At 37.8% G+C, this 282259-nt stretch overlaps 3 protein-coding genes across 12 annotated transcripts; 2 read left to right on the top strand and 1 right to left on the bottom strand.

Moving 5' to 3' along the window:
• The first annotated feature begins 52487 nt into the window (after positions 1-52487).
• On the top strand, positions 52488-155996 carry LOC124151988 (homeobox protein Hox-B6a-like). 5 transcript variants are annotated; one of them, XM_048381833.1, is made up of 4 exons: positions 78324-78536; positions 85461-85493; positions 149735-150365; positions 152804-155996. In XM_048381833.1, exons 3-4 carry the CDS (start codon positions 149828-149830, stop codon positions 153043-153045), a joined length of 780 nt encoding a protein of 259 aa, XP_048237790.1. In that variant the 5' UTR covers positions 78324-78536; positions 85461-85493; positions 149735-149827; the 3' UTR covers positions 153046-155996. The 5 variants fall into 5 exon arrangements, with proteins under 5 accessions (XP_046380671.1, XP_048237790.1, XP_046380658.1 ...); XM_046524715.2 differs by lacking the exons at positions 78324-78536; positions 85461-85493 and adding an exon at positions 52488-52576; XM_046524702.2 differs by lacking the exon at positions 85461-85493.
• Positions 123162-249204, bottom strand: LOC124152011. Of its 6 annotated transcripts, none has more exons than XR_006863457.2 (8): positions 249050-249187; positions 233881-233967; positions 182620-182661; positions 160760-160862; positions 154046-154108; positions 149037-149194; positions 142838-142865; positions 123162-124151 (listed from the first exon to the last, which is right to left on the bottom strand). XR_006863457.2 is itself a non-coding variant. In XM_048381836.1 (5 exons), the coding sequence occupies exons 1-5, from the start codon at positions 249128-249130 to the stop codon at positions 142853-142855; spliced, it is 402 nt and encodes a 133-aa protein (XP_048237793.1). In that variant the 5' UTR covers positions 249131-249204; the 3' UTR covers positions 142794-142852. The 6 variants fall into 6 exon arrangements, 1 of the variants encoding a protein (XP_048237793.1); XR_006863452.2 differs by lacking the exons at positions 123162-124151; positions 182620-182661 and adding exons at positions 144083-144222; positions 144564-144625 and having other exon boundaries at positions 142794-142865; positions 249050-249185; XR_007218066.1 differs by lacking the exons at positions 123162-124151; positions 233881-233967; positions 249050-249187 and adding exons at positions 144083-144222; positions 144564-144625; positions 193166-193211 and having other exon boundaries at positions 142794-142865.
• Positions 249205-249244: 40 nt separating this feature from the next.
• Positions 249245-262640, top strand: LOC124151977 (homeobox protein Hox-A7-like). Its single transcript, XM_046524694.2, has 2 exons — positions 249245-249865; positions 260923-262640. The coding sequence occupies exons 1-2, from the start codon at positions 249349-249351 to the stop codon at positions 261237-261239; spliced, it is 834 nt and encodes a 277-aa protein (XP_046380650.1). The 5' UTR covers positions 249245-249348; the 3' UTR covers positions 261240-262640.
• Positions 262641-282259: the final 19619 nt, after the last annotated feature.

Below are 282259 nucleotides of genomic sequence, written 5' to 3'. Positions count from 1 at the left end.
AAAAACGCATGTTCTCCTTAAAAATCTCAATTGATATATGTAACAAAAGCAGTTAAAAATAAAATAATATTTACAAAGATAAGTATTTATTCGCTGTATGCATTGAACCATGTTGCCCGTGGAAGGACGATGTTAACTGATTGTTTACATTACAGAAGTGTTTACTTTTGTAAAAATGCTTCAATAACGTCAGATGAAAAAGTGGAAACGAAAGGTGGGAAACTTGAACAGTAATACCAAGTGTGATTTTAGATTGTATAAATGTTCGCCTGTTTGTCTCCCAAACAATGACCATACACAACTTAATACATCATAATACCGTGCGTTTTTATGTACTTCTACGAGATATGAAGGTATATATGAAGGTGTTCCCTTGCACAATAATGCAGGTAACGCAGCTGCAGTGAGACACACCAATCTGGGTACCTGCTCAACGGAATACTCACCACCTTTTATCGAAACATATTTCATTCAAACGTTGTGGTTATGTTAGCGTAAGGGTAGACTTCTATCGTTTTTCCCCTAACACAAATCCCCCTGTGCCAAGTTCCTTCAGAGGAAAAAAATACTGATCACGAGAAACCAGAATATACATTCTTGGACAATCCTGTTGGTTTTATTAAGACGTACGAATATGTCAAGAGAATTCTGGATTCGTTTATTTTTGAAGAGACTATGCAATCGTTTTAGAAAAGCAAGTAGCACCCATTGGTTTGTTTCTTTGGACAAAAACAACATAACGTAAAGTTTAGGAAGGATTTTGTTATGACAATTGCAAAGTATGTTAAAAGGGTTATGACCAGTATAACTAAAAGTCTATGACGTAACACGATAAATGTTGATATAATTTAGAAAGCAAAACTTTAATATATCGAATACAGTATTCCTTGAGACTTTTGCTTGAGAATATTAATGACATACAAATAAACTTAGAAGCAGTCTGAGCTATTTACAACTGCCTTAAATACTTTCATGATTATGTGCAATCGTTGATAAGAAAATGATCAGATTTTCATGAAAATTTAAAGATGTCTTAATTGACCGTCTTTCCTTGAAAAGGAGTACTTGATGAACAATAGATGCGTTTTGATGTTAAGGTTTTTGTCCAATACAAATATTCTGTGTCATAAATGTTGAAATATAATTCCATAGAACAGAAACAATGTTGAGAAAATATTCTAGTTTAAAAATATTAATTGAATAAGTCTTTTGTGTTTCTGTCGCACGATAACTTAAATGAGGATATCTATCCTAGTTTTGTCTAATAGCTGCTCATATAAGAAATTGATAATTCGATAATTGTTTTATGAATGTTACATTATTAATCATTATCAAAATCCTTACCAGTTTTTAAATTACTAAAAAGTCGGAACACAATTAATGAAATGAAGGATTCTAGTCAGCAAAGTATGTGAAAACTTTTCTCACTGTTAAATGAAAACGATTGTGTGTTCATGTCATTATAATATCAATTTCAATGGTAAATTACAATTAATCATCGGCGCACCAAATGTTCTTCATATGGACACGTGTAAACTGGATTTTAATATGGTATATCATATTTAATGAGGCGTCGGTCACCCTCACGATCTATACATGAATATCCATATCAAAGAAAGCGTCAAATCCTCCTTCAAACTGTCATAAACGAAACAGATAGATTTGTGGTATCATATGCATGTAGCATTCTGAAGGAGAAGAAGATCGATCATATATTTTCCTCTTGCATCCTTCATCCTTTTCACATGTCAATTAAACCTGTTGCTTTTGAGACAGATATACATTGTTAATGTACACTTAATGGTATGACCATTAGAATCAATGGTCAACTTGGCTTGACCCTGTTTACCATATGTGACTCGGCTAATGGATGGCAATGCATGGGCCCAATTGCTTTGGAGCATCTATGAAAATATGATGCTCGATTTCTCGTCAATACAAGCGTGATGGACGTTTAACATGGCAGTCATTGGTTTACATGCCAAGGAAGTGGCATAGTAAGATCTTATATTCATGTTAAGAGATCGGTCGTACTGAAATATTGGATTATCCTTCGTATTACACGATTGCGACTGTTGGTAACGAGATATGGAAAAATAGAATGAATTATAACGCACTGTATGACTATTTGCCTAATTGTTTAAGAAGCGAAACACAGGAAGGTGAGAGGAACTCATAGAAGCGGTGCATGTCTTCTGCCTTACGCAGGGTTCGTACATATTGCTGGCATCACCATTTGATAATAGTAGCACTCTGTAGTAGGACTCTGAGGGAAACATGTAATCAGCAAAATACACCAAGCAGGACAGATCTACCCTTATCGTGAACACCTGGTGTCATCACTGATTTTCAGTGACTCATTAATACAATTTTCACAATTATTTGCCTTTTACGCCCAATTAAATGAAGAAAATTGAGACTGGTTATTCTCTGGACGTTTTATATTTAGAATCATGGAAAACGTGGTGTCGCTAATCAACGCCGTTACTATGAGGCACTATCTATTACGCTAGGATGGATGCAATTAAACAGCTATCTCTGCTTTGTCATATTCTTTCGTAACAGTACAGCTGACGAGTGTGGTTTAAACAGCTTTGAGTGAGTAGGGTTTGACGTCGCTGTAAACTCTGTTACAGTTATGTCACGGCATGTGGGAGGAAAGCCGGAAGTGATGCACGACTCTGGCGTTTAACACTTGTTGGAACTCATGTGTACGGTTATGGTGCTGACAAACCAAGAAACATAATCGGGAGGAACAGGGTTCGAACCCATGGTCACAGGGATATATAGCTTGATATTTGGAGGACAATTACTATTTTGATGACACTGAGTTGTGGTGCAGTGGTACTAATCCAAGGATAATAATTGAGTTCAAAGTGTGGATACCATTGCGAGATGCAGCCTCTTTAACAAATGGACTTCATAGCCAACTACTAATTAGTGACCAGCCACTTAATATTCGGGGGGTGGAAGGGGGTGGATCTTTGTGAGAGGTAGGATATGTGTCACGACGCCTTCTCAAAGATGGAACCGACACCTTTTTTCAGGACATCAAGCAGTCTGTCTAATTTTGTAAAACCTGAGCGAAATACATTTGTCAGAATCTCCTGAAATACCCCCCCCCCACCAATAAAAATTAAAAATAAATAAATAATCCCACCCAAAGTCCGAAGCCCCTCCAGAATACCCAGTGGTCGGTCTCTTACAAAACTATACCTATTTTACCAAGCACAATAGCAGGAAAATCCAAGCGACTGTATATTGTTAATCTGTTATCATTCAAAAGGTCAACGTCCGAGAATAATCCGTCTGGAACATTTGAGGAAACAGACAAAAGGCAAATTGTAACATTGTACCAAGTGACATAATGTGTATTAGATTTCAAAAATTAAATTGGATTAAATATCATTGTAACCTTTTATACGATCGCCTTCAGACTTGAAAGTTAACAACTGGACATTTGACCAGCACGTATAAAATTTCAATTACTGTCTCGCCATGTGAGACCAAATGTCCAATACTAGACTCTGATTGCAATGGCTTTAACGATACCTTAGGGTAAGGTTTTACAACCCCCTATCCCAGTTAGGATGCCATCATGATCTATTGTCCTTGTATTTCGTTCCGGACAGCAGATTCTAATACACTGAACACCATTAAAGGGTCAAATTGTCCACTCCAAAGGCAAGCCTGTTATTACCATTGTGATCAAATTAACCAGATGCCAAATTTAAGTGGTGTTGGCAGCGGTTCGCCTTCCGCTTAACTACCACCCTAGGAGATTATGAACTGAAAACGATACATCGGCTAACCAGTGGCCCTAATAACCGCACCCCAGTACGCACCACCCCCTCGGAGCTGAGGTGGGTAAGGTTGTAGTTTATTTGACTTGTACGTTTGCAAGATTCAACCAGTCAAATAGGATTAATTTACGAAGCGTGTGTTGTGACGATGGACGTTATACTGGGTGCGTTATTTTGTACCAATGTATTATTCTCCTGAAGGATTTATTGATTAGGAATCATTCTTTCTGTAAAAGCTTCGAAGAGGAGAGGCAGTTTGCATTGACGTATCCTGTAAAATTATTTTAGTTGTTCTATTTAGGGTATTTTAAATGTTACCTGTAATTGTTAATTGAGATGGAAAGATGTTGAGAATGTCAAAAGAATGGAATTATTTGGGGGATTCCGTGTGTTTATATCGATATTTGTACGCTGTCTCGTTTTATCATAACCAAATAGGCTATTGTGCTTGTTGTGTCGATTAGAATATGTACACAAATGGGACGAATTAACGTCACAGCAGGATGCTGGAGTCTCTACCCCTGATCGAGGAAACCCTTCAATTTCCGACACCAATAATCAAATTTTATTGTTTTGATTTGGGGAAATCGTTAGACATTGTAACTAATAATGTCCGTCCCTGCATGTGATATTTAGCTAACAAGCAATATAAAGACAAATGTATAATTACAATTATCTCTGGTTTTATTGACCTATAACATGCAAGAATTGCCCAACTGACTCAATGCAGAGTTATTTTAGTCCTTCCCTTGACTGTTGGGTAGTAGTCAGTGGCCATTTTCTAGAGTGGGTTTTGGATCGAACGTGGTGGGAAATAAAAGGGGAGGGGGAGGTATTTTGGTTTCGGGGTGTTGTTTGGTTTTGATATGTTTTGTTTTGTTGTTGTTTTGTTGTTGTTTATTTTTGTTATGTTTTGTTTTGTTGGTTTTTGTTTTGTTTTGTTGTTTGCTTTTTGGGTTGTTTTTGTTGTGGTTTTTTTTGGGTTTTTTTTTTGGGGGGGGGGGGGGGGGGGGGAAGAGAACGACGACAGATGTTTTACAATAGGCGTTATTGTTATTCGATTTATATTTTTCCATATCCTGAATATCAGAAATGTGTTTCTGCGTTTATAAGCTTCATGACGAAACCAATTGATGTGCGTACCATATCACTGAAAGAAAAAGTCAGTCGCCTAAATCCTACCAAAACTGTTTTCTTTCTTAAAAACTAAAAATCATTTTTTCGTCATAAATTGTGTTATTAATATTATTAACTAATCCATTGTGGATGTGGTGATTTAGTTTCACCTACAGGACAACATATTATCACAAACACTGCCCTGTGATCTTGGTGAACATATATCGCCTTACAGTCTTCAAGGAACGGAAATCTATGTCTGCACTAGTAATAACCAATTAACACGTTAGTATCAGCAAGAATGGCTTCAGCTTGGAGTTTTAACTAATTGCATCTATGTCCTTATGTAAGGAAGAAATGCAAGAACGCTAGTTTACATGTCAGGGATATTCTTAGATAATGATAATTTAGCTTAACTGAAATTAATGCTCAAAATAAGTGTAAATATTTCTTGTTTATAATCATATATTTTTACGTCAAGATGCATATGTATATAAACGATTGTTTAATTTGTTTCAAGTATGTTCTTCCTAAACATAACAGACTCACAATGATGCATTGTTCACGATGGAAAGACTGGTGATTCTGTTGAAGAGGAAATTCATAATTATTGTTTAATTTCAAATAATGAGTACATTGGACAAATAATTTACTAGCATAGCGTACATTTTTGCTGCGCTATAAATCAAACGACCATTGTGATGCACTATAACACAATCATTATTTTAAATTGAATTTAGAGAAAATTTATTTTCATTTTTAATTCAATTTAAATGTCGTATCTGTAGCATTGCGATTTCAATCAAACGGAATGTAATATCCCGTTTAATTTAGAATATATTTATGGCGTTAACGGTATACACTAAATATTAATGACCGTGAAACAATATTTTCAGTTGTTAGAATCAGTTCTGTAAAACAAATTGCACTATTATCTTAAGCAATAATTATAAAATTAATCTTAACTTACAGTGCAGAAAATATCAAATGACATGCTTTCTTTTTCATTTTTAGCAATGTTAAAAACTTTATAAATATCGTGAATAAAAAACATTCAAATATCATAGGTTATATTCTTGTTGTTGTTTGGTTACAATATAAGCTTCAAAATTAGATGTATCCAGGGTTTATTTCATAAACACCATCTCTGTTAAAAAACGTTGACATATTGATATATGAATTATAAGAAGGTTTTTCCTGCTCAATAACACATTCCTCTAATCGTGAACGACCGGTGTATGAAACCAAAATCCCTATGAAATATACCATATTTTTTGATGTTGAAACGTTGAAATGTTGATATGTGACTTACAAAGACATTTTTCATACTGAAAAAAAGCATCCTTTGAATGTGAAGGCCGAAAGAGGATTCGAATCTCAGCTAAACGTCCAGCAGTGGCTCGAAGTTTAATACTGTAATAATATTGAGTGGTATAAAATTGTCCTTTGCCTTTGCGTGTGTTTGTGACGGGGACCACTGGTGGGGCAGGACACGTTCACATTTTGGCGACCAACCTGGTATCATCACGATTTGATAGTGATTCATGTGCACACGCTCATGATATAGTCTTATGAATATGGAAATAATTTTGTCAAATGTGTGGTTTTATATCTCCTATTATTGATTGGTAGTGTTTCTGTATGTGTGGTTTGTCAAATGACTGAACGAAATTAACACTACATATATTGGCTTTAAAATATTTGATTTATAAGCATTTATGATTAAACAAATGTACCACATGACATTTTACTGGTAAATATTGCGTTACTCGGTGTCTGGGATTTCCATTATACAAAGTAGGTTAATGTGTACAATGTGTTAAACGGAGAGGTCATCGTACGGGATGTTTCCTACATTTTTGCTGCGTGGAACGGGAGACTGTTACATGCCACAGACGATGCATGATGTAGATATGTTTAACCATATTTTAAATTGCTATGAAATGAATATTCTAAATATATATTAGACCTTAGTCTTAGTTATTCAGAAGCAAATATCAATATCACTACCATTGGATTTCCAAGAACATATTCTAAAACAGACACTTCAATGTTCAAAATCTGATTTTGAATTATTTTAGAAACTGAAATTTAGGAAATAAAATATGACAGAGAAGAAAATGGACGAGTGAATTTTACTTTTTACAGCAGATGACTATCCAATATCATAACATAATATTCCCCTAGACACTTATGACATCTAATAGCATTCAGCTGCATCTGTCTGTCAGACATACCCGTTCAATATTTTAAATGAGTTTCATATTTTTATTTTAATCAGAATTTTAAAGAATGTAAAATATTGTTAAACTAAAAAAAATGATCATATCGTTTTTCGGATAATGAATAATTTCGAAAATGAAGACATTTTCTATTCTATTGGTTAAAGCTGGACGCGGGCCTCAATCGCTATATAAAGCTGTCAATTCGGCCGCTATTTGATTCAATAACGCTACAAACACCCATACGAGCAGGGATTAGTACAGCGGGTGGCCTGATATGTCTTCAAGTATGGTACACGTCAGCACAATGATCGCTCAGTAAAAGCATTAGTAAGCCCGCCCCACCCTCTCCTGGCCCTTACTTGTCGCTTACCGCGTAACATCCCTCTTGTCGACCCTGCTCCATAACACCAGGTGCCATCGCCGCAATGCCATGGAGAAGGCTAAATAGTACGATCATATTTCATCTGACATATCCTTTGATGTGATTTCATCTAATGTTCGGTCTCTAATCGCTGCTCAAAGATGCTCTAAATCGATGCCTTACTCTACTCCCTCTTTCGTTGGTTTCTTTCACAGTTCTTCAACCAGCCCCCGCTCCAGCCCTTTGAAGCCATTGTGAGGCCAATCAATTACGGCAATCGATGGTGAGATTTGCCCCAACGATGGTAGGCAGAATGTATTCAAAACTCAGAAAATAGATCGAGATAGGAAGATTGCAGGGGAAGAGCGGAAGAAAATCCTTTAAGTATTATGCCACGGCTCGTGCCTTTAAGACGTCGAGGGGACGGGACACCCACATTCCCTTCCGCGAATTAAAGGGTTGATGAAGAGTTCGATAGTAGCTTTAACTTGTACGCTGCTGTCGGAAAAGGTATCGTATAGTGTCACAAGCTCTCGACGTGATAATAACATTGGGACAATATACCCGCTGTTTGAATAAGAGAAAGGGATTATATGTTGTGTATTATCTTTGAGCCGTCCCATACGAGTCGAGTCTAATCTTGCCTCATTATTCGCTTAACTTGCCGTGCTGTAGGTTCAAGCATATGCTATCCCAAACGTGATCATTAACTGCAAACATTAAGTTTGAATACTTTTTAAGGAAGTAATGCTTTTAGAGATTTTAAGTGTTGACCGACATTCTGTTCTATGGCTAGATAATGTTTGTGGGTAATCGGTGGAAATTAATTTTAGGTTTAGCGAAGGATTGAAAAAACGTATTGGACGTTCATATTGTTATGAACAATGTCATTTTAATTGTGTGTTATATAATACTCATTGTAATCATAAAGCAATGACATGCATACTTGGATAATACAATAACAATGACATGATAGAAATTCTTTTTCTCGATAACAACTGAATCAAATGATGCGATGTTTATCTATCAAGTTCTCTCTGCGTTTCTGTAGCCGAAATATGCGGTGTCAAACAATAAACAACAACAACCTTCTCCTTTCTTTGAATACCATCATTTTTTTGCTCTATTCGATCATAATTTTTTCTGTCCAAGAGCAAGAACATTTTGTTCATTTTGAACCATGAGTTTCCTCACGTAACAGGTATGAGGTGTCATTTCAGCTGATAGAAAAGTTTAGAAGAATTGATAGAGTTCTTAGTTGGCGGCATGGCACATTTGCATACCGAAACTCTGTAACTTCAGACGGTGCTGGTCTAAGTAAAAATGTCCTGATTATCGAATTTCAAGATTAAGGAATATGATATATGATCCTAAATGACCCCAATAAATGGCTGTTGCTTCTCGGCAAAATGGGTCTCATTGTACAGCGAGGGTTTCCCCTGACCGTATATCGAAGGAGAAATACATACTAGTTTGTAGTAATGAATTTCTGGCACACGTACCCATTTCAGTGTATCCAATTCTACCGTTATATATTTAAATATCGGCTTGTCGGCAATTGGTATCAAATAAGGTGATAAAGATACTTTAAAATTTGAGGTTGTCTAACCTGATATTAAATCCCTCTTACTTTCTTTTGAAGATGTGGCTATGGCTCAAATTTCAAATGTTTCAGGTAAAAGGTTTCAAGGCCGAAGGTTTTTAAATGTATAAATGATGTATTTTATTGGTGGCCAGTTGAGACAATGACTTTGCTTATGACTGTATCCCCGGCAAGGAAATTATTGATGTAGAATCACCCCTTTCGCAACACTGCCCGGTTGACATATTAAATACTGATCGTACTTCATAAACTTTGCCATGTAACTTCTCGAGGTTACTAGACTATTTAAAGCAAGTGTAACAACATACCTCAAGCGGAAAACACACCGAACAACGACTTAGAGAGTGTATTATTAATTCAGAACATCAACACTGCTTGACATTTTGTGCTACTCCGTCACGTGTCTGTGACGTCATGTCTTACACGTCACAGTGTTTGGACACATCATGACGTCATAATAGTGACTTTTACGTTGCAGGGATTTGATATTGATAGCCAGCCATTCATGCTTACCGTAAAAAGGCTACTATGCTTGTCGTAAGAGGCGACTAACGGGATCGGGTGGTCAGGCTCACTGACTTGGTTGATGCATGTCATCGTGTCCCAATTGCGTGGATCGATGCTCATGATGCCGATCACTGGATTGTCTGGTTCAGACTCGATACTCGATTATTTACATTCCGCCGTCATATAGCTGGAATATTCGCTTGAGTGCAGCGTTAATCAACCAACAAACAAACGTGCCAAGTGTATATTTAAATAGGACTAATCTGATGTGTAATTCTATCACAATTTGACTAGTGTATGTTAACAACTTGGCAACCTAAAATTAGAATAATCAATTTTCGAAATGGCCAATGGAGTAGGCTGCTTTGAGTGAGTGGATCTGTTACAAATGTTTTCCATGGGTATGGCAATGAGTGCAGCGTTAAACAACAAACCAACAACAACAACACCTTGTAGGATATCCGCGTGATATGATTCTATTGTGTCTTACTGATTAAGCTTTAGTCAACGCGATTTCGAATAAAATTTCCAGGATTTGAATTTAGGTTCGCTAGTACAATATATCAACATAATTTCTAAACTGATTGATCGACTTTACGTCACAGAGAACGGGCGTGCGTTAATGTTTTCGCGAGAAAATAGGTCTTGAAAATGAAATATCGTAAACAGAATAACTGAGGACTGATCACATTAATTGAGGTAGTCTGTCCCTTCTGAATAACATATCCACTTGATTAAGCAATGATCGACAGACTGGCGACACTGCCGTACGACGTTGTATAAGCCCCACAGAGTTTAGCGTCGATGCAAGAGCGTCTGTCGTAGTAGATGTGCCCTTCATAAACCGGCTTCCCTGTATTCCGACAACCCTCTCTCCACACCAGTGATAGTTTAAGTTAAAGACATTAAAAAAAGTAAACATAAAATTCCAGGGACGTGTGGGAAGTAAGAAATCATTGTTTTGTCAATGCGTACAGACCTTTAAGGAGAAAGGGATGCTTGCGGACAATAGGAGGATGCAGTGAAGTGATACAGAACTTGCGAGAAGATGGCTAAACGGAAGAGTTAAAGTTGATGTATTGTAAGACCAGTGACAAGATGAACTAACACTTGAGATTAATCACGAAAAGGAGGAATATCATAAGTGGTAACCATCGGAAATGTCATCAAATTCATAATTGATGGAAAACTTTGAAACAATAGGTGAAAAGTATCAGATATGTTCAAATGGCTAACATTATCAAATACGTAATTATAACCAAAAGAGTGAAAAATACTGATATGGATGAATTGCTTACCATATATTCTACACATCTTAAGAAAATCAGCTTCGAAGCCATGTTCAAATAAACTGCCGGGCATAGATATATGTCTTAAACCTAATGTTCGCAGTGTTTTCAGCATTGTAACATTTTGAGAACGTTTGTAATGTTTTGGTCAAATCCAATTTTAAAGTGAATACTTTCTTTCGCCAGGCAGTTTACTAGAAACACGCTTCCTGACATTGTCTTTTGAATATGAAAATGTGATGACTTCTTTTTGTATGTTTAGTAGCTGGTGTAGATAGTGGTCTCGCCTTTTGAATAGACTGTGAAACTTTGCTATCACGAAATTCATTAACGCTATTCTCCGTTAACGTCGAATGGCTGCACACGACCAACGAGAATAGTCTAGGTAATGAGATCTGTCTGATTACAGTGTACTAAATGCTTCGTTTTACTCGAACCCCTTTAACTCGTTATATCATTTAAGTCGACGTGCGTTTGTGCACTCGATATAATCCATTTTGGGACTTTGCAAATAGTTTACGGGCGTAGCTAAAATGGACAATGGTGACGGATTACTCCATATAGTGTATCTGGTCCCCGGAACTTCGAGATAAAAAGACAAATAAAATCAATCAGGAGTCTCAGTGTCACTAGACTAGGATACCACAACATTGAACGTACGACACACAGCTGTTTCAGGAGCTGGTGCCAGATCTACGTACCTGGTCATATTTCAATCTGTCCACACTCATCATGCGCCAGTGCCTATTCAAGATGACACTGGAATGTCAGAAGGATAATATGTCTAAAACCATTGATTAAATTTTCAGCGACAGAGCGATTTTTCGCAATCCTAACAACATAGAGATTAAGACTCCAGAGCAAGTTATACCATTGCTAGAAAACGGTATGCCTGGGGTTCCAAGATGTCCGTCTGTCCGTCCGTATTTCGTTTCCGGAGCTTTACATGAAAACAGTCAAAGATTTTTTCATCCAAACTTGGTACATGTATTAACCAGGGGCTAAAGTGGTGCCTTTTACTGTTGTGGGTGCCGGGGAGATTTGTCATCTTCTGATGACTCTTGTTATGTTCTGTAATGTCAACCACATTTGTTAAATAGTAAATCCCCAAGTAATACATGTATATACCCAAATTACGAGACGTGTGGCAACTTTGATACAAAAACAAATCTAGTCAATGCTAGATTCATTATTGGAATTGTAGTTTCTTCCGCCAAAGTCTCTTTCAGTGGTCGATTGAGTGAGTACGCTTTTAGCAATACTCCAGTAATATCTCGGCGAGGGACACCGGCAATAGGCTTCACACAAGTGGGGAATCGAATGGCGTGACGGCATGACGAGCAAACGCTTTAACCACTCGACTACCCCACCATTCCCGTCCTCCAGCCATATCCCTCTGTCGTGACGAAGGTGTTTTATTCTTATGAAATACACATACATATTGACAAACGGTGCAAACTAGTCGATCATATGCAAATATAAAAGACCTGTGTCGATCCGGGTTCGAATAGGTCTTCAGCAACCCCGACATGGGTACAATGTGTGAACCCTTTTTCTGGCGTCCCCCGCCGTGATATTGCTAGAATATTGCTAAAAGCGGCGTAAAACCATACTCTTTCACTCACTCACTCACTCACTTCAGCAACCCATGCTTGTCGTAAGGCGACTAACGGGATCGGGTGGTCAGGCTAGCTGACTTGGTTGATGGATACCATCGTATCCCAATTGCGCAGAACGATGTTCATTATATCAATCACTGGATTGTCTGAACCGCACTGGAATATTTACATATAGCTGGAATATGAAGCAAATATGAAACGTCAACGCCAGAGACACACCAGTCGAAACAGATTCCATTGGGCGTAAAAGTCAAAATGTAAATTGTATGAATGGATCACTCAAATTCAGCGATTACACCAGGTCAGGGAACGGCATGGCCTGCCCGACCTTTATCATGATCAGTTACATGCAAAGATGAATAGCAGATAAAGAATGATCGTTCTGCTCTGCGTATACCAGATTTACGAATTATAGTTTTCTTTGCGTATACCAGATGGACGAATTATAGTTCTGGTCTGCGTATAACGGATGGGCAAATTATAGTTCGTCACTGCGGATACCAGTTGGACGAATTATAGTTCTTGTCTGCGTATATCGGATGGACCAATTATAGTTCTTCTGTGCATGATACCTGTTGGACGAATTTAAGTTCTTGTCTGCGTATATCGGATGGGCAAATTATAATTCTTCTCTGCGTATACCAGTTGGACGAATTTTAGTTCGTGTCTGCGTATATCGGATGGGCAAATTATAATTCTTCTCTGCGTATACCAGTTGGACGAATTTAAGTTCTTGTCTGCGTATTCCTGATGCACGAATTATAGTTTAGCCCTGCAAATACCAGTTGGACGAGTAATAGTTGTGGTCTGTTCTGGCTAAATAATGTAAACGTCGATTCCCCAACACCAAATATATTTCATGTAATTTTCCTGTCAATCCCAGATTAAACAGCATTCATTAAATGTGTTAGAAATATTGGAAAAAGACGGATTTAACAATTTTGTGCAAAAACATCTTTCCTATCAGATATTCGGCATATGAGGCCCGGATTAGCAGTTCCATAATAATGAAGTCAATTTACCTCAATTATTGACAACAAGAAGATTTATTAATGGATCTAAATGAATATTGGTCATTGTAAATGGCTTTCGTTTGTTATTCGATACATAAAAAAGGCCCACCTTCCTGATAAAATAGTTTTTTTCGAAGCAAATATTATATTGCTGCAACAGTCATCAGATTTGGTCGATATTCTGAACTCGCTATGACGATCAACAAATCATTACTCGTTCAAGTACATTCAAGATTGATATTTATTAACATTTGCCCACATATACCCGTTTGTGCTCAAGGGCAGAGCAGTGGGATAGTTTTGTATTTGTTTGTTTGTTTGTTGTTTTACGCCGCACTCAGCAATATTCCAGCTGTATGACAGCGGTCTGTAAATAATCGAGTCTGGACCAGACAATGCAGTGATTGACATCATGAGCATCGATCCACGCAATTGGGATACGATGACATGGAACAAACAAGTCAGCGAGCCTGACCACCCAATCCCGTTAGTCGCCTTTTACGACAAGCATAGTTGCCTTTTACGGCAAGCATGGGTTGCTGAAGAACGCAGTGGGTTAAGGCGATTATTTGTCAAGCTGTTCGACTCTCATCATGTTGCATGCTGTTGGAATACAATGCAACCGTTTCATCAGGACAAGTTGCTTCAAAACGTAATAGACAATTATAAACAAATTCTAATTTTGTTTCAAACTGCAAGGGTTACGGTGCTGATTGATAAGATTGCTCTGTAAAACAATAGTTAATGTCCGATACAATTCCCTATTGTGACTTGTACCATATATCCCCGTGTCTTTTCAGGTGAACAATTGATTTAGCGTTAAGTTTGTGACGGATGCCAACGATAGAGCAGGATACGCTCACCTTTTCGCGAACATCTAGTATCATCATCATTTGACAATGATTCATAAACACATGCTTACGATGTAGTAGGAGTTGTACAATGGACTTTTAATAGCGATTTCTTTTGAGTACGGAAATGTCACCTGATTCTAAAGGATCGGCAGTAACGCATTATCCGGTTTAGCAAGGTCTCTCTATACAATGAGGACAGTATTAACAAGGCGTATCGATGTGTACAAAAATACTGTGATCCAGTGTCATCTATAACGAGGGCTCCGACTAAAAACAATAGCCGGTTTAAAAAGGTTCCTATATAAATTGAGGGTTTATGCATAAAAGTTCATCTGTAAAACAAATAAATCGAAAGTACATGTATCTCAGTAAGTCTGAAACAAAGCAATTTACAATGACAAGCATTGAAATCAATCTTTGCACGCTATAACACCTGATTGGATATCGATCAATATGTAATTAATCACCAGCGATCGTATACATACGTGTATTAATTAAACATTTGTTTTTAAAAATGCAGATTGTAAAAAAAAACTGTATTTCAAATGTCCGTGGTTGAACTCCAACAAAAAAATGTTATTTGAGAAACTAATTTATCTCTGTCTCAATAACAGACGTAACAGCTATTAATTATTCAAATTATCCCCCATAATTGACCAAAATACAAAAAGAACACTTAATTGAAAACCGATTTTTCACGCATTATCTAGAGAGGTTGTTTACCCAGTATGACGAGTCTCATTATAACATGATACCTTCTACATTACATAGTGTTGAACATGTGTGCCCTCGTCAAATTCTTTCATCACAGAACGCACGAATCACAGCGAGAAACGCGCCACCTAGAGAGAGGACACATCAGCGGTGAGGGCAGTCACGAAGGGCGATAACTCCCGCAGACTCGAACAAAGACTCGTAAATTTTATCGGAAAGGAAAAAAAAACCTTTGTTGAGTTATGTTCAGGAATATTGGCCTTTGGTCGAAGCTGAGGGCGTGGATCACACGTAGTCTCTCTCGTACCATGCCGAGAAAAATGATTACAATGTTTGATATGATTTATGTCTATCGACAAGCATATTCAATTTCATGTCATCGAGAAATCGGCTGGAACCAGATTTTCGGAATCATGAGACACGTATGACTCAATCGGTGGACTGGTCGAGGGTGCCGTTATGGTAGAAATAGCATTTTCACTTCCAAACATGCTGAAGCTAGTTCTGAAGACGATTTCAAAGATGGTTAATTACGTTTTCAAAATGTTTTGTAATAAGTGCAAGCAAGACCCTGTGATGGTGTTAAGTGATATATAACTCAGTAAGACCTCCTCTTGTATCTCCTCTCAAAAATATATATAGTTAAAAGGATTAAGCATTCAAATATAACTTTTGGAGGGGGATTACGGGCGCAAGTCTTTCCTATAACTCAGCACACTTTGTATTTCGTTGAAATAGATGAATGACATTGAATTTTCCTCGTTTTTTTTTTTACTTTTGACTACACTATAATTCGTCGATACGGCCGAAAGCTCTCATTCCAACTTTCAGCATTAACTTCCAACCTATGAGAAATGTTTGCATCCCACAAGAAAACGCTCGACAGCTTCGATATTAATATCTTTAAAAATTATTGCCGGGCTAATAAAAGTATACATTAATGTTTCATGGAGTCCAAACAAATGAAACACACAAGAAATGGTCCTTCGATGGTGATGTAATTGCTATGGTTATCAGAGTGAGTGAGTGAGTGAGTGATAACGCTGCTTTTAGATATACGCAAACCAAATAACGACGGAGGACACCAACAATGACGGCCTACAACGTTACCTAATCTCACATTAAATTACGATACACTTACTCTAAAGGTACTGATGAACAATTGATTATTTAAAACATCGATAATTTTAAAACACTCAAACATTTTATCCTTTAATGAATCGATGAACCGTGGAATCTAAATCTAAAATGCCAACGCTTCAGCAAATTATTCTTAGAAATATTGCATGAATGCACCTCGATGCAATGAGACACAACAGCTGAGACGTTAGAATTTAAACTTTATTTCAACGAAGGAAGACAAAGTTTAATGTCCTTTTTTTAAAATTTTCAGTGAAGAAAATGGTGCCCGAGGCGGTCCCTATTTTGACTTGTGTCTTATTTTGTAGGTGAACAATTGGCTGGCCTTTGCCTGTGTTTGTGACGGTCGCTACTTGTGGAGCATAATACTCTTACCATTTCGCGAACATCTGGTATCATTTTTATTTGATGGTGATACTTATGATGTAGTCGGAATCGTACAGTGGACTGAAAGCAGATATTTCTTATGATTGTGAGTGAGTGAGTGAGTTGGGTTTAACGCCGCTTTTAACAGTATTCCAGTTATATCACGGCCGTGTCAGCTTAATGTGGGAGGAAAGCCCGAAGTGATGCAGGTCTCAGAAATTTACCACTTCGGTGAAACCCACGAGCACGGGTATATGTGCTGACAAACCTGGAAACATAATCGGGGCGAACCGGGATTCGAACCCACAATCATAGGTTTCTGGCGTGCTCAAGGGACGCAACTGTGCACAGCGAATGGCGGCGCCATAGACGACTGGGCCATCCGTGGCCCCTCTCATGATTGTGGAAATAGTAAATGTCGCTTTTTATATATAGCTAAACAAGTGTTATTCAAGGAACATAATGTCCCACAGAAACCCACGAGCATGGTGCTGACAAACCAATGATACCAACTGCGAATTGAAGGCTCGAACCATGATCACATCAGCTTTGTGCCGCTAAGGGAGGCAACTCATATCTAATTGTTACGCGTCAGACTTGTCAGTCAATGTTTCCACTGAAATTAATAATACATAGTTCACTAAGTCTGGTTGAAATAAACATTGATGTAATTGGAATACATGTCAAGTTGACATATACTCGTTTATTGGATACAATATTAAACCTGTGTACATTTGGGTCGTAGTTCATGCTATGTAATAGTCGTTTTATTACAAAGCAGGGTTGTTGATACTCAGTTTGGGACGGATTCCGTACATACATAATTACAGTCCCGTGGAATATGTGTACCTTGTCTCTCAGACTGACCCAAGAGTAAATATTTCAAACAATAATAACAAATTCCATTCTCATTACATTCTCACCTCTAACAACCTGTACTCTCGTCCCATTCTCACCCCTAGCAGCCTACACTCTCATCCCATTCTCACCTCTAGCAGCCTATATTCTCATCCAATTCTCACCTCTAGCAGTCTATATTCTCAACCCATTCTCACCTCCAGCTGCCTACACTCTCATCCCATTCTCACCTCTAGCAGCCTACACTCTCATCCCATTCTCATCTCTAGCGGTCTCTACACTCTCTTCCCATTCTCTCCTCTAGCAGCCTACACTCTCATCCCATTCTCACCTCTAGCAGCCTATATTCTCAACCCATTCTCACCTCTAGCAGCCTACACTCTCAGCCCATTCTCACCTCTAGCGGCCTACACTCTCAACCCATTCTCACATCTAGCAGCCTACACTCTCAGCCCATTCTCACCTCTAGCGGCCTACACTCTCAACCCATTCTCACCTCTAGCAGCCTATATTCTCATCCCATTTTCACCTTTTGGGTGATCCTGGCACAGTCAGGCTGCTTAGGCTCATCATCAGCTAAGGGCCCTTGTCCCCTCTACACGCAGCCCAGCAAGCGCTGTATTGTCAAACCCACCCAGAACTTCTTGAGAACGTGGGGAGTCCCTGCAACTGCAGCCTTCTGCATTACCCAGATTGTCAGAAGGGCTGTATTCCTGGCAGCAAACCCGGATACATTCCTAATGTCAGTCAACAGATTGGGAGGTACCAAGCCTAAGGCACCGATAACAATGAGGAGTCGGACCACTTGATACTTGGGGTGCAAGCGGGACTTTTCGTTAGCGAGGTCCGCGTTTTTGCTATGTTTTTTTCCGAATCTTGTCAATCACATTTGTGTCAAAACTGACATTTCAATGATATATATGATTTCATTAAATTTATGAAAAAGAACAAGATCCGGTTTGTTGGCCTGGATAGCACGGGGGCTGTGTACGGGCCTTTTCCACAGAATTTTGTATTTATCATTTTCCATGACGCCCTCTACCTATTCTGGGTCGTACATGGATGGACCTCTGTTTCAAAACCCCAAGCATGGCAAAGGCGTTAATAAAATGATCGAGCCACTCCATCATGTGTTTGTGCCAAAACTGGGCATCCAGTGACAATGTGTTGGACAGTCTTCTACTCCTTATTTTTATTAGTAGTAGTGTCGTTGTTTTAGATTAGTAGTAGTAGTAGTAGTAGTAGTAGTAGTAGTAGCAGCAGCAGCAGCAGCAGTAGCAGTAGCAGTAGCAGTAGTAGTAGTAGTAGTAGTATGTATGTATGTATTGCAGTATTATTTTCATCACTAGTAAGGATTTGTATTTTCATTATTTAAAGGTCGATAATCCACCATACTAATCGAACATTTCAAGCTGTTCGAAACTGTTTCAACTTTATCTTTACGTCTAACGCCAACTCAACTCTAAGTGTTGAACGAGTTGCCATATCTGTCAGCTGTGACGTACACAGAAGTTGAGCAAACAACTACCGACAGCCAAACAAAAGAAGTCAATTGCGACTATTGGGTAAACACGAACATGTCATGCGTCCAGCTGCAGCAAAGTGACACGTTTACGTTCTGCCAATGTCCCGATCCCTATCATCAGAATAGCCATACTAACATGCTGACATTCTCCCCACAAGAACCCCACTCACCCCCATCCATATCCCCTCCCCAGCGTCGTTACGCCCCCACATGACTATTATGCTCTGGCACACGTGCTCATCATTGGCTCAGCGTTCTAAGATGGCGACCAAGGACACAGAGCGCCATATTGTTCGCGAACGGCAATAAAACTCAAGTTGTTACTTTGCTTTTGTAGTGCAACCATCTGTCCACAATCGTTATGCAACTCCGATGTAAAACTGATATCCACAAAGTCAGCGAGTGTTTTGTGTCTAAATGGAAATGACCCGTGGAAGACCGCTTGAGTGACCATCATAACAATCACAGACATATGAGCGGGCAATTAGTAGTCACTGACCATCGGCTCTTCCAACTGGTCATTCAAGAGAAACGGACCATCACATGACGGGCTTGTAAATTATTGCCATACGTCGTTGGCTTAAAAAAATCAAAGAGCCGAGGTTTCCTTCGCGTGAGTCTCTTTAAGACTTGACCATCCAATGCATTATGTAGTCTTTCTAGGTAATCGGCGATTGTTTGTCACGGGGTTCTGTGACCCATTAGGGGTAATTTGACGAAACACAAGCCTTGGTGTGTCACATGAAACGAAACATCAGATGCAAGAAAGAAATTTATGACAAAACTAAGCCTTCATATGTTAGCAACGGTCGTCGGTGAAAAGGAAAGAGTTGTTACCAGGTTTACCTGTTCTCACATTGAGACGGGTAATATGAAGACGCCGTTGACAGGAACGATCTCAGACCCATGTGGGTATCTGTCTTTGAAGTTGAGAATTAAAATCCCTACTATATGACAGGGACAATAAAGTGGTGCTTAAACCGAACAATTATCGATGATAATTGCTATGTGTGGGTAATTACCAACATCATTACAAGTGTAGATCGAAATCTTCATGTGTCTTCCCCCTTTTTGTTCATCAATTTTAATGTGATTTTTTAAATATAATTTTTGAAAAATACTTTCATCAAATAGTCTTTGATATGATTATATTATTAGAGTACGTACGAGAAAAGTATATAGGTTATGATGTCCAAAGTGACAACGAAATATCACGACGTATCTAAAGGTACAATGTATGTACATATAACACCATATAGTGGTAGACATGAGGCATAGTTGCTAGTTGAATTGTCAAAAGGGCTAGTAGATGTATAGATCTAGCCTGACAAGGCCAGTTTCACAGGAAAATGTTTTGAAACATAAGACTTTCTGGACTGGTTTTCCTCAATCATTCATCAAGTCAGTTTTGACTCACCTATCTGTGGAAACAGTCTGTCACCTGCCTTTATAGCTTTCAGCACTTTAACCTATTGTATGGGTACTGATTTCTAAAATCTTTTTTAACACCATCGAATACATTGGTTGGCATTAAGGCATTATTTAACAGTATTCCTGTTATGCAACTACCCAGTATTGTCACATTACAGTAAACTACGGTTATAACGAACACGCTTATAACGAACTAACGGATAATACGAACTAACTTTTTAGTCCCGACTATATGCTGTAGTTATGCTGTATATATGCTAATAACGAATTACGGTTATAACGAATTAAAATTAGTAGTCCCTTTGAGTTCGTTATAACCGTAGTTTACTGTAGTATTAGTTGAGGAACCTTTCAATTATATTTTTGGCCATCATTCAAGCATATGAATCTTGTTATATTAGTGAATGCTGACGGTGAGTTTTACCTGTGACAATGTTTGGATAAAATATTGCTCGTGGTATTGTTTTGTGAACAATTGACTTGTGTTTGCATGTGTTTGTGGCGTGTGCGACTGGAGGGCAGGATACGCTTAACTTTTCGTGAACACATGGTGTCGTCACTGATAGAGTCGGAATCGTACATTGGGCTCTGCTTTTAGCAGAGACTTCTCATGAATATGGAAAGGTTTTTGTCGCTTTTGTTGTTCCTGAGAACATATATTATGAAACAATGTTATTCTTATGTCCTGGGGACAATTACAATACATTGATATATCAGAAGTTCGAGGTGAGGTGAAGTGAAATGGGGCTTAACGTCGCGTTCAAGATTATTGCACCAATACAGCGACGTGCATGCATGTGTGTGTGGTGTGTGTGACTACCTGTACTAGTACGGACTAATGTCGCTTTTATAGTGTTAACCGTGTGAGATAGCATGTTGCAGTTTAACATAGATAGCGCACTCATACACAGTATACTGACTCCGAGCCGACCAGTCCTTGTTTGATTCCCTTAATATCGAGGCAGGGTGACAACAAGCCCATCTTTTAACGTCTTTTGGTATAACGTGGCCGGGGATCAAACCACCGACCTTCTGTTGTCCGGGCAGACGCTCTATCCACTAGACCATGGAGGTGACCAGTAGTACGAGACGAGTGTCAATATTAGGCCTGAATTAAAACCAGGATTCTGCCAGGGCGGAACCTTCCATCGTGGTGAATGATATATAGAGTTAGGGATTCGAATGAACGAAACGTTCCGTTCACCGTAAGCAGACATAGAAATCTTACGGTTTGTACTATTCGTGTCGTTCGTGTGCTCCCGTATGTAGACAACTCAATCTAAACACTCGTAAGCATAACGATATCTCGAACTCATGGCTTCGTAGAACGTGGCTATTTCACATCATGAACATATTTCTTATATTTCGAGCGCCTGGAATCATCACACATTTTCAGTGATAATCATAATCATGGTTACAGCTATTTTGCCCTTTACGCCAAATGGAATCTGTTTCGGCGGATAATCTAGACTGGTTATTCTCTTGCATTGACAATAAATATTTAACTATGAGTGGGGGTGAAATCTCATTATTCTGGAAAATCCACCTTATGGGCGATGAGGTTCCGAAAACCCCAGTAAAAACTGACTTCAAAAGTTTGTGTGTACAAATAAAAAGTAAAAAAATAATAACTCAATAGATTTCGTATTTAAGTAGCAACACAAAAGACTGCAGACAACGATACGCAACCGGTGACATCGCTTAGCACAATAGTAATGCAACACAAGCCCCGTCCACTCTATTGTAAGCCAAAAAGGAAACTGTCCGATTGGGGCCCAAAACATTTTTTGAAAAAAGTTGGTTTGTTAGCCAATGAAATGCCTTGGAATCGTTTGCAATTTATTTATTAAAATGTTGCCCAAGGGCAATACTTTGTACCCATGATATAGAAATTGGTTTTGCTTGACGTGCTAGGCGACTAAATTGATTTACAATAAGGGTTACTTTATCGATTTGCTTCATTAGCCCAGGGGCGTGGGACGTGGCTCATAATATCACCACTGGCTTGGCTGTTCCCGATTCGACAAAGTGCTTGGTGCGGCGTAAAACAACATTCATTCGCCAACCAACCTGCAGTCTTGCTAGCGGAGTCAGGACTGTAATATGGGATGTAGTCCAGTTTACAAGGACCACCATGTGACGATACAATTAATTTGTTCCGAACTAATGCTGTATTTTATGACCATTGCCAATCAGATCGATGCGATCTTCAAGAATGTTGATTGTAATGTGCTCGGGGTGTTATCTCTGCGTTCTTTGCTACTTCACCTTGTGTGGTAAGGATTCATTGATTGCGTATGCCTTCATGCTTGTCAGATCACGAGACCCGAGAGGACTTCCGGGCCCGTTTCCGAGATATCGTGTTCTCCCGCTGGTCCTTAACTGTGATCATCATGTTATGTAAATCATCTTTTCGAAAAGTTTTATAAAAAATGTAATTTTAATTTTTTTTTAGAAAGTAACCCATGTGTTTGATGTTAAAATATAGAAGCTGTCCGATCTACCCCATTTCGGGTAGAAAGAAATCCTTTTGTGGAGAACCTGTGACTATCATTGGTACTGTCGAATCATCGAGTTATCGAGTGAGTTCGGTTTAACAGTATTTCAGTTGGGGGCGGTGGGATCGCCTCGTGAATAAAACGATCCTCGTCATGCCGAAGGCCCGGATTCGATTCCCGACATGGGTACAATGTGTGAAGTCCATTTCTGGTGTCCCCCGCCGTGCCTTTTCTAGAATATTGCTAAAAAGCGGCTTAAAACCATACTCGCTCAATCAGTATATCGGTTACATTATGGCGTTTATAATAATGCTACCTCTTCACCAGCACCCTGCATCAGTGTACCACTATCTCTTGGCACAATTGTTTGGCCAGAGATTTTAACTCTCTTTGTCTATTAAGTATTCAGGGCAGTCACTCCTTCAGTGAGAAGTGCGAATAACTATCCTTTATTCTTTGAAACTCTAGAAATATAATCGATAAAACGCTTTCCATAATCATAAGAAATCTTTTATAAAAGCGTCTATTGTACGTGTCCGACTATATCATAAACATGCGTTTATGAATCACTATCAGGTAGTGATGGTGCCAGGTGTTCCCTCAGGATAACCCAGGATCAAACAACTTTGTATGAAAGTCGTAAAACGCTCTTTGAAATCTTCGTAGAAAGAGCATGCTCAATTGTACCTCAAGAGGCTGTAGCTGCTGGATTATCTCACGACACAAAGGGAATGTTGACTATTAGAAAGTTAAGTCAACCGTTTTGTTCCAAAGTCTTTGCCAGATTCCTTCCTCCTTGAACCGACCGCATCCGTGGTCTAGTGGTAGAGCGTCCGTCCGGAGTGCGGAAGGTCCGGGGTTCGATCCCCGGCCGCGTTAACCAAAAGACGGTACTTGTTGTTACCCTGTTACCCTGCTAAAACAAGTCGCTATAAAAGTGCAATAATCTTGGACGTGACGTTAAACCCAATTTCACCTCACCTCACCTCCTCCTTGAACGCGTCACTTTCTGTTCTCCAACTGCCTTCTTAAGGCTTACTGCATTGTACATGTCCCAAATAGCATCAATTCGTGTGTAGTTCCAATGCTGCAGTCCAGGGTCAGAACAGGAACCATACAAAACTGACGCATCAAGACGCATCACCTTTTTTTATTGGCAGGGTGATGTACATCGGCGGATCCTTCAGTTAAGCTCATTGCAACTATCGCCGTTGTCCGCACGCAGCACAGCGGATATACTTGCCAAATGTATATTGGAAGCTGGACGAATGACTGGACGTCGGGAAAGGAGACAAGCGGAACGCATCCCGTTTCTTATGATCATGAGAACGTATCACTGGTACAGTCTCCTCATGCCACTCTCCGTGTCGCAACCTGATCCTAACTACAGTAAACTACGGTTATAACGAACACGCTTATAACGAACTGACGGATATAACGAACTTACTTTTTTGGTCCCGACTATCTGCTGTAGTTATGCTGTATACATGCTTATAACGAACTACGGTTATAACGAACTAAAATTAGTAGTCCCTTTGAGTTCGTTATAACCGTACTGTACTGTATCACCGTTTGGAACATCCGAATATATCTGGCACGATGTCAATATTTAGAAATTGACAAAATGATTTGAAGTGTCCATTGTAATCTTTCAATGGGGTTGAAATCGATGTGTCCTTAAAACTAGCGCGATTTGCTTGATTTTATCCTTGTTGCAATATTGTTCATAATGACTTACACATTCATCGCCATGTGATTTTTAGATGAGTGTCAAAATAGTGTGATATCATCCAAGGCAAATGACAGTTCCAATATGCCTCTATTCATCCAACAGGGAACGGGTACACACTACGTGAGGTGGATGTAAAAAAACCCTCTTTCGCCCGTCGGCAGCTTGGGTTGTATACTTCCCAGGGAGATGAGGATGATAACTGGAGTGCATACGGATCCACTGGTCTGGGAATGATAAACCGCTTTATAGCAGATACTTGTGTATGGATAAATGCGGCATATAAATGTATAAATGTCAAAATACATGTATACTAACACCGGTCACAGATATGTACAATATGTCACAGATATGTACAATGGAAGCAGCGGCCCTGTTCACAATTATCATTATATATATATATATATATATATATATATATATATATATATACAGCGGCCCTGTTCACAATTATCATTATATATATATATATATAATGATAATTGTGAACAGGGCCGCTGCTTCCATTGTACATATCTGTGACCTATTGTACATATCTGTGACCTTGATTGACCTTGATATATAATGATAATTGTGAACAGGGCCGCTGCTTCCATTGTACATATCTGTGACCTATTGTACATATCTGTGACCTGAGTTAGTATACATGTATATACATGTATATATATATATATATAGAGAGAGAGAGAGAGAGAGCCAAAGTGTATGTATATATATATATATATATATATATATGTGTGTGTATATATATATATATATATATATATATATATATATATATACACGCTTTGGTTCTCTCTCTCTCTATATATATATTATATAATGATTCCATTGAACATATCTGTGACCTATTGTACATACTGTGACCTGAGTTAGTAGACATGTACTTTGACATCGAAGTGAGGTGCATCGAAATAATGTCTTTAGACAGTCCAGAAAATTGTATTGAGACAAAGAAGGCGGCAAAACAACTCAAGTCAAGTTATCTCACCTCGTGTTAAAAGATGTCGGTCATTGAAAACACATACTGACAATATCGATCTTCATACTTTGAACGTCGTGAGGTGAACTTGATGAAAATCGAAACCGGTACAAGAAATGTGTGTGTATAATGTCTACAGAAGCTGTAACAATGCTTAGGATAAAAACAATAAGATGATGGCCATGAAGTCGGGCACAGAAGAAAACCCAACTGAAAATCTTCTCATCCCAAAGCGCAATAATACACTAATGACTTGTTGCTCGGTATCTTGATTTGTCGATGACCGCCTCTTTGTTCTGGTGGTAGAGCTTCTGCCTGGAGAGCGGAAGGTCCGGGGTTCGATGCCTGTCCGCGTCATATCAAAAGACGTTAAAAATGGTACTTGTTCTTACCCTTGCTGGCGCTCGACATAAAGGGGCAAAAACAAGGACTGGTCGGCTCGGAGTTAGTATACTGTGTCTGAGTGGGGTATCCATGTTAAACTGCGGCTTGGTATCTCAGTGGGCAAGCACCATAAATCGGCATCAGTCCGGACTAGTACAAGCAGTCACACACATGTGCATACACGTCGCTATATACGTGCAATAATCTTGGACACGGCGTTAAACCCCATTTCACCTCAGCTGATTTTTTGACTAGTTAACCCTCCAGTTATGGATTATATACATGTAGATAATCTGGGTTTAAAACGGAATACTTAATGAGGTTATAATGAAGAAGTACGTCAATATGGGTTTACAACGAATCCAGCAACATTCTTACAGGGCACCCGAAATGGGCCTCACAAGTAGTACCCATGTCGGGACTCAAACCCGGATATTCGGCGTGACGAGCAAACTCTTCAACGACTAGTCTTCCCAACAGCCCCAAAGGAAGGTTAGAGAGTATGTGTGCAGACTACGACGAACGCTATCGTGTCAATGGATTGTCTGGTCCAACACTGGATTGTTTGATCCATCACAGGATTGTCTGGTCCATCGCTTGTTTTTTATGCAAGTTGTTTAAAGGGGAAGTGTACACGCAAAAATCACTTTCTTTCTTTTTCTAAACAAAACGCAATTTTAGAATTAGTTAGTATCTGTGTTTGAAAACTCATTTTTTTTACAGTGAAAGTAGGGAGCTCACAATAGTGTGAAAATGCTATGCCGTTATGAGGCCTTCGTTTTTCGAGCTAAACAGGCCAGAGTTATCCCCCTTAGATTATGACGTAATTGGTGCCAATTCAACTGGGTCCCTGTCTATTCTCAACGCAAATGATATCAAGTACCAGTTTGCGGTAAAACAACATGGCCTACGACACACTCCGGCGCAGTGGTGACTCAGCATTACACTATGCTGGCTGGCATCTGAGACGCTAGAATCACACACCTGTACCTACACCACGTGAAGCGGCTCTAACAAAGCATGATGACGTCATAATGTTTATCAATTGGCACCAATGACGTCATATTGCAAGGGGCATAAGCCATGGTGTTTTTGTTCTGGAAATAGAACACTTGGTAAATGTGAAAAATATAAATCGTTTTAATGCAAAAAATATGTTAATTAATTGTGTATTTTTATATTTTTGTCCATGACACTACTAGGTTAACACTTTTAATGTGGAAAAAGTGCACGAAAAATAGGTTCATTTCCTTGTGAACTTGCCCTTTAAGGGACCGACCATTTGATATTCGAGGAGGGGACTTGGGTGCTGGGATTTTGTCTGGAGATAAGATATTTTTCAGCTGCAGCTGCAAAACCAGATATGTTTGTTCATTAAAACTATGAAGCCTGAATATTGCTTTTAGAAATACACTTTGCAACAATATAATTTTTGAAACAATCTTAAGCATACTCAAAATATACCTGTTTGGAATAGCTCTTAATCTCATAAAGGAGAAAATAAATTCCGCTTCAGAATTCGAGTATGTAATATCCCTGTATGGCTCCATTAGCCTGTTTCAAGAAACAATTGTCAAAATAGGTGTAGGTTTGATATTCAGGTAAACTATTTGTATAAAACACAACATGGGGTAAGTCACACGCGTAATTTGACATTTGTTCTTTTGTTGTTTCGGCTTCTAACGAAATCTGTTTGTTCAATGAGATATATGATTTTTGACATTTAAATTACCAGCGCTGACACAAAAAACCAAACATGTGGGATCGGGTGTACTTTTTCCCTCCTATTTTGATGTCTTCCATCAAACACCATGGCGTTAATGATGAGCCATAGGGCAAATATAACTACGACGTAGATTAATTGTCAACCGCCTAAATGTCACGACAACATCACTGGACACCGGTATTGTCACTCGCGAGTGATCCTTGACTTGCAATGCCTGTAACATAATTCTTGAATGTGAAGGCACACGACCAAACCAAGACGTAGCGGCGTTCGATTTCCCATCTTGGTATCCGTCCTCCAGACGTCCTTCAAGAACGTTGTCTGATTCAAGAACCAAAGCTTGAGAAACAAGAAATTCAAGTTCTTAATGTTATTTTCATTATATCTCTATAGCGATTCTGATTCTATTGTCAAATGTTTAGCAATTACAATTAAAATACTTTAAAGCTACATTGTGTATTTCGTTGAGCAAGCGGTTGTGGTGTTGTATTAATTATACACCGAGTGCCCATTTAATGTGCAAAGAAGGCTCACAGTGACTGGGTGTTCGGACATCTACCATTTTGGTGCAACCCTTGAGCAGGGTCCACGGGTTTTCCTGAGCCTGTTTTTAAGTCCAGATGATCCAGTTGTACATTTTGGGTGACATTGGCATGTCCAGAGGGGCCAGGGAATTATCTGATGTCATATCATACTCAGAAGCATTTTGAATCTACCAGAATCTGAAATTTCGTTTGAAGAAAATCAAATATTGACTCTCAACACTTACCAGATTAGACATAACAGTGATCTGTAACATGCATTCTTCAGTTTTGGTAACTATAAATATAAATTAAATATTCATATACCATACCTATTTTATGTCCCACAGGGACTGAAGAGTAAATTAGTTGCGCCGATTCCCAATTTGAAAGTGTATAGGACACATCATTTTGTCAAACCAAACATGATGATTAGAGCGAATCCTGGATTCGAATCCATGACCATTGCATCATGAATCACAAATCATGAATCATGACCACGTGTAAAGTGGCGACAACCCGATGATCACCCTACGCCACGTGTATGGTGACGATAACCCGATGATCACCCTACGGGCAGATCTGAGACTCGTACCCACAAACTGTTTTGTACATGATGATCGGTGATGAAGGCAAATGGGTGACGGTTAGTGAGAGAATAATGTGGCTCAATTGGGCTAAAATATAGTATACAAAACTGGTGTGTGGTCATCCATGATGCAGTCCATGCATACCGTCTATCATCACTTAGCAAAAGGGGGCCACAGGTGACCTAGTGGTGTAAAGCATGACAGAAACCTATGATCATAGGTTCGACACCCGGTTCTCCCCGATTATGGTAAAAATCTAAGATTTGCATCACTTCAGTCTATCCTCCTTCATCAAGCTGACACGTCGTTATATAACAGAAATATTGTTCCGAGCGTTAAACCCAACTCACTCACACTTCCCAAAAGGCAAATTGGGTACAATGGTCACACCCGTTCAAAGACGATTTCAAAGATTGTTATTGGATCAAATGTTTCTCTGAATTATGTTCAGGGAAATGAGGACGGACGAGAAGAACATAATGCTAGAAGATGGGTTAGAAATCAAGACAGAAGATTATGTTACAAGAAGCATATGATGAAACCGATAGAGGAAGGACAGAGAATGAATTGTGAAAAAGATGGAATGAGATGGTCGACGCAGAAGCAGGGTAGGTGTCCATTCTAAAATGAAACAATTAAATATTGTTAGTCTTCAAACTCTACTGGATCGTCGAACGACAGCTGCTCCCAGCACGAATGGTCGACTATGGTTCCAATTTGAATCTCTTACAGCATTCAAATATCCATGTGAGTTTGAACACAATGAACATGACCATTTTATGGAAGGCAATTGAAATAATGCCAAAGGTCCCAACGATCGATTTCAAAATGTATAATGGTGGTATGTGGACATGTGCACATGTGCACATGGCACAAACCACAAATCAGGTTAAATCGAAGTGAAGCAAAGATGGTGGCGGTGAGCAGCGGGATGGGTGACCGTGGTTAGCAACTTTAACTCCGAAGGAATACTAGGGCTTCGGGCCTGGACAACACTGAAGCACGTGTGGTGTCTCCTTAGGCAAGCGCCTTTTTATGAATTGCGTCATTGTCCACACATCAATGAATGGGTATCAGGAAGGATGATAAGGTGACTATTAGCTTGTACTTCAAAGGCACCTTGGGCTGTATTATCCCCAATGTCATGAGAATGACATTCAAGCGCACATTGATCCATTAAGAGCCTGTTATTATATATAATAACGAAAATACGTTTCTGAGATGAAGGTATTCAATATCAATTCACATACCTGTAGATTCTGCAGATGATGACGAGTGCACAACGGGGATCTATATCCAATGAGATATCGTACATTTGATCACATTCTGTACTTTTACAATGCAATTATTATATTGTTCTGCACGTGCATTATATGCAACAAGTGCGATGTGGCTGTCATCAAGAAAGATAGGGACCTCATATGGGACATCGTCGAGATGTAACTCAATTCGAATTGTTTTCTACGATGGATGGATGGATGGATGGATGGATGGATGGATGGATGGATGGATGGATGAATAGATAAAAACAACCCCTGAAAAATGCCCAATCTAGTTCAGCGTCAGATATATGTATTTTATTGACGACAAACAGACATTGTTATGATATGTAAAATTCGTATTACTATCATACAAAGGGTAAACATCAACTAGGTAATTATTCTTTAGATTTACGTCCGTTAGTAACTTGATATTATTTGATATTTACGAAAACAAACATATAGGAAAGCGGCTTTCATTGGCAATCGGCCATGAGATCGGCTTGATTAAAAATGATCATTAAGAAGATTTATGATTGAAACGAGGCGCTGATTCTGATTACCTTTTCGAATTGGATGAAGTGTGTCTTGGCTGTCTATTAGCCTACTTGTAAATATCACATTGTACAGCAGTGTATAAACATTAGGTTCATAAGCCAGAGGATGCCAATGAGAGCCATAGGTATCTGGTTTATGTATACGACTTTTCGCCAACAGGGAACAAAAGGTAAAATCCAATCCAAAAACTTTCAAAGCAACACCTGTTATTAAAAACGTAATATAAAGACATAAAGGATGTGATTTGTCATGCGATAAAAAAGAGGTGTCAGTTTCGTTCTTGTAAAATCGAGAATAAAAACAAGAGCCTCGAAATGTCAGAACAGTTGACTTTGCTGTAGAAACCTGTGACAATCTGATATCGAGTACCATTTTTTCTTTATGATTAAACAATCCATCAGTGATGTGTAAAACCCTGTTGTGTTTCCAGCCAACTTGAAGAATATAACCGAGTAACCTGCGTTTTCCTAGTCGGATATCGATTGTTCCCACAGAAACCATTCTTATATGATGACTATACCAGCGCCTTGTCATTAGACCGATTCTTAGGAGCATCTCTGTGGTAGTTATAACGTCTGTGGAGAATGGTAACATGGGAATCACGACAATCGTTCTGATGACTGATGCTTGTGTTACATGTTGATGTATTGTAATGGATTAATCACTCAATTATATGAATAAAAGTGACAGTTAGTTGATTTTTTTCATTATTTATTAAAAGGGTTTGATGACAATGCACAAAGGTGTGAACGCTCATATATGTAAATTTCAACAATAGGTTGTGATATGCATCGGTAATGTGGTACCATGTGGAATGCAAATACGTTTCACTATCTCGAACATGTGTCAGCTTTCTGAACCTTGTGACGCTTGAGGAAATGCCCAGAAAAATACAAATGAATTGTTGTCAAACTGATTAAGATTAAAATAAAATACCTTGATGAAGCTGCATGGTTAGAGAAATGATGTGAGTAAGTTATGGACAACAACCACGGTGCCACCGCCACCGCTACCACAACCGCAAACGCAAACGCCACCGTCATCGTCGCCGTCGCCGACACCACTGCCACCACCACCGACACCGACAACAAAAGCAAACTAAAAAGAATCACAATGTATGACGTGGCTGATGGTGTGCCTTCGAACCCCGACGGCGTATGTGTTGATCATGCTATCAACCACTTGTTTTTCAAGCCCCAAATCAAGTATTAACACACACCATAGTTACACTGCGGCGTTAAACGTTATGCATTCACTGTTTTATATATGTTATACATACTAATCTGAGATAATATGTACAAGAGGCATGCTTAAATTGTTTTATGGTTCAAACGTATCCACGTTACTTCTAACATGTGACATCATTACCAAACAAACGTTCTCCACGACTGATCCGTATTTTTTTATTTTGTAAAGCCCCATACAAATATCAAATAAATCAAACAAAATTTCATTTGAACCTAATCAGAGGTATTGGATACAGCGCAACCTCGTAAATCCGAACGGTACTGTTCCGAATAAAATACCGGACTAAATCATTTCAGAATTTTAACAAAATGATACCAAGTACTTTTCCTCAGGATATATATACCCTCTTCCAAACAAGATCGCAAGATAAATGTGCTCCGGATTATGGAGATGTCATGATATATTCGAACTTCCGGCAAAAACGTCGCAACCAGCGTGTCGCAGGTGCAAACACGCCCCGTCGAGTTGTCCTGTCCTACAGACAAGCACTTATAACTACGCATGGAATAATCGCCCATATCCACCAGTTGAACCCTATCTCTTCTCAAGCCAATCAGAATAATCACCAACCGGTCCACCGCCTAATAGTTGATCGAAATCAAACAGTGTTATCCGTGCAGGGATTCCAAAATGGCAATTTGTTTCCCTGGTCCTACCACACCTTGACAGTTCAAAGGCACCGCCGCAGGTACGCTATCGCAAACTTCAAAGCGGACTTGTCGCTTCGGACCAATAGAAAATACGTTAAATATCCATACTTTACCCGGCGTGTCAAAAAGCAAGAAAATGATAGAATTTGTCTAGATTACATATCTTTCAGGTAGTTTATGCACTCTGTCGAATGGAGGGTTGGATTCTTCAACATCTCCAGGAACCAAGGAGTCTAGCTCAGTAGGTATGCCAGGTAAGGTTTATAAATGACTGCATAATCGAAAAATGACATGTTATCAAAACATGCATATATCATCTAAATTAAAGTGCAATTGGGTTTTGAAATTAGATTTCAAGGGTTTTGAGTGCTGAATATGCACACGCAATGTTTGGTTTTTAGTAAGAATCTTTTTTTATCTTAATCATTTTTTTACAGCACGGTTTGGCTGTGGGCTGTCATATAAAATGTTCGAACATCAAATGTATCCTATCTATATTGTCAAAATATAAAATACGAAAGTATACTCCGTGCTTGATGGTTGCTCAATTGAAACAAACAAGTAAATGATTTTCGGTGTTGATGTATTTAATACGGGTATCAAGTTTTGGACCTAAGCGACAGTTTTTAGCTAAGAAACCTTTTGGCAAAGCTTGTAATTTGTTGGTCAAACCCAATGTCTTCCTTTGTCCGGCGGTTTAAGCCATTTATAATTAACATAACAAAGGTTCAGGAGCGGCGAAAAATATACTCATGTTATTTGACATGGATATTCTATTAATGATGTCTGTTCTCAGTCTGAAAATGTTCTGGAAGTTCTTGCATAATATCAATATATTTCAAGACAAAAATAATATTTCATCATCAAATATCATACATATAGGTATATATATATATATATTCACATATTCATATCATAACTGACCAGTTTGGGTTATCATGAACCACAACATAACATATAACACGTCAGCGCCAGAGCATGACAAGGCTCGATTATCTGACGAAATAGTTCGGTTTAGGCGTAACATGTGAATAGCGATGAAAATTATATGAATGGATCACTGAAATTCAGTGATGACACTAGCAGTTCTGTAGTTACTGAAATGAAATCTTGGTAACTAGAAGTAGGGGACCCATCGAAAACATGTTGATATATGCGAAGTTCAAGACAAAAATACGAGATCATGTTCCTGAAAAGCACCCAGTGAAACGTGCTATGGCGGACAAGTGGAGGATATTTCCAAATGTGACTCATCAGTGACACAAATGATGTTCGATGCCATTCCCAATTTTCAATTATATATTACCATATGCTCCCGTGTGTTTTTTTCAGGCGAAAACTTGACTGGTCTTTGCATGTGTTTGTGACGGGTGTCACCGGTGGAGCAGGACAGGCTTACCTTTTCGCGAACACCTGGTATCATCACTATGTGATAGTGATTCATAAACACATGCTCATGATATAGTCGGAATCGTACTATGGAATTTTATCAGAGATTTCTTATGATTAAAGAAAGAATTGTGAAAGAATTTTACTTCGAGTGAACTTCGTTTCACAGGATATACATGAACAAACATGTATAACTATCCTGTTGTCTTGGACGCGTTGCTTGACACGTTTTAAATAAACATATCAAATGTAATTCCATTTAAGCTTTAGATAAGAGAATATTGTTTGCAGGATATGTACAAAAGCATACTTATGTAACTCTCTCTTACGGCACTGTTAACGGATTACCTGGGATTACGTTAAGTTGTTTTGTTTTTTCACCCAACTCAAAATACCCAGCTACAAACACACAAAACGTAATACTCTACGTATAGCCGGCAACGTCCAAAACACAAAAAGGTAAGTTATAACACATGAGCTTTTTAAAAACAATCGTCATTTGCTATCTAGATATTTTGAATCACATTAATGTTCACACTAGATCCAAGCCTTAAACTGTCACTTAGTGGACAATGTGTTGATTCAACGTTTAAGGTAACGCACTTGTATGCCCATGGGCGAATATTCAGTCGTTGATATAGAAACGACATCAAAGAGAAATTAGACTTGTGAGGGACAATCTTCATTTTATTAATTTCCCATATTTAAGTGCATGAAATTAAGTCGTCGAGACAGGATCGTGATGTAGACTTTAGACAACCTGTGATGTTTGCGATCATGCTTAGGCATCTGTAAATGCCTTTACGATTACATCACCAAATGCTTTCTTGTTTACGCAGCTAATGTCTTATATCTCTCAGTGGTTGAATGCTCTATCGCCAGGGTCCTGGACTGATACAACCTTCACCGGGTTTTACATTCTTCTACGCAGGGTAATGTTCGTAAATGGGTATCGGGTGGACAGAATGGCAGTTGTTGATGTGACATAGATCCGCTGCAAATGTGTCAGGTACCTGGTGTATTTATGATATCAGAATTCAAACGTGCCAAGATTACCATAATGTCAATAATATGGCATCACTTAAAATGAGGTATCATGGTTTGGCTTTTTGGTTTGTGTTGTATTGTTGTTGTTTTGTTTTTGTTTTTTTGTTATTTGTTTTGTTTGTTTGTTGTTGTTTTTTCTGTTGTTTTTTTGTTTTGTTTTTTGAGGTGGGTGGGTGGGGGTGGGTGGGGATGGTGGTGGTGGTGGTGGTGGTAGCCGTGTCATGTAAAGTATGTATGTAAAAAAGTGGTTAAAGCGTCTGCTCGTCACGCCGAAGGCCTGGTTTTAATCCAGTTCTCGCGTCCCCATCATGACTTATCTGGAATGGTGTTGAAAGAGGCTCTCTTCTTAAGTTCAGTTTTCCAAACTGAATGATCTATGCTCACACTGCCAGGTACATCTGAATTGGTTTGTCTGGGCCAGACTCGACCACATAACCTTTTGCTGTGAGGTAACTGTAATTGTGTGGGAACATCCCACAATTTGTTTCTACTTTTAAAATGTTATCACCATCATTCAGTTTTTATTCATGATGGTGTATCTTCAAGCCATTTATTTTCGCAGGGTGAGTGTGTGATTTTGGTTCCGAGCCACTTTGAGAAGTCTTTCAGTTTAATAACGGAATACGCCTAAGGCCCGGGTTCAATTCCCCACACGGGTTTAAGATGTACAGATAATTTCTAGGATACACCGCCGTTTTATTATTGGTATTTTGCTAAACGCGTCGTAAAACCCAATCCACTCACTCCCTTATTGCGGCGTATCAGTTCAATGTGAAATCCAGAAATGGCACAAAAAATATAATATTAGGGCCAGTTGTTTCCGAGACAGGTTTCCTTTTCGTCTGTTTGCTAACAAATACAGTCAACTATCGATGTGTCGAACTTCTGGATGTATCGAAATAAAATGTTGATATTTGCGTATCCCTTATTTATTTAGTAATTTCGGTTGTGTCGAACCTTGGATAAATCGAAGTATTTACGTAGGTCCCTTACGTAGGTCGACACAACGGTGTTTGACTGGAATCAGAATATGTACAGTTGCTGCAAGTTGCTGCAAGTGCATATGGTAAGACAAATGGACACAATCATGCAATATCATGAAATTATTCAAAAGAACTATTTCATTTGTGTAGCGAAAGTAAGTGATTGTTTTACGGCACAGTCGACAATATTCAAGCTATATGAAGGCGGCCCTTGAATAATCTGGACCAAGTACACCAGTGAATGAAAACAAAATCAACCGTCCACGCCACCATGACTTGCTATTAGCTGACCACCCTATTCAGGTCGCCTCTAACAACCACCCACCGGTGTTGGTGACCTATTCCAGCCAAGGATGGTGCACCAACAATGTGTGTGAGTCACGTCAAAAACGTCACGTGAAGTCACGCGTAACTCAGTGATAGGCGTGACCACTTAACCCACCGCAACGTCATGCCATGGAAGCCATGTTCAGAAGCTTACAACATCCGTCAAATTGAGTCAAGGACTGAGGATGGTCATCTCAAAATATAAAACGTCAACGCCAGAAAATAACCAGTCTCGATTATCTGACGAAACCGATTTCATTTAGCATAAAAGGCAAAACAGGGGTGAATACCATGATAATGGATCACTGAAAATCAATGACACGAGGTGTTCGAAAAGGGTGACCAGATCCAACACAGGTCTTCAGCCAAAACCAAATTCAAGAGACGACCGCAGCACCATCACCAATATCCTTCACAGTTGATGACACCTGGGCCCTATATCAAAGTTGGTTGTTGCTAGAAGACCATGTCGAGCTGGTCCTGGAGCAAGGGGTCACAATCCCAGTCTGGATGGTGCGGACTGTCGAACATCAGAGCTCTCAGTGCCCATAGTTCTGATTGTAGTCATCTCGTAAACTCGATGCTCCACATACCAGTCATATGCTCCTGAAGTGTCTAGGGCGACCACACTAGTGGTGACCTTGCGCTGTGGTCTGCAAACATTCCACAGCTGCGAACAGCTGAACAGCTGTCTGGGACACCTGTGGCGTTCTTCCTAGTTTCCCCGGTGATACACCTTCCTGGGCAGTCCCACATCATGACTCTGGAATATGGAATATGGAATATGAGTATTTTATGGAACCAAAACCAGATTGTGAAAAAGCTTATCTAGCCATCTCTATTCATCAGCATCAGGAAAAATAGTTTATTCATCTGCATCAGAAAATACAGTCAAGAAAAGAGAAGTGCATTGTGTAATAAAAACATTCACAGACTTCCTTCCTTGTTTCAACCACAGATATACATGGAATCTGAGCATTTGCGTATCAATTTATCCGTCTTAGCCAATAATGTGAGTGTTGGCCACTTACCATAGAGTGTCTGAAGTCTGCCGGCGGTAGTGAGTTTTACGACGCCTTCAGCAATACTTCTGCTGTGATACAACGAGCTTCACACATTTACACATAGGGATAATCGAGTCCAAGGCTTTTTCGCGAAATTATGAAGGAACTACCGTCTTTCGACTTGAGCATAGAACGGTACTGTTGGCTTGAGCAAACCTTTTGGAACCTTTAAAATCAATTCTCACTAGTAATCAGTGAAGCAGAATTGTTGCTGAATATGAATTGCCTTTCGGTCCTTTAACCATACATTCAATCACACAGCACTGGATATTTATGAATTGGTATATTTTATACTTTTTATCTCTACAGTGTTAAAGGATAAGATGAACAGCGCATGGTCAATGCTCGACCGTTGATCCTAAGACAGATACATATACAGTTACAAGCCCAACCATCCTTAAAAAAACATCATCCCAAGAAACCTATACAGGCTTTCGTTTGCGCATATTAATTCATTAAAAAAATCTGTTTCTCACAAAAAATCATCAAAAGACAATCAAGAATATATTTTTGAACCAATGCTGTCATTCTCATCTTACCACAGGTTCCAAACAGTAGATTCTCAACTTTTACAGAACATGTTGATCCAGTTTGTTTATTTTCACAACTATATACCATACTCACAACAGACATGTTACGTTAGACATTGTATTTGTCTGATAACAAATTTCAGTTTCCTTCGACGTGTTCAAACGCTTCAATGTGTGTGGTTTACACAGTGCGGGCAATAAATCAGTACACACTGGAGACTCTATAGCTTTGCCATCTGTCTCATTCTAACGATGCCAACTGGCCAGAACCGAACAAATATAACGATCAAAGAAGATTTCTTTTCCCTGACCAGCTAAAATGATATATTTGACAACGTGAAACCGATCCAACGCACAAAGTGAGAAAACGGCACCGGCATATGATGTTGGGTTAACAACTGATGGCGGATGACCATCGTTGGTGTGGCAATATTGACATTTTTCTCAAACTGTTGTCAAGAGATGTGATACCACGATGCTGTCTTCACGTATAGCTGTTGTACAAAGGAAGGGTATTTGGTTTTCGTATCAGTTGTTGAAAACAAATATTGCGAGCGGTAATCGCTTGTTCCAATGTTTGTGTATGCATATGTGTATACAAATACACCTCGGCAATCCGGAAAGTGCCATTTACTGAACATTGTTCAGATTAATAAAACCAGAATTAACGATTTGTTTTTCAAAAAGTAATCTCATGGATAATAACAATTGATTGCATTTTGTGGGCTAATTAATTAACTTAAAAACTTGTAATTATTAATCACGTACAATCAGTGACTTACTGAGCAACCATGTCAAACTAACCTAGATAGTATTTTCTCAAATGACAATTAGAACTTTTATTTTCTGGTAAACTGAATAAATTACGCGGGGACATTCAAACCAACCATACAGACAACAATGAAATACTTGTACATTATTTATGCCAGTCCACCTATATGACGGCGGTCTGTAAATAATCCAATGATTGATATCATGAACATTGAATTACACAATTGGGATACGATGACATGCATCAACCACCCGATCCCGTTTGATGCTTCTTACGACAAGCATAGTCGCCTCTGACGGCAAGCCTGGGTTGCTGAAGACCTATTCTACCCCGGATCTTCACGGGACGGAATACAACTTGAACTCTCGTGTAAGTGAGTGAGTTAATTTTGGTCTAACGCCGCTTTGAACAGCATTTTAGTTTAATCAGGACCTGTGTATCTTAAAGTTGGAGCGAACAATGGCATGGTGCCGACAGACCAAGGGTCATAATCAGAGCGAATCTGAGATTCGAACCCTCGATGATAGATTCTGACATGCCAACGTGACGCGACTCTACACAGAGACTGGACCACTCGTACCCTATAATTCAAGTGTCTTTTACAAATCTGCCAGGCAAACGAAAGCATACACTACCAAATTGTATAAGACCACTAAGGTACAAACTCCACCAAAACGTGATCAGCCCGAAAACAGTCGCCGAAACACTGCAAACTCAACTGATACGCGTATCAAATACAACACCACAGAACAACGATTTCTTGTTTGTTTTATTTAAACCAGCATTAAACATGAGTGTGCATTTCTTATGCACGGCAGTTTAATTAAGTATATTTTTAAATGAACTTCCTCATCGCTTTAACCGGTTTCTTGTAACGAATATTTGGCTGCAACAAATGGATTCCTTCTTTGAAAACATGAATTTCAGATATGACTATCAAAGAGTCCAATTTATGAGTATAATAGTCACATCCAGAAAGAAATGAAGGTTTTAATTGCCTTGTACTCGTTTTTTCAAATAACAGTATTTCCAGAATCTATATTTTAGATAACGTCGTTAACGGTCATTAAGTATAACAGAGGGTTTATCTCTCATCAATAATGCAATACGTCTTGACTGCAACCGACCTTAACAAGCTTGACAACGTCCATGTCCGCTTTTATAGCCAAAGTATTGGTTATGTATATCAATTTAGCCCAACCATGACTAAGAAGCCATAACTGTGGCTATACACTAGCAATAACTGAAGGGATTGAGATACCTGCGTCGCTGATTAGGCTGTGTAAATGTGCTCCGGGACATGAACACGTACATAAATAGTTCATGTTTTTTCGGCCGCATATCTGTCTAAAATTAAAAGCAAGCAAAACTGGAAACCGATTGGTAAAGGCTATTCAATTACAGTAAACTACGTTTATAACGAACACGTTTGTAACGAATATAATGTACATGTGAGCATGCTGAGTGGTATCCGTGGGTGGGGAGCGCTTAAACCTGCAGCCTCTTGGTTTTAAGGGTTTTTTACCGTCTATCTGGTCTAGCGGTAAAGCGTCTGCTCGAAGAGCGGAACGTCCGGGGTCCGATCCCCGGCCACGTCATACCATGCGACGTTAAAAGATGGTACTTGTTGTTACCTTGCTAAAACAAGTCCATGGTCGGCTCGGAGTCATTTTATTGTGTCTGAGTGGGGTATTCATGGTAAACAGCGGTATTGGAGCTTGCACTATTGGCAGTCCAGACTAGAACAAGCAGCCACCCACCCCTCCCCTTCCTCTCGTTGAATTGACTCAATAGATGCATATCCACTATATTTGACTATCATTAGGAGTCTGGATATTTTAAATTAATAATGATTTTAAAAATGAACATAATAGAAGTAGAGTAGTAGTAGTAGTAGCAGCAGTAGTAGTAGCAGAAGCAGTAGAAGCAGCAGCAGTAGTAGTAGTGGTAATAGTAGTAGTAGCAGCAGCAGTAGTAGTGGTAGCAGCAGCAGCAGTAGTAGTAGCAGTAACAGCAGCAGTAGTAGTAGTAGTAGCAGCAGTAATACTAATAATACAAATACAAATAATATATAGTTTAACCAAGTTAATAATAATTAAGAATCAACCCAAGAAATCAGAAGAGTTTTATCAGAAGCTTCGGTGAAATGCTATAACTTGTCAACATTTGATGACAAGGATGTTGTATTCAGCATGACGTATAAAATGTCCAAGTTGAAACTACGCTGTCACAGATTCCAAACAGGATTATTTATCGCGGAAGTCCAAAAGCCTGGTCTCCATTTGTCCGACAGAGCTTAAAAATTCTCATGCTCAATTCCGGAGTAGCTCGACTGTGTTAGTGCCCAGCGGTAGAAATCAAAGTTGCGCAAATCCTTTAAGTCGAAAGTCTTCCTGACCAAGTAGACTCGGGCCTTATTTACTGTTTTGCCGCACGCTAAACTCGGGACAATTTTCTCTCGTGGTCAAATGTCATCTCGTTATAACATAGGGAGTTGTGGCCCCAGTCTTAATAACGCGATGACATCGAGGCGGACGTTATTAACCTACTTTCTCTGATAACGAATGCGAGAATTGCGTCATGTATTTGAAAATAACATATGTTTTCACATTCTCTGGAGACAGCTCTTAACTGTAATTATCGTTTATTGCAAAGGTGATTTGTGCTGTGGTTTGTGCAAACAGATGGCGAGGAAAATTGTGACAATGGAAACTGGTGGTGAAGAATGGTAGCGTTCCTTCGGTATAATGAAGCTGAACCAAATCTTGGAGGAGGATATATATGTTGGCGATTGTTGGGGATGAGGATGCGGGATGGTTGTTGCATTCGTGTAGTTAGGGATTGTCGTGGGGTATATTAAACTCTACGTAAGTTATTTACGCAGCCTCATAAATATACCTATTACATATACCAGTCCAGGAATAGCTGAAATATTCGATTTAACCGTAGTTCGAGACAAACGAGTACTGATGCTTGACCGTAGTGCCGATACGGATTCTGACGGCATTTCAAAGTTTCATCCTCACAAAGTCATTTCGAGGTAACCGAGTATGAGGCAACCGAAGTTACTCATGGTTGCAGGAAAATAGTGAACCATATTTGTTTATGTCATTTTCCAAACATATTCCTATACCCATATATGGATGTTCATGGAGGATTCGCTGCATGGCTTCTTATATCTCAATTCGTTATACTCGAATTTGATTTAAATACTTTTTTATAGAACCGTTTTTTTGTTTTTTTGTATATATATGTAATCCGTTGCCAAGTTTCATGCTTACATTTGACACTGATGCCAATTAAAATATCAATATTCGGGACATGTAACGATTTTAATTAAAATTTGTTGAAAATTATTAGTAATAAGTGTAAATATTACTGTAAAAAGTGTTGACTCGATGTTTAGTAGACTATCGAAAATATCGCGTTACATTTAGTGGGTAAAGCGACGAGCCGCGGTAAGACAATAGCTAAATGTGTCTACAGCGATAATACAATGTCATTTATCACGTCTTAAACGAAATATCGAGTAAGGGGGAATTCGAGTAAACAGTTCTTTACTATTTATGTGTGGGACCCGACATAAAATATGCTCATGTGCCAAGGATGCAAGTCAGTAATACCTACAAGGGTACTAAAGGAGTATATATCACATCACAGCGTCCTGAAGACATATTCAACCGAAGTTCGTACCTCTGCCAATATCTCTGTAAAACGTGATATAACATACTGGCGTGGACATTCTCTCGTCGATAAGGATTCTTCACGTGTTAATATCATACAGTCATCAGAAACAAACATGCACATATGTATAGAGATAACCACCCATCTATCGTGTATACACGGGGAGATTAGCCGTGATATATTGAGTATTACATTGCCCGGGGTGTGAGGTGAGACTCGAGGGGAAATATCAAACAGTTATCACGCCATTATGGCATTTGGCATTGAACGTTTGCAGGAACCGCTGGGTATTGTCAGGAGCTGATGGAAGCGCGAACTAAGGGGTGTTTTTCTTGTCAGAAGGGTGACAGATCGCTTTGCTTCTGGAAGTACATGAACATTCCTATGACTTTGAGTGATCAGAATTTAATGCTGGCTTTCCAGTGTTGGGAGTTTCAGGATTGCGTGATGTATTTATTCGGAACTTGGTACAAAGGTATATATCATGTTTAATATCATAATGAAGTTGTTACATTTGGGGGAATCGAAACTTGCAAGTGAAATACTCTTTTTTGACTTCAATGGCAGTTGGTTTCAAAATCCAGAAACTGACTGTTTCGTTTAATCCCCATAATGATAAAGCCAGTGTCGATATGGTAGTAGTAGTGGTATATACATGAAACTATTACAGAGGTCTTTGAAAGGCATTTAGAAGTGAAACACCTCATCACCTGATGAAGGAGAGTGAGTGAGAGAGTTGGGTTTAACGCCGCTTTTAACAGTATTCCAGTTATATCGCGGCGTGTCAGCTTAATGTGGGAGGAAAGGCCGAAGTGATGCAGGTCTCAGACATTTACCACTTCGATGAAACCCACGAGCACGGGTATATGTGCTGACAAACCTGGAAACATAATCGGGGCGAACCGGGATTCGAACCCACAATCATAGGTTTCTGGCGTGCTCAAGGGACGCAACTGTGCACAGCGAATGGCGGCGCCATAGACGACTGGGCCATCCGTGGCCCCTCTCATGATTGTGGAAATAGTACATGTCGCTTTTTATATATAGCTAAACAAGTGTTATTCAAGGAACATAATGTCCCACCGAAACCCACGAGCATGGTGCTGACAAACCAATGATACCAACTACCAACCTAGAAACATAATCGGGGCGAACCGAGATTCGAACCCACAATCAAAGGTTTCTGGTGTGCCCTAGGGACGCAACTCTGCACAGCGAATCGCGGCACCTTGGACGACTGGGCCACCCGTGAAGGAGAAACATTATACTCCGAAACGTTGTGTTCCTCATAATAAAGCAGTTAACATCCATGTATTCTCTTCCTTGTTACAGAGGTCTCCAACATTCATCCCGAAAGATTGATTTTCCGTATAAACAGGGTCCGTACTAAAGAGAGTTCACTGTATATGGCAACCCTAAGTACTACATGCTGGTAGAGTTTCATTTGAGTTTTAACCCATTATGATTCCGGGTAAGAATATAAGTCCTTTGCAACCTAAGCTTGTCGTAAGAGTCAACTAAGTGGATCGTTGGTCCTACTTCGTGACTTGGTTGATGCATGCCTTCTTATCCCTATTTCGTAGATCAATGTTCATAACGTCAATCACTGGGTCCGGACTCGATTATTTACAGACCGCCGTCATAAACTCGAATATTGCCTTTTGCGCCGTTTAACTAAAAACAAACGAACAAACAAACAATAAATCATTTGAACATTCCTTATCCAAAATATATTTAATTGGTATTGTTAAAATTACTGAATCCGTCAACAAACTTAATATTTTCAGTTCACTTGGGTATTTGGAACTCAAAGGTAACCTCAATTCCAATTTCGTTAAATCAAATAGACTTAATTCATATGAATGATACCGCTATTGCAGAGGTGAATATAGACCTGTTTTAACATATGCTTCGCCATATCCGACTTCCCATCTATATGCATCTATAAGGCAACGAATCTGATATCACGGGCCATTGTCACTGAATACGGCAACCAAATATTCCATCCAAAATAGATCTAAAATGCCTCGTGGATCTGCCCATAAAACGTTCAAAAACACGAGCCATGTGAAAACGAGTACAAGGGGGACAACTCCTGATTGCTCTTTTGCAATTATCGATTGGGTAAAACACAAACGTCTTTGTCTAAGCATTCCACCTCCTTGGTGTCGAGAGAGAAACGGCAGAAACGATAAAATACATGAAGGTCCTACGAGCGATAAATCGGGTCTGATGGCACTACTATACATTAAAGCTAAGATCATTTTTGTAGATTGTTTTATCTACAATTTAGATAGATACATGAGACAAGAAAACGACCTCGAACAACTGGGAATAATAGTTTCACAATTGAATAAGGATTTAATCATTTTCAATTCCATCACAAAAAAACATTTTCTATACCTCTTTAACATGAAACGTCATTACTCAGAATGGGGCCAAGCAATTAAAATGACAACAAAAAACATCAGGTTAAACATACTATTTATTGCAGTTGCAGTTTCATTGTATAAATAAATAGTACAACGTATGTACAAGAAAAAAAACTTGTCAGTGCCTTCAGCATCAAGTGCCAGGTGTTCTGGAATGTAACACAAAGCTATGAAAGTAAGTACAAATATCGAGAACGCTCTGTTCTTCGAATTACGTTCATTTAATGAACTCTCACCAAAGTTTTAATTTTCTCCAGAAGTAGCGCCCTGAACCATCGATAGCACATTTATGAAAGTGGCTTCACAATGAAGTGCTAGTAAATAAATGTTCTTTAAACGACAGTTATCGGGTTCCTATCATCTTTAAAATCATTCTTCTCCCATCTTGGTGCCATTTGGAAATCGAATTTACGGGTAAGAATTCACTCGAGAAATTCGTCAAACGCTTGTGGGGTATAAAACTGGCCGCTTCCAATGGCCATTTGGTGGCCATAGATCACCACAGCTAAATAAAATGATTGTTTTCCAAACTCATTCAATGACAGGCCATAAACCTTAGTCTGAGTTTGACTGGGTCACGTTCTATGGCATGCGCACCCTATACACATCGCTACAACGCTTGCTTGAAGGATTTATGTGTCGTCTGCTCCACAGAACGGACCGCCGCCATTTTGAATTTCACGAAAACTCTATTCCCGTCGCGCTTTAAAGCTTATAATCCGCAGCGTTTAGCCTTTTCGGTTTGAAGATCAAAGCCACGTCAGAAAAGCTCGTCTTTGTAGCTTACCCTAATGAGGTCTTTGGTTCAAGTGTTTGTCCCTTGCATTCTGGAAGCGGTTGCTGTCCTTTCACAGATTCCCTCCTCAAAACCCGTCGCCCGTCGAGCGACAAAAAGACTACCTGAATAGCCCCTCCTTCATTCAATGGATAAGCTCGTATTGAGTTGATTTAGGACCTGTTTAACAAAACGATGGACAATCTGTATTTCTTTGCCGCATTTGAGAAACCCTGACACGCCTGATTTGAAGGAATGAGGGGACGATCTTGGATACTAGTCGTGGATATTGAGGAGTTTGTACAAACTCACGCTTCGAAAACCAGGTCTCCAATATCAGAGAAGCCACACGAAGGGAGATATACACGTCTGAATGATTCTGTAATAATCTCTGTGTGACTTTAAGGATTTAATGTGACAATAATGTATATATATTCTAAACATTTCAACTCTTTGATGTTTTGACGCACACGCATGATATGACAAACCGAATGCGAAGCATAAAAAGTCGCGCCTAAAGCCGAACCTGTGCATAAAATGAATTTTATGACCTGTAAAAGCTGGTAAATGAGCACAACTAGCAAGCTAGATCGTTAAAGAATACAGACAGCACTACTAAAGTGATAATTAAATTCATCTAAAGTTAAAAAAGATCACAAGTTTAAGTGGTAATGCCAATAAATACATAACATATATATTGTTTTTTATTTCTTGTTCAGCACAGCCCTGTAAAATTAAAAGCCGTGTAACGATGGTCTCACATACAGCCGGCATGTTCGCTAGGTAATAAAAGAAAAGAAGCGCCCGTTACACGGATATAAATAAATAATTATTTCGTCTAATAACAAAACGACTCTGATTGTCTGCAAATTAAAAACAAAATGGGTTTTATTTTACATTTAACAGTACAACTGACATTTTTTGTGTACACATTTCGTTTGTAATTGGATCAATGGTATCAGGGTAATGACAATACATCTGTTTTCTCCTTTGCTTGAAGGAACGTCATAATAAATCACTTTTGCGAAGCCGAAATTGTGAATGGCACATCCTGTACATTGATGTTTAGTTAAAATGGCATAGAGTTAATACGTTATGCGACTTTGTTACTGTGATTCTTAAAAAAAAATATATCCTTGATTAAATACTTCGGTTTCAAGTCACGTTTTGTGTCTAACGACTACATCGTCTCTCCAAGTGAGTTATCTCCCCTTTACGACTTCCGCCATTTTGTTCTTAGCTCATATCTAGCAGTATCACGTCTCATACAAACAAATTTCCAATCGCAAGTTAGTCATGTAGAAAGCTTGACTACTACCAGACATCGTCTGATACCAAAACGAAAGCTCTCGGTGGTCAATACCGCCATAGAAGTCTAAAATCGATTAAAAGTAATCATTGACCGAACATTTGTATGACCTTTTTAGCCAAGGTCTACTAATCCGACGATGCTGCTGGGTTTTATGGCTACACATCTGAGGCAATCTGCTAGAATGTTGGCAAAAATCAATCGGAGAAAGGTTAGAATTACCTGGACGTTCATTCGATAGTTAGGACCCAGTCAAATGAAAATAGGAACACACCTCATAAAGGCTAACACAAGCTACTCGAGTGTTTCTCATAGCCTTGTTAATGGACGGTAATTCTAGTCGTAATTAAAATCCGTTCTACCGAAATAGCACCAGGCGTTAAAAATAATGAATTAAATCCTATCTAGGTTTGACATGACTTCTAAAAAAAAGAACGACAGCATGAAAGCAGTCGAGTGTGCCATGTTGCTAATATCAGTTACATATATTATTGTATTTAATGGAGACATGTTAACAACGTTTATATCAAAACATACAAGGCACTTTTGATGAATTTAATTATTTTCTAAACATTCTATGTCCTTGTATGTTAGATCGCGTGTTAAGAGTACATTTGTAATTAAGTTAAATAAACTAGTTGATATTTATTTGCTATATCCTACAAAGTATGAAGCTTTAAAGAAATAAATAACTCAAGCTTGAGAATCAAGACATGTATGTCAGTAATATCATATCACTTATGATCAAAGAAACTGCTCAACTGATGAAATACACAACTGACGCCAAGATATTCCTTCAATACTTCAAAGATAGTTTGACGTCATTAACTGGACTCGTGAATATACCTAACGTATACTCTCTCTTATTGGTCTAAGACATCCCTTTTATTATCTTTGATATTCTGTTTGATACATATTGCATAACGACTTAAGTCTAGAGACAATCGAACCGTACAGCCTTCAGACGGATCGATCCAAAACAACAAACGAGTTGAAGATCTGACTTTTCTTCAGAAGCGTTGTTTTGAAGTTTATGTAAGACCACGGAAAGGCACTTGTTGACATCCTCATCAGCAGTGAACGAGCTAAGGGCTTCCCAGACGCAGTCGAAGTAGTGTCTACCTCCATCTTGATGTTTTCGCAGTGTACTTGTGCATTGTAAATGCCTACTAAAAGTATAGATAATTATATTTTTACTTATCAGAGACAACCAATTAAGAAATGGATAAATGAAGGATAAACGCCTCCTTGCAAGCATCATTGTTTCAACCCCTGCAAGCATCATTGTTTTAACCCCTGCAAGCATCATTGTTTCAACGAAGTAACTAAACAATTACCGAGATCGATATAATTTGCACAAATACTCGTTTGTTTGTTTGTTCCCTTACACCGCTATCAGCAATATTCCAGCTGTATGATGGCGGTCTGTACATATTTGTGTCTGAACCAGACAATCCAGTGACTGACAACACGAGCATCGTCATGTACATTGGGGATACGATGACATTGCATCAGCCAAGGCAATACTAATATTATATGTGTATGAATCTAACGTTACGTTTTGTACTTGCTAAATATTGTCAGTGTGATTCTCTAATAGACATCAGAGACAAAGAATATAATTCTGTTCAAGACGTGATCAGACATTATTCCAATACAAAGTAAGTGGGTTTGGTTTAACGCCGCTTTGAATAGTATGTTAGTTATAAAACGTCGTTTGACGTTTTAGCTTAATGGGTGAGAAACGGATCCATAGATAAAGCTATAAGTATTGCTAGTCAAAGTGTCCTATTTATAGGTGATTTTGAAAAACGCACAATTTGTTTATATATTGTTTTTAACAAAACTGATATTAGTGCATTCTGTTGATATGGATATTTTATCCAGGGAAAGGTATTTTAGAAGGATGTTTTTTTAGAATTTGTCATATAGGATTAAGTGTTGAATGAACATCGTTGGATGCCACAAACGCACTTCTCACTCCACTGGCCTGATTCGTTTTAGGCATTACTTCTTTCGCGAATCCATGTTTTAGGCAAACGAATCCAGCTCTTAGCAACCTCTTTAATCCCGAACTCATGCACAGTTCCACAGATAGGCAGTTCGTAAGCGCTGCTGTTTATTACGCAACTCGCGTCATAGTAATAGGTTTATTTACATCAAGTCATTCGAAAATGAGATAAAATAAGCATAAAGGCAAGCGAGGCAACCTTTTACTAGCAGGAGTAAATTAAGAAGCAGTTGGATGGATTTTATAGGTGTGTTAACAAGCAATTCTGATTTGTATTGACCTTTTTTACAATAACTTCAGGAATGTGCTTGCTACTTCACCTGTATTTGACTTCTGTTGCTTTCATTACCAATAATTGGTTTATGATTTCGAGGATCTGTCTCATGACAGTTTTAGTATCGATTCTACTCTACATAGTTAGTTGATATTGATGTGATATTGATGTGTGCAATGCACATTATCATTTTTTATTTGATACGTTTTTCGATAATATGAATAAAAGGAAAAACATTCGTGGTGGGGTGAAAGGTCTCCTCGAAACCTGGAAATGTCAAATAAAATTTGGGATATAGTATCGGTATTTTTTGCTGACATTACTCATCACTGAATATATCAGTTGTTTTGCCTGGTTATATATTGTGTCAGGTATATAAATTTCAAAATATCGTTTCTTAATTTGGCAATGCCACGAAAATTTCTGTATAACATATTTTCAACATCCCATTCAACACCCCATATGAAGTTATACCATCACAGCAGTGTGTAGATGAAAGTACATGTGTTAATGACGAAAACAATACTGGAATCCTTATAATATTTTCATGCTCAATCAATCATGAGTTGTGGTGATTATGACCATGTTGAGATAATTTCATGAAAGAAATCGGCGTGATCTATATTTGTTCCCAGTGAGTGTCAGGTTTGTTTGTGTTTAATATAAATTCACGTCACATCCACAGAAACGAAAATGACATACACAGGCTTCGTCAACATTTATACATGTTCAGTGATGAGTGCAATACTCGTCACACACACCCTCCTTCTCACGGGCAATGAGAGATAAAGACACTTAAGAGTGAGTGAGTGAATTTGGTTTAACGACACTTATAGCAACATTTCACCCATACCACGACACGAACACATGAACGAGCTGTAAACACTGTACCTATGATGGGAATCGAACCCAAATCTTCGACGTTACTACGTTATCATCGCTTGCAAGAACAGGGAAAGCAAGGCGTGGCTACCAGGGGTCAAACTACCCGTCACGCTGACATGACGTATTGCCTTATATCTATATATGTAATTAAACATTCAGTTAGCTATAAAAAAACATAAACCTAATATCCTTAATGCTTCAACTCTTTGTGTATAATCACGTTTCGCTTGCCCCAGTGTCCACTTTAATATGTGAATGACTTATACTTAAATATCAAAGGAGTTCATATATTCTATAACCCCACAGATATTAATTCCAATCCTCTTATTGTGTTACATTTTCTAAGCGGATTAACATAAACACTAGCGTTTAATCTTTCCCTCATATTGCAGTCAAATATATATGAAAATGGGGATTCGATCAAGTCGGCTATTGTGTTGTATTAATATTTAAATATCCATCTATCCAGTGATGGATGCACAATGGCGTCAAACAGGGCTGTCTATTATGTCGGGTTCGTTCAGGCGAAGTTGCTTAATGTCTTAATGCTTTGTCTATACCTAAAGCGCCGTGAAGGCTGTATCTGTGGACCAGTCAGCACACAGATAGTAATGATGCTTAATGAGTGACGGTGTTTTAATTAACGTAATGCCTCTTGAACACAACAATTTTATTGATCGGATTACACTCAACAAGTAATTTATTTCACTGAGGAATCTATTGTACATGACATTTGTTTGCAGAAGCATGAAAAGTCGAGGCTGTTATTCTTCACAGGGTTACTGATTCGATATCGTTATAAACTGCCGGATAATAGCAAGAATAATCTTGAAAATTTGATTTGACCAAAACATTCGAAACGTAATCAAAACGTTACCGTGATGAAAACAGTCGCCGAAACACTGCAAGCATAAGTTCAAAACACAACTATGATATTTGTATCAAATATCACCGTCGAATAACCTTTTCTTGTTTGTTTCATTTTAGTCACTATCAAGACTGGGTGTACACGTTTATGTGTACATAGTAAAACATAAAACCAAATGAAATAATTATATCATTTTGTATGAAAGGCATGTTTGTTAGAAAGTCTAAATGAATTCATGATTTGTGCTTCCCTTCATGCATGAAATGAAATTGTACTACTCTCATAACAAATAATTACACAACCTGACTTTGAATTTAATATTTGGTAAAGGGAAGCAACTTGTGTTTGATTGTATAGATGGCTAGTCGCTTTAAAAAAACACGCACTTTTTTTTCGTCGTTAGTTAATGCGATGTGTCATTTGAAATTAATTATTGAAACAATTGGTTGGCAGGACAAACAAATAAGTCCATTGACCTTCTGTGCGTAAGCAGTGAACATTACCTGTAAAACTTGTCACTAATTGAACGTAAATATGTCAAGACAAATTACATATTTGACACATAAACAACGCTTATCAGGAACGATATACACACAAGCGGCGACGAGGAACGATACTACTCGTGTCGGTGAATTAGGTGTAAAGTTTATACCTGTTAACACCATAAGACAATAGAGAATGGAAAGACAAACGATTCGAGAATTTATTACTGATAACCTTTCAGCCACGCGATCGTCACAAACATATAAACATGAAAAGAGCACTGAGTTATCGTTCTTATCTATAGCAATATAACACGAACGTGGCTATGATCTCTTGTGACAAACCCGTATGAAATTTATCTGAATATTGGTTTGTTGCTTTGCCAGCTTTCATCCTCAAAGTCTTATATCGTGCTTAAAGAAGTGGCAGTGAGATCAAATGTGTCTTGTCTCAACCTGAAAGTTTTACAATAAAACAGAATTGATTGTAGTCAAAGCTTGATGGTCTTAACTTCGTGACTGAGAGCAATCCCTTTGCAAGTTCCCCGCCGACTTCAACACGCGTTTTGTTGTGGACGGATCTGAGACCGACCTGTCGATTTTTATCTGTCGAAATTGGATTTAGTCTAAAGGGCTCAGTTTGTGTCATGTTATGTATCTATTAGACGTTAAACACTGCCTGGATTCATTGAGCTAAACAATCCTATCCATATCTGATCTCGCAACGACTTCCTTCGCGAGAACACTGAGCAGGAGTTATGCCCCTTAGACTGATAGTCCCCTCTTGCTGAATCTTCCCACATGCTCCTGGGGCGTCAAATGATGATGTTATCATCCTTTGTAAACGGACATCCGTCACTACACTTTGTTTAAATGGACGACCTAGCCTTGACTTACAGAACAATAGACTGAAACAATATGTCTTTCATTGCCGTATATCCGACCTACTGCTAGAAACTCAACAAAAGGATTTCACATAAAAATACCAGTCCGTCTCAGTGTACATTTGATTTGTTAGCTTCTCAAATTTCTGACAAAGACATATAAACTCAACTCAGAATTTGTCTTCTTTCATAACCACTTGTCGCGGTACACATTGCTTTACAATTTACTCCTCAGAAGGGATTAACTAAGCTTCCTGAAGCTGGGCCTTGGATGCTTAAAACGTTAATAACGTAAGTTCTGTAGTTCCATACCGTGAATAACTGCACGTATTCTTGATGTTGCGTGTTATAATTTCTGAATGTTGACATCTAGTATATTATGGAAATAACTAGCCTTCTTTACGGGCTGTATTTTGATATTATATAACGGTTATACGAGTGTGAGCGCCGCTTTGTCATTCTGTTAGATACGCTATCGCTTTAATGCGCAAACTGTATCTATGAATACATTATTAATAACATTATCTCAACAGATAATGCATAGAATGTGGTTATATTTTATTTCATGATCTATCTGATAATTAAACGACTTATTGATAGGGATTCATAAACGTATGCTTGTAATATAGTCGGAATCGCACATCTATCTATCTATCTATCTATCTATCTATCTATCTATCTATCTATCTATCTATGGGGTGTGTGTGTGGTGTGTGTGTGGTGTGTGTGGTGTGTGTGGTGGGGGTACCTCGATGTTAAAGCTTTATATACTGCAACGTTCGACACTGTGTTTTTCTTGTGGTATATTTTGCCAGTGGATAACATTTATTATAAGTGTGAATTGTGAGATTTATCAATATTGTACATAATGCAATATTGTAATAAGCCACAATGCAATAATAAACGCGTCTTTATGTCATGGCAAATATTATAATCTATTCTAGTTGTTTAACTTGTCATCTTCGTTTCGTTTGTATCCGGTATCAGAAGAACGTATTATCAATCATTTTTCAATAATGTCGAACTAAACTATTTTCTCATCTTTAGAAGTTTTGAAGATTTATAGCAGGAGGATGTAGACTGTGTGTACCTAATTCATCCTCCTATTAGAATATATTATAATTACCCATATGACGCCTTTGTAGATACTGGCTAATTTACATATTATTTAGATAAATATACACGCTGTAAACATAGTTAAAATTTTATGGAAGAAATCTCATGCCGATTATTCAAATTTAGCTCTTATTCAATGTGGTTCTTTGCAAATGTGAAATGCTTTTACTCAAGAGAAGATAATCCGGGTCTTTTGTCAACTTTAAGACCCAATTCGTCTATTGTGTCCGTTTGACAAATTCTCATAATCTCCATATTTGACGGAGTAGAGCAGACCTTTTCGTTATGACTCTGTTCTTGTCTGTAAGCCTTAATCATAATACATTATTATTGTCACACAAGCGATGTCTCCGATACTATGAGACATCCCTTTGATGTTTTGTGAAAGTGTATTGGTCAAGCACCCAACAGTGCAAGGGAAAATTAATCGTTGTTGGAGCTTTCTTCAAACTGCAGACGCCAAGCGGTGCACGAGACAAAATGGCCGCCACAGTCGGCCTCTTGATACATTGAAGATCATCGAATCGACGGGAGATGGTGACTTTGGGCTCATTTGGAAGAAGGTTTCTGTCCCCAGATCACATATGAGAAACGACGGATCATATTCAATGACGTGTTTCTTTAAGATAAGTTAGGTTTACACGTGGCCCCTAGCGGGAGCCATGTTGCCCATTCAGAGTGGCCACCCAGCGGAACAAAACGCCCTCTACCGTTGCATCCCCCAAACCAGGCAACTGTAAACACTTGTCCTATTCAGTCGCAGTCAGCAACACGACACACCGATATTAGGCCCCGTTGTTGCCATACAACTCTTAAAAGAGACCGCCTTGTCCCTTTCTAATGGGTCTGTTCCTTTGTGCCCCCATTTCCATGCCGGGTCAGGGTGTTGTGTATGGGGGGCTTTGTTGGTCAAATTATGGACTCCACAATTACTTGTGGTTAAGATAGCCTCTCCATACACAAGAAGAGGAACCCCGCTACGACGTTTAAGATGAGACAGCAATTGAAACGTGAAAAGTACCAGAGCGTCTTTCGGAGTTCAACACTATATTCCTTTAAACTTATCATTTAACAGAAGAGCATGTTAAGTAGACACTATTCTTGTTTGTGGATACTGTTTGTTAGTTTGTCCTTTAATGCCGCTGTATTCAAGCTGTATATCGACGGCTTGTACAATATAAATCTTCACGGGTATATCGAGTAACTTCCCACGCCGTCGGGGTATGACGTCACTCAGTCTGTCACCCGATTCGTGATCTCTCATGACAAGCAACAGAGTGTTAAGGAGCTATTCTAATCCAGGTCCTCACCGGGTAACGGATAAGGTGTGTGTGTGTTTGCCACAGCATAATTTAGTTGAGGTATCCTTTAAACAATATATATCATATCATAACGTCCAAATCAACGTTGAAGGAAGACGCTCTGTTCAATGTTGCTTTACAATCATATATGTTGTTGTTAAGTTTGTTACAATTCAGTTTAAGGTACATGCTCCACTAAGCGTGCATATTACACAGTCGAAACAAAGAAACTACATTTCTTCCTTGGTAGCTCTGTTTTGGCCTATTGAGTTTGACTAACTTCACAGACGAACAGATATAAAGTGGCTACATCATAAATGTATCCCATCCCATGTCAAAACAGTAAACAGTCAATGCTAAATATATTAAATTCTGTAAATATTAAAAATGTTTGAATGTTGCCAAGTCTCTACAGAACGTTTCGGTTGTACCACACTTAACCAACATTAGACAAGCATCTAGAAATGAACATATCTTACAGAAAAAACGGTTGTTAGATTACCTTAATGAAAAATATAATTAAAAGGTGCGCAGAGACTCTCTTCATTTTCATGATGCTGCAGTAATCTTAACTTACCAAACATTTCAGACTTTCATGGGCTGTATTGGATATATTTGTATCAGGGTCTGTATGACAGACTAGCCTACCATGTAGGTCTTAACTTCACGTGCGTGAGCGTATATTATCAATCCATTGTACTTTAGACCATTAAGCCATTATACTGAATAAACATATATGTATCGTACAGATGCTATTTTGAAAAAAATAATTTATGATAAATGATGAACCCCTTGAGCTGTACAACATATACTTTTCATTCTAATTTTAAGACAGTAAAACAGTAATACACAGGTACACTTTTGTACGTGTTTCACATTAAGTATCAAAATGATATATCTAATTGGGAGAATTTTTTTTAAAATGTTCTTAGTAATTATTTTAAACATCTAAGTCTTAATTTTGAAAATCCAGTACAATTATATCTTTTGAGTTTCACATATGCTAGGGCATTTTATAAAGTAGTAAAGAAAGTACATTTGTATTGATCACAACTTCTTTTTTTTTCTATCAGAATAAACACTTTGTCATCTCTAAACAACTATCGTCTTTAGTGGTTACTTTCCAACTTCTAAATTGCCAATCATTTGAAGAAATAATAATAACGACACGTATCTGTGCTACAGAGGCTGACCACTTTGTTTTGTTAATGAAAAACTCAAAGAGAAAATATTAACAATAATACAAACTCGATGAAACAGGAATCAACTCATTTGGTACCATATCCATACACAGGTATTGTCAGTCCTTGTTTCCGCCATTGTTCACTCGATCTAAGTGAGCTAAACTTAATGAAGAAATAAGCCATTATTTAAAAAAATAATATCCTTTTCAAGAAATCTTTCCTGTGAGAGATAAATAACTGTAGAAAAATAAAACAGACACGATACCATTGATAGCATATACCTTACCACTATAGACAATGAAACAGACAATGTCCAACAAGCAGCTATTTCTTGCATACTTATCCCAATGAAGTTCGCAAGTATCATACAAAACCTTATTTTATTGTGAGATAAAAAGTCATTTTATCACACTGAGACAACTTTGGTAATGTACCTCGCTTTAACGTATCCGTTAGCACATATGATTTGGAAGGAGTAATATCAATAAGGGGTACAAGGTACTTAGAAGAGTTTGCGAATATAGCGACATATCCAATTGAAATCTCTGCATAAAGCAGAGTCGATTGTACAATTCCGACTTTATCGTGAAGTAATGTCTGCTTTAGCACAAGGACGTGGATAGAAGCTAACTCTGACCTAATATGTGTCGTGTGTGGTGACGTATCTCTTACATAACTCAAATTAGGGACTTCGGTTGGCCCACTCTATTTTACATCACATGCTGAGTAATGACAGAATGTAAAATATTATTTACTGGGACGTATATGTTCAAAATGTGATTAAGGTATAATAACTTAAGACCTTCCAATGCATTATTATTATAACAGTAACGTATCTCTTCTGCAAATTGGAGACAAGTTACTGTCAGTACATTTGTGCTTAAACATAAACAAGCTTCAGAGAGAGGGTAACAGAACTGATACCAGTGTATTCAATGTAGACTAACATATAGTCTCTGAAATGAACATATCGTACAGAAAAAACAGTTGCTCAGTTATCTTAATAAAAATATAATAAAAAGGGAGCCCAGTGATTCTCTTCATTTTCAGATACTGCAGTAATCTAGACTTGCCAAACATTATAGACTTGCATGGGCTGTAGTTGATATATTTGTATCAGGGTCTATAAGACAGACTATATTCAATGTTACCGCATGTGGGATTCAGTTATAAATTAAAGACGCATATATATGTATACTAGAAGTTCTAGATACGCGAAGAAGTACTTCATTGACTAACGACAGCTCACATATGCTTATGTTTGAATATAAAGACATCCATGAAGCTATCAAATCATAATACATGAATTGTGTGACAAAGCTATATGTCTAAGTGTATATTTTTGAGTACTTATTGTGGTAATAACTGTATGCACATCAGGGATACATTTGTTTAGTTAATATTTTTGAATAAATATGATATTTGTTGTAGAATGTAAAAGTTTATGTTTATTACACAATATGCATTTATGTGTATATGTCAGATTCAACAACCAGCACGTTTAGATTTCACAACAAGCAAATGTAGACTCAACAACCAGCACGTTTAGATTTAACAACCAGCAAATGTAGATTCAACATCCAGCACATTTAGATTTCACAACCAGCAAATGTAGATTCAACAACCAGCACGTTTAGATTTAACAACCAGCACATTTAGATTTAACAACCAGCAAATGTAGATTCAACAACCAAGACGTTGAGATTTCACAACCAGCAAATGTAGATTCAACATCCAGCACATTTAGATTTAACAACCAGCAAATGTAGATTCAACAACAAGCACGTTTAGATTTAACAACCAGCAAATGTAGATTCAACATCCAGCACATTTAGATTTAACAACCAGCAAATGAAGACTCAACAACCAGCACGTTTAGATTTAACAACCAGCAAATGTAGATTCAACATCCAGCACGTTTAGATTTAACAACAAGCAAATGTAGATTCAACATCCAGCACGTTTAGATTTAACAACCAGCAAATGTAGATTCAACAACCAGCACGTTTAGATTTAACAACAAGCAAATGTAGATTCAACAACCAGCATGTTTAGATTTAACAACCAGCAGATGTAGATTCAACAACCAGCACGTTTAGATTTAACAACCAGCAAATGTAGATTCAACATCCAGCACGTTTAGATTTAATAACCAGCAAATGTAGATTCAACATCCAGCAAATGTAGATCAACATCCAGCACGTTTAGATTTAACAACCAGCAAATGTATATTCAACAACCAGCACGTTTAGATTTAACAACAAGCAAATGTAGATTCAACATCCAGCACATTTAGATTTCACAACCAGCAAATGTAGATTCAACATCCAGCACATTTAGATTTAACAACCGGCAAATGTAGATTCAACAACCAGCACGTTTAGATTTAACAACCAGCACGTTTAGATTTCACAACAAACAAATGTAGATTCAACATCCAGCACATTTAGATTTAACAACCAGCAAATGTAGATTCAACATCAAGCACATTTAGATTTAACAACCAGCACATGTAGATTCAACATCAAGCACATTTAGATTTAACATCCAGCGCATTTAGATTTCACAACCAGCAAATGTAGATTCAACACCCAGCACATTTAGATTTCACAACAAGCAAATGTAGATTCAACAACCAGCACGTTTAGATTTAACATCCAGCGCATTTAGATTTCACAACCAGCAAATGTAGATTCAACACCCAGCACATTTAGATTTCACAACCAGCAAATGTAGATTCAACACCCAGCACATTTAGATTTCACAACAAGCAAATGTAGATTCAACATCCTGCACGTGGTCTATCGTATCAAGAGCGTTATCTCGATGGCTTGTTGTTGAATGAAACTTATCAATAAAAAACCCAAACGTTTAGTCCAAACACTGTGTAAAACAACTGATAAAGAACCAAATAACAGCCAACTGATGACTTTATGTTAAACATATGTGTTATTTTGTAACTGTAAAACAGTAAAACATTTATACAATACAACATGTCGGATATGTATTTACCCAATGCAATCTCTGTATATGTGTATATGTATACGTTATGTATGTATTTACAGCTGCCTTTGGCAGATATTTCTTATGAATATGGAAAGGTGTTTGTCACTATTATTTATATGTATTTATACAACACAACACGTTTTATACAATATAAAATGATGTATGTGTACTTACGTGATACAACACGAAGTATATATTTCACGACAACACGTGGAATATATATGCAGAAATACCATGTGTAGTACAAAAACACACTTCGATCGATAAAAGATAAAAAACATAATGATTAATAAAATCATAATAATAATGATAGTTATATAAACATATGTCCGTTCAAATCCTATTTCGTTTGTGATTGACATGTGCATCAATTCAGCATGGATCGTAGATAAATAAACCTTAATCAAGGTACAAAAAATGCTAACCAGTTGATATTTCTTAGCTGGTACGTGAATTACTATGGAATTCACGAAAATGATTTTTTAAAAATTGTACAAACTACTGACTAATCGATTGAAAAAAAACCAGTTGATTTTTATACACTTTCTCAAATAGGGGTTATTCATACATGCAAAAAATTCAATCTACGTCTTAACGACCGGTTAAAGATCTAATAATCGTAAATAGGGTCATTTATTTCATTGACCTTTAGACGTGAGGTTTATCGTGTTAATATAGCTTCCAAATCAGCGTTGCCTCACATTAATTGTCTCCCTTGCGTTAGACTCGACAGTCTTCTTGCTGCCGCCACTGTTTGGAAACCTGAGCTTCCATGCTAACGGACAAAGTTTAAGCTGGTATCGCCGATACCTGAAGACGTCGGATGTAATACAGCATCTGGTTACCTAGGAAAATGATACAAAAGTTGAAAACTGTGATTAGATTTTTAAAGTCCAAGAACTTTTTTTCATTCCGAATTGAGTTACAAACATTAAAGGTTACTGTTCTCGATGTGAAATATAAATATAATGTTTGCAAGTGACATGAAAACAAATAATTAAAACGAATTTATGGCCATGTTTATACCGATTCTAGAAATGTACAATTGTTGTACAATTTTTAGTTTTTACAAAAACAACTAATATTTCGATTGCTATTCTTTCTTTCCAAACACAAGAGACATAATATAAGTCAGTTCATAAGTAAGGATTACGATGTTACTTAATCATTTCTTTCCTAACACAAGAGAAATAAGATAAGTTAGTTCATAAGTACGGATTACGATGTTACTTAATCATTTCTTTCCTAACACAAGAGAAATGGAATAAGTCAGTTCATAAGTAACAATTACGATATCAATCATTCTTTTCTTTCCCAACACAAGATAATAAGTCAGTAAATAAGTAAGGAATACGATATTACTTAATATTTTCTTTTCCAACACAAGAGAGTGAGTGAGTGAGTATAGTTTCACGCCGCTTTTAGCAATCTTCCAGCAATATCACGGCGGGACACAAGAAATGGGCTTCACGCATTGTACCCATGTGGGGATTCGAACCCGGGTCTTCAGCGTGACAAGCGAACGCTTAAACCACTAGGCTACCCCACCGCCCTAACACAAGAGAAATGGAATAAGTCAGTACATAAGTAAGGAATACGATTTTACTTCATATTTGCTTTCTAACACAAGAGAAATGGAAAAATGTCGTCTGGAATAGCTCCAAATAAATGCATGCTATACAAACATTCGTGCTGCAGTAATTTGCAAATTGCACTCACACCCATTGGTGAAAGGCTGTTTTGTTGATTGCATTATACACATTATTACAATTAATCACACTACGATCCTCACAATACAATCTGACTGCCCAACAGACGCCAGGAAGAACAAACAAATATAATGTATTTCATTCTCAAAAGCGGAAAGAAAAAGTGACAATGCGATGATTTGTCACGAAAGCAATTGACAACGTGGTGTTGTCAAAGACATCGCCATAATGCAATACGTGTTTGGATATGGCTGTATGTGTAATTATATTACTGTCAATTAATTAGTCACTTGCATGTCTTACGGTAAAATAAATCAATAAAAGAGCTCTTTGATATTTCAGGACAGATTGACATTAATTTGGCGGCTTGTCTTGCCCGACAGCCAAGCGTAGCCAATAGGCATCGTGTTACCATGATGGTAATTCTATTCAGATGGGGGTATACTTTGAAAATAAAGCGAATATTCGTTAACTCGGATAGTTATGTTCAGATTGATTTCCATACAAACAAATACCCAGATTAACAAGTCAAATGAACAAAGTAATAAGATATGTGTACGTACCTGTCCAATCCATTCAACGGCAAAAGCAGATAAACCTGACCTCGAGCTTCAGGATCATCTTGTCCGGATTAACGAGGTCTATCTAATAGATAGATTTGTACCGTACATAAAGGTTACACAGTCGTTATCTACATATAGTGATCACAAAAGAAAAGAGGAAATTCAAACTATAGATTTCGCCTTTCATTCATCATCATATTCGTGAAGACACAGGTCAAGAGAACTCGAAGTATACGTGAGACTAACCCAAGCCAGAAGTTTGGGATGAGAGTGAGTGAGTAACTCGATTTCACATACCTTTAACAGCTTGTCAAAGACGATTACTATTTTGGTGAACTCCAGAAGTTCGGGTAGGAAACTGATCGCCAAGGATGAGGATCAGGTTGGAAGATGGGGAATGGAACGCGGCCCGATAACTTCGAGGGACACGAATTCGACATAACGAAATTCGAGTTTCACTGTAACAGTAGTTAAAACTGAAACGATCACATTAGAGCAAGTTAAAACGTTTACATGCTCGACCGCAGATAGGCACTATCTTATTGTTCCACAGGTCGCTGTGACTTTTATGAAACGTACATACATGTTAACAATTAATCACTCTCCCAACAGTAAAAAAAGGAGCTGTGGGCTTCTAAGAACTCGACCTCGCTGATCCCTGATTCATAATTCAATACGCTCGATGCACAGGGACAGAAACTATATTCTAAAACAATAAATCTTATTTCGATGCACAGTGCAAAAAAAGAACCCGTCTAAGTATTGATACTCTGCTGTTTTTTTTCAGTCCATCGTTCACAACGGGTATCCATGCCCTTGATACATTTTATTAATGTATTTTTATGGGTATTTTTGTAATGCTGTAATGATTTCAAAAGTTGAAGATTTCTATTCTATTCAACCAAAGCGTTTTCAATTGTTGTCTGTAACGACCAGGACGTGTGGTACAAAGCTGTATTTTCCCATAAACGACGTTTCTTAGATGGCGTGGCTGATCTGTTGTATGAAATACTCAAATAAATGATTGAATACTTTTTCACCAAAGATGCGATAAAAAGCAATATTCCATCTTATTAAATCAAACCATGATTGACTTCAGACAATGAAGTAATCTATTTCACCTCGACAGTAGACAAGTCAATTTCATCTCGGCGCCACGAGACCTCGTATTCGGCTCTCGCGAGATCTTCAGTAATGGGCGATTCCTCCGCCCCGTGGAGAATCAGAGGGGAAGAAAAATAATAACAAGTTCTGTTAATAAAAATCTGCAACCGAGTATCTTGGCCAGGAGAAAAAAACAGTGGGAACTATTTTTTTTATGAGAAACAAGGGATTCCTACGCGCGTGAGGCAGTTAGACTGTTACGTGTTTCGATGTCATAAAGAAGAATGAAATTGACATTCGTTTTCAGTAGGCTGGCGATATCAACAACTTGCCTATATCTCAGGACACTTCCGTGTTTAAGTGATGTTTGATGAAGTAACGTGTCTCCCATCACGCTTCAGATAACACTACTGTTCAGCATCATTGATCTGAATAATTACGATTCACTTGGGTTAAATTTGACATGATCATAATTGCTATGACCTCTGTGGCATCTAAATATTGGATCGTGTGTTTATGAAACATTTATCACGTACATGTACAAATGTACATTATAAATAATAGATCACATATGGAACGATCTATGCTGAAGAAATTAACCAATATTTTGCAGAAACATTTATCACAAATATTACAGATGGTATGTCACATAGCAGTATAACGTTCTAGAATCTACGATGAAGAAATTCAAACTTGATATTAGTAGTTCTACTGTTGTTAAAGTAGCGATACAACGTCTACCAGAGATTATGCTGCCGTGCTCCATCTACTGGACCTTCTATTACCTCAATAACTTATAGTTATATTACTAAGCCTATTTGCACATGTACTTCTACTGGTCCCATTATTACCGCACCTACCGTTACTACTACAACTACTACAACTACTACTACTACTACTGATACTACTACTACTACTTCTTCTACTACTACTACTACTACAGCTACAACTACTACTGCTACTGATTCTACTACTTCTGCTGCTATTACTAGTATTATTACTACAACTACCCCAACTGCTACTACTACTACTACTGCTATCATTCCTACTACTACTACTACTACTACTTCTACTACTACTACTACTACATCTACAACTACTACTGCTACTGATTCTACTACTTCTGCTGCTATTACTAGTATTACCACTACAACTACCCCAACTGCTGCTACTACTACTACTATCATTCCTACTACTACTACTACTACTACTTCTACTACTACTACTACTATTACTACTACTATTACTACGACTGCTGCTACTAGTACTGCTACTACGATTACTATTATAGCTGCTGCTACCACTAATGCGCAGATGCTGCTACTACTACTACTACTAATAATACCAATACTAACACCACTACTACTACTGCTGCTTCTACAGCAGCCACTTTCGTGTTGTTTATGCTACAACTACTACTTCCTCACTATTATTAGTATTTGAAGGCCAACAACACAACAAACTATGACTATTAATATTGATAAAGATAATCAATAAACTGTACCATCGTATCTACAACGACCACCGTCACACCGTTGTCGACTACGCAACTACTACTGCTAGAACAATATCATCATTATTACAAATATGACACTAAAACCACCTGTGGCCAATGCTTCTCCAAATATAAAACTCTTTCACAAGATACCGCTCTCACACGACCCGCTAACCGATTCACTGAAATAAATTGAAAACTCAATAGGCAACGTACTTGCTTCAGTAATAAAAACTCAGTTATATGTAAATTTAATCAAAATGAGCATAAACATGCCAGAAAAGTTCGTTTCAGCCCAATAAGGCGTTAGCATTGTGTTCTGAAATAACCATACTTTTGTATCAAGCAAGACATGATTGGTTCGCGTAATAGAATTATGCCGCAGATTAATCCGAAAACTACAATTTCATATTCGCTGTCCCAGTAAAGATGGCATTGATCGACAATCGCCTGGGACAGAAGGGGAACGAGCCATATATTCCACACTAAATACAAACACCCATTTCAGTAATTACATTCATCTCGTTGTAATTATCCCTTTCACTTGAACTAAAACCCATCTCGTGTCTTAAGGCCCATAAATAACATGGCATGCCAGCATGCAAGAGGAAGACGAGACTTTGGGGGTGGACGCTCGCAAGTCCAAGTCCCTTTGGAAGACGAGAGAAAAAGTAGATAGAAGAGTCGTTCAAGTTCAAATCAATGTCTTGAGGGGGGTTTTTGAGGGGGGTGCTTGAGGGAAAGGGGGCAAGGCAAGAAGGTCTTCAGGGTTATATTAGTTAAGATGCTGCAAAGAAGGATGTGGAGTTTCTGTGTGTGCCGGAAGATGCCAGAAGAAGCTACTTGGAGTGTTTAATCTGAACGGCGGTGAAGAACGCTAGTTCGACTTTGAAGATTTGCCAAGCAAATCATTTTCTTTTTTGTGGATATTTTTCTGGTTTGTTTGATCTCAGGAAAAAATCAGATAGAGTGTAAATTGTATTCGTAGTTCATTCTAGGTACGTCAGTTAATTGAATTTGGTACTGGGAACTTTCTTGGGAATGTAATCGGTGTAGTGTTTGTAAAAGGATGAAAATCATTCTGGAGTCGTATCAATGGACTCTGATTGGATTGGTTGTCTGTTTGAGCGAGCTTTATTTAATCTCGGAACTGCTGGAACACACACGGAAATAATTAAAGTGGTTTGTCAAGCTAATGAAACATTAATCTAATGAGACATTAGCATATTGCGTGTTCTCGATATGTTTTTGTTGTGATTTTCCGGATGTCTCCACAAGTAATCAGAGTAAGTTAGTGAGTTTGGTTTAACGTCGCTTTGAACAGTATTCCAGCTATATCAGTGCGTGTCAGGTTAATGTGGAAGGCAAGCCCGAAGTGATGTAGGTCTAAGACGTTTACCACTTTGGAAAAAAGCCCTGAGCACGGTATGGTACTGAGCAATCTGGAAACATAACTGGGGCGAAATGGGATTCGAGCCCACGATCAAAGGTTTCTGGGACCAACGGGACCCGACTCTCCACAGCGAATTGCGTCGATTTAGACTACTGGGCCACTTGTGTCCCCAGGCAATCAGAACAATAACTATGGTTATGCATGGGGGATGCTATTCCTGCTCTACAAACTATCCTGGATGCTTACTGAAGAAATACTTAGAAAAAAATAAACCCTTCTTAAAGAGATAGTCGTGTCAGCTCGAGTGTATATATAATACAAATGATTTTGGTTTAACGCCGCTTTTAACAGCATTTCAGTTATTATATCACCGAGTGTAACCTTGATTTGTGAGGAAAGTTTAAAGTGATGCACTTTTCCACTTTGGTGAAATCCACGAGCACGTGTATGTTGTGATAAACCTAAAAATACAATCACGGTAAACCCTGATTCGAACTCACGACCATGTATAGCTGACACGTCTAAGGGACGCAACTCTGCACAGCGAGTTGCGCCGCTTTGGCAATTTGGCCACCCGCGGCCATGACTATGGTACTGGAAAATAAAAAAACAATTTCTGTTTGATTCAATGCCCCCGCTATAACTGACGATTCCGATTTTAATTTGATACGGTTAGATTTGCAACATGGTAATGTACACGTGAAATCCGTTACTGATGTAGATTTTAGGGATATGGTTGCAATATTGCCAGAAGCTAGCCCACGCACGTGTTTCTACGGGATATGAAAGTCCCTTCTCGTGTTCACAAAACTAACGTATGCTCTGCAATAACCCCTTAAACTGTTTTTTTCACACAGTTTAATCCTGCAACTAATTCTTTTTCCCAAACTCAAAAATGCCGGAAAGGAAAATTCTTGTTGGCAGTTATATGAACAGTTTTAAAGCATCAAGACTTGTTTTTCAAATTCAGACAAAATGAAACGGCAGTTCTAGTGGAATCGAAAGGCCCCTAATTATACTTCTCCTTTGGAGGAAATCTTGTTATGAGCCGTAAACACCATTTCACCTTCAAATGTATCTCCGGCTATAACACTACAACCTATGATGTACAGATCGCCGGGAGATATTATCACCAGTATTTTGAGGAAGCATACGCCACGTCCATACCCACTGAGATCCATATTACCACGATCTTTTCACTTCGACGAAAAACGAAAAAAATAAATTAAAAGACAGTTTAACAAATCTAATGTTCTAAGAACAGATTTGTTTGCATATGCTTGTCTTAAGTTCGCCTTTAAGCCCCACCTTTTCATATATGTAAGAACAATATCAGCAAAAGATTACCAGATCAAAACTCACTTATGGCAGAGGACAGGCTGGTCGGCTGACTTTTGGACGCTTATCCGTGCATGGAAAAGAATAGTACTATCCTTTTTTGATAACCTAAATAAATTGCATTGCGGGAGAGGGAGCGGTCAGTCTATTTGATCTGGGAAATCATAAAAGAATATATTAACTGAACAAGCCAAAGGGAATTGGCGTTAATCCTAAATATTACATGGCAAGAAGGAGAACATCGTCCTGAATCAAATAACGTCTCCTGGACAGATTGTGCAATAATATTATTCCTTTGATTCAATGACTAGGCCATCTCGTCCCGGGCAAACATTACATGCTTTTCAGAGTTATTAATGTAAACACACTGCCTAGAAACATCCACACTTCAACTAACTCGCTACATGCAACGTTTTCATGACTACATCATTGACACTGGCAGACTAATAACCTAGAATGTGAAATCCCTACGCTACGCGCTGTACATCAAAGGGAGACAACTACTACTTGATTCATAACTGCAACCCTCAAGATACGGCTTCAGTTGATATCAATCGATGGATTCCATTCTGAAACAAGCCAAGAAGTCCTGCTTTGATGTGCGATTACTTAATCCTAATCGTCATCGCTTCTAGGCGTTCTTTGGCCTCAAGTCTGTAAATTGTTCATTTGGGATTACGAGCAGACGAGGCGCCACTAAACACATATCAAAAGAGAACTTATCTTATTAGAAATATCGCTAAATGATAGCAGTAGTCATTACACTTGTCAATCAAAAACGAAGAAAATAAAGTTTATTAGTTATTGAAGATGTGGATTTGGCGACAGGCTTATGGAAGACGAAAGCAGCACTTCTGATGTGTTAAAAGTTGCGTTTGATGTGGAATAATTTTGAGGTGTTCAATTTATGAATTATAGCGACTTGTGACAAATTCTTTCAGATATAAACGAATTCATTTCAATGAAATAGGGTTAAGATATCAGCATCCTCAGAGGCTAAAATGCATAGCATTAGCGTCCTATCGGAATGCATCCAGATTTGGGGGTGTTTTTAAAGAACATCGTCCGATTTGTAACAGATTAATTTGCTCTCGTGTAATGGATGTTCAATGTTTGGCTAAAATCGCGACAGTTTAACACTGGCTTAGTTAGAAGAGTTGATTGCACAGTAATTGTGGAAATGCATTGTATGACCTAACATTGAGAATCCCCTTTTTTCCCCCTTTCCTTTATTTGCGAATTATCAGGATTAATTTATTAAATGACACGTGCATTTTGTTCTCGGTGAAAATATATTGGAATCCCAGCCATGATTCCAAACGATATACATAGTATTCATGGCACAAGGTTTCTCATCCATTGTATTAATTAATCCCAAGAGCCAATCAAGGCAAGTAAAGAGTATTGGATTACTAAGATGCTGGGACACAAAAGTAACACGTTTTTCGTCGGAGTTAAAAGATCGTAGTAATATAGATCTCACACGAAATACGCTTCCCGTAAACTGCAATAAAAGACGTTTGTGCAACATGTCCCCGTTAGTTGCATTAAGCGATACACGTGCAATATGTGAAGAGATAGCTGCAATAAGAGACACGCGAGCAATATGTTTCCCTTTAACTGCAATAAGAGACGCAGGTGCAATATTGTCCCGTTAGCTGCAATAAAAGACGCCTGTGCAATATGTTTCCGTTAACTGCAATAAGAAACACGCGTGCAAATTGTTTCCTGTTAGCTGCAATAAGAGACGCAGGTGCAAAATGTTTCCCGGCAGTTGCAATAAGACACGAAGGTGCAAAATGTTCCCGTTAGCTGCAATAAGACACGAAGGTGCAATATGTTCCGTTAGCTGCAATAAGAGACGCCCGTGCAATATGTTTCCCGTTAGCTGCAACAAGTGACGCAGGTGCAAGCTGTTTCCCTTAGCTGTAATAAGAGACACACGTGCAAACTGTTTTCGTTAGCTGTAACAAGAGACGCAGGTGCAATATGTCTCCGTTAGCTGCAATAAGAGATACAGGTGCTATATAAGTGAGGGTAGCGTTAAAAAGAGACACGCCTACAATATGTGCCGAGATAGCTGTAATCAGATACACATTTGCAATATATTTCCAAATGTATAGTGTGGTACAACGAGACACACATGTTGTATGGTTCTTTACAACGAGATACACATGTTGTATGGTTCTTTACAACGAGACACACGTGTTGTATGGTTCTTTACAACGAGACACACATGTTGTATGTTTCTTTACAACGAGACACACATGTTGTATGGTTCTTTACAACGAGACACACATATTGTATGGTTCTTTACAACGAGACACACATGTTGTATGTTTCTTTACAACGAGACACACATGTTGTATGGTTCTTTACAACGAGACACCCATGTTGTATGTTTCTTTACAACGAGACACACATGTTGTATGGTTCTTTACAACGAGACACACGTGATGTATGATTCTTTACAACGAGACACACATGTTGTATGTTTCTTTACAACGAGACACACATGTTGTATGGTTCTTTACAACGAGACACACATATTGTATGGTTCTTTACAACGAGACACCCATGTTGTATGGTTCTTTACAACGAGACACCCATGTTGTATGGTTCTTTACAACGAGACACCCATGTTGTATGGTTCTTTACAACGAGACTCACATGTTGTATGGTTCTTTACAACGAGACACACATATTGTATAGTTCTTTACAACGAGACACCCATGTTGTATGTTTCTTTACAACGAGACACACATGTTGTTTGGTTCTTTACAACAAGACACACATATTGTATGGTTCTCTACAACGAGACACACATGTTGTATGGTTCTTTACAACGTGACACACATGTTGTATGGTTCTTTACAACGAGACACACATAGTGTATGATTCTTTGCAACGAGACACCCATGTTGTATGGTTCTTTACAACGAGACACACATATTGTATGGTTCTTTACAACGAGACACACATATTGTATGATTCTTTACAACGTGACACACATGTTGTATGGTTCTTTGCAACGAGACACACATGTTGTATGGTTCTTTACAACGAGACACACATGTTGTATGGTTCTTTACAACGAGACACACATGTTGTACGGTTCGAAAAAAATGTAATCGTTTGATACACACAGTCAATATGAATCAAGATAAAGGCAATGGTATAGAGAAACGAACACTTATCCACTTTAAGAAAGGTATATGGGTAAAAAGAGGCAAACTGATCTCAGACAAATAAATTATGCTGCAATATAATTCAATATAATAAAGGCATATATATACACACACACACACACACACACACACACACACACACACACACACACACACACACACACACACACACACACACACTAATAATATACATTATTCGACATAATGGATTGATGTGACGAGAACCATATGAACTAGAATTCGACAAATAAGAAGTGATGTAATGATTCGAAATGTATGTAGTGGTAGTGAAATAAAGAGGCATACATGCATTAAGACTGACACATGTGCAGTATGATTATAAAGTTGTAAAAGAAACATATGCAATGTGATTCGACATAAATGTAGTGAAATAAAGAGGCATACATGCGATATTATTCGACATACATGTAGTGGTAGACACAAACAGACACGCAAAAGGTCGCGACATATACGTGGTGATCGTCTTTGCTGATTATAGTGAAAGGGAAAAGCACAATGCGACTCTGAATAGACTCGGTACGTATTTGTTATGGGGTGGCACAACGAGCAATATACGAAAATACGTTATGAGCTTCGAGATCGACATGGAAGAGAGAGAAGCAATGTTATTCAAAATATATATTGATGTTATGATATGAATAAGGGGTGTGATTCATGACTGGTGATGTGATATAAATAGGCAGTATGATTCAAAGCTGATGACGTGGTGCGAATAGTGTGATATTAGCAGGCAGTAAGATCCAGGACTTGTGATGTGATATGAATAGGCAGGATGATTCAAGTCCAGTGATTTGATGCGAATGGGGTGTTTGATTCAAGACCAATGGTGTGATATGAATAGGTAGTATGGTTCAAAACTGATGCTGTGGTGTAAATATGGAGTATTATTCAAAGTTAGTGTCCGTGTTAGGAAAAGGCAGAATGATTCAAGGCCAGTGATGTGATATGAATAGACATGAATAGGGACTGTGATTCCAGACTGATGACTTGGTATAAATAGTATACTATGAACAGGCAGTAAGACTCAAGACTGGTGCCCGTGTTATGAATAGGAAGTTTGATTCAACACTGGTGATGTGATATGCATAGGAAGTATGATTCAACACTGGTGATGTGACAGGAAAAGGAAGTATGATTAAACATTGGTGATGTGATATGAATGGGGAGTATGATTCAACTCTGGTGATGTGATATGAATAGGAAGTATGATTCAACACTGGTGATGTGTTATGAATAGGGAGTATGATTCAACATTGGTGATGTCATATGCATATGATGTATGATTCAAAACTGGTGATGTGATGTGAATAGGAAGTATGAGTCAACACTGGTGATATGGCGTGAATATGAAGTGTGAGTCAACACTGGCGATGTGGCGTGAATAGGAAGTATGATTCAACACTGGTGATGTGCTATGCACAGGAAGCATGATTCAACACTGGTGATGTGATATAAATAGGAAGTATGAATTAAGACTCGTGATATGATATAAAGATGAAGTATGATTAAACACTGGTGATATGATAATAAGAAGAAGCATGATTCAAAACTGGTGATGTAATATGAATATGATGTATGATTCAACACTGGTGGTGTGATATGAATAGGGAGTATGATTCAACGCTAGTGATGTGACATGAAAAGGAAGTATGATTCAACATTGGTGATGTCATATGCATATGAAGTATGATTCAACACTGGTGATGTGATGTGAATAGGAAGTATGAGTCAACACTGGTGATATGGCGTGAATAGAAAGTATGATTCAACACTGGTGATGTGATATGCACAGGAAGCATGAGTCAACACTGGTGATGTTATATGAATATGATGCATGATTCAACACTGGTGATGTGATATGAATAGGGAGTTTGATTTAAGTCTCGTGATATGATGTAAAGATGAAGTATGATTAAACACTGGTGATATGATATTAAGAAGAAGTATGATTCAACACTCGTGATGTGATAGGAATGGGAAGTATGATTCAAAACTGGTGATGTGATATGCATATGTAGTATGATTCAACACTAATGATGTGATATGAATAGGAAGTATGATGCAACAGTCGTGATGTGATATGAATGGGGATAATGATTAAACACTGGTGATGTGATATGCATATGGAGTATGATTCAACACTTGTGATGTGATATGAATAGGAAGTATGATTCAACACTAGTGATGTGATATGAATAGGGAGTATGATTCAACACTCATGATGTGATACGAATAGGAAGTTTGATTAAACAGTGGCGATGTGATATGAATAGGGAGTATGATTCAACACTGGTGATGTTATATGAATAGGAAGTATGATTCAACACTGGTTATGTGATATGAAAAGGGTGTATGATTCAAAAGTGATAAACGGGTATGTATAGTAAGTAAGCTGTTCATGTGATTTGAAAGGTGTCATTTAAAAGACTCGTGATGTGATATGAATAAGAAGTTTGATTCAACACTGGTGATGTGATATGAATAGGAAGTATGATTTAAGAATCGTAATATAATATGAAGAGGAAGTATGATTCAACACTGGTGATGTGATATGAATAGGGAGTATGATTCAACGCTGGTTATGTGATATGAATAGGGAGTATGATTTAACACTGGTGATGTGATATGAATAGGGAGTATGATTCAACCCTGGTGATGTGATATGAATAGGAAGTATGACCTAAAATACGATGACGTGGTATAAATAATTTGATGTGATCAGGCAGTAAGATTCAAGACTGGTGATGTGATATGAATATTCAGGAAAAGGCAACATATATATACGTAAAATATTGAATATATACCTTAAAGTTTATATGCATGTGAATATATGAAGTAGTAATGCAACACTGCACATAAAGCCTGCAGGTTAATATGATAAGAATAAACACATAAACACCTTTCTAGACACAATCCATCTGACCGCCTCAGTGGTTTAGTGGTAGAGCGTCCGCCAGGAGAGCGGAAGGTTCGGGGTTCGATCCCCGGCCGCGTCATACCAAAAGACGTTTAAAGATGGTACTTGTTGTTACCCTGTCTGGCGCTCGGCATTAAGGGGCTAAAACAAGGACTGGTCAGCTCGGAGTCAGTATAATGTGTCTGAGTGGGATATTCATGTTAAACTGCGGCATGGTATCTCAGTGAGCTAGCACTATAAATCGGCATCAGTCCGGACTAGTACAAGCAGCCACACAAACACACACACGTGCATGCACGTCGCTATATAAGTGCAATAATCTTGGACGCGACGTTAAACCCCATTTCACCTCACCTCACCTCACAATCAATCTAGATCCCATAGGGGCTATAAATATATGCCCACTCAGGACAAGTCCGAAAGGGGCCACAAAGGGCTACCCAATAAGGTCCAATTTCTCAACCCACATGAACCCCAAGTGGACTTGAACCATTTTCTGCAGTCTGGAATTGTGGTTCGGGATAAACGGTCGAAGGTGAAGAGGCTGTTCTCTAAATATGATGTATAACGTCAAAGCGACCTTATGATTCTAGATAGATGTAGTGATATAAAGTGTAGCATCAATCGAGATACATGCAGCAGAATGCAACTATGGAATACTTCGAAATAGACGCATTAACGTTGTATGGTTTAGATTGAGTTATTTTGGAAGGCTGATCTTGTGATGTTGTTTGGGCGATGTAGTGACGTAATACCACTAGAATGTGTGAGGATGGTTTTACCCCGCATTCTGCAATATTCCTGCCATACCCCAGCGCGGGACAACCAGCCAACGCTTCAACCACTCAGCTACTCCAATCCCCTAAATGTATGGATGTAATTCGAGAGATTTATTGACATGACTCAATATTAGGATTTAAAACAGACGACGTAGTTCGAGATACATGAAGATGAAGTGATGTAGATCGAGAAAGACTAAGGGGTGTGAAGCGGCAGTATTTGTTTGAAATAGATTAAGTAAAGAGAGGAATTACTACTCGATAACTGAACTTAGAAGCAGGTTGCGTTCTACTGGGTCCCGTTCTCCACTGTCATGGCAGTACTGACAGCACGTCACAGGCAAGTTCGTTTGCTATGGTGCCGACGTCGTCAGAGATGGTCCGTGGTCTTCAGTTCTGTTCTGTTCTGAGATGAGAGCTGATTCAATCTTTCCTTCGACGATGGACACAGGTGTGTTTACAGACGGCGCCAGGAATGTATTGTGGATGGAACTGTGATGGCGCATAATCCACTCGGTGGTGTTCCATTATGGTCATATTGCAGATCTAACGAGGTGACAGTTACACGTGTTGCTGGAAACTTGACGCGCAGATCTACGGAGATTTATTAAGTTTGCCCAAATCGTGGTACCATTCTTGTTGGCTACATTGATTGCTATATTTCCAAATTTCTATTTCTCGTTCCAGAACGTATTGACCTTCTTGCTCCCCTGCTTCAACATTATAGAGAATCTCTGGGATGAGCTTGGGTGCTGTGTTTACAAGGAACCCCAGATCTTAGGATTCTTGCCGAGTGTTTTCACCCCGGAGTGAAATATCAAACCTCAGACTTTACTTATGAACACTATGAAGTGCACGAGGTCAAGTAGTCCTGCACCATGACTGTAGAATATATTTATTGTATGAACAACAAATCTAGAAACGCATACAAAAGCAAGTCTAGCCAGCTCTAGCTAGCTCTATTCCACATGACATCAACACAGGGAATTATTTATTTATTTTTAGAGTCAAGAAGTATACTGTGTAATATAAAATTTCAGAGACTAAATGATAGTCTAGAAGTCAAGTGATGAGGCCGATTGGATGAAAAAAGGGAGTTTACACAAGGAATATAAAGACTCTTATCAACGCCAAGTGTGAGAGCAGTGTGTGATGACATGATACTACATGGTACCCCTTAAACTGTTCCCATCACAAACTTCTTATTAACTGCATCGCTATTCATTTGTAATGAATTCGGAACTGAAACCTAATACATTCATTTAAATTTAGAGGAAGTGGGATAGCCTCGTGGTTAAAGCGTCACGCCGAAGACTTGAGTTCGATTCCCTAGATGGTTATAATGGGTTCAATATGGGAAACCCACCGTGCTGTCGGAATATTGTTAAAAGCATCGTAGGACCAAACTCACTCACTGATACATCCTTATTGTTTTTTGTACTTTTTTAATGTAAAGGAACCTTCACAAACGAGTACAATGTCTACGTGAAACATACGTAATACAGTCAACGTGTACACCAAATAGCAACTCTCCGTACAACAGCCTGTCACGCCGAAGACACGGGTTCGAGTCCCCACATGGGTAAAATGTGTGAGGCCCATTTCCGGTGTCCTCCGTCGTGATATCACTGGAATAGTGCTAAAAGCGGCGTAAAACCATACTCACTCACTCACTCCGACCAACAATGTCGCTATATAAGCGCAATAATCTTGAACGTCGGGAACCTCACCTCTGTACAACAATGCACGTATTTAATTTAACCTCGATATAATGCCAATGTGACCCCTTACCAAGCCGTGACGTCACGGCAAATGGGGTCGTGTCAGGGAATAATGTGAACAACACATGTGCGTTAGTGTACGCAGCATTGAAGCATTCAAACCCATGCCTCTCATCTTTATGCGGATGTTTAATGCTATTTATGTAGGGTCGTGTTGGGGTGTAGAGATGTCACAGAGGACATCCACGTAGAACATGTTTGAAACAAACACCTTACTACGTCATGTATAGCGTTAGAACCCATGGATACACTAAGTTGTAAAATTATTTAAACATACACAAAATGGTACCTTATCAAACCATTTCAGATAAATTAGTCAGTAACCATACCTTCCAGTCACATCCAAGTGTGTATTATATTGACGTTGGGTGAAAGGCCGAAGTGGTGCAGGATTTAGACTTTGGTGGCACCCACTATCACGGATAAGGTGGGGAAAACAAAAACATTATACCACGGTGAAATATTGGATTCGAACAAACGATCTGCGGATCCTGGCACATCAAAGACACTCAACTCTGCACAGTAGGGTATCCCATCTTTAGTTCCCCTTTCCCCTAATTATCAAATTCAACGGCAGCATTAAACCAATTAAAACGTTTTCCGGTTGTTAATAAAAATCAGAATAATGTCATTGATGATACGGTATCCCAAACATCACCAGGAACCAATTCTGTTCCATCATCGAATTTAGCGGGTCCTTACTTCTTAAAGGGACGTAGCTGTGTGTGAAGACCAGTGCCGTTCTATTTTGTCTAATGTGATGCTTAATGTGTTTAGAAGCAAATCATGATTGCATGTAGGCTTGACATCAATCTTTCAGAACGCTGATATAATGACGTCATAATTCATAATCATAACTTTAATGCCACGAAGAAGGATGTGTCCTGCTGCTCAAGGGCTCTAGCGAAATAAGGAGGTGTATTTAGTGGTTATGAACAAACGCGGCAGTCATTTGTAATGTTAGGCGCCTCGGTGCCATACACTGTGTCCGCGGAAAGTCGGAACCATTCATAATAAGGTTGGATTACAGCAATTGACCTGTCAAGGGGAGATAACTTTGCCTTTACACGCGCTAATATCACCTTCATATTTTGGTGATGGCGAGCATTGGAAACGACTGGTGATGGTAATTGACTTGAAGGAAAGGCGCATGTGCTTCCTCATATTCCATGGTATTTCTCGTATGCTAGGTTTATGGCTATTTGGGCAATTGGAGCTTTCAGCATCTGCTTGAATGTTTATTGTGAAACAAAACGAGAGTTCGTCAATTCTATGGCCATCATTCCTGAAGGTGTGAGGAATATTTGAACCCCGTAAACATACATATTTAAATCAGAAAATATAACCTCACGTACATAGATTTCTGAATCTGTAGAATTGCTATTTTTTGTGAGGCGATGTAAAACATATATCGTATTATGAATATTCATATTTGATGGGATGTCCTAAAGCAGCTATCAAATAACCAAAGACGATAAACAACGAACTTAAATTCTTATTTTAAATACGAAATAAGACAAATCGTTAAAACCATATAAAGACCTTCTCTGAGTTTTACTCTTTAATTTTGAATATCACTAAAACATTTAACTCTTAAATCGCAAATGACATAAAATCGAAAAGGCGTTTCTTTCAATTCCCAAAGATGAAATTCAGTACTTCATTTCTGCTTCTGAATCCCACAAAGTGGCAATTGTGAAATATGGGAAGAGCATCCCCGCATCACATATGCCTGGTTGTGAATAATTGATTGTCGGAAAGGTAGACTGTTCTACAGGAGCGCTCGCAATACCTCTTCCCTGACACGTGTCACTCAAAGTAAAAACATGATAAAATCACAACCGTAATTCTTTTGTGCCAAACTCGCATTGAAGAAATATATAGGTATTTCCAAACCATCCGATCACAAGAGATAGGTGTATAAATAATTTGCTTCCTCCGAAAACTTGGGCCAAGTTGCGAGGTGATTTATCTACCTTGAAGGAAGTTCTTCAGAGTGTGAGGGGAGAAAGTGACTCGCTATAGCTGTTAAATCGTTGGGGGGCTTTGTCAATAATTTTCTTTTGCATTCTGCCGGAACAATTCTAACCGTTAATTTTCCGGACAAATGCTTGAATGTTTTATGACTGTTGTCAATGACTGCTGAAAAGACGCTTCAAATCAGACGAGACATGTTCTTAACGATTTTGTGTCCACGCACGAAAATGAATCATTCAGGCTCCATTTGTGTGAAAGTATGCAAAATCTCCATGCTATTTTCAAAGCTTTTTGCTGCCCGAATCTTTCAAAACGCCCAAGCGCTAGAACCGGCAGCTTTCTGTATCTAACCTTTGAATAATGCATTTTCTCAAATGGTGAATTTTATTCATTGTTTTTGTATATAACCTTTTTGTTTTTACAATTTCTAAACACACACAATATTCCACTCTGTTAGATACTTACCATGCATATCGGTAAAACTATCCGGAATATGCACAGAAAATCGTTATGTGGTCATGTTTTTTTGTCCAAATTTGTCAAAAAGTTTTTTTGTGAATCTTATTTATACAACTTGCATACTAGATTTTGTGAGGGAAGAATCGTCTCCAGATATTTTTTTTATTATTAACATAAATCGTGTTCTTCATTATAAACCTGGTGTTTTGTCTTATTTGTGTTTTCAAGATGCCTTCTTTAAAAAAGTGTATTGTTTTAAGGGGATAAGGTCAATATGGTTATCGTTTGTTATTGTTTTGAGACAAGTCTAAAATAAGCCATTTACTAAGTAATTGTGTCATAGATTTAAGAAAACTATATATTAAACATTAAACATTTCGCTATAGGCGAAACTGGTGAACAAGTATAAAAACACTGCCATAATGAAGCAGTCCACCTATCAGGCATACAAACTAGTGTTGGAAATAGCCATTTGAACGAAATATCACCCCGCTGATTTAAAAATGCATCTTTTTCTTGATTAACCTACAGTTAATAACAGCTTGTTATCATTTCATTCACAAGAAGCCCTATATTTGCCGTAAAATCGCCTCATATCTTGTTCCCATTTCCAGAATGCAATTTTGTCTGCTGCCGCGGCTCGCCAACAGCGGTTTGTTACAAGCGCTCCGATTGGCTGGAATATATATCACTCCGCGAAAGACCCGTCTGCTATACAAATGAAGTAGTTCCGGTCCAGTGCCGCTAAACAGCCTAAGTATGATACGGCCGAGAAAGAAATGAACACGACGCCATCAAGAGAGTAGTTTTATGAATTTATTGTACTGTCTCGCTGTCCAATAAGAGGGTTTGTCGGAAAGATCAAAGGAAGCCGACGGGACTTCATAGCTGTCCCTACCTGTCAATCTTTGCATCGCAAGGTGGGTACTACATTTAAACTTTGATTTACAATTGGCGCAATAACTGACAGTGTAATACTTAGCCCCCATTACATCGGGGTGTGAATTTATTACCTTTTTTTCCCGTCTTCATTTTTTGTCGCCTCGTAAAAATATTCTCCGTTTGTAGATTTCAAGTTGTCTATAGACGCTACGATGTTGATATCAAGCTTTAATGCATGTACCTATAGTATTAGACGGGCCGCTATGATCTATAACCGGCAGCTATTACGAGCGTTTCGGTGTTATTTGCCTCATAAACATTGCCGTTATAACGATTTTATTGTTCCGTTGCCGATATAGAGATGGAAAAGAATGGCGTTGATTTCAGTGGTGAATTATGAAGTGTTACTGAGGGCTGCTCGCGATAAAAGCACTCCTTCGCCGCCAGTTCATAGGTTTCGGTAATCAGGAAGGTCAGGGGTCAATACGGGTCGGGGATTTTAGGTGGGGTCGGGATTTTGTAGGTATTTAGGGTGGGGTATATTTAAGATAGAACGTCTCACTACTTTGAATTAATGTTATGATTTTATACTGTTGTTCTTTTGTAAAACCATTTTATATGATTAATTTCGTTCATTGAAATAAGTAGACAAGTTTAAAACCATTGTTCAACTTAAATAAATATATATATACTAGTATATTAAATGTGCAGTGAAGTAAAACAAAACTTTAACTGGGTTGCAAGATGCAGATCTTAAGTAAATAATTTCCTTAAAAAAATCTGTAGATGAACATTAATTGTTTATTTTGGTATAAAGAATCAAAATCCATTATCACAATAATTGTGCCCAAGCTATTACATTTCATGTTTTCGTCCATGAAGATTTCGACTCTGAGGAAGACAGGCATGACAGATCTCTACACAAATAGATACATATTTGATGTATGCTTTATGAGAAACAGTTAGCTTTATGACCTGAAATTAAACTAAATCGACCCCAAAAATAACATCATGTTAAAATAAATCGGAAAACAAATTGGTTGGAAAACGGTATATGCCATAAACATTAAAACTATGCTTTCATTGACATTGTGGTGACTGTAAAGTAAATATGCTATTTGTTGTGTAAGGTATTAAAACTGGACTAAATCTGGCGTCAAGATTATCATAAGCAACACTCCCAACCCATATTGACCATTCCCCACCCCCATCGACCAATCCCCACCCCTGTCGACCATTCCCCATCCCTGTCAACCATCCCCACCCCTCCCCATCAACATTTGTCATTGGAAGAAGTATTGTCACGGTAGATTTGCCTTCTATTTCCGAGCGTCCGTTATAATTGGGACATTTCAGTGTACAAAGATACTTTTGCAGCCTTCGTCACAGATACGGTTAATTGTGTGGGACTTTTATTGTTTGGGGATGCCAGAGGTTAGTTCGAGTACGACATCCACCAATTAGGCTAACATTCCGAAATGTTGGCTGTCTGTGTGCATTCGTGTCTATGGAACTTATAACGTAGGTTTTAATGTGTCCATGGTCAATGAAGACCTATGTGAGAAAACTATGTGTAGTATTGTATGTATATACCACGCTGATGTACATTGTTTCAGAAGTTCATTTATTGAGCAGTTCATTAATATTACTATCGTCCAGGTATTACCGTTTTGAGTAGAACTGTGCATCTTACGACGACATTTCGTTTAAAGCCATAGTTTGATGAATGTTGCCTTCAAAAATAACCAAATTAAAAGTCTTTACTAAAATGTCTGTTCATTATGTTTCAAGGATCTAATTTTTTATGGGGTGAATGAAGTTGTTACCGTCTTAGTATTTGCATCCAACACCCCTTAATTGCCACTTAATTATTTTAACGCTTGTTTTGATTAATTTGTAATAAAGGCCTCGATAATACAAATCTGTCACCCATACATCTTGCTTGTCAACACCCCATGAACATTGAGATGAAATGGAACACATTTCAACAAGTATAATTTATTAGATATGTAAATGACAATATGTTTTGTCAATTTGACACATTTCGTCACGTGCATCCTAAATGTTTGTCATGAAAATATCGAATAAAATGCATTTTCACTGAAAACTTATTCAGACATGGGGGTGATGAAGACGGTCGGAGGAGGGGGTGGGGTCGCTGAGTTGAGGGTACGGCGGGGCGTCACGAGCCACGTGGCAAAACTGAAGGAGGTCATCGAAATGAGAAAGCCACCTTCAATCCATGTGTAATTTATGACCGCTGGACTTAATGACTTAATCACTGCCCGTTACATGGGAGGCGACTGAGGGGCAGGGGGTCGGAAGAAGGGGGAGGGATACAGCGGGAGGGAGGGGTGAGGATGAGGAGGGGTATGACGACATTTGTCCCCCTCGTAGTTTATTGCCTTTCGGTCCGTTGATAAAACACAAAGAAGGTTTTAAACCACATCTGCCCAAATTGTTGTCAGCATTAACGATAACTCACTGGAAAGACTCCGACCAATTTTAGTAATTAACTTTCAGTTGGGCTCTGACTCCTTTTAAAGGGTGTTTTCGAGTGTCATACAGAAATACGCAAACAGCGAAGCATGTGAAGAATATTTGGATGACGAGTCAGATATTTTACTCTCACAGTTTGAAAATAATATCAATAAATATGTTAATGTATTCTGACAATAAGTCAAGAATTCAACTGTTTATAAGTGCGATATACCCACAGAGGTCGTAAAAAGTTCAAAGATTATGGCAGCATGTTGTTATTGTAATACACCTGATAACTTAACAATGCTATAACGGATAACGATGCATAATTGCTGCTGATGATAAATGACGTATCAATGCCCCTATCGTTTATGACGATAGCAAAAAGCAATGGCTTCCATTATGTATGACAGAGTTGTATTTCAGAACACAACATACAAACTAAATGAACTAACAGCGATGCCACAGACTTATATTGTTCGCTGTATGTTCTATTTATGTTGGTCAATAGAACATAATGTTTCTCAGGCAGTAATATGCGAGTATCACATTCATTCTGGTGATTCTAACATACATACTGTTATTTCGTTATGATACAGTCGAAAGTCAATATTGCAAAGTTTTGTTCTTAAAGAAAGAACAAATATGAGACTGCATTACAAAAAATACAAAACCTTCAAGAAATAAAACTATGGTATAAAATTGGCAGAAAAATATTGAGATGAAAATGACCATAAGATCTGTCGCAACCTCCTGTGTAATGCTCTAACGACGAATCTTTCTCACGTGCATAATTTTTCTCCCGAAAAAGCAATTTTCTCTAAAATATTCTTGTTCTTTAAAATTCGCTTCTATAAGTCTTTTTTTAATCACGGGGTCCCACCTCGCGAATGGTTTTCATTCGATCTAACATGACATTATGCAAATGTAGGCGCAGTTCTGTCTAGTGGATACAAAAACGAACGACGAATATCAAAAGTGGAGCCAAAAAGTCTGAGCAAAGATGTGAAAGGGTCAAACAAGAGACTGATTTGACTTTCAATTTTCCGATGACACTTTATTTCAATAAATCAGGAATTTTTGAAAGATTATAAGATTATGGTTTTGTTAACGTTGTTTGCATTAACTAACACAAACTTCGAGGACATAGTGATGAATTGCCATTGGCTGAAATGAACTCCGCTGGGGTCGGATCCAGGTTCTGCGCCCATAATATCTCTGATTCTGATTAAGGGGCACATCGCTTTCAAGACAAGTGATTTTTTTCCCAGTGATTAGGTACCAATCGCTAAAAAGTAGTGCCTAAACAGTTGAAAATTACTTTGGGCGCAAAATACATTATACGAAGCTTGTCCTGTCTTTCATTCATTAGTTCTGAAAGTGTTTTGGCTGCGTGACACTAATCCCACTCTGTGATTTGTTTTTTGCCGAAATTCCACTTTGTCACTGACTGTTTAGGGACCCCCCTAATGTGTTCTTTATACACTCTTCACTCTTTAAATGGAATCCGTATTCCGCATTAAGAAGTAGTTCGTCTTTCTGATGAATCTTCGAGAGGAGCTCGTACAAAGGGGGCGAATTGTGTGTCTGAAAAAAGCCCAATATAGGAATATTTATTAAACAACTGTAAAACACTATTTTCATATGTATTGATTCAATTTCCATATTCATTTCAAGATAATGACTGTGATATCATATTAAAAAGCACATATTTTGTTCCATTCACCAGCTAATGGAATAAGTCGCAATGAATATGTAGATTTTTGGATCGAAATATTGTTAACAAGGGAACATTAATGCAAGTCATGAATATAAAAGTAATAGTGGTTAAAGAATCAGAAAGAAATATTTAAAAAAAGATTTATAGACACTTGCTAAGGATATGTGAGTAATTTGGTCAATTATCTTTTTTAACCTAATATGCAATATGCAAGCATTTTAAGTAATTGAAAATATAACGATAAATATATGTCAAATTATGCTGCAAAATTCTTCATCTCATCAGCATATTGTCTGAACAGTCAACTGACTAATAAACAAACAAACAAACAAAAACAAGAAAGCCAGGCATTTTCTTGCGTGTTCAATGTACTGTTTCAGCAAATCCAGACAATCCCATCGGCATCATCCCACAACGCTTCTAATACATATATATCTAAAATATCTTCCCGCCCCATCACGCGAAGGAAAGATACACTGATATAGCTACAAGTCAATATCACATGTATGTATGTACATTTCATTTCTCATTCATACAATGAAATAGACACGTTTGGCTAAATGTGTATTGCAATTATGATACCATGACGATGGACGAATAAACGAAAGTGTTTTATTCATGTCTATGCGTTGAAATGTGACATTGCATGTGCGTTTATTGCAACCATTATATGGAGATGGATTAATAAACGAATTATGCGAGTTCATGCGTTGGAATATGGCAATCCTGGGAGGTATGTTGTCATTGCAAGTCTCAAAAATGTCTATTGCATTTGCGAAATGACACGTGGCTCTTCCCCGATTTCTCATATCATAATCGGGGGATTTTATCTTTTGAATTAAGATTTATAATGCCAAACATTAATGTTTAATCTTTAATACGTTATGCTGACAAATCGCGATACAGAGATATGTCTTGCATAATTAGCACATGCTATGATAAGAGTCACTGGATGAACGCATAAAGCCGCGGATTGATTTAGAAAATGCACAACTGAATGATTAATGTTTTGTTATGTATTTCTAATAACACATATACATATTTTAGTGGTTTTTGATGAAAAGGGCAGGGTAGAGTTAAATTCACTCTTTGATAAATATATCATTCACTGAAGCATAATGCAATATTTGATTCACCGCGGTAAGGCTAGATTGACCTAGTGCAAAGGAATGCCGTTGAAAAGAAGGAAAAAATGAAACTCTGTGAGATTTCTAATCTTCCAACTATCTGTCATAAATCACCGTTCTCATTCGGCCATCAAACAATGACATGAAATTCAAATTGCCGAAATAACATCATTATTTGGCAGAAAAATATTACAATAAATATTCATTTGTGAAACATAAATCCTCTATGACGCTGTGCCAAATCTGTGATTTTCTTAATTTTTTCTTCAAAGTCTTTCATCTCTGCTCAATTTGGCCAAAATAAGTCGTTTACCAAATGAGACCGACCCTCAGGCCAGCGTTCGTTGAGACGTTTGATTTGGGGTGAGAGACAAATTATAAAAGTTGACAATTCTCGGGCCTGATCACAGCTGTAGCATTCAGATAGGGCAACGAGGGGGGCTGTGATTGAAGAAGCTATGGCCACACGCTAATCATGCATCCCTGAGTCTTTCGCTCTCTCGATTGCTATTGACTTCTTGAAAGATTTACTATTTCCTTTTCTTGCTTCTTATTGATTCCCCTGCATGAAGACGCAGCAATCGCTAAGGCTTTTAATTAATTTCACTCAGGACCAGAAAGAAATTGAGAGGGACTCTGTAGATTCATTCGTATCTCACAAATCAAAACCTCCACGTTTCACACATGGTGTCAAAGCATTGCTTGAATAAAAGGAAGATACTGTTTAATTTGGTTTTGTCTTGTCGCATGCAGTGGCAGGCTATGGTAGAGGTACCTAGAAAATTAAACTTTCTCAGCAAAAATATCACTGGACGGGAATAATAGAATTACCTCCCTTGACGAATGGACACCATTCGTCAAACTAATAGGAAACTGTCAATTATTGAAACGAATAAAATCTATCTTTCAATCGACTAGTTTGAGGTTCTGTTTAGACCAGTGTGTTACCATTGATTGGATAAAACGAAATGGAATCAAAATCGACGTATGATGTTTTCTCAGAGTGAACAGATCATTGGGAGGGGGATTTCAAGGGGAGGGAGGCGAAAAAGGGGGGCATTTAATTTCGAGTCGTGATATCTCGAGGTCCACATCTTTATTGGATCCCTCGAACCTAGACAAGCTTGATTAAAGCATTCATTTTGATTGAAGAGAGTCATGCTCGTTTTATCTCAACATCGGTGAATTTTACAAAATTATAGGTTTCTTGTTTGGGAGGAGGAAAAAAGTCTTCTATCCATTTTGCTGTTAGCTTAGGCGTTCAAATGAATATAGATGCGAAATAAACAGAATAGAGAGCAATGAAAAATTCATGTCGGCCCAACTTCAAATATGCAGTGTGTCTGATTAAGACAAAATATTGCTCCTTCGGTACACGAGGGGTCATTTTTCAATCATGACAAATCGAGCGACACGGACAGCGATACTGCCGTTTAATTGGTTTATTTTAATCACGTGACATTTACGAGCCAATCGAAGGACACTAAGGGGGGCATATCTATACATTCCCATGTTTATAGCCGATATTGGCAATATTTCCTGAAAAGAGTTCGGTTTGTAGTCAGAACCAACATTATATCATCAATTGCGATCGACCGATGAAGAGAATACTTGCAACATATTTGTATTTATAGGAACTTCGATCCACGAACTTCTCACGCATTGAGGTAAGATTTAACACAGTATTTTTATATTTCTAACGATAACGGCAGCAGAATACTGTTTTTATATCCCAATGAAACGCATAGTCATCTATGAATGCATATCATGTTATATCGAAATGGTTAATAATAGATAACAGTTTTTCTTATCCCTTAAAACGTGCGCATATCCTTCAACAATATTCTGTATCTAAAAGCGCAAATGATAAAATTCACATTTTCTTTGACTGATTCTAAAAGTAGTATTAATGCTGAAACAAAAGTATCAAGTTACCCACTGTTAAACTGATATTTATTTGACAACATCACAATTTGTAAGATGCTTAAGGGACAAGTCTTCTATTAACGAAATGGCTCCGCGGTGAACGGTTTTATCGTAAAATCAATTACTTACATTTTGGGTAAGATTTACAGTGCTACCGAAGCCCTTGACTCCTATTATCACCGTACAACGGGATTATAGCTGTGATTAATGCACAAATAGGACCCTAGACACGTTTATAGCGCATTAAGATACCATATCTACCGATTCTGTTGTTATAACGAGGACAGTCAGTGACAGATAAGTCCTTGATTTGTCGTGGAATAGACGTCAGTAGTTACATCCTAACTGTTATCACAACTGTCTCCTAAAACGATTTTAATCACGATTTACTCAATGAGTTTCCGATACAAAACAAATATTCATTTTCATTGGAAAAATGCAGTTTCGAGATACGGGCAATGTAAATACACGAACGAGATCGTTTTAATACACGGCGTAGCGATAAGCAGTTTGATAAGCGTAACGATAAGAAAGCAAACAAAGTAAAATTTCAAACATATATGAAATTGAGTAAATTGTATATATACAAAAACACTTTGGTATCATTTACCTTATCAAAAAGAGAGTGTTTCGCATAGGTCCCCAAACTATTCGAATTCCTGAAAATGTCTTGAAACACAAAACTATGAATGAAATTAACGAGGGTCACGTGTTTAGCGTCAGGTGTACCTATCACTTACAAATGTCGCTTTCAGGGACTCAGAAATGAAAACATCCAACACAGTATTACATGTAAAACATATTTTAAAAATTCAATCAAAATAAAAGATTGTGAAATATTTTTTTCGAAAAAAGTGAAACTCGTAAACCATAAAACCATATGTGCTGAAGAGACACACCATTTCATGTATTGTTTGTTCGTTTAGGTCTCCTAAACATTCCTTCTATCTGCAAATATTTCAACATTCTTATTTCCTTTGAATAGATGAAAAAGACAAAATAGTAGCCTTTCTTCATACAAATGAAAACACAATATATATTGGTTTATCTCTATCTCTGTAATTCGCTGCGTTAAACAACACACAAACTCACCTATCTCTGTTTTTGTCATTTCTCTTATCAGCAATGCTCCAGGAACCCTATTGGGCGAATACATTATGCTGATATCCTACCGTAAAACTTCACGACATAAACAATTTAGATTTAAACAACAGTGACACTTATGATCTTTTCATAATCCACGTCTTCGGTGTAGCAATAGTAACGGGTGTGTTTAACCAAGGCGTCTATTTGTACACACGTCATTTGAAGATAAACTTTCATCGGTGTCTCATGAAGACGAACTTTATTTCCTTATTGCAATATCTGGTGTGTTACTGTGAGTTTTTTTTTACCAAGGCATCTATTTGTACACACATTATTTGAAGATATCAAACTGTTCCATCGGTCTCTCACAAAAACGCAGTTTATTTCTATATTGATTGTTCTTACCTTCATGCAAACAACAACGTGTGTGTATTAAAGGAAAAACATTTTATTACTACTTTTAAACTGTCGGTAACACACAGACAGACTCTTTTATTCAACATTGAATGAATTCCTTGTAAAACAACATTATTTCAGTTTTAATGTGGAAATGTGATGCAAATATTTGACCTTATCAAAGATACACTGTTGCCTCTGCTGGTAAGAGCAGTTTCCGCACAACTATCAACATAACACTCGGCGGAGAGAGAGTTTGATATGACCCCTCAATATAAATATGTCGATTAATTAATTACGCCATGCAACGTTCTCTTGCAACGTGAGCTATAACTCGGTACACCTGTCCGACAAACATTTCGTAAACCTTTGAAATAAATTAATTCATAATTCAAAAGTTGTATGTTGTTTCAAAATCTTAGTAACTACGTTCAGTTTTATGGAAATCCGTATATCTCTATATACGTTTGGGACAAGTGTCCAACATATCGTTTAAAATATCTATTACATAACACCCCGAAGGATAAGACCCTTGACTATGTTTTTCTCCGATCATATGCCTTGAATAGACTAATATTTCATAAATCAGCATTGAAATGAGTATATATATTCTCTACGATATAAATACCTAATATCTAGTCAATAATTACCTTCGGTGAGTCGACTTTCAAAATTATGAATTTCTCATATGAATTCTAACGTCTTTACACTCAGGGGCGTACTTAACAAATGACTAGGGATGCAATGTTTTATCAATAGCTTGATATAACACACATGTGTCATCGTGTTTCATACAGTTCCAGACCAATAACACATTTATTTCAGAAATGTGTCACGATACGTTCTTTTTAATTCTCATAACTTGAATGAAACATATGAATTAATAATTGTTTAACATCCTTCGAAGCTATGTTTCCATGCTCTTAGAAGCTAAACATTGCTAAGTTTAAGTCAATAACGAAAATATATCTTACACAGACATCGAAATATTGCATAAACTAAAATTCGTTTCCTTATGTAATACTTATACTGTGTGACTGTGGCAGTTTGCACTACAGAATGCTGCCGATTTATAGTGCCAGCCCTCTGAGATACCATTCCGTAGTTTAACATGACTACCACGCAGACACAATATACCGACTCCGAGCTGACCAGTCCTTGTTTTAGCCCCTTAATGCCGAGCGCCGGACAGGGTAACAATAAGAACCATCTTTTAACGTCTTTTGATATGACGCGGCCGGGGATCGGACCCCGGACCTACCGCTCTCCGGGCGCGCGCTCTACCACTGGACCATGGAGGCGGTCCAGTCGACGAGGCACTGTTAGATACTTCTATAGTCACTTGTTACATTCTTCTTAAACTCACCAAAACAGTCGTCACGAATACCAGAAATGGACTCACATGATACATCACTAGCCATACATTGACGTAGGGTGACTAAACCTATTTTCATGTACTAGCTTGTGAGTGTGTTGTGTTTAACGCCGCTTTGAACAGAATTCCAGTTATATCACGGCGTGTCATCCTAATGTGGGAGGAAAGCCCGAAGTAATGCAGGTCTAAGACGTTTACCACTTTGCTGACACCCACGAGCTAGGGTCTGGTTCTGACACAAGTAGAAACATAATCGGCGCGAACGGGGATTCGAACCCACAATCATAGATTTCTGGCGTGCCCAAGGGACGAAACTCTGCACAGCGAATTGCGGCGCCTAAGACGACTGTATAACATGTATGGAGTTATAATTAAGATATGACGACCAAACATGCCTTTTTCATCCAACTGCTTACACTCTAATCAAATTTACTCTTTGATATCATAGCTCGGAAATTCGACTGTGGACTTAGCATTGGTGGCTCATCCGACTGCTTCACCGCAATTCGTTGTGCAGAGTTACACATCTTAGGCGTGACAGGATCCGAGATTCGCCCTCATTACGATTTGTTTTATAACTACACTCGGGATCGTGGTTTCGTTAAGGCCCGGCCAAGTTCTTCCAGAAATGTTATGGGATATATTCAGAGGAATTTACTATGACACGTTCCGTGCTATCCCATACTTTGATCTCTACAGGGAGGTTTCACACCCCCTTACTCACTTAACCTTACTTTAATAGATCGGATGGTCATGCTTGGTGACTCGGTTGACAGCGAGGCGTCATACCCCAATGACGTGGATCACTGCTCATGATACTGATCACGGCTTTGTCTGTTCCAGACTCGATTGTTCAGAGGCCAATTGTTCAGGGGCCTCCGTCGTATGGCAAGGGTATTGCTGGGTGCGACGTTAGGCATTAACAAACACTTACGTTTTCATGAAAATTGTATGAGAGGCGGGTGCTAAAGGTTCAGTAGGACATGCTTACCATTTTCAAGAACACCTGGTGTCATCACCGATTTTCATTGATATCATTTTCACACTATTTTGCATTTTTGCGTCCTAAGGAATCTGTTTTGGAAGTGTTGTTTTGGTTTTTTTTAAATCCTGTGTTGATGTTTTAAAGTGGTAAATCTCTAAGACCTGCATCATTCCAGTCTGGCCTGACACTGAGTGAGTGTGTGAGTGAGTTTGGTTTTACACTGCTTTGAAGCAATATTCCAGCAATATCACGGCGGGGGACACCAGAAATGGGCTTAACACATTGTACCCATGTCGGAAATCGAACCCGGGTTCTCGGCGTGACGATCGACCGCTTTAACCACTGGGCTACCCGACCGCCTACCGCACCCACCACCCCCCTCACACTGATATAAATGAAATACTTTTCAACTCAACCACTCACCCACTTACACAGATTTCACTGTAGTTATTTTGCGACAATCAGCTTCTTTGCTGTTTAAGTTAAATGCCTGCATATTAAACGCAATGCAGAGTACAATTTCGGTTACCAAGTTTACGATGTTTATTCACCATGGAAACGGTAAACATAAAATGTCAATACAAGAGAATAGCTAGTCTTTAAGATCCGTCGACATTGATTCCATTGGTGTAAACGTCAAAATAGCTGTGTAAAGTCAACAAAACCATTTCCATATTCGTAAGAAATCTTTACAAAAAAACAGATTGTACGATTCCAACTATATCATGAGCATGTGTTTATGAATCACTGTCAATTAGTGATGATACCAGCTGTTCGAGAAAAGGTGAGCGTGTCCTGCACCACCGGTGGCAACCGTCACAAGCACATGCAAAGGCATGTCAATTGTCCACCAGGAAAAAACACGGGAACATATGACAGAAGACAATATAGGGAATTTCATTGGACATCATTTGGAAATGTCCTCCACTTGTCTACCATAAAACATTTTGAAAGCTTTTCTGAGGCTTTGGATATTGTAACCCTGATCAAACAGCATCTGAGCAAGAGTTGTATGACGCTCATTGAAATCTTGGTTCAAAGAGCATGCTCGATTGTACTTCAAAAGTTGCGAAATGTAGACACCAAGGGCTTGAGCTGCTAGAATATAAAGGGAAAGGTGTCTATTGGAAAGTTGAAGTCATCCCACTTGTCATACAATCTTGTGGAGTGTGTCTTGTCGCTCTGAATCTTATGCATAGATCTAAATATGAAACAGAAGTAGCGGTCTCTCTTGTCTCCTTTACTTCTAGTTCAGGTGGGTAAATCAATGGAAGGGAATTGGCTATGTGATGGTTTTCGAACGATATCAGATCATCGATATACCTGTCGCTGAAGTTAACTCTCTTGGCCAAATTGACTTTGGCAATCCGAGCAGAAATTCTGATTCAGATGCATAAAGAAACAGCACAGCGAGAAGGAGTGCGCCGTTGTGTCCATGGGGATGCAAGCTTATTGCCTCAATGCCTTACCCCAAAATGTTACATGGATATTTCACATATTGTTTCCCCAGTAAACTTCAGATTGCACTCTGAAAATAGATGATGTACCTATATCTATGGTCACCAGGTTTGTAACAAAAGCCTCATGGATCAAGGAATGAAGATTTGTTTCGAAAAGTTATTATGTGGAATCGTGGGACTAAGTTGAAAAATCAAATGTTTTGACAAATGTGATCCTGGTTCCTTCTGTGATTGTTAAATGTCAAGCAAATCCTTGGCATTAATTCCACTTGTCTCAAATACTTTCTGTGAATATAACGAAAGTCCTTCCTTGGTTGTATTTAGGATTTTGGTTAATCTTTAAGGCAGGACTTTGGTGGTACATTAGCTAGACCCAGCAATATATCTCTCATTGTTCGGATTGTTCATTGAGCTTTTGAAACCAGTACAAAATAAGAATGGACATGTATAGAGTCAAGTCAAAAGTTGATAGTACTGATGCAGATTTCCTCCTCAGTTGAGAACCAATGAAAATCACTGATGTAACCAGGTGTTCGTGGTTGTGTCCACCGATGGGGAAGGGTACGCTCACCTTTTCGCGAACACCCGGTGTCCTTACCATTTGATAGTGATTCATAAACACATGTTCATGATATAGTCGGAATCGTACAATCGACTCTGCCTTATGCGAGGATTTCTATTGGATGTGGAAAGGGTTTTGTCGCTTTATTTGTATAATTATTGTTGATCGGTCAGTGGGATACTGCACAAGCACAGCAAGGTGAATGGCCATCACGACGCTGGTCCTGACACCCGTGTCAAATTAAAGAGAGTAAGTGTGTAGTTGCTGTCTTCACCAGATTATGTCATAATGGCACTCTGTAAATACACCAGTCTGGGCCAGGAAACCAGTGGTTGATTGTAGGATGGCAGTTCATCAGCCAGGTAACCCATTATGACCTCCCGATCCTAACTTTAATTAGCTCGTGAAATGGTTCTTGATGGCCTACTTTGATTACGAATTCCTATGACTTGATCCAGAATTCACTCCCCAACATTTAATGAAGACAATCGGCTATAAAAGGGAGTTTGCAGTTAGGATTTCATATTCATATTAACAAACAATATTAAGAACAAAGGCCTCTTTTCTGATATGTGTTCAGGTGAACAGTTGACTTTCCTTTGCATGTGTTTGTGACGAGTTGGACAGGATACGCTTACTTTTGGCATCTGGCATCATCACTATTCGATAATAATTCATAAACGTATGATTATGATATGGTCAGAATCGTACAATGTGTTCGGCAGAGATTCCTTATGATTTTAGAATGGTTGCTTTGTTGCTTATGTTTTTAGGATAAATTTTCTAACTAAAAGACTGCACAACTAACTCGATATAACAATCTTACTTTGCATAAATCTGTTCGTTGATACACACAACACAATCCTTTGTTGCGGTTACGTCCCTCTGTCACCTTGACCCGCTCCCTGTTGTCTTTAATACATCTGAAATGCGTTAAATGCTCGCAAGGACCAATATTTATTTTAATATGTCACAATTGTTACAGCAAGTACGCGCTGGTTCATGATACGGATTATAAAGAAATTCATAATATCCTTTTTGTCACTTATAATCATGTCTTTTTTCAAATAATGTCCTTTGTGTTCTTTCACTGGCTTGGAAGCGTATTGCTTGAATTGAGCCAAATCACGTCAACCGTTAAATACAATATTCAGTAAAGAATCACTTCTGAAAGACTCACAAGCCAAAGTTCGAATTCGTGTGCATGATCTTCCCAAATCTGAAGGTTTCGTCAAACGTGCTGATTTGAAAAATAGCTTCTTCGCTGAACCAATTTTCTCGGCCAAATTTGCCATATGTATCGGCTTAAATAAATGCGCCTCTCTGCCGAACCAGAATTGATACCACCAGATGGTTTCGGAAAGAATTATACAGGAGTTTGACAAATATGTTACTTTGCACTTCGGTGGTCTATCACTTTAAGCAGCCCGACATTGTTGACCCAGTGTTGGTTCAGGACGCATTATCGTAAAGGCCTCCCTTTGGTTTAATTTGAGATATTCTAAGCTTTGTAATCAAATTCTTTAATTTTGGTAAAGGAAGGAAATCAGGTCTTAATCTGCTGATTAACCGCGTCATTGTTGGTGTATTTATCAAGATGTTGTTTTAACTACACTTTTGAGGGGGATTTATGTTTGCATAATATCCTGATTACTCTTTTCTGCATGATGGAGCAGCTTTAAAAAGGGTTTATTTTTAAAGATAAAGAAAACAAGCCGACCTTTTCTATGCTCGTTTGATATTCAACGCTTCGTGCATATGACGTGTGCATATAAAAGTTAACCTTTTCAAAATGACTTTAAAGTAGTTTAATGCTTTTGATTCTAATGCCTTTTATGAGATTCGTTATGAACACAAAGCAAACTAGATGGTGATTTGGGTTTGAGAGCGCTTTGAATGGTACTAACGTTATATTACGGCGAGATAAGAACGCCAAAGGTCATGCTGGGCGTAGACGTTCCCACGTCATCTTGATACGACGCTACAACAAACGATGAATGATAATCAGGCCGCACCTGGGATTCGAACCCACACCATGTAACGTCACGTCCATGTAACTCATCACAACGATAGCGAGGCCTTGGATCAATAGGTCACATATGTTGCCCCGCCGCCACTATAATTAAATGATATTGCTTATTGATGGAATATTGTATGTTACCATTTTGAAATTTACATCGATATAAAAACTTTGAAAGCTTTTTCGTTCCTAATTAATTTCCTGACATGCACTACAATTGAATAATAACTTACGGAATTCTTTTGCCTTTGAAATATAATCAACTTTGTATATATAGTCGCTTATTACAAACCCAAGTATAATGTCTTTCTTCGATCATCGTTATTTATCATGCACATAACGAACTTTGGGTACAACGGATTGAGTATGTTTTCCTCGGAATTCGTAATATGAGGATTTGTGAGTAAACTTCTCTCTCCGGACAAACAGAGGCACGTGTTATGATGAAACAGATGTAAGCTAATCTATCGCCGCATCACACCTCCAGAACTACGATTGTTTGTTGTTTAACGCCGCACTCAGCAATATCCCAGCTACATCACTGCGGTCTGTAAATAATCGAGTCTGGACCAGACAATCCAATGATTGACATCATGAGCATCGACCCACGCATTTGGGATACGATGACATGCATCAACCAGCTCAGCGAGCCTGACCACCCGATCCCGTTAGTCGCCTCTGAGAACAAGTATGGATTGCTGAAGACCTGTTCTACCCCGGGTCTTCATGGGTCTCCAGAACTACGTGTGAAATGTAATAGCTGCAAGATACCACCCCTATGTGCTCATCATTACCCCGGAAGCACGTGCTACAATGAAACACATTCAAGATATCAATCCATCACGTGACCCGTGGGTAGAATAGGCCTTCAGCAAGCCATGCTTGCCGTAAAAGGCAACTATGCCTGTCTTAAGAGGCGACTACCGGGATCGGGTAGTCAGGCTCGCTGACTTGGTCGAAGCATGTCATCGATCCCAATTGCGTGGATCGATGCTCGGGATATCAGTCACTGTATTGTCTGGTCCAGACTCGATTATTTACAGACCACCGCCATATAGCTGGAATATTGCTGAACGCGGCGTAAAACAGCAAACCAACCATTCCATTAAGCATCACCATCACCTTAGGATCACGTGTAAGATGTAATAGGAGCAAGATCATTCCCTCATCCTCATCATCACCCCAGAAGTACGCATTATGATGAAACACAGCACGATGACATTTTCCTGCCCACATCACCCAAGAAGTACTGTTATGATGAAACAGATGCAAATCAATGTTCCTTCACGTGTCACCATCACCGCGTATGACATGTTAGGAAGACACAGATGTAAGATAACATCCACGGCAACGAACCTACATATTTATGTTAATAAAAACACTTTATAGTCACCTTTTTAAGGCCACTTACATTTAAACAAACGTGGTCCTACCATCACATAACCTGTGATACACATTCCTCACGTTGCGTTCAAATAAACGCGACAAATATACCTGCAAATATTACACCTTTGTTCAGTCAACAAGTCTTTGTTTTCTTCACATGTTGCTTATCAAGAACGGAATCAACACTAGTCACATACCGTGCGCACAATCTGTTTTATTCAATTTCATATCAATTAACACGCTCTAATCACCCAAATCATCGGGGTGCTGGAGTGTCCTAAGCACGTGACCAAAACACGAGCTGCACGTGCGTCTCTTAACGGGCACTCAACAATAAGATACTATCAATAACTCGTTCAGAGGAATATTAAATGTCCCGGTGAAGCAAAAACAGCCCGCTACAAGTGTGGTTTCTTAGACCAATCGATATTAGGTAAAAGGTAGGGGCTAATATCCAATTTCTCGAGTGTGTATTGTGTGTTCTGGTGCTAGTACATTATTCAAGAACACCCCCCAAACAAGCATGGTTGTGATATACACGATTGCCTGGTAGGCTGTCGCGGCACTGAGAATAGGTTAAAGGGATTGTCATTATCAATGGCGGGCAGTGAATATCAAATGCCTCATCAGCCTTGACATTGTTACATCGTTTTTGTATTGAGAAACATATTTGGAAACGTGCGTTCATTGTTAAGAATAAGAAAACAGATGCATGTTTTTACAATTCGTAAATCTGATACCATGTTGATCCTTCTGAACAGGATTTTACTGATGCAATAACAATTTAAAGAAATTGTAGGACGTCGCTGTGCCGTCATTACTTTCTGTGAGACAAATAATAACTTACAAGTATAAAATATATTTGAATATTTTATGTTTCTTTTATTTAAAAAATGTACTTTATTAGTTGGTATCTTAGGACAAAATTGTCATTACTCATAGAAAGAACATTTATTTTAATATGATGATGACCGTCCATGTGGCAAATATGACCACTACTTTCTATATTTCTTGATCAGATTAATGGTGATTAATTTGACCTGTGCTGTGAATGAGCCTTGTGGCAGGTTTAGTGGGTGGCATGTCACTGTTGTGTGTGGAAGCAAGAGCAATTCTATTACCGCTACTTCAGCCTTGCTTCATAAGAGAACGTGATCCCATTCCTACACTAATCTATGGCTTATAGCAAAAATATATATTATTGTTGTCAATGCAATACTGTCATAAAGATGGATAATAAGTGTCTATCCCATTATGATGAAATTTTGGAGGGGTCGATACAAGTTTTAGTACAACTCTGGGTCACTGTTCTCTATCAAATTGTTCTCAACGTTTTTATTATCCACGATGTTATACTCTATGTTATTTTTCTCTGTTTTAAAAAACCTCTATTAGACTATTCTTACAGAATACGATTGCTCGTGATCTCTTTGTTATTCTTGTCTTTGTGATTGTTCTCTAAGAGACTGTTCTCTTTCTGATTGTTCTCTATGTTATTGTTCTCTTTCTGATTGTTCTCTATGAGATCATTCTCTTTCTGATTGTTCTCTATGTTATTGTTCTCTTTCTGATTGTTCTCTTTGAGATTGTTCTCTTTCTGATTGTTCTCTATGAGATTGTTCTCTTTCTGATTGTTCTCTGTGTTATTTTTTCCCTTTCTGATTGCTCTCTATGTTATTGTTCTCTTTCTGATTGTTTTCTATGAGATTGTTCTCTTTCTGATTGTTCCCTATGTGATTGTTCTCTTTCTGATTGTTCTCTGTGAGATATCTCTCTTTCTGATTGTTCTCTATGGGATTGGACTCTTTCTGATTGTTCTCTATGTTATTTTTCTTTTTCTGATTGTTCTCTATGAGATTGTTCTCTTTCTGATTGTTCTCTATGAGATTGTTCTCTATGAGATTGTTCTCTTTCTGAATCTTCTCTATGAGATTGTTCTCTTTCTGATTTTCTCTTTCTGATTGTTCTATATGTTATTGTTCTCTTTCTGATTGTTCTCTATGAGATTGTTCTCTTTCTGATTGTTCTCTATGTTATTTTTTCCCTTTCTGATTGCTCTCTATGAGATTGTTCTCTTTCTGATTGTTCTCTAGGTTATTGTTCTCTATGAGATTGTTCTCTTTCTGAATCTTCTCTATGAGATTGTTCTCTTTCTGATTTTCTCTTTCTGATTGTTCTATATGTTATTGTTCTCTTTCTGATTGTTCTCTATGAGATTGTTCTCTTTCTGATTGTTCTCTATGTTATTGTTCTCTTTCTGATTGTTCTCTATGAGATTTGTCTCTGATTGTTCTCTATGAGACTGTTCTCTTTCTGATTGTTCCCTTTGTGATTGTTCTCTTTCTGTTTGTTCTTTATGAAATTGTTCTCTTTCTGATTGTTCTCTATGAGATAAATCTCTTTCCGATTGCTCTCTATGAGATTGTTCTCTTTTTGATTCTTCTCTTTGAGATTGTTCTCTTTCTGATTATTCTCTATCAGATTGGTCTCTTTCTGATTGTTCTCTATGTGATTGTTCTCTTTCTGATTGTTCTCTTTGAGATTGTTCTTCATGTTATTGTTCTTTATGTTATTGATCTCTTTATTCTGATTATTCTCTATCAGATTGGTCTGTTTCTGATTGTTCCCTATGTGATTGTTCTCTTTCTGTTTGTTCTTTATGAGATTGTTCTCTTTCTGATTGTTCTCTATGTTATTTTTTCCCTTTCTGATTGCTCTCTATGAGATTGTTCTCTTTCTGATTGTTCTCTATGAGATTGTTCTCTTTCTGATTGTTCTCTATGTTATTGTTCTCTTTCTGATTGTTCTCTATGAGATTTGTCTCTGATTGATCTCTATGAGACTGTTCTCTTTCTGATTGTTCCCTTTGTGATTGTTCTCTTTCTGTTTGTTCTTTATGAAATTGTTCTCTTTCTGATTGTTCTCTATGAGATAAATCTCTTTCCGATTGCTCTCTATGAGATTGTTCTCTTTCTGATTCTTCTCTTTGAGATTATTCTCTTTCTGATTATTCTCTATCAGATTGGTCTCTTTCTGATTGTTCTCTATGTGATTGTTCTCTTTCTGATTGTTCTCTTTGAGATTGTTCTTCATGTTATTGTTCTTTATGTTATTGATCTCTTTATTCTGATTATTCTCTATCAGAATCGTCTCTTTCTGATTGTTCCCTATGTGATTGTTCTCTTTCTGTTTGTTCTTTATGAGATTGTTCTCTTTCTGATTGTTCTCTATGAGATAAATCTCTTTCCGATTGCTCTCTATGAGATTGGTCTCTTTCTGATTGTTCTCTATGTGATTGTTCTCTTTGAGATTGTTCTTTATGTTATTGTTCTTTATGTTATTGTTCTCTATGTCATTATCATTTAGCAGACTATCCTCATAAATTGATTGTTCTTGCTCTCTATGATATCGTTATCAATGATATTATTCTCTTTCGGATTGTTCTCTGTCAGATTATCTTCTATCAGATTATCCTCATAGAATCTTATTGTTTTTGCTCTCCATGTTATTGTTCTCTGCTGCTGTCCATCATGATTTTTGTTCTTTATACTTAATACTAACCTACAGTCTCAATATGATTATGAATAAAGTTATATAAATATACTTCTATAGGTTGTTTCATTCCTAGAATTGAAACGAGGATGAGTATAGCGTGCTGATGCCGAGAAGGGATTAGAATGGAAAGGGGATGGTTGCTTTAATAAATATACGAGACAGAATATATGCTATTGTTTCTCTATGTAAATATTCTCTAAAGTTCTTAATCTGTTGTATACAACACATGCTACAGTAAGGATGCTACCACCACATGTAAAGGTGTATGTGTCGGACTGTAAACGAGTGTTTGTAGGTGTTTGGGGTAGGGGGTAGGGGGTGGGAGGCATGGATTGCCTCATCTCTGAACCCTGGTTCTTCTATATCCTCTGGGGTCAGATAAGTCAGGGCGTGTACCGCACGAGATGTCTTTGGACTTGACGCCTCCATCTTGAAATCAGCTATAAATATCTGTTGTCTTGGGTGTGACAGCGGGATTCCTGTTACAGTGACCCGTGTACGTTGCTATTAATGGAGGTACAATTCCACCAGTTCAGGAGGTTCCTCCAATGCAACGTATATGAGTATTATGTTTGCTTAATTTGAATAGGGAGCGTTCGTTCACGGCGACAATGCCTACATACCTTCCTTCACACACCAATAACGTTTTTATAGTAATAAAGGGATATATTTGCATTGTTATCTAAAATCGCTTTTTACATTTGTTTTCTGTTGACAATCCTGTATTTCCATTATTGATTACACATTTGTTTGTATCCCGGTATCACAGGGGTATTTCATCACAATAAAACACAGGTAACGTTTTGCAATTTATCACGGATTTCCCATTACTGTTTAGAGGTATATCCATTATAAGAAGCATATATGTTTCGTTTGTAGTTTTTCTGATGCATTGTCACCCTCCTGTAGGCAGTACGTGGCCACTTAGGTCCCTTGTGTTAACTATCAATGATTTAACGACATTTGTCGTCTTATATCTAGTGTAAAAATGTAAAAAGTACACATAAAAGCTGTAAATGATAGCTCCCTGTCAGTCAGTCGACTGACTAATTACAGCAAACGCCTTCTTTTATACTTTTTGGTCTTCTGCTACTTTATGCGAATAACGAAGTAACGCTACTATATTTTGCCGACAGTAGGGATGGTATTTCGAGATTAATGACATGTAGCAGACCAAATCAAGCGAACACGCTTCCATATTCTGGGACAGCCACGACAGGTGTTCGCAAGAGGTCGCCGTGTCAGACGGTGCATAGTACTGCTCAAAGTATACATCCCTCGATACCCCCAAATGACATGTACAGTCGTAGGGTTTATTGCTGTGTTTCACAATCAAATATCCATTGCGTGGTGCCAAATGAGGGAAAGTTTGTTTTGAAGATGCTTGTATATCTTCCATCGCAAGGGAATTTTAGTCATATTTTCACGAGATACAAAGCAACAAGTGAAAATAAGTAACGTCAGATATGCATCAGATTTAAAAGAACAACAACATTCATGTCCTTTTATTGATCGTAATTAAATTCGAAGCAATCCACATACTCACAAAAAAATGTCTACTATAAGAGGAGATCATTGTATGATTCCGACTATATCATAACCATGTGTTCATGAATCACTATCAAATAGTGATGACACCAGGTGTTCGCCTAAAGGTTAGAATATCCTGCCTACAGGTGACGTCGTCGTAAACCCATGAACAATGAACGCGTAACAATGAATGATAGATAGAAAGGAGACAGTTTACAAGTCGTCACATGTGACTACGTCCAAATCAGAGTTGGAGTAAACGCTGCTTGAACAGTATTTCAGTTGTATCACGGCTTGTCAGCTTTATGTGGGAGGAACAAATCCACGAGTGTGGGTGTGCTGGAATACCAGGGATTATATTTGGGAGATTCTGTCATTCAACCCACGATCCGTGGATCCTTGCACGGGTAAGAGAAGTAACTCTGCAAAGTAAATTGCGGAGCCTTACATAACTGAGCCATCCCTGTCCCCATTGATGTCAGAAGGGTCACTTGATCCAGGTGGCCGTACCAGAATTTTGACCAGATACACAAAAGCCAATTTATCACAACCCAATTATACAGAGTGAACATTGACAATTTACATGTGAAGACTAGAAATGAGCAAAAATAAAATAATCAAGATTCAATTCATCATTCCTATGTTCCGCCAATGTCGTTTTCTCAGTGAAATATCATTATGGGATAAAACCTGTAAAATAGCCGGTCATTGACTGTGAGATCCTTGTTTTGTTCGATACTATTTATTCATCGGTGTGTACCAACGATATTTTGATCATGTCATTATAGTAACAAGATATAAACCCACTTTCATTTTACAATTGGACCACATTAACTACAGGACCCAATATGACGTTCCAGTATCACTGCCTGAAATGAGTTTTAAGTAAAAGAATTATATTTTGCAATATTGGATGTATCCCATTATTTCAGTCTCAATCATAGTGTTACATCGCTACAACATTGCTGAAATATCCACAAAGTGTAAACCTCAATCACGTAGCAGAGTTATATCATTCTTACAATGCAATTCCTCAATACGAATACATGCAACATGGGTGAAATATCCACAAAGTGTAAACCTCAATCACGTAACAGAGTTATATCATTCTTACAATGCAATTCCTCAATACGAATACATGCAACATGGGTGAAATATCCACAAAGTGTAAACCTCAATCACGTAACAGAGTTATATCATTCTTACCATGCAATTCCTCAATACGAATACATGCAACATGGGTGAAATATCCACAAAGTGTAAACCTCAATCACGTAACAGAGTTATATCATTCTTACCATGCAATTCCTCAATACGAATACATGCAACATGGGTGAAATCTGTTTGGCTTTTACGTTTGCACAATTGATGGTTTAAAGTTATAATTCATTCACAGATTCATCAACCTTTTTTTCATAGCGGCGTCAATTCAGAACGGGACCAGGAGTTGAAACTATCAAGGAGTGACGTTCCTCGATTTGTCAGGGCTCATTGAAACATATAAAAGAAAAGGCCTCTTGCCTCATGCTAAAAATAGCTATATACAGTTGTTGGGAAGTTGTTGTTTGCCTGTAAGCACCATTGGGCAATATGTCGACGGATAACACGGAAAATGTTTTTTTCACTGTGGAATCGAACCATGTGCTATAACGTGACGTATCAAACGTTTTAAACTCTGCGTTATTCGACCACTTCTCTAGTATAATGAACATGAAATTATTACCCTTAGAAAACATTCACCAGCTTCGAACGAGACATGAAAAATGACAATATTCAGAGCAATATATATGATAAATATAGAAGTGCCATGCACATGTTCGGTTATTGTAGGCCAAATATGATTTCAAACAAAACGTCAACGTAGACGTAACGTGATAAAATACTACACTGCTTCTAAGTTTTAGATCCTATTATAAAGGCCAATGAAGCTTCTAGTGATGAAGATGATTATAAAATGATAAGTCAACCTGAATATGATCCAGATCAGAACTTTACACTATTCTTAAAATAGAAGTATATCAAAGTAAGCATTTTTGTCAATTAATGGTACCTAATTAAAACTGTCATGTTCATGCGTAAATATGAATGAAAATGTACAACAGTCTTAATGTGCAGAATGAATAGGGTGACGTTGTTCTACATCAAAAGGATGTACACAACACAAACCACAAACAATACAGCAGTAATTCAATTGTTCAATACGAAAACCACCCCGCAATCGGCCGATGACAAATAAAGATATATCAGTCACGAGTCACTCTTGAAGCACAACAATGCTCCTAACAAAGCACGTAATAGTTTTTCAGCGGGGACGGAGCATTGTTGAAATAGCCCACATGAAATAAGACATTTGGCACAAGATCTATCGGTGTGTTCTAAGCAGATGTCCTCCAAAAAAGGCATTAATTATTTAGAAATATGACTTTAACATACTCAGCATTAGTAAGCAATTGAGCAAGCTTGGCCTGTGTGACCCTGCGCGGTTTGTTTGAAACGGGAACAGAAGTGTTGTAGCTATGGCGAGGTATCGGGTGTACGCAATAGGGTCTGACGTGTGGCACTTGCCATGTCATCTCCGGGGGACGGGGTGTTTTCTTTTAGAAGGCAGTGTTTTAACCGGAGAAGAAAGTCAAAAAGTCTTATCAGATTATTTGATTTATTTCTGAAACCAAACCGCAGGCATATATGGGCATACGAGCCATAACATCTTATTCCGTATGTAATTAAACTGGAAATTGTTCTTTGCATATTTAAAAACAAACCTGTATATTCTCTAACGTCATCATGAACATTCTGTGTTATGATTATCCATGAACATTCTTTACTGATATTAATCATGAATATTCTCTATCGATATCGATCATTAACATGGATATCCTCTATCGATAACACGGACCGATGTATCATTTCACTATCTTTGAGATGTGAGGCTCTTCACCAACATCGACTTTTATTCATCCCAATCAAATACCATTCATGCTCAACTGCACATTTCTTCAGCTATTATTAAACAACAAAAATCAAGAATTTAACGCCTGTTTCTATTTAATGTACAAATATTTAAATACCCCGTCATCAAACAATAATGTACATTGATGTTTATTCTTTCAATGTATCGTTTCTATATATTGCTCTTGTACCTCCGTTGGTGATGCTGAGAAGTATACTGAATCTGAAAATGAATTACACTCAAACATAAGGCTGTTTATACCGACTGAAGAAAGGAGAAAGTGCATTTGAATGATTTATTGTAGTGTTCACTTTCAAGTTTGAGGTTGAATTAAAGCAAACCAGTTGAGTTACATTGCATTTAAAACTCAGAACGAATTCTTCACCGTCCACACGCGAACAAATACATTTTCAACATGATTTACAGAGAGTTCGTCATACGACGTTGCCATAACAAATGTTTAAAACAGAGTCAATCCCTGTTAATTCATGATATCTGATTGTTAAACCACCATGAGAATCGGTAAACATGGTCCCTGTGGAGCCGAACAAATACGCCCTATAGAGGGGGGTCCAGCCTTGATGGGGAGGGAGTTGACTTGGGATTCATTTTCACTGCAACCCCGGAGCGCTTTTGTTGTAGCGGCAAACCGATTCGAATATCAGCAAATACTGTTTCTTCAAGTTACAAGACGCACCACGGGGGGTGACAAACTGAGGGGGGCAGCGTTAGTCGGAGTGTGGCGAAGGGGCCACCCACAAGTCCGAAAAATATACACATTTTTTACCCGAATGTCAAGGAAAAAGATTACCTGTGCAATCTTCACGATAAAGCCCTCAATGTCTTTGATACAATCGCTCTGAGAAACTGGGAAGAACGTCAATGATTCTACCAGCGTTCCGCAGAGTAATAACTTTAGCTTCGCGTTGAAAACATGTGAATATTGCGCTTATCTCTTATGTTAATGCTCACTTATGCGAAAAGATGAAGCAAAGATGACTCGTTTCAACAAAGGTTAGATTTTGGAGAATTCTTTGATAAAATCGAAATACAATAACATTCTTTAACAAAGGTTGTGTGCGACCCGTCCCTTCGGCCTTTGTGAGGAAGCATAATATATCATAGTGTCAACTCAACAATTACTCACATAGTAACAGACCAGCCGTAGTATATAACTGTCACGTGATGATCACAAAGATTAGTGACAAAAAACATCGCTGATTAATACTTTACAGATTTGTTTTTTGGAGACCGTGCTCTTTTAACGATGGCCGAAAGATACTTGCATTGAAATATTTATGTGCGTGTATATAAACAGTCTTCTTATAACGCTAAGCGTTTTGTTATAGACATGTTTGATATGAACATAAATCTGAAATGAACATGTAGTTGTTCATTTCAGTTACTTGGAATCAGTATTGGTTCATGAAATGTACATGAGGCTATAAACCCGCGTAAGAAATGTTACCCACGACGGGAAGAAAGCGGTTTCTGATGATGTCAGTGGTGGTGTCGAATAGACAGAAAAAGCTACTATAGTTCAAGCAGACACATAACTCATCCGCGACCCGAACATATTAGGAAGCACGTGTCCCTTTGGCCGTGAAATGTAGATGGATTCATCGGAACTTTACTTCACCAGAAATAATCGTGATGAACAAGCCTAAAAATGCCACTGGACCATCTTCGTCGACACAGTAAGTGTTGTGTGGAGAAAGCAGACTTCGACACACATTTAACTGTCTATTTACTGTAGAGTATCATGTATTATAATCACAGACAATTATCATACTGATGATAGCATTATTTTTTTACGTGCGACGTTTTGAGATGAATCTAAATACAAACGACAAATCCCTTTCCATATTCACAATAAATCTCAAAAAGATAGCTTGAAGCAATTGATTCTACGATTCCGATAATATTATGAACACGTGTTTATGAATAACTATCAAATAGTGATGATACGTTTTGAGACGAAACAATGAAATATTATAACAATGCGGCGGTCAGCTTTTGACTGTAATCATTTGTGAAAAATCAAAAACTTGCCACAATTATTGTCTGTGTAATACAGAATGTGTTTATGTCTTTATACCCGTTGATCATATTTCAATTCAAGATTTGTTATAATCAGCGCTTCCATTGTTAAATGTTCATAAGACAATAGCGTACACCTGTTCTTATTAATACAACCATAAAGCGTGACAGTTGATCTGTTGTATGTTTAATATATTAGTATAATCATATTTTTAAAAGGTTTCATGAAGATCTCTTGCCGTCCTTCTGTGTTTGTGAGGTTTCAAAGACGAGACACTCCCAGACAGCGGTATCAAATTCCAGTGTTTGTAATCATCAGATATCGTAGGAAAGCCAGGTTTAGAAATAATCGAGTTTGTCTGATTCGTTTCTGTTTTTAAATGAATAGGCACATATTTCAATGATGAAATAACATCTTTTTAATGACATGCATTTTTGCTTGAATGGATGGTTAGAAATTATATGGACATGTACTGCAGCATGTTTCGAATTACAGAGCATTTTTATATTAAACTGGAAAGATTTACTGCCATCCCCCAATCTACAACCGTTCGTCATCAGTAAAGTCATTCGTTCAGAAAACGTTTCTGCAATATTACCACTTCAAGGTATTACAGTTCTTAAAAATACTAACAGCCTTTTTTATGAAATTACAAACTAATTTTTAAATGCTTATTTTAAAGTCATTTTGGCCTTTGTTCCATTTTTTGTGACACATTACGAATACCACAACAGCCATCGGTGTTCTCATTTCATGTAAAGACAAAACAATATCTCGAAATATATTGACAAAGGTTCTTGTGTAGAAGTGTCTGTGCAGCGTGTCATAACGGGTGCATGTCACTAAAACATCGAATCGATATGGATCTGTTTTTTATGTCGAATTAATCGATGATAACATGCACGGTGCTTGTCATTTTGGGGTGTTCAAGAGCTCATTTGTCAGTGAGGGGTAAATTGAACGGACAAATGTTTCTTTACCTTAGGGTTTTGTAAGAGTATATATGAATGAAACCTTTAGTTTTAGCTACCAGGTCATCAATCACAAACAGTTCGACGCCATGGACATAAGGCAGTTATGAATTAATAGAACCAGTTTAAATGATGACCATATTAGCTCGCATAAGACCATCAAGTAAAGGTTGGTTGTGTGTGATTAGCTTAAGTTTAATCAATAACTATGACGTGATTAATGAAACAATAAACGAATCGAATTAAAGTTTCCTACAAATTGTGTGTTCTTCCTCGTAGGGTTCATGGACAATAAAGGCAATCTAGTGTCACCACACGTTGGTTCATAAGATCATATTGTTGACATCATCACTTGAGACAGTTATCACCAATTACATAAAGGAATGCATGCTGCCTATGCATTAACAGAGGCAGATACTTCCAGGAACTGCATGACATCAGTTCCAAATGAATCAAGCCGAACGAGTATTGAAAACATACCAGAATGAACATGGGGTGATGTTGTCGACATCCAGTTATACATACGTTTCATTTGGGTTACGTTTCCTCAGAAACAAAAGACATTATCAAGGATAGAAGTCTGTGGGGTTCTGGCAAAAAGTACTCACACATTGAACCCATTGGTCTAGCGTGATGGGTTAATCTGAACCACAGGACAACCACACCACACCCCATAAAAAGAGCACTATGCCTGATATAGAACATCAAAGGTAGTGTATATCGACATGACTGGTTGATGTATCATATTCCTTAAATTACGTATAAATATTTCATAAGTGCACTGCAAGTCAATGTCATTTTATCACATATTTATTTTTATTGGTAACTATTTGAAACGAATATTTGTTTTGCATTGTCGTTGCTTGTTGAGTGTACTGAATATCTGTATAGCTAACCGAAATGATCAACTTTCTTTCATAAAACGAAAATGTGAGGACCTTGCTGTGATCTCTGTATGGCTGTTGTTCAGGCAGTCACGCAAAGCCACATGGGTTTAATCCCATTTGCTAGTCCATTGGTGTTCTTGTACATCAAATTGCCTCTGACACGCCAAACATGTTTAGGAGAAAAAGCACTAAAATAATATTACTGCAAAGTGTTTAGGCTAAAAGCACTCTACTGCTGACAAAATAGTCAAATAAATAAAACTCAATTCAGATGTTATTTATAAGAATATGCTTTTCACATTCAAACGTTTCCCTTTATAGACACACCAAACTAAAAGTTGAAACCAAACTCGAATCTGATCTTTTAGTCACGTGATATTATGTCATTTTGCAGTCTCTGATAAAAGCTTTTCACAATAGTCGATAATGTTCATGACATTATTTACTCTTAAGTATCAGCTTTTCATTGGAACAGATAGATGCTTGTGATAGACAGGAGACGAGTGCTTGTATTTGTATTTCTGTATGATTATGACCAAACCTGCCTTCTTAAACATACTTTGTATGTACATGTATGTATTAAATTCAAAGAATACCATTTTTGTTATTTATATAAAAAAAATGTCATGATAAGTAACTAACTTAAATGCTATTGGGTGTAAACATTTTACATTCTGATTGCCTTTTTTGGGTTACAAAACAAAACTGCAGTTACAAATATCCTTGAATGATAATGACTCGGCTTCATTGTGTCGTTCAAAATCACTAATGTGAAAAAGAGTAAATGATATATATTTCAATTTATTTTCATAAGTATAGAACAAAGTATACTGTGTGAGAAAAAATATATTTATTCAATGACATGCATTGTTAAAAAAGGTGAATGATATGTATTTCATTTTATTTAAAGAAAGTTTTTAAAAAGTTATTTTTTATCCTTTTTGTACTCAGCTGCACTTTTCGCCATCAGTGATGAAACACGACACTTGTATATCGCCTTGTGCATTTGCAGGGGAGACTTGTCTGAGGGATGCGTGTGCATCTGTGTTTTCACTAGCATTATATACACCATGTATGTTTATACAATAACCCTGTATAGACGCATGCGTGTTGTGCTGTGACAAGGCACAAGCAAATGTTGCATTTATGTCAAGCAAAAGCCAGAAACGTCAGACACAGATATATTTCCTTGCGCATTTTTTTTCAGAAAGCCATTTTATGAATAATTATGAAACCACCAGGGATTCGTTTTCTGTGGTTGAAGAAAAAGATTTGATTCATGAATGTTGTATGTGTGATTATTAAGGATAGCTATGCCAGCGAGTGTGGATGTCTGCTGTCGGTGGTTGCTATTTTCCGTAGCATAGGGTGCTGGTGACAAAGAGAGCAGTGGGTGTTCCTTGTTGAGACTATGCTGGGATCATCACAAAGGAAGAACACCGTCAGTGATGAACATCTCCGGTAGTCAGAACACATCAATAAGTAGTGATCATAAATCATATATTCCTTCATATCAGTGAACGCCATCAGCATTGAACTCTGTCAGGAGTGACCATCGCCAGAAGTCGTAATATAATCGATTGTGAACACCCCCAGTAGTAACCATCGTCAGCAGTGATAATGTAATCGGATGTGAACACCCTCAGTGGTAACCATCGTCAGAAGTGGTAATATAATCGGCTGTGAACACCCTCAGTTTGTTTGTTTGTTTCCTTGTTTGTTTGTTTCCTTGTTTGACGCCGCACTCAGCAATATTTCAGCTATATCACGGCGGTCTGTAAATAATCGAATCTGGACCAGACAATCCAGTGATTGACATCATGAGCATTGATCCATGTAATTGGGATACGATGACAGGCACCAACCAAGTCATCATCGTCAGAAATGGTAATATAATCGGCTGTGAACACCCTCTGCAGTAGGGGTCGTCAGAAGTTGGTAATACAACCCCTAAGTGATGAAAATGATCATCGCGAGAAGTAGTAATATAATCGGTAGTGAACATCCTCAGAAGTAACCATCGTCAGCAGTGGTAATATAATCGGATGTGAACACCCTCAGTAGTAACAATCGTCAGAAGTCGTAATATAATCGATGTGAATACCTAAGTAATGTAATGATCATCGTCAGAAATGGTAATATAATCCGCTGTGGACACCCTCAGTAGTAAAGTCGTCAGAAGTGGTAATATAATCGGATATGAACACATACGTAATGTAATGATCACCGTCAGAAGTGGTAATATAATCGGCTGTGAACACCCTCAGTAGTAACCATCGTCAGAAGTGGTAATATGATCGGATATGAACACCTAAGTAATGTAATGATCATCGTCAGCAGTGGTAATATAATCGGATATGGACACCCTCGGTAGTAACCATCGTCAGCAGTGGTAATGTAATCGGCTGTGAACACCCTCTGTAGTAACCATCGTCAGCGGTGGTAATGTAATCGGATGTGAACACCTACGAAATGTAATCATCATCGTCAGAAGTGGTAATATAATCCGCTGTGAACACCCTCTGTAGTAACCATCGTCAGCAGTGGTAATGTAATCGGCTGTGAACACCCTCTATAGTAACCATCGTCAGCAATGGTAATGTAATCGGATGTGAACACCTATGTAATGTAATAATCATCGTCAGAAGTGGTTATATAATCGGCTGAGAACACCCTCAGTAGTGAATACCGTCAGCAGTGGTAATGTAATCGGATGTGAACACCTAAGTAATGTAATAATCATTGTCAGAAGTGGTTATATAATCGGCTGAGAACACCCTCAGTAGTGAATACCGTCAGCAGTGGTAATGTAATCGGATGTGAACACCTAAGTAATGTAATAATCATTGTCAGAAGTGGTTATATAATCGGCTAAGAACTTCCTCAGTAGTGAATACCGTCAGCAGTGGTAATATAAGCGGTCGTCAGCAGCAACACTAGTAACCACCGTCAGCAGTGGTACAACTCAGCATTGACCACAGTCTGCAGTGAACACCGACAGCAGTACACACTGTATGTATAGTTAGCATTGTGCATAGACAAAATAGTCTGTTGTGAACAGCGACTGGAGTAAACAACACATGTGATGAACAAAACATGTGGTGATCATAATCAGTAGTGACCACAGAAATTGAAAACTGACAATAGTGAACACCATCAGTTGGCAACACATTTAGTAGTGAACAACCATCAGTAGTTAACACCATCAGTTGCGAACACCATCAGCAGTGAACACCATCAGTTGCCAACAACAATCAGTAGTTAACACCATCAGTTGCGAACACCATCAGCAGTGAACATCATCAATTGCGAACACCATCAGTAGTGAACATTATCAGTTGCGAACACCATCAGAAGTGAACACCATCAGTAGTGAACATCGTCATTTGCAAACACCATCAGTAGTGAACACCATCAATAGTGAACACCATCACTAAAAATCACATCATATCATCGTCTTCATCAGATGTAACTCACGAACTCTTTGAAGTGGCACCTACAATTTGTGAGAACCTCTGAAACCATGTATGCTCAATTCAAAGTACAACAAACATATTTCTTCGTCAAAATATAAACAATTACTCTTACGCATGGTCCATTTAAAAAATCCTAAACAAACAAATAACCACCCTAGATTGCTAAATAGAATGTCATTTACTTAATTTGACCGTGTTCTTAAATCAAACACCCGAGATCAGAGGAATATTTGTTTTAATTCAACCAACCAGTTAGATAACATTTTTTTTTTTAAATATTAATCCGAATCACAGAAACCATCTCGCATACAGAAAACACAAATAACACATTACATGATTAACACATCACAGAAATTAAACCACCTCACACATTTCCATCCCCAAAATTGACCACACTGTTCTATTTTGTTCGTATTCACGTCCGTCTTTGGATAAACCAAAAAATATTACAAATATTAATGTTGAATTCAAACTAACTGTAAATTAATAAGCTGAAAAAATAAGAACTCATTTCAAATTTTGAGGAAAACCCCAAATCATGTTACGGTGTCAAGCGTTTGTTGACATTGTGCGGGATAGCTTCACTCGTCTTTCCAGCTGGTTGGGTCGGGACTGCCGCCCAAAGTCCTGATAGTGCTTGACAGAAGAAGTGTGCTTGCGCATTTCATCCGAATCAGTGGACTTTGGTAAAGGATGTGCAAAGAAAATACAGATTAGCTGTGAGCTATGTAGACATAGCGGCTTCTGGAACTTGCGTCTCGTATTTTTCTCCAAGGGTCGCAAGTTTTCCACGGCGAACGAGTTTTGTTGTCACTGCCCCAAACTTGCATCCAACAGACACATTTATTTCCAAAACATGAAAGGCCTCTTTTGACAGCAAGAGCAAGAAAAGTTATGGCGTCTGTGAAATCAATTAATTACTCGCTTGCGTTTCAAAACAATGTCGCGTCATTATATCATCTTTTGTCACTTTCATCACGTGATCACGGGAGCTGGTTCCACGTGCGTTGTTCGGAGCTCGCACGTGCAAAACCGTTAATACATCTGCATGGAAAAGCTTCTATACCGGGCTGTCAAGGACATAAAGTTTAGACATGTCTGATGGATTGTTTTCTTAGATTTGTAACTGAATTTAGTCGCAATAAGGCCCAAATGAGTCATATTCTAGTTGTAGATTTCATTAACACGTTGGAGCAATGCTAGCCGGCACATGTCGGTTTCCCATCCCCGGTGTAGAATGTGTTCTTGTTAAGTGAAATGATTTGTGCACTATCGGCACCTATTTCATTAGCTTTTAGTCCTCGCCGGCCCGCTCTGAGGCCAAAGCCACACACACCAGAGTTATGCTACATGACCAATCTTGACGCTTGGCTGGACCGTGTTAACATTATTTTGTAATTCTAATGGTATTGCAGCATAATAACACTTTATCACTCCTACAATTTCTTTACAGTAATGTGTCCTGTGCCCATGTAGAATTTGACCTATGGTGAAAGTTTTGATTTGAACATATTTAAGAATAATTTCTTTGTTAATTATATTTCTTTATACATTATGGTACAATTTTATATTTTATACTTAATAAAGAGTATGCATCTACTTATTGATGATTTCTGCATATTTAACATTTTTTTGTTTTTTAATTTTATTTCTGTGGAACATTTAAAACTTAATATAGAAAATGGATATACAAATGGTTGATTTGACGATATTTAAGAATATTGTGTTTGTTAAATATGTTTATGTATCCATCATGACAAATATTTAATAATTTACATAGAATATGCACCTACCTATTTTTTAATGATATATTCAAGAATATTCTATCTGCGAATACTATTTCTGTTTGTATAATGTCTTTTGCTTTAATATTCAATGTAGATTATGCACCGTGTAGTGGATGATGATTTCAACATATCTAAGAATATTTTGCTGTTAATTTTAATTTTGTTTGAATAATGCAAATTTGTTATATGTATTTTTACAATATCGGATATCAGATATATTTTTCATCGTATTAATTTAATAATATGATCATGACCTCCTTACTATAACTGCAATTTGATATCTCAATACATAAAAAATATCCCAAACAATAACTCAGTACAATATGTTAGAGCTGATAGATATAATGATATTGATTTGTGGTAATTTTCCATTTGGAACCGACGTATTGTCAGTTGTCATAACAAAGTTGAAACTAGCACCTACAAGTATATTTGATAGGATAATGGTTATCATTATAGACTAAATAGGGAATAATGATCAGATATTAGTATTATACACAGATGGTTATTATACTTTATGATGGTCGTATAAATATGTAAATATGACAACAATTTATATCACTTCAGTTGTATGATAACATGAATGTTAAAATAGCCATGAAAATACCTTTTCAACTTTATGCATCTATAAAAGTTATGTGGGGGAATATATTTTAAAAAGCCGATAAAACCCTTTCCATTACCATGGCAACTACTAAAAGGAGCAAATATCTCCACTGAAGTTTGGGCAACAAGAAACAATTGCATCACGCTTTTGGGGACATCTGAAACCAAACAGCATATTAAATGATGAATCCCAATTCTATTGTTTTAAAAATAGTTCATGATATATTTTGATTGAAGTTGAACTGACATTTTTCTACCTTCTACGATTATGAAATATGGTGTTGTTTATATTGACTTTAAATCTTGTACGTTAGAGTTGCAAGATATTATTGCATATAATTAAGCCATTAGTTATTGTTTACACATATTACTGGAAAATAATCATTTGTTTCTTTCCACAGAGGCTAAATAAATACAAGTCTATAACAGTTGGTACGCTTGAAATTGTACCTTGCTATCAGCGGATGTTATTTTGATATACGGTAAACACTGTGTCCCAAAACGACACTATCCGAACGAAACCCCATGTCTGAATCGTTGCTAATTGGTTATAACTCAGGAACGACCATTTCCGCAATATTTCACATCCCAGCCCATAGACATGTCCGAAGGGAAGCAGAAGAATGTTTAATGTCGTCACAAGGCATGGCATCGGCAAACGGAGGAGAGTGTCAACGTGCCACTACCTTCTGTTATACCGATAGCCTTATCTCGTTCACATGGCACCTGCATGCAGATTACTTACCCCCCAATCTATTTATCTCAGCCCCGCCCCCTCATGTCAGCGCCCGTATAAACAACACTAAACAAACGACTCTAATGCGCTGACATTTATTGTTTAGCACACTATTGACATGGTGTACATTTCAGAATGAAATGCATGCATGCGTATTTCGTCTTGCCATTGTACATTTCCAGTTGAAATATTCCCGATTCGTTTTTGTTCTTCTCTGATGATTTTCGGGTTTGGATAAGGGGTCGGCTAAGGGTTTAGAATGACTATTGTTGCTCCGCCATGTCGGGGAAGGGTAGTTTGTGATCTGGCCATTCGAGACATAAACACCTGCGATGTTTTATTGACTGTGGGTTAAGCAATGAATATCCCCAGATTGACGTCATGTAGGCAGTACTTTCACAAAGGGATGACAACAATGGATATATACCGCTGTCACACGTGAGGGATGTTAGCAAAGGGGTCTAACCGTGTCAGGCTTCTAACCCGATCCGGCCGATAGGTTACACTGTTTTTGAGTAGTGTTCGGGGATATAGGTACACGATATAAGAATTGGGTAGGAAGTTGTGATTTGATAGTACTTAAAGGCATGCCCCGTCTGGCGTTGTTATAACATTTAACCCTGTACCGTTGGATGGTGTTGGACTTGTTGGAAAAATATTATTCACCCTTCCAATTGTACAAGGTAAGACATAGCCATGATATTTATACTCGGCAGGGAAGGCGACATTCCGTATGTTACGATGTATTTCACGACCGCAGTGAGTATAACATAATATCTACCGAAACAGATTCCATTGGGCGTAAAAGGTTAAATAGCAATGAAAATTTTATCACTGGATCACTCAACGTTAATGATGACACCAGGTGTTCGCGAAAAGGGTAAACATGTAATATGGAGAAAGATAGGTTCCCAGCCTTGCATAATAGAAAGTGAGCTAAAGTCAAATACGTTCTTCAGCGAATAACAAATAGTTATCAAGCAGTGATTATTAAAAGTTGAGATGATTAGAATTTAGAATTCTGTATAAAACTGAAAAAAATCCATTTGCAATGGGATATTAAGTATGTCCAGATAAACTAGTTCTCGTTGGATAACCAAAAAGACTGCTCTGAGTACATTGGCATATTCATGTGTAGACGATGGACATGGGTCTGGTCAGTATTGTTGTTGAGTTGTAACGAGAATAGGGGAACGGGTGGCCCAGTCGTCTATGGCGCCGCGATTTGCTGTGCAGAGTTGCGTCCCCTGGGTACGCCAGAACCCTTTCATTGTGGGTTTGAATCCCGGTTCGCCCCGATTATGTTTCTAGGTTATGATTTGTCAGCTCCATACCCGTGCTCCTGGGTTTCGCCGAAGTGGTAAACGTCTGAGACCTGCATCCCTCCCGGCTGTACTCCAGCGGGCTTTCCTCGCGATATAACTGGAATACTGTTAAAAGCGGCGTTAAAACCAACTCACTCACTAACTCACTTACTGTAACGAGAATACGTTAAACGTGACTTGAAATTTACACAAAACTACCTTTCGGTTATTATTTGCCCAACAATGGCAGGCATATAGCCTTGCTCCATGTCCATGGATCTATAGTAAGTTTATCCTTATAAGAGGCAGGTCAGGATAACAGTATACCTAAGGACGCAAGTCTATTATAGGAACAACTTGTTCTTATTGTTTATATAATCTAGAAATTATGTTTGAAACTTATTATTATCGCCTTCGAGACTTGTGAAAGTCTAGCAGACATAGGGTATGGCAAGGATTTTTGAATGGCGTTTGGATTGGAATTCTGGACTAGAATTTGGAATAAGAAAAACTGGAATATACTCTTCTCGCACTGAAACAAACCCTGTGTTGTGCAGACCTTATTGATACAATACCGTGGATTGAATTGCCAGTTTGTAAACAACTAACGCCAATGTGCAAGTCTACACTTTAACATCTGTGACAATGATCAGACATTATAGACATCATAATAGACATCATAATGATAATAAACGTGATAAACACAGACCAGGATATATATGTTGCTCTTCACATGGTGTTCTGTTGTGCCTCATTAGAGTATCACAAGTCATTAGGTAATTGTGTTGAATAAAGTGTTTCCTCACCTAGGCATGCCTCCTCTCCATCAGCACTGATGTAGGCAATGGAGAGAAGCTGACACCACGTCCCCAAGCTTATCTTCCCTATATCGGTGACAGCTGTTTATAAACTGTCTTAGCATATTAGATCGGAGACTTGTTTGAAAATAGGTATGTTCCATTTGTCTCATTTCAAATTCCATTCCAGTTGTGCAATCCAAACTCCTTTACAAAACCTGTTCCACACTTTACACTTTCATGACATGTCTTTAGGGCCATCCCAGGTGTTTTTTTACAAAATGTAATTTTATGACACATGTGTGTCTAATATATTAATTCCACAAGTTATTATTCCAATCTGTTAACTTTGAAAACACGTGTGTATAATTTCGAATAGATCTGTTAGGGGCACGCATTAATAATTAATGAATTATGAGAAGCCTTCAGAATATTTACAACTGGAGTATTATTCATAGCACACTAATGTAGGTAGGTGAGAATGGTACCAATATTCTCTGTCGCTAAATAAATATCGTTTCTGATGACCAGACGAATAGTACAGACATGTGTTATAACATAGTCTGTCAATTGTTTTTGTTCAAAAGACGGTCAAAACTATTAGTATTCGATATTTGGAAATAGTATACGTCGAATGCTGTTGTAAGACACCAGGGTGACACATGAATAAAGGACTTCGACTTACAACGAACTGATCTCATTCCAAATAAAAACGACAAAGGTCACTCCATGATCATAAAATATCTACGATTCCGATTACATATACCATAAAAATGCGTTCATGAATCACTATCTGATAGTGATGCTAGCAGGTGTTCGCGAAAGGTGAGCGTATCCTGTTTCACCGGTGGCACCCGTCAAAAACACATGCAAAGGCAAGTTAACTGTTCACCTGAAAAGAATGTCAAATTATTCGTGACATGCCACATTCAAAGATTGTGACGATGTAATCCAAAATAAAGGAATAGTTCAAAGGCGCTCTTTTGGGATCACATAAAATCAAATACCCTTCTGAAACAGATGGCCAGTGACAATTACAGTAAAACTATCGTTAAAACGAGCTCAGTTAATCGATATTTCACAAAAAAACGATGTATCGTTACGGTCCCGATTCTAATATCAACTCTCCACTTGTCTCGATACTGCAGCGAACTCGATACATTAACAGGTTCCAATGTCTTAGTCTAGGCTCTTTACTCTCTTGCATTGATAAGTTATATTTACTCATCTCGTTTTCACTGAATATATGTGTGGTATCACATTAAAAACTGCTTTGAAAACTACTGCTAAATGCCTTGTGCATTTTAGTCATAACGCCAAACTCCCTTTAATCCAAACATTCTAGGAACAACTGGGCTTCATTTTACAAAGTCTTGTTCGTGTCTGTATTTGTTGCCTAATCTATACACAATTACAGTAAACTACGTTTATAACGAACACGCTTATAACGAACTTCCGGATATAACGAACTGTTTCTTGGTCCCGTCGATTTTGTGTATATATGTTGTACATATGCTTATAACGAACTACGGTTATAACGAATTAAAATTTATGGTCCCTTGAGTTCGTTATAACCGTAGTTGACTGTAGATGATATTTTACTTACTTTGATTTTGCGTTGAAACTAGATGCGAAGATTTGTTAATTTCCCCTTGGTCGTCAGCCACACATTTCAACGTTTCATTTGATGATAATAGCTTGTATGTGAAACAGGACATCTTGGCCATTGTGACATCCAAAATCGTGTACTAGTCCCATTAAGTTAAGTGACGCAATCATAAACTGCCAAGACGCACGGACGATGTAAAGAATATATGACACCAGGTGTTCGCTAAAATGATTAACATGTCATGCTGCAGGGTAGGCCCGACATGTGCTGAGAGACAGAGCAGATTGTGAAGATCCGCAGGGCATGCCTTTCGTAAATTGTTGAAATATATTATTTTTCTGAACTAAATGAACATTGTAGGGTTATTGTGTATATTGTACAATTGTATGATATCTCAACAACCTGAGAAATACGCTTCCCTTTAGTTTTCAACTTTGCGCTTTCAACTTTTCAAGAGTCAAAATTCGCTTTATGTCGTACAAGATTCCAGCAGGTCCAGCCTTTGGCGATACAACCGAGCATGCTCTCTCTGTGAAGATTTGAAAGAGCTTCATACGACTCTTGCTGAATGGTAACAACATTCAAAGCCTCAGCACAGATTTCAAAAAGTCGTATTGGAGACATGTGGATGGCTTTTGCAAATTTGATGCAACAGTGACAAAAAGTGATCTCCGGTTCAATTTCCTACTTCGTTTTTAGTGAGCAATTAACTTGCCTTTGCATGTGTTTGGTACGGATGGGCAGGATACTCTCACCTTTTCGCGAACATCTGATATCATCACTAACTAAAAGTGATTCGTAAACACATGCTTACAATATAGTCGGAGTCGTACAATTGACGTGAGTAGAGATTGGTCATAATTATGGAATTTTTTTGTCACTTTTATTCAATGGAAACCATCTGATTATATAAGTCCAGTTTCCACCCTTGCCGAAATAGGCTCGAAGCATAAAGTTCTACTTTGGCTGGACTAACGAGTCTATGCACATAGTCCAATCAAAATCACTTAACGGAATATACATCCGGTTCGTCAACTGCAGGATTTGTAAAGAACATGTACCGCCAATTAGGTGTCAACAGATTTACCAAATCCTTTCATGTTTCTAAAAATCAAAGTGCTCACGTGGTTTGACCCGTTTTCTTACAATATATACCATGATTATCGATCTGATCGTCTTGACTGGGCGCCGCCATTTTGTTGGAAGCATATGCAAGTGACGTGGGGGTGGTGGAATCTGATTGGTCAATAAGAGGGTGGGGCTTCGATCGAGCCCAGAAATTCCAGCCAAGTTTGGCAAGGGTGGAAACCGGACGTTTACAGTCAGTTAACTCCCTTACAGTGAAGTCACTCTGACACAGTGAACATGTAGAAAAAAGTCGAATATTTGAAACCAGTTCGTTACATCCGAAATTTGCTTTATATTTACAATCACGTATATCACTAAGCTGGGGATACAGTTGACTTCGTTATAGACGACCATTCGTTATAACCGAGTTCGTTATATACGTATTATACTGTAAAATACCTTCCTAGTTCACAATGTAAACATATATTGTGTACTCTCTTATGAAATATGTTCTTATAAAATATTGAGAAGAGAAGAGAAGTTAGTTTGCACTAACCAACATGCTATCATCTATGCTTAATAATGAAGACAGGCGGTATAACGAAGTAAAAACGTAAGCCGGCTATATACTATCAGGGGGCATATACAGTTTTCAATCGCGTTGTATTTGACATATTTCCATTACAAACAAACGGTATAACACATATTTGGTATCAGTTTATTCACCCCATGGGGATCCTAAATGTTTATTTAAATCTAAAACACATTCTGTATTTATACGTTTTTTTCCCAAAACCCAAAACATCGGCTATATATGTTGCGCCATCAGGAATGTGCTTCACAAGTAAAATCGAAATTGATTTTCCTTAGCATTTGGTGCACATCTTGGTTGTATTTCAGGAAGTTGAGATATTACCGTTGTATCGACGTGCCGTTGGGTTGAGTAGTTTTTTCAGCACTTCGGAACCTTAAATCAATGACAAACTCGATACGTCTGAAAACTTCAAGTATGACGAAATATTATTTGGAATGGAAATAAATGCAAAGAAATATTTAAAACCTAGATCATGGTTTTGAGTTGGGTAGGGGAGTTACCTCTGGCTAGTTTACTAAGACATCAACATATCCGAAAATTAGTTTATCCAAACTATTCCTTGAATAACATCCGGACAAGCGACGTTCCACTGTATGTGGTTTCTGAATCTGGAACGTAACGATATAGTATGGTGCCATCGGTTATTAAATCTTTAACTATTCGTATATGTTTTTAACAAATACTTACTTTTTATGCAAATTGTGTGATCTACACGCAGCCCAGACAGCAAATGGGACTTCTCCCAGGAAGTGCTGCCCAGTCAAACCCACCAAAAACTTTTCGGAGAATGTGAAGACTCCCCAACACTGCAGCTTTCTGCATTACCCAGGTTGTCCGAAGGGCTGTATTCCTGGTAGCAAACCCGGGTACTCTCCCAATGTCCGTCAACAGATTGGGAGGTACAAAACCTAAGGCACAAATGATTTCATTGTATTTATAAAAAGGACAAGATCAGGTTTGAGGCTGTAAACTGGCCTATTCCAAACAATTTTGTATTCACCATTTTCCATGACGCCCTCTACATATTGTGGGTCGTACCATGGATGGACCTCTGTTTCAGAACCACAAGCATGGCGAGGATGGTTATAAAATGATCGAGCTACACCATCATGTCGCTTAAGATACTGTGTTTGTGCTTAAGCTGGGCATCCACTGACAATGTGTTGGAGTGTCTCATTAAATTCATGACATGATCTTCATTTCATATTATTATTATTATTATTATTATTATTATTATTATTATTAAATGTTCAAATCTATGCAATAAATGTTCTGAAGGTAATGACTCATCAGATACATGACTTTAAGGTCAGCATCATGCTGATGATGAAAGTTTATAACACGTTTAGTTCAGGCTGATCTGACGTTGCCTTCACCGTGCGCCGAGTGTGCCGTTGTTGCAAAGAGGATTGTTGGATGGGAATCCATTTGAAAGACAAGCCGATTTTATTCCAGTCAACCAGTAATGATTTACAATATTTGCCCTAACAATTCTGAACTAACAACGTTACGAGAAAGGTATCCATTGCTGAATGGTACGATGATCAATGTGAGTTTAACAGTTCCGTGTGAAGCTCATTCGGGTTCTTTCATGTAGCAGCTTCAGAGTAATTAAGTCATTTTTCCAATATCGATCTTGTGGTTTTGTCCTATTGATTTTGTCTTATACCGGCATTCGGTGGATCTCCACACTCAAGATATCATCCGACAAATCTTAATTAAAGCTTTATACAGAATCTCGTTAAGTCTTTGAGCAACACACGCAGTTAACCTGTCGTGGCCATTGTCGACAGAGTAACTAATTATAAACGGTTTGTGCGACTTTAGGCAATATGAAACAAGTTCATCATTTAAACACAGATCAACAAGATTCACTAGTTAAGTAAAATATAAATTTAAATTTAATTTTAGAGCAATAAAATTATTCCATGTGATTATAGAATTGTGTTCCAAATGCTTCCAAATGAAACATTTCGATAATTACGTCAATGTTACACTCAAACCATAGGAATATACAACGATGCTGAAATTTGGATCACCGATATTTATTAATCTGCTCTCGCAATACAAACGTTTTAAAACACTGGTCGAAATGGAAAAGCTTTCTGAAAATAATCATCTATGCCGGCAATTCAGGACGGAATCACTGAAACAGTTCAAGACAAAATGATTGGACGAATACGGACTTGCGTCTGTTGGGAAAAAATGCACGGAGATTGTATGCAAATGTCCCATAGCACCGCCGCAGTGAATGTAGCTTGATTTCACCCAAATTGAATACCGAGCGTGCTTCGGGGACATTTTTCATTTGGGGAGGCAGTTGAATTCGCTTTGGCATCGGGGTTATGACTTTTAAACCTAATCGAAGACGACACAGAATCCCCAACACTGTATAACTCCCCTTGCGCTGAACTCACGCTTCTTCCAATCGAAGACGCCCACGGCAACCCCCTGTTATTTCTCCGCCAAGAAGCGCCCTATCAAAGTGTCAAAGAAATAACTGCATTGCTTGGTGCTCATATATCTGTGGGACGGGAATTAATCTCAGACACGAGGGTGGGGGAGGGGGGACGGGGGGCACCCTGCTCTCATCTCGCGGGACTTGATGTACTTGCTCGTGTACAGAGGGAGACAGTTAAAATTACGATGCTAATAGCCACGTAGGACATAAGGATTCGTCATGTGGCCAATTAGTTGCTTGAATACGGTCTCTTGCATGTCGGAATCGTTAAGTTGGTTGAAAAATCTTGCTGGGTTTGTGAAACTAGGTGTTTTTCTTAATACATGGGGCGCATGTTTGGAGGATTATTTGTGAAATATATATTTATCATTGTCTGTTTTTTTATACATTAATCTCAACTGGACATGGCAGTTCGTTCAGCAGTATTTAAAGCTGTATCTCCGCCTGATTATAATGTTATTCCCACGATTCTCTCTGACACTCACTTTTGTTAAATTACCTGTCATTTGTTAAATGCATTGGATCAGCAATATCGATTCTCTAGATGTGTGAACGATATGTAGTTCAACTGTACACTCAAAAGAATACAAATTATTGACGACTCTTAAAGACCTTCTTTCGATGCATCATAAATCGACAACATGTATATACACTATTCTGAGTCCCACGGTCTTTTGATAAAACCGACGCAAATGGGTCGGTCTTTTGGTACAACGGACGCAAATAGGTCGGTCTGTTGATAAAACCGACGCATATAGGTCGGTCTGTCGATAGAACCGACGCAAATAGGTGGGTCTGTTGATAAAACCGACGCATAAAGGTCGATCTGTCGATAGAACCTACGCAAATAGGTCGGTCTGTTGATAGAACCAACGCAAATAGGCCGATCTGTCGATAGAACCTACGCAAATAGGTCCGTCTGTTGATAGAACCAACCCAAATAGGTAGGTCTGTCGAGAGAACCGACGCAAATAGGTCGGTCTGTTGATAGAACCAACGCAAATAGGTCGGTCTGTCGATAGAACCTACGGAAATAGGTCGGTCTGTTGATAAAACCGACGCATAAAGGTCGATCTGTCGATAGAACCTACGCAAATAGGTCGGTCTGTTGATAGAACCAACCCAAATAGGTAGGTCTGTCGAGAGAACCGACGCAAATAGGTCGGTCTGTTGATAGAACCAACGCAAATAGGTAGGTCTGTCGAGGGAACCGACGGAAATAGGTCGGTCTGTTGATAAAACCGAACGGCAAACGTATTTCTTGGAATAAGAGAGAGTGAGTTTGGTTAATGCGAGAGGAACGCCATAGGATTATGCCTAAAATGTCCATGGCGTCAGCGTTTACCATTTGGTGTCGCCAGCGGACACAAGTATGGTGGCGACAAACCAAGGATGACACGGTGAATCTGGGATTCGAACCATATTCAGCGGTAAGACTCATGAACCGCAGATGAATTCAAGAATGAGAAAGAGGACAAATAGCAATCCCATTTTATTTCTCTTTCAATTCCCGTGCCCCCGTGAAAAAAGTGTGCATACGGGTTGCATGACTGGAAGCGCTTTATGAATGGTCGCAAAGCCCCTTTAATAGTTTCTATCGTTTCCAAACCATTTTTAATGTTTTCAATTTGATTCTGTAAAAGACAACGAGTTCAGAGATGCTGATACGTGATACTCCTCTTCAGCCGTTACTGAAACACAACAACTGGACTCAATGACAAAAAAGACGCACCGGGAATCTAAAATAAACACACAGACAAATGGTTATTACATACCTATAATCATTATTACCTCTTTAAAAAGGTATGAACTTACACTTTTAACTTTCACAGTGGATAGATTAAAGACATTAAACTCAGGTCTTCGGTTTTATGATGCCTATTAAACATTAGCAACAAGAATAGAACCACTTAGAGCATGAATAATAGCTAGGTTCGGGTAAGCTTTTCTCTAATTTATCTATGTTGTTAGAAATGGCGACGAAACAGGGCCCTTCCTATCCGCTATATCCGACAAACCCCAGTGCGACAAATAAAATTACCCCTGGCACGTGCGAATAGGATGATGATACATCAACGAGGAGAGTTAACTTTATTATAGATGGGATAAGTCAAAATAAGCGGTCGTCCTTCACCAAATGGGCTTTCATCGGCGCGCGAATACAAGAATGTTAAATCTCTATGCCTTTGTTTGGCGCTTGTTTAAATGTTAAACACATTTTTTCTGCGTCTGTGAAATTGTGTAACTGATTTTGATTTTTAAAATTTCTTTATGCAACGTCTTTGTAAACATACATAGCAGTGTGTATGTTTCAGTGATACATTTCACACCGCCAAGTTTTGTGCATTTATTTTTTGTTCTGTAGCCATGGTACTTCAACTTTCAAAATGTTTTCCAGTTTAAAGAATTGACGGTTTACCGTGTTGAACTTTCAGGAGTATAACTCGTTGATTTTAACAATAATCATAATGATAGCCCATGTTTATGATGATTGAAAACAGGAAAGTCCTACTTATTGTGAAACGACGAAGTGAAAACATAATTACTTTAGTACGTAACTTTAACCAACACTTACTTGTTTCGCAAATTGTGAGTGGCGGGTGCTACCGTTGGAGCAGGACCCTTTTCACAAACACCTGGTGTCATCACTGATTTGCTTTGATCCATTTATAACTTTCACCACTACTTGCCTTTTACAACCAGTGGATTCTCTTTCGGCGGATAATAGAGACTGGTTATTCTCTGGCTTTGACGTTCTATATTGACAATAAAGGCTTGTAGACTTGATCTTCTTTTAGTTCGCGTGTAGTTATGTATAGTCTTGGATGTAATCGTATTTCTTGCTTTAACCCTCACTGTTAGACATGTAAGTGTTTCACTCTTGCTATTTTGTACAAATGTGTCCACTGGTTTAATACCTTATTTGAAAACATGGACCAATGAACAAGAAACACGATGAATCGCATTTATTCTGCCCTTTGAAAAATTACAAAAAAGAATCATGTTTAGATTTGACATCGTGTTAAAACGTTATTGTCGAAACTTCACATAGTGTTGAAATTAAACTTTTATAAATCGATGGCCTCTTGGGATGATTTCCTTGACAAATACCAAAGGGTATCACTTTCACAGGATTTTGCAATTTAATCTAAATTTCTTCCACAATTTTACAAAAATGAAAAAAAAAGCGATTTCAATGTCAAGGAGAAGATCAAAGAAATAGATGCTTTTTACACGATTCCACGTTCAATTTCCTGAAAATCAGCGATTTGCATTTTTGACAGACCCGCCAAGGAGTTTAAAAGACGGAGAGGTTGATAAATCGGTCTGTTCCGATTCTCGCCGCTCCCTTTGCGTGTGGGGAAAGATAGAGAAATACGGCCCGATTATAGGAGCGCTATCAGTACACTTCCGAGCAGAAGTTGAAGATTGCCCCGCGAAGATATGGTCGGCACCAGCAATCTTATTTAGGAGGGTACAGTCCCATAGCCGATCGATGTAAGTGTAATCAGGAGCACGAAACATCCCGCGCAACGAAAAACGATTTTACGGCTAACCCAGACGTTTTGCTTGCAGAGTCTTGTAAACCCAATTTTTGATACGTCAATATCTATTTTGTAACTGTACATATCGTCGCAAGGAGTACATAACTAGTTTCGAGTGGATATTATGTTTTTGTCAAATAATTCATTTTTTGCGTCCCCAAATTGATTTAATTCAGCCCGACCCGATATTGTTACGATCAACCGTGGTCCATTTGTTTCCAAAATTGTGACTAATACGTCCTGTGATTTATTTGTTTTGCCTTTTAAATTCCAATTATTTTACCAGGGATGTCGCAGATTATGGATTAATTTTAATTGAATTTTGGTGAATTTAACATTTAAAGAATGAGAAATGTTAGTATAATAACAATTGAAGCTAAAATAATATTCTGATGCATTTGAATTCAATTTGTTAACGTTAAACAATCAGTTAAATGCGCGAAAATAGATTTATCAAATATTATCTCGTGCCGCATTCCTTGTTATTTTGGTAATACTTAAACTTTAAGACAGTTTATTGTGTAGGAGAAACAGTGACATAAATCAAAGAAAGAGCGGATGCTAATATTATTTATTTATACAAATGTTCGTTTAGTTTGGAATTTGAGAAATTCTTGTTTTGGAGACATTTTCATAAATCACCAAAGGAGATTTATTCCACGACACATAAGTTTGTGTAATTAATTCAGGAAAGAAACCATGGTAGTTTATTTCAGAACAAAAAATACATTTTACTGAAGCTGAAGTTAGGGTAAACCCCTTCGATGTTGAACGAGACGGTTCGTTATCATTAAGAAGACATTTTTAATTGCATATTCGCACATACCTATTTATTGGCTTTTCCACAAGTCATGTTTTAGCATGTTGCAAAATTCAAACAAAAAACTAATTATTTTCATAGAGCTTGTGTGATACATGTAGATTAATCATCTGATGGATTTTTTAAAAATGCAACAGAATATATACATTTTCAGAAGTACTTTACATCAATATCAAATAACACACCAGCATAAAATCTGCAATAGCAATAAAACAAACTAAATATACATGAATTTTGACAGAAGGGTTGACGCCGATGTGGAAACTATGTAAAGTTCATGGAAAATTGAAAGATGAAATTTGGGGCTCGTAACTATCTTTCTGTCGGCAATTAGAAGAACCCAACCAGCCAACTGTTCTTTATTTTAGCACAATGTAGAAGCAATCGGAAATTGACATTGTGATGAAATAACTAATCATTATCAGAAATTTACATGACAATAAACATTATCATGTAGGGCCAGTGAATGTAGAACAGGCACCGTTATTGACATGTGTGATTTTGAGTTATAGACATGCATTTTGTAATGGGTTGCCGCATGTGCCAGTGCGAATGGTATGAGTTTTACATGCAAATACACAATAGTAACTTGATACATTGTTCATTACAAATGCCACATTTACGTATTTGAATATGGGATGCCTTTTCGGAAATGTCCTGTATGAAGATTATGCATGGAAGTGTCGTCCGAAACAATTCACTTTTGAAGACATCAGAGCCCATTTATCAGATCACCAGAACGAATTATGAATAGGACGAATTGAGTCAGAACATGAAATGCTCAAATTGAATCTCCTTAAAAAAAGTTTCAGCATTAAAATCACCTCATTACCGACACAAAAGCAAAAGTGTAACAAATGCAAGTCTAGTTGTATAAAATCCAATCGTTCAAAAGTTTCCAATTTTATTAAAATAGACCCAATACACATCTGTTTCTTCCACGAAATACACATATCCTGTCCGTTTCACACACGAAAACTTGACACACACCACACGTTTGGGACTCCAATTTCGTTCACTGTTTACGAAAGGTAGGTAGGTAGGTTGGATTAATGCAGGCATGCCCGTTTCTCCATGACGAAAAATGAAAACATTTCACAGAACCCGTATGGACACTCTTATCCTCAGTGCGTTAACATATATCCGCCTTTCGACACGAAATCCGTTTCAGCTTTTCAAACAGCCAAACATTTTAAACAACAATCCATTTGAAAGAACCGTCTTCACTCCTATATGTACAGACAACGTGCGTGTGGCCACGCTACGAATGACGACCGGGGCCCAACCAACTGCTTTTAAAAGAGCATAGAAATTTGGATGTTGAGATATAACGCTAGCAATAAAAGGGAACGGGGCTATAAAACCACAGCAATGTTAAAGCGAGGGGCGATTTCGTCTCGTATTTTATGCTCTATTGTTGTTTAATGGTTTCAGTCTTGAAGACATTTCTTTCATCTTCTGGAAAACCCTTGGAATATTGTCGCTCTTTGGTCTCATTCGCCGTTCTTTACGATTCGTCCCTTGATTGATAGTGTAACAAGCCGAAAAATACGCATTTTAGCCGTCGGGGTACTTTAAACAACAGTGTCTGATCACAGTCTATGGTTGACCTTTGAAACCAAATGATCAATCTCAATAATTTTCTCTCAAAACCATTACAGCTTCACCCAGATGGGATACACGGTTTAACATGACCTATAGCCAGAACCCTGAGCTGCCTGTCGTCATCATCGTCTTCAAATTACTGGCGGGAAATTCAATATTTCATGCTTTCCGTTTGATGAAAAACATGACATTGACTCTCAACTGTCAGGAATATTTCGTTTCAGCTGTCGGTTATTTTCGGTTTATGTCTTGTAACTAAGAGTTTTGGAACGATTCTGGATGCTTATGTCAAAATTAAATGACTTTTGGCGCCCTCTTGCTAATCAATTTGTGTGTAATACCTGTTTGAAGAGAGCGGGGACATTTTGAAGACACTTTTACAACTTTTGAAATCGTGAAAGAATTATGGGGATTTTCTTTCGTTTTCACTAAACATCAACGTGCTAACGAAGGGTGATTTATTATTTTTGAAACATTACTCATAATACAGATGACATAGTCATGCGAAAAATGCTTTTGATCTTTAAAAAAATGGAGAAATTAATTTGTTTGTCAGTTTTTCGAAACGTATGTCAGTTATGTGCCACGTGTGCTCGAAGGCGCTTTAATTAATACACCTGTTCGTTTTACATGTAATGAACGTTTTCGATGTTACTGCTGATGGACGCAAATCCAGAGTTTCATCCTAAGTTCAGTACCATTTGTCAATTATGATGAGTCAACTACGAAATAAATGATCGGACCGATACATAAGCATTAATCTGCCTTGTTCGCCTAGTGGAATCTGTTTCGGCAGATAATCGAGTCTGGCGTTTTATATACTCTAAATCTAATACATCTATCATCATTTTCTTGACATTGTCTACTCGAAATGTTGTTTCCGTCTGAGTCAAATCGTTATGATTTCCTTTTTATTTTACTTCTCTTATGTCGAACTTTCGATTTCCCCTTTAACTACTTGATGGATTGGTTCAATTTTAAGCGTTGTTGACGCTTATGTAAGGTCGTTGCTAACCGCTATGATTTGCGTTTTAAACTAGCCAGACCTGTTTAACACGCATGCGCATCTTTCCTACCGCTGCGCCATCTATTGGTGGTCTTTTCAACAGTGACAGGGAGAATGCGACGCATCATCTCGCTAACACCCTACCACTCTCAGCTGTCAATTCTAACAAGTCTTGAAATATTTCAAGATTGTGGCGCATCTTATTGGATTATAGAAATTGACATGCCACGTGACCACCACATGCGCGTGGCCTTGTCGGCAGATGTGTCCGCCATAAATATACGTAATCAAATATAAAATTTCCGTTATAGTGTGAACATTTGCACACACCGTAATGAGAACAGGCCTTGGCGTCCTTTAATTACCCAGATCCTAATGAATATCGGGAGTTGGACTTTTTACGACTGTTTAAATTAAACTCGTGGTTATACCTGACGTGTAACAATAACCGGCGCGGATAATAATGAGAGTAGGATATGTTCGCAGACATTTATATTTGTCTTTATTGTTGTATTAAAACCTCATAGGATTATAAATTTCGCAATATCTTGAAATTGATTAATACCATAGTATTGAATGTAACTGCCGGGCAGAATAGTATACTCCCTTGTTTGATCGGACATGAGGCCTCAACTCTCTTGAATCAAAACCGTTTCCTTTTAGAACATTAACTATAACGAATTAAGTAGTAATTAGTAATTTAACTCATATAAACTACCTAGAAATAGAATGCTCGAAATGTAACAAAAAAGAAATGGTCATTCGACAGGATATATTTTATATGGATATCATTGTTGCGTTTTGGGTCTTAAGTTTGTAGTGTTACGGCGTCTGTTTTCTGTCCAGTAACGTTTTAATTAGTATTTTTTTGGGTCAAATCCAACTTTCAAGTGCATACTTTTTTTCTCTCGGCAGTTTAGTTGAATCGGTAAACTGGGATCGTATGTAATTGTTTTGTCTATTTTGTTTGTATGTGTCTACTTAGAAAGGTGTTATAATGGTAAAATGAAAGCAATTATACAGTTCTGTGAAATATAAGATAAAATGCGAGTTGCAAAAAAAAAAATCGTGAGAGGCTTATTGATATATTTTTTGTTCTGGGCAATAACACCAGCACCAATATGACCCTAGAAAAAATAACATATGCTTTTACTGCAATCTGTATAGTGGTAAACTGTTTATTTACTTAATGCAATTGTCTTATATGTACCACTCATATATCGGCCTTTCATTCAGCAAAGCGCTATTTATTTCCCTGCCGTCAAGTGAATACTTGTTGATACAAATGTAAATCGCTAAAGTCATCTTGGATTTGCGTGGGGTATCGATAACCGATAAACGGTCTCAGTGGCCGGGCTATTTTCTTAAGGTCACGGCGGGGAACAATCTTATATCTTAATCACAGACGGCAAGGGTTCAACGGTTGAGAAATAGCTTTTACAAAGTACCTACCGTACTGTCACTAGTAATGTGTCGTATTTCCTGCTGAGCATTTTTTTTTATATTGTCTAGTATTGTGAACAACCACTAGTAGCTAAAGTGATGACGTAAATCCTGCTGGAATATCCTGCAGGAACCCGAGTCACCGAACGTTCCCATGAAATGGTCTTGCTTTGGTTGCTCGTCGCTTATTGAGTTTTAAACGGTAAACGGTAAATAGACTATGGTTGACAAATTTGCTTTTAAATATAACTTCATGAATTAATATGACGAGCTTGTAGCTATTAAAACTTGTTCTCGTCGCTGAATGCCGATGCGCCGTTAAATCTTCACTCACTCACTCGTATTTTCCGATTTTCCCAAAATAATGATGATGAAGATGATGATGATGATGATGATGATGATGATGATGATGATGATGGTTGGTGTTTTCAATACTTGCCAAAAGCAGAGTCCATTGTGCGATTCCGACCAAATAATGAGCATGTGTTTATTCATAATTATCAAATAGTGATGATACCAGGTGTTCGCGCCAGGGACAGCGTAGCCTGCCCTAACGGTGGCACACATTAGAATCACACACCCTCTCACCAGTTAATGTTGCATTCCACGGTACCCCATGTCTTCATTGTGATGATGATGATGATGATGATGATGTTCATCATAAAACATTACATCACAGAAATTGTGATTCAGTGACTTGTTGCAGTAGTACTAGCCGTTGTGAAAGTAGTCACGAGTAGTATTTTCGATGCAGACGCAGTTGTTACAGACGTTGTCGTGTAGTTCCAACGTGTGCAGCAGCGCAGTAACGACTTAGGTGCCATATTGGTACCGTATTGGTAACAGCAGCGCCATCACTGGCAAGGAAGGAACTGCGAGAACAATGAAACCTCGCCAAATCGAAATTCATTAATTCGATGCTTAGTTTGAGACCTCTCGAAAGCGACTATACCGTTATCTCGAATCTCGGATTACGCGATACATTAAAGTGGATCTTGTGCGTCGATATGGTAGTTGCTGTGGTCATTGTAGTGGTTGTACGTTTCAGTTTCAGAAGGATATTTCCTCATATACGACTTAAACTGCCGGGCAAAAGAAAGTATACCTTTGAATGCTGGATCAAAACGTTACTAGACTGAAAACAGTCGCCGAAACACTCCACCTTAAGGTCCAAAACACAACTATGATACCCGTATCAAATACATCACCATCGAATAACCATTTCGTGTTGGTTTCATTTTCAGTCACCATCGACATGGATGTATACTGTCTTTTGCCCTGCAGTGTAGATGAACCAGTTTCGGATTACCTCATGGCACATGTACATTAATGTCCTTTCTGGTCCATGACGCACATACAAAGAAACACCAGTGTACAAAAATAATTATTTTTACGTGGAAAATAGACACCAAACCTCTTTTTAAATAATGTACGGTATGTCCACGGAGTCGAAACCCTCTCATTATGGTAATTCAAAACAACGTACTTGCTTCTCCCTCACGTGGTCCCCGATACATTTGAACCCAAGTTCAACAGGTGCAAAACAATTATGATAATAGGTATACACGATCAGTTTTAACCGGAGCCATTGTATGCCTTGTCACAACCACCTCTGTGTATGCTTTCGGCCTATTGTGTGATGAGTGTCTGTGTAGGTTTTAAGAAGTTTGGAATTTGAGCGAATTTGTTCCAGAAGAGTAATGAACCCCAAGGGACTTATTGGCCTCTGGAGAGACTTCTCGGGTCCTTTGAAACCCACTCGGGGAGACTAGTATATGAACAATTGTAATGGCCGTCCCTTTGGGAACCTGTTGACATATTTACGATCGCATGTACTGTCTTTCCTGTCAATAGGTTGTGAATTGCTCAAGTAGAGCTGGTTTGTTGTCAAATGCAATTTAAGCCCTTGCGCATTCAGTAACGACGGGGTTTGTTGTTTATGATTGGGAAGGAAACTAAAGGTCGAAAACACCACATGTGTCGAAAAACGTGTGGTCCGAAATCTTTTCATTGCACGTCAAGATTGTTTGAGAAGCTGAAAAAAGTTGTTCCCGGCACTCCTTCCACAAGAGTGAGAGGGAGACTTTTTAATATTTTTATTGAAAACAAAACTTTTTATAACTTTTTGACCAAGAATATAAATACACACAACTGGGGACACGTTGAACTCGTCTCTTTAATACAATGTCAGCATCGTTTGTGTTTAATTTATGGATATCAGAGTCTGCTTCAAATAACGCGGGTAATGCTTATAAGCTTTGTTTTATGTGTGTTTTTACAGATCATATTTCAGCCGGTAATCCTAGTGGTTTCTTTTTATGATCTCATAATTATGTGAAAATTTGCAAACTGTTAACAGGGAATATAAAGGTAACGTTGTCACGTGTTATGGTGCCATTCTTTCTTTTTTGGACCATGTAATAACTGTCAAATGGTCCTTGTCGAATACTTTTGTTTGTTTGTTTGTTGTTTAACGCCACGCTCAGCAATATTCCAGCTATATGACGGCGGTCTGTTAATACTCGGGTCGGGGCCAGACAATCCTGTGATTGACATCGTGAGCATCGATCTACAAAATTGGGATACGATGATATGAATCAACCAAGTCTGTGAGCCTGACCACCCGATCCCGTTAGCTGCCTGTAACGGTAAACATAGGATGCGGAAGGCTAACTGTAACCCGGATCGAATCCTATGACGACTAGCATGGGTTAACGCCGCGTCAACGTATTTCACGGTAGATAAACTGTATATGGGAGAAGAATGATGTTTGTCTAAAGTGTTTGGTCGTTTGGCATGGTGCTTGTTATTCAAGTGTCATAGTGTCAAGTGTTAAAACTAGGACTTGAACATACGACCAGCTGATCCTGCCTCGGTTAAGTAACGCTTGCTCTCAATTGGTAGATGTAAAACGTGTCTTCGAGACCCTAGTGCATGGATATGCAGTGTTCTCTTGGAGACAAATACGACCGACAGACCGCCATGACATGGCCTTGACACCGCACGTCAAAGAGCTCCCACTCACTCACTCACACAATCAATCACTCTCTCTCTCTCTCTCTCCCCTGCCCTCTTCCCTGTTGACCGACGTAACACAAGCATTTGTTATCCTATAAAACACTGTTTTCATATTCTTCTGATACTGTTTGCCATAGAAATTGTTGCCATTCCACCATAATGGTCGATCGGATAGATTCCTGCAATTTCAAGCTCTGAAAGTATATTGCTGTTTTATGTCCGAGGGTCGATGCCGCGTATACGCTCATTGTCAGAGTGAAAGCTATATAACGTGTTGTTTCTATCGCTGACAAGGGAGCGATTTATTTCTGAAAAGAGAGTTGCATGGTTTATAGCCGATCGGGCTGTTTGCCTATTCACACGCTGGTTCTGACGTTAACCACGACACACGCTCTCAATCTCAGCCGCCGTGATTAAAGCATGGGGAAGTCTGTTTCATATACAGTGGGACGTGGTGTATCTCCGTAAAGAATCCACAAGAACCGTTACCAAGCAGATATTTCAGCTCCGAAATTATCGTGTTGACCTTGCTGGTATAAAACGCGCACCCAAGGGACACAACTCCTCATACGCTATCCCTGCAGACCCCTAATCTGGACAAAGTTGACATGGTCTTTGACTTGGTTTCACGCTTACTTTGTGTGTTAACGTATTGACTGGAACGCTTCGCATTCAATGACAGAACAAGTTTATGTTACAAATTCGTTCTTTTGAACATGGACATCACATATAACCCAATTGTGTTCTCGCTAACCCAAAACATTATCATTATTCTTATTGTCATCGTCCTCTTTGGTAACATTCACAATATAATTCAATTCAACAAAAACAATGTGGTTAAAACATATTTCTAGGCTTTTAATAGAATAGTTTTTTGGAAATCCGGATTTTAGTGACAAATATGCTTCTAAAATGGACCTCTTATCAGCTATGGTGCCCAGATTATGTTACGAATGATTAAAACGCATTTTAGACAAGGTTCGGTCTTTTCTTATACATCCTTCGTTTTATTACCTCTTGTCCCGGAAAACCAAAACGATCACACAAGAAATCACAAACAACACTAGCTAACAATTAGGTCCTGCCTATAACCTGAACCGGATATCAGAATACATAAAAGTCTCTGAGCATTTCCAACACTGTAAACTGCCGGTGTCGGGAGATCGGGAAGGCCCTTCGTTGTGGTGGGAAAATCCACAAACTCAACCAGTGAGGGATTTATGAGTTTACGCCAGAGCTAGTCGTTCTCGTCTGGAATTCCACCTACCAACTGTTGAGTGCCAAACTTTGGTCTAAACGTGTCCAGCGATTGGTCAAAGATTTCAGAAGCTCCAAACACTTGACATTGTCCGTGGTTTTCATGCCGCTCGGACACTTTGAGAGATAAGGTTTAAGCCGATCAGATGAAGAGCTCTGTTCCTGCCTGGCTTCAATTATCGGTGCCATTTTCGGAATGTGAAATCTGATATCCCCAGCGGCCATTTTATGTCGGGATAGGAAGCAATGTTTCTTGTGATCATTGTTCCGCTGGCTTGACGAGCTGGGGTATATTTCACCAGAAACAGTGCAGAGACATAAATATGTTTAGTTTTGGCATTTCAGGCCCGATGTCTGTGAAAGAAAGTTTTCAATTTCACAAACACACTTGAAACTGACACTTCTGAAAACATGTCCCCCCGTACGATCGACTCAGCGTTTTACAAACCCGCTCCGGTTCGGTTTTGTATCACAGTGTCAATTTTACACACACCCCAATGTTTCGTTAACCCTCCCCCACTCTGCCTCACGTGCCTCGCAGTGTTTAGCTTTGTCGGAGAAGAATCAGACTTTGGTATGTTTACCGTGTCAAAATCTGTTGCAGAGCCTGCTGAAAACACATCCAAATATGATACCACGGGTCGGGTGTCTAGTCTGAATTCGCAACACTTTTGCAGCCAGTTTCGTTTATACTCAAAGTCAGGATTTACAAATTTACCCGACAAAACAGAGACAAGTCACTTGTCAAGAGACGAAATTGACAACATTACTTCTGATGTCAATTCCACTCAATTTCAACACTTAAATGTGTTTTAACAAGACATTTTCCAGCCCGCATTTTTGTGTCGAGAGTCTGATTGGGTCCAACGCCAACCACGATCCTTATCAGCGACAGTTTTAACTAATTTCTCATGTTAAGTAGAAAAGGTCACAAAAAGAAAGTTTCTCCGGAAAAAATGAGTTTGGCTTGTTATAACCCAAGACACTGATACTGTAATTGACGTGTTAATGTCGCTGTAAACTAACGGGTTTTTTCAACAGGATGTGCTTATTAGTTTTGTCACAGAGACTAATACTGCTCGGTGTCGTGTGCCTACATTTTATATCTTTTTTCCAAACAGTTAAAAGGAAAACGTAACGAAAATATTGTTTTTATAAATAATATTGCTAAGTGTTATTATCACAAAGTGACGATAATACTGTTCAAGTCGTATTGATTTCATTTGTTATTAATACAAGTCTCATAATTCACATACTGATTCCAAAAATAAATTTGAACGATCTTGGGTAATTCATATTGCAATTTGTGAAAATTACAAAAAAAATTAGACTGTAGGTAGCTATTTCACTGGCATTTTCATTTTGGTATAAGCTAAATGCCTACAAAATATACATACCAATGTTCTGTGAACGTGAACCGATTTTACATTCACGGCACTTGAACATAAGCACAAAGGGGAAATGAATGAACACAACTCTCTTAATTCTTTGCGTTTTAGTGTCAACCGTTTTCGTGGACGCCGTGACTAGTTTCATGTTGTTTCCGGTTTTGTTTCTGATTATTTTCAGGAATCACCCGCAGGGAACTTTGAAAGGAAAAAAACCCACAGACCCTGTAGATGTGACAGTAATATATTTCTGTTGTCATCAATTTCCGTCATTTACATTTGTCTGGAGATTCGAGATTGTATATTTCAGATTCATTGCTTTGCCATTCCGTCTTTTAACGCGACACAGCATTTTTTTGCAGCGAGCACTAAATCCTAAGATTGATTTTTATGCCAGGACCGTTTGTTTTCAATGCCAGCTTTTCGAATTACCAAATCTCTTTCCAAGCCTAAAAGCTATCGTTCCACAGAACACTTTGGACAACCCAGCTAAGTGGTGGAAACTGCATTCACTCGTTTCACATGTGGAAAATCAACATAAATCATATGCAACCTTATCATGATTAGTTGTTCATAGAGAACAAAACAATCACCCAATAATATGTAACAGAAATGGAAATCATATTGCTTGGTTGGAGATTTTTCTATCAATGATATTGATAAATCAGTGCAATCACACTTAAATAAATAAATAAATAGCCTTACATAGAAAACCGACCTACATGAACTTTAAACTGCATAATTTCAATACTTCAAGCATAATCCTCGGACATGAGGCCTTCAATTCTCTTGTAACAATACAATTTTATTTTAGAACATTAATTATAACGAATTAAGTCATAATAAGTAATTTAGCTTATAACTGCCAGGCAAAAGAAAGTACACACCCATGTTTGATGGTGGCTAGAAATGAAACAAACAAGAAATGGTTATTCGATGGAGATATGTATATGATACAGGTATCATAGTTGTGTTTTGGGCCCGAAGCTTGCTGTGTTTCAGCGACTGTTTATAGCCTTGTAACGTTGTGATAACGTTTGTAATTTTTGTTCAAATCCATTTGTTAAGTGTATATTTTCTTTTTCCCGGCAGCTTGGTATCGAAAATACCATATTTCATTATTTCGCACAATTTGAATTATAAAACACGAAGTTTTTCGTTGTTTTTGTATGAAAAAATGTGATGAGTTCCACCTGTTGAAACAAGACTACTGATAATGGTTCACAGGTGTATCGTTTGAAACTTAATCTCATTGTCACTCACTGCCAGTGAAATGGTAACATTTATTACGATGCCTTAGCAATAACTAAATAACATTGTCAGTTTTGTGGCCTGTTTCACACATCTCGGCGTAAAGGTTCGCGATCCGGCATACCACCCAAATACTCACGTTGTCCGCTAATCCATCCTGTCGTGGAACTGGGATATATTGTCATATATCTGCTGAGGAATTTGATTGGTTGTGACACCGTAACAACGACACTGATTGGTTGATGGGTATCTAACTATGTCAAAACATCACTATGCCACTTTCAAATGTTATCGTGTTATCCAAGCGTGTCGCATTTGTTCTCACCTGTTTAGCTTATAGCTTTACAGAGCCATAAATATCCTTCCAAAACTGTTAAAAATATAACGACATTTATTACCGTTCTGGACTTATGACAAACATACTAATTTCGACCTAACCTTTTTTCGACAGCGTGGGTTTTGAGCAAAGTATATGCCAAATGATTCATACACAATAAGCGGGAGTGAGTGAGTATGGTTTTACGCCGCTTTTAGCAATATTCCAGCAACATCACGGCGGGGAACACCTGAAATGGGCTTCACACATTGTTCCCATATGAGGAATCGAACCCGGGCCTTCGGCGTGACGAGCGGTCGCCCTAACCGCTTGACTACCCAACCTCCTCACCAATAAAAAGCAGTCAGCCAACACTGTGTATAACGAAATCCTTTAAAACCAGTGTCTTTTATACGAAATTAACAAAAAAACACAGTCTTAATTATTATCCTGACTTAATTGGTGTTAATTCGTTTTAGCCGACATTTCGTGCTATCCGATATGGTATGGCTGTATATGTTTGCCTAAGGCTCTTAAATCGTGACGTTCGCAACGATATTTGTTTTAAAAAACCTTAATATACATTCTGCAAAATTCCGTTCAAGCAGTTGGTGTGTGTATAAGATGTAAAATGTATGTATTGCTTTGCTACCTTGACCTGGATATGGTACGCCTTAATGTACAGCTGGACGTTTTCGTTCAAAATACCCTAGTCTATAAATATATAATATCAACTGAAAGGATAACCAGTTTCGATTTTCTGCTGAAACGGATCCACGGAGATATAATATATGTTCATCCAAATGTAAACTCAGTTAAGGGTTTTTCCAGAAACTATTTACACTTTGTCCTAATGTGCTTTACAACACTACAATCTACAAGGTACAACTTCTCGTATTATTAAATTCTTCTTTAATCCTCACGTGAATTTATTCAGAACATAGTATCACTTTGAGCTTTATCTGAAGTACCGTTAAAATATAACCTAGCCTGACGTACCATAAGAATACAACAAAAGTTGACGTATCGCTATAATACAACGAAATTTGTACCGTTAGAACTAGTCTGTCTTACAGACCCTGATACAAATATATATCAAATACAGCCCATGCAAGTCTATAATGTTTGGCAAGTCTAGATTACTGCAGTATCTGAAAATGAAGAGCGTCACTGGGCTCCCTTTTATTATATTTTTATTAAGATAACTGAGCAACTGTTTTTTCTGTACGATATGTTCATTTCAGAGGCTAGATGTAAGTCTACGTTAGAACACGCGACTTGATTAACTTGGTTGTGTGTTTTGAAATATGTACCATTTGAAAATAGGAAAGCAGTTTTCTGTTGTTCTGCTGCGATGTTCTATGCACCGTACTGAAACAAATATTTGACGGGGTAGCTCAAAAGTAAGAACGTATGTTTCTGATGCAGTCCGCCCCAGTTTGAATCCACTGGCAGCACTTGAGTTATCTTCTGTTCATGGTGTGTCGACAGCTGATGTTGTCGACTTGTCGTTTGATGTGCTTTCGGGGATATTCTAATTACAAATCAAAGATATGTGTGGGTTCACCAAAATGTTAATGTTGATTTTGTTGATGGTTCTGTACTTCTAGACGCTACAGAAATGAGTGTCAACCAAGCAAAGTTCCACATCAAATCGGCCCAGTTTTTCAAGGAGAGGCGATGTGAACGACCAATGCATCGAGTTTATGTGCAGTATGTTGAGAAGGGTGGCAACCTTGTAGAGTCCTTCACTTGGGTGAAATCGGCTGGCCTGAAAAGTGAAACAGAATCGAAGGCTTTCTGTTTGCTGCTCAGGACTAGTCACTTCCCACTCGACAACGTCAATGTGTGATTGTGCATCAAAGTATAAATATGAAATTTAGATCATGCAAGGAATCTGATGAGACTGTCGACCACATTGTCAGTGGTCCAGCTTTTGCACAAACTCAGTATTTTGAGCGCTATGATAGAGTGACTCGATTATTTTATTTCCGTCTTCGCCGTTCTTGTGGTTTGAACACAGAGGTTCATACATGGTGCGAACAAGATTATGTAGAGGGTGTCATGGAAAATGATAGAAATTCTTTGGAAGAGGCCTGTATACAGCCTCAGACCTATCCAGGCCAACAAACCAGATCTTGTCCTTTTTTGATAAATCCAATGAAAACATTTATATCATTGACATTGCTGTCCATTTTGTCACTAATGTGATTTGCAAGCGTCGGGAAAAAGATGGCAAAGACGCAGACCTCGCCTTCGAAATCTCACGCTTGCATCCCAAGTACCAAGTTGTCCAATTCCCCATTCTTCTCGGTGCCTTAGGTTTGGTACCTCCCAATCTGTTGACTGACATTGGGAGAGTACACGTTTTTGCTGCCGGGAATACAGCCCTTCTGACAATGTTGGTAATGCAGAAGGCTGCAGTGTTGGGCAGTCTTCACATTCTCAGAAACGTTCTGGGTGGGTTCGAATAGGCAACGTTTCCTAGTAGAAGTCCCATTCGCTGTGTGGGCTGCGTGTAGAGGGGACAAGGGCCCTGAGCTGATGATGAACCTAACCAGCCTGGCTGTGCCAGGGTCACCTAAATCCTATTTGCTACATTTATTTATTGTAATCTGTAAATAATGATAATAGTAATAATAATAATAATAATAATAACAACAAGAAGAAGAAGGAGACGAAAAGGAATGCCTTCATATACAACCCAACGTTTATATACTCATCTATAGAGATATATACTTTTAACCTATTTTAGCATGTGATGCAGCTGGAATTAGTACGTTCCATCGCAATAGTGAATGCTATTTGTATCACAACACCCCCAAGTAACCCGTTAATTCAGTTCCCTCCCGGAAGTCAGACTTTCCCTATCACAACTTGAGGAGTATATTATCTTCTGAATATGTTTGTTTATAAGTTGGTGACCCTGAAATCGGTAACGTTTGAAGTTGTTAGAGCTCAATGAATGATGAACATGCAAGGATGGCAGATTGTATGTATTGTTGCTGTTGTCAATGAATAACAGTCTCTTACCATCGACAAAACACCGAAAATACATACATCTGAACAAAACATGAACAGTGTTCTCTTAGCCAGGTCGTTTGATATGTGATGTGCACCCAAGTTCTGTCATGCAAAACGCTTCAGGCAATATATAAGGCAGAATAGTGCTTGTGTTAAGATTGTGTTTGCCTATCAGCAATATTCCGTCATTGTCTCGGCGGGGCACATCAGAAATGGGCTTCAAACATTGTACCCATGTAGAAAATCGAACCCGACCTTTAACCACAAAGCTAGCCCACCTTCCTTCCAGACTTGGACAAAGGACATTATATGAAAACAAACACGTTCGGATCGTTAATCAAATTGTTGGTATCGTTTTCATTGTTCGCGAAGACAGCGTGTTACAAGTGTTGCGTTTCTAATGATGCTGAGTATAGTAGTAGCAGCAGTATTTTCTTTCTGCACCGTGCCACAGATTTGTGACGTCATGTCCTATCGATTACAGGGTTCAATTCCCCAACGTGTAAATTTATCCTTATGAATTGATTCATTTTCGTTGAGTGATTTGACCCACCGTAATAAACAGCAGTCTCTGGTGTGGGCTGTGATGCACGGTGAACTGTTTGTGTGAAAGCCTCAGCACAGGAAAGCACCAACACTGACATGCAGCTTTTAAAATCATATCCAAAGAGGTTTCGTGGTCATTCTAACCTGTGGCATAACCCACTATATATTGTCCATAAATCACTTTTACAATGCTGCATTTCCATAGTAACCTGAAGCCAATTTTTATTCAAGAATAAAATTTTACAAGTTTGTGCCATGCGAGATTTTGTTAAAAGCGTATGATTTTAAATTTTAATAAGGTCTCTAATGTGTGTGCTTCCCGAAGTCGTTCGCAAGCTGCAGAAACGTGTTAACAGATTAAAACAAATATGAAAATGATTTTTAAAAAGCATCTGAATAAAGAAACATATGTTCACTGGAAACAAAAAATAATTCGAAATCCATACAGAGATTGGGGGATTAATTAAATTAGTCATAATAATTGCCGTTCAGCGCGGCAAGGATATTCATCAAAAATGAATTTGTTGAAACATTTGACCTTGCGAAACAGCAAATGGAAGATAGCAACAGAATTCTCGCAGGGTATCCATTGCATATTATCAGCTGTTTATCAAACCCTTATGGAGCGCTTGGTACCCGTTGACTCAGACGGAAGTCGAACCGTATTTCCAAGAGGAAATTACAGGCAGAAATGCGATACAGATGCATATTCACTAAATGTGATGTCTAATCACTGCTTCTGGTGAAATGTCATGTAAGAGCTCTTGACAAGACCTGAGGTTGATGTGAATAATTCATGAAATCGACAACCACGAGAATCACATGGAAATCGATCACAGTTGCTTATTGCTGTGGACTTTCAATGTGACACAGTTTACGTTTAATCTCTGATTCCTTTCTTGTACCTTTGAGCTCCTGGTCACACGGCTAATTACTCGCGCACGTGCTTTGCAGTGGATCTTTTAAAGAGGTATTGATCTCCAGAGAGGACACAATTGTGTATATTTCATAATTGCGATGATGTATGTATTCTGGGGACGATTGTGTGGTCGTGTTAAAATTGATTTTACATCTGTTTTATGATGAATGATGAATGATTATGATTTGGGATTGAACGTTGCTGTTTGGTGGTGATGTTGCACAAAATTCCTGACATATTCATATAAGATATATTTATATTCTATATGGTAAATACGTGGATACTTTCAAAAAATGTCATTTTGCTGATTTTAAAATTCTTATAGATTATTCATTTTCCTTTTACATATAGAACATTATTATTTTATAACGTTCACTTTACAGTTTCGTTTGAACGTGCAAGTACACATGTATTACTTTTAAACAAGACTTTTAGCACTTTTTCTCAGAAACCAGCAATAATAAGCACAGGAACATCAGTGCCAGAACTTCGTTACATTAACTGCATGTCCCCTTCAGCAACATTCCGTCCTTTGTGGTGGGAATTGCTCTTGAGGTTCATTTTGCAAATAAGTCAACAAAAAAGCATGATTCTTGTTTTGTTAACGATTTACCAGATTTATGCAAACATTCCTTTTTCACGTTTTACATTTTCTCAAAGCAATTTCTCATTCTAAGATGGGGCCCGCTTTCTTTCAAACATAAACTGTCTTCGTGTGCAAGTCCACAGCAACTGTTGGTAACTTGATTCCACCCAAATATGTTTGATGTACATTTCTTTTGTCCTGTCAATCATTCTATTCGTCCAGTATTACATCCATTAGCTTGCTTTTCTTTGCGCCTGAATATAAAGGTTACTCCGGCGAAAGAGCATACTTACCGTTGTCTTTCAACAGCTTCACAATTACACTCATTACTTTAAATATCCAGATGTAGTTTGTTCACCGGCCTAGTGATGTTTGATTCTGTCGTTCGTATTTTGTCATAGCCATGTATCTTGTAACACTTCGTTTACTTCACACAGTCAAATATATATCTTGTTGTTATCTTTGTTTATTACTGGTCTAAATAGCTCGCCCAGTCGTCAAACAGTCGTGGACGATAGATGTGAAATTATGAAATAATTAAAACGGAATCCGAGTCAATGTCTCGTGTACGGTGAGTTATGATGATGATAATATTTAGTTCAATAATCACGAAAATAATAAACGCTACTTTGTAAATCAGTTCTCAATTGTAGAAAAATAAAACACTATGACAGTTTAAGTGAAATTGATTTTATTCTTTTGTTCGCAACATACTCACATGATACATCCTTTCTCAGCACTGATATCTGAAAAAGTAAATGCATGGATTTGTAATAAACACGACTTTACAAAATACAAATATATGTCAGTTAATTTGAATATACATTGACAAATGAAGAAAATAAATAAGTCAATAAATAAGTCAACAAATAAGTCAATGAATAAATAAATAAATAAATAAATAAATAAATAAATAAATAAACAAACTTTTGCAAAAGTTATTAAATCCCAGCAAAATCTTATTATTCTTTTCATCAAAGCCGAGTTTTGTGCTAAATTAGCGACCGGAGCTGTTCATTGCGTCACGAAAAATCGCTACGCGGTAGACACAATTTATAGCCTAGAAACCCCTTTAGTTCATAAGGTTAAGTGACGGGTGCCAAAGGGATAAAATGATTGGTGGGAAGTGGTCACGTGATCTGTGTTTATGCTCTCAGCCGGGAAAGCAGTTCTTATGGGGGTAAGTTAGCCTCTTAAATCCTTCCACAGATGTTCTCGTTTTTATTGCAATATTCTTGAAAAATGTTTTTGCTTATGATGTAAACACAGGGGATCTTTCTTGCTCATGAAAGGATGTCAGTCACATTGACGCACCGTTGTCGATAACAAACGTGTTAAAGCGAATCGATTTCGATAACGTTAGATTTATACTTTTCTGGCATGTTAGGTGAGATTATGCGATCTCGTTGATTACTTAACAGCATTGAGGGAATTCGTGATCAGTGCGTGCTTCTATTGTTTTGAACGTTTAGCGTTAGGTACCAGATGGCCTAACAGTGAGATCTCATTTGAAATTGACTTCTTTATGTACACTACGACAGAACTGACTACACGTGTGTATTTCGCTAATGGATTACTGAGATTTGTTTACACGTGCTTTGCATCACTTATAAGCTTTTGAAATTTCAAATGTAGAATTTCCTTTAAAATATCAACACCTACAAATATGACAAATGATTCATATGATTATTATAATTTTGTAAACATGTAATTTCTTTGGAGTAAATATAGAAGTTTATTATGTTAATACAAAGATTATCCTTTGTTATTTTCACTGCACAGAATCATAAACAAATCATTTTTACCTAACATACAAATGTTAGATGTAGGAAACATCTTCAAAGAGAAACGTGAAAATACGTAAATATGATCGGTTCATTTCTGATATTTCACACATGAATATCGTAAAATAACAGTGATAAATAAAAGCTGAAATGTTCAAGATATTGAACAGAATATTCACCAAGAAACCAGTCTCCATGCTCTGTATCCTTGACGGAAGCTTGTGAGTAAACAAGCCATGTATGCTTGGTCGAAAGGCGAGAGATTTATTACGCTGTGTCGATAGTAAATCAGCGCTGGTTTATGTTCTCTGTAATTAACCTGCGAATCACAAATTTATCTATCACTCACTATGTGTTTGTAAATCATCCATACCAATCAAAAATTTCATAGCTACTTGTAAGGCTTATAAATTTTCTGCCTTTTGCCACGGTATGGTTTGTGGCGAGTGTTTATGATCGGTTGACGGGCAAATCGTTTTTCAAATGAAATGATTTTTTATGATCTAATAATGTACCTTCTATGCTACAGGAACGAGTTTCCGTATATTAAATGACTGCGAGAATGCACAGCGAATTAACGACTGCTCGGGAAAGCCTCAAAGGTTTTAAGCTTGGGAGAGAAGTCATAACTATCTTATTGTCACTTTATTTGCAGCTTACCAAATCAAGCAGGGATCCTTCGTGCTCTTGCGCGTTATGGGCCGAGATTTTATTCTGACATTCTGCAAAGCATTTAACAGTGAAAATCAAGCGTAAAAAATTACATGAAAGACGAATTTGAATTTTAAACCACTTAAACGACAAGAAGTTTAAATATTCAATTCCAATTTATTCGATTTGTGAACCCTGGATTTGAACCCTGGAATGGGCTTTAGTCACGGAAAAACAGTATTTGGCAACGTAAAAAAGTTTTAAGATAATTCACCTGGCAAACCCTTAGATTACTGTATTGTCTGATAATAATTGAAATAGTTGGCGAAGATCAGTAGTGTCAAAACAATTATAACACGCTGTTTTAAAACGGTTGATACTGTTAAATTTATTGCTTTAATTCGGTCTAATTACAAGTTGAATTTTCTACGTCATAAATAATATTAATATGGGGTTAGTGTTTTCTCAAGAATTATGAGATGCAATGTCATAGGTTAATGGAAATTTTATCAAATTAATTTAGAATATAATTGTTGTTTTTATCGTTGATGTTTTATGGTAAAAAGTTTTCCGAAAGGGCTGTCCTATAAATGACTTATCATCTTTAAGCATTTTTATCATCTCACTTTGTGATTTTTCTTCAAGACAGAATACACATTCTTACATATAAAACAAAAGTATGTTTAGGCCAGGAGAAGGTGTTTCACGTATCAGTACGTAATTTGTTAAATGCATGTAAGAGACAATGATCCGGTCGATGATATCATAAAACTCGTAGTTTCGTATCTTGTTCATTACATGTTTTAACCATAATCCTTTTGTTTTAATTAATATTTCGTTAAAATCGAACACCGGCTTATAAACGCTATGACTCGAATAGTACGATAGCTGAAAAAAGACATATTTTCACTCTTCCAAAATCTGGTTCATAGATACAGATATTACACATGAAATTGCATCTTGACAAAAATACATTTGCCCACCACGTTGAAAATAATATATAATAGATATTGAACTAAACGACAATACAAATTTTATTGAAAACATATGGTTGGATGAAAATCTCATCTACCTACGAACTACCGATGTGCTAAGCGATATGGCGTATAGCTGGAGTAGCTAGGCGCTATGCTTGAATCGTTACATGATTTATGCGTTTTCTTTTAACGTTTTATATGCTTAAACGACGGGGGAGAGAAAGAAATAGGCCTTTGATCTTTTGCCGCGTTTAGAACGGATCCTGACTTTGAATAGACGTCTACCAAAGTTCTCAGGTGGCTTTGCTATCAAAGCCTTCACGAACGGGTTTTGACGCCTGTCTTCATGCTTTGCATACACATATTCGGAGTTTCTAGTCCCGGGCATTGAGCAAAAAAAAAGAAGCAAAATGCGTGTGTGAGACGCATAGCCCAAACATCTGAAATCCCGCTGCGAGGATTTCAAAATATCATTGCTAAATAGATCGAAAGACGACGGGATGGTTTTAGGGTGTCTAAAACTATAACCGGGAATAGAGACGAAACGAAACAATCCGATGGTATGCTTTATTCAAAGTATGATTATTTCGAGAAAGTCATTGCTTAATAGGTCGAAATGAAAGCGAATGTTTCTTGTGTGTAAAACTATAACTGGGCATCGAGACGAAACGAAACATTAACAGACATTCTTTTATCCCCCCGTCGTGTTTCAATGGGTACAATTTATTGGGTCATTTTCTCATCACTTTATGGAGTAAGGGTGATTGCCAATGTCGGCTAATCAATTTAAGGTGTTGGTGATTTTTCAGACTAGTTTATCGATCTGATGGGCTAAAGTGACCTTAATGTTGATGAAGGCTTGTAAACGTTATATCGATTAAAGATATTAGCTGTTTCGTGTTATAAACAGCCACCGGATTGATTTTTACAACTACCTGAGAGCCTGGGCGTTGTAACGAAAAGCCATAAACATCCTACAGGTCTTGCCGAGGAGTAGTTAACGTGGAATTAAAGGAACTATGTTGTACACTTAACTGTGTAAATAGAGAAATTTAACCTAACGGAATAATTGTTTTGTTCATATTTCAATTATCCAAACAGGTCATTTAACACATGGTGACACTTTACTTACATTAACAAAGTGTTGAAATAGTAAACCTAATTCAACAACTGAAACGAGTATGTTTTTAAAATCAGATCTCTCTTTTTGTCAGTCCCATAAGACGTACCAATAAGACATCGAATAACAAAGTGATATGTTTATAACAATATCACGTTTTATTAGGGAAGCGAATGCCTGCATATTATGCATATAAAACTAGTATGAATTATTCATATAAATATTCACTATTCAATATTTACTGAATACATGTCACATATATTTCTAGTATTTGTTTCTTAAAGGGAATTATTCTGTATTTTATGTTTTTAACATAAAATGCCTTTTATTGCGTTTGTTAAGCGAAAGGAAATGCTTAAATACAACACACCAATCTATTGTTTTCGATAGAAGTGTTTCGACAATTTTCTGTCTGACAATAAAGAAATATTATTAATTTTTCCTTAATGTCTCCCTAAATACATTTTACTGTTAAGTGATACAAAAGCTATTAATATGAGTTACAAAATAATTTCTTTGAAAGCAATTTAACGGCATGGATGTCGATCGTACTTTCTATTGTATTCACATTACTATCGGAAACTACAATTATCTTGTCGTCAAACTTATGTTAACATAGCCCCACTTGTCAGTTACATGTATATTTCATGTTTACCACATGTATATTTCATGGAAGTCGGTCTTGACAAGGGCATGCCGTTTTGTTCATTGTTAAGGTACAGTGAAATGTCTCATGCGTTATGGAATTTAACACTGCTATTATTCACGAATAGCAGGCTGTGTATTTATTTATCAACAGTAACGACCATTGCGTGTACTTTATATAGGTATATAGGAAAGTGAATAATCGCTAAGTCAGTTAATTTTAAAAATGCAAAAAATATTTTCCGCGATCAGAAAGAATTCATGTGATAAATATGATATATTCATTCATGAAAATATATGCAACTATGTATCTAAGAAATGAGATATTCGAGATTATTAACAAATTGTTATAAATAAACCCAAATAATTGCATGCCATTTCTTTTTATTATATAAACTTTTTTTTTAAACTAATTGATTAATATAACGTTTAATCTATTAATCAAAGTCAAAATTCTTAAAGTTTAAATCCCAGGTCAATTCGAAATTTATTATTTATATTCGGAAAAACAAAACAGATAGGATAGTATAAATCCCTTATAATAACACAGCGTCAAACTTTGAAAACATCGAGGGGGTTCGGTAAAGTAAGATTAAAATTGGCGACAATTTTTTACGGAACGTCGTTAATTGAGACACTTGGTCATGTCGAGTCACAAGCTTGTCTCTTTTCATCAAATTTGTCTGTTTAGCTCGACGAACAAATGATAAATGTACAATCTACCGCCACAGTTATATTTAAACAAAATGGCCGGAAAACCCGCAAAATGGCGTCGACTGGGAAACCAGCTTGGCAGAAAGATTGATTTTTTACACTCAACAAGAACGGGCGAGTTTTCTCTCCCGTTTCCGCCAAACAATAGCTAAAGAGCTCCAGCAGGAGTTGGTAATATAGGGAAATGACCAGTAATGGACAACGATGACCAATTCAGTGAGTGTTTCTTGTACGATTCAACACGGTCAAGTAGCATTTACAATCTCTGCTTTCAGGGAATATCAGCAGCGATTTGTTTACGTTTTGTCAATGCTGTTCATGCTTTAATGAAACGAGTTTATTGAATTTCCGATGATCTGAGCTTGTTGGTGTTTCATGTTTTGTTTGTCTATAGTTGTATTTATGATTGATACTATTTCCGTACTATATGTTTGTTTATTGTTTTGATTATGATCATTGAAATGATTTGCGTTTAATTTATTTCGATAATAACTAAACATACGATGCTATTAAAAAGATTATTTTGATATCACCATCACCTGTAGGTTTGGTGTGAACATTTTGTAACGTTAGATGAAATAAGAATGCAATTCAATTAAAACAAAATTAATCAATTCATAAGCAAATTTTTGCCGCAGTATAATGGTAATTATATAGCAAGTTATAACCTTTGAAATATATATTTCTGTATTGTGGAATTCCTCCTGTACATGTATACATATCCTGAAATATTTGTTCTGTGCCCATGTAGATATTACATTACTCTTTCGTGCATGACTGACTAAGGACACATGTTATGTATTATGTTCACCAGAGCCTTATAATTATACATAGTGTACATAGTCTTCAACGAAACACTTTTAACAGTGACGACTGCATTTAGAACAACTGTGTTTCACATACCGATATTCAACTATTTGTCTTGACTTTCAACGCGGAAACATAAGGTAAAATCTACATCAGACACCGACACAGAAAGCCAACGAAGTAGTGTCTTATCGAGCAAACACGACGATATTTTCTTACCTCCAAGTTTTAAAATCCAGGCAGCGTGTATAAAGGTTCGGTGTCCTGTGTTGCTCTGGCCCAAATGTGAACGTGGCTCTACGCGCCTTTGATGTCACCTCACTATTGTGGGTCGGGGGCTGATTTACGACGCTAGTCCTACGACCGTTTCTCGGAAGCTAGAATGGATAACAAAATATTCCCCATGTAAAATAAGTGTTATCGGTGTAGGTGATTTATGATAAAATCAAAGAAATCTCCTCCGCGAATACTATAGGTGCATTAAGCCACCCCTTCACTTCGCGGAGGTTTTTTTGTCAATCGTTAAACTTCAATGAAATCGCTTTGGATACTTCGGTAAACTGCAAAGCGCTTTATCTATCCGTGTCTCCTTCAGATGAAATTTATTTAACTGGAAATAGATTTGGGAGGGTGGGATGCTGGCGTACAGGTTTTATTACCAGGGGCCGGGCATTGTTCAACGGTCCCCTAAAGAGATTTAAAGACGGGCTGTAAACCTCTGCAAATAATGATAATGTACGGTCACTAAACCACATACTCTATTCTTGTGCAGATATTTTAACATTGTTTTCTTCTGTCTGAAGATCATGCTTGATTATGTCGTTGAGGGTTTTATTTCCACCGTAAAGCCAGTTTCAAAAGACATGGGTAATTTCCAATAAAGCCGCTTATTGTTGATTTTCTCTGTATATTTTCAGGTCTGCAGAGCTGACGAAATTAATTAGTATTTGCGAAGACTGGCGGGCGGTAAACGCTGCGTGAAGGCTGTAGCTGCTTGTTCGTTGTCAAGGATGGAGGGCCCGACTATGAGTTCCTATATTCCTAATTCCTATAACTCTAGCCTCGAACCAACATCGCTCGGTTCGTGCAATGGCGGACAGATTCACATGACGCCGAACTCTAGTTATCCTTCAGTTCGGCAGCTACAGAACTATTCCTATTCTTCTTATAATACTCAGTCAATGTACCCTCGTTTCCCATCATACGACAGAATTGATGTCCGCTCTATGGGGGGCCACGTCCAATCAAATGACTTTTATCGTACACATGAGAACAGTAATCCCAACAGCGAAAACTGTCGCCAGTTCGGCGAACGAATACCGGAAACGGACGCCCCAGAATTCAATAGCTGCAAACTTAATGGCGGACACGGGTACAGTGAAAAAGACACAGTTTCTGACTTGCCGCAGTCCGACTCCCCCAGCCCATCACCCCAGGGGTCAGACGGTTACCCTGCGGGGTGCCCAAATGAAACGGGTGGCGACACCGGAAGTGACAGCAACTCTACCTCAACACTTCCGGTTTACCCATGGATGAGGAGTCAGTATGGTGAGGCTTCTTCCAAGAATAAAACGATATAAAACGAATAAAAAATAACAAAACAGTTTTTCCTCCTAAAAGGAAGACAACAACAAAACAGAAATATAAGAAAAATAAATAAACAAACCACCAAAAGAGCCATTAATAAGAGATGATTACTGATACGTGCTGCGAGTATTATAATTGGGTAAGGATACGGATGGGGGAGAAGGAATATATTTTAGGTTCTTGCGAAACAAAAGACATGCGCAAGCTTTTTCTTGTTTACAGTTGATGTGTAAGTACCAACATGTTCACTTCCATGGAAGACTGACCAAATTTCATATTTCCCAGCACAAAATTTATTTACATTTATTAATATCCAAGCAGCCATACACTAGCAAAAATACGTTTAAATTAGTATCGACAGGTAGGAATGTATCGTAGACATCAAATTATCTACAAAAAAACATTGCAAGTTTGTTTGAACATGCGTATTTCGATAAACAAACATAAAAGAAATTGTATCAATTGTTTCTTCTATCTTTAGCACAGGTGTGAAGTGATTGTAGCAATCTTGATTTTTCGTCTGACGTTTGATAGAAATGTGCCCAGTCTTTGTCGCCATAACCCCAGCAGTTAAGTGATGACTGTCACGCAATATACAAATATTTTATCATGCTTCAGACTTCAAAGGAAAGACTAGTCTCGTTCGCATGATCGCATAACATCGATAACCCGACAATGACCTGTCATAACAGTCGTGCACCATCGAGTACTAAAAAACCTTCAGGTGGATTAAAAGACTAACAGAGTCGCTTCCCTTTAGTTGTATATTTAGACATGTGTCCAACAGCGTTGTTCAATTTGCAAATAGTAAAAAGTTGTCCATAAAGACAAATGGATGAACAAATATCGCAAAAGAGAAAGCCATTTACTTTCTTTTTGGAAATATAAATTGATGAATACATACGTTCTCGCCCAAACTTATCTCTGAACTGCATATACGGTATTATCGGACAGAATATTTCATGTCATTATATACTTACTTTTCTTAAAAATGTCATTTATTGTCAAATTCAGTATGACCTCTCCAATTGTGCAAAACTTTGATAACTTTGTAAAGCAGTTGAAAAGTGTTTAACTATACACATATGAGGAAATCCTACCACATATGTGAACAGCGTGGCATAGTATACTTTTGTAAAAATGTCGAGTTAACAAACTTGAGAATTAACATTAAGCACTTATGAAACTAACGAAATATATTACTTACAATAATTTGGCCGCAACACGTTGTATCTTCCAGTTCACAAAGAACTATAAATCATAGATATATTTATAAGCAGCAAATGAAATAATGCTTGCTAGTTTTATTTATGTCAACAAAGAAACCAATCATCTAAAACTGAATAAATAACTTGAATATGGACTACTTTTCAAATTTCAAGGCAAGTTTACGAAAGATAAATTATTGTATTTAAACTCATCAGATATTTATAGTTTCATAGTCCTGCATACATACATATTCAGAGAATAAATATAACACAATATTTTGTTACAATAGAAGGGCAAATAATAACAGAATCTAACTCCAAAATGATACCGGTTTCGGTATAGATGCTCTTCACGTGGATAGGAAGATTTAATTATATTCACCCAAACCAAAGATACATGTGAGTGATTAGCTCATAGAATAAAGAGAATGTTAAAGAACTAATTGGCAACATTACACCGGTGCTAATGAAATTAAAACCCAACTCCAAAATGTAATCATTTTTGACATAGATGATTTTACGAAGCGGCCAACAGTTTTTACAGCTGAGCGAATGAAAATAGTCCAGCCAAGTACCTGCTGCGCTAGTTTGTTTTTAGTGTAAGGGAGACAACTCCAGACACTCTTGCATCAGCATTCTCCATAGGGGGTGTAAAATATCTGCTCGCTTTCTACTTTGTTTGTTTATATATATTAGCCATATATCTCGTTTCCCTAAACATTCATTACCGAAAGCCTGATCGTATAAACATTGCGAGGAACCTGGCATCCTTCACAGGTTGAATTACAGTACGCTCCATGACTTCGATACATGTACAGTTAAGATATTATTATCATTTTATCAAATTTTACCATTTATATATTTCATAATTTACAAAATACATATGTTGTCTCATAAAACCGATATTGATACCCGATGTCAAGAAAAATAACAATCCCGATAATGTTAACGTGTTTTCGTTTCAATTTAATATTTTTGTAATTGTTATCTATCAAATTTTCATTTAATCTACAGTAATTGTCAAGTCACAACCGTTCTGTCCATATATTATATCAATCAACTGATTATTTGTTAAATTTCAATCCAATAAATGTCAAAGATATCTAGATTTCGTTATCTAAATTTTCTAAAAATCTGAAAGTTGAAATTTTACATTAATCAACGCTAACCTTATCATTTCTATCATTGCAGGACCAAACAGAAAACGTGGCCGACAAACATACACTCGATACCAGACCTTGGAACTGGAAAAGGAATTCCATTTTAACAGATATCTCACGCGCAGACGCAGAATAGAAATCGCGCATGCGTTGTGCTTAACAGAAAGACAGATAAAAATCTGGTTCCAAAACAGACGGATGAAATGGAAGAAAGAGAGCAAGCAGATCGATCAACCAGGTGGTGACGGACGGGATTCCGATAAAGAGAAATAAGCCATCATTATACAACTGGCAGCGACAGACTGATAGGGTTGGAAGTTCGACAGATGCCACCGAATTAGGCCACGCCCACCGCATGCTGATTGGTGGCTTGGTGTTGCGTGACAGTCATGTGACGTAACTTGTCATAGTTAATGGTACTATGCATACAGTTGCTAGAAAGGCAGTCAGCCTTGATATCTACACGAGAAAATGCCTTGCGGAGAATTGATGGATTGGTCAGTTTATATCAATTTCTTCAATGCGAATGATTATTGCAATGTGCGCGTCGCCTTTGAATATATTTATCACCCTATTTAATTCATAATATAACATTTGGAAACAAAATTAATTTGTTGAACATTTTGTGGGCATAATTGTTCACAAGAATTTGAATTAGACCTGTTGTAAAGTTATGCAAAATGGATGTAAGCATTTTATGTTTTTTATGATTATTATGACAATGAAATATTGTTAGACATCTCCTCTTTATCCAGAAACTCTGGGGAGTCTGCATTTACTCCGTTCATTGAACAATTAGCACTCTAAACCTTGAATGCTGGTGGAAAAAATAACAATAATTCACTTTGAGATGTTAAACTTTTGTACGAAAATATGAAATTTCATATAGTTTAAAATGTCATCGCCCGACTATAACCTGTCTCGGTTATACGAAAATATCAGAAAATATTTTCATGTAAGTAGATATTTGATTAGCTAGCCGTTCAACGATGAATCGTGCGATGAATTAAGTTAAAAATTTCTTGGGTTGAATCATTCTAATAAATAGTTCATTCTTTAGAGTTTTGAAAAAACAACCTTTTCCACCAAGTCACATAGCTATTCAACATTCCATTAACAAGAACAGAGGCAAGTGATATTGCATCATTTGCTTTAGTGAGCCTTGAATTGTGTTCTCATCAAAGCATTGCATGGATAAATTAACTCACTCTATAATTCAAGATTTGACAATTAAATTTTAATTTGATTCCTAATTTAAAAGTACCACACGTACCTCAAATTCTTTGATCTTCCATGGAAAATGTCGTCTAACGCCCGTAGAGATGACACTTGAATTCTAAAACCAAAGATTAAATTTCAGGTTGATTTATTTTATAAAAAAATGTCGGTTGCATTCCATTTATAAATTCACAATCCATCATTTCTAACGTAAGCGGAACTACATACCAAAGACAAGGGACTATTTTTTCTAGTATTTCTACGCGGTTGAAAGGGTACTCGTCTCGGTCTTAAAAAGGGTATATAGTAAATGTTATGTTTTAAGTAATTCATTTTATTGTTGTTATTGTACTGCATTTCATATGAATGTTTATAATTGTTATTGTAATTGTGTATATGTTTGTCGAGATGTATATGTGTTGTGTCTTGTCTGTATTCATGAATCCATTGCCTAAATATCCACAATCACAAATCATATCAGTTAGCTATTTTGCCATATTTTCACGAATTAATTAATTAATGTATGTATGTTTTATTGTTATACACATTAAACCACATACTGTAAACATTACAATGCATTGGGTCAACAATTTCGTTATTTTCCGTTTTTAAGTTTAAGATTTATGAAATTGAAAAGATGTTTTACATGTAAAAACCCCACCGATTTTACTTCCAGGTGAGATTATGTGAGTCCATGCTTTACTTAGTTATCTGAAATTAATTAAATTTAATATTATCTAATTTAATCAATTTCACAATTATACGGACAATTGTAGAAGTGAATTGGTCAATTTTATAAATATATAACCTGTGCTCAATTTACTTAAATATATCAATTTATCACATAAACGCTGAATATTACTAAACGTTGAACGAAATCTTGAATTCTACTGCGTATACCGAAACGTACTGTACAGCAAACAAACCTACTATACCACAAAGAAACAGGTATACATCTAATGTGCAACACATGTCTAGAAAGTAATAGAGGTAGATGTAGTTTCATAATGTCACAATTGGAAGAGAATTGCGAGAAATGCAATTCCACGTTACCTTCAAAACGAGAATGTTGTTACGATATTATAAATATACCAAACCGCTTGGGCGAAATAGAATATCATTTAAGCATTGTTGGCTTCTTGTAAATAAGCGACATTAAACCTGCTTAAGAGTAGCTTCACTTGCTTGACCAATATCGCTTCCGTATACACAAATTGTGGCTTAAATCTTCATGTTTTTAATGAAATAGCTACAGCCAAAGAACGATAAAGTGCCATAGTTTATGACTGAGAACTATATTATTGTAGACGTTTAGCTTGAAAGTGCTACAACTTGGCTACATTTGGTCACCTCAGGGGATACTATCATAGCATTTGTTTGTGTATGAATAATTCAAACGCACCACGCATTATTTACAGCCTTAACCAAACCGGCATTCTGCGACTGCTAAAGCCACGCATTTTATTCTTGAGATATACTTAAGATACTTTTTTACCGGTTTCAATCATTTACAGATTAAATAGATTTTCAACGAATAAATTCTTTTATCACTCAGTTTTCTCGTGCATTTTGGCTGCGATTGGTCTTCCAAATAATAGTTTGTCATAGTCATTTGAACTGAAATAATTCAAATGTAATGTTTGTAGTCGACACAAACATAAATATGTATTCTGAAACAAACATTAATAGATAAACAAATGCTTTTATTTTATTTTTCATTTATTTCTGTTTCGGTTCTTAATTAGTTTACACAAGTTATCAAAAATGAGATAGATAGAGGAATCTGTTTCTTTTTGTGTTAAACACTGCCATGCCGCTGTAGGCTAACCACGGGCAATATGTCTGGCTAGATGGACCTAGTGTTGTATCTTATTCTGTGATAGTTTTTGCTTGGCATTCTCAAATTCATCATGCATGTCTTACAATAGCAATTCGCTCTTGTCACTTATTGTTTATATATGCAATTGCATATATTATTTGCTACAGAATAAACTATGAAATAGAAACACGTGTTTGTTATTTGTGTTTATGTGCACATTTTAAACACATTTTTAATACACAACACATAGTTTCTGGGAAAATGTTCTTCTTTAAGCACTAAAACAGTGTTCCTATTTTTTACACTATTTATCGGAAATATTTATAGTTAATATATATTGTTGATTATATGATAAGTGATGACATACTTTATTTAAACGAAAACATATAATCGATGCGAGACTATATCAACCGTTATGTCAATCGCTGATAAAATCGTGTTGTTGTTATTATACGAAATCCTCGTTATAGTATAGCTTCCAAACTGTATGGCAATAGAAGTATACCTATTTGAGGTCACCAAATGCCACAAACAAGAAATGGTTATTTGGCGGTGATGTATTTCATACAGGGATCATAGTTTTGTTTTGGATTTTACGTTTCAGTGTTTCCGCGTCTGTTTTGAGCCTAGTAAGAATGCCGTTTGTTATTGTTTGGTCAAATCGATTTTTCAAGTATACACTTATTTTGCTCGGTAGTTTTAAGTGTATTGATCACGATCAAAATAACGCTGTTAATTGGATATTGGACAGACAGATAAACAAAGAATTTTTTTTTAATGAATATTTACGGCTCATGATTTCGTTGAGAGTATAAACATTTTGTATTTAGATCAAATAAGTTTGATATCGTTGAAAACGATATACTTCTTACTTATTTCACAAGAATTTTTTTCGAAGATGAAGATCAGTTTGGAAACATTGAAGTGAAACAGGATGAGAAGGAATATGATCGTTGAGCCATTAGAGAATTAGGCGCCGGTGTATGAGAATTAATGATATGTAAATCCGAGAAGATATATCGAGAACATTATCACACTTGAAAACTTAATCAGGTACTTTTTCACCTTTTCTAGAAAACTGTGCCACATGGTTAAGAAAAATGCATGTGAAAACATGTGAACGTTTAACTATTATATATAAACAGTTTGTGTTTTGAGTGTTAGAACTACATAATTTAACTAAATTAAATTAGAGACCGTAAAATAATTAATGTTATTTTATGGTCTCCGATTACGTATAGCAAATTATGCAGAAATTAAACAAACTATTTATGTGTTTTGTTTAACTTACGGGTTAATCATATATTGCAATGTATAACGTTTCAACCGACAACATCTGTGATTCTTGTTCAATGAAATGCAAAACTGGAAATGCTCCTATAATTCGCTGTTGTTTATCTGTTATTTATTTTGGTTGTACATCCAATTATTAGATGAAGATGGAGGTAGTATTGTGCAACACCCACACGAACAGTCACCCAAGCAGGCCAACAGGGTCTGTCGTCATCGTGATGACGGAATTCAAATCTTTTGTCACAATGAAATATGTCCATCACTTTTCCATAAATAACCACGCATTATTTGCGATAGCCCGCGCGACGCACCGCTGACGTTGAAATAAATTTCTTCTAAATCTGACAACCCCAAAGCTTTAATCATTCTCGCACGAGATCTTAATCGATGCTAATCATTCGATTACATTTTAAATTCAATGTTATTTATCAGAATGTGAGTGCCCTGTCTGCGGGCGAAGTCTCGCGAGACTTGACAGCCTGGTCAAACCTCGGTCACGTGTTGTTTCAGAGGTTCGACCAGCATGAATCTATGAGATACAATTGCGGTATTATTCGTCATAACGATTCAGCCTGCTAATTTCTTGTCTCATATTCCTACTATTGAAAGGCAGTCGACCTGAATTTATGGGCAAGTTGGGACAAGGGTCAATCGCCATTGTAATAGACATCTGAATGGTAAATGACAGTGCCGTCAAACGAATCCTGTAATCTGTGGTCAGAATTCAGAAAGGTTCCTTAATGTTTGATTTGAAGTACTTTTCAAAGACGAAAATAATAACCAAATCTAACTTATTTTTTTTATCTTGATTTAATACCAAACGAAATATACAAGGGGACATATTTTTTATTACCCTCAACTCTGAAATCCTGCCCTCTTCCGTCACGCCATGGTGCCTTTGCAATGTACAACAGCTATATATCAGAACATGTCAATTAGGGAACCGTAAAAGTCCATTAACTGCGTTGAATTACACTCCGACATTTAGCCAATATCTCAACACAGTTATGTGCCCCTTGTGAGCTCTTTAGCCTCAGAAGTCTCCTTGTGCTTCGTGAATCGTGACAGCGCCACCTCGCGGCACTTACGTAATCAAAAGCCAGCCAATGGACATTAAGCTTACAAATTACGTAATTAATGGCCGGCCATAAGGGAAATCCCCCATTATGACGTCGATACGGGGGGTGTTGTCTTCCTAGAGACCTGTCTGTTCGATTCTTACACAACATTTTCTCTTATCAACCACATGGTGATTGTTCCGATGGATGGTCGTGCACATGTCACCCTGTCCGATTGTGATCACGTATAATTGATTACTTGAATAACTATTCAAAATCGAAGATGTTTAGTGTAAGCTCTGGCATTACTCTTGATTATCCATAATCGTTTACTTCCATTTGTTCGTTAAAATGTCTGTCCGGTCGCGTCAAGAAAACAATGGTTCAAACGCACAATGTTATTGGCGCTAGCTGACTAACTGATGCTGTCTGGAAGAAAACCTTGAACAAATACATTGAGTAATGGAAGCAATAACGACGGAAACCTATCGAAACTAGTAAAAATAAAATAGTTGTTACCATAATGACATGAACGAGTGAGTACGATTAGACACTTCTTTCGAAATTAGTCGAGCCGATCTTTAAAGGAAACCATGGATAATGTCCACACATTGAAGCCATATGGGGATCGAACACGGCCAAAGCGTCAAAGCAGCAGATCGTACTTGTAAAACGTGACACATCGACGTCGTACCAGCTGGTCCAGTCCACTGGAAACCATTGGGTTTTATGAGACGTGTGAATTTCTTTAAACATGTGATAAAAGGAGGACTTGTATAAGGATCTGTTAATTTACAAGAATACGTTGGACATCACACCCGCTACCTCCGATTCTTACATAATTCATGCACAGAAGTTATTACATTTATAGAACGAAAGGTCGCCGGGGCTTAAATATAGCTAAAATCCGAGACAAGCGGAGTGTATATATCCTGTAATAATAAAACTTTTGGCTATACGATACATCGTCATAAACGATATATCGAGGTAGAGATTTTTGAGTTAACGATGTTTCGTGTCTATTTCAAAGTGCATTGACCGAGAGAAGGTCGACATCTAGAATGACAGAGATAAATGCAAAATGAATCTTTGAAATAGATATACTAGCATTAATGTACATATAATCTTCATCCCACAAGTGCCATGTCATCTCCATCTGAGATGCTCATTTCAAAATGTGACTTTATTTGTCATCGCGCTTTTTAAAATGGTAAAATACGTGTTTATTGTCACCGACAGTGCTTGAATATGAATGACATAAGCCAACATGTAAGCACATATACTACATCAAGACAAGTTCTAATGTTGATGTCAGAAAGATGCAAGTATATTTGAAAAACAAAACATCTGTCATCTGTCACTTGCAGCAAGCTTCGTGCCGTTTGATGTATACATGTACGCGAGGTTGGCGTCAAGGGGAGGTAAATACTGTCTACTTCATACATCATACACAACACCGCAAAAAACATATCTCCTTAACAAAATAACATATTGTTTTTTCCAACGCTTAGAGCGGATTGAAATATGCATGAAACAAAACCGTTACATTTCGTAGGCGAAGGTGGTGTTTTAAACTAAATTAGCGATGAATTTGAAGCAGGGAGGGAACGAGGCCACCCTTTACAGCTGATTCATGTGGTTTGAAATATATACTACATTTACCTTGATGACACAGAGGGTGAGCTAAAACTGGACTAATGCAGTTCTTTTATAATAATACCTATGCACCTATATAAACTTGGACAGCCACAAATACAAATATCAAAATGGACCGAAGCAAAGAAACATATCGATCCGTTCAAAAGAAAAGCCACAAGTTTGTATGTCTGAGACTTGCTGACAGCGCACGTAAAAGGCCTTTAATAACAGCGCCACAGCGAGGACATGGAGTGGACAGGAATTTAACACTGAACGAAAAAAACAATACCCATATAAAAATTGCACACTGGACCCATTTCCTAAAATCCAGATCATATATTGTCAATAAACTTTAATAAATAGCATTTAGATATACTGAATCCAAAATTCGTGTCGAGTGGTAGAAGAGAATATATTTATGCATACTGGAGACAAAGTAAATTACTCTAAAAGGGCGTGAAACCCAAGTCCTTATATCAGACCCACGGGAAAGAAACGGCGGCGAGCAGAACAGCATTGCTGAAGAGGTTTATTGATGTTTTACAGTTAGATGTCATTCCAATCAGTTTAAATGCTATGTCTGTCTCGATGCTGATGTCACCTCATCATCTTTTTATTAACATCTCTCTTCTCACTCAGTTCGCCGTTTCGGATCCTCAAATCTCGCCTTTGGTCGACAATGACTAAAAGCATATTATCACAAGACCAGCAGGGTGCATTCTTTCTCGGAGTAGTTTATCCCCTTTAAACCTACCCTCCCGGATCATTATATACAGGGCGTAAAAGCGCCCGAGACGTCATGGTATTATCGGGCTGTTAAACTTGAGATGGAATTCAGTATCCGCTGTGAGTACAGCCGTGGTTCCCTGTCTGAAAACACGGGAACTGAGCGTCAACGAAGGCAAGCTCAATCAGAAATAAAAGCCACCTCTACCAGCATCACAGGGCTGCTTATACATACAGCTACTCTCGCAGGCCGTGGTCGTAAAAAGGGTGTAAAGTCCTCGCCGCTGTTTAATTCCGAGCATACTTCTCGTATTATCCCGTCCCCTGACAGCTAACACCTGTGAAAAAAAAAGAACGAAGGTAGATTGACATTTCGTACCTTTTGTACGTTCTGTAGGGAGGGATGTCACAATTTAAGCTTGAATGTGTGACCCTTCTGAGAAGGAAACTGCCAACTTGATGAGATTTGGATGTAAGAAGCTTTATTTTTTTTTACAGTCCAAAGATATAACACGATGGCTGAGAAAAAAACGCGTGGCGTTGGTGGCTGGGATATCTTTTATGTGTGTATTATCAGAGGATGCCGAGAATCTGAAAATAAAGTTTTCATTTATATCATTGGGAAGTTAGTCAGATGGGTTTAGCGTCGATTTGAACAGTGTTCCAGTTCATTTTTATCACGGCTTGTGTGATTACGTTTGGTTTAAAGACCAGCGAGACTAGTATGCAGGAGTGTAACAAACGATAATGACAGACCAAGGATCATAAACGGAGCGGAGCTGACATTGGAACTCACATCAAGCGGATCCTGGTGACAGTAATGGAGGTATACATGTATCTATATGCAAAATTAGGCCATCGTGCTATTCAGGTCATACCTCAATGTGACCCCCACGACACGTGACGCCTTAGACTAAGACAACAGAGCCGCCGTTGTCCACGTAATAGTGAAATGTGAACCTTTAGACCAATGATCCGCTCTGTCCATGTCATAGCCAAATGTGACGTCTTGGAACTCCAGACCATCATTGTCCACGTCATAGTGAAATCTGAAGCTTACCAAGTTCTGCTGCTTTCGTACACGTCAGGAAGAAATGTGACGTCTTTAGATCTTTGGGCCACCCGTGTCCACGTCACAGTGAAATATGACTCAAAGACCACTGGACCACTCGTGTTCATGTCACGGTAATATGACGTCTTAGACTCACGGGCCACTCGTGTCGACGCAAAGTGAAATATGACGTTTAAGACCACTCAGACACTCTAGTCAACATCACAGTGAAGTATGACGTCTTAGACCAATGGGCCACTCTCATCTGGGTCTGAATGATAAATGTGACGTCTTAGATTCATGGGCCACTCGCGTTAACGTCACAGTGAAATATGACTTATTAGACCAATGGGCCACTCTCATCCGGGTCTGAGTGAAAAATGTGACGTCTTAGATTCATGGGCCACTCGTGTTCACGTCACAGTGAAATATGACGTCTTAGACTCATGGGCCACTTGTGTCACCGTCACAGTGAAATATGTCATCTTCGGCCACTGGGCCACTCGTATCCACATCACTTTGAAATATAACGTCTGGGCCATATGTGTCCATGCTACAGTGAAATGTGACGTCTCAGACCAACTGGGCCAGGTGTGTCCACGTCAAAGTGAAATATGACATCTTAGAAAGGTCTGCCACTCGTGTTAATGGCATAACGAACTGTGACATCTTCTCCTGTGCAGGGCGATGGGGTAGCCTAGTGGTTAAAGCGTTCGCTCGTTACGCCGAAGGCCCGGGTTGGATTCCCGACATGGGTACAATGTGAGAAGCCCATTTATGGTGTTCCCCGCCGGGATATTGCTGGAATATTGCTAAAAGCGGCTTAAAACCACACTCGCTCACTCATTCTACCCCCTAAACACTTTTAACTTTCGAGCCAGTCAGGTATATTACATCTATGTCACAGCGAACAGACAATACGAAGTAGAGCTCTGGGTCAGCTATGGTTGATAGCCGTGCGACGACCCACACCGAGTTTCCATGACAAACAATCAGCTACGTCACATTTTACCATCCAATACCCACTGAGGACAAGCAGGGATAACCAAGACCTGTACTGACCCAGAATCGCAATATTGATCAGATCAGAATTGTCACTACCATGATTACAGATTATGTCGTGTTTACGCTCGTGTATGTTGTTGTATATCGAAGGGACAATAAGCAGTTTGCAACTGCATTTGAAATGATTTCGTTTTTGATGAACCACGACAAATCAAATTATAGAATTTGCATTGGAATACATTATCGCTGTATTGAACAGTAAAGCATATTCGAGTATTGCTTAATGTCAATGAAAGAAGGTAATTTAAAGTATCACCCCCCCCCCCCCCCCCACACACACACACACACACGTACACACACGTAGACACACGTGCACACGTACACGCACGTCGCTAAACCCAATTTCACCTCACCTCACCTCACCTCACCATTGGGCGTAAAAGCCAAAATAGTGGTGAAAGGATATGAAAGGATGACTGGAAATCAGTGATAACACCAGGTGTTCCCGAAATGTTGTGCCCTTCCGGTAGTACATATTCAACCAAATCAAGTTCGACAAGGTATGATATGCATTGCCACAAAAAAAGGTTTATCCTCAAGAAACATTCAAAACGATTTATCAGAAGTCAAGATCTATTTGAGTCAGAGACACTTTGCAATATTCTTTAACAATATGATAGTGAGGACCAGGAATTGAATCGAACCTGAATCTTGATCGCGACAACCGAACGTCTAAACAACAAGACCACCCGTAGCCTCAAGGATTATTGGAGATTGTATTTCATACAGTGTGAATGATAACAGTCAAGATGTTTTATGTACTTACATTAATGTTTTATAAACATACTCTCTGCATGTCTACTCCCAAACAAATAACATCAAGGATAATGGTTTATTTGTGCCAGACACGATGCCACCAGCGTGTTTCTTCTAACTGGTCTGTACATTATGAGCCAGCAGAATCGATCGAACTATATACACGTAAAGGTGATCGCGTTCACTACACACTAAGTCGACATCATTTCGATAATAGTTTATATTGCCCGGTGACAAGTGAAATACAATTGGTCTTGTTGAGTGTTTTTATTGATACGAAAACAAAAAATGCATATCAACGGCAGATTTCCGGGACCGTGCATGGGTTGTCTGTTGTTTTAGGAAAGTAGCTCTGAGTAGCAATTCTAGTAGAACGATAATCGGAATTAAAAATTCGATATAAGTGTATCCTGACATTGACCCCCTTACGTGCAAATTTAAGTGACCATATAAAGTTATTTCTCGAGCCATCCTCAGTCCATCCCAGTCCTTAACGCTATCGTTGGACTATGAGTAATCTTTGTAAACGTACGGGAGTTAAAGACAGCCATCGACCCATACCAAATGGCTTGATAACCTGAAAAAACACATGACCTTATCATTTCACAGTGCAGTGCCTATTCTGCACCTGATAGCAGTACAACATTTTGATTTAACATGTTCAGCAAAACAAGCAACCCATTCCTCCAAAAACACAAGGCCTGCGTGATATTCATGATTCTTAAATTGGGACACCTTTCCACAAACCGAACTAAGCACTAAGGTGATCGTAACTTTGATATACATTAACACAGGTTACTAGAAACCATAGGAGTTACAGTGGTTGTTATGCTAACATCTCTTTATCACAGCGTGGATTTTGATTCGTTTCCTTTTACGCCACTAGCCATATTCTAGCCATAACAAAGCAGGGTACACTTTTCGAGGAACCGACACTGGGTTTTTGGTGTGATACATATCGCTTTTACCGCTAGGCTACCCCACCGCCCAGAAGTTTCGACAATGATCGAGCTATCCAATGAAATCAAGATGCGGCATACACAAGGCTTTGTTATTGCCGACTTTGAAATAAAAGTAACTTAATTTGACATTCGATCACTCTTTAGGAAAGGATTTCAAGTGCCTGGAGTTAAATTCACATTAATTCTTTTAGAAAATCACATATGAAACACATGTATGAAGGTCGTTTACCTTGATATTTGCTCATATACTTGTTAATACAGTCTGTCTGGAGATGATCTGTGTGAGTTACTTTTACGAGTTGAATCCGAGAGAATGACAATGCTGGCTTTGTACATCATAATCGGCCGATATTAAAATCTCCGCATGGAGTGAATAATTGTACATGTCTTTGTTTCCCAGAAGCATGTTCCGACAACAACACGACACTGCTCTAACGGTTAAATTAAAACTGAGGTAATGCTTTTTGTGGCATGGACAATAACAGCTCAAGTTCGGATTAACAGATATGCATTCCTTAGTCTGGTGACACTTTTGTTGCCGAGGCTAACAGGAGGTAGTCAATTTTAATGGTGGAAGACATGTGACCTATTACGATATGTCACAGAGCGAAATGGACCAGAACAGCGTTGGAATAAACCTGAAGTAAAACGAAAGCGTATCTCCTGGTAGTAAGGTCTCCATTTTATGTTTCTACCCTGGGAGATCATGGGGGGAAGTGTCCTTTTATTTCTGGGGTTGATCATCCAACAGGCGCTTAAAGCATAAACAGACAAGAAAACATCATGACATATTTCCCTGGTATTGCAAGGAAACATTCTCAGTCCTTCGTTTTTCATAGCAACGGCGGAAAACCACAGGGCGCGTTGCTACGGGAACAACTCCCAGTGTCTTGCAACAAGTAAGCCTTTCCGACTATTATATGGATTTAAACGTATATCACCCTAGGGTTTCCATTCCATATACACGAGAAGGTTGTTTATGTTTTTGGAGCCATGCCTTTCTGACATATGTGTGTCACATGACAAATACATTTGTTTTCAAATTTGTACCAGTTTGTTTTATTGGTCCAGAACTAACATAAATATTTGAATTAGTAGACCCAAATTTGCTTGTAATTTATCTGAACATTATTTCCCCCTTTTGTAACATTGATATTGTTAAAGATTGTCATACACAGAATATCTCCCAGTTTTATACACGGACTTCGTTCAATTAACCATTCCCTTTATCTCCAACCAGTTAATCAAATAACTACGGTTCTATCAACTGATGCGAATCTTCAAATAAAGACCAAGGTTTAATAAGCTGGTATATATTGCATTGCCATCCAACTAGTAAATGTGGATATCTTATACATTCACTCGTTGATATAGAGCCGATATTTCTGATATTTGTATTACCCTTTTATATGGATCAGAGCCCGACATGCGGCCCAAATGAAATACATCTATTAGTGATGATAAGCTAATCTAAAGCTGACCGATGTTGAAAAGGACACACTATAGTAACGAGCCGACAGCTTCATGCATACTTCGGATTAATATGTTCGCTAATTGGGTGCAGTCTTCCGTAAACAAGAGAGCAGTAATAATCCTAAAGTTCAAATAAAACAAGTAATATTTTCCGGAAAAATCAATTTCCGCACTGGTTTTGCCGGTATTATTGAAGACATGTAAATACCATCGAGTCGCGAATATGAGCCAGGTCTATGAAGCACACTAGATAGATTTACATATTGTTAATTTACAGCAGCACCGCCTTGTAAATTATTGTTTAGCCTTCGGGGTCAATGTTTATCAGAACTTAAATATTTACTTAATCATCGACACTGTTTAGCTCATCGGAATTGTTTCCTTAACATCATTCTTTTTCTTTTTATAGCCCGAACATTTTGCTGATCGTTATTAATAGTTGCAAGTTGGAATGAATCACCAAACACGATAGAACATAATTTTACGTTTAAGGGCGCCTGAATGGTGTTAAATAAGAGGTGGTTTAATGCAACGACAACTTATTTGTTTGGAATGCACAAATATTGTACCTTTTTAGAATTAGTCGAAAAACGAATTTGAGATTATGTCCTTTATTCGATGCGAATTTTAGTTTCAGTCAAGATAATGAAAATTGATTTCTTTTTCAAAATTTGGCTTCATTGTGTGGAAAATGCATATTCAATGTTAACAGAGTTTTCTGACGTCTTCAGACCCTGATGAGTTCACAGCAAATATCAATCCATAAATTAATTAAAAACGGGAATGAGTGAGTGAATTTTGTTTGGCACACTTGGCAGAGTATTTCAGTCGTGTAAGCAAGTGGGTGTCAGATGTATGAGAAAATCGACAAAAAGGTTTAACATTTTGGTGAAACGGATGCGGTGCTGACAAACCAGGAAACATAATTCGGGAGAAGCGAACCTCTGATCATTGGATCATGGCATGCCTAAGGGACGCAACTCGGCACAATGAATTGCAGCACCTTATATGACAGGGCCATCCGTGTCCACTTGTTTACAAATGGAGGCATGGAACGCTGTTGACAAGTTTATGCAAAACTGGCGAATTAACGATTTATTAACGTCTCTAGTAACGGCTAAAACCTGTCCGTGGGTTCGCCTCCCAGTTTCATGAAACGATTATCTTCAATAGACTTCGTCATTTGGAGTTTTCTCATTCATAAATCGGAGGCGGACTAGCCAAGTGGCTCAGGCTTTGGCTCGTTACGCTGCAGGTCCAAGTTCTTTTCCTGACAGTACAATGTGTGAAACCTTGGTCCCTCGTCGTAATATTGGTGAACTGTTGCTAAAAGCGGCTTAAATAATATACACTGACTCATTCACCATACTAAGAGATCCTTTCAAAGACTTAGACATTCGGTTCACTCCCTCACTCCCTCACTCAGTCACTCACTCGAACCCACTCACACACTAACTCACTCAGACCCACGTACTCACACACCCATTCACTCACTCACTCACTCACCGACAGTTGTAATTGTCATAGCTTACACAACACTCTTTTCTGTTTGTTTGTTTGTTTGCTTGTTGTTTAACGCCGCACTCAGCAATATTCCAGCTATATGACGGGGGTCTGTAAATCAAATCAGGATGTGAAACCAACGAAAACGAGTACGGCGAAGACAAAACAAGGATCATAACTAGGATGTGAAACACACGAGCACGAATATGGTGAAGACAAAAGAAGAATCAAAATCAGGATGTGAAACCAACGAAAACGAGTACGGCGAAGACAAAACAAGGATCATAACGAGGATGTGAAACACACGAGCACGAATTTGGTGAAGACAAAAGAAGAATCAAAATCAGGATGTGAAACCAACGAAAACGAGTACGGCGAAGACAAAACAAGGATCATAACGAGGATGTGAAACACACGAGCACGAATTTGGTGAAGACAAAAGAAGAATCAAAATCAGGATGTGAAACCAACGAAAACGAGTACGGCGAGGACAAAACAAGGATCATAACGAGGATGTGAAACACACGAGCACGAATATGGTGAAGACAAAAGTATAATCTAAACCAGGATATGATTTGTTTGTTTGTTGTTTAAAGCCGCACTTTAGTAATCGAGTCTGGACCAGGCAATCCAGTGATTGATGTCATGAGCATTGATCCACGCCATTGGGATACGATGACATGCATCAACCAAGTCAGTGAGCCTGACCACCCGATCCTGTTAGTCGCCTCTTACGACAAGCATAGTCAGCTTTCACGGCAAGCCTGAGTTGCTGAAGACCTATTCTAGCCCGGATCTTCAGGGGACCAACACTCTTTTCAACGCCACACTTATGTGATAGTATGAGTAGAGGAAGCACATTTCGAAACATGATGCATCTAAACGATATAACGCCCTGGTTACCAAGGTATCAAACCAAGGCATTGTCGATGTTTAGTCATTTAACTTCAAACCACGATTTTATAACCTTAAACAAAAGCTACAAACCGACAGAAACACCATGTTCGTTTATCTGTAGTGGCGTTTTTGTCAATCGTGTCTCTGCACACAAAAAGCATTTACTATAAAATGCATGCTCAGACAAATGTATTGCAGACTAGTGTCTTTGGACAAGGCCTCTACTGTTCAGCGCATCTGTGTTCTCGGTGTGTCCTTGTACAAAGCATTACAGACGAAAATACGAGCTCAGGCAACTGTAGTCGATCAATACACACTGGCTCCATGGCGTTCCCGCTGTTGGGAAACACGGAGACCCGCAAAGGGGATCTGGCTTGTCTTTGAAGGAACTTATTTGATTGTAATCATAGGATGTGTGTTCAATTTGTAAATTGGCTTTGACAAAAAATGAATGTTTTGTTGTAAGATTAGACAATACAACAGACAATATCATTTATATTTATCTGTTCGGACCATGCGTATACTAGTTAAAGCCGTTCTTTGTTATATCCGTTGTTTGTTATAACCGTGTTATTTGTAAGCATATATTATATCATAAAATAGAGCGTTAAGACTAGGGTGGATTTGGAGATAAATTCGTTATATAAGTGATTGTTATCAGCATGTGTCATATCATAATATAGATCGTTAAAGAACGGGATTTGGTGTTCCTTTTATCCATGTCATGTACGAACATATAGTATATCACAACATTGCGCGTTAAAGAACAAGATTTGGAGATGGGTTCGTTTGATCCGTGATATTTCCGAACATATTTACTATATCATAACCTTGTGCGATAAAGAACAGATTTGGAGATGACTTCGTTATATCAGTATTTTATGAATATGGTAAATCATTATATGGAAGGTTATCGAACGCAATTTGGAGATCGTTTTATCCGTGTTACTTGAACATATACTGTATCATAATATTGAGCATTGAAGAACAGAGCATTAAAGGAAGATGTTTGTTTTAGTTGTATTGTGTTTAGGCTTACGTAGCTTAAACCCTGCCGGAATCACAAATACACACAAACATGCATGGGCATTACATCGCGGTATATAAACTGACTAAAAGGATAATACTCTCCAAAATGAAAATAATGAATTTTGAAAAAATCGACATGTGCCATAAACAATGACTACTTCACTCAAGAGTTGACGCCAGATCAGTGATTATTTCTGGTTGTTTAACAACAATAACATGCATAAAATAATCTTCATCAAATTAGGGGATATGATTATTGCAGCATCAACAGAACCAGCAATAAATCTTATGCAAATTAATTGAAACGGCAGAAAAATTATCTTAATTTTTAAAGACAACATGTTTAATTTGGTTTATTGCCTTCAGAAGAAGCCTAAAGCTGTAGTGACTTTACGCCCGTATCATTACACAGTTCGGTTGTTCATGTTTGGAAAATTTATGTCTTGTGGGCGATTGCAACTCTCAATTTCAAACAACACGTGCATGTAGTGTGTCCACACTCCCTCGCAATCCTTTGATTCAAATGATTCCCAAATTAAGTTACTTGCAATTCTGCCATGTTTTCAGTTCCCACGAAATTAGTCCGAACCGCGACACTCGACGTCGTGTAATGCCCTGATACACACACCACTAGATTTGGAATTGAATTAAGGGAGGACGCCCATATATTACCATTTAGTGAATCGAAACATGCTTCATTCGGGCTTTTATCCTACGAGAAATTAAAGCACTGACGCATACTGCCCAGGCGCTTCGGACAATCCGGGGTTAGGTATCCGGAGAATGGATGACCAGTGGTCAAGAGCTTCACGAACATCGACACATGTTGACCCATGATTTACTACACAGACAGCAGCACTAAATGACATTATGTCCTACGCTCGATTCGCTTTAGCAGTTGCCTTACAGAGGCAATCTACCGTCGACATCTGTACCCAGGCGTAATCGAATGTTGAATCCGGAGCCCATCTTCGAAGAACACTTTTAGTAATTCCGTATCATGTAAAATTGCCCCTGGGTTTCGGAAACGAAATACGATCGATCAGGGATGAGCAACTCTATTATTGTTCCTGCAATTAGAGATTATTTGCCCGTTATAATGTGAGATTTCTTTACAGGTCTTTTAAACTGCTTTTTAAATAGTTGTCTCGAATGTCATACAGACTAAAAATCGAATGTCTCGAAATGTGTTCGAATTTGACATTTTGCGGATACATATTAGGGTATAGACTGGATCATACTGTATTCTACATTTTGGAAGGATAAACCTACAAGTAAAACAGTTTTTGAGTTTTAAGACGTTCACAAGACAGAAATAATACTAACAGCCAACTCATAAATAAATTCGTTTTTCGGCATTCTCATTAACGATCATTGGTACAGCTTGTAAAACTTGTTTTTTTATTTCAGTCTTTCGGATTAATGAAAAAATGCTCTCCTCTTTTGTTGCGCAAATGACAGTTAATCCTCCAGATTTCGCATTATCTTTGATGGTGTGCCCTATCAAAATGTACAAGTATATCACACCGATTCTTAAAAACGTCTCAATCAGAAATGATACAAGGGGGATCACTTCCAACAAAGCGTCTACAATATGTTATTTAAAACATAAATCCGCAACCACAAGAAAAAAATAATGTCAAAACATGTATCAAATTTAAGACTTTACATAAAAAGATAGCTCAGTTTCCTAAAGCGATTTTAGTTAGCTGTATCTAGTTACCAAATAAACTAGCTTGCTTGAGTTGTTATGTATAGCTAACAGCTTGATAAATACATCTTAATGTTTATGCAATGCCGTGGGTTGTGCCGCTCAAACCACGAAAGTAACCTTCAATTAGTGTCCATTATGTTAAACTTGATGTCGGATGCAGTATGGAAGTTAAGTCAACATAACAGCTATTATCAGTGTCATATAGCCCCAGCACTTTCAAAACAAGCCACGGTACATATTTTTTGTCAAAGAATAAAACACTGAATAGTTTTATTATCCTAGCGTCTGCAAATATTTTAGCCAATACGTTCCTTGATGAACGTTTTATTCCACATCGCTTTTATCCTCGCGTTTCAGAATTGGCGTCAAAACAATACTGCTCGGGTATAGAATCTTTAATTTAAACGGTGCCTTTGATATTCAATTCCTTGCATAAATCATAGAATGTATTATCATGAACATAATTGCGCCCCGGATAATTTATGACCGAGGGTTAATTTCTGTCTGTCCCCTGTCGTTTTAACTTGTTACATCAGCAAAACAGAGAAGATCTTTGTTCTACGAAACATTTAACCAACTTTGTGAACCACTTTTGTATACAATATCCCCTGCGACTAAGGTTTGAATCTGCGAGGTGAATTACCTTCCTAATTATACTCAATAAAGTCACTAAGCTTGCTTTTCTAATAATAAAGCGAATAGAGTGTCGCCTTGGCGAACTTCTCTTTCAGCATTTCACCAACATTTCATCTGAAGTCAATTCATGTACCCCTGCATGTATAATAGCTTTTGATGAAATTTGCAAGGCTTTGGACTACCAGCTGAGAGGGATAGCCATTTATTGCAAGATTGGGCACCGTTGAGTTAACATCATAATCGTTAGGGATGGCGGATTGGGCTACAAGTCTTTAAATCTACCGACTGAAATAATCCGAGGAAACGTTTTCAGACAACACGGCGATGTGTCTTTTACGCCAATTTTGGCGAGTCGCCATGGATATAATTACTTTTAGAAATCATGATATAGTCTGGTGATTTTCAAATAAGAATATGCGATGTTGAGAGAGTTGTGTGTATAGTATATGATGTATTAAAAAGACTGAACACATAAAAGAATCCTTGCTGAACATTTAATCTTTGGTCGACGCCTGTCCCCAGTGACACTGATAGTGTGTGCCTAATTCTCCCTTCATAACCTGACCCATGTGTCGTTGTATATCCTTCCAAAGGCACAGCTTCAAGTTTTTTCAAGCTTTATAAAATCTCAGCAGGTGAATGAAGTTGTGCCGAAATTATAAATTTCATTAAACGTGTTTTTTTTAATCGGATTCCAAAGAAACTTGCTTACTTGAGTTTTCGAGACTTGAAGCGTGCAGAGACATACAAAGGGACAAAACCTGCGATTGTCAGTCCATAGCAGAGCATTTTTGGCTATGCTGTTTCATAACGCTTCACGTAACAATTACGTGCTGATACACATAAGGAGAAAAAATACCTCATAACAGCCTGGTGATTTGTTTTGAGGTAGAAACATGTAATCTGGTAAAGAACGTGGCCTTCATGTTATCCTATTGTTATTGTTCACCAATAAGTATCTTTTAGCTTGATAGAATTCCCCCCCCCCCCCCCCCCCCCCATTTTCTGGCATAATATATCTTCCTAAATATGACAGTAATGTACATGTTAATGCTATACATCAGCTGTGCTAAACGTAATGTGAAAAAATGTCTCTTGTCTCGAGTTTATAAAATGCAAAAGTAACTTGCTTATCTCGAACTCATCCCAGCCATGTATTTTAGATTATTAGAAGTATCTTTATGTCAAAGTCAATTCTTTTCAAGTCAGTGTAGATTTATTGAATAATAGTACAAACTATATATCAATTTTAAACACAACGAGTGCATCGACCATTTAAAAACTGTTCGTGATATCCGAATTTGTTTGTCTACTTGAACAATGTAGTTAGCCGCATAGTCGAAGACTTAAACAAATTGTATTTTGACTTATAAACTGTTATATCATTTTCTATAATAACTACTTTGTTAATGTTGTTGGCGGTATCAATATGTGTCTTCGAGATAACCAGTAACATCTAAAAATATATTTATCTGGTAAGTTAACTATATATACCAAAAACGATAGTGATTATTTATATATTTTCTTTCAATCAATTGCACGGTAAACTGAATGCATTCAATGCAGTAATATTTACATTCACTGCTTAAAACGAGAATAATGCTAAAACCATAATCATTGCTATTTTCTATTGTCATGGGGAATTTCTAACTGTTAGTTATAACATTGGTGCTATATGCAGAGGTAATTCCATTGTGACGTATTTCGGTCATGTGTTACTTTAGGTCTTCCAGCCTTTGGATATCGCTCGATAGTTTTCTTTAACTACCCATACCCATGTCATACCCATGTCATACCCATGCTCCGTGGTAAACGTCTAAGACCTGCATCATTTCGGGCTTCCCTCCCACATCAAGCTGACACGCCGTGACATGATTGGAATAATGTTAAATGAAGCGTTAAAGCCAACTCACTCACTCTTTAACTATAAAGTCGGTCACGAGCCCATCTAGGTGACATCACTCTAGGAGACTGTCACAATGTCATTGTCAAGTTTATCATAGTACGACTGGTACCGTATGTCGGATGTACCCATTACACTTGGGCCTAATGTTATATATGTAATAAAATGCTTCAGTTTGTTGAAAAATAGAGGTTCTCAGCCAAAAATAATACATTGTTGCACCGTGTAATGATGTAACGTTATACTGTATCATGACATTCCGTGAATTAATGTAATAAATCGTGTAATGACATACGGTATAATGAAATACCATGAAGTGATATACCGTTCAATGTTTGTTTGTTTATTTGTTGTTTAACGCCGCACTCAGCCATATTCCAGCTACATGACGGCGGTCTGAAAATAATCGAGTCTGGACCAGGCAATTCTGTGACTGACATCATGAGCATCGATCCAAGCAACTGGGATACGATGACATGCACCAACCAAGTCAGCGAGCCTGACCCCCCAATCCCGTTAGTCGCCTCTTACGACAAGCATAGTCGCCTTTTACGGCAAGCATGGGTTGCTGAAGACCTATTCTTGCCCGGATCTTCGAGTTGATTGTACGATTCTGACCACATCATGAGCGTGTGTTTATGGATCACTATCAAACAGTGACGATACCAGGTGTTCGCGAATAGGTTAATCTGACCTGCGCCACCGGTGGCAAACACATGCAAAGGCAAGTCAAATGTTCACACGGGAACATATGGTACAAGTCAACATAGGGAATTGCATCGGACATCATTTTTGTCACTGAATTCAGATATGTTCACCACCTGTCTACCATAAAATATTTTGAAAGCTTTACAGAGGCCTTTTATGTTTTATGTTGTAACTTTGATCAAACAGCTTCTGAGAAAGAGTTGCATGACGCTCTTCGAAATCGTGGTAGAAAGAACATGCTCGAACATGCGCAAAAGTTGTAAAATGTAGGACTGAAGCGGCAGGAATATTGCTCGACATAAGGGAAAGTTAACTACAGGAAAGTGGAAGTCATCCCTCTTGCCAGGGCGGTTCCAGCATTTTAAAAAGGGAGGGGCGCAAAATATCAAATATCAAAATCCTTTCTCTAGATACTTTTTATTTTACTACCTACAACATGCTATATGTAACTGTTTTTTGCCCCTCTGGATACGTCTATGCCTCTTGTCATACAGTCTTGTGGGGAGTGTTTTGTCACTCTTAATCTTTATGCGCAGATCTAAATACGAAACAGATGAAGCGAAATGGTGGTAGCGTGTATGGAAATATCATCTTTTAAGCGTGAAAGGTGTCTTGGACAAGACAAACTTAAAGATTGAAGTGTGATATACACAATATTTGTTTTTATTTCTGACGAATGGCGATGCATCACTGCGCCTGTATATTATTTGCTAGCTTAGGCCATACTCAGTCTTGCAGGGGAAAACAAAGTATACATTTGTATTTTAAAAATTTAAAAATTGAATATTTGACATAAAATTACAATCATGATAAAATCGTTAATAGGCTGAAAATATGTCACCGAACATTTTAAGGGACAAAGCAGGACTTGTTGGTTTGGAGCAGCCACGTGCAGCAGTTGAAAATAGCAAAACAACTTTTTGGGGGGTACACTAAAAATGCACGTGCTTGGTATAAAATGTGATGGTTCGTTGCCAAAATATCACAGGTAATGAAAAAGCACCAAAGATGTGCCACGTTTAACTGAACAACTGAGGGAGACGGCCGTCGGAATGAGGCCAATGGGTGCCAACCACATCCAGATTGCACGAAACTTCCATTGTACACGTGCAACCATCATCAGACTGTTTGAACGTTACAGACAGACTGGCAGAACACGGGACAGGGCAGCATCAGACAGACCATGCGTGACGACGCCACAGGATGACTGAGGGACAAGTGGCAACGGATTCCCAATCTCATCATCAGGCGGCTGACAACGGCGATGAAACGGCGAATCTGGACGTGCATTGGCGCTCGTGGGTCATATTCGCCATTGAGAATGTTTGGTATCTGTGAACGAACACAAACTGATCAGAACAATACCTGCTTCACTCATTACAGTGTACAGTGGTATTAGGTCTCCGTCATGTTCCTTGAGACGTCATGGGCACATTATCTGCAGCTCATCCGTAAGTGGTCTGGCGTTGTCGGCTTTAGGCGTTAAGTTTAGTGAAACAGTCAAAGTTGTTGAATGTTAATCACATTAGTCTCCCTTCCATTAATTGAAAATAGAAAGTTGTAGCTCCTCTAAATTATGAAGAAATAATTTTATGATGCTTCAACTTTATAACAGCGACAAACCTCTTAAGTGAGTCAAATCAAAATTGCTGCAATCGATTCTAAACATCGTTTACGGCACTGGTTGAAGCCTTGAATAAATTTGAATGTTCTCTAAGTGAAAGGTAGTACCTGGAAAGAAATCAAAATATGAAAAAAATGCATTAAATGTCATTCCCATACTACATACTTCAAATATCATAAAGATACACGACACAATGGACAACACGACGAGTAATGCGCAAAAATGAGATGTTCAAGATGGCTGCCTCGGCGGCCATGTTTAAAATCGGATCGTGATTCTCTGAGCAGAGTTTAGACACACCGCAACTTGGGTCATTCATGTAAAGTATCAGAAGAGATAGCACTTGTTAACGAAAGACGTACGGATGGACAGACGGACGTACGTGCGACGGACAACGCGCCACGAGATAATCGCACATGACTCTCCGTATAAAGGGTTAATCATCTGTTGCTGGTACCAATCACACAAACGACCAACAAACAAAAGGATTTTCGTGGTGTCGTTTAGATGCCAAACTCACAAGAGCCATTTAAATACATACCCCGCTAGGCTCGTTGCCTTTTGGACGTATTTACAATAGGACACCTAGCAAAGGAGAGCTCCTGTCTTGCCGCAACAGATACGGATGGGTTGCCTCCCTTTGTTAAACGTTCTGCGCTTAAAATAGCTTTGTTCGTATGACAGAATTATACAATTACGCCCTGGTTTGTCGTGGTAAGGGTAGCAAGAAATTCTTATTCGTTCAAGCATTAACCTTATATAACTGTCTCCCGTCTGTCACATAGTCAGAACCGACGTACAAGGGGCAATAAAAAAGCGAGATTCGGCCCATAAATTGGTTGTGCTTAGGGTAATATTATCCATAAAGGAAAGTAGTTACGCAGCAAAGGAGTTAGAATATCACCGAAAAGGTGTTTTACAAAACTTGGAATGGCCCACGGACCATAAAATACTCATCGAGTAATATTATCAGAAAATTACAATGCATTATGTGATTTTCTGAGAGGTATGATAAAATCGATATTAGCTTACGATGAAGTGTTTAATATGAGAGGATACAGAGTGCAGAGTCATATATGAAGATCGCATTGTCGGCTTTCCCGCTATTACTTTTATTACACCTCATGAATGAGAGTAATTGAACTTGGCACATATCTTGATGTACACGGTATATAAATATAGTCTTGTCTAAAGGCACTCTAAGCAGGCTTTTCATCGTGGTTAAAATAACGAGGACTATCTTTTAACGAATGTTTAACAGTGACCAAAAGTTATATTTGAATTTAATATTGAAATAAAATATATTGTAGTGTTGTTATGTTGGATCTTTTAAATGTTTACCCTTTGTCGTTTTTGGAAGTTTTTTTTATTCCTTTTTGCTTTTATATTGAATATTGTAAACAGAATGTGAACTATGATTAGCTTGTCCTTAACCCATATCGATATGCGGTGTAAATATGACTGGAGTGCCTATCCCCTTACCGTTAGGGACAAAATGGCGGACTCTCACAGAAGGAAAACATGAAACAATATCGTATCAATATCCATGTTATTTCATAAGAATTACGAGGGGAACGGGTGGCCCAGTCGTCTAAGGCACCGCGATTCGCTGTGCAGAGTTGCGTCCATTGGGCACGCCAGAAACCTATGATTATGGGTTCGAATGCCGGTTCGCCCCGATTATGTTTCTAGGTTTGTCAGCACCATACCCGTGCTCGTGGGTTTCACCGAAATGGTAAATGTCTGAGACCTGAATCACTTCGGCCTTTCCTCCCACATTAAGCTGACACGTCGTGATAGAACTGGAATACTGTAAAATGCGGCGTTAAACCCAACTCACTCACTCATAAGGATTACTCTTTTATATAATTTTCACCAAGCGTGTGAAGAAGAGCTAATGTTAAAGATTTTACCGACAACAGACAGCGGATCCTGACACTGGTAAGGGAACCTACACCTCTGGTCCATCCTGAATACAAGATAGACCACAAGGAAATATAGAAAACCAATACCTGGAGACACCAAACATGAATATAGTCGATGTGGTATAGATGGTCACCGTCGAGATAAACAAGTCTCGAGAAAACCGGTTTTGGGGTAACGAGGGAAAACAGATATCGCAAAATACAAGAGTACGGGTATACAATCTTCAAGAAGATCAGGTAGGGGCAATTATATACAGGCAATATCACAGGGATTAAAGAGGTTTTACTTGAATTATGAATGATGTGTACTTGAAACAAATCTAAGCTGTAAAGCTATATTTATATTTAACTATTTAATCTTTTAAACCCAAACGAAACGCTTCTGACAATATATAAGACAAACATGGTTTATTATGTGTCAACCAGGATTTTAGGATTTTCAACTTATTATAAACTGTTTTATATTATGCTAATGATAAAAGGTTGTATTATATATTCTGGAAACAAAACCCATTAAAACATGATGAAATTACGTGTTTGATAAATGTATTGGGACGCTCTGTATTATAACATACACGATGCTCAAGCCATTATATTTCATATTTCCCCTTAGGTTATGTATTAAAACGTCATATTAAATATTATATATCACCACGCCATGTCAAACACATTAAGGAGAAATTAATAAGGTAATTATTTCATTAAAATTCCGTATACCGTTATTACAGTTAACCCAATTGTACCAATTGTATTCTAAATTATCAGTTCTTTCACCATTTTTTAAAATATTTTTCAAAACATTTCTGAACAACTTCAAACGAACACATAGTTCACGTTAGTTCACATTTCTTTCGTCCACAACGCCTTACGCCGACGCCAATTAATATTCAGAAAAAAGTCACGTTCGTATCGCGCTTAGTCGGAGCAATATTGTAAACAAAATATTCTGTTTCGACATTGCTTTTTGAACAGCTGATCAATATCAAGTCTTTGAAAGGCATTTAGAAGCGATACGCACAACCGGGAAGAGAATTTTTGTGTGCGTGCGTGCGTGCTAGCGTGCTAGCGTGTGTGCGTGCGTGCGTGCGTGCGTGCGTGCGTGCGTGCGTGCGTGCGTGCGTGCGTATGTATGTATGTATGTATGTATGTATGTATGTATGTATGTATGTATTTATGTAAGAAATGCTAAACATGTGTTTTAAAGTTAGAGTTAATGATGTGTTTGGCAGCGATCCATTCCTCTACTGTTCCTACACCGTAGCCTTGCTCCAAGGCTATACTGAAAAATAAGTCCATTGATGTGTAGTAATTCTATCCTCCTAATAGGCAAGACTAGATAAGTGGACAGTGCATCTAAGGACGCCTTCTTATTTATATAATCTAGAAAATATGATCTAAACTAATAATTGTTGTCTAAGAGACTTGTGCAAGTCTATTTGCACCGATTTTTGCCTTTTGCGGCAATGGAATCAGTATCAACTTATAATCGAGACTGGTTATTCTCTGACGTTGACGTTTCATGTTTACACTGTACACCGTTACTTTGAACTCCCCATGCCAATCCTGACGACTTATTTGCATACTTATTTATTTCATGAATTGGGTTTATATACAATTTTGTTTGTTTTGTTTGTTTGTTGTTTAAAGCCGCACTCAACAATATTCCAGCTATATGACGTCGGTCTGTGTAAATAATCGAGTCTGGACCAGACAAGCCAGTGATTGACATCATGAGCATCGATCCATGCAATTGGGATACGATGACATGCATCAACCAAGTCAGCGAGCCTGACCCATCGATCCCTTCGTCTCTTAAGACATGTGTTGGTTGCTGAAAACCAATTCTATCCCGGATCTTTAAGGGGATGAGTCAATTGATATTAACGCCGCTTTGAACAGTATTTAAGTGATATCACGGCTTGGGAGAAAATCCCTAAATGATGTTAGTTTAAAATGCGTACAAAGAGAAATATATTGCTGTGTCCAGGACAATAACCGCTTCGACCATACCTACCATGACACCTGTTTCCTTATGCAAATATAATGTATAACAGACGAGTGATATGTCTATGAGATGAATTTTCATATACCCCGTCGCCCAACTGATAAAAACTCTTTTGCAAGGGTTTAGATCAAAAGGTAAGCATGAATACACAGATGGCCTCGAACCCATACCTCTTGCGTGACAAACCATCGCTACCAACTGCGCTAACCATAGGCGTTAATAATCATGTCATGTCTTACTAACGGTAAAATATGTTTAATGTGTTTGTGTAAACTGCACTGAGAAGAATAGAGAGGGTGGGGGTAAATATATATACTGATTGAAAAAACAAAGGCAACGGTTACATAGCGAATGATGTGGTTAGTTTGTCCCGAACGTATCTGTGAGTGAGTAGGTTAGGTACCTCTTTATCCATATATGCACCAACAGTCAACTATGTGCACTAAGTGCACGATATCGATCAGTTATATATCTAATTACCACGGACGATTTTTATTGAAAACGGAATATAAAATTATTCGAAAATATCGAAAAGTTTCTTTAGTTCTAACCGCCATTATACAATCTGTCAAATGTTTCTACATGTCACATAAACAAAGAGGTGAATTGCATGCCCCTTATAAGAGGAAACTTGTCATTATTCCTAACTCCATTTTTTCACATGTGTCATTAACATAACCGATTGCCTCTGGGAAGCTAATTGTAGTTGCTATTCTGACAATTTTCTATGTTCAGATAATGAGTGTCATTGCACGTTTATTAATTTGCAACAATACACATTTATGAAAAACGTATATTTTTTTAAAACGTCACCACAATTATCAATTGGAATATACAACCACAATCTACTTTAGTACAAACTATACCGTTTTTCAAAATGGAGCTAAGTTACCTACAAATGTATTGCCTCAGGTACATCCATATTTATAACATAAAATGCCTGCCAGCAATGAGAAAGAAGAACTTTGTGTGACTATTAGCCTTCGCAGAGATGCGGTCATCAAATCCTGTGTTTATTTCACAGGTGGTTATTTTGATTTGAACCCTCTGGTTAACCAATGAATAACTAATAATGTCCCAAATTCACGACAGAATGATAACAAATTCTCTATGTACAAGATAGCACTGTCGAAATATGTATGGTCTGCTGTATACAATTAATCAAGTAACAAACCAACTAACATTGATATCATTCTAAATTTCCATGATATCTTGTCGCATCTATGTTTCTAAACGTCTTTCATACCCTGGTGTTCTATTTACGATATTAATAATCCATCCCATAGCGTTTTGTAATTAATTGATTAAAATCAACAATATTATACATATACTTAACTCGAATGACATTAAATATAAGAATCTGTGGACTTAAGTGATGTATTCGCTGTTCGATATATCAAACAATTCAAAATATACCATTAACATAATTTTGAATCATTCATCTTTAATATACACCACATTTTCAAAGAATTAAGACTTTCGAAACTGACTATAACCCTTTAATTTAAATCGATATTTGAAATATGTGTATTACAAAGTGATGGGTAGGTAACATATGCGGGACTCATAAATTGCATTGTAAAAGCGCCCGGTGCTTGTAGATTAACTTGTAGTATGTACTAGGATGATTTTAATCCAAATAAGGAAATATATTTATAACCAGACATAATTAAAGTTCAACTGGCGAATCATAATATATATCTGAATTTAAATATGTGTTCTATTCGTAACATAAATGGGAGTGTTGTTCGAAAAAATTGTTATTAGTAGCTTTGTTTTATTCTTGGAAATATTTGATTTGCAATGCGCAATATCTATCTGTCATTTATGAATGAAATGCAACGGCTACAAATGTCTCGTCTTGTGGTGAAAAGTACATGTTAGACTTTAAGTATTTGGAATAAAATGTATCCGTCTTTTTGAAATATTACGTGGATTAAAATTGGAGTCGACAGTGTGTTGAAAAAATGTTGTCATAATATATGCAATGTATGAATTACAACTAAACCGCTGTACTTCTTGTTCTTACGTTTCACAAACATGGTTGGCAAAAGCTCCCCAAAACTTCAAGTTTGTTTGAAAGTGTCTTTTAATAATATGTAATAATATTGGCGTGAAGAGACGAAATCAACATGCAATCGACATAAAGTCAACTAAGATCAGATCGGCATTGACAATGTGTCGTATGTTGGCAAACACTATCATAACTGTGCGCCTTAAAATGTATGCTATTGGGGCGTTAGTGATATATCAACGAATGAAATATATTTTCAAAAGCAAGACACATTTACCTTTTAGAAGATATGAATATTCAATAAAGGACCATTTGGTATAAGTTATGCACAGCCAGTAATACACAACCATGAAAACAACGTCCCCATGAGACCGACAAGCGTTTAATATATCGTCGTATCTTGTCATATATTTCATTACATAGTTGAACCATTGCAATATATATATGGAATAAACAATCGTACGAATACATAAATAATGCAATATTGCGCTTATCGGCCTGAAATAATATTTTGTAAAAATTCCAAGAGTTGTATTATCAAAATAGTAAAGAAATGTTTTAAAAAGTGTAATTTTAAATTCTATGTATACTTAAATTGAATATTCTGTGAGTAGCAGTTTCCTTTTTTGTCTGTGGTTAAATGATTGTATAAACGAATTAAAGTTCATATGAATAGGAAATACATTGCAATAAGTATGTATCTTAAACTCCGCTATCTATCATATAGTCATTTCTGTAAACATGCACTGAAAACATATTACCATGGTAATATGTATAAATCACAGAATTACGTGAATACGAAACGGAGAATGTTAACACAATCGCCCTACCTGAAAAAGACGTCACTGCGTTCAGCTGGTGAAATCGACATCCTAGAACAAATTACCGATATAGACATACAGTATCCCTGGAAATGTACATTTCTACCGATGACAGCTAATTCAAACGTCTGGCTTTTCCACAATACATACAAACGTGCACATTGTTACATTTGGTGCCATTTCCCTCGTAAAACTGACTGGCAGAATAAAACACCATTGACATGTATATCCGACTGACAATGATTCAAAATGGGCGGGACTTGTTTGCATCCCCAGGCGATTTAATTTCATTATTAAGAGTCAAATTCAACAGATGACAATAGATACATGTCTATTGCACTTGCGACGTAGCAAGTGACGAGTTTATGGGATCTTTATCTGTCAATTATCGATGTTGCAATAAACAACCCTGATCACGTCGATTGCACGGGTTAACAACGGACCTCAAGTGCTAAGTGATTGTCATGCATATTTCATGTGATAAACATTTTTGGATGTGAATTGGATTAAGTTAAAACGAAATAAAATATTTTCATTAGATTTATGATACATGTATGGTCTGCGTGTATATATTTGATTGACTGAGAGTAAACATATTCATAAATTCTTAAATATGTATATTTATGCCTCTGTTTACGTACGTAAGATACTATCCTATTTTGATATTTATTCATAAGAGAACGTGAATAAAAATTCGTATTTATCAGAAGTGATCTATATAGGGCGAATAGCTCATATCAGCAACAGATATATTGAAAATGTATTACACAGAAATATAGTCGATGACGTGTTTAATTGTTTATTTTGTTACATAATCAAACATAAGCAAACAGGACTCCTCATACAAAGTGGTATAGTTGCAGATTATTATTTGGTCTATAGTTCTGTAATTGAAAGGTGTATTATTATTTTTTTCGTGATATAAAGTCATTACGAAACATTCATTATCAGCTTTAACAACGCCTTTTACATTCAACATACTCTAGATACCACGCGTAATTTAATAGCTACAGCGTCAAATATTTCCTCGCCAATCAAATATTTCTCCGTCAATGTCGGTTATACAATTATACATTCTTACCACTTAACATAAATTTCCCAATGTCTAGAGGGGCTGGCATAGGTTATAATTAGGCCATATATTTCAAACCCTGAACATTTCGCTTGTCAAATGCAATGCAGGTGTAATCAATTTCATTTCAGCGAGGCTCTGACAGTTCGTCAAGTGTGCGCCCCTTTCAAATTCAGCGCTGCATATTTCACTAACCGACGACAGTCAAATACGTCCAAAGGCAACAATTATCACGATTAAAAAACGACAGGAACTTCAAATATTGTAAAACGCGTGTTTTGCAAATAATACTAATTACCATCTCCAGTATTTCATGGTTTTTGATTTCCAATAGCCTCTGTTCTTGACAAGTGGACGAAACGGCATCCGATTCTAATGATGTGTTGTGTTAGAGTGGTTAACGTTGAAATATAAAGGGGGTGGCGTTTCCAAGGATTTTACTGTAATAACGATAATAGTAATGACTATTGACATCTAGCCCAAGTAACATCAATTTCAAACCCGATACCACCTCAGCATCCCCTTGGTAATTGTGAATTACCCGTAAATCTGTGCAATTATTCAGGGTTGAATTTTTTTGGAGGATGTGAGAAAGGAAATGTCCTTTTCATAACGTTATATGCAATTGCCATCAACAAAATATGGATGCACGAAATCGTATCGGGTAGGTCATACATACAATATGTTGTCAGTGAAAACTATGAATAATATATACTGAAAACGAAACGTATAAATTATGAGGCTGACAGGAAAGCGGTATTACATTTCTATGTACCCTTTTGACGAATATCACAGTTAGGAAGAGAATATATGGATGTCAACCACTTTATTATGAGGAACACAACGTTTCGGAGTATATGCTTACTCCTAAGCATATACTCCGAAACGTTGTGTTCTTCATCCATATTTTCTCTTCCTTATGTGAATCACTTCTAAATGCCTCTCAAAGACCTGATATCACAGTTGTTGTAAAGCATTTTAGACAGACATATGTACATAAACACACAATATCAAAGACTGTACATACCTGAAGACACAATTTGTATTTGGTTATAATTATCAGCATCATCACTCCGACAGTGATAGTATTTGAGTTACTTTTACTTCAAACAACATAATTTAAAACAATCGATGAAAACAAAATAAATAGAGAAAAAAACGTCGGCGAAAGTGCACTAGGTGCATCAATATCAGGCAAAGGCAGCTGATGTTATGTTTTGTTATCAGCACCAAAAACGCTGGATTCTATTCTAGTGCGTTCACAGAAAAGAGGAAAAAGATATTAATGCTTTGAGACTCGACGGGGTAGCTATAAAACCGTTGGGGGTCCCTTCTTATAATGAAGATGTAGAGAGCGACACGCCGCCTTCCAAACGCGAACATGACACGGAATATTGTTTTTAATATTAAATTTCATAAATTTGTCCAATTCACATGGAAGCTTTTGTTGAGCGTTTAACCGACCAAGCAGTTGTTTTGGGCTGGGGAATTGGAGGGCTATTGTGTGGAGCTGTTGAAAAGTTGTAGCATGAATTTGGATGATCTTGATCAGTTATACAAAGCGTGGATTTCTGGGATTATGGTCAGCTTAAAGACACAATTGACATTTATATTTTAATCATATATTCATATATATAGGTTTATATTACATGATATCGTTGTCGCCCATTCTCTTGGTTCAGCGACAAATAACGGAAAAATGACAAATGACTTTCTTAAAGGTACAAGTGAAAAAATCTGCAATGGCTGATATTGGGTTTCAATGTAATAACTGACTGAATGAACAAGTTAAACTAAAGACACTTTCATTCCATGTTATGTTTAATTATTAAAAGATCCACTTCAGATGTTTACTTGTTGACCTTTTCGTAGAAACATGTTTGTAGTCGCAATGGGATATTCAGAATGTGCTAAAAATTTGAACAAGATTGACAGACGAAACAAATATGTGACGAAAAGTCGAATACTAATGTATAATAAATGTTTTTCAATGCCGAAGAGGTATTAATGATATCGAAGGAAAACATGAGGTAGAAATAGTTACAGCAAAATGTGATGTAGAAATAGTTTCAGGAATATGTGATGTAGAAATAGTTGCAGGGAAACGGTATGTTGGAATAGTTGCAAGAAAATGTGATGTAGAAACAGTTGCAGGAACACGTGATGTAGAAATAGTTGCAGGCAAACGATAGCACAAATAGTTGCAGGAAAGCGTGACGTAGAAATAGTTGCAAGAAAACGGTATGTACAAAACGTTGTAGGAAAACGGTATGTAGAAATAGTTGTAGGAAAACGGTATGTAGAAATAGTTGCAGGAAAGCGTGACGTAGAAATAGTTGCAAGAAAACGGTATGTACAAAACGTTGTAGGAAAACGGTATGTAGAAACAGTTGTAGGAGAACGGTATGTAAAAACAGTTGTAGGAAAACGGTATGTAAAAACAGTTGTAGGAAAACGGTATGTAGAAATAGTTGTAGGAAAACGGTATGTAGAAATAGTTGTAAGAAAACGGTATGTAAAAACAGTTGTAGGAAAACGGTATGTAGAAATAGTTGTAGGAAAACGGTATGTAGAAATAGTTGTAGGAAAACGGTATGTAAAAACAGTTGTAGGAAAACGGTATGTAGAAACAGTTGTAGGAAAACGGTATGTAGAAATAGTTGTAGGAAAACGGTATGTAGAAACAGTTGTAGGAAAACGATATGTAGAAATAGTTGTAGGAAAACGGTATGTCGATACAGTTGTAGGAAAACGATATGTAGAAATAGTTGTAGGAAAACGGTATGTCGAAACAGTTGTAGGAAAACGGTATGTAGAAACAGTTGTACGAAAACAGTATGTAGAAATAGTTGTAGGGAAACGGTATATAGAAATAGTTGTAGGAAAACGGTAAGTAGAAATAGTTGGAGGAAAACGGTATGTAGAAACAGTTGCAGGTGCACAAGATGGTTCCCTTCTCTAAAATGTAATTTATGCACAAACAAACCAGACCGTGACAGAATACAAATCGGGACAATGTCGACGAGTGACATCTACCTCACCCACAAATTGTAAACAAATATCCCACTCATGAGCTTCAGCTGTATTGTGTGCAAATCAAATGTAACAATCTATGCGGGAGCAGGCATGTGGATCATATGTCGTTCCAGTATTAATTTGACTTGAATGTTATCTGATCTCACTTCATTTGCAAAATGTTGTCCATATGATGTGATGTTCTGTAGTGAGTGAGTGAGTTGGGTTTAACGCCGCTTTTAACAGTATTCCAGTTATATCGAGGCGTGTCAGCTTAATGTGGGAGGAAAGCTCGAAAGGATGCAGGTCTTAGACGTTTACCACTTCGGTGAAACCCACGAGCACGGATACGGTGCTGACAAACCTAGTGAGTGAGTGAGTGAGTGAGTTGGGTTTAACGCCGCTTTTAACATTATTCCAGTTATATCGCGGCGTGTCAGCTTAATGTGGGAGGAAAGCCCGAAGTGATGCAGGTATCAGACGTTTACCACTTCGGTGAAACCCACGAGCACGGGTATGGTGCTGACAAACCTAGAAAACCTAGAAACAATATCGGGGCGAACCGGGATTCGAACCCACAATCTTGGTTTCTGGCGTTCCAAGGGACGCAACTCTAGATCTGCACAGCGAAGAGCGGCGCCTTAGACGACTTGGCCACCCTCATGTACTGTACCAAAACAGTGGAGTTAATAAGGGATTCACAAATGAATGAAATGAAATGAAGGAAATGAAAAAAAGCTCAAATAACCAAAATAATCCGTAGTGAAACTTGTAAAACAGATTTATGTCAAATATATAAAAATAAATGTGACAGGTCTGTCATATTAATAAATGTTAATGTGTTTCATGTTTCCATTGAATGTGTGAGGTGTGTCAAATATATGTAAATGTGTTTCGTGTTTCCTTTGGCTGTGAACGTTTGTCGTGTGTTAGATAAATGTGTGTGATGTTTCCATTAGATATAAATGTGTGTCGCATTTAAAATGAACGTGAATGTGTGTCACGTTTCCATTGGATTTGAATGTTTCTCTTGTGTTAAATAAATGTGTTATGTTTCAATTGAATGTGAATGTGTGTGGGATGTTAAATTGGTGTGATGTGTGTTCTGTCAATTGAATGTGAATGTTTGTTGTGTGTTAAACGAATATAAATGTGTATCATGTTAAATGAATGTGAATGTGTCATGTTTCAGTTGAATGTGAATGTATGTCATGTTTCAGTTGAATGTGAATGTATGTCATGTTTCAGTTGAATGTGAATGTGTGTCATGTTTAGGTTGAATGTGAATGTATGTCATGTGTAAAATTGAGTGTTACCGTCTGTAATTCGAATTTATAACTAAAAATATTTATCTCTTGTGAGACGAAGCTTGGCAAATGTGTATAACTTCAAGCTATGAAAAGGTCAAAATGTTAACTTCATGAAATTGTTATGCTACTGGCGGGTTAACATGTCCTTCTGGCTTGCACAGTTTGCACGTTTTCATGAATGAATCTGTGATTTATCACCATCTTGCGCCAGCAACAATATATTTTGACATACTCCACTAATAATAGTCCTTTCAACAAAAAAAAGATAATTGACCGCCTCCGTGGTCTTGTGGTAGAGCGTCCGCCCGGAGAGCGGAAGGTCCGGGGTTCGATCCCCGACCGCGTCATACCAAAAGACGTTAAAAGATGGTACTTGTTGTTACCCTGTCTGGCGCTCGGCATTAAGGGGCTAAAACAAGCACTGGTCGGCTCGGAGTCAGTATACTGTGTCTGAGTGGGGTATTCATGTTAAACTGCGGCATGGTATCTCAGTGAGCTAGCACTATAAATCGGCATCAGTCCGGACTAGTACAAGCAGCCACACACACACACGTGCATGCACGTCGCTATATAAGTGCAATAATCTTGGACGCGACGTTAAACCCCATTTCACCTCACCTCACCTTTCAAAATTGATTACGTGTTGAGTATGTTCATAGCTATACTGTCCGTAAACGCACCCTGTCAATGTCTTATTGAAATGTTTACTTACAGAAATGGTTGGTATGTACACGTTGCATTTAAAGCAAAGGGTAATACTATTTTGATTAAACAAATATCATCCCAGCAGCAATTTTACAGGGAAATGGAAATCATGATATATATGTCCTCTGTGTGCCTGATGGTGCTTATGTAGGAGAGTTAAAGCGTTCTATCCTCGAACCGAGGACCATGGTTCGACTCCCTATATGGGTAATACTTGTGTTCACCACGGTTAAAACATTGGTATATTGCTAAAGGCGGCGTGAAACCGTACACACCTGCTGTGTACGTATCATGCTGTGTACGTAAATACAAATACAGTAGAGGGGTTTCGAGTGGGTTGGGTGGGTAGGCGCATGGTCAGCTCACAGCCCTTGCCCCCACGTACCAGTGTACAACAAAGCGCTGCCAAAATGAACCTATCAGGATATTCGCGAAGAATGTGGCTGCTCCCCAACACGGCACCTTCTGCATTACCCATATCGACAGACGGGTTGTACTCCCAGTAGAAAATCCGAGCACGTTCCTGAAGTGCGCTAAGAGGTCAGGAGGTGCCAAACCGAGGGCACAGACAACAATAAGGAGTCGGACGACTGTATACGGTGAGGGCAAGCGAGACATTTAAAAAAAGAATCCTTATACTTTTCCTGGATCTTGCCAATCATGTTGCTGTCAAAGGGGGCAGAATATTAAACTGCATACATAATTTCATCTCGTTATAAAGATGACAAGAGCGGGTTTATTGATAGGCATTCTTGTTAGTAAAAGCAAAAACTCTCTCCAGAATCATAATAGATATTTTGGTCCACTCTGCGATTCTAAAGATATCATAAGCAATCACTATCATAGGGTGGTGATACCAGGTGTTCGCGAACAGGTAAGTTTAGCGTATCCTGGTACATCGGTGAAAAGTCACAACGCATGCAAAGACAAGTCAAGTGTTCAACTGAAACAAAACAGGAACACATGGTATAAGTCAAATAAGGGAACTGCATCAGACATATTCACATTTATCGCTGTCACAATTGGATTCTATATCCTTGGTACGTCCTCCAATTGTCTGTCATAAAACATTTTGAAAGCTTTCCCAGGGCATTGAATGATGTTGCAACCCTGATTAACTTTTCAACAAGTCCAATGGCGCTCTGTGAAATCTTTGTGAAAGAGTTTGCTCGATTGTACCTCAAAAGTTTTGAAATGTTAACACCCAAGATTGTAGCTGCTAGAACATCGACAAAAAGAGAAATTTGACCTTTGAAAAGTTCAGTCTGACTCTTTATGCATACAACAACATACGTACCAGACATTTCGGTGCTTCGGAAAAAGTTTATATCGGAACGTTTATCGACCATAATGCCGGAAAGATTATTCCGGGACGAGACGGGTTATGTCGCAATGATAGAATTCAAAAGAGTCAACGAAGTTTCGAAGTAGGCCAATATATTTTTTGTTGACTTTAGCGGGCTACTAAAAGAAGTGAATACTCTGATGATCGTTTCTCAAATTTAAACCAAGATAACATCAAAATAACTAACGAAGCTAGCTACAGTCTCACGTTTGCTTCATGTGTGTGGTTGACAAAGCATTTAGTCATATTTGTTCTTGAGTGAACTGATTCTTTTAACCGCCCGATCATTTAATATTGGGATTTGTGAGTGGCCGACACTGCCTTCACATCATACAGAAGCCAAATTAATGTATTAGTATTTCAATCTTAAACAGTAGTATTTACAGCGGAAAGCAATCTTCAACTTTTCTTTTGTTATAAATTAAGACAACCGATATCTCAATTTGTTAGTTCAACCAATATGTTAAACATTCTGAAAACATAATCCTTACGTACTGATGCCTAACATAAAACCATCAGGTAAGAAATTACGTGAACAGTTGGCGCTATTGTGTCGCCTTCTCCGTCATATCTAGACACAATGGGTGGCCGTTTTTGCGAAGTCTACGACTTTATAATCTCTTTCCCAGCCAACCCGTGCATGTCTTTATACTAATGGGCATTTCTAAGTACTGACAAGTCCCTTCAAATATTAAAAAAATCCAGCCCTTTAGAAACCACCTTTTCCATGACGCTACATCAGAATCTGTTTAGCATATTATTGTCTTAGGATTAGTAGGAGAAGATATAACGTGTGGGCGCGGTTCCAAGACAATAGACTTTGAAAGCTTTGATACCTTGACACTAAAACGATGGACATATGTCGGATATTAGTTGAAGATGAAACTTCAAGGTTGCTGTTCGCAACAGAGTTCCAGTATGAGAAGATACCTTGTTGCTTGAGGGACAATCGAATTTGTTTCGAATTAACAGTTATTCAAATATCGAGTAAGAGTACTAGGTCGTACAACCGATAATGAGTTTGCTGGGACAATAAAATTAGATCGTTTCAAACGATATCTCGAGATAAGGGTGTTCGACATAACACACAGGTTTGTACCTATGTCTTGTCAAATGAGGTCTCCCGTTTCTGTGATATAAAGCTTGTTTAATATCTTTATAAGTTAGTCTTTATTCAACTAATCAGTGAAATTGATATGAGAATGGACGAGAATAATTAAGTAAACGTGATCGACAGGGACATTATCCCTTTTACCTGAACAAAAAGGCTCGTGTTGATATCATTATAAAGCTGTAGATTCGGCCATGCACACCCAAGAGCAGTTGGTATTGTCTCCTCGATTATTTGGCTTCGCATCCAAATCTATAAACGTTTGTGAATATGCTTGCACCCCGTGAATAAAAGCTTTTAGGTATGACGGGTAACGCTAATAAATCAGGGACGGTACTTTACAGATCGTCACACCCTGAGCCGGGGATAAACAGGGAGTACATTGACCACTGGCGATCGTGAACTTCACACCTGGACTGTCCACCTGGATGAAGTTTATGACCATGGCACAATGACCCCACCCTGATCTCATCACACTCATAGCACCAGCTCTCGCCTTGGCAACCTCCCCAGCGCCACACACATCACACCAACGGCGACGATCACATGCGTTGTGTTTATGTTGGCAGTAATGGCTATTGTTGAAGACAGATGTATGGCACGGCTAACAGAGGGCACTTACATTTTGGACAAAAGGAGTCTACCTGTCCCTTTTGGAAAAGAACTCTGTTAAATGTGTTTTACAAGCTGTTTCAGTCGTAGCACACGCTTCGCAGTAGGGGCTGTGTACAGCGTTATGTCAAAGCAGTTTAATATACTATTCAGCGTTTCGTATGGCGATAGAGGAGCTATGCACATGCGCTTCAGACTCTCAAATCCTGATCAACACGATAAGGCGGCATTTCGCTTCAGATTCTTCCAACGACGACATTCTGGAATCGAAATCCGTCTGTGTAATCACGTCACACATCAGACTGTTCATGACTTACTTGAAAGAAAGACAAGATGTAATTTTTTGTAAAAAAAGTTAGCCTGTGACGCATGACTGATATTTAATGTTGTCTTTGATCATTTATTTAATACACATGCTGAAACTGTCATCAACTGGTAATCGGCGCTGTGGCTGTAAACCTGCAACGCAATATTCATTCAGCCTATCATTCTGGGTCATGATGATGTGGTTATTGAACAGTTGTGTTTCATTTGTTAATCTACTCAACGTTTTTTTCGACTTCGCTGGACTTTCTTTCATAAGCTAATAAATAATAATCCCATATATAATACGTCAACTTCCACTCTCAGTGAGTGAGTGAGTGAGTTTGGTTTTACGCCGCTTTTAGCAATATTCCAGCCATATCACGGCGGGGGACACCAGAAATGGGCTTCACACATTGTACCCATGTCGGAAATCGAACCCGGGTCTTCGGCGTGACGAGCGAACGCTTTAACCACTAGCCTACCCGACCACCCCCACTCACAGTGAATGCAACACTATCATTACCAAGGTCAATGCATGCATGTGCACTCGGTTTTCATACTCATGTTCTGGGGTGTATACGTCCCCAGCTGCCTGTGTGTTTCATGTTGGTTGCAAATCTCAGGAAACTGTCTTTGAAATCTAAACGTAGCCACAATGCATCACTTCCACAACGTTATTAAATCACATTCAAAACGTCAACGCCACTGAAGAATGTGGATAACTGCCGCAACAAATTCCACAGGTTGTACAAGGAAAAATAGTTATGAGAATTATATGACTGGATCACAGAAAGTCAATGATGACAGCAGGTTTTTGCGAAAAGGGTAAGCATGTCCTGCACTATCGGTATACCCTCAATTAATCCTCAATCTCAAACATTCCCAAGACATGTCACCACCCTTTCCAATTTGGAATGGTACGATTATCCCTGTCCAAAGTTGAGTATTGTATAACATATACATGTACATATACATGTATATACACTACATACTAATTAGTCCTTCGTCATGACTGTGGGATTTATATTTCTAGGTATTTCGTTTAACTAACAGCCTTGGCAAGTCTAGATCAAACTTACCAAGTCGAGTTTGCTTGACAACAGCAGAAGAGGAAAGGTTCCTTCGAAGAAAAAATAAATTATTAAAACAAATTGTTTTCAATGACTAAGTGTTAGCCTACATACTTATAAGAGACCATTGTATAGGATCGGAACATGGTTAAAAGAAGCAAAGTGCGAGCGGGATAAAGTCAGGGGAAACATGATTTGGAGCTGGGGGAGAACGAAACTACACAGTACGTCATCGTTACATGCGTTTCAATGCAACTCTTATATGTTGTACGAACATGTAACTGTTCATTATGAGCAGAGATTTTGTTAACCTTTATGGATACTCATATCCATTCCTACACTTTAACATGTAACACAATTTGTGTTTAAAAAAATTTAAATTGCATTTGCGCAACGATACTAACTTATTTACAGAATGTGTTTTTGAAAAACAAAATAAACTTAATAATAAACATAAATATATGCACGTTGATATAAATGTATGTGTCGAGTTTAAATCATTATAATAAGTATTTTCAAAACTAAAACATTTCTCAGAAACATAAAATGAATGACTATAAATTTCAATTATACATTTTTAATAGAATAAAAAATAGAATAAAATAGAATTTTAGGCAAGTTACAGTGGTGGAAATGGAGGACACGAATTATGGACTTCACACTAAAAATTCGAATACATAATGGACTACAAACGATAATATGTTTAGTTGGCATTGATGAAATCTTTGGTCTCTAATTTTGGACAACTGGGCCCTTTAAGATTCGTCATTTAAGGTGACTATTCTCACGAACATGCTTCTAACACTTGTGAGGTTAAAACAAACTACGCTTCTGCATCGAAACGACTGTGATGCATATGGGATACATGACCTCAAATTGTCCTTTGCAAATATGGTCTGGCTTCGATTCCGTGTGTCAGCACATTGACATAACTCTAACCTGGTGACCCCCTTGGCTTTTAAAATACTTAAGCAATATTGAGGAGTGTCAGTTACGCAGGTCGCATCGAACCAATACTGTGGCGGAAACCAATAACACCGTTATGGAGGTGACAAACCAAGAACTAAAACAGGGAGAATGTGGGATTCGAACACAATTAAGACTTTGCTATTCCATATAATAATAATTGGCACAGTTGTCTGATATAGGTACTCCGCTTGTCTCGAACTATGGGTAACTCGAGTTATTTCACTGTTTAAACCAGATTGCCTCATACATGCATTTTATTAGACAAGCAGTTATTACCAGGCATACAGTTGTCTTATTTAAACATATATATTTACAAAACAAAAATGTAAAATCATAATTGAGCCCAGAACAATGCATAATTTCTGTAATTTTTACAGCTGAGGCTTTCTAAACTCAACTTGATTTACTTTTGATTTGTTTACTACGGTGAGTGAGACAAGCTAGCAATGAATGTATGTACCAAACCTAGCAAAGGAACTGCAAGAATTATTTGTGAAAATGAAATATGAATATTTGTCAATTGGAATATGAAGTTAAATGTTCATTAGAAACGAAATCCCGTTAATGTGGACACTCACATTAACGGATATCAATACAAAAACAGAACACAAACATCCGTGTACGGACTAATAGGGTGTCCGTTATAACTTACACCACAAAGGAGTGACTGAGTTAGGTTTTACTCCGCTTTTAGTAATACTCCATCTATATCACTGAGGGGAAACAAAGAATGGGTTTCCAACATTGTACCATGGGGAGATCGAACCGAGGTTCGAGCCAACGTGCCAACGTTTTAACCACTAGACTACCTGACCACTCCTCAAATCCCACTGAAGACACCACAAGGGCGGATGCGGGGCAAACTACCTGGGCCGCCATATAGTCTGACTTGTACAATTGGCCTCTGCGAATGAATGGATTTACCGATTAGCAAGTCGGACAACGATTAACATGTTCAAGCGATGGACAATGACCCACATGCTAGATCACGCTCAACCCTCGTTCATGGGGACGAGGTGTCGGTGTTTACGGGTGTTTGGTGATCCGGAAGAAATGGCTTAATACTTTTGTCGAATTGGCAAATTAGATTTAGATTTACCAATACCCACTTTGATTATGTGATTATTTCATTATCATATCATTCATTAGTTACACATATAAATCAGAAACAACGTCAAAATTACAAGCGATACACTGTCAAGGCTGAAAGATGAAGCATAAAACATGCCATCAAATCGTACGACATATGGCGCTGATATCATGTGGCTATTTACAGAGTCTTAACACAACACATAAATATGTAGATTGACGAGCCGAATGAAGCAACGTTCTAAACGTTGATATATTTCTCATTAATTAACCAGGCCGATAATAACGCTCCGATTAAAATTACCCCTCTAGTATGAACAGTCAACGCCAGAGAATAACCAGTCAAGATCGTCAACGAAACAGATTCCATTGGGCGGAAAAAGGCCAAAGAGCGGTGAACATTATTAGTTCATGGGTTTATGTGTGGATCTCTGAAATCAGTGATGACATCAGATGTTCACGAAATGGGCAAGCATGTCCTGCCCTACAGTCAGCACCCGGTGCAAATGCAAATATCAATTTATGAATCTTTGGTCAATTGTTTGTTGACGATTCAAGCATTACGCGTATTTGGGTTGCAGGTTGTTTACGGGTATTGTTTACGGGAAGGGTTCACGGATACTGTTCACGGGATATTGATGTTTCACTGTACACCGCTATCACTCGACATGGGTTTTATGACATTTGACAACTGATACATTTTGGAATAATGATTGTTTCCGTTGAAATTGTGTCCAGGATTCGTGTTGTCATGACAACGATCATAACGCTGTGAAGTCACTCAGTGGGCGTATTATGGCAAATGTTAATTAATCATACGCTGGACTGACAGTCAAATCGACCCGTAAACACGTATATTGTTCCTGGACTAAACGTAAATATGTTTAATTGGGTTTTCGCATGATTTCAAAATAATCATGACTTGTCAGCTTTATGTGGGAGAAGGCCCAAAGTGGTGCAAGTTGTAGACGAATGAGTGTTCGTAGAACCCACGAGCACGGAGAGGGTGCTGACAAGACAAGGATCATAATCGGACCGAATAAGGAATGCTATTACCACTGATCCTGGTACACGATTCAGGGCAGTGGTATGCAACAGTGGGTCAATCTTACCCCCCTTTGAAGGACGTTTGATACACAAGACTATTAAGTTGAATATGACTTCATTTATTTTCACTCCATCTTTAATGTCAATAACATAAATATTTAAACGTAGTTTTGAAGGAGCTTTAAGGAAGAAAGCGAGAGAGTGATTATTGGTTAACGCTAGATCAACAATCTTGCAGCTATTCGCGGCGAGAAGGAAACCAGGGTTAAAATCTATTCCGAGCATCATATGCCTTAAAGAGGGGACATAAATGGATCGGATGGTCAGGTGTGCGATAGCTGGAAAATTGCTGCGGCGTTCAACTACATGCACTCACTACGAACATGATTAAGTTACGTTAAGCGTCTAAACACAAGCGATGAAACCCATTCCATAATGATAATAAAACTCTGCTAAAAGCAGAATCTATTGAACGACTACATCACCAGCATGTGTTTATGAACTATTATCAAACAGTGATGAAACCAGGTGGCAAGACACAAACACATGCAAAGGAAAGTCAACACATGAATTTGCATCGGACACTTTTTTGTCACTGATGCGTCAAAACACATGTCCGTCATAAAGCGTTTTGAAAACTTTCCCAAGGGCTTGAATGTTACAACCCTGAACAACAAAGTCGCATGACGCTCTGTAAAATTGTGGAAAGAGCAAACATAATTGTACCACAAAAGTTGTGATATGTACACACCAAAGACTGGGGCTGCTTGAATATTGCTCGACACTGAGAGAAAGTCTCCTGCTGCATAGCTGAAGTCGGATCATTTTTTTTTGGTCAAACTGATTTATTAAGCATAAATCGAAATATGAACCAGAGTAAGCAGGCCTCTTTTATTTCCATGTCACGTGGGTAAATTAGTGGAAGGAAATTGGCTTTTTGACCAAGCTACTGAGAGACATGAGTATTGCTTGACATGAAGGTCAGGTTGACAATTGGAAAGTTGAAGTCATCTCTCTGTCAAACAGTCTTGTGGAAAGAGACTTTGTCACTGTGAATCTTTATACAGTGAAGTACGGTTATAACGAACTCAAAGAAACTACTCATTTTAGTTCGTTATAACCGTAGTTCGTTATAAGCATATATACAGCATAACTACAGCAAATAGTCGGGACCATAAAAGTAAGTTCGTTATATCCGTAAGTTCGTTATAAGCGTGTTCGTTTTAACCGTAGTTTACTGTATATCGAAATGTGAATCAGATGACACGGTTTCACTATTCTCCTGTATTTCATAATCGGGTGGGTAAACAAGAGGATGGGAAGGGAAGACGAATTGGCTACTTGACCATCACTGAAAGTTGAAGCGTAAGTTAAACTTAAGTTGGCCAAAGACCCTTTTTGCTAATCCGAGCAGAATCAGATTAGCAAGGATGCGGGTCACAATCGATGCCCAGTGGGATATCTACTTCGTACCCAAACACAAAGAGAGAAGTCCAGAATTTCACAGTAAATTTAAGACGAAAATTGCTTCCATTTTAAACAAATTGTCCTGAAGCTTTGGCGATAGAGATCTAACTGCATGATACTCATGGCTTCAGCTAAAAGTGAGTGAGTGAGTGAGTAATATTTAGGGATTTGGAATGAGGACCCCTAATATACAAGATTTACATGATTACCACGAGCACGGGGATGTTACCTCCACAAGAAAAATCATAATCAGGGCGAATCAGGGATTAGAACCCGCGACTATAGGATTCTGGCACGCCCAAGGGAAACAACTCTGCGCGCGAATTGTGACGAAATTGATGAGCTGGTCGTCTGTGCCCCCCGGCAGGCACGCTCTGTATTACGTTTCCGAGTGTCATAAGCGACAACAAACAACAAACACCAGTTATGTGTTAACAAAATTATGGTTTTATAACATCTGGTTTATTTGTATCTTTACGGAGACTTCGTCTACGCTTGCTGAAAATAAAATATTGTGTTCTTTTCCAAATTCCATAAAAAATTATTTGATTCCATCTAGAAAGCGCACGAAAGTGTCGTCACATGTTTCGGTAGCATGTGTTAGTTAACGGTTATCTGTTTTTATTAAATAAATAATTTAATTGATTAATACCCGCATATGAATGTCGTCATATTGCACAATGTAATGTAAATTCATGGTTGATAATTGTTTTCCTGCATATTTTAAGTTTTTGGCCAGTATTTTGATGAACTATTTAATAACAGATTTAGGCTGTGGAGACGTTTAATTGTTTGTGTTTTCGAGACAGCTGTGGTATTGATTTAAGAAAATAATTAACATATATGCATCTGTTCGGAGAGTTTCGTGCGGGGTTTGATGTCATACTGTGAATGTATGGCAGAAAATCAATTCTACTTACCATGACAGAATGTCTACAAGACGTGTATCCGACACAACGCCGAACGACAAACATCTAATTAAAAAAGTGACTCTTGATATCTAACCACCACAGGAGAAGCTATTCAGCTTCTTTGTTTCGGATAATGTTATCATTTAAGACTTTTCTTAATATTAATTTTGCGATTCTTCATTAATAATTCCACCTATCAACCAGCGTTGGTTTGATATATTTTGGCAATAACTGCTTCAATAAGACAGAGAAGTGTGGTTTTAAGTCGCTTTTAGCAATATCATGGCGGAACATCAGAAATTGGCTTCTCACATTGTACCCTTGTGGGGAATCGAAGTCGGGTCTTTGGCGTGACGAATTAGACTTTTGAATGAAATTATAACACACCCAAGATGGTTACAACACGATTTCCATAATCGATATATTTCATATGAAATAAGTCCATTGTATTTATCATTTTTGATGAGTGACTGTCAGATAGTGATGATACAGATGTTCGCAACATGGTGAGCGTCACAAACACACGAAAAGGTAAGTCAATTGTTCACCCGAAAAACAGTCATCAAACACCATGCGGGTCATTGATTCGTCCAGTTGTCCTACACACATTATAAACGTTTTGAAAGTTTCACCAAGGCTTGAATGTTGCAAATAAACATGAAAATGAATCAAACAAAACTGTCTTGGTGTAGAGCGCGTGGATACAGAGAACAAGACATATGCACGTACTTTTCAGAATGCTATAAAATAGCTTTGTTTCAGTCTAACCGTTGAATATGGGTACTCGAAAACCTTTCTGTTGTCTTTTTGCAAGATTTTATATAAACAGCTGTGGTATTGATTTAAGAAAAATTGAACAATACGAATGAAAAACAAACCTTCACATCTGTTTAAGAGCTGGAAGGAGAAGATGAAATGTTTTGATAAAAAATGTAAAAAGCGAAAGACATTTCTGCATTGATGTGCACACAATATTTACAATCTGTGTACGTTGCATTTACTCAAGTTGTAGTTCAACCTGAAAGTTGATGCAAGTGATTCACAGTGATGGAGAGAAGATATATCTACATCTCTGCCACAGCGATGACATGAACATGTCACCATGACATCAGCATATCATGACTGTAAACATTATGAATATGCATGTGCATATACATCCGCCGTCTATAGCTGGACTATTGCTGAGTGCGGCGTTAAACAACAAACAAACAAACAAAACATATACATAGTTGCGGCAGGTTCCTGTTACAAAGAAACGCGTCTTCAATTTGTTTTCGTGATTTTTCTGTCTACTTAATCGCTTAACAATAAGAGGTTTAGGTAAACGAAAACCTTTGCACGTTATCTATGTTTCAAACATTAATGCTTAGTAATATGTTACTTAAACCGTATTTGAAGGCATTTTTAACTGTACGATCCCGTGACTTTTTCATGTTGACAAATGACTTGCTTTTGCATGTGTTTGTGGGTTGGGCCTCGGTTGAACAGGATACGCTCACCTTTTCACGAACACCTAGTATCATAGCTATTGGATAGTGATTCATAAACACGTGTTCAAGATATAGTTGGAATCTTACATTGAACTGACATTTCGTGATTATTGAATGGGATTTGTCGCTTGTTATGTCATTCAAAACTAATACATTAAACCGATCTTTTAAGTTTTTGCTTTGTGTTGTGCAGAAACATCATTGGTCAATCATAAGACAACGCTTTTGCTTTGTGATGAGAAATAACATTGAAACAAAATTTCTGTTTTGAGCTTCGCGAACGCTTTCAACATGTTTAGTTGTAAATGAAACTTGATAGAAAGCTACTGTGAATATAGAGCCAAAATCCTCATCAATATCCACAAAATATTTGTGATTAATAGTTTCTTCTGAAATGAAAACAAATGGATCGGTTTACTCAAATATCAACAAGACAAACTGCAGATAAAGAGGGAATAAAACGAGAAATTAATAAAACAAAGAGATTTTCTGTCGAGACATTGCGCCCTGCAAGCCCCCGTAAACCATCCGATGTGCAAGTATTGTAGTCGTTAGTCCTATTTCTTCTTCAATGCTACAAATCAATAGCGTATGAATAAATTTCTCAGTGATAAGGAACCACATAGCTCCCTTGAGAGTCCCAAATAATCCCGCATCATAATGTAGATCCTTCTGTGGCAAAGAGAGCATAGGGGATTATGGTTTAATTTGCAGCAAACCTTGGCCATTTGGGGTCAGGTTGGCGCGTTTTTCAAGCCAGAAGATCCTATCGCGACAAGCTTGGCAAGAAAAGATATTTGTCATTTGCAAGATGTGACACGGATAAGTTGCGGCCTTCCCGCAAATTCAGATGAAAGCAAGGAAATTACAAATGTTTGATCTGTTCTCGTTTTACATGTCAAATGACAACTGTTTACAAATGATTAGCTTCACATAAAAAATACATTCAAACTTCATTTCATCTTCGCGCAAACCACAAACAGTTTGTCGACGTGGGAATAAAGCTTTGTCAACGCTATAACGCCAATGTTTAAAATATGCATTTTTTCGAGTTTTGTCACTACGATATTAAATTTTGTCAATAACTTTGATAAAAATGTGAAAGTATTACGCACAGTCATAGAGTATGCGATGTAATAACGTACATAGTCTTTTTTAAAAAGACACATAAATCAAGTACTATTAAGTTCTTTCTTATCACGGTATGATGTCACAATGTTCATCCATCGGATGGTTAAATTATTTTCAAACTGGCGACGCCTTATAAGTTAAAACGTGTCCTCATCCGATATCAGTGTGCCCAACACTTAAATGACAGTCTGTACATAAAGTTATATAACCAACACGCAAATACATACAAACACGTCCGAGCAAAGGAAAGCATCCAGGTTCGACGGTGGCTTAAAATGACAGAAAAAAGAAATAGTTATCAGATGGAGATGTATTTGATACGCGTATCATAGTTGTGTTTTGGACCTCAAACTTGCAGTGTTTCGGTGGCTGTTTTTTGTCAAGTAAAGTTTTGATAAATCTTTTCCAAATCTAATTTTCATGTGAAAACCATGAAAATGATAATGATAATCCGTATGAAATCCGGGACAAGGCATGTCAATGCTGGGATTTGCAATTTGGACATTATTACATTATGCAATATAAACAGTAAAAGTACGTTTATAACGAACTGACGGATATAACGAACTTTTTTTTTGTCCTGTCCATGTGCTGTATAAATGCTGCAACTATGCTTATAACGAACTACGGTTATAACGAACTAAAATTAGTGATCCCTTTGAGTTCGTTATAACCGTAGTGTACTGTATTAGAATTGTAATTTGGGATTACGCATACTAAATGATTTTATTGCGTTCGTCCCACAATGCTACTCTTGATTAAAAGTTGGCTACATACAAAAGAAGCATAAAAGGTATTCGTTGTCAGTTTAAAGGTGATCGTCGACACACCCGAAATACTTCCACAACGGTAAAACACGTGACACGAACATTTTATGACTGTCCTTTGTTTTGTACTCGGAGCCACATCTGCTGTGCAAAAGAAGACATTTTGATACATTTATACCAAACGTTGACTTAACTGGACGTCTACTATAAACCGTGACGAGGTTGACCTTATTGTGTTTTCAAAATCAGTCCAGTGTTCGCCAAATCCAGATCCGAAAATTGCTTTCTCCGTTTTTACTCAAATGACCTAATCATTTCGGGGCCCAAGAACATGTGTAATCGGCATTGTGCAGAAGGGGGGAAATGTCGTGTTAGGCGAGGAAATACATTAACTGGTTATTTAGTGGTTACCATGAATTTCACGTCATGACTTGTGAGTAGATACCACCTGCCGCTAAAAATAGATCACATTATTGAAGCCTCGTTTTGGGAGAACAGCTTGGACGTCTACGACTACCAAGAAAATGTTGCCAAAAAAACGTGTAATATAAATTTTAGAAAAATGACACTTGATAAGTCAAAAACGGCCCAATTTCTTTGAGGGACATAATCCGTTTAGGTAGGAAAACGTATGACGTTTGTTGAAAGATATTTACAAATTTGTGAGAAAATTAGTTTAAACATTAGATATGCATGTTACGTGTACACAGCCTAGCAATATTTATTGATGATTATTGAGGGTCTTTCTGTGAAGATGTCTATAATAATCACATGAAACGAGTAAAAGCCATACATGCTGTGAAATGACTTCTATGGGGGAACGTTTGCGCAAACAACACAATCTTGTATAAACTGGAATAAACAAATATATTATCGCAAAACAGATACTGTGTTTTCAGATTAAATACTATGTTTTCTGATTATCAGTTTAATGGTCGAAAGTAAATTAGCACAAAGAAACGATGGTATTTGCTGATTAAAGTATTACATGTGAAACGTAATGTTGCTGATTACTTGTCAATATCAAAGAAGAATCTGACATGTTCATTTCATACAACTTGTCAATTTCCAATCACTGCATTATGTTAGAAGATCAATCGGCCCCGCCTACCGTTTCTCACCGGGACTCATTATGAACAATGATAGACGTGCAATTCTAGGTGAGCAGTTCGCCTACTTCTGTAGACAAAGGTAATAAAGCAGAGCCCTCCAGTCTTAAACTGCAACGGCACAAGGCCCAAATTTGTCTCGCGGCAAAAGTCATTGCAAATTGCCGTCGGCTATGTTTTAATGTCCACGAACTGTAATCAATGTCAGTAACGAACGTAATTCACCCGCCCCGACAGACTGTCAGTGGTCAGAGATCACAGATGACCAGTCCGGCTATCATGGACAGCCATGACGTGGCCTCCTCCACAGCCCCCGGTTAAATATTTCTCAAATTGATATTTTATTTGGCTCGTAAAACATGTATCTTTCAATTGGGTGCAAGATGTCACTTTCTGCAGTCCCCTCAATTGGTCATGGTCCATGCAGAAGGGATCTCGATGCGATAAGTGATTGAAGGACCGGTCATTATTGTGTCTGGCATTATAGGGTTACGTACATTATTGCCAAAGTGGTGTTTTTGGTTCGAAAGTGCTCCTTCTGGTCTGGTGCAGACACACACATGTAGGCACATTGACACCTATCCGTTTAGCCGTCAGTATTGGCCCTATTGCCATTAAACAGGAGATAATAACACCGGAGTTTATGGATGTAATATACAGTAAACTACGGTTATAACGAACCCAAAAGGACGACTAATTTTAGTTCGTTATAACCGTAGTTTGTTATAAGAGTATATACAGCATATATACAGCCGGGACCAAAAAGACCAGTTGTATCCGTCAGTTCGTTATAAGCGTGTTCGTTACAAACGTAGTTTACTGTATTTGGTAAAAACTCGTCAGCTGGGACCAGCACCTTTATTAAGTTAAAACGTCAGAGAAAAGTCCACCTCGAATATCTGTCGAAACTGATTTAAAAAGGCAAAACAGTATTGGAAATTATATGAATGGCTCACTGAAAATAACTGACACCAGGTGTTGGCGAAAAGGAAACAAAAATGGCTCCTAGGATGGCTATAATAAAACCATTCTACATAAAATCAATTATATTACATAATATGGCTAGCGGACACCCCAATAATCAATCTATACATATGCATACTCGTATACACCTATTTTAAAGACAATCAATATTTGAATGTATAAAATATAGGATTGTAATGGGCTATCACCCTATAATTTCAATACCTTAATATTCTTCTACGATAAACTTACATATAATAATGACAACAAAATACATTATATGGCTAAACGTTATTTACTTCAACAAACAAAACAATTAAATACAGCGTTGGAAACCAAAAAACATTTCCCGCAAAACACGTGGTGCTGTGTCGCAAAGAATATAATTTTAATCATGTCACACATAAAATTGTCCTGAAGTAATAATACTGATGACACACGTAATGTACAAAACTATTTTGCAAATTTATCCATAAACCTTAGCGCACCTGGTCAGGTCGGGGCCTTATTCCGTGCCTCCATAAATATCCGAGAAAACAATTTCGTTTCCTGTACAAAAAAATCTTTTCAGAATATGAGATGATCCTTTAATCTCAGCGAGGTTTCAAAGCCGGACAGTCAGTCGTAAAACTGTCGTGGGTCACTTTCATATAACCAGTGACCATATCGGACGGATTTTTTCGTTCTAAGCCATTCTATCCCATGTTATCCGTGTTGATATTACAAAACAGTTTGTCTTAGTCCTCTGTCCGTTTGCATCTCATAAATATAACGGATTACTGCTCAATAGAGGAATACTTTGGACGTTCGACCACAGTAGCTTGTGGCCCGGACCCAAGAGGCGAGAAATATGTTATAAAGTTGTATCTTTACTGACTGTTTATGAGATTTTTATGACTAGGAATATAAAAGTTTCTCCCTCGAGGTGTGCGAGTCCCGACGAGTTGCGTGTACGGATGTCAAGGCCTGACGGGCCTTTCTCGGCTGTCCTTCAAGCGAGGTGAGCGGTGAACAGGCAGGGATTTAACTTAATCCGAGAAGGCCCCATGACGCATACTAAGAGCTCGCTGGAGTGGTCCTGATGGCCGAGCTGACCCTAGTGAGGTGTAGCTGTGATATCCTCAAGTCATTGTCACAGACTGACGAAACCAAGTGTACTACGTCCCCGAGAAATAGAAAGGAATAGTGGCTTAATAAATCTGTATAAATTATTTTGGTTTGGAACGATTTCGATGATATTAATTCCCTGTTCGTTTTTGAAACAATATAATCGTGAAAATATTAATAATCTCGTTACGAAATGATATCTGTCGTCCTTAAAATCCATCAAACATAATGATAATTCGTAATGAATTGAGTTTCTATACGGTCAATGAGATTGCTTCGCGATAGCATACGCAACAAATACATTCAAGTCATTAATCTTATTAATGAATTGTACCTTATCAGTTTCATCGGAGTTACAGGTTCCAAGGACATCCAGATAACTGTGATACAAGAAATAGATCGTGTATCAGGATTTCCTAGGAGAATAACAATGAAGCCATGATATTTATAACTGAAAAAATGTTTACAAAGACAATTCCGACCGGCTTACACATCTGGACACATTGCTAACGGTTACTGAGTGTCAGTGGTACATATGTATATTTTACTTTTAGAAATTGTCAGATGAAAAGGGTTTCCAGACAAGAGAGGTCACTGTATTCATCCACATATGCTTTTAGATATTCATGTTTCACGGACATGGTAACGTTAGTGAGGTGAAGACGATTTAGCAGTTAAATAGTTCTATAGTAAACTACGGTTATAACGAACTCAAAGGGAACACTAATTTTAATTTGTTATAACCGAAGTTCGGTATAAGCAAATGTACGGAATATATACAGCAAAAAGACAGGACCCCCAAAATAGTTCGTTTTATCCGTCAATTCGTTATAAGCGTGTTCGTTATAACCGTAGTTGACTGCATCATGATGTGTCAGCTTTCTGTAGGAGGAGCGCCCAAGTGATGCAGGTTTTTTACTATTCTACGAGGACGGTTACGATGCTTTCAAAACAAGAATCATAACGAGGATGTGAAACACCCGAGCACGAATATGGTAAAGACAAAAGAAGAATCAACATCAGGATGTGAAACCAACGAAAACGAGTACGGCGAAGACAAAACAAGGATCATAACGAGGATGTAAAACACACGAGCACGAATATGGTAAAGATAAAAGAGGAATCGAAACCAGGATATGATTCCTTTTTTTGTTGTTTGACGCCGCAATCAACAATATTCAATCTATATGACGGCGGTCTGTAAATAATCGAGTCTGGACCAGACAATCAAGTAATTGACATCATGAGCATCGATCCACGCAATTGGGATACGATGACATGCATCAACCAAGTCAGCGAGCCTGACCACCCGATCCTGTTAGTCGCCTCTTACGATAAGCATCGTCACCTTTTACGGCAAGCCTGAGTTAATGAAGACCTATTCTACCCCGGATCTTCACGGGTCACCAGGACATGAAACCCACGAGCACATTATGAAGACAAGAATCATAACCAGCATGTGAAACCAACCAGCAAAAATATGACGAAACCAAAACTAGTGAGTGAGTGAGTTGGGTTTAACGCCGCTTTTTAAAAGTATTCCAGTAATATCACGGCGTGTCAGCTTAATGTGGGAGGAAAGCCCGAAGCGATGCAGGTCTCAGACGTTTACCACTTCGGTGCATACGAGCACGCGTATGGTGCTGACAAACTTAGAAACATAATGGGAGCGAACCGGGACTCGAACCCACAATCATAGGTTTCTGGCGTGTCCAAGGGACGCAACTCTGCACAGCGAATCGCGGCGCCTTAGACGACTGGGCCACCCGTGCCCCCAAACCAAAACTAGAATCAGAACGTGTTTGGTGCTGTCGACAGGATGTATTTGGAATGGAAATCAATGATAATGGAATTCTTGCACGCGTAAGGGGCGCAACTCCGCACGGCGAATTGCTGTGCCTTCGGGTACCTAGTCCGTCAATCTCTCCTTGATAGTAGCGTTAATATGAAGAGAATAATTAGTTTGGAATAAATAGTGGTGCAAGTTATCTGAAAGGATCAATGAACATCATTTATGACACCAGGTGTTCCCGAAAATGATTAGAAATGCTATACAGACTTTTGAGTAGATTCCCTTGTGTTGTCATCAATTATGCTGAGTAGGCTAAAAGTTGAAAACAACATGTTCATATTGCCCTTATATTGTGTTGAAATGTACCGTTGGCAAGAGACAGAGCATTCAGCAGAAACAAGCTTAAAGGCTCTACTGAATGATAATTCCATGGATGTGTAGTAATTCTATCGCTGAAAATCACTGATGACACAAGGTGTTCGCGAAAAGGGTAAGAATGTCCTGATTACGCCTCTCACACAATTTGCATTACAATTATTTTTTGGCATTACATATTTACATGAATGAATCGCTGAAAATCAGTGACGACAGTAGATTTTTGTTGATATTTTCAACGATGTTTTGTTTTAAGGTTATAAACAAAATGCCCCATTTATATCGCCGAATAAACATCCTTTGAAAACGCTTGTTCAATAGAGGATGTGAACCTAGAAGTGAGGCTGTCAGATCAGCTGATGTAGGATGTAAATATCTGTATCTTAAAATACGACACAAGTAGCATGTGCTTCATTCACAACTTACGACACCAATTTGCAAGCAAAAAATCTTGTATTTGGCATCATTATGCTTGTCGTAAGAGGCGACTAACGGGATCGGGTGGTCAGGCTCACTGACTTGGTTGATGCATGTCATCTTATCCCAATTGCGTGGATCGATGCTCATGATGTCAATCACTGGATTGTCCGGTCCAGACTCGATTATTTACAGACCGCCGTCATATAGCTGGAATATTGCTGAGTGCGGCTTTAAACAACAAACAAACAAACAAACTTCAATTTCCTAGCATAAGAAAACAGCACAAAATGTTACATTTCGTCCTTCACCTTTAATATCGTTTTGTTCAGTCGCGATGCATTGCGCGCATGTGATAAGATATATCTTCGACACGCCTTTCGTTTGCGAACTAAGTGCCATAAATCTAGCGCGAACCGTGTCAATTCTCATTAAGAGAAACCAAACACAATGTACATTACACGTGTACATATTGTTTCAACTTGCATTTGAGTATTTGGTAAAGGGTGTCAATTTCAGATGCCAATTTCCCAGGTATAAAGACACATGTTGATCTCTTTCTTTCGTGTCAATAGCAGCACTTCTTCCAGATAGGAACGCTGTTATGACTACATTTATCAATACAATAAAAATCTTTTTCTCATAAGTAATACCGCTAAACACTCGTTACTATGATGGAGGTCAAGATAAAACTCAGTCCCCCCTCCCAACACCGATAACGCTATTGAAATGGAGTACAGGCTCATTTGCAAATCTATGTATTATTATATTTACAGTTCTCTGTTTCCTCGAGGTAAAACGTGACTCTATTGTTTGAAGGATTAATTGTGTTCCTGCATGATGCTGGCCACAAAAGTAACGAGATATTTAAAATGGAAAGAGTAAATGTGACCCCGTGAAGTATCATTCCACACGCTAGGGCGGGTGTATGTTCCTATGATATTTATATAGTTATTGCATGCACAGGCAGTCGATTTAACCGTTAAAGACGTTTTATATCTTGTCTAAGGGACATTAAATCTATGTTTATTAGCTCTGGCGTAATTTGAATCTCCAAGCAAAAGACAAGGATATGTCAGTTTGTTTTTTCTTGAATTCGATAGTATCTCAATGTGTATTGAATGGTGAACTTAGTTTGGTTTTTATTTGTTTCCTGATTTTATCTACCTTGTGTTGACTTGCAAATGTTCGTCTGATTGTGGTGGCATCACTGTGTTCGTCGTTTCAAAAAAGGAGGCAACTCACACTTTTTACGGCTGAAAATATTTTTTCTCTCTTTCAGTTTAAGTACTGATAAGGCGGAGTTAATGAAACAATATGCAATCATATCTGATATATACCTAACTTCAGTTAATCCGAATGGTTGAATACACTGTTCATTCGTCCAGAATACGAACTTTTCGGATTATATACGTGAAAGCTTTAGGTGTGCTGTCCCTTGTATGTATATATCCATACCTATATATTGTTACATATTTATGCACTTTAAAACGTTTCCCACCCTAAAAAAGGTTTCACAGTATACATTGTTAATAATAGCTTGAAACATAATTTATTCTACATAGCATTTCGTTAGGAAACACTGTGAAATAGATTCCAGCTTGGTGTAAAGGTAGATTTATTCAAATCGATGTGATTAAAAAAGGTCTTGGCGAACTATAACTCTCAATAATATGAATTAAATGAGAATATTGTCCTTGATCGGACCTCATGCTGATCTCAAGAAGCCATGATGTATCCATGGAAACAATACCATGAAGAGTTGAGATTATTATGATTATGGAAATGTGTTTGTCGCTTTAATTGGGTATAGCAGGTAGGAAGACATGTTCGACTGTGCTTACAAGTGGCACGGTTGCAACTGAGTGAGAGAGCAAATGATAATTTCATTTCTGCCAGAGATCCCTACTGGTTTAACTGCAACAGAGATGCTACTTTCAGAATAGAAGTCAACACTTCTTCCCCACTCACGACCGTGAGTTGGATTCAAAATCACTTTGGACAACATTTCAACTGCATGACGGATGTGTTTACGTAAAATAATTATGGGGATGGTATTTTCAGATGGATGTACGGATGGACTTATTTCGGATATACATGAGGGATACTTCATAAACAAGGAGATGTTCTGCCTTTACCTATAAACGTTAATATGTTGCTTTCAGATATACACGGTTATGATGCCTTCAGATATGCATGGATATGTCACATATATACATGGATGCTTGATGATTTCTGTCGATATATGCATGGATATGTTATGTTCAGTATATGTGCATTTGTTACCTCCAAATATCACGGGGATGTCATAGAGTTGAGTCCTTTACACGTATCTGGATCCACTGAAACTGTAATCCGGACGTCATTTCAACATATACAGGTGATGTCCTTTCACATATACATGCGTATGACACTTGCTCATATACAAGGTTAGGCGACTTCCACATATACATGTATCTGGTTCTCCCACATTCACATGATGTTTGTTCCACATGTATATGACACTTCCCCATCTACATGGCCTTTTCTTTTTCACATATCCATGTATCTGGTACTTCGACATATACAAGCTTATGTTACTATCACATATACATGGTGGTGTTACTTCCACATACACATGGAGATGTTCCTTTGATACACACATTGAGATGTCACTTCCCCATATACGTGGCCATTTCATTTCCACATATACATTGAGACAACATTTGAGCAAGTCGTATGACGCTCTTTGAATTTTTTTTATAAAAGGAGCATGCGAGAAGAATCATGATCATGAATATCTGAAAACAAAACATATGCATCTTGAAAACATATTGATGGATACGTATAAGTGACAATATATCTATGTAGTTATATATGTATATATGAAGTAATATGTCAAGGAAGATCTGGAAATAATATGTCCAAGTAGACCTGGAAGTAATATGTCCATATAGACCTGGGAGTAATATGTCCATGTATTACTTCCCCATCTACATGGACATATTATTTCAACATCTACATGGACATATTACTTCCAAGTCTATATGGGCATATTACTCCCAGGACTACATGGACATATTATTTCCCCATCTGCACGGACATATTACTTCCCCATTTGCATGGACATATTACTTCCAGATCTACATGGACATATTACATCCAGGTCTACATGGACATATTACTTACCCATCTGCATGGACATATTACTCCCAGTCTGCATGGACATATTACTTCCAGGACTACATGGACATATTACTTCCAGTCTACATTGACATGTTACTTCCAGGTCTACATGGACATATTAATTCGTCTACATGGACATATTACTTCCAGATCTACATGGACATAATACTTCCCCATCTGCATGGGCATATTACTTCCAGGTCTACATGGACATATTACTTCAAGGTCTACATGGACATATTACTTCAAGATCTACATGGACATATAACTTCCAGATCTACATGGACATATTACTTCAAAGTCTACATGGACATATAACTTCCAGTCGACATGGACATATTACTTCCAGTCTGCATTGACATATTACTTCCAGGTCTACATGGACATATTGCTTCCCCATCTGCATGGACATATTACTTCCAGTCTGCATGGACATATTTTTTTCAGTCTACATGGACATATTACTTCCAGTCTACATGGACATATTACTTCCAGTCTACATGGACATATTACTTCCAGATCTACATGGACATATTAATTCGTCTACATGGACATATTACTTCCAGATCTACATGGACATATTACTTCCCCATCTGCATGGGCATATTACTTCCAGGTATACATGGACATATTACTTCCAGGTCTACATGGACATATTACTTCCACATCAACATGGACATATTACTTCCAGGTCTTCATGGACATGTTACTTCCAGGTCTACATGGACATATTACTTCAAGGACTACATGGACATATTACATCCCCATCTGCATGGACATATTACTTCCAGATCTACATGGACATGTTACTTCGAGATAAATATCACAAAACGAATTGACGTTAACTTTTCCGTATCACAGCGAATTGATGCTGCGGTGTATATCAGGCCATCCTACATCTATGTGTTCAGCAGGCTTAAGATAGCCGTTGATGCCAGGCCATAATATGGCATAACACCCGCGTTGGCAAGCAAATCTGACAGATTCGACGAAAATCATCTAAAGCTTTGAGGGTGTGCCAGGGCTTTCCTCAGAGCAATATCAGAACACTGATGCATCCAAGGCGGTGTGTTGATAGGGAAGATGTTGGGAAGAAGTGTGTTGCCTTTCAACATATGATCAATTTAAAAAACTTTGATTTCCGAGATAGCTTGCATCAAAATATGATATTTTATCAAATATATTACTGTGAAGAAGATTGTAGAAATTGGGAGCAAGAAAGATGTGAAGGTCAAAGAATAGCGTGGATCTGCACACCATCACCATCTTCAACACCAACATCAGCTGATTGTACACCACCAAGTGTCTGTTTGACAGAGATGTGTGGTACCCTTGCACATAATATAATCCTTTCCTACAGATGGAAGATTCAAACAAATCAATATATAGAGATTGAAACATCAATATCATAGCCCACGGTAGAAAGTGTACAGTTCTCTATATTTATGCTGATGTCAGCATAATCAGATTTGCTGGTTGAGCTTTGTAGGAAAGCAGGATATATTCCAGAGGTTCATAAGACTAGCAAGCGTTTCAACTATCCTCGAATACGTCTTCCAATTTCTTTGTTTATTGGTTGAGTTTTTAACGAAATGAGCAGACACTATGAAACGATGTGAGTCCTTTCATCATTGGTATCTCAAGGGGGCGGTCGGGTAGCCTAGTGGTTAAAGCGTTCGCTCGTCACGCCGACGACCCGGGTTCGTTTCCCAACATGGGTATACTGTGTGAAGCCCATTTCCGGTGTCCCCCGCCGTGATATTGCTAGAATAATGCTAAAAGCGGCGTAAAACCTTACTCACTCACTAGTATCCCAAGACAACCCCAATCAAGAAATGGTTGTGGGATATGGAGAACGTCTAGTATAATATACCTTTTGTGGTCCTTACATGTGCATTTTAAGCACTTAAACTGCTGGTAGAGGTACCAAGATTACTAAAATTTGGACTGCATTAAAACCTTAACGTCTAAATCGTAAGCAATCCAATGCTCGTCGAAGGCTTGCATCACTGTGGGCGATAATTGAATATATAAAAGGTCCCTGGTAAAGTCCCTGGCTGATACTGCTGTACTTTGTATCAATATTCCATCTAGGTGACGGTGGCCATTAAATGATCGAGCCTGGACAAGACAGGACAGTGATTGATATTATGAGCATCGATCAACGTCATCGGAGTACGGTGACATACAATCAACCAGTTCACTCAGTCTACCACGCGGCCCAAAAAGTCGCTTCTTACGATTGACTACGGTTGCTTGGGGCCTATTTTAACACGGCATTTCGGCGATTATAGGATCCCTTGACCACAATTCAGAACAAAGTTTGTGCACGGAAACAACATGAAACACTCCTTAACACACTTTCGAAAAGGAACCAAACCGACATTCAATAATGTCAAAATAATTCCGTTGCTCCACGTGCACAGTATGCCAATGGGATGATTAAAGGGGAATCGCAAGTGTGGTTTTATGCTGATTGTATCAACTGTCAGCATCATCATGAGTGGGGGCATAAAAAATATGCAACATAAATTCTACTAATATTGGGAATCGAAGCAAGAAAAGCCAACAATTTAACCTCTGGACTACAAATATATGTATCATTTAATTGCACTTTAGAATATCCACTTGTACATAACATACAACAAAACTGGACTACCCAATTCTTTCATATTACCCAAGTTATTGTCATGCCATGACAGATTAACTATAGAAATATGAAAGAATCGTGGGTCCTTACCTTCTTTTGAGTAGCATATGAGTAACGTTATGCATTTGTTTATACTTTAAAGAGGGACATGTCGGTGAAGGAGTGGTTGATCGGGGAGTGTTTCGTTACCTATGTCAAACAACCCCTTTAAGACAATACAGTTGCTGTCTCGCCTTGACAAACGCGAAGCAAGATGTTTTCTCAACCAAGGTGACAAAATGATTAATGACACAAACTACACAACACAAGCTTACATCTAAGAGACACTGTTTAGTGTACCGGTGTCTCTGTCTGCTACTCGCTCATGTTTTAGCTTATAATAAATGCCTCTATTCATCCATCACGCTCTGTCTATCCTATTGGTGTGGCAGGAGAAATTCCAGCACACCTTCAAACGCGGCGTGAGCGCGTGGCTGCAACACTACCAATTAATATTCCTGGCAATGGAAGAGTCTTGATCTTCAAGCTTTCTGTGATTCTGCCAGTGGAGATATTTGCAGTGTTTATGTTTTGACTTCGCACGTTTGTACCGACGGCATGGGATGAGTTGTAGATTTGTTTTCGACGCCATAAAAAACACGTGTGCTTGTCGTGCGCAACATGTGCGTGAATTACGATGATGACCCACGTATATGATTAAATGGCTTAAAAGTGATAATGCATTTGACCGCGAGGTCTTCCCTCTTTTTACTAAGCACAGGTGTTAAAATGAATTGTCCGAGAGTAATCTACATGGCATTTTATGTCGGTGTGTGTTAATTGCTGAAATAGCTTTTTTATGATGAAAAGTGTATGTGAGTTCGGGTCGGACGCCATTTTGAACACTATTTTAGTATAACGGTGTATTAGATAAATGTCGTAGACGCATGTCATACGCATGTCATGGTTGTGTCATGAGCGTTATTATCAGTGAAGTCGTATTATGTTTGCAGACCAATGATTGTTAACGGATGAATGTGAAATTGGAACCCAATCAAATGGGATCGTGGTTGTTGAGACACCAAAATGCGGCGACTTCTCGTCTCCACGTTAGTACGACTTACACTAAGCGTTAACTTAACTTGGCATATTCTACTTTAAACCACAGTCAAGAATTTTACAGCGAAATCATAGCGGCAAGTTATTAATCGAGTCTGGACAACACAAATCTCTGCACGGAGAACATCACGATGGGAATATGTTAGCTTCGTAAGTTATTGATATCAGTCCCATTGTTCATAGAAACTTGCAATACTTGTAAAATAACATGCCTTGAAATTCATTTATTACCTTCGGAATGGTTCAGGGGTCAGTTCGTTCGGAAAGAAGTTGCGTCCCATAGCGGCGATTGCGTTGGCTGATCGTGGATTCGACAGTACACGACCTAAGTAGGATTCTTGATCAATATACACCCGTGCTCGTGGGTTTCTAGAAAGTGATCAGCAGTCTCTTGCTGTCACCTTGGGCTTTCTGGATCTGACGCGCTCTGATGTCAGAGAAATTCTGCTCTGAGCGAAGATAAAGACATCCTCGCTCACAGTAGTAAAATACTGAATGAGAAATACTTTATACAATTGTGTTATCTACTATAACTGAGGGTGACACACACCGACATACACAAATATGCGCGTGCGCACATGCACACACGCATAAACACACACCTAAAAACATCACGCGTACCTTTTAATTTGTCAATAACTCGTCAGGCATATCAGTCTAAACAGCTGGTACAAGTGATTAGACTGGGTTTCGATATAGAATGCATGACCATGCGTGCTAAATATTTAATCTAATTGTCACTCGTTGCAAGAAATAAATGAAAAATAAAATAAATTTCAACAATGAACCATTGGCATTGGCGTACCAGATAAACATTTCATCCGTAATACCCCTTAAGGGATCAGCATATATAGTGCCAAATGTTGATGTTGTAGGAAACGTCAGCGATTGCATTAATTCTTAAAACATGTTCAGTTAGACAAGGCGTTAATAGGCTTTTTAAAATCCAATTGCCACTCAAATACTTAACACTGATTATGAATACACATCATATACGAAGTGCATGTTTTTATCCGAAGCTAATTGAAACGAAGTACATTGAAACTACACCAAAGTGCATTTCGTGATCCTAGTTTAATAAATTTCTTTTTGCCAAAATGCATTCACCAGAATTTGAAATTACAAGCCCTGGGAGGAGGATATATTTAGTATCGTCTAGAATGTAGCGTTCTGGTACGAGAGCCACGTGTTGGCGGGCATAGGATGTCTTTAACACACTTGTCATTCCTCTTCCACGTGGAACAATGTCAATGATTGACACATGCTATAGACACCGCCGCGATGTCTATTTTATATCTGCCCGTTACGCGCGTTAGAGCCTTAGCGTACAAGTCCGCCATCAAGTTTTAAAATCTTAATTCAAAACACTTTCTGGCTACAGATACGGACGGTTTGAGGATGGGCCTCATGTGAATGAACGTTAAACTTGTAAAAAATAAACATTGCGTGATCGACAATAAACTCAAATGAGCTGAATGAGTGTGGTTTGGGGGCGTTTAGCAGTTAACAACTGGATGCAACAAAATAGGGCTTCGAACCCGGATCTTAGGTTTTACGAATTTAGTCTCTAGGCTACCACACTGATGTAAACGTATTTCTGTTCTGTGTAATCGTACGGGTTATGATAATTTATCCGTTTGCGCCGTTTACCTTAAACATATGCATTTCTTACATATATTTATCAAATAGTTATATATTAATATAGTCAATATTTAAGTCAGCAAGGGGGCTGTTTTAAGACACGCCTATCTCGAAGAGAAAAAAACACGACTAGCCTTCAAAAGCTGTACGCTTGTATTAAGGAAGGTAGTATTGGGTTTCCTATACTTTCAGTAATAATACGTGCGTGCTATAATAGAGTGATCTATATGTGATGCGGGCGGTAGGGTAGCCTAGTGGTTAAAGCGTTCGCTCGTCACGCCGAAGACCCGGGTTCGATTCCCGACATGGGTACAATGTGTGAAGCCCGTTTCTGGTGTCCCCCGCCGTGATATTGCTGGAATATTGCTAAAAGCGGCGTAAAACCATACTATCTCACTCACGCACTATATGTGATGCATAAACACGTCCTTATGACGAAGTACACCGGACTCTGCTTGTGGCAAACATTTCTTATGATTATGGAATGGTTTTGTCGCTTTGGTCATAATACATTGACATCGTTACCATAATAAATGATATATTTAGATAGCAAGAACCACGGTGCGATCGCGAATGTACAACGATAAACAAGATTTCTTTCAACCTCATCTTTATTTCCTAATGTATTTATTACCTGCTATAATACCAATATTCAAGATCTCTGTCTAGCCCAACCTAAACAATCGGTTCCATAAAAGGTCTAATAATCATGTGATCGATTCCGACCATATTCATATGCATACGTTGATGAGGCACTGTCAGGCTGTAAGAACATCAGGTGTTCGCAGATAGGTCGGCGTATCCTGAACAATCCGTTAGCACTCGTCACAAAACACATGCAAAGGCAAGTCAATTGTTCACCTGAAACAACACGGGAACATATGGTACAAGTCGAAATAAGGAATTGCATCTGACATCATTTTTCTCACTGATGCGTCAAATTTGGAAATGTCCTCCACATGTCTAACCATTAAACGTTTGGAACGCTGTTAACCTTGATCAAGCAACTTCTGAGCAAGAGTCGTATGACGCTCTTTGAAATCTTTGAAGAAAGAACATGCTCGACTGTACCTCAGAAGTTGTTAAATGAAGACACTAAAGGGTGGAGCTGTATTTTTTTGGTATTTGTGAATGATCAATGACCTCACACGGTCCACTGCACTATCCCAGCACTAAACAGTGACATCAGTGGGTACTAAAAGCAACACTTGTAAATGATCAATGACTTAAACATAGTTTTTCGAGGATCTATTTCTACAGTATATAAGTTATATTGGACGAATAAGTGGGTGACTTTTGTTTATCGTCGCTTTGAACAGTGATAATGATAATAATAATAATAATAATAATAATAATGTCCAACACATTGTCAGTGGATGTCCAGCTTTTGCACAAATACAGTATCTTAAGCGACATGATAGAGTGGCTCGATCCTTTTATTACCGTCTTCGCCATGCTTGTGGTTTTGACGCAGAGGTCAATCCATGGTACGACCCGGAATATGTAGAGGGCGTCATGGAAAATGATAGATACAAAATCCTTTGGAATAGGCCCGTTTACAGCCTCAGACGTATCAAGGCCAACAAACCTGATCTTGTCCTTTTTGATAAATCCAATGAAATCATTTATATCATTGACTTTTCTGTTCCTTTTCACACTAATGTGATTGACAAGATTTAGGAAAAACATGTCAAATATGCGGACCTCGCTTTCGAAATGTCACGCTTGTATCCCAAGTACCAAGTTTTTTGACTCCCCATTGTTTTCGGAGTCTTAGGTTTGGTACCTCCCAATCTGTTGACTGACATTGTGAGAGTACCCGGGTTTGCTACCAGGAATACAGCCCTTCTGACAAGCTGGGTAGTGTAGAAGGCTGCAGTGTTTGGGAATTTTCACATTCTCCAAAAAGTTCTCCGTGGGTTCGACTCGGCGGCGCTTCCTGGGAATCTTCCAGGTGTTCGCAGAAAGGTGAGCGTATCCTGCCCCATCGGTGACACCCGTCACGAACACATGCAAAGGCAAGTCAAATGTTCACACGGGAACATATGGTGGAAGTCCAAATAGAGAATTGCATCTGACATGATTTTTGTCACTGATGCGTCAAATTTGGAAATGTCCTCCATATGTCTACCATAAAACTTTTTGAAAGCTTTACTGTGGCCTTGAATGTCGATCAAACAACGAGCAAGAGTCGTATGACACTCTTTGAAATCTTGGTTGAAAGAGCATGCTCGATTGTACCTAAAAACATGTTAAATGTTAACGCCAAAGGCTGGAGCTGCTGGAATATTGCTCGTCATGAAGGGAAAACTGACTATTGGAAAGTTGGAGTCATCCCTCTTGTCATACAGACTTGTGGAGAGTGTTTTGTCACTCTGAATCTTCTGCCAAATGTCTGCCAAAATTAGAATTCATTTACGTTTTCGACTCTATCATGAGCATTTGTTTATGAATCACTAGCAAATAGTGCTAATACCAGGTTTTCACGAAAAGATGAGCCGGTAGCACCTGCCCAAGTAACACCCGTCACAAACACATTCAAAGGCAAGTCAATTATTATGTGAACTCTTCTGGAGTTTATATCTCTCAGTATTTTATAACTGGAGTTTATGGTATTTTCACCGGCACCATGTGGATTTTTTAGCGATGTTTAAGTCCACTTTATCTCTTTACATATATATTAATAAACTTGTTCTCATCATTTACGCTAGGAATCATATTTAGTCAAAATACCCAGCAAATATAACACGGTCTAATAATTTTGAATCAGAATGCGCCCATTCGACCTCACAAGAATGGTTAAATGGTCTAAATTGCGTGAATACGAAATCAGTCTTTATGGCGCAAATAAACATCGGTAACTAGACTTTAGACGTTATAATCTTAGGACCAACAGCTTTGGCCAAAACCGCCGATTACTGAAATTATAGACCCAAAGCAGTAATTAACGACGGCGCTGAAAAATGGGATCTACTTTTGAAATTGGGTATGCACGGCATGACCCAAGTGAATTTTTACCCATTCCTAAATTGAATAATTGGCGTCCAATTAACGACTCGCAAACCTTTCCACAAAAATTAGCGTATTTGTAGTGTGTTTGTTGTCGATGGCTAAAGAGCGCATTGGTTATTAATCGCTCAATGATTGATGCTGCTATCATTTTTATTGCATCCTCATCTTCCTGAAATCTTTTCGGTTTATATCAAAGTACGAAATTTTCTCCGGAAGAGGATTCGGATTTGTTGACCTAACAACCATTACCTTTTTCGCATGACAGCGCAACAGGAAAATAAAGACACGTGTTATATTGAAATTGTCCTTTTTGATAAAAATGTCATTTTTGATTGGTATGTCCTTTCCGAAATTTTCGGGCATATATCCTTCCATACGGTTAGCCATCTCCTCTTTCTGAAATAACTTCCTATTCCGCACTGCTCTGGTAATTTTCGTGCAACATGTAAAAGAAATATGATGCTTATCGATTTATCTGTGATATAAACGCAAGTAGTAGCCTTATTGTTTCCCTAGCTAACAGAAAGTAAATTTCACCTCGTTAGAACAACAACACTCGCTCGCCAATGCGGAGCCGACAGCACGTCACGCTCCACCAATCAAAATTTCAGCCAATCAAATCGTTAGTTATGAGTTATAATTTGTTTTTATTGCTTCCGAAATCCCGCTAGAGATTGTTTAATGCGCGCTAAATAGAGAAACACATCCTAGGCAAGTTTGGACTTCAAAAGAAATTAATGAAGTCTTTAGCAAGAAAATTGTGTTGTTGTATCAAATTTTGCACTTGCTTTTTGTGCTCTGGTTCAGAATCAAATCAGAACCATAATTGTTTGAAAACAAGATTTTCCCCATTTTCATGGAATTTGTTTTCGTTTAAGTCGAGGCTTCGTTGCACTTCATGACAACCTTTGGGCTACACAGGGATTTGAAATGGTTTATAGTAAACAAGTGTTATCACTTCCAACGTTAACAAACATCCATTGTCTCCCGTGCGCCATCGAATGCACTTGACTGTTGTATGTATTCTGTACCCAGCTTCATGCACAAGGACAGAATAATAAGTTTGCCTAAGTTTTAAATGGAATCAAATACAGGTGTACATATTACAAACGGTTGAACGGTACTCAGGGCAACTTAAGGACACAGGGCCAGCTTCAACCTTGTCATTTGACGCCAACACAACGAAAAATCGTTTATCCCGAAAGTGAGAATATTTAATCGTATTGAGAAAGAAGAAACATAGACAATTCGTTTGTCACAAACTCTAAATTGAATATGATTATAAATGAATACAAGAGCCTTCTCGAATTATCAGTTGCATTGCTGCCAACCTAATATTTAGGGATATTAGAAAAATACTATTGTTCGGTTGGGAATGACAATAAAGATGGTACTGTTATCAAATCAGTTCACCCGCTCGTCAGAATCCATCATCTTTCAGATGAATATCAGCTTCAATAGATTCTTTACTACCTGTTCGAAATCCTGAAAATCTGGACATTTTGATTTATCGGATATTTTTTTAAAACTTATGTATATGATTACAATGCATATTCTATCACACATATTTCTTTCATGTTTACATCTAAAAAAATAATATGTTAACTCGAGTTCGAGATGGGACCACGGTTCCGGTAGAAATCGTATTATCGATAGTTCGCTTTTCTCGAACTAGTGGAGGTTCTCCAGCATTAACACATTTACACGTGACAATTTAACCATATTGGGAGGGTTGAACAACAGAAAGTAAACAAAATTCACGGTTACGAAGAAAAAACCGAGAAACATAAATTGAGTACATGCATTTGTCTCCCTTACGCTCAGGGGGGCACGGGTGGCCCAGTCGTCTAAGGCGCCGCGATTCGCTGTGCATAGTTGCGCCACTTGGCACGCCAGAAACCTATGATTGTGGGTTCGAATCCCGGTTCGTCCCGATTATGTTTCTAGGTTTGTCAGCACCATACCCGTGCTCGTGGGTTTCAACGAAGTGGTAAACGTCTGAAACCTGCATCACTTCGGGCTTTCCTCCCACATTAAGCTGACACGCCGTGATATAACTGGAATACTGTTAAAAGCGGCGTTAAAACCCAACTCACTCACTCACTCACTCATCCTACGCTCAGACTGAGCTTTAACCTGATATTATCCTGCAAATACCTCAACCCAGATTTGCCTGACCCCATCTGCATATTTCGTGAGTTGAATTGACGTGGGTACATGCATGTGTTAGCCCCAGTACAGTTTACACAGGAGCAACTTCAACTCTGACCCATGTCTGTTCCCGTCTGAGGGTCGGACCCTTAACATTGTCACAACAACAAGGGGTTGGGTCGAGGTCGTTTAAAAGACATGGGCGAAAGTGATTTGAATAATTTCCAAAACTGATGCACAGCAAAAGATGTGAGATTTCCTTGCGAAGTCTTTTCTTGTCCAGGTTATTTTAATGTATATTTATTTTATGTTTAACGTATTCTATTTAATCAATTTAATTTGATAAACATTGTAGAACAGAGAGAATACTTTCAAACGAGTGTTTTGTAAGAAATATGCTGTCGTTTATCAACTGAGCGTGAGTGAGAATGGTTTAATAGGGACGTGAGGGCGTTGTGGTCTCAGGGGCCGCGCCGCAGTGCGCTGTTCTGATTTGCGTCTTTTCGGTGTGCCAGAAACGTATGATTGTAGGTTCGAATCCCGGTTTAGGCGTAACGATGTTTTTAGATTTGCTACTATATCAATGTTCGTGGGTTTCTCCAGAGTCTAAGGGACCTGCCATTGGATACTCTGGGGGAGATCTGGGATTGTGTATCGTGATTAGATTTGTTTTTATTTTAGTGAGTGAGTGAGTGAGTTTGGTTTAACGCCGCTTTTAACAGTATTCCAGTTATATCGCGGCGTGTCAGCTTAATGTGGGAGGAAAGCCCGAAGTTATGCAGGTCTAAAACGTTTACCTCTTCGGTGAAACCCACGAGCACGGGTATGGTGCTGACAAACCTAGAAACAATATCGGGACGAACCGGGATTCGAACCCACAATCATAGGTTTCTGGCGTGCCCAAGGGACGCAACTCTGCACAGCGAATCGCGGCGCCTTAGACGTCTGGGCCACCCGTGCCCCCTGGTTTTATTTTAACCTATGGCCCTGATTTTTTAAAAGACTAAAGAACACCTGCAAAAGTGTCCTTTTTGTGGCAGGCCATTTCCCCTTTCTCCTAATTATTTTTTTAAAGAATGTTGGGGAACAATATATTTCTAGGATAAAATCTTATCACTGTTCAAAGTGGCGTAATATCAAACTCTCTCACTCATAGGTTTAACACCACTTTCAGAGTATTCAAGTTATATCACGGCGTGTCAGCTTTATAAGAGAGGAAAGCCTGAAGCGATGCATGTCTGAGACGTGTATCGCTTTGGTTAAACCCACGAGCACGGATATGGTGCTTGTCATACCTCGAAACCCATGAGGCATTGTGCTGACAAACCAAAAAAAACCCATTAGTTATGGTGCTGACAAACCCAGAAACCCATGAAGTATGATGCTGACAAACCTAGAAACCCATGACGTATGGTACTGACAAACCCAGAAACCCATGACGTATGGTCTTGACAAACCCAGAAACCTATGACGTATGGTGCTGGCAAACCCAGAAACCCATGAAGTATGGTGATGGCAAACCCAGAAACCCATGACGTAGGGTGCTATCAACCCCCTAAAACCCATGACGTATGGTCTTGACAAACCCAGAAACCTATGACGTATGGTGCTGGCAAACCCAGAAGCCTATGCCGTATGGTGCTGGCAAACCCAGAAGCATATGACGTATGGTGCTGGCAAACCCAGAAGCATATGATGTATGGTGCTGGCAAACCCAGAAGCCTATGACGTATGGTGCTGGCAAACCCAGAAGCCTATGACGTATGGTGCTGGCAAACCCAGAAGCCTATGACGTATGGTGCTGACAAACCACGAAACCCATGAAGTATGGTGCTGACAAAACTAGAAACCCATGACGTATGGTGCTGACAAACCCAGAAACCCATGACGTATGGTGCTGACAAACCCAGAAACCCATGACGCATGGTCTTGAAAAACCCATAAACCCATGACGTATGGTGCTGACAAACCCAGAAACCCATGACGTATGACGTATATTTAATAAATTTTATCTTTCTTTAGCCGTGAACGAGTCAATTCATACTGGCAATACCTCAGTCACTTAGTGGTGATTTAGCATCAGTATATTCGGATTAACATCAACATCACTTCACAAACCATAGCGTGTACAAATTACAACAGCCAGAATCGTCACCAGGACGCCAAAGCAACAACCATGCACACCAATTCTCAAGCAACTTCATTGACTCCCTGTTTCCTGCAGTATTTGTTCCACACATATCTCTGCATTTACACGGACTGTGCACCTGCATATCTTTAGGCCCTAGTTCAGCCTCACAAATCAAACAGAGTGCTGCGTTCAGAAGAGACCGACCTTCTGCAAAAGCCTCAGTGCAAAACAACTAAATCTGAACGTATCTTCATATGTGCAGCAGCGACGCTGTGAAACTCCCTTCCAGGACACAGATCATCAGAAATGCCAGCATCATTTCGAAGAGAGTTGAAACCGTGCCTGTTTCAAAATGCTTGTGACATCCTGTAGCAATCACATCTAAATAAACAGTCAGTGTATATGATGTGTATGTATATATGTTGTATGTAAAACGCGTTTGAACAGGTAAACAGGAAGTAGTAGTATAGTAGTAGTAGTAGTAGTAGTAGTTGTAGTATAGCAGTAGTAGTAGTTGTGGTAGTAGTTGTCGTTGTAGTAGTATAGTAGTAGTAGTAGTAGTAGTAGTAGTGGCAGTAGTAGTGGTAGTAGTGGCAGTGCAGGAGTAGTAGTGGTGGTAGTATAGTAGTAGTAGTTGTAGTAGTGGTAGTAGTGGTAGTATAAAGTAGTTGTTGCAGTAGTTGTAGTGAGTTAGTTGGGTTTAACGCCGTTTTTAACAGTATTACAGTTACATCACGGCGTGTCAGCTTAATGAGGGAGGAAAGCCCGAAGTGATGCAGGTCTTAGACGTTTACCACTTCTGTGAAACCCACGAGCACGGGTATGGTGCTGACAAACCTAGAAACATAATCGGGGCGAACCGGGATTCGAACCCACAACCATAGGCTTTTTGGGTGTCCAAGGGACGCAACTCTGCACAGCGAATCGCGGCGCCTTAGACGACTGGGCCACCCGTGCCCCCCAGTAGTAGTTGTAGTGGTAGTATAGTAGTAGTAGTAGTAGTAGTAGTAGTAGTAGTAGTAGTACTAGTAGTAGAAGTGGTAGTATAGTAGTAGTGGTTGTAGTAGTAGTACAGTAGTAGTAGTAGTAGTACAGTAGTAGTAGTAGTAGTAGTAGTAGTTGTGGTAGTAGTTGTGGTAGTAGTTGTAGTAATGGTAGAAGTGGTAGTATAGTAGTAGTTGTAGTAGTAGTACAGTAACAGTAACAGTAACAGTAACAGTAGTAGTAGTAGTAGTAGTAGTAGTAGTAGTAGTAGTAGTAGTAGCAGCAGCAGCAGCAGCAGTAAAAGTAGTATGATATATCAAGTTAATGTCATATTAATATGATGTTCATATCACAATGGTTCAATCTTGTTCAAATCACTTCGACTGATGTACGGACCAAATAATACCTTATTCTCTGGATCAGAAAACTGATCCATGACGGTACACACTCTTACTTATGTTGTGTCACATCCAGACGTGACACTAGAAACGGGATCGTTTGCAACATCACAGAAGGTTTTACATAACACATCACATTGACGATTGCTGGTATATAAATCAATACGTACGAGAAACCACCAATGTGAACAACACAAGCTGGACACAGAGCATACCAGCTTTAAGTTGTAAATTATACCATAAATTGCCACGAAATTCCACATGGATTGTTTCCATGCAAAAATACCGATCCCCTCACCTTCAAAGGACTTGCAGTCGACACCTATCTTTGAAGAAATCCCAGGAATATCCTCGAGACATTTAATCAAAGACAAGCTCCTATGTGCCGTACCGATGTCCTAAAGATGGCCACATCTAAAACAAATTAATCAAACCACACTACCTCGTTTTTCAATTGACGAACAAGTATATACGCCAAAACATAAGGAGATCTATTGGAAATGCTGCCCCTACGCTATTGTTAGGCATCTTGAAAGGGGCCGCAAGGTCAAGCAACAAAGTTTTCCTTTTCATCAAATTCACATTTACAAGGTGTGATAGACGATGGGCATAATGGCAAGACGAATGTTTGACGTTCTTGACAAGGAACGCATGCTGGCTGTGTTTGTCCCTACAAACACTTCCCTGGCGATTCGGATCGTTGACCACCAATAGGTAAAGTGGCCTTTTGATGTCCGAGAAAGAATGGTCATTACATAGAGACCATCTCGTGACCACTAGATGGATTATCGGATTCGCTTTACACCGAGTAGGATTTGTGAGAGTTCATATAGTGATGGAGAGGGGTTATAAAAGACAGTGCTTACGTTAATGGGGTGAAAGTTCATGTTGATTAAGTCGATTATGGAACAATGATTGATATTGATATTACGTAGGTGTTGTTGGCGATTAGAAGTTCAGCTTATTTGTGATCATTACAAACGATGAAATCCATTTAGACGAATATCAAGTCAATTGAGCTCGTCTGTAGTTACAAATACGTAAATATACTAGTATATACGTAGGTTATTGAATGATAGACATGAAATCAGCGGCAATCAACTCATACTTGTAAAGTTTAGCTTTTTTTGTGATCGACACAAACGATGAAATCCATTAAGATGAATATCAAGTCAATTGCAGCTCGTTGGTTGTCACAAATAAACATACATATGTACATGGGTTATTGAATGATTGACATGAAATCAGCTGCAATCGAATCCTATTTACCTTTTTTGTGATGAATACAAACGATGAAATGAATTAAGACTAACATGAAGAAATTCACCTCATTGGTAGTTACATATATGCATATACACGTACATTCATTACTGAATGAAATACATCGTAGACATGAAATAAGTTGCAGTCGGCTCACATTTGTCAGTCACAACTTGTTATTATCGGTATATGGTTGTGGCACGACCCTAAATATATTACGTCAACGCCAGAGCATACTCAGTCATATGTATCAGCCGAGGGAGAGTCCATTGGAGGTGAAAGACAAACGTAAAACGTAATCAGAAGGTTTTGTCAGAATGCTCAAATGACACAAACAGATTATTTTTCGTTTTGAAGACCCCTGCTGTTTTAGGTATACGACCACAATACAAATGGTGCGGTACGAAATGTACATATCATGAAAAGCTGACTAACCAAACGCAGCAGTAATGTTCAACGTTCACACGTTCGTTTCGTGAAGGCTCCGATCAAAGGATTCTGTTTTCTTATGTTTTTCACGGGTTTTATCCACATCACTTTCATCACATTGTGTATATGGCAGTTATATTCATCGACGTTCTGAAATATTGACATCTAATAGAAAACAGCTATAAACGAAAGATCCTATTACACGTACAAGGATGTGTTTAACAATATGAGCCCTCTAAAGCTTCTGGAATGAAGAGATAAATTACTAGATATAGACATTACCAATAATAGGCCATTTGAAATATACACCATAAGGGGAAATCCATTACACTTGCCCATGCCACATTGTCATTGGTGTTGGTTGAGTCTTTATCCCAGAACTAAACATATTATTAGGTTTAAAAACAGTGTTGATATACATGCCTTTGTTGTTTATTACCTTTGAGGCTTGCTGGCTTAACCCAGAACTAAACATATTATTAGGTCTTAAAACATTGTTGATATACATGCGAAAATTGTTTATTACCTTTGAGCCTTGCTGGCACATAAAATTAAAAATATACATTTAAGAATATACAAAAGCAGAAATCTGCTCAATTAAAAACGTTGGAACAAAACATCTTAGAAAAGTTCCAATGATTTTCGATGTGTAGTAAATCACGAAAAGTCAACTTGAACGGTATTCCTTAGACTGGCATAAGTCTCTAAGGCAATAATTGTTAGTTTAAATCATTATTTCTAGATTATATAAATAATAAGATCAAAATGTCCCTATATAGACCAGTGTCCTTAGACTGTCCACTTATCCCAACTTGCCTATTAAAAGGATAGAATTACTATTCTTCAATGGGCTACTCATTCAGGGCAGTGTTTAGGCAAGGATGGGTATTCCTTTACCAAACAGATAAAACTTCAGCCTTGAAGGATTTTGCTGCGTAGAAAGAAAGAATGGGGATTGTAAACATAATTTTAAGTTGTGTTTTAGTAAATCTTTTTAGTTTTGACAACAACTGCTTTCAATATTTAGAATGATGGATTTACCTTGTAAATCTCGACGTCTCTATTCAGATCATTGCGGCGAACAGCAATATTTCATTTTTGTTATGTTTTCCGGTATTACTTGAGTAGAAAATCATGTTAACCCGTAATTGTGTCATTCCATGTAGATTATGATGCCTATAACAAGTTAAGATAGGTGATGAAAAACAAAAAGTAAACAAAAAGTAAACAAAAAGTAAACATAACGTAAGCAAAAAGCCCACTATGACTCTTTTCATCATCATATACTCCCCACACAGGCCATATTCCATTTATATGAGGTTCTACTAACAGAGTAATCTTGTAGAAGAAGCGCGTACCACATGCTAATTTTTCAACACACTTGTATATTTCTCATTCAAATATGTAAATTTCCAAACGTCCACTTATGTATTATGTCTACTCGATATAGGTGGACTGGCGAATGACTCATGTCTAAGCTCTGTTGGCTTGCCAGTTGCATCCCGCTGTGTTTCAGCCATCACCCTTTGCAACGTTCATCCCACGGTGAATTATGAGTGCTTGTAGACGCCAGTGTACAGGATTCATACATTCGACAATAAAAGAAAAAACAACATTGCGTTGAATGTATCAAAGGCTTTGGCGGATACCCTTCCCTGTGAATCTTGACTCGTTTACACGCCGTGTCCAGTTTTAGCGGCAACCCGTTGCTCTTTTCACTGTCCCGAGGAAACCGTCAATCACTGACCCATATTTAACGTCACGCGTCAGAGATCAAAGCGCCGCCGATATATTGAGAAGGAGATATCGACATAGTGCAATAGACACCCCTCTGGCAAGGACTGGTTGAAATACAACCTACTGATGGCTTGTAAATGCACAGCGCTGCGAGAAAGTATTGCCTTGATGAAATATGTTGAAGGCAATGAGTGAAATACTTTTGATGTGGTAGCGAAATATACAACCCTCTCTGTTATCACCCTCAGTCCAATTTTCTGTCGGTCCGAGAGAGCTATACACTTTTGATCCGGTGGTGAAATGTACAAGATTATATGTCAAAGTGAACATACTCATTTTCTGATGTCGGAGTTGGTGCAGGAAATAGACGTTAAACAGTTGTACATAGCTTGTTCATAGCGTGTTCCCTATTGACTAACACCCTTCTCCACGCTAATCCATTTCACTTTGACAGATCAAGCCATGAACACCTGTACATTACAAATTGCACATGTTAATGCGACATACTAGCTTTGTCTGTTAACGGTGCTTGTGTAGAGCTGAATATTAAACTTGAATTGGACAGCGTTCACACAGCAAACATGTCTAACACCAAGGCATTGGACGTACAGCTTTCTTGTGAACTATTTACACTTTGCATATAGAAGGAACTATTGGCTGTGCCGTAGCAATTCTGTACATGTCGTTGACCTGTGATATTTGGTAACGACAAATTTCAAAAGCTCCAACAGCCCTTTCAAGATCCAATACATGCCCATTCATAAAATGCTATCGACGTAGAAAGTTCAACATAACAAGCCAACAAGAAATGTAAATATACAGACACAAAAAAGTCCACGTGATTTAAATAATATACATTCAGATTAGGGATTATTTAAATTTTGGGAATACAATTTAATATTCTACAATCGCTTTAAGCAATGTGTCATTGCAAAGTTGAGCGAACAGGCCTTGGGATCGTTCAGACGCTATTATTATTTCGAGGTTCCTGTCCATGTTAGATATAGTAGCCGTGATAGGTGTCCTAAATACACAAGGGTAATCTATTACATAGCTTTCTGTCACTGACCGCCTTTGGACGGTAATAAATTTACGTCACCCTTAGAGTTTCGTTCAGGACGGTCACTCATCCAGCACCCGATGACGTTTGTCACGTGATGCGCAGATGGCCGTTTGATACGAAAACGGTAACATGAAAGGCAGGAAAATAGCTTTACAACCAAAATACGTGGTGATTTACTGTCTACAAGTTCCTGGTCACCTTGCCCGAATAGTTTTCAACAGGTTTTCTCTATCTGGAAAGATTTGTGACTTGACCATCTTCTCTCAGATACGCTTTCTTCAGAAGGAAGTTAACATCAAAGGAGACGAAGCCGTAAACGTTGTCCCAACCTGGAGATTGTTTGAAATCGAAAACACGATACCTCTGTATATCACACAACCATACGGATATCCTATATTGCAGACTGATAATTGATATATGTACGACTCTTTGATGTGGGGTGTTGATTTCATAAAAATCCAAAGATATTAACGATACCAACTTACACCAGTGTCAAACAGCAAAGGATTAGATCTTAATTCTTACGGGTCCCTTTTCAATCTCAATCTAATCCCTCATTACATCTTTGGACATATTCCTCGTTCATCATATAAAGCACCTGAGAACCGTCAACTTTACGAATTTACCGCAAAAGCCACCCCTTACATTTTATGTAATTTTAATTAAGTCTTAATGAAGGTAATGTTTTATTAAAGCGTTAATGTCGCCCAATGTAACTTATAGATGTTTTCTGATTATATATCATTAGTAAGTTTCTTGGAAGCAAAGTGTTATCACTGGTGGGCTAACTTTGTGACTGTGTGTAGAGTATTTGTATATACTGTTAACGGGAGCTCCTATCGGGCTGTAATGCTCGGGGCCATTTCACACGTTATAAAATTATATCATATTCTCCAATTGAACGATTTGCCACAGGGAAAGGTCGCAAGGTGCTGGTAGTATAACATACAACGACGAAGGCAGATATCTGAGTGAACTGGGTTGACGGAATTGACGAATTATATTTTGAGTTTCCGCATTTTTAGAATCATTTTTTTCGCGTTAAATCACAAAACATTATTATCATTTTCAAAGATATCATTTGTATTTCTAATATTAAAAATGCAAACATTGGATGATTTTCTGCTATATGGGTTGATAAAATAACCGATAAATATACATCAATGTAATATATAGTATGAAGAGGGAAATGATCAATCAAAATGTCAATCATTATTTTAATACTTTATTTACATAGATGTGGCAAACATATTGAGTGGTGTTGTTCCATGTAGGCTATGTTTTATGTCATTTGGCATGCCTTTAGGAAGGAACCTCTTGCAGCAGCTGATGATATGGCACGAATTATATAGTCCAGAATATTACAATTTTCATGACCGCAGTTCATAAAATGAATTGAGCAGAATATTGTTTATCAGGGCGCAGTCAACGGAAGGGACGAATTCGCAGCTATTTTTTCAGTCATTTTCAAAAGTTAATTAACTAATTAATTGCCATGTATATGAACAGTAAAATGGAACTAATTTAGAAAACCTTTGTCGTTCTTGACAATATGGTATGCTTCTATATAATAGAAATATGACCAGCAATATTGTGTTGGTAGTTTGTAATAAATATTGGCGTAACACGAGTCGATCTTTTTTCAATAACATTTTATTATTGCACATTGATAAAGGCAAAGTGGTGTGTGACTTGAAGTCAATTGACGCGCATGCGTCAGTTGAGATATACCCACCTGTTGCAAGAGGACGTTGTAATTCAATGCCTCCCCCCGACCCTCAAACCAAGGATTCGACTCAATCTCGAGCCTAACGCCTCTCCACCCTACAGAGCACATATGTCACCCCTCCGACAGTAATAGCTTTAGCGAGTAGGGTCCAGCATCTTTTTGTCTTGTTTAAATTAAACCGTGAGAGATAATGTCCATTTATGTCTGATTCCAGTATTTATCAGTGTCTATAGCTGTCAGAAATTTACGGCGTGAAATCGACACGTTACGCCGACTGGGCGAACATGATGGGTAATGACGTATGAAGTGTCCTGTCACTCAAATGTTCAAATCAATATCATGATCATCTGGTTTCGGAGATTTAAAGAGGCATGGAGATCGCAGCTTTCTAGCTCCACAGGCATTACGCTTCAGAAGCTTATTTCACTATTTTTGTAAATACATACATATTGTCAATGTCAGAGAATAATCAGTCCTAAAATGTCAGTTAATGAACATCAAGATGTTACAACTTAACCCTCGAGAATATTTATTCATGTAAAGGTATTAATATATTCATTTCGTAAATTGATCAACATTATTATATGACCAAGTCCAAATTTCTATTGACCGTGTTTCCTGATGTATTTCTTGCATAGATACTTCAACAGATTTCATTAACCATTGCACATGTTTCCATTTATATTGAGTGAACGATTGATAGAGATAAAAAATACAAATCGTATAATAACAGGCAATATAATTTAATAGAAGCCATTATATGACAGTATGTAATGTATATTAACAAATGTCTATTGCAGTTAAGTAAACATTGAATAATTTCATACCACTCAAATTTTATAATACAACCATATTTTAAAACCCCCCAATCATTTGAGGTTTTCTTCACAAAACACACAAGCATAATTGAAGAATGACATTATGTTTTACAAATATGTTTTTTCTCAACAACACGTGTTGTACAATTATGACTTAGATACAACAATGCAATGTGTTTTTCAAACGAATTTCTGATCCGTTTGCCGATGACAACGTAATATATCATCTCCGCCTGTTCAATAATCCACCAGCCAAACCAACATTTATTGATGTGATATCGAATTCCCAGTGTTGTTCCACTTGAGTGAAACCTTCACCTATGTGGTATATTATTAATAAGGTTTTGAAAAAGAACAACACTTTTCCAACACGTGATACTCGCTGGTTTTGAACTTAAATTGACTGTATTTTCTTTGAAATTAATAATAAATGCACTGCAATAAAAGATGCTTCTTTGATAATATCAATAAATTTATTATCACTATCTTATTATTACGGCACTATATCTATCACGTTAGATCAAACCAATGAGTTATTTTGGTATTTCTTTACGTATTTAGATTTTCATATTTGATATTAATGAGTTATGTAAATTGTATATCACAATAGGTAAACAAAAAACATAACATGGCGTGAAAGAAAATACACAGCTGAATGGTGGCCTCGTGTTAGTTCATATAGGAAAAGGAAACGAGTATGTTTTCCCTTGAAGTACCTATTTTTCAAAACGCAAGGAAGTGTGACAGTCGACTGTTACGTGAATAAGCAGATACCTTATATTTTAGCTATAACAAACCAATAGATGAATAACTCCGTTGGAACGCATTCAATGAAATGTACACCATTGATCAAAACTGGACGATTATTGTCAGTTGCAGTATATCAAACGTTTGACGTGTCTTCCGGTAGTAACTGTTTACAAACACGTGAAATCATACAGGGAAATAATCGTGCAGATATAAAAATGACACTTGGAAATGTAAGTAACTCTCCGAAAGTGATTGATGCTTTGTTCATACAGAGCCTTTTATGATGAAATGATCCATACTATCCTATATATAGCTAACACTGACTGCCTGTAGATGGAATGAGGGGTGTGTTCTGGGTTCAACACGTTCACAAGGCAGCATATAATTGATGACAATGCTGTTTGAAAAACCTTGTGAAATAGGCATATTGTTTTTTTTCGAAAATTTAAAATATATTATCTGGCTGGGACATTATTGTTACAAATGCCTCCAAACCATTTCTGTGCAGAGGATAAGGAGCAAAATTATAACATTTCATCGAGTATCCATACATGTGTGTATCAATTGCAACTCGTTGGTAGTTACAAATATGCATATATGTACATAACATTAAGTGAAATAGACCTATAATCAGTTGCAACCAGTTGTTAATGTCAGTATATCGTTATAGCAGGACAGTTGTTATTTATTATTTCAACGCCTGAGAATACCCAGTCTAGATTATCCGACGATACAGATTCCATTGGGCGTAAAAGGCAAAGTAGAGGTGAAAAATGATATGAATGGATCACTGAAAATCAGTGATGACACCAGGTGTCGACGTCCTGGTTTTCGTCAACAGACAACAATACACAAAACTTGATTTTTAACCCCATCAATTATTCATCTCTGAAAAGGGCTTAACTGTATCAATAAATAAACACCCATACGTCCAATTTGAAGTCATGTTCTTTTAACAATGAGTCATGACTGGGTTCGAACCTCCAGTATCAGAATCATTAGTCCTGCCTGTCGACCACTGGACCATCGCAAAATCCAAGAGTTATGACAAGGACAAATACAAAGTTGGGTTACCTTTGTTACATGCGTTTTCCCTTTTTGTCCGGTGTTGACCATTGGGAGAAGAAGGCCCGTAGCTTTGGATCCGGTCATCAACGTCATCTGTAAATATTGATATATATGTATGTCACCAAACCTTATTTCTATATTGATCATCCACATACATGGTTACTTTGGAATGAAATGCCGAGAATCAACGACTCAATTGAGATGCTGAAGGCGTACGAGTTGCAGAAGATGAAAGAGTTGACGAAGAAGTCGTTGGTTGTGGATCCAGAATCCAGGAGCTGGATGACACGAAAATACTTGATGTTGATTATTAGTGATTACGGATCACCCACAAGAAGCGATTGTTGACAATGCTTGACATGCTTATGCATATTCTCACTTGGAGTCATCACATTTCAATTTCATAGACATCCTTTGTGAATTCACACATCCATGAGAACAATGCAATACCTTAGTTTGGCACCGTTGCCATGAACGATAAAATTTGGTTAGTGAGGTTGAATGGTACAAAATAGATTCCAGATATAGATCCGACAGTTGCAGGAAGATGTCATTTAACGACAACGCTGATGCCAATACCAGCACACGTGCTGGACCTTTGTTGCAGATTTCAGTATTACAGCCATTACATCCCCAAATCAAAGACTTGCTGTATTCAGAAGTCAAATCCTTGACACAACAGAATCCGCCCCCTTCGTTTCAACATCCTCCTGAAGAACTGATGTACATTTCAGCAGCGATGTACATATCATCAGCGATAACAGTTCTCTAATGACAGTTTCCATGTCAATTTTAGCCTAAACCGCTCCATAAACATTTCTAGTCCCTTGATTACCATAGGGGATGAATTAATTCCCGAAATGGGACAATAAATATCCTATTTGATAAGTTAACTATTATTGTTATTGTTGTAGATTTTAATCAGCTGATTATTTATTGCGCTCGCTATTGTAGCTTACAAAGACATTGCTAAAGATTGATGCTCATTCCCGCCGATGTTATCTGCTGGGCAGGTGTTGTAAACATACATAATGTGATTGTAATAGTATACAGTCTTCTTAACGATGGAAAAATGTGCTTTAAATGTTTTCGAAAGGTACCCAACCGGTCGTAAATGTAAATTTGATTTTTTGCAAATTTGAGATTTGTAATTTCCAATTTACATCCTTGCGGCTCATACTATTTAAATACAGTTTGAACGGCACATTAATTCCGGGCTCGTGTTCCGTGGGAAACGCTGTGAAAGGACAAAATAAAAGAAGTACGTATGTATTCAATAACTAATCCGATAGTATTCGTATAATAGGTAGCAAAATTCTGAAATATACAAGATACAATCATATAGGCTTCATATATTATCCTTTCCTTTCCTTTTTCTTTGTTATATGGGTGCATATGTATTTTAACTACAGTTGTAAAACAACGACGAATGTTTCCTAAGAAAGAGAAAATTGATAACTTCACTGTCATCATTCAGAAATATTTAAAACACCTACTGCGGGAAAATGCATTACCATGCAATATGTCACTGAATAAACTGACGCCAATAACAATAAAAGTGTTATAAAGCATCGGACATAAGAATCCTTTAAAATTACAACACAACTGAACACGTGCACGAAACAACTTGGGCCGGGGATTAACGCGCACCATGTGCTTACACCTTAACAACAGTGTACATTTCACACTGAAGGAAATAAAAGATGGCTAACATTGATGCCTTATTGGATATGTTGGAATATAATGTGAAGTCTATTAGCAGACACAATAATTGGAATAATATAAAATTAATATAATTGATTCATGCATATTTTCACGTTTCCAGCAGGTATTCTTTTTTAATTTATTTCAACAGTTCCATGTGACGTAATTTTAAGAGCAGCATGGAATTCACAAACATCGAATCGGTTGTTTTTTTTAATATGTGACTGTTATTGTTTCATAGTGTATGTAACAGGCAAGGAACATATCACAGCAAATAAAATAAATATCCAAAGACAAAGTGGAAAAAGTCAATATGCTTCAGTCGAGTTTCCAAATTAATATCATTGCGTACAATTCTGAGCTTCTTTTAAAATTTCATAAGAAAGTTAAAAATATAATGACACTGTTTTCATTGTAATGGAATACATTTCATTCAAATATTGTATATTTTATATAGTAAACGAAGCACAGAGACATGTTTGTTTCACGACACTCCTCATCAATTACATTACAGGCCAGGTATTATATCAACCGGCAGAATGGTGCTATAGTTTGTATGCGATATGTTTCGCCCCCATGAATGGATGTACTTACAACATGAATGAGACTTCATTTTATGTTAACAAGCGCTGCAAAATATGTCTTACTCAGTCTCAGGTTCAAGCTTATTTTTCATTCAAGTGTACCAACATCAATCATTTATTGTTCTTATGTGAATCGTTTATTTCTCGGTATCAGGTATTATTATGAATATTTAATTTTCTGATATTCACCGAGAGAAATTGACCAATGATGTTATGTTTATAGCATTCGCACCGCTGAGGATGTAGCCTAATGATCATAATTTTCATATCAAAATATTTCTCAACTATAACGTCAAATATACCAGAGTGCAATAGTTTAATAAACATAAAATGAATTAATTTTTAATAAAGATGTTCTTCTTTAATTCCGAATTCGACTATTTAGAAACCACCAATTTAATTAGACACAAATGCATGTGCAAATACCGCTTTAATTAACAATGTAATATTTGTATCATTATTTTTATTTATATCAAAAGCACCCTTCTTCATAACGATCAGGGTATAGTATTCGATTTGATTTGAAAAGAAATAATCACTTAATAATGTGAGTAAATGTTGAAACGGTTGAAGGCATTATGTATGACTCAATAAGCATCTGACAACACTGATGTATTATGATAATGAATATAAGTTCACATGAATCAATTTCACCACAGACCGTGTCTATTTCACCCGGTCGTATGTCAATAGCATTTCACTTCGTGAGCGTAATCAGTCCCAACACAACTGGGACTCACAAAGTCTCTATAAATCAAAGTAGAGGACATAAATTTCTCTCAATGGGCTTTCTGTCCAAAGCATTTACACTGGGAATATTTCAACACCAACTTTATACACTCGACGTAGAAGAAAATAAATCAAGATTTCAAGCTTTGCTTGTTTACTTACTGAAAGTAAGCGTCATTGCTCTGTAAGTTGAGTTGACAGGGCGGCTTTTGAAATATCATCTCGGTACTGCAAGGATCTACTTATAAAAGTTGGTGGTCAAGATGCTTGACCATGACGGGGTCCTCTTAACTGACCTTGCTACTGACCCTTACTTATAATTATCATTTTCATAAGTATTGTCACATTAAAATGAATGCTCTATTCACAGTAACAACATGCATAGTGCTATGAGGAGCATCCTTATAAGGACCAGTCTTGAACACGTCTCCATTACTATTGTGGACATAGGGTACGATACATTTATTCCATACATTCATCATGGCTGATGCGCATTATGCACCAAAATAAGGTACGCTGTCACACAATATAAAAGATCAAACTAAAGCACATATGAAATAAAATAACGTTAAACACGATTAAATGAATTATGGAAAGAGGACATATTTACAATGTCATACACGAATTGAATTAAAATGTAAATGTACCAAACTATAATTCCACCCAAACATAAGTTGGCATTATGTGTTAACTTAAAAAATCGTGTCCTTGATGACTTATGTAAATTTAATCATTGTACTGGGTACATAGATATAAAATGTGTATGTGGAAGGTCACAGTTTCAGTGTTCACATACTTCACATCTTTGACAGAGTTTACGAACTTAACGCAGAATTGACTCGCTTTCTCGGGTCAGTGAAAATCCACCCGTCTGTTTCGCCTGGCTGGGCATTATGGCTCTCTTTTGATTCGGGTAGTTTGACCCGAAATTGTTGCCAGAATATAAATCAGATCAACCAAGTTGGTGAAAAACTAAGAACGTAAGCTGCTAGCCTTTAATATACTTTTTATTCCCTGTATTTCAAAGCGATAAATGTTCACGGAAATCGCTATTGTGACGGGGCTGCTGTCGACAATCAAAGGAAGCTATCTTTTTACACCTGTGAAAGAACCACCTCTAATTTCTCCAGTGGGACAAAGTTTTATTGAAATACCGATAAATAGGCCATTTTTAATATACTTGTCTAGATTACCTCTGAACACATAGTTACTTATGGGTAATTTTACAACCGCAGATGACATAGATAATACCCTTGGCACACACCTTGTATGGCGCAAGGACGAAGTCTTATTTCATTTATCGTTTTTAACATCAATTAGTTCCGCAGATGGGTTATGCTTCAAAATATATATAACATACCCGACACTTGACGTGTAAGACCTACAATTGGCGCAAAGGGTAAATGAAATTTAGAACTATGAGAGATATATAACTATGACAGACAGAATCATTATGAAATGACATGAGGATGTAGAACAGTGTTCTATGCTCCTGAGCATCACCAGAACACTCGCATCATGAATATTGGGAGAAGGGTAATGCATAACTATAAACATATATATTATCACAAGAATACGAGGTAGATTGGAGCGAGAATTCAACAGATTTTCAACAAAGACAGGGGATGTGACAGCTGACATATGATAATCCTATTCGAGGACTCACGTGGTCAGTTGGAGCTCGTGCGGTCAAATTGGATGTCGTGTGGTCCGCACATTGTTGTCAGCTGTCCGGATGATGACGCATGGACAGCGGACAGCTGACGAACGCAGGGGAACCTACAACACACTTTTGCGGCCATTACGGTTGAAAACCACGGAACCGATGCAACACTTCCCTCGTAAATTTCGCGACCGTTCTTTTCAGATTCTTGTGGCAGAGACAGGTCATTGAAAGTGTTTTGAATTTGCGTCTAAAAGTTAAAGTTTTGTACCCCCGTCACCTTAGCTGTTACTAAGACTAATTCGGTGTGGTCATTCATGACTTATTCGTTCCTTTCGTGACCAGGAACAGTTTGTGTAAATCCGTTGTGGATTTATTGTTTTAAAAGCGGGTGTACCGTTTCCGATAACGGGGTTTAGGTGTAAATTAGAACGGGTTGAACTATTTCAATACAACATCGTGTTCCCTACCGCATACATTTTTTTTAAAACTCACGCAAACTCGGTGCGCTATAGAAGTGCGGATGTTTTGTATCGTACAATTGTATACACAATAAACAGTTACTAACTAGTCGAAATAATAAGGACTTCTCAACATGATACAGGTGACACATGGACCACAAACGATACAACATTTCAGGAGTTGCCACCTTACATTTTTTAAAGGGACTGTGCAATCTGGTTCGATTTGATCGAAGCCAATATTATTTAAAACCAAAAAGAATTGACAATTAACTGTTTGATTTGATGCGCATCTGCTCAAAATTGGCCATACACACAACATGTTAACACCATTAATATCGATGCTTTTCAACCAGACTGTTTTCAGTGTGTTTCGTCAATGATACTTTGGTGTATTAACAGCTGAGATAGGCACACATGTGTTTGTGATAAATTGAAGTCAATCAGTGCGCACAATAACTTGATAATGACGGCTGAATTTAAGGACAAAATCATAAGATACAAACCGTTATCAGACGATGCAAAGAAAGATGAGAAGAAAAAATTCACATCTTCAGAGAACAACATTTTAAGTGTTTGGTTTTAAGGTGTCATCTTGGACTATAAACAAACAAAGTGTCCGATCCCAATAATACATGCGTTATCGACAGTGTCTGGTTTTAGAGAGTGTCCTTTGTGACTATACAGGAAACCTTGCTCGTTCACAGTAATAAAGAAAATGGGTTATCGATAGTATCTTCTTTAAAGACTGTCCTTTGTAGCAGCAAATAAAATAGTTTCCGATCACAACGATAAATATATGCAGTGTTTGATCAGAGCGTCCATGGTATTCAGAACACGATGAGATCAGAAGTTTATAATGGTAACAACACTTTATCTATCTATATATAGTCACATTCACATGAAATTTCATTGCCATCATGACAGTGTAATTGGCACAGCTGACACAATTATAAGACGTAGACGGCGAACCAGTGCAAATATAACACATCGTAAGCAAGATGGCTAAATGGTCTGTCCAGAATAGATTTGTTGGCTCTGAAACATTATTCATAAAACCAAACCATTCTGAATAATATATTCACGCTACCTAGGTATTCTGAACAGGTTCCTTTATATATTTAGCTTTGATGCTTATGGAAGTTGAAATTAAAAGAATCCGGAAACACATTTGAATAATCAGAATGAAAATATATTGTTATATTGAGGAACAGGTTTTCTAGTTTATAGAATTGTCCGGATTGACAAATTTCCAGGTTACATGCAGTGGATTAATATATATATTTATATACGTTCCCAGGCTTCCCAGTACGGAGGTTCACCGTCTTAGATCTAAACAACATTTTAAGGTTTAGTTGCAATAGCATGTGTAAACGTCTGTGTTTACTAAAATATCTATCCATATTTGGCCATTCCATAGTTACGTTGCTCAAACATTCATTTTATGCACATTATCTATTTCAAGTTTTACACTGAAATACATGTCTTTTCGAGCACATATGTTCGCGTATGTTCATGCATGCCAATTTAGTAGCCAGGTTACACATAAACCATCACGCCTCAGTAAAATTGCAAATATTAAAACAGTTTCAAAACATTAGAGATATTGACATCAATGGAGAATACCTACAGCTTGTATGTAACATCATATGGTTGTTATTCACCAAAGCGATGCTGGCAAGGAAAATGTCGATAACATTCAGAAATGCCTTTGTCTGTAAATGTCATAAAAGGTAAGCTTGCATTTTTTTATCGACCAAATTCTTGTTTCGAAGGAGAATGTAACTTCTATAAACATTCAATTTATATTGATTCTTATTCAAATTTAGCTCTTTGTTTTTTCGACAACCTGTTCTATGTTTATAAGTTCGAGAAGCATCTATAGTTATCTTACTAACGTTTCGTTCACGGTTGTGAAATCCAGTAGCTTTTTGTATTAAAAGGCGATAGAGATATTCCACAAACGTTAGGATTAGCTAAAGTTTACCATCAAAAATATAAACATGTTCTGAGGTCGATGGGTGTGTTGTGGTTCGTATCGACACCCTGTGTGGTCGAGTGGACAGAGCGGTGAGAGAAAGTCGGTGGTTCAATTCCAGTCCGCGCCATACCAAAAGACATTAAACGATTCGTCCATGCTTTCTCAGTAAGTTGGTATTTAACGTCCCATCTGCAATATTTCGGCCATATCATGACGAGAAGTCATACATTAATAATACATATATTTAGACTAAATAAAAACCATCGATGGACAGTACACGATTATCACAGATTTGATTGAAAACTAGTTGAGAACATTTAAAAGAAGAAAGTATCGTCAACAAAACAATATAAAAATGGGCTATATATCGCCATCAAACAAAAGGGAGATCACCATGCTGGGGACCATGGGTACTTACAGTACCTTTGCTTCCTGGTAGGAGTTGTATAGTCCCTTCAGTCACTGGCGATAGTTTACCAGTTCAGCCAAAGATTAAAATACTGTGATTATTACACCAATATAATAAGGACCCACGACCTTACATCCCATGATAGCTGACAAACCAAACTAAGACGGACATAATGGCCAAGAGGCATTAAAGCAGACTGACTCTTCGGTGTTCAATCGCCTGACCGCGTCATAATAAGATCGTTAAAGGTTAGGGGTTGTTGTTACCCTGCCTGGGGCTCAGCACCAAAGGGAAAAACAAAGTACTGGTCAGCTCGTAGTTTGAGTGGGGTATTTTATTTGATATATCAGTGGGCACGCTCTATAAAGCTGGCATCAGTGTGAACTAGTACGTGTACACACACACACACACGCACACACACACGAAGGCACTTTGGAATATTCGTTAATCTTGAAGAATAAAACCCACTCATGACAAAGCAAATATCATAATTTATCACATACTATTGTTATTATTAACTACAACTAACACCTCCGCACATGATCATGAATTTCAAATTGAGCGTCATTAATGATACCAACAACATTTTACAATACACACATTTTGCCACACAGTTCACAAACCAGGCTTGTTTTAGAATTCTGCAATACAGTAAACTACGGTTATAACGAAAACGCTTATAACGAACTAACGGATATAACGAACTAGCTTTTTCGTCCCGACTATATGCTGTAGTTATGCTGTGTATATGCTTATAACGAATTACGGTTATAACGAACTAAAATTAGTAGTCCCTTTGAGTTCGTTATAACCGTAGTTTACTGTACATGTTTACACAATTAATGACATTAAAATCATTTCGTAAGTGCTGATACATATCTTTACGTATGTTCATATTAGTCAATTTTGATTGTATAGCTTAGCTGACGCCTTCCAATTATTAAACTCAATGTCCTGCAAGATAATACATTAGCAGTATGGGTGGACCGACGACGACACCCGTTACCTATAAACATTGTATGCACCCATTATATTATATATAATCATTAGTTCATGAAAGGAAACAATCATCGCGTCCACCTAATTACTAGGCACGCTTGACCGCTGTCGAGATAAATTTTTAATTACGTTAGAACGTAGGTATTGTGTAAATTATTAGGAATGGTGGCGGAATCAATAACCACCATAGTGATATAATTTGTTAATGTACCACGCCAAAACTCGACAAGCAATAAACCAATGATAATGGGGTCTTGTGTACATGAGTCGTCTGATTGGTACATGTGTCAGATATATATATATATATATATATATATATATATATATATATATATATATATATATATATATATATATATATAAACAAAAACGACATACTTATGCTAAATAATAAGAAATTTCGCACATGTAACCTTAATTCTGTTTTATTTCATTTGTTCTATTGACATAAGCTTTTAATATTTTAACATATAATAATACGGAATTGTTACACATCACACACGTAACCTTCCTTTTGCTTTATTCCATTTTTTATTGACATTAGCTTTTAAGATTTTAACAAAACCACACGTGAATAAAAAGATTCCTAAAGCGATTTCTAAAGGTCTACCACACAAATGCTGATATGTGATGACATTTAGGATGTATCATTTTGCATGAACATCATTTCCAACATCACTGAACACTTACGTAGAATACACTGGATAGGGCGCTCCAGTGGTATATTCATTTTGTAACATCAGTCTGTGCTTCTCAGAAGTTACAGAGCCAGTTATGAACATTACCATGAAGCACCACACAGATGCTTGAACTGTCGAGATCCACAAGAAAGATAACAGTTGGTGAATGTTGGTTATCTATTGATTTAACGGTTTGGCGCCACATGTATTGAGAAAAATGATCGTTTTCATTTTCAAATACGTTTTTCACCATGTTCATTTATGCATTTTTTCAAATTTCGAGGTAACATTCCTTTAATGCTTTATCTCATAAAATAGTTTTTGCAGGTAGTAACCTTTCTCCTTTAAGTTCACCTGGTCTAGGATAAAGCCATATTTGATAGAATACCATCTGTAGCCAAATGTATTTCATGGCAGATACGTTTAGTTTGATTTGTGCAGATATTTCAATTCAGACATTGGATATATAAAGATTCGATGTTTTAGTAAGTATATATTCATATAACAGTATGTATTCCCACAGGACCACATATAAATGGCCTTCCCAACACCACGTAAATAAAAAGTGACCGTGAAAGCATCTTCATTATTCCATTGACGATGGCGAGCTAAGAACCGTATAAGCCTTCTGAGAGAACATATCTGAACTGATCATCGATTGTCGATAAATATATTTTTTAGAAATGCATTGGCCTTGTTACGTGTGTAATGCCAAGACAACTCGTTAAAGATTAAATATGAAGCTTGAATTGAAACACTTTAGGCAAAGAACATTAAAACCGTATATATCAAGCTAAACGAACCAAATCATAGATCTCCGTCCAACTGACTCAAATGATATGACATTTATGGAAAAGGGAAATAAACAACATGTTTTAGTTATAGGGCACACAAACTATAGATGGCAGTCAAATGAGAACATAAACTATATTTCCAGACATAAACTACATATTTAACTAAAGGAGAGTATAGTTTCCAGGCACTAAACTATAAAACTGTTTATGTAAAGTCGACTATCGAACAACTAACCAACAAAGGCAATACATATACACATAGCTGTCCAGCTAGATCACACACGCTTTTATTCATAACAACAACGAAGAAAATGACAGTGGAAAGGGGGTGTGGCTTATCTATGATTCAGTGTCAATCAGTTTTGGCCTCTTTTACTAAGAACTAACATACATACAAATACTTAACAAAAACCATAAAAATGTCAGACTCTAAATAAAATAAGCTTGAAGCCGTATTCCGTTTCTGTTCAAGCAAAAGTTTGAAATTCCGAGTGAGTAATTCATTTCCACTTGATTTGCTACTGACTGTGTAGCTGCCCCTCAGCTGGGGGTAGGTTTATGGGTGTTTAAGTTCCAACGTCGCCAAAAACGGGGAACAAGTGATTGGGAAGCTTTAAAGTCTCTTTGAGATGTAATTGAAAGCGCTATGTTTACTGCAATGACGATCATCCGTGGTCGATTTCAAACAGTGTTAAATAGGTGTGTTCGGATCGCTTAAAGCGGACAAAACGTCGCACAATCATTGCATATATAACACAGTTTATATTTTGTCATCCACGTTGTCTTATGTGTCATTCTTGTGTGTTATTTTGTCGTCAAACATTTACATTTCATATCTCATCATCATTTTTGGTATAAAAAAAACAATATTTAGTGATCAAAGGTTAATGATTTCGTTCGTCATTAAGATAGATTGTTCATAACGATAACCAACCGTTAACAGTGCATTTATCAGTCGGAAATATGGTAAGATATTTACAAGGTTCTTGCAATACTTTCATTTGGAGCAATGCCCTGAAACCTGGGTAAATTTGCTGCCATTTGCTTATCTGCTTTATTTCTATGTTATCTTCCACAAGCCATATTCATTGAATATCGCCCGACAAGCAATGTTTATGGGATCACTTATGGAATTTAAAATGAATTTACCTCACAGATTCGGTGTAACTTAAAAATAACTCCAATTTAGGGCTACGTGTTTGCAGTCCTTTATCATCCTTGAAGGCTTGATGTGAGACAGGGCCACATTACACTAATAAGCGAAAGTTGCATATCCGTGTTTCGAAACTCAAAACGCTACATTCAACGAGTACACCTAACGAATGACTTTTGAATGTCAAATTAACGGTAACAAAGTCCACATTTTTCATATTAGGACTGAGCGGCCTGGGTGCTGAATGGGCTCAAGAAAGCCACGGAATCACAGGAACCGTCGTGTTTAAATCAATGACCACACTTCACTTAGAATATCATACAGTCACGTTATATCTCTGTGGGTGGGGTTGCATTTTTAAAAAAATGTTTGTTTTTCATTTTTACAATCAAAATTGAAAAGAAAATGCAAGGCTACCGCGTAACCTTAAAATTTATACGTCTATGACCTACTTTACAATGCATGTCATGCATTTCGTGGTGCGATGGTATTAATTTGTGTATTTTTGCACTATTTAAACACAACTTAAGTGCATTTGGACATATAGTTATATACGTCACTGCATTGGGATAGTGACTGGGTGTTTACGAGTTCATATATCTTTCGTTAATGGTGCAAGTTTCAGTTGTCAGTTTCATTGAAATCAACAACGAAATTTATGTCTCTCTCTCGTCTATTTCCATTTGCCTTCCTCAGTTTTATTGCCACGTGTACCTGTTGAAAGAAGGAATATTTGTCACAAACTTCCTAATTGTACGCTTCTAGAACTTGCATTTTCAGTAGCAAGCATTGTCTCTTTGTTAAACAAAAAACCCTTCCTTATATTTAGGCTTTCGGGTGATTTGTGCATTTAATACCCTTTCACCATTACGAAATATCGTTTTGTTTATTCTGCAACAATCCATTAATCATCCTTAATAGCTAATGAATCCACAATGCCACGGATCTTATAAGACGAAGAGTAAAATATAATATAACCCACATCGAATATTTATCGTTTCCGTTCTAACATTGCAATACATAACGATATACATAAATATACAATTTGAATTTCATCATTCAAGGACATTAAATGAAATTCGTTTCTGAGCATATTAGCCGAAGCTAACGCCACACGCTTCCGCTCCCATATTAATGTATAGTGCTTCTGCAGGGTATAACATTTTCATGCAATAAATAATTTTGACATTACCACGGCTCCTTTATTTCTTAGTTAAGAGGAGAATGTCACCCCGTGGGCCAATAAGCCAACGTTCTCTCTGGGTAGAAGTAGCTGGTATGACTATATCAACATACGCACTGACAGACGGAGGCCAAAGGCTTGGGGACTCATGCTAAGATAGTGTCAAATATTTAAATGAATTCGTGCAAGTGTCTAACGAATGTTCGTTCGTATCTTTGCCGAGTCGAAAAGGGATCAATCTCTTTGGTTAAGATGAAATATGTGAACTTTCATACGAAAGTGTTCTTCCTTATTTACGTTGAAATATGATATCTACGTACACGTACATAATATGTTACGACATGACTGTGGAAATGAGTTCACAGCTGTTAATTGATCATTCAATTTGAGATAAAACATATCAGATTGACGTCAAAGGTTTGTGTTAGAATTTTAATATGTTGGCAAATGTGCTCCAACGATGTTGCATAAATGCCGCAACATATTGTAAATTTATCTTGCATAAACTGTTCACTCCATACAGTAGCTAAGTAGACTGGGTCATGTTAAAGCGTAGACAAAATATCACATACTATCCATTTGTAATATTCTGTAGAGGTATCACATGTCATGGTATCCCACGACGGTGAGTTTGTAAAATATTACAAACATCAAAATAAGATAAACAACAGCTGCTAATTATTCACATTTTATGAATCAACCAGTGATTTAATTACATTCAAGACATGGATTGACGCCTAAACATTCATTAGACCTATTACTATTAATTATTCATAGACAACAGCCATGCGGAAAATCTTAGACAACAGAGTCAAGAGAAAACAATACATATTGAACAGGTCACATTTGTTCAAACGGTTCCACTTTGCAAATATATTTTGTATGTTTTGACATTACGTCTGAAATACATAGCATATTTTCAAACCAGTTAGTACATTCTTACTGATTGTATACAATGTACATGTGTGAAAAATAATTGATATTGTCACACGAGATAAATTCGTGTGATTACCATATAAAATGATTGTGATATAATTGTTGATAAAATTTAGAATTTGTTTATAAATTTAGAAATGTATAACTGAAACGTTATAACGAAAGATATAATAAAACAAACAAATTCTTCACAACAATGGTAATAGTATGTTTTGTTTTACTTATACCTCAATATTTCGACAGAAGTTCTTCCATATACCTCTTCAAATTATTTTTATGACATGCAACGCAGCAATAGGCATGCATGTCTACATTCAACCACGCAAAGATGAAAATGGTTACGTAACAGTCGTCACATGCATTTTGAGATGGTGATTAAGTGACTGAAACTAATTTATAGGTGTGTTTCATTTGTTTGTAATGTTAATTTCATTAATATATCATATCTACTGCTTTTGGGTCGCAATGTATTGTTGTCAATGTCCCAAAGTGTATATTGCACGTGGTGTGTATTTCATCATCAATAATACAAGCTTCTTAATAATATTCAGGATCTTTGACTGATCCATGCACTGTTGAAACTAACACCATTGCGGACGTTTCGCCACAGATCATATTTTCTATTTATATCACTATATCTAACAAAGGGGTTTTATTCAGAATTTGCCACATTTTCGTTTTGTTTTATTTCTGGATATTTCTCCATATGTAATGTGCCTGTCGAAGTATGCCTGTTGAATATGTAATATATACATTCTCAGAATGCCAATATTTCGTTGAACATTATCGAAATATTATGTCATTATGGTTTTATTTGGTATATACTAAAAATATAGTAACAACGATATTATGCAAGCATAACACAAACAACAAAAAATCACATCAGTAACAATTCTTTTATTTCAATAATGTCCTTTCTGTCAGTATTGGTCAATTCGTAATATCACGAAAACATCACATGATGAATTTTTAACCGGAATATTATAATATATTATTCACATTTATGTACATTTAATACGAATCTCCCATTATAAAATCAAAGGAGTGTTTCGTCTCCAAAATATAAGTAATATGTTCGATGATATAAGTAATATATTAAAGCTATTTATTAAAAACATTATTAATCCTGAAAACAATATTTGACATGTTCATTTGTAAATCATCCTTATATCTAACCCTATACAGTACAAATTATAATATGCTATTTTATTTAAATTAGCCGGCTTACTTATCCATGTGAAAATATTTATGTTTATTCGACATTATCCAAATGTACGAAAACTCATTTCTTCCGTGAAATGAACAAGTTGAAGATGACAAGTTTTCCGAAATTGACACCCATGTACACAATAGAACAAGCATAACTGTTGAACTGCGACATGACACGTCTTTGACGGGTCAACGAAAGGGTTGTATTAACACTGCTAATGATCGAATGATAGGGGCCTAGGATTATCACCTCCCAAAGCCAGTTCACAAGATAACAGAGATGCATTTGGCTTGACAAACCGTAAGCTCTCATTCTATCTTCCCTGGATCCGTGGAACCTGATCCCCCCATAAAACAGTACGCTTACCGAAGTGGGGTATTTTATTACAGATCTCATTGACTGGCTATTGAAAAGTATCGCACGCTGTCAAGCTACCAATTGTCTCCCAATGGTCATAAAATCGACATAGTTGCTGAATAAAATCGTTACGACCGATGTATTCGTATGAGTGAAGTATTATCAAGTCGTAAATCCTTTATTGCAAAATCGGGACAAGTGGTCTAAGAGAATTATTTCAATCTCGAATTGCCATTTTCATTAAGCATGCCGACACGTTTTCGTAAAATTTGCTTCGTTTCGCTTCTTTTCCCAATCGCGAGTTAAATATGAAGAAACGGGTACTAACTCACTTTGGCTAGAATTCCGTCAAAGTCCGCTGTTATATAGCACGGGCAATGCGTTGAATTCATTCTCCACCTCGTGTCATTCATCAGACCCACAACAAAAAGGTAAGCCCTTCAGTCGCACAGGTGCGTTTCTCGTGAGACGATACAGGTCACGTGGCTATGCCGCGCCGTCTGATTGGCTGGCGAGATTCGCGTCACACGGCCGTCGGCTGCTATCCTTCTGTGGGGGTGGTTTGTATATTGGACATGTTGAAGAGACTTCGGAGCACAAATCATTTGTCGAGATAAACTGCCTCAACGGCATGAGTTCGTATTATAGTAATATTCTGCCAGGTCCTTCTGGTGGCACAGCGGTTCACATGGAACAGCCCTTGTATCACAGTGATACGAAGTTGGAAAATATGTATCTTCCGAACTCGCCCCAAATGTCTTATGACAGTTCTCCGCTATACGGCACGGGGACATACATGCGGTACGGGAGTTATGACAGAGTTGAACCACGGACAGCTGACATCAAACCACAGCAGCAGCAACAACAACAGCAACTAGCGAGTTGTTCTCCCCCTGCGTCGGCTCAATATCCAGTGTACCACAATGCAACGGAAAACATATACGGGACATCGTTCGAAAACCGAATGGCAGACTGTAAAAATAGTGAAAGTTGTCCCCCGAATCAAATGCCTCCGTTTTATTATCATCCGCAACAGCAGCTCGGCGGTATGCAGGAGGTGACGAACAATCCAAATAGCTATGGTCCTTTAAACGGAATGTCGGCACAAAATATGCCTGTGTACCCATGGATGAGGCCAGCGAATGGAGGTATGTACCTGCAATGTTATTTCACGATATGTAACACGACATGTCATAAAATGTATGTAATATGTTACATTGTATGCATTTATTCCAAGGGTAATAACTCGTACCGTATGTGTAATATTCTCCGCGTTCAGTGCTCGGGAAGGCAAAAATACCCATACGTGTTATGAATGAGGCATACAACTAGGTTACCCATCAACAGTTTAATTTGAACGTCAGAGTAAGACGCGTTTGGGTTATTCAATGATAAAACAGTCTCTTTTCATAATATACTTGCATATTTCACAATGTACATGTCAGTTTGTGTATGAGATACATATTCCAAATTATGCATTGCTGGAATATAATAACACGTGCAAAATGCTTTCTGTATGATAAACATACGGTATAATTCTGCCATACTTTGTTCAACTGCTTTCAAATTATGGAAGAGGTTTTCACGAAACAAAGCCGAATGAGAGACAATGTCAATTTCGTGTTCCCTGAAATGTAATGGTGTTGATTTCAATGGCTTCGCTATTGATTGGTGCGAATATCACTATTCAGAATAGCGCGAGGCGTCTGAAATTGCTTCCCCGTAATGTGAAAACGATAAAAAGGAATGAATGAAAAAAGGGAGAAAATAATTAAATGCAGGACTTGTAGAAAATGCTTGAAATAGAGAGAACTGATATTTTATAGGGATTTATATCAATCGAAAAAGGTTGTTATTTCATCAAAATTACATCAATCAAACTTTTAAATTATCAATAGTTTTAGGCGTTGATTAAGCGTTAAAGAATTGTTAATGCTTTCTCGCTGGTGCAACCAACTTGATAAAACACAACGCATAAACATAGTTATTTTATCATATAGCAGTACCTATAAATGTACACACACCGATCACGTGCCAGGGTTTCCTCTCTATGCTAATCTGTCTACCTTCCATATGTTTAACAAAATGGCCTCTTTGTCACCATGACTCATCTCAGTCCCATTACAGACCTGTTGAGTTTTTCCTATAGCAAGCATATATCAACAAAAACATATCTTATTTGATCGTGTACGGATATGAAACAAGCACTCCAACCATGTATATGACAACCATTTGCATACATTTATAACTAGTTTCACACGCTTGATTTAAACGAGGCGGTAACAATAAGAAATAATATATTCTATTTCATTTTAGGCTAGCTGTTGCATTCATTTATACATGTGTAACACACCCCGACAACACACAAATGGGATTTTCCAGGTTGTGAAAATCAAATAAACAAATTATCAACTTCCTCTTACTGAAGGGTAGGGAATGGGCCCATGTACTGAACAGTCATGAGCCATATTTCAAATATTAAATATTGTTGAATTATTGTATCATAGGAACATGAAATCGATAAGAATAAATATTTCAACAGGAATAAGCAAACGTAACAAAAGAAAGTATACACTTGAAAATTGGATCTGACCAAAATATTACAAACGTTAGAAAACAGTTACTAATCTGAAAACAGTCGGCGAAATACTGCAAACTTAAGGTCCAAAACACAACTATGACACTCGTGTCAAATACATCTCCATCGAATAGACATTTCTTGATTCATTTTTAGCCATCATCAACATGGGTGTATACTTTCTTTGCCCAGCAGTTTTTACCAAGGGTTGATTATTACTTAACATATAACACCACACCAATAGTCAATGTAGGTCTATGTAGATCTATATCTATATAGTGCATACATCTTTAACAGAGCGGTGTAAATTTGGGGAAAGTTTACAGGCACATGATGTATATCAACAAGACCGTTGCACCTTGTGATCATGCTACTGGGTCGTAAACAGCGTACGTCAACAGACAAAGCTAAATAGCCTCAAGGTTCACGGTATAGTAAGATTTGTGTTGAATAGGATGTTAGCTTAACCCAAGTAAGGCTTTCCCTGTGTTGATATAAAAAATAATAGCAACATGTTGTTGAAGTATGGTTTTGAAACGGAATGGTGCACGTAATGAATGAACATGTAATTCGTTTTGATATGAAATATTTTAATCAAGATTCTTATGATGTAATCAATTCCGTGCTGAATAAATTCATTCACGCGCCTTTGTAATGTGACACGTGTAAGCTGATATATTGCCGTTATTTATATGATAGAGACATGCTCGTTCATTTAATGTGAAACAATTGCATTGAAATAACAATATCAAACCAATAAACGAGAAAACGTTCAACACACTCCGGCGTCGTGAGAAGGAAGGCGACTGCAAGGCCCTAGTGATTAATGACTCTATTTCAAAGACACGAAATAAGCACCGCCATTATGATAGTACGGCGCCCTCTGATGTATATCACAAACACCTAGAAGTGTGTGCGAGGAACTCACTACAATACGAACCCGAACAAACAGGACCTCACAAACAGTTGAAATAAATCACCTTGCCTCTTCGCGTTTTGGCTATCACAAGTGTTGGGGTATTCAGCGACTCCTGTGGTCTACAAAGCAACTACCTGTTGTGCTATTGTACACTTAAATCCGAACTGTCCTCGGTTCTGCAGGAACATATTTCTGATATACATTTGCGACATTATGGAAATATTCCAAATCAGGTCAACCTTGGTCACACAATGTATTACGATGTAACGTGGTTACCGTTTAAATCCGGTTATGATGCGTATAATGTGCTGCATTGTACATGTAAAATGGTGATATGTGATCTGTCAACTGTCTGAAATGTACAACAGTATGTACATTTCACAATGCAGCAAAGATCATTTCGCAGGTGGAGGGCCTAACGGAGGTGATATTTCATTTGGACACTAAGTTGTTTATCTTAACAATCAGACTAGATATACGTTGTTTAGTTCAGTGTTTACTTCTAGTTAAACATCAAATGTATGCTTAACTTAATAATCACCTTGTATATACAATCCATGAAATTTATTGTGCGTTATATGACGTCGCCATTCGCCGTGGGTTCAATGGATAGTAAAGTGTTCGCACGTCGTAAAACGATAAAAGTGTCCAATAAAACTACTTTTATTTGTACTTATTCTTCTTTTAGTAACCGGTGTTTTACTAGGTTGCTTCTGAGGTGTGTACAGGGTTAATCCGTGTTTAAAATAACATTTAGTGATTATGTTTAATTCATTTAGCAAATGTAATAAAATGAGAATGATTTTCCTAACTTTATTACCGTCCCCCCGGCATTGACAACACGTTAATAAAACACAATCCGTAATATAATAAAATGCATATGATCGACGTAGTGACAAGACTTCTAAAGCAGATGATACAAAAGACGGGACAAAATATGCATATCATATGTATTAATAAGTTGTGGTTTTTTTATTCCATAACCGCTTTGATACATTGTTGTTAGAGCGTACAAACAATTCTACATCTCTAAACATTACCAGACTTAAATTTGCACTGAAATGTCCTCAGGAAATAATCATTAACTCTACGTATAAAATGAAATGCCTTTTTAAAGTGCGTATTCAGTTTGGACGGCGCCTCCTTGTGTGGCAATTGAGAAGAAATATAGACAAAATCAATTTATAGAAACTATTTTGTTAATTTCACAGTCCTATCCGATCAATAAGAGGATCTGAAATAACTGTCTTAAAAGATGCTATTAGGAAACTAAAATATTTATTTTACAGAATGTATAGGCAAAACGAACACAAATAGGGTGTCATTACTTGAAGGAAACTGCTATGCATGTTTCAACCAGCCTGGGAATTCATTCCGAGGTGAAAATGTCACAGGAATTGTAATTTCTTTGTAAAGCAATTCTTTTCACTATCAAACGATGAATACAGTGACCCAAAAACACTCTGATTCAGGCCTAAATAGAGCGAAATCCGTCTCAATTCCCTTCAATGTACAATCGATGGTTTGAACGAAGGCGAATGGCGAAGTGCTGATTTATGGTAAAGTGCTCAGAAGATAAAATATTGCAATGATGGCTAAGCCAGGCACTGGGATATTGATCGCCGAAGTGACTAATGAACAAATAAAAATGTAATTAGATTATGAAATTTGATTGGGCGTTTATTTGTTCTTTCTATCTGTGGTTTTTGTTTCAATTATCTGTCGTGCAATTTATTTGAAACCAATTCATCAAAAAATATTTCGTACATTTTTGGTGAAGTATATTGGATTGAAAATCAACACATCAAACACAATTTGAATAATGTTGTTAATAGTCTGTCCACAATTGTTTTTATTAATTATCAAATCACGTTATTACATGCAACAACAGACTATTGTTTCATTTCTTGTTACTTAGTCTCCGTAATATGGGGAAAGTTTTTAATTATTAATTGCATCAAGTGACTTATCGAATAAACGGATGCAACGCAGCTACTCAAAAAACACTTTTATATGTTTTATTTTATTCTCCATGAAAAAAAGTCTCATAGAGAATTGATCGCAGGTTAACATAACCCTTAAGTTCCATTCACGTTTTGGTTATCGCGGGCGTCCTTTATTTCCGTTGTCAATTGATACACAGTGAGATATTCACCTGTAATTGGGGGTTGTCGATTTCAATAATACATGTCACTGACACATGACTGTATTATCAAGGTCTATTTCACGTCATTTCACATCATTTCACATCAGCATTTAGTTCAAAAGATGTCGTTCACTTGATACCTATTTAACGATGATAGTAATTTCGCGTAATGCCCAGTTAATTTTGGAAAATGGATGGCTTTTTTTGGTAATCTGCTATTGGATATACACGTTTATTCATTTGACAAGGATCAAAGAGGGTTAGTCTTTTACACCATGATTTATTTGATTTCTCACGATTCCTCGTCTTTAGCGTCCATTTCTCTTTGAAAGAAACCGAAGCTTAAACAACCATCGACCGCCGAAATTAACACTCCCATAAGACACATATGGCTTATGGAATAGCCTGTCAAACTGCCCAGGAGGGATGTTTGTTTTCTCCCTCCTTGAAATTGACCACTCCGCAACCGATGTCGGTTTCACTTCATCATCCCTGCATATGGGAACTCCTGTCAGACGGCGAAATGACTTTATAACCCTTTTCTATTCGTTTGAAATCAACAACTTCTAAACCGAGCGCTGATGGGGGTTTACAAGCTTGACGCTAGATTTCTTTTATTGCATCAGGGTGGTGACATGTTGAAATAGAGCTCGGCTTCTAATGGCCCGGAAAATGTATTTCGCTTAAAAGTGAGAATTTCCTTTTAACTCCACTATGAGCCTGTCAAACTTTGGTCAGGGGTACACTGAGAAATAGTTCCAAGACACTTTAAAAAGCTCTCTCACTTTCACAATTTCATTTCCTGACTTTCACTAATTTGAAGCTACACCGAAATCCAATTTTGATCGATTTTGCCATCATTGTAACAGTGTTTTAAGCAAAAGAAAATCTCTCACCATCATCTTTCACGTCTTGGCAGCTTTCTCCTTCAATCGTTTCTCTGAGCATTTTTCAATTGTCATAACTGTAGGTTTTCTCCTAGAAATAGTTACTTTCTGATCTACAAAAAACTGAAACAACCATTTAGGCACCACTTAATCCTACCCCACACATCGATTGCTGTATCAACTGAGACGCAGGTTTTTTAAGTGCTTAAAGTCATGTGATGGTTTTAAGTAATTTACACGTAATTAACTTTCCTTTAAAACAAGGTGAACAAGTTCTCAACAGGATAAATGCGGATATTCACCGAAAATCGTGGCTCTTTCTAAAAAATAACTTTCACATGTAAATTTATGGCAAGCATACTTGAGAATCACTGACATATTTTTTAAATGAATATGTATATGATCTCATTCACTGGGCCAGATGTATAACGCACGCTCATTTTCAACATACGAAAGCATGCACCGAATATGCCAGTTGGTTCATATTGGTTAAAGAAATATTAAAACACAAAATTAGCTATGCATAAATTCAAATTGGAAGTTTCAAGTATTCAGAGAAACAGACTGCTGTATATAAAAAGCACAAACATCTGTCTTTATTTAAATGAAAAGTTTATTGTCAAATAATAACATTTGCCTCAATCATTAGAAAGTTCAGTCACTTTCAAAAAGAACCTTGGAAAGGAAAGTCACAAACTTCTTATATTTTGTAATTAGTATGTAGGAAACAAAATATGTATCGACGAAAGAAATACTTAAAACTTCTTGGGTTTGATTTGGAATACAATGTATATAGATAATTATTGTTCAGTATAATGTGACGTTTTAAACAATAAATGTCAATTTCGAATCTATTATTCTTCAAATGAATTGTCAATATGAAGCCAGACGTTAATCTTTTTTATTTGTTACTTAAAATTATAATTTATAATACGTCTATTTGACGATAGGACCACACCATTTGACATACAAGTTACCAGTTTCGGACATATATCATAAAGACAAAGTTTTATAAATATTGCAGGAGATTTTAAAGCAATCCACTCCGGAGCAGGCGAAGCGTTATGGAAAGTGAGAGTATCAGTCAAGCATGGTCCCAAGTCATTCATTATGAAACTTACGACTTATTTTTAGATGTGCGACATATTCCAAAGCTCCTTGTCTCAAAACAAACTTTGGCATTTGGCAATCTAGCCTCAGCTTTGTCGATTTCAATCAATAGCCTAATATCTGGATTATTTTACAGACGAAGCTAATTGATAGGGTATTGTTGATTTCAGCTTGATCATGTTGAATTTCTTGTTGGGATCTCATCTTACCAAGGCATATGGCTTTCGGCATCTATTGATTAACGCCCGGCTTATGCAGTATATATCGAAATCGACATCGCTATGAGCGAATTGTCATGCGATATGACATCGATCAATTTCAGCGTGAACGCTTCTCATACTGGTGTGGCTTTAGCAGCAGCATGTGGCTTTCTTGAACCAGGCATGAGAAATATGGGAAAAGAAAATTCTTATTCATTTCATCCACCGATGAGTGACAGGCATCAATTTCATCTTTATAGGAATGGATTCCACTAAATGATTTTTGGGAAAAGTTGTTCATCCTGTTTATTCGAACAAGGGTGTTAGTATATTTAGTGAGCATTTTAACAACTGAAGGCACCCACATCAAGGAGTATGAAATGTGCGATGACGGAATATGTTTTAGACAAGACTCTTAATTGATGGACACCTTCTATGCAGTAAGATAGACACTCGCGGATACAATGATTATTATTATTATTATTATTATTATTATTATTATTATTATACATACCCATTAGAGCAAATTAACTGCCCGATTTGTACGGTTCTGCGTATATAATGTAAATATACATTGTCTATGCAGGGGATAAAGATATCTGAAAGTTTCAGAAGGCGCATACCCTGGAGCAGGGGTCTGGTTATGTTTCTTTTAATCCATCACCGATATATTACACCAACACATCAACAACAACAAACGTAAACGTTCGGAAAGCTCCCAGAAATACCCTACCCACAAAACACCGAGAGTTTCAAGGGGGGGGGGGGGGGGGGGAATGGATGTACTGTTTCTCAGAAACGAAAACCAAACGGAGTTGTGTTGTTGATTAAGACGCGGGCATTAAAAAGCTCTCGGGTTAAACTTTCTCACCAGAGAAATTGCTTTTAATGATAAAAAAAACACATTAATTCTGTCCTAAAAGACATCAATTTCGCCAAATCCGCGTCGCCCTATAATGGTTATAAATCGCATTTTTCGTAAGGCTTTACAATTGTATTATTTTTATCTGATGATATTTTTCATTATGCGAGATTGTAAAAGTATTAGTTATAGTATTTAACAAAACATATCACACTGTTCAGTTTTTGTACGTGTTTCTAAGAGTCGTTAAGAATTTGAACAAATAGAGAACAATCCAAAACTTGAAATAAAATTAAAACTGGTTTGCAGCGAGTACACAAAATATGCCAAGTTACGACGTATCAGAATAGTATTTTAACAACATTTCCCATGACATTACGACATTTTGTCTTTCTGTCTCCATACTTTATAAACACGAATCTTTGATTGACATTTGAGTGACAGGTACTTTGAGGCATCACTGATGCCTTCCGTTTTGAAATAGGTTGCATTTTTTTCCACAAACATGAAAGAGACAATGTGTATCAGTAGATGTTCCGCCATTCATTATTCAAAAGCACACACAGAAATACACTTTTTAACAAAATACGTCGCAACGAATTTGTACGCAACATTGAATATAAACTCCATTATTCATTTTATACACGAAATACTCACAAATGTAACAAAAATCTTGTTGCGGAAATTTGTGAAAACTGATTCTTTTCGGTACAACTTTAACTGGGTATATTATTGTATTAAATAAATAAATTTACCTCACTGTTTTATAATATTTTGCTCTTTTCGGGCGGCAGTTTGGTACACAGATTATTGATAATCGCGTTTAAATAAAAAGCTTCTTATACATATGAAAAATGGTTAGTTTAATATCATGTGCTGTTAGCTTGTAAGTGTACGTGCTGATCATGTCTGTGTGTCCATCCCTTGTGTTTCCATGGAGTAGAGCCGTCTTGAATACATAATTCATTCTCTCTCCCTCACGTGTCATGCATTATGAATTATCATTTACGTGTATCGGACACTAACATCACACGTTTCCTGTAACTTCAGGCCGATCTTGCCGTAGCAAACCACATCACCAACGTATCTTCGAATTCGTAAACTTCAGAAAGAAGTAATTCAAGAAAAACAATTTGACCTGACATTTTCCGTGTCGTTAAATATGGCAGACATTGCGCGTTTCCCGTAACATCAGGCTGATCTTGCCGTTGAAAGCCAAATCCCCAACGTATCTTCAAATTCGTAAATTTCAGAAAAAAAACAATTCAAGAAAACCAATTTGACATTCCCCATGTTGTTGAGGATGGCAGACATTTAAAACTAAAGTTTCTAACCTGTTCTTGAAGTAATTTTACCCTGTAGTATGTTTACAATTGTGATAATTTTGTTATTATTTGACTGCCGTGAAAAAGAAAGAATACACCCATGTTTGATGGTGGCTAAAATTTAAACAAACAAAACATGGGTATTCGAAGGTGAGGTATTTGATACGGGTATCATTGTTGCATTTTGGGCCTGAGCTCTCCAGTGTTTCGGTGACTATTTTCAGCCTACACGTTTTGATAACGGTTGTAATTTTTGGGTCAAATCCAATTTTCAAGTGTATACCTTCTTTTGCCTTGCAGTTTATTTGTTTTACAATACCTGGTTAAGTGTTTGATCAGTTTGATTTATTGCGTTTTATGACACCAATATTCCCACGATAGGTAGATAAACCTCACTCAATCATCTTTCAAACCAACAGACCAGTGAATGAAACTAATGTTTAGTAAATAAACATGCCCGGAGCATTTCATAAATCACAGCATTCGATATAAAACGAACTTTCTTTACTGACAATTTAATGAAAGGGTTTACTCTAATCTTCACCAAGGAACAAAAATCACTTCTAATCACACCTCATGATGTTCAATCGTCGAGTGTCCTAAAGCAATTATTTCAATAACACTTAGTTTTATAGCCCGTCTAGGCATTTCGCAAACAATAGCCAAGGCGAGAGAATTGCAATTATCTCCCTTTGGTTATAAACCGATCAGCAATTGTTGTATATTGTTTTCAGCGGTCATCGAAATCTTTGTCTTTAATTGTCAACATGCGACTGCTGTCAAATTCATTCGACAATAACACAGAGCCATAAATGCCCGATCGGCGCCAATATCGTCAACCGCTGCCTTTGCACTTACATATTGAGGTCGGATGTATATTTTGACCGAGATAGGAGACATATATCCTTGGGAGATCTTTAAGTCGCTTAGCGTTGTTACAGCGTGTCGTCAAATCGAGCGAACGTTGCTCGACTGTCCCGACTTTGGACGTATTCTTTTACCGGTTTTAACGCCTTTGATCATGTAGTTTGATTTATTGATTTCACTGGGGACAGGTAGTGTAGTTCCCTATAGCCCTGTCTGTTTCCTATTAGATAGCATCGTGCCCAGAATCAAAGAAAACGCCCGCATACTTTTAGCCCATGCTGAAGTTTACGCTTCGCTGAGCGCGAGACAGAGCGGCTAAGGATCACCGCTCAGCAATAATACATCAGGCTTTCCGAAAATCGGATTGTGGCGCTTGCCTTGCTATAAATACTCCACATGAGTTAATATTTCGAGTCAAGGGTGATAATCGGATGAACGCTGAGACAAGCTTTTGTAATGCAACGGCCCATTACGGCATATGTAGGCTTAGGGACAGAAATTAAATCATCCAAAATGCATACGAAAAAAAACACATCGTTTAATACACTGTCGCTTAGTGCGAGATTTCACTTGTTTACTGGATGAGCGAGTTTGAAAAAGGGACGATTTTACTCGATTTCAAAAATAGCAATAATATGTCGATGCTTGGTCGCAGGAAACTTCATTTCGGAGCTTTGTTGATTGTCTGGTACAAGTTTATACATAATCTTAATGCCACATTTCAAGTCGTAAGGGTACAGTGGATCCTTTGAAATGTGTTACTATCAACAACGCCACTTTGACTTCAGGCACAACACAGTCAGATATTATGACATACCATTCATCAATTTACAGGACGTGAAGAAATTAGCTAATCATGCACATATGCATGTATGTATTGCATTAAGATAACACACTGTTCTTGTATATGAAAGAAAAAAGATGCGTTTTAAAAAATCATCTGGGATACATACATATAAAGAAAATGAAGAATATTTTTTTTATAAAATAGAAATTCAAACGTAAGCAACAGTGTACTGACAATTATACCGTGGCTCTATACAAATACTAATTTCATAATAAAAACTTGAAAAATTTAATTTAATATTAGATGTAATATTTCTGGATGAAAGTTAATGTTATGCAAATATATTCGCGTTTGTTTGTGTATATGTATTTCAATACAAAATACAAAACACGGAAGAGAATACAACGATTATAAAACCAGCATTCATACCTTTTGTATTATTTTGAATTATTTTTTATATTATTTGTGGTAAACAAGTTATTTCTAGGATTTGAACTTACATATTTGTTGTGTTTTTATTTCAGAGGTGCATTTTGAACAGAAACGGACGCGGCAGACATACACAAGGTACCAAACTCTGGAACTGGAGAAGGAATTCCATTTTAACCGGTATCTCACAAGGAGGAGACGGATAGAAATTGCACATATGCTAGGACTTACTGAACGCCAGATTAAAATCTGGTTTCAAAATCGACGAATGAAATGGAAAAAGGAAAATAATTTACAGAAGCTTACAGGTCCTGATAAAAGCATGAAAGAAGAGTCTCTTTCACCCCAAAGTATCACAAACAGTACTCCCATAAACATGAATGTCCCTTCGCCCCAGGATTCGACAGGGTAGGGTCGTACGGTCTTGCCACTCCCAAATTAAACCACAGAAACGAGAACTACAATCTCGGTATATCCTCAGGGTAAATGTCTAAACCAGTTGATCTTTGAACTCATTTTTTTTGTAAATTTGAGTTATTCAACTGTATCGGAGACTCGAATGCGGGTGGATTTTTGTCCATTCGTTCGAACCGTGTACCTCGATCGTAAAAAAGGACATTTAAACCACCTCAAACTTTACAAAAGAGGAAGATGCTCTCACGGATTGGTGATGATTCTTGCAAGTGTGATCAGGAAATTGACTTGAAATGAACAAGCTGAAATTGACAGAAAAGTGCAATTGACAGTAATAGACATGATGTGTTTTTCTCATGCCCCTGAGCCAAGCTTCAATGCTTACATTTGAAACGCTGATATTGTATCATCCACATGATGGGATAAGCCAGCTCTTATTATTCAATATCCATCTTCAGACAGAACGATTAGAATCTATTGAAACATTTTAGAATGCTCCTGGTCCTATAAAGCCTTGCAGTACAATGCCTTGTCGAAATTAAGTTAAAAAATGAAACAGTTTAGATTATCTTTGATATTCAAGTTGATGTTAGAGTGAAGGGGGAGATAGAACCACTCGCCAAAAGACTTGACCAAATGGAGACTCCCGTTCAATGTCTCAGCAAAACGTTCGCCTACATTTTCGTACACGTAAAATATTGAGAATTGTTTGTTTCATATACCTTTTTACGAATAATTGTTGTCCAACCAATTTAAGTCTTGATTGTAATTTTGTGAGCATTGTCTTACATAAAACATTTTGAGGGAGTGAAAACTATTTGCTTTTAATTATTATCATTCCGGTTTAATCCCAACCTATTCGCATACCCTGAATACCAGTTTGTTTATTTTATATTTACAATGCTGGGAATTCAGAGTTTGAATACATATTTTTAGGGGTTTTTTTTATCCGTTGATTGCATTACAGTAGACGAGAATTTTGAATATGTAATATATTGCTTGTGTTGGTTTCAGCACACCATTGAAATCCTCAGTGACACACCGTTGATATATCAATACAAGATGCTCAAAGGAAATTCATCTTCATTAAACGTCCCAAAACATTAACGTTATACAAAAAACAAGTTAAGCCTAACAGTGATGATATGTAAATATATTTATGATTTATTAAAAAAAAATAGCCACAGGTCGAACTGACCATTTAGTGCTATTCTGTGTTGTGCGCGCAGGCGAGAAGCAAACTCGGTTCATCATTTTTTTGCAAAAACGAGAATTATGAATATATTTTGTTATTTGTATATTCATTTCCATTTGTCAATATCAGTAGTCAAGATTAGACGTTTAAATTATCAACTTACGTTACAATATCATCTTGTTTTCAATAAATGTCATATCAGTTTACCGTTGTTGTGTCTGTTATATATTTTGTATTTGGTGCCATTTTTGTATTGGGGATCAACTGCACCCGTTATCATTGACAAATTATTGAACGATTGATAAAATACTCTCTATTCGATTTTTCATAATTGTGAAATATTCATGTATTTGCATCCAATATACACAATTATCATTTCATATAGATGGTATTATTAAGATCAATAAATGATCCACCTACACTATTAAATATTCACACATCTAAAACCATTTCATTTTCAGAAATAATATGAGCCATAAACCATTATTTAGCATATCAGTCTGTTTGATATATCTAAGGGACGTTATGCAAATTTCAGCTTACTTGAGTCGGTCGGTCGGTCGGTGGGTCGGTCTGTATAATGTTGATGGTTGGTGAATTATGTTATTATTCTGTGGCAAAATATGAATTTACACTTTGCCTGTTAAGGTGCGTATTGAAGGGGATATATGTATATAATATTATACAAAATGTATACATTTATAATTTAAATTCCTGATCAACAGATTAATGTTTGGTTGTGGTATAGTAAATGCAATTTTGGCATTTCGATTCTTGGTTCAAAACAAACATGCTTAGTGCATACAATTCTGATCATTATAAGTCAACACTACAGCTGAAATGAGATTCATAATGTCGATTTCAGTTTGAGTTGTCGGATGATCTATTTCTTTTGAAATCAGTACTTCTGAAACAGAATTTCCCCCTGGAATAACATATATGCATTTAGATAGATATATATTTAATAATGACACATTACAAAACGAAAAATGAACATACCAACTCTGAAAGGTACACGCAAAGGCATATATTACCGAATAGTCAACGAACATATAAATGTCTATTGCAATCACACAGGATGTCAATTTCGTTTCAGAAGCACACTTTTATCGTTTTCGCATCTACTGTGGTAGTGGCTCCTGTTTCGTTTCGAGGCCATAGAATGCTTCTACGGGAGCCTTTAATTGATTTACGTCCGTGTCGAGAGGCCGTGTATAGAAGATATGATTATCTCTCGATTCATATCTCCTTCTGTTACGAATTAGTATTCTGTCTTGTGCTTGTAAACTCAGGTAATAAGTTATTCCACGAGCGTAAATGAAAGGAGACAGAGTACAAACCAACCATACTGTGATATGGTGACGATTATACACAGAAGCTTTCTACTTTAGCATTAGTGGTTGCAGATACGTACCTTATGTCACGAGGAGATTATCTTTTAGCATCGTATTTGAGTAATAATTACAGACGAAGGGAAACTGAATTAGCCTTCAGCATCTGGTCGAGGTTGGTACGCGCAGACAACGGTGCTTACTGGGACACACGCATTTATTTTGTGCTGCGTCAGCGAGATAGTTAAACGTGTAGCCATCATTAGTAAGTAATAGTTTAATGAGGGCGTTGATATGCAAAGTCGTATCGAGGTCTTAAGTTGCCGATTTTGTGGACACCTGTTTTCTTATTGTGACATAAATTTGAGTAGCACTACATCTCTTTCTATAACAACGGACATAGAAATGTATTTTGCATGTGTATTTTTTACCAAGTTTTCCAAAAATGCCTCTTTTACGAAATTAACAATGAAATCCATGTAAATATGATCTGCTATATTTGCCTTTCATTTGCTCTTATCAGTCATAATTAAGCATGTATTTAATCCAAACGTGTGCAATCACACGCGCACACGCATAGGCATTCAACAGCACACGATATACACATTATGCAGGAAGCATACCGATCTATAGAAATACACATACAACATAAAACTCGTCGAAGATGATTGTTACTAAAATATGTTGATAAGAAATTAACATTGAATGTCACTCTAATCGCAAAACCACAGCGCTAGACCTGCCACTCATAATGAAATGTACAACGATCAGCTGATGTCGATTGTTGATAACAATGCACACATATACACTATAAACTGATATTATTGTCCGATACCTTTCATGAGGATCGGGTTACCCTTACTGCACTAAAACGTATATGAAATGTATATGATTTATTCAAGTACAGAATATCGGAATGTTATAACCATATACACAATGCAGTAACGCAACAATCGACAGCCAAGTATATGGATATTCGTTCATAGGATTATCATGTCAATTCATATCTCACAATACAGCTGGTCAGATTTAGCGAGTTATTGAAACAGTTGCGCCGCGAATCAATCTCTTGATTATATATGACATTTAATTACAATTTGTCCCTAATCAATATCAATATGGTTGCTGGCTCGTATAATGACAGGGGTGATATATTCCATGTCCCACGCGAGATATGTTTTCTTCATCCCGGAGAGTATACCAGCATCAGTCGTGATTAAATATACCCTGTGCTGTGTTGTTTTTTAATGCATTTCTGTCTGTATTTTTATAACACGTATGTCGTGTTTTTTTATACGGCTTGTCAATTATTTGAGTGGCACTAAATCGTTATTGGCCGTAAAGAACAATGTGTGTATATTGTTTATTTCATCCATGCTTTGAATTAGCTAACGCGTTTCACGCCTTCGATGTAATACTTTATCACGATAATCACTGATTAACGTACATATTGCATGCGTGGCAATTTATAAGGACCCCATAGAGTACTTACTCCGTTTAACATAAGTATAGACATACACGCAATTTAAAGACTCTACATTTAGAAAACCAAGAGACAAAACGGTTTACACACAACGCTCGCTCTTATTATTACACATGCATCTTTGTTGAAGATATGGATACATTTGTGTGTACGTACCCAAAATAGTATTTCTTAACTACAGTATCGTCACATTCAGTATGCTTCTTACCAAGCATATTATTTTCCATATGCTTATTTCATAGCATACCATTATATTCCGTGTGCCTCTTACCTCGCATATCAGTATTTTCAGTATGCTTCCTACCTGGCATATTATTGCAATTAGTATCCTTCTTACCCAGCATATCAATACATTCAGTATGCTTTTCAACTAGCATATCACTACGTTCGGTATGCTTCTTCTGGCACATTATTGCATTCAGTATGCTTCTTACCGAGCATACTATTGCATGTAACATTTTTCGTAAATAGCATATCATCCCATTCAGCATGCCTCTTTACTGGCATATCATTACATTTAGCATAATTGTTACCCAGCATATCATTATATTTAGCATAGTTCTTACCTAGCATAGCATTATATTCAGTATGCGTCTTCCCTCGCATATTATTACATCCAGTATGCTTCTTCCCTAGCATATCATCATATTCAGTATGCTTCTTACCTAGCATATCATTATATTAAGTATGCTTCTTACCATGCATACCATTACATTCAGTATGTTCCTTACCTAGTTGATCACTATATTGAGTATGCTTCTCACATAACATATCACTATATTCAGTATGCTTCTTACACAGCATATAATTACATTCAGTATGCACATTACCTAGCATATTCAGTATGCTTCTTACCCAGCATATCATTATATTCAGCATGTTTCCTATCTTGCATACCGTAACATTCAGTGTGCTTCTTACATGGCATACCATTACATTCAGTGTGCTTCTCACATACCATATCATTATATTAAGTATGATTCTTACCTAGAATATCATTATATTCGGCATGCCTCTTACCTAGCATATTATTATGTTCAGTATGCTTCTTCCCTAGCATATTATTACATCCAGTATGCTTTTTCCCTAACATATCATTATATTCAGTATGCTTCTTCCCCAGCATATTATTACATCCAGTATGCTTCTTCCCTAGCATATCATTACATTCAGCATACTTATATATACCTATACTGGGCTATCATTACCTGTACTGTGCATGCTTCCTAACTGGCATATCAAACATTCAGCAAGCTTCTTGCCGAGCTTTGCCTTTAATATGCTTGTTACGCGTGCATATATATATATATATATATATATATATATATATATATATATATATATATATATATATATATATATATATATATATATACATACATACATATATATATATATATATATATATATATATATATATATATACATATATATATATATATATATATATATATCAACATATCCCTGAATTAAACATGCTTGTAATCTAACACCTAGCATACCCCTGGCTTTCATATATTGCCATCTAGAACAATATTGTATGCAGAATGCTGCTTACACTTCATTGTACACACTTTGCTTCTCAAGCGGAAGAATGGAAAAACATATGACTGATACTAGAAATACATTCAGTGTCCCTGTTACCAAGCATAGAAGCGCAACCATCATGGTTGGTACCCTACATCATATAATTGCACGCTGTATGCATCTTAACAGGCATAGAGGTGTAACCAGCATGCTTGGTACTCAATATATCATTGCACACAGTGTATATGTTACCAAGCATAGAAGCGCAACCATCATGGTTGGTACCCTACATCATATAATTGCACACTGTATGCATCTTAATAGGCATAGAGGTGCAACCAGCATGCTTGGTACTCAGCATATCATTGCACACAGTGTATATGTTACCAAGCATAGAGGTGTAACCAGCATGCTTGGTACTCAATATATCATTGCACACTGTATGCATCTTACCAAGCATAGACGTGCAACCATCATGCTTGGTACTCAATATATCATTGCACACAGTGTATATGTTACCAAGCATAGAAGCGCAACCATCATGTTTGGTACCCTACATCATATAATTGCACACTGTATGCATCTTAATAGGCATAGAGGTGCAACCAGCATGCTTGGTACTCAGCATATCATTGCACACAGTGTATATGTTACCAAGCATAGAAGCGCAACCATCATGGTTGGTACCCTACATCATAGAATTGCACACTGTATGCATCTTAATAGGCATAGAGGTGCAACCAGCATGCTTGGTACTCAGCATATCATTGCACACAGTGTATATGTTACCAAGCATAGAGGTGTAACCAGCATGCTTGGTACTCAATATATCATTGCACACTGTATGCATCTTACCAAGCATAGACGTGCAACCAGCATGCTTGGTACTCAATATATCATTGCACACAGTGCATATGTTACCAAGCATAGAGGTGTAACCGACATGCTTGGTACTCAATATATCATTGCACACAGTGTATATTTTACCAAGCATAGAAGCGCAACCTGCATGCTTTGTACTCAATACATCATTGCACACTGTATGCATCTTACCAAGCATAGACGTGCAACCAGCATGCTTGTTACTCAATATATCATTGCACACAGTGCATATGTTACCAAGCATAGAGGTGTAACCGACATGCTTGGTACTCAATATATCATTGCACACAGTGTATATGTTACCAAGCATAGACGTGCAACCTGCATGCTTGGTACTCAGCATATCATTGCACACAGTGTATATGTTACCAAGCATAGAGGTGTAACCGACATGCTTGGTACTCAATATATCATTGCACACTGTATGCATCTTACCAAGCATAGACGTGCAACCAGCATGCTTGTTACTCAATATATCATTGCACACAGTGTATATGTTACCAAGCATAGAGGTGTAACCGACATGCTTGGTACTCAATATATCATTGCACACTGTATGCATCTTACGAAGCATAGACGTTCAACCAGCATGCTTGTTACTCAATATATCATTGCACACAGTGTATATGTTACCAAGCATAGGACCGCCTCCGTGGTCTTGTGGTAGAGCGTCCGCCCGGAGAGCGGAAGGTCCAGGGTTCGATCCCGGGCCGCGTCATACAAAAAGACGTTAAAAGATTGTACTTGTTGTTACCCTGTCTGGCGCTCGGCATTAAGGCTAAAACAAGGACTGGTCGGCTCGGAGTCAGTATACTGTGTCTGAGTGGGGTATTCATGTTAAACTGCGGCATGGTATCTCAGTGAGCTAGCACTATAAATCGGCATCAGTCCGGACTAGTACAAGCAGCCACACACACACATACACGTGCATGCACGTCGCTATATAAGTGCAATAATCTTGGACGCGACGTTAAACCCAATTTCACCTCACATTTTCACTACCAAGCATAGAGGTGTAACCGACATGCTTGGTACTCAATATATCATTGCACACAGTGTATATGTTACGAAACATAGACGTGCAACCTGCATGCTTTGTACTCAATATATCATTGCACACTGTATGTATCTTACCAAGCATAGACGTGCAACCAGCATGCTTGGTACTCAGCATATCATTGCACACAGTGTATATGTTACCAAGCATAGAGGTGTAACCGACATGCTTGGTACTCAATACATCATTGCACACTGTATGCATCTTACCAAGCATAGACGTGCAACCAGCATGCTTGTACTCAATATATCATTGCACACAGTGTATATGTTACCAAGCATAGATGTGTAACCGACAGGCTTGGTACTCAATACACCATTGCACACTGTATGCATCTTACCAAGCATAGACGTGCAACCAGCATGCTTGTTACTCAATATATCATTGCACACAGTGTATATGTTACCAAGCATAGAGGTGTAACCGACATGCTTGGTACTCAATATATCATTGCACACTGTATGCATCTTACGAAGCATAGACGTTCAACCAGCATGCTTGGTACTCAATATATCATTGCACACTGTATGCATCTTACCAAGCATAAACGTGCAACCAGCATGCTTGGTACCCAATATATCATTGCACACAGTGTATATGTTACCAAGCATAGAGGTGCAACCTGCATGCTTGGTAGTCAACATATCATTGCACACATTGTGCATGTAACCACGCAAAGACGTGCAACCAGCATGCTTGGTACTCAATATATCATTGCACACAGTGTATATGTTACCAAGCATAGACGTGCAACCTGCATGCTTGGTAGTCAACATATCATTGCACACATAGTGCATGTAACCACGCAAAGACGTGCAACCAGCATGCTTAGTACCCAACGTATCACTGCACAAAGTGTGCATGTTACCAAGCATAGAAGTGCAATCAGCATGCTTGGTACTCAGCATACCATTGCACACAGTGTGCATGTTACCAAGCATATAAGTGCAGCCAGCATGCTTGGCACCCAGTATGTCATTGCACACAGTATGCATGCTACCAAGCATAGACGTGCAACCAGCATGCTTGGTACCCTACATATCGTATGCCTGTTGGTTAGTTTATAGGAGCTTTGGGCTTTGATTAGAAATATTACCAAACACACGTCTCTGTGACAAATGACCTTGGATATAAAAGCAATGACAGCACTGACCCAATCCTTGCAACGTTTACTCAATGCATAGTGCGACAGCAGATGACATTACTCATCTCGATTAGAGGTGAGGTGAAATGGGGTTTAACGCCGCGTCCAAGGTTATTGCACTTATATAGCGACGTGCATGTACGTGTGTGTGTTTGTGTGGCTGCTTGTACTAGTCCGGACTGATGCCGATTTATAGTGCTAGCTCACTGAGATACCATGCCGCAGTTTAAAATGAATACCCCTCTCAGACACAGTATACTGACTCCGAGCCGACCAGTCCTTGTTTTAGCCCCTTAATGCCGAGCGCCAGACAGGGTAACAACAAGTACCATATTTTAACGTCTTTTGGTAAGACGCGGCCGGGGATCGAACCCCGGACCTTCCGCTCTCCGGGCGGACGCTCTACCACCCACTAGACCACAGAGGCGGTCATCATCTCGAATAGAGACACTCACGATAAAACGTACCTCCAAGTGAGACTTAGTTCCCATTAGATTTTAATATAACTCCTCTCGCTCTTTTCTTCGACCCTTTGCCATAATGCCATGTACTGATGGCGTTATCAACAGTATCGGCAACTAATTTAATGCGTTACGTTTTGCCGAAGATGAAAGTAACGCACAAAGTACAATTCTAAATAATGCACATTCGAGGACGGTAACGATTTTTAGCAATACCAGCTACCACATGCAGTCTCTTTCTGCATGTCACATTAACATGTTTCCAACCAACAGGGCTGATGACGGCTGCATCGCGTTCATACGCTGATGATATCATCTCCACGACAATTGCATTACAACCATTGCATGGCGAATTGTGTAAAACATGACAGTTGTCAATATCACGTCAATCATTCACTGTAATACATTGTCAAAAACTGGTCCCTTGTCAGCTCCCCACTGATTATGTAGCATGCGCTGTGTGGTGAATCTGCTTGTCCGCTATCTTTGTGTTAGGATTAAGCCGGCGATGTACCATCCTCTTGGATCAATGGCAAATTTTAATAAATCTTTTTACGTCACGTTTTGTTCAAAACCTACCGCTGCGTTGAACGTCATTTTGACGTAATAATGTTGATTTATAGTAATTACGTTTCGTCGTTATACCGCTTACGTCCAGCCGCGATTTTCTAAACAATAGAGTTTGAAATCTACAACGCGTATACCGTCATCCGAATCAGCATTTTTACACGATTAGTCACATGAAGCATTTCGACAGTCTCTATGCTCTGTTAATTCGCATGTCGTAGGAAAACCACTTCAATTGTTAATTTCCTTATTAACTATTTGGTTAGCGAAGCATAACAGAAGTTGTAATTAGAAATGGTTAATGGTTTATACTTCTTTGACACAAAGCATGTTCGAATCCACACATCGCTGGCAATAATTACTCAAAAAGCATACAATCGAAAATGTCCTCTCTTCACACGCATAACACCTGGACAAGCAGGTTGGAAATCAGGAGTTACTTCCCCTTGCGTTATACCGGCGTCGCGAATGGTATCACAACAACCCCTGCAAGATATCGCGTGACCCTTACGTCAATTAGAGGAACAAAACAGTCGTATATCATCTCATGGCGGAAGCTGGCATTGTTAACAAATTTTCTGGGAGCATTCCCTTAAAATAAAACTGGAATTTAGACTTATTGCCCCGCGATTGGAAGAAAGCCTCGATTTCAGAAACGGGATATTTATGAGCTGTTTCGCGCCCTTGTTCATTTCGTCCGTCACGCATGTCAAGGGGTGCACATTTCATACCCCTACCTCATTGGGGTACGTGTCCCTGTAACAAATAGAAAACTCCTGTGCAGTAACGGCTTGCGAGGAAAAAGAACAATGCCTGAAAAAATCCTTTCTCTTCTTCCACAAAGGCAAGGTGACGAGTCTGGGTTTTCGTTTTTGTTTCAATGTTGGTTATCGACTCAGTGTGTCGGGTATGCGTCTACCCCATATCAGGTTCTCCAAGTGTCACCGCCATGGAATTTGTTTACAATGATCAGGTGAGGGAAAAACTTGAAAAGTGATTTCGACTAATGTCGCTGGAATTCTGGGAGAGTGATCTCATTTTAAAAAGCCAGTGTATTCTTAACGTCAAAGTTAATGGAGTATTACAACATTGTTAGTCACAAAATTACGAATTGAATCAGTTCCTTCAGATGAACATCATCGACAAATTCAAAAGTAAAATACTGTCAAAGCAAAATCGTTTTATATATTTGCATACAACTAATGTTAATTAAAATAATGATACCAACAAAACGGGAATCGTTCCCTTTGAACAAATATGGAATCATCTGTGAATTAAGTATCACCAAATTATGTGTACATTACAAAGTTTTTATTGGAAAAATTTCTCATCATCCATCCCAATATAAAACCACCCCTATGCTATCCGTCTCCACCCCGTATCCATACCCTTACAATAAATATACCCATTCTGGTATTACTCACGTATAAGCACACACACAAATCACCATGAGAACTTGTTAAGCTTCATACAATCTACAAAGAATAGAAATCAATTACTTTTAGAGATACACATTACATGTTTAAAAACAATCTTGAAAAAAATTCACATATTTTTCATGACTTCATCCATAATTAACCTTCGGGTTCAATAAATGAGAATGCGGAAAAAAAATGATACATACGTTTGGATAAAAATGATTAGGATGACAACCATCTTGCCAAACTATTTCACCTCATTATAATACACTGCGTTTACTGGACTATGTAAAAAAAACGTACACTGATGAAACGTTACCCGATTTGTAAGAAATCAACACTCGACACCCGTTAATCCAGACCATTTGAATTCAGAAATTTCGGCATCCCGATAATTATTGATGCCGTCTTTCTCTGCATCACACGAAAAGGAATTGGTTTATTGTATATCTTTCCATAATATTAAGAATAAAATAATCTAATGATCTCGAATTAAGCACGTCAATTAGGTCGAAGCATATGCAGAATATATGTATATCGACTCAGGAAAACTGTCGCGCAAAAGAAATATACACTCATGTTTGATAGTGACTAAAAGTGACAAAAGCACGAAATGGTTATTCTATGGTGATGTGTTTGATACGGGTGTCGTTGTTGTGTTTTGGACCTTAAGTTTGCAGTGTTTCGGTGACTGTTTTCTCCCTAATAACGTTGTGTTACGTTTGTATTTTTTGGGTGAAATCTAATTTGTGCATACTTTCTTTTGTCCATCAGTGTACTGTGTTGATAATCACTTCCAAGAAGTCTGATTGTACAACTCATTTATTCTATTTCAGAGAACCGTGTATCATTTTCATAGCATCCACGTAAACATTGGGGGAACATGAACTAATTAATGACAAGCTATTTGAACGAGACCTTTCAAGCCTATATAATGATTGTAACTCATTTGTGATGGCTACAAGGGCCACACCAACTGTGACGGGTCATCTATAGCGTATGGTGTTTAGTGTCGCATGTGCAGTCGTTGTTGATCAACCATCCACCAAAAGCTCTTAGGAGGAAAAGGAAATGTGTGTACGTTGCCACAATAGACGCTGATCAAACAAGTCGATCATATCATAATTCATATGGATCGAAGCGAAAGTTTACAGTGTCTGAGCAACCGCATTAGGCGTTCTCCGATGGATTGGCGTTTCGTCTGTAGAAGTGTTTGACAATTTCTTGTGATATACCTTTGTGAACAAACGACATCAGATACTAATCCATTACTGGACCAGGTTATCGATTTTAGTTTTTTTGTTTGTTTCTTTAATTTACCGTTTTATATACTTTTGAGCATATTCGGCGTTTGTTTCATATGGTGATTGCCACTGCGAAAGTCAACAATGTTTTGCAACAAATAGAGATTGAGTTGAGTAATGTGTTTGATTATTGGTAAACGCCTACAAAACAAATAGAACGGTTACTTTATTCGTTATTTGTGAATAAACAGAGAGCTTTGTTTACCTTGACTATAATGCTTTAGTTCCCGTTAGCTTCATTGTGATTGTTAGCAAATAATATACCTACCAACACATCATCATTTGATAAACTATAACTTGTTAATACGAACGGCTTGGAGCGAATCATTACTGTCCAGATTTACCAGGTTCGGCGAAAATTTCTGGAATGACAGTTGTCCAGCTTAAATAGGATGCCCACACCGGAAAAAATACGGTTATTACGATTCATAACCTATTTGATCATTTTATTAAACTGTCAGTTGATTGTACCATACATATACATTGCCACGTGTCCCTTCGCCGATTAACAGAGCTACTGATAAGCAGCGTATTTGCGTAAAATACCCCCCAAAATGTTCAAGACCCATTTCATTTCAATTAACTTACGCATAGAAACGCATGCATTAAATGAAAAACTGAAATGTATGAAACAGGTCGCGTAAATACCCAATGAAGCTTTTTCAGCATGCATACAAAGGAGCTAATTTCCGAAACACAATTACCAGCTAATTTACTTTCCCGAGTCATGTCTACATATTTGGAACCGTTGTATACATCTAAAACATTATTTCATTTTTTTTTAAATCTTAAAATGTTCACTTATTTTGGGAAATACCCAATAGAGTGATGAATAAATGATTGAATAAATATTGGTCACCCAATGAGAAATGTAATAACCTAATTAAAATGGAATCCCTAGAGTAAAAACTCAATTGCTAAAAAAATTATCTGGAGCTCTGTATTAACATATACATTATAATTAATTTACAGACATCGTGCAAAGACATTGCGGGAGTGAGTAAATATATTGACAAGATGCAAATATATACTGACAATGTGCGCATATATACTGACATATAAATATATACTGAAAATGTGCAAGCATATGGTTACAGGGTGTACATATATACTGACGGGGTGCAAATATACACTGACAGGGTGCAAACATAGTTACAGGGTGTAAATATAAATGAAAAGGTGCAATCATATTCTGACAAGGTGCAAATATATACTGACAGGGTGCAAACATGTACTGACAGAGTGCAAAGATATACTGACAAGATGCAAAGATATACTGACAGAGTGCAAACATAGTTACAGGGTGTAAATATATACAGAAAAGGTGCAATCATATGCTGACTAGGTGCAAATATATACTGACAGGGTGTAAATATATAATGACAAGATGCAAGCATATATTGATCGGATGCAAAGATATAGTGACAAGGTGCAATATATTCTGACAGGGTGCAAATATATAATGACAAGATGCACATATATACTGACAGGATGCAAAGATATACTGACAAGGTACAATCTATTCTGGCAGGGTGCAAATATATAATGTCAAGATGCACATATATACTGACAAGATGCAAAGATATACTGACAAGGTACAATCTATATTGGCATGGTGCAAATATATAATGACATGGTGCAAATATATAATGACAAGGTGCAAATATATACTGACAGAAGCAAATATTATTCCTTCATTAATATCCTATAATATTTTGTGATACACTCAAGCATAATGTATGTGTACGATAAGTGAGTGAGTTAGTTTTGAATAATATTAAAGTCATACGGCCTATAAACTTCGGGAGGAGAACCTCAAGAAGCGAAACCTGTATTTGTTTAATTTCCAGATTTGTGAAACCCAAGAAGACGGTTATGATGTTGATAAACGATTATTGTTTGGGCGAATCTGAGAATCGAACACAAGTGGAAAATGAAACATTTAAATATACAGAAGAAGTGTGTTTACTTGCATTGTCATCACGTAACTATCAAATGAGCTGTATATGTATTCAAGTATGAGAGTGAGTGAGTGAGTTGGGTTTAACGCCGCTTTTAACATTATTCCAGTTATATCACGGGCGTGTCAGCTTAATGTGAGAGGAAAGCCCGAAGTGATGCAGGTCTCAGACGTTTACCACTTCGGTGAAACCCACGAGCACGGGTATGGTGCTGACAAACCTAGAAACGTAATCGGGGCGAACCGGGATTCGAACCTACAATCATAGGTTTCTGTCGTGCCCAAGGGATGCAACTCTGCACAGCTAATCGCGGCGCCTTAGACGACTGGGCCACCCGTGCCCCCCAAATATGAGAGATTGAGTGAGCGAACGGACACTAGAATGGCTAGCACGTGTTGGACCCATGCAGGGACTCGAACACCGGTCTAAGGTGTGGTGAGCCAGGGCTGTAACCTCAAGGCTACCAGACCTTCCTGTATATTATCACGATAACATATCTCGATAATGTGCCCTTAGTATTGCATAAGTATTTCAGTTCGTGGAATGACTATTTCTCTCTGAAGATTGAAAATGATGAGATTAAATTTTTCAAACAAATATCGAAGTATTGTCAATTATTAATCGTGTCTGAATACATCTCTCAAGATATACGATCTCATTTGTATATACCAGAGACACCTGTTTATGAATAATATAACACTTTATGTTATGATATACAGATGAGGGAATTATATTCAGAACGAAAACGGAAGAATTCTCCAATACGTGTGATTATCGAGAGATTCCCCTTATCTCTTCAGCGATATAGTTACGGATCCCAGTCAATCCCACAACGACATTTTATTTCCCTGGACTAGTCATTGCGGATTTCTGCGAATGCGTACTCGAAGATACTCGGCGTTCAAGGGATTTAACGTCTCAACATTATGTCTTCTATTTCCAAAACATGATTTATGGGAAAAATACTTTTGCGTATATCTTTAAAAATAATTCGATATGATCGAAAATGTTTATTCTTCGTGGAGCAGGTTTATTACTTATTTGATGTGACGTAATAACCTTATGACCAAATGACACAATTATTTCTTTTCCAGAAAAAAAACATCTCAATTTGGGGAGATACAGATAATGCTACAAAGCTCGAAGTGTTCCTCTGAAATCACCTCGAGGTGTTAGCAGTTCGAGTTAAACGTGACGTCGATACGCCGAAAAGTCAATAATTATGTCGATACGTCGATGCGAATTCTGTCGGGTCCATCAATTCGAGTTAAAAGTACTTGGAGTTAACGAGGTTTTATTCCATTTATAAACCACGCCATTTGCCATTCGATTCGATTTTAAAATTACGGCTATTCTTTACAAAACACTATATTTTCTTCATATATAATTCCACTTCGTTTGTATTGAAATAAGGCACATCTTCATTCTCTAAATGAGAATGGCGGTGACAGTATGGCACAGCATGAAGTTCAATGTAATGTATTTATAGCTCTTGGATGGAACTGAAAAACAAAATCAGAAGTCAGAGTCAGAAGAAAGTCAATGTTTAATTAGCGTCTGGGTGTGAGGGGTCTTTACACTTTTATCCTCTGTGTCAAACTCCTAATCACGCACAAAATGTGCCTTCCATTCGCGATCGGTTATAGCCCCAGTGGGAGTATGGAGGATTTATTACCCCGTCCAAGATGTTTAAACAAGGCAATTGGTCCATAAATATCACAAAGCCGTACAATAATCACGTCTAGACATTTCCGTGATCAAAAATTAAGATTTTTGACTGACAAATTTTCCTCATTTGTACTGCTGATTTCAACAAGATCATGCACTTCTCCGAAATTTGTCTGGAACTTGTTTTTATTGCAGTGGAATTTTTCTTTGTAGTTTGTCATAGTTAAACACAAGGATGCTTCTATGACCGATGTCATTGATAAAGCGTGGCTTTATCTTTTGGAGACAGATAGTACCAAATAATCAAATAGATTTATTTTACGCTTTTGAATTATAACGAAATGTACAAAATAGTATAAACTCATATTAACGTTATCTGTTAGGACAAATTAATACTTCAATATCTCCATGCTAGTATCAGGAAAAATACATCAGAGTAGGTTAGTCATCAAACGGTATTAAACAAATGCATTGCCCAAGGGTAAATTTCTAGACACGACTATTTCAAAATAATTTCAAACAAAGAAGAATGGTTGTTTATCTGTTTATCTATTTATTGCAGCTGTTTATTGTTCAGGGGCACTATCATCCGATTTATTACGTAAACAAACAGCACGTGAAATCCCAAACTGCAGTTAAGTTATAAACGCCACGCTGGGTCGACATCAGCTGGCGGCTCAAGTGTTTAGAGTTACCTCCCTTACACCGTTAGTGACGTAACAGTATGTGCACCTATCATCATCTCGTTTGTGGACACAATGAGGGAGCTAGTCGCAATTTAACAATAATAAAGCTACCGTGGGGGGTTGATCTCATTGGATCTACCCTGTAATAAAGTTTCCCCTCTTTATTGAGTGTGCTTTAGATGTTACTCTTCCTTGCCGTGGTGTTATTGTTGGCAATATTGGATTGCCGTTCTAATAGTCGGTTCTCTACTCTTGAGGGGTTTCAAAGTTAAAGGATTGGACCGTGTTGTCATTGATAACAGATTGGCGTGTGCTGGTTCCTATTTTGACCGGTGATTATTTGTAATTGAACCAGTGGCTCAATCTATAGCATTCCGACACTGACACACGTTTGAAAATCACAAGTATATATCTCTCAAATTTGAAACGACCCAAATGTAGATATGTTTTTAAGATCGAGCTAAAACATTTAGTAAACTATATCCACATATGATTATTAATATTTAAACATATGAACATATGTATTTGAAAAAAGCGTTATAAAGATTATTACGATATCTGTTCCGTATTTATAATAAAGTTCATAAATTGCTCTTTATTTAATTGATCAACGATGTATCAACGTTGTAGTACGTGTCTGTTGGGATATTAGGATATTGTGGCTTTGTTAGGTAACCATTAACAGTTTGATTGAGACATATTAGTACATGAGTTAGCAGACAAACAAATGGTGTTTGACTGACTTGACATAACCTAAGCCTGACAAGCTTACCGAGGCTAGATCTCTTTGAAGTCCGTGTAATATGGTACATCGCAAACAGCTGATGTAGACTTGACACGTGGTGATGGACATCTAACGAAAAATATTGCAATGGTGTTTCTATCGGATGTAATGGGGCAAGGGTCAGAGTCAGAAGACTGTCGGTATTTGATAGTGACATGTGTACCAAACAGTTGGTACCAAGAATCACTGTGAGGTTTACAAATCAAAATGATAGATAACTCAAAAACCAGCACTCAATATCTCCTTATCGCGATGACTTCTATCATTTCAAGTTCTTTGAAGTTGATGCCGGATCCTTCGACTGTGAGATGATAACATACCAGTAATCCCTCCCTTGGGACGCTAGCCCCTGGTCAAGTCGCTTGACCACTACCTCTCTCTATATTCAACCATTGTCCGAGGTCAGGTATGTCCAGCACTGCCTCCCAACCGAGTGACCAGTGATCCGTGGTCAGTTCAAGTACAGATAATATCTTCCGACATATTTAACAAGTGGTGTGGACAATAGTTTGTGATTGCTACGAGTATTTGGGTTGCGTCAGAGCTCCGCCTTCCCGTGTTAAAGATGTTGTGATCAGTTGTCCGGACAATAGTTGCTGTCGCTCGTTGACTGATGAGCAGTCGTGAATAGAGTTAACGTACTGTTGTAGGTCTCTTGGCTGCTGTTGGAGATCAATGATTAACAACAAACCACAAATACCCGAACGCGACTGGAAAAAAGATGAAAGAAAGGACAGTAACACTGCTAATTTACCGTGTTGTCTAAACATTCAATTTTGACCTTTACAAACTGGTGAATTACTAGGTGTTCAGCGTTCTCAGTGGGGGTGTTAGTAATTGTTTTATTTTGTAAATTCAGGACGTACTCTCGGCAATTTGAACTTACACTTTCAAAGAGAATTGATAATAGGAAAGTGTTGTATTGTATTGTGTTACAAGCAACGCCTGCGCCAGCTATGGACATGTACATACAAGTTAGAAATGACGGAAATTGACATCTGATTGATTGCTATTGACTTCCTTCAATTACAGTAGCGGTTGACGTTGTCATGTTGCCGCCGGTCTCAATGCATTGGAATTAAAATTCCATTTACACATTTAGGCTAAATTATCAAAGCAATGAATGGCACTCAAGTCGAACATCAAAATATATGAGCACGAATTTCACAGTATTGTGCAATTGACATTGCTTTCGTGAAATGTCGATTTCAAGTCTGCAATGCCAACCACATTTTGGGTTAATTCATACAGCGTTCAATGGACACTCGTTTGACTGGCTTGTAGCGTCGACAATAAAATAGTTTTTTGTTGATATTTTCAACGATTTTTTGTTTCAGGGTTATAAACAAAATGCCCCATTTATATCGCCAACTAAACATCCTCTGAAAACACTTGATCAATAGAGGATGTAAACCTGGAAGTGAGGCTGTCAGATCAGCTGATGTAGAATGCAAATGTCTGTATCTCAAAATACGACACAAGTAGCATGTACTTCATTCACAAGTTACGGCAACACGCAAGCAAAACATCTTGTATTTGGCATCATTTTACTTGTCGTAAGAGGCGATTACCGGGATGGGGTGGTCAGGTTCGCTGATTTGGTTGAAGCATGTCATCGATCCCAATTGCGTGGATCGATGCTCATGATATCAGTCACTGGATTGTCTGGTCCAGACTCGATTATTTACAGACCGCCGTCATATAGCCGGAATAATACTGAGTGCGGCGTTAAACAACTGATGCATGACAGATTTATATTGATTCAGATTCAAATACATCTATTCACTTAAAACCACCCCCAGTGGTACAAGAGTACAGAATATAATTAACATCAGATAAATTTGCATAGAACGATTTTAGACATTGTATACATACATGGCATGTTTTAATTAACGTCAGGATGAAAGTTTTATAACTTAGTCATAAGTATACAGGTAAATTTACATACATTTCGCAAGTTCTAGTGCTGCTGTTGGGAAAAACTCTTGCCATCGTATCCCAATTGAGTAGATTGATGCTCATGATATCCTCCACTGAATTGTTTGGTCCTGACTCGATTATTTACAGACCGCCGTAAAATATCTCGAATATTGCTGTGAGCGTCGTTAAACAACAAACAAATGAACAAATTATGTACGAACCCAACGGGGTTAGGTCACCAGCACCAAAGCTTTTCGCAAGAGGTGGACAGGACCGGTGACTTGTTTGCCTGGATATGCCGACGGCGTGAGAAATTGCCCATCAACCACTAGTATGTCCATGATTATTTACAGAAAATCGTGATGATGTTTCATATTGCAAACTGCGGCGTTAACCAACATTCACTCATTCAACCAATCTGATAAGCAACAGCGACCTGAATTGGGATATAAGTTCAATGCTCGAAATTATCACAACTGAAGTCTACTTGGCAACAGAAAATATTGCCCCAAGCACAATTTGAAAAAGCGCTGAAGACAGACATCTTGATCAAAGGGAGATAACTTTCATTACATGTCATGGAGTTATTTCCCTTCTAAGACTATGGGAATTTTCCAACAGTGAATAAAATCCTTTGTGTATACACGTTGATACAAACTGAAAAAATATCGATATTTGAGTTCGAGTTGCGTCCCTTGGTATATATTGAAGTGTTTGTTTGTTGTTTAACGCCGCACTCAGCAATATTCCAGATATATGACAGCGGTCTGTAAATATTCGCGTGTGGACCAGACCATCCAGTGATTGACATCATGAGCATCGATCAATTGGGATATGATGACATGCCTCAACCAAGTCAACGAGCCTGACTACCCGATCCCCTTAATCGCCTATTACGACAAGCATAGTCGCCTGTTACGGCAAGCATGGGTAGCTGAAGACCTATTCTACCCCGGATCTTCACGGGTCATATTGAAGTGACGCTAGGATGCACGCTCTATGAAATCACATTTACATGATAGGGACCTGTTTGCTGTGCTAAGTGTCTTGTGAAGATGGTAAACAATGTTCATTGTTAAATATTAATCAGGTAGAGCGAGGGAGATGGAGGACCCCAAACGCCCCCTGTCTTGCGATGTACATAATATACTCATACATGTGTTTGTCTGCACAGCGAACCACACATAAAAATAGCTTCGTACAGTGCATGCATTTAATAACAACGACACGTTTGCATTTTTTATTTATCTGACTGTTCAAAGTCACAATGAGTCTGCAAAAACGACAATCGGTTAAAGAACATATATTACATACCTGCATTCACACATGACCAGATGACAAGTTTACGCGAGTCATTAAACCTGTTCAGATATGCTTAATCACTTAGCCTTTATGTAACCGTCAAAATGTGTGTGTTCCTATTCCGAGCCGGATCTAGCCCACTGAGATACCAAGCTGCAGTTTAACATGAATACTCCACTCAGACACAGTCTTTGTTTTAGCCCTTTAATGCCGAGCGCCAGACAAGGTAACAACAAGTACCATCTTTTAACTATCTTTCGTATGACGCGGTCAGGGATGTAACCCCGGACCTTCCACTCGCCGGTCGGTCGCTCTACCACTAGACCAT

This window comes from Haliotis rufescens, unplaced genomic scaffold, assembly GCF_023055435.1.
Source record: "Haliotis rufescens isolate VD_foot unplaced genomic scaffold, xgHalRufe1.0.p SCAF_4, whole genome shotgun sequence".
Classification (NCBI taxonomy): domain Eukaryota; kingdom Metazoa; phylum Mollusca; class Gastropoda; order Lepetellida; family Haliotidae; genus Haliotis; species Haliotis rufescens.
The sequence above is the reverse complement of the archived record's forward strand: the minus strand, read 5'-3'. Positions and strand labels throughout refer to the sequence as shown.

Excerpts from the sequence above, each read along its gene's own strand:
- LOC124152011 (XM_048381836.1), bottom strand. The coding sequence starts at position 249,130 with ATGAATGACACGAGGTGGAGAATGAATTCAACGCATTGCCCGTGCTAT. Across the intron at positions 154,109-233,880 it reads GGAAAACGCATGTAACAAAG|AATTCAAGTGTCATCTCTAC; the intron begins GTAACCCAACTT and ends CTTTGGTTTTAG. Across the intron at positions 149,195-154,045 it reads GGAAGATCAAAGAATTTGAG|CTTCCGAGAAACGGTCGTAG; the intron begins GTACGTGTGGTA and ends TATCCATTCTAG.
- LOC124151977 (XM_046524694.2), top strand. The coding sequence starts at position 249,349 with ATGAGTTCGTATTATAGTAATATTCTGCCAGGTCCTTCTGGTGGCACA. Across the intron at positions 249,866-260,922 it reads GATGAGGCCAGCGAATGGAG|AGGTGCATTTTGAACAGAAA; the intron begins GTATGTACCTGC and ends TTTTTATTTCAG.
- LOC124151988 (XM_046524715.2), top strand. The coding sequence starts at position 149,828 with ATGGAGGGCCCGACTATGAGTTCCTATATTCCTAATTCCTATAACTCT. Across the intron at positions 150,366-152,803 it reads ATGGATGAGGAGTCAGTATG|GACCAAACAGAAAACGTGGC; the intron begins GTGAGGCTTCTT and ends CTATCATTGCAG.